At 45.5% G+C, this 288,358-nt stretch overlaps 1 protein-coding gene across 1 annotated transcript; it reads left to right on the top strand.

The window, feature by feature from the left end:
- The first annotated feature begins 92,171 nt into the window (after positions 1-92,171).
- On the top strand, positions 92,172-243,562 carry LOC137376888 (tetraspanin-4-like). Its single transcript, XM_068045845.1, has 7 exons — positions 92,172-92,501; positions 198,228-198,419; positions 205,634-205,708; positions 220,202-220,303; positions 228,886-229,017; positions 242,369-242,452; positions 243,434-243,562. Exons 1-7 carry the CDS (start codon positions 92,172-92,174, stop codon positions 243,560-243,562), a joined length of 1,044 nt encoding a protein of 347 aa, XP_067901946.1.
- The last annotated feature ends 44,796 nt before the right edge of the window (positions 243,563-288,358 follow it).

The raw sequence follows: 288,358 nt of genomic DNA, 5'->3' as shown, positions 1-288,358 counted from the left end.
ATTGAATCTAGCAGTACATTCCAGATTATAACATGTTAATCCTTCAGCATAGGAAACAGTTTCACCTTACTTGCCCTATCAAAACCGTTCCTGATTTTCAACATCGCAATCAAATCTCTCCTTAACCCTTTCTGCTCTGAGGGGAACAATCCCAGCTTTTCCTGTCACTCCACATAACTCAAGTCCCCATGCACAGTTGTATGCTGAAGTGATCATGTATTGCTGGGCTGGATTATTTTGATTCAGATGGTGTTTTATTCTTTGTAACTTTATTACATTTGGATTTGCACATTGGTGCAGTATAGGGCTTGAGCAGTTCAAATTCCAGGATATTTTTACTTATCATCTGTTTCAGCCTCATCCCATGATGGACAGTTTTATTTGTAATGAATGGAATGGCACAAAAATAGACAACTGGAGTATGTTGGAGAGTGACTAAGAGCTCATGAACCATGCCTGGAATGGTTGGGGGGAAGCTGCATGAGCACAAATGTACACATTCATATATTACAGCAAACGATTTACCTTATAGATCTGCACTCGCACATATATCACATGGAGCTATTCACCCTATCAATTCACACACAATTATATCACTTGGAATTATTTACCCAATAAATTGAGACTCACAATTAAATCATAATATGGAATTATTTACCATAGATTTATATTCAAACATTTATCATATGGGGCTATTATCCCTTTAGATGTTCATTCCCTCTGTCATCATCTTTTGAAAAAATGAGCACAGGAATCTTTTAAATCTTGTGTTGAAAGCACGATGTATTCACACAAGTTAGAAGAGGTTCTGAGATCATAGACAGATTAAGAACCAATTCGCTAGTTTTGATATTTCTTTGAAGACTAAATGGTAAGAGATCTGTTAGCTTGTCTCAGTAGTCTATAAATACCTTGCTGCTTTGGCTGGGAGATCTGTGATCTAAGGCAGGGTTTTTGGCTTGTTTCCCTTTCGGGCTGTGAACAGTGAGGGTTAAAATACAGGCTCATGTTAACTTTCATCACTGATCCAAAAGCAAGTGATAGCAAATTGGCAGACTGTGTTTCATCGCGCCTCGATTTTCTTTTCTAGAAAAGAGAATCGGGCGAGGTGTAGAAGAGGCTGCTGACTCACCATCTCCTGTTGTTCACCAGGTTTTGGAACAGAACTCCCCATGAGTGAGGCGATTCGGTCCATTTTGACCTGCCCGTTTACAAAGACTGTAAAAGTGCCCACATTGTAGTATTCAATTGTTGTTAAACAAGTAAAGCAAGGAAGTTATACGAAACATTTATACTGCGCTGGTTAGACCTCAGCTGGATTATTGAGTCCAATTCTGGGCAACAGACTTACGGAAGGATGTCAAGGCCTTGGAAATGGTACAGATGAGATTTACTAGAATGGTGTTAAGGCTGAGGGACTTCAATTATGTGGGGAGACTAGAGAAGTTGAGATTGTTCTTCTTCGAGTGGAGAAGGTTAAGAGGAAATTTAACAGCGGTGTTCAAACCTATGAGCAATTTTGCTGGAGTAAATGGAGAGAAATTGTTTCCACTGGTGGATGGGTCAGTAATCAGAGGACACAGATTTGACTTAATAGCCAAAGAACCAAAGGGAGGAAGAGGAGGAATGTTTTTATGCAGTGAGTTGTTGATCCGGAATGCACGGCCTGAAAGGCTGGTGGAAGCAGATTCAATAGAAACATCCAAGAGGGAATTGGATAAATCATTGTAATAGAGAAATTTACAAGACTATGAGGAAAGAGCAGGGAGTGGGATTAATTGGATAGCTCTTTCAAAGATCTGTCACAGGCACAATGGGCTGAATGGCCACTTTCTGTGCTGTATCATTGTATGATTGCAGGACTTTTGTCCCCACAACTCTAGGGGTTTACTCCAAGTGTTCCTCTGTGTGTGTATGTGAAGGTGAACTGTCCTGATAGCTGTCCCTCAGTTTGACTAATTGGAAGCTGTATTCCTTCATTCTCCTCTTGTCATTTCAAGTAATATTCCAAATTTACCTCTGCCATTTCCTTCAGAATGTTACATCACCTTTCAGGTACAAATGGGAAGAGCTTATGCCACGCAGCCTCTGCCTAGTTGAACCACATCTTGAGCAACCATACCAGTGGCCCTTAAATGGCCACAAAACATTGTCAATGTCATATTTTTGTAAAGCCAGAAGGAGGAGGAGTGCTCCTCCTGGAGCCACAAATATATTCCAGGAAACGTGGCTCACCACCTCTGCTCAGTTTCACCTCCCCACCGAGGACCTACCTACAGATCAGTTCAGTATTGCAGCCAGTTAGAATTCATCAGACTTTCACTAACCATCTGCATGGGAACAGCTGATTGGTACCTACAATTCTCCGCTTCCCTTCAGGGCAATACAGAGCAATCGCTTCTCTGCCTTGTCACCAATTTTGGGCACAGTTCAAATTTCTCCAGCTCCCACCCGATCTCAGTGGAAGTGCTGATAATTGGCTTCATTCTGAATGGAGTAAAAGCAGATTGTGTCTGTTGGAGGTGCTGAGTGATGAGCTGTATTGGACACTTACACAGCGGTTAGCCCTTCTCCCGTTAGTCATATGTGTGTTATGACCAGGTCAGAAATGTGTCTTGGGGTCTTTTGCTGTCTTTAGTTGGTCTTATTGTAACAGGGTTTAATTTTAAAACCACTGTGTTTTGAGCTCCCCTTTTTGTGAATCCTTGTTCATAATTTCCAATTATAAGGCAAAGAAAGGAGCACAAACAGGCTTTCTTTGGTTAAGCAGAAAGATTACATTTATTAAACCTTAAACTCTAATACGGTTAATTCTACGGATATACAACACACCCATGCTAGCATGCACACGTGATACACACATGCAAATAAGGACAGTAAAAAGCAGAAAAAAGATAAGTAGAACAGTTTGAGGCAATATCTTGTTACTATTTCCGAACTCGCTGTAGTCCTTGATTGCAGATATGGTCTTGTGTTTCGTTGGGCACAGTATTCTTCATAAGCCTTGTTCACCTAGGAGATTTTTCTCTTTCTGAATTTACGTGCCTTCAATGGTTTAAGTTCCCTGGGAGATGAGCAGGCAGGAGACAAGAGGCTTTTTCAAGCCAGGAGACAGGAGCGTTCTCTGTTCGAATCTTTTGTTAGAAGTTCAATTCTCAACAGCCAGCTAGTCATGTGACTAAAACTGTTCTGACCACTTCTTCTATGTATTGGGGAAGCAACGGCTGGGTCCCTTTTGTTCCAACACAGCTAGTATTATGCAAATGTCTTTCCAGTCAGGGTCTTGCAATTTTAAGTTTTAATGTTCATGTGGCAAAATAATGTGTGTCTCAGTCTTGGCAGGTGAGGGTTTGCCTGACATGTGGCAATGAACAACTGCTTCCCATACAGTGGAGATGGAAGGCAGAGCTTAAGAGAAGCTGCGATTATAATTTGTGAAAGTAAATAATACATATTATAATGCAGATAGAAACATAGAAACATAGAAAAATAGGAGCAGAAGTAGGCCATTCGGCCCTTCGAGCCTGCACCGCCATTCAATATGATCATGGCTGATCATTCCAAACTCAGTACCCTGTTCCCACTTTCTCCCCATATCCCTTGATCCCTTTAGCCCGAAGAAATATATCTAACTCTTTCTTAAATATATTTAATGATTTGGCCTCAACTGCTTTCAGTGGTAGAGAATTCCACAGGTTCACCACTCTCTGTGTGAAGAAATCCATCCTCATCTCAGTCCTAAATGGCTCACCCCTTATCCTTAGACTGTGACCCCTAGTCCTGGACTCCCCCGCCATCGGGAACATCCTTCCTGCATCCAGTCTGTCCAGTCCTGTTAGAGTTTTGTAAGTCTCTATGAGATTACCTCTCATTCTTCTAAACTCTAATGAATACAAGCCTAATTGACCCAATCTCTCTTCATATGTCAGTCCTGCCATCCCAGGAATCAGGCTGGTGAACCTTCGCTGCACTCCCTCCATAGCAAGAACATCCTTCCTCAGATAAGGAAACCAAAATTGCACACAAACTCCAGATGTGGTCTCACCAAGGCCTTGTATAATTGCAGCAAGACATCCTTGCTCCTGTACTCGAATCCTCTCGCTATGAAGGTCACCATACCATTTGCCTTCTTAACTGCCTGCTGCACCTGCATGCTTACTTTCAGCGACTGGTGCACAAGGACACCCAGGTCTCGCTGCACCTCCTCCTTTCCCAATCTATCGCCATTCAGATAATAATCTGCCTTTCTGTTTTTGCCACCAAGGTGGATAACCTCACATTTATCCACATTATACTGCATCTGCCATGTATTTGCCCACTCACTCAACCTGTCCAAATCACACTGGAGCTTCTCTGCATCCTCCTCACAGCTCACACTCCCACCCAGCTTTGTGTCATCTGCAAACTTGGAAGATGAGTGAGAGCTTCCATCAAAACTCAGTCTCTCTCAATGTATACTGTTGCAAGAAGCTGTCACAGTCTAGAGTGTTCCTTTGACCTGACAGTGTCCCTTTTACTGACAGTGTGCCTTTGACTCAACTTTGCCCCTTTGATCTGATTTTGACCCTTTGACCTCACTTAGACCCTTTAACCTGACATTGTCCTTTTGGCCTGACAAGCACCCTTTGTCCTGACTGTGTCCTGATAGTTTCCCTTTGACCTTACACTTGTCCCTTTGTTCTGACATAGAGTCATTTGCGGCACAGAAGGAGGCCATTCAGTCCATCTACTCTATGCACGCTGTCTAGAAAGCAATCCAGTCAGTTCCTTATTCCTGCCCTATCCCCGTAGTCCTGCAAGTTTATTTCCGTCAAGTGCCCATCCAATTTCCTTTTGAAATCATTCATTGACTCCACTTCCACGACCGTCATAGGCAGTGAGTTCCAGGTCATTACCACTCACTGAATAAAAAAATGTTCTTCCTCACGTCCCTCCTCATCTCTTGTCCAAAATCTTAAATCTGTATCCCCTGGTCTTTGTATCATCAGCTAATGGGAACAGAATGGGCAGAGAAGTGGGAGATGGAATTTAATACAGACAAGTGTGAGGTGATGCATTTTGGCAGATGGGATGGGGAGAAACTATATCAACTTAATGGCACAGTTCTAAAGAGTGTACAGGAACAAAGGGACCTGGGGGTGCATGTGCATAGATCTTTGAAGGTGGCAGGACATATTGAAAGAATGGTTAGTAAAGCATATGGGATCTTGTGCTTGATAAATAGAGACATAGAGTACAAAAGCAGGGAAGTTATGCTGAACTTTTATAGGCCCCAACTGGAGTATTGTGTCCAATTCTGATCACCACACTTTAGGAAGGATGTGAAGGTCCTTGAGAGTGTGAAGAAGAGATTTACCAGAATGGCTCCAGGAATGAGGGATTTTAGCGACAAGGTTAGATTGCAGAAGCTGAAGTTTGTTCTCCTTGGAGCAAAGGAGATTGAGGGGAGATTTGATAAAGGTGGACAAGATTATGACAGGCTTAGATAAGGTAGAGAAAGAAAAACTGTTACTGCCCCTTTGACCTGACTTTGTCCCTTTGACCCGACTTTGACCTTTAACCTGACATTGTCCTTTTATCCGAACATGAATCCTTTGTCCTGATAGTTTCCCTTTGATCTGACATTGATCCTTTGACCTTGCACTGCCCCTTTGACCTGACTTTGTCCCTTTAACCTCACATTGTCCCTTTAACCTGACTTTGCCCTTTTGTGCTGACAGTGCCCATTTGACATTGACACTGACAGTGTTGCTTTGACCTGACTTTGACCCCTTAACCTTACAGTATCCCTTTGACCTGACAGTGACTGTATTTTCTGGCTTTTTGTCCTGACAGTGTCCCATCATCCTGACTTTGTCCCTTTGACTTGACTTTGTCCTGACAGTGTGGTTTTGAACTGACTTTGATGCTTTGACCTTACGGTGTCTCTTTGTCCTGACTTTGCCCCTATGTCCTGGCTTTGACTCTTTAACCTGATTTTATCCCTTTGATCTGACAGTGTCACTTTGACAATGCAATGTGTCAGGGGATAGGGGACTGATACTGAACTGTGGCAGTGAGGAGGGGCACATGGAAATAATGAAATGAGGTAAGGAGGTGGATGAGGGGAAATACAGTTGGTTGGTGGGTGCACAAAGGAGTGGAAACAAGGGGCAGGTACTGAACATGGGAAGTGGCTGAGGAACAGGAGGAATTAATGAACCAGGGATGGATATGGGAATTATGAGGGAGGGACCAGGGGTAGGCACTGTTTTTTATAATCGTTTGTGGGATGTGGGCATCACTGGCTAGGCCAGCATTTATTGCCCATCCCTAATTGCCCTTGAACTGAGTGGCTTGCTCAGCCATTTCAGAGAGCATTTAAGAGTCAACCACATTGCTGTGGGTCTGGAGTCACATGCAGGCCAGACCAGGTAAGAATGGCAATTTCCTTCCTTAAAACACATTAGTGAACCAGTTGGGTTTTTACACAAATCGACAATGGTCACCATTAGACTAGCTTTTAATTCCAGATGTTTTAATTGAATTCAAATTTCTCTATCTGCCATGGTGGGATTTAAATCTGTGTCCCCAGAGCATTAACCTGGGCTCTGGATTACTAGTCCAGTGACATTACCACTATGCCACTGCCTCCCCTATGTACTGGGGAAATTGAGGAGGGAAGTGAGAAAGTACTGAACCAGGGTGGGGGATGTGGGGGCCAGTGGGGGACAGTTACTGTTGTGTGTTTGGTTAGTCTAGCTAGGAGAGATCACTGAGTCTTCGGTAAGTTTTAACAATTGTTGCGTTTGTATAAGTAGCATTGTAGGGTGTTCTAGAGAATGTCATAGACTCCAATAAAGGTTAACTTACAACTCTTCATTATTTACAGTTACTATATACACTCTCCACAAGCCACCTAAGCTAGCACCCTTTGTGCTGCTATATCTTCTTCTTCGCAAGCCTATCTCATGTGACCGTTGCATCATCGCTCATACAGTGGGAGGAGTCTCTCTCACTGTCTTCGGTATTAACCCTTTACATCTTTACACTATATCTCCCCCAAGATTTTATCCAACATTGTTCAAAACATATATACATTTAGGACTTCTTTATCACTCTCTCTTCCCCTGCGCCCCCACCGCCACCGGCATCCCCCCCTCCCCCCGCCCCAGGTCTCTGACTTTACAGATTGTCTCATCGAAGGTTTGACAACTCTCCCCAAACTGGTTGTGATCTGTCTGGGATAATCAGTAGTCTCCATAGGAAGTCTGGGTTGCTGACTTGGTTTTCCATTTCTACAGGTTGTAGTATTTAGTTCGATTTGGGTTTGTTCATCTTCATCTGGATCTTGCAGATAGATTACTGGCTGTTATTTCTGTGGAATGTCTTCATTGTTCTCCCTCCTGGACTTTCCTGTGGCCACCCATGTGTACAATATTGTCCAATGCGGATGCACTCTTTGTCATTCTTCTGTGCTTGTCATATTTCTTGCAACTTCTGTACTGGCCAACTTTCTGCTGTGTGTTGCGAGTATGACTCTATGTCACCTACGAAATTCACGTCTTCCTGTGATGGATGATCTTTGGTTGCCCTCGATAACGCATCAGCTGACGATTGGAACTTCCCTTAGACATATACAGTTTCATATGCAAACCTCATTAATCTGAGAAGAAACCTTTGTACACGTGGAGGCAATTTTGCTTTTTCTTTTTCATCTAATAAGGAAACCAATGGCTTGTGGTCTGTCTCGATTACCACACGTATTCCAATGATGTAGTCTGAAAACTTTTCACACGCCCATGTGACAGCTAGAGCTTCTTTATTGATAACTGCGTAGCATGTCTCTGCATCTGACAGTGCTCTTGACAAATAGAATATGGGTCTATGAGAACCATAAGGTTGCTGCTGAAAAAGAGCAGCCGTCTGAAGAGACATCTGCTGCTATCGTGGTAGGCATGAAGGATTGTAGTGTGCCAACATGTCCGGAGAAATCAGCATCTCTTTAATTTTCTGGAACGCTTGTTCCTGGTGGGCATCCCAACACCACGCTTTGAGCAACAGGTGAAGCTAGCTGTTTCACACTGCTACTATGCAGTAGCAACACGTGTGGTGTCCGGCACTAACAGGATGCTGCCATCCAGCCAAAAAACATCCTACCTATCACACAAATCAGTAATGTGATATATGAATTTCAATGCCAGTGTGATGCTAGTTTTATAGGCCGTAAATCCCACAGACTGGCGGATCGTATCAAACAACATGTCCCTTCCGCTATTCGCAATGGGCAAGGAATGGGTCATGCCCAACTAGCCCGCGCTTGCAAACCTCAAAATACAGTGTCCAACATTAGATGTGATTCTGTGATTGGACAACATTTGCTAAATAATCCTCAGTGTGCTAAGAATTACACTGACAACCAATTTACAATTGCCAGTCGGGCTCGCAGTGTGGTGCATTTGCGTGTACTGGAAGCTACATATATTAATACACAGGGCCCTGTTCTTTGCAGACGGAAAGAACATGTACACACATCACGCCTGTTTCAGCTAAACAAAATAAGTGACAGCCATTCGCTGGTTCATTCCTCAGGGAAATGCCTTGCCCAATCAGATTTAAGCTGCCTGGTTTAAATTTCAAACAAGCTTGGCAGTTAACTGTCAGTCACCATAAACTGGTGCATTATCCATGGCAACGCCTCTACCAATCAGAGTTTACTTGCCAATAAATCAGCATTCTCTTCTCATTGCCAATAATCTTGACTTCTCGTCCAAAGGGAGTTGCCAAAAGCCACTGTTCGTGTCCAGTTTTGTGAATGTGGTACTTTTGGATAACTTTGCCAAGATTTTGTCTTCTGAGGACATCGGATGAATCTACACAAAATGCAAAGAGTACCATTAGGTTTAGGAACTGGAACCATTCCAGAGCACCACTCTGTAGGCTTAGTGACAGGAGAAAGGACTCCCATCCTGGTCATCTCTTCTAGCTGAAGTTGCACTGGCTTCATTAGTGGGTGTGGTATCTTCCTCGGTGTGAAAAGACAAACAGATTTAGCATCTTTTCTCAACATAATGTTGTATTCCGTCTTCAGTCTTCCTAGACCAGTAAATAATTTCAGAAGGTCTTTTTGGAAGTGATGCCTGGAATCTTGTTGCTTAATTTCTTCCACTTTCCTGATAAGATGAAGGGCTATACAAGCTCTTCTACTTAAAAGAGAAAATTATTGATTCTGTAGAAGGTACAGTGTTTCCAATATCTGCCTTCCTTTGTGCTGGAGTGTTACCTGTAACTTTCCCTTGACTTTCAGTTCAATCCCTCCTGGACTGTGCAATGCGTTGATAACCACGGTTCGTTCCTGATCAAACCGTTACACTTGCTCCAGTGTCTAGTTTAAAGCTGGTGATATGTCCGATGACATATATATCTGCAGTCAGAATATATGATTAGGGTCATTGATCGTCCCAAGGAAGTTTTCTGATTTCTCTTCAGATGGAGATTGTTCAACTTCATTAAGTTGGCTATGCATGAAGACTTCTTTTAGAACCTGTGAAAGTAGAGATTTTACTTTGGCGCATCTTCCCAAAATGGCCAACTTTCTTGCAGTGAAAGCATTCTGCTTTGTTTGCAGGACACTGTTCATGCCTGTGGGTCTTTTTGGTGCCACAGTACTGATAGAGTTTCCTGGCGTTTTGCACATTCCCTTCCGACTGTGCCTTCTTTTCTGGTGCTTCTTTTATCGTCCTGTGCTTAAAGAACAGTATGGTCACTGGAGGTTTCCACAATCGAGGTTTTTCTTCACCTTTGTTCTGCTTACGGACCTCTGCTTGTCTCACCAACTGTATTGCTTTTGCCAGGTATTCCTTAGACTGCAATAAATCTGATAGATATTCTTCAGCGATACCTATTACAATACGGTCTCACATCAATTCTGATTTTAGGTCTTCATATTCGCGTCCTTCAACTAGCCTGTAAAGGTCATTAATAAAAGCATCTACCAGTTCACCTGGTTTCTGGACCCTTCTGTTGAATTTGGTCCTTTCTAGAATCTTGTTGCTTCTTAGGTTGAAATAATTATCAAAGGCTTTGAAGACTTATTCAAAATTATCTGATGTCTCATTAGTGCCTTGTCTTGTGATAACATCATCTGCTATTGCTCCTATGGAATAAAGGAATGTGTTGACTTGTTCTGCTTCAGACATGCTGTATAATTTTGAAGCAATTCTGTACCTCAAAAATCTTTTTCTCCAAGGTGACCAGTTTTGAGTTTGATTTGGCCTTTCCATGTGTCCAAACCTCTCTGGTAAATTTAAAACTATGGTTTTTTAAAGCTTTCTAGGTAGTTTAATTGCTGTTTCTAATTTTCCTTCCAGTTTTCCCATACTGCGCAGCCTTGTACTTACTCCCGCTGTGGTCACTATTTTTCCCTGGGGAATCTCTCTACTAGACAATATATTTATTTCTTGAACATAGCTTTATTTCAATAATCTCTTCTCAAGTATATAGAGCCGCATTTTTAAAAATCTTGCGCTGCCTCATGGTCGCCATGTGTAATGACATGCCCTTGCTAGGGGGAATCTAGTTTTCCTGCTGCTGCCTGCCCAGTGTGTCATTAAAATCAATTTTCTACCATTTTAAAGGGTTGCTCACCAGATCCTCGACCATTGCTTGGTTCTCTGACTCAAAGCCTGTGATCGCTGGACCGGGAATTTTTTCACAGACCTCCACCCCTCTGTGGTGCAGTCTGAATGCCTCCCCAGGATGACTCCCCAACTCTCCATGCCTCCACTTCATTCACGGAACAGCCGTGGAGCTCCTCACAGCCTGTCCCCAAGTTCTGCAGTTTTGGCACCACTTTTTTCAGGTCTGACATACTTGAAAATAGTTTTACAAAATTTTCTGGGTGTTGCATGGCAAGAACCACCACTGTTCACCGTGTTGTATGTTTGGTTACTCTAGTTAGGAGAGATTACTGAGTCTTTGGTAAGCTTTAACAATAACTAGTTTATTACATACTAAAGAACGATATACAGCTTTACAGAAGTAGGCAAACTCCACTGAAGCCATGCTGCTGCTGCTTCTTTTCAAGTCTTCCTCATGTGATCCCTTCATCATCATAGTGGGAGGTGTAACTCACACTGCCCCAGACATTAACCCTTACAAAGAATTATAATATAGATACTGAACCTGGAGAGCAGGTAATGGTGCAGAAAGGGACGGTATGGGTGAGGAGAGACAGGAAAAAGAGGGATGGTAGGGAGGGATGGGGAAAAGGTACTGAACCCAGAGAGTGGAGGAGGGACTACAGGAGGTACAGACTGGGGGAGGGGAGAAGGGACTAGGGGAGGTACTGACAAGGGGAGTGGAGGAGGGATGGGAAGAAGGTGCTGACTGGGGGAGTAGAGGAGGGATGGGAAGAAATTACTGACTGGGGGAGTAGAGGAGGGATGGGAAGAAAGTACTGACTGGGGAGTATAAGAAGGACGGGGAAAAGGTACTGACTGGAGAGTATAGGAGGAACGGGGAGAAGGTACTGACTGGGGAAGTAGAGGAGGGATGGGAAGAAGGTACTGACTGGGGGAGTAGAGGATGGGCGGGGAGAAGGTACTGACTGGGGGAGTAGAGGATGGGCGGGGAGAAGGTACTGATTGGGGGAGTAGAGGAGGGATGGGAAGAAGGTACTGACTGGGGGAGTAGAGGAGGGATGGGGAGAAGGTACTGACTGGAGGAGTACAGGAGTGACGGGGAGAAGGTACTGACTGGGGGAGGATAGGAGGGACAGGGAGAAGGTACTGACTGGGGGAGTAGAGGAGGGATGGGGAGAAGGTACTGACTGGAGGAGTACAGGAGTGACGGGGAGAAGGTACTGACTGGGGGAGTAGAGGAGGGATGGGGAGAAGGTACTGACTGGAGGAGTACAGGAGTGACGGGGAGAAGGTACTGACTGGGGGAGTAGAGGAGGGATGGGGAGAAGGTACTGACTGGAGGAGTACAGGAGTGACGGGGAGAAGGTACTGACTGGGGGAGTAGAGGAGGGATGGGGAGAAGGTACTGACTGGGGGAGGATAGGAGGGACAGGGAGAAGGTACTGACTGGGGGAGTAGAGGAGGGATGGGGAAAAGGTACTGAACCCAGAGAGTGGAGGAGGGACTACAGGAGGTACAGACTGGGGGAGGGGAGAAGGGACTAGGGGAGGTACTGACAAGGGGAGTGGAGGAGGGATGGGAAGAAGGTACTGACTGGGGAAGTAGAGGAGGGATGGGAAGAAGGTACTGACTGGGGGAGTAGAGGATGGGCGGGGAGAAGGTACTGACTGGGGGAGTAGAGGAGGGATGGGGAGAAGGTACTGACTGGGGAGTATAAAAAGGACAGGGAAAAGGTACTGACTGGAGAGTATAGGAGGAACGGGGAGAAGGTACTGACTGGGGGAGTAGAGGATGGGCGGGGAGAAGGTACTGACTGGGGGAGTAGAGGAGGGATGGGGAGAAGGTACTGACTGGAGGAGTACAGGAGTGACGGGGAGAAGGTACTGACTGGGGGAGTATAGGAGGGACAGGGAGAAGGTACTGACGGGGAGTATAGGAGTGACGGAGAGAAGGTACTGACTGGGGGAGTATAGGAGTGACGGAGAGAAGGTATTGATTGGAGGAGTATAGGAGTGACGGACAGAAGGTACTGACGGGGAGTATAGGAGTGACGGGGAGAAGGTACTGACGGGGAGTATAGGAGGGACGGGGACAAGGTACTGACGGGGAGTATATGAGTGACGGGGAGAAGGTACTGACTGGGGGAGTAGAGGAGGGATGGGAAGAAGGTACTGACTGGGGGAGTAGAGGATGGGCGGGGAGAAGGTACTGACTGGGGGAGTAGAGGAGGGATGGGAAGAAGGTACTGACTGGGGAAGTAGAGGAGGGATGGGAAGAAGGTACTGACTGGGGGAGTAGAGGATGGGCGGGGAGAAGGTACTGACTGGGGGAGTAGAGGAGGGATGGGGAGAAGGTACTGACTGGGGAGTATAAGAAGGACAGGGAAAAGGTACTGACTGGAGAGTATAGGAGGAACGGGGAGAAGGTACTGACTGGGGGAGTAGAGGATGGGCGGGGAGAAGGTACTGACTGGGGGAGTAGAGGAGGGATGGGGAGAAGGTACTGACTGGAGGAGTACAGGAGTGACGGGGAGAAGGTACTGACTGGGGGAGTATAGGAGGGACAGGGAGAAGGTACTGACGGGGAGTATAGGAGTGACGGAGAGAAGGTACTGACTGGGGGAGTATAGGAGTGACGGAGAGAAGGTATTGATTGGAGGAGTATAGGAGTGACGGACAGAAGGTACTGACGGGGAGTATAGGAGTGACGGGGAGAAGGTACTGACGGGGAGTATAGGAGGGACGGGGACAAGGTACTGACGGGGAGTATATGAGTGACGGGGAGAAGGTACTGATGGGGGAGTAGAGCAGGGATGGGGAGAAGGTATTGACTGGGGGAGTATATGAGTGACGGGGAGAAGGTATTGATTGGAGGAGTATAGGAGGGATGGGGACAAGGTACTGACTGGGGGAGTATATGAGGGATGGAGAGAAGGTACTGACGGGGAATATAGGAGGGATGGGGAGAAGGTACTGACTGGAGGAGTAAAGGAGGGACGGGGAGAAGGTACTGACTGAGGGAGTATATGAGGGAAGGGGCAAAGGTACTGATGGAGAGTATAGGAGTGACGGGAAGAAGGTACTGATGGAGAGTATAGGAGGGATGGGAGAAGATACTGTCTGGTGGATATAGGAGGGACAGGGAAAGGTTCTGAATGGGGGAGTATAGCAGTGACGGGGAGAAGGTACTGATGGGGGAGTATAGGAGGGATGGGGAGAAGGTACTGATGGGGAGTATAGGAGGGACGGAGAGAAGGTACTGACGGGGAATATAGGAGGAATGGGGAGAAGGTACTGACTGGAGGAGTATATGAGGGATGGAGAGAAGGTACTGACGGGGAATATAGGAGGGATGGGGAGAAGGTACTGACTGGAGGAATAAAGGAGGGACGGGGAGAAGGTACTGACTGAGGGAGTATATGAGGGAAGGGGCAAAGGTACTGATGGAGAGTATAGGAGGGATGGGAGAAGATACTGTCTGGTGGATATAGGAGGGACAGGGAAAGGTTCTGAATGGGGGAGTATAGCAGTGACGGGGAGAAGGTACTGATGGGGGAGTATAGGAGGGACGGGGAGAAGGTACTGATGGGGGAGTATAGGAGGGATGGGGTGTAGGTACTGATGGGGGAGTATAGGAGGGATGGGGAGAAGGTACTGATGGGGAGTATAGGAGGGACGGAGAGAAGGTACTGATGGGGAGTATAGGAGGGACGGGGAGAAGGTACTGATGGGGGAGTATAGGAGGGACGGGGAGAAGGTACTGATGGGTGAGTATAGGAGGGATGGGGAGAAGGTACTGACTGGGGGAGTACAGGAGGGATGGGGAGAAGGTACTGATGGGGGAGTATAGGAGGGACGGGGAGAAGGTACTGATGGGGGAGTATAGGAGGAATGGGAGAAGGTACTGACTGGGGGAGTACAGGAGGGATGGGGAGAAGGTACTGATGGGGGAGTATAGGAGGGACGGGGAGAAGGTACTGATGGGGGAGTATAGGAGGAATGGGAGAAGGTACTGATGGGGGAGTATAGGAGGGACGGGGAGAAGGTACTGATGGGGGAGTATAGGAGGAATGGGAGAAGGTACTGATGGGGGAGTATAGGAGGGACGGTGAGAAGGTACTGATGGGGGAGTATAGGAGAGACGGGGAGAAGGTACTGACTGGAGGAGTATAGGAGTGACGGGGAGAAGGTACTGACTGGAGGAGTATAGGAGTGACGGGGAGAAGGTACTGACTGGGGGAGTATAGGAGTGACGGGGAGAAGGTACTGACTGGGGGAGTATAGGAGGGACGGGGCGAAGGTACTGATGGGGATTATAGGAGGGATCGGGAGAAGATACTGGCTGGGGGAGGATTAGAGGGACGGGGAAAGGTTCTGACTGTGGGGTTATAGGAGGGACGGAGAGAAGGTACTGACTGGGGGAGGGGAGGAGGGACGGGGAGAAGGTTCTGATTGGGGTGGTATAGGTGGAACGGGGAGAAGGTACTGAATCAAGTTAGGGGAAAGGGATTGGGACAGAAAGAGCGGTGCAGGATGGACAAGGGGCAGTTACTGAAATGGTGCAGTCTTGGAGGGAAAGGAGGATGTACTGAACCAGGAAGTGAGGAAGAGGGGAGAGGCAGGTGGAGGGGGTGGTTCTTTACTTGTGAGTGAGCAGTGCCAGTGCTTTACTGCTGTACTGGGAGAGTGGTGGTGTGGGGGGAGGGACTGGGGGCAATGGGAAAGGGCTTGTGATGTACCGGGTGGGGGAGGGGTGGGATGTGGGGAGTGATGAGGGGCAGTGGGGGCAGTTTCTTCATAATTGACCTACACTGAATGCCCACACCCCAATGCCTGAAATTAAAAATTTTCATCCCATATACAAATTGCTCCATGGTCTTGCTCCTTCCTTCTTTCATCACCTCATGCTGCTCTTCCATACTGGTCTCTTGTCATCTGCCACTCTCTTCCCCCTCTATCACTCGCAGTTAATTCAATCTTTTAGGCCCTGCCTTCTGGAATTTCCTAAATGTGGAATTCTCTCTTGTCTATCTTCCTTTTTCACTTGTCCATTCCCATCTTTATTTCTCTGTTATCTTGCTGTCTGTCTCTCCTCCCTTCCCTCGCTATAATCCCTGACCATCTGTTCTCGAAAACCAATCTTTCTGTACATCATTCGCATTCTCTTTCTCTCTAAAATCTGTGCAATTCCTCCCTTTCATTACTATTATCTCTCTCTCTGTACATCTTCCCTTCCCTGTCTCTCCAATATATAAATCCCTATAACAATCTATTCCCTATCTAGTTCTCTATAATCTCCCTTTCTGTACCTCCTTCCCTTCCTCCCTCTATATATATAAAATCTCTTTCTCTACCTCCTCCTCTCTCCTGATGTTGGCAGTGGGCGGAGAAAATGGCAGCTGACCTGTGCGGACTGCATGTTGTGGAGTTGCCGCAACCTTCCGTGCGGCAGCTCATTTGAATGGCCGATCACATGGAGAGGGCGGGCTGTCTGTCCCTGGCAATGGCGTCAGCTGCCTGTGCACAGGCGCTGAAGTCATTGTTAAAGGACTCCCACCCCCCCAATAACGATAAAATTAATTATTTGCACTCCCCCTCCAAAAAACTTACCTTTACAATCTGACCTTTCACCCCGAAACTGCACAAACCTTCCACTCCAACCCTTCCCACCATCCCCTACAGCAATGACGTTATTTTGGTCCCCGTTCCCCCCAACCCCCTCACTGATAAACTGACCTCCTACCGTGCCCTCCCCCCCCCCCCCCCCCCACCCTCCCACCAGTGTGGCGCCTCAATTCTGTGGACGGGGATCCGGCAAGAACTCAGGCAGCGGCTTATAAGTCATTAATGCATTCATTTTAAATTATTTAAATATGCAAATAGGGATCCCGTTGCCCAGCGGCGGTGGGCAGGGTTGGCCACCATGAGGCTTTGCCGCCGCCGGTAATACTGGGGGGCGGCCCTCCCGGTGTCCGGGTGCGTGACGGCCCTCTCCTGGAAGCATCTTCAGGCACCCTCCCCGCTCCCCGCCCCCACCATAGAACCCAAAGCTTGGGGGAGAACAAAATCCTGCCCTATTTATAATCCCTCTCTCTGTATCTCCCTCACTCTCTATATTTATAATCTCCCTCTTTACCTCCTTCTCTTCCCTCTACTGCCTTCCTTCTCATTCTATTTTTGTATTGTGACTTTCAATTCCTCTGGACATTGTCATTAGCCCTTAAAGCCCGAGTCGGCGTATCTCCTGATAACACAGAACAGGCGCAGAAAGATCACAGGCACCATCAGTGATCACCACTTCCCCTGTTTACTCCCTCCGGCAATCACCACTCCTCCTCCCTGCTCCCTCCCATTATCACCACTTCTCCTCCCTGCTCCCTCCCATTATCACCACTTCTCCTCCCTCCCACAATCACCACTCCTCCTCCCTGCTCCCTCCCACAATTACCACTTCTCCTCCCCGCTCCCTCCCACAATCACCACTTCTCCTCCCTGCTCCCTCCCATTATCACCACTTCTCCTCCCTCCCACAATCACCACTCCTCCTCCCTGCTCCCTCCCACAATCACCACTTCTCCTCCATGCTCCCTCCCACAATCACCACTTCTCCTCCCTGCTCCCTCCCACAATCTCCACTTCTCCTTCCTGGTCCCTACCACAATCACCTCTTCCTTTCACCATTCCCTCCCACAATCACCACTTCTCCTACCCATGCCCTCCCACAATCACCACTTCTCCTCCCCGTTCCCTCCCACAATCACCAATTCCTTTCCCCATTCCCTCTCACAATCTCCACTTCTTCTCCCCATGCCCTCCCACAATCACCACTTCTCCTCCCCGCTCCCTCCCACAATCACCAATTCCTTTCCCCATTCCCTCCCACAATCACCACTTCTCCTCCCTACTGCCTCCCACAATCACCCCTTCCTTTCCCCATTCCCTCTCACAATCTCCACTTCTCCCCATTCCCTCCCACAATCACCACTTCTCCTCCCCACTCCATCCCACGATCTCCACTTCTCCTCCCCGCTCCCTCCCACAATCACCACTTCTCCTCCCCATTCCCTCCCAATATCACCACTTCTCCTCCCCATTCCCTCTCACAATCTCCACTTCTCCTCCCCGCACCCGACCACAATCTCCACTTCTCCTCCCCACACCCTCCCACAATCTCCACTTCTCCTCCCCGCACCCTCTCACAATCTCCACTTCTCCACCCCGCTCCTACCCACAATCTCCACTTCCCCTCCCCGCTCCATCCCACAATCTCCACTTCTCCTCCCCGCTCCCACCCACAATCTCCACTTCTCCTCCCCATTCCCTCCCACAATCTCCACTTCTCCTCCCTGCTTCCTCCTGCTATCACCACTTTTCCTCCACGTTCCCTCCCACAATCTCCACTCCTCATCCCTGCTCCCTCCCACAATCTCCAATTCTCCTGCCCATTCCCTCCCACAATCTCCACTTCTCCCCATTCCCTCCCACAATCACCACTTCTCCACCCCGCTCCCACCCACAATCTCCACTTCTCCTCCCCGCTCCTTCCCAGAATCTCCACTTCTCCTCCCCGCTCCATCCCACAATCTCCACTTCTCCTCCCCGCTCCATCCCACAATCTCCACTTCTCCTCCCCGTTCACTCCCACAATCACCACTTCTCCTCCCTGCTCCCTCCCACAATCACCTCTTCCTTTCCCAACTCTCTCCCACAATCACCTCTTCCTTTCCCCATTCCCTCCCACAATCTCCACTTCACCTCCCCGCTCCCTCCCACAATCTCCAATTCTCCTGCCCATTCCCTCCCACAATCACCTACTTTCCTCCCTGCTCCCTCCCACAATCGAGTCTTCCTTTCCCCGTTCCCTCTCACAATCACCACTTCTCCTCCCTGCTCCCTCCAATAATCACCACTTCTCCACCCTACTTCCTCCTACTATCACCACTTCCCCTCCCACTCCCTCCCACATTCTCCACTTCTCCTCCCCACTCCCTCCCACAATCACCACTTCTCCTCCCACTCCCTCCCACAATTTCCACTTCTCCTCCCCACTCCCACCCACAATCTCCACTTCTCCTTCCCGCTCCCTCCCACAATCACCACTTCTCCTCCCCACTCCCACCCACAATCTCCACTTCTCCTCCGCGCTCCCTCCCACAATCACCACTTCTCCTCCCCGCTCCCTCCCACAATCTCCACTTCTCCTCCCCGCTCCCTCCCACTATCACCACTTCTCCTCCCACTCCCTCCCACAATCTCCACTTCTCCTCACCGCTCCCTCCCACTATCACCACTTCTCCTCCCACTCCCTCCCACAATCTCCACTTCTCCTCCCTGTTCCCTCCCACAATCTCCACTTCTCCTCCCCATTCCCTCCCACAATCTCCACTTCTCCTCCCCGCTCCCTCCCACTATCTCCACTTCTCCTCCCCATTCACTCCCACAATCACCACATCTCCTCCCTGCTCCCTCCCACAATCCCCAGTTCTCCTTCCTGCTCCCTCCCACAATCTCCAGTTCTGCTCCCTGCTCCCTCCCACAATCACCTCTTCCTGTCCCCATTCCCTCCCATAATCTCCACTTCTCCCCATTCCCTCCCACAATCTCCACTTCTCCTCCCCGCTCCCTCCCACTATCTCCACTTCTCCTCCCCATTCACTCCCACAATCACCACATCTCCTCCCTGCTCCCTCCCACAATCCCCAGTTCTCCTTCCTGCTCCCTCCCACAATCTCCAGTTCTGCTCCCTGCTCCCTCCCACAATCACCTCTTCCTGTCCCCATTCCCTCCCACAATCACCACTTCTCCTCCCTGCTCCCTCCCACAATTAGCACTTCTCCTCCCTGTTCCCTCCTACAATCACCTCTTCCTGTCCCCATTCCATCCTACAATCACCACTTCTCCTCTGCATTCCCTCCCACAATCACCACTTCTCCTCCCTGCTCCCTCCCACAGTCACCTCTTCCTTGGCCCATTCCCTCCCACAATTACCTCTTCCTTTCCCCATTCCCTCCCACAATCACCACTTCTCCTCCCTGCTCCCTCCCACAGTCACCTCTTCCTTGGCCCATTCCCTCCCACAATTACCTCTTCCTTTCCCCATTCCCTCCCACAATCACCACTTCTCCTCCCCGCTCCCTCCCACAATCACCTCTTCTTTTCCCCATTTCCTCCCACAATCTCCACTTCTCCCCATTCCTTCTCACAATCTCCACTTCTCCTCCCTGCTCCCTCCCACAATCACCACTTCTCCTCCGCATTCCCTCCCACAATCACCTCTTCTTTTCCCCATTTCCTCCCACAATCTCCACTTCTCCCCATTCCCTCCCACAATCACCACTTCTCCTCCCTGCTCCCTCCCACAATCACCACTTCTCCTCCCTGTTCCCTCCTACAATCTCCACTTGTAGTCCGCATTCCCTCCCACAATCACCACCTCTCTTCCCTGCTCCCTCCACCAATCACCACTTCTCCTCTGCATTCCCTCCCACAATCACCACTTCTCCTCCCTGCTCTCTCCCACAGTCACCTCTTCCTTGGCCCATTCCCTCCCACAATTACCTCTTCCTTTCCCCATTCCCTCCCACAATCACCACTTCTCCTCCCCGCTCCCTCCCACAATCACCTCTTCTTTTCCCCATTTCCTCCCACAATCTCCACTTCTCCCCATTCCTTCTCACAATCTCCACTTCTCCTCCCTGCTCCCTCCCACAATCACCACTTCTCCTCCGCATTCCCTCCCACAATCACCACTTCTCCTCCCCGCTCCCTCCCACAATCACCTCTTCTTTTCCCCATTTCCTCCCACAATCTCCACTTCTCCCCATTCCTTCTCACAATCTCCACTTCTCCTCCCTGCTCCCTCCTACAATCACCACTTCTCCTCCCTGCTCCCTCCCACAGTCACCTCTTCCTTTCCCCATTCCCTCCCACAATTACCTCTTCCTTTCCCCATTCCCTCCCACAATTACCTCTTCCTTTCCCCATTCCCTCCTACAATCACCACTTCTCCTCCGCATTCCCTCCCACAATCACCACTTCTCCTCCCTGCTCCCTCCCACAGTCACCTCTCCCTTTCCCCATTCTCTCCCACAATTACCTCTTCCTTTCCCCATTCCCTCCCACAATCACCACTTCTCCTCCCCGCTCCCTCCCACAATCTCCACTTCTGCTCCCTCCCACAAATACCTCTTCCTTTCCCCATTCCCTCCCACAATCACCACGTCTCCTCCCCACTCCCTCCCACAATCTCCACTTCTCCTCCCCGCTCCTGCCCAAAATCACCAATTCTCCTCCCACTCCCTCCCACATTCTCCACTTCTCCTCCCCACTCCCTCCCACAATCACCACTTCTCCTCCCCATTCCTTCTCACAATCTCCACTTCTCCTCCCTGCAACCTCCCACAATCACCACTTCTCCTCCCTGCTCCCTCCCACAGTCACCTCTTCCTTTCCCCATTCCCTCCCACAATTACCTCTTCCTTTCCCCATTCCCTCCCACAATCACCACTTCTCCTCCCCATTCCCTCTCACAATCACCACTTCTCCTCCCCGCTCCATCCCACAATCACCTCTTCTTTTGCCCATTTCCTCCCACAATCTCCACTTCTCCCCATTCCTTCTCACAATCTCCACTTCTCCTCCCTGCTCCCTCCCACAATCACCACTTCTCCTCCCTGCTCCCTCCTACAATTGCCACTTCTCCTCTGCATTCCCTCCCACAATCACCACTTCTCCTCCCTGCTCCCTCCCACAGTCACCTCTTCCTTTCCCCATTCCCTCCCACAATCACCACTTCTCCTCCCCGCCCCCTCCCACAATCTCCACTTCTGCTCCCTGCTCCCTCCCACAAATACCTCTTCCTTTCCCCATTCCCTCCCACAATCACCACTTCTCCTCCCCACTCCCTCCCACAATCTCCACTTCTCCTCCCCGCTCCCGCCCAAAATCACCAATTCTCCTCCCCATTCCCTCCCACAATCACCACTTTTCCTCCCCGCTCCCTCCCACAATCACCTCTTCCTTTCCCCATTCCCTCCCACAATCACCACTTCTCCTCCCCATTCCCTCTCACAATCACCACTTCTCCTCCCCGCTCCATCCCACAATCACCTTTTCTTTTGCCCATTTCCTCCCACAATCTCCACTTCTCCCCATTCCTTCTCACAATCTCCACTTCTCCTCCCTGCTCCCTCCCACAATCACCACTTCTCCTCCCTGCTCCCTCCTACAATTGCCACTTCTCCTCCGCATTCCCTCCCCCAATCACCACTTCTCCTCCCTGCTCCCTCCCACAAATACCTCTTCCTTTCCCCATTCCCTCACAATCACCACTTCTCCTCCCCACTCCCTCCCACAATCTCTACTTCTCCTCCCCGCTCCCGCCCAAAATCACCAATTCTCCTCCCCATTCCCTCCCACAATCACCACTTTTCCTCCCCGCTCCCTCCCACAATCACCTCTTCCTTTCCCCATTCCCTCCCGCAATCACCACTTATCCTCCCTGCTCCCTCCCACAATCACCTCTTCCTTTCCCCATTCGCTCCCACAATCATCTCTTCTCCTCCCCACTCCCTCCCACAATCTCCACTTCTCCTCGCCACTCCCTCCCACAATCACCACTTCTCATCCCATTCCGTCTCACAATCAGTTCTCCTCTGCATTCCCACCCACAATCACCACTTCTCCACCAATTCCCTCTCACAATCGCCACTTCTCTTCCCTGCTCCCTCCTAAAATCACCACTTCTCCTCTGCATTCCCTCCCACAATCAGCACTTCTCCTCCCCATTCCCTCTCACAATCACCACTTCTCCTCCCCACTCCCTCCCCGAATCAACACTTCTCCTCCGCATTCCCTCCCACAATCACCACTTCTCCTCCGCATTCCCTCCCACAATCTCCACTTCTCCTCCCCGCTCCCTCCCACTATCTCCACTTCTCCTCCCCATTCACTCCCACAATCACCACATCTCCTCCCTGCTCCCTCCCACAATCACCTCTTCCTTTCCCCATTCCCTCCCACAATCACCACTTCTCCTCCCCATTCCCTCTCACAATCACCACTTCTCCTCCCCGCTCCATCCCACAATCACCTTTTCTTTTGCCCATTCCCTCCCACAATCACCACTTCTCCTCCCCACTCCCTCCCACAATCTCCACTTCTCCTCCCCGCTCCCGCCCAAAATCACCAATTCTCCTCCCCATTCCCTCCCACAATCACCACTTTTCCTCCCCGCTCCCTCCCACAATCACCTCTTCCTTTCCCCATTCCCTCCCACAATCACCACTTCTCCTCCCCATTCCCTCTCACAATCACCACTTCTCCTCCCCGCTCCATCCCACAATCACCTTTTCTTTTGCCCATTTCCTCCCACAATCTCCACTTCTCCCCATTCCTTCTCACAATCTCCACTTCTCCTCCCTGCTCCCTCCCACAATCACCACTTCTCCTCCCTGCTCCCTCCTACAATTGCCACTTCTCCTCCGCATTCCCTCCCCCAATCACCACTTCTCCTCCCTGCTCCCTCCCACAAATACCTCTTCCTTTCCCCATTCCCTCACAATCACCACTTCTCCTCCCCACTCCCTCCCACAATCTCTACTTCTCCTCCCCGCTCCCGCCCAAAATCACCAATTCTCCTCCCCATTCCCTCCCACAATCACCACTTTTCCTCCCCGCTCCCTCCCACAATCACCTCTTCCTTTCCCCATTCCCTCCCGCAATCACCACTTATCCTCCCTGCTCCCTCCCACAATCACCTCTTCCTTTCCCCATTCGCTCCCACAATCATCTCTTCTCCTCCCCACTCCCTCCCACAATCTCCACTTCTCCTCGCCACTCCCTCCCACAATCACCACTTCTCATCCCATTCCGTCTCACAATCAGTTCTCCTCTGCATTCCCACCCACAATCACCACTTCTCCACCAATTCCCTCTCACAATCGCCACTTCTCTTCCCTGCTCCCTCCTAAAATCACCACTTCTCCTCTGCATTCCCTCCCACAATCAGCACTTCTCCTCCCCATTCCCTCTCACAATCACCACTTCTCCTCCCCACTCCCTCCCCGAATCAACACTTCTCCTCCGCATTCCCTCCCACAATCACCACTTCTCCTCCGCATTCCCTCCCACAATCTCCACTTCTCCTCCCTGCTCCCTCCCACAATCACCTCTTCCTTTCCCCATTCCCTCCCACAATCACCACTCTTTGTTCTCCTACCTGCTCCCTCCCACAATCATCTCTTCCTTACCCCATTCCCTCCCACAATCACCACTTCTCCTCCCTGCTCCTTCCCACAATCACCTCTTCTTTTCCCCATTTCCTCCCACAATCACCACTTCTCCACCCATTCCCTCTCACAATCACCACTTCTCCCCATTCCCTCTCACAATCACCACTTCTCCTCCGCATTCCCCCTCACAATCAACACTTCTCCTCTCCGCTCCCTCTCACAATCTCAACTTCTCCTCCCCGCTCCATCCCACGATCTCCACTTCTCCTCCCCGCTCCCTCCCACAATCACCACTTCTCCTCCCATTCCCTCTCACAATCACCACTTCTCCTCCCCATTCCCTCTCAAAATCACGACTTCTCCTCCCATTCACTCTCACAATCACCACTTCTCCTCCCCATTCCTTCTCACAATCTCCACTTCTCCTCCCTGCTCCCTCCCACAATCACCCCTTCTCCTCCGCGCTCCCTCCCACAATCACCCCTTCTCCTCCGCATTCCCTCCCACATTCACCACTTCTCCTCTGCATTCCCTCCCACAATCACCACTTCTCCTCCCTGCTCCCTCCCACAATCACCTCTTCCTTTCCCCGTTCCATCCCACAATCACTTCTCCTCCCATTCCCTCTCACAATCACCACTTCTCCTCTCCGCTCCCTCCCACAATCACCACTTCTCCTCCCCGCTCCCTCCCACAATCACCACTTCTCCTCCCCGCCCCCTCCCACAATCACCACATCTCCTCCCCGCTCCATCCCACAATCACCACTTCTCCTCTCCGCCCCATCCCACAATCACCACTTCTCCTCCCCGCCCCATCCCACAATCACCACTTCTCCTCCCCGCCCCATCCCACAATCACCACTTCTCCTCTCCGCTCCCTCCCACAATCACCACTTCTCCTCTCCGCTCCCTCCCACAATCACCACTTCTCCTCTCCGCTCCCTCCCACAATCACCACTTCTCCTCTCCGCTCACTCCCACAATCACCACTTCTCCTCCCCGCTCACTCCCACAATCACCACTCCTCCCACAATCACCACTTCTCCTCCCCGCTCACTCCCACAATCACCACTTCTCCTCCCCGTGCTCTCAATTGCCGCTTCTCTTCCCTGCACGTCCCTGCTGTTCTCTCCTGCTCCTGCCTCTCCAGCTTTCTTGCCGCTCTCTTTCCGTCTCTGGGCAGGGAACAAGCGGCGGGATGGAGCGGCAAGCATGCGGGAGCAGAAGGAGTCGGGGAAGGGAAATGGCCATTGCGGGAGGGAGCGGGAAAGTGTTGGGGGGGGGAGGAGTGTGTGTGGAGATAGTGAAGGTGTGTCTTTCACATTTTCTTTGAAGCATTCCAAGTTTTTTGATGATGTGAGGTATCAGTATCTTTATGTGTTGCCGGGACACATGATGAAAGTGCTGTGAGTCAGTGAAGAATTTTGCAGCTTGAAGCACATCCCATGGCCTGAATTTTACTAGTCGACTGAAGGCAGGCTGGGCGGGCTGGAGAAGTGGTAAAATGGAGGCGGATAGTATCACTGGGGAAGAGCAACGTTATCACGTCAATACAGGGTATCATAAAAGGCAGCCAGGCTGGAAGAAGGCGGGAAGGTAAAATATTGATTTTACCGGGTTTTTCTAATTTTTCTTTGGGTGCACAGGAGCAGCGGCGATTCAGAACCTCGCCAGCTATTATCAGGCAAAGGCCTGATGTCAGTGTTGGCTGCAGTCAGCAGCCATTGTAAGCGGTAGCATGGCTTAGAAGGCAGGGTGGAGCTGGTTGGACAGCAGAAATAGCAATTGGGAGCAGAGGCAAATTCTACTTGAGTGCAGTCTCGGACTTGGCATCGCTATCTACGGAGCAAGTGGGGTGGGAGGCCCTCAGATCTGAGCGTGGCTATTTATCATCGCCTCATTCCCTCAGACTGCAAGACTTCCAGTGAGGAGGAACAGCAGAGAAGGAGAGAGCTGCAGTCATGGGCAGCAGCAACCAGAGGGGCACCAGGATCAGGAGCCTGGAAGCAGGCAGGGAGCAAGAGAGCACAGAGGGGCATGTAACCAGCCTCATATGCAAAGATGACAATACCCCCAGAGAGAGTCTACTGTTGGAGGCTCAACTTACTACAAATGTTGGAGCAGCAGTGTCGCCGAAGACTATGCCTCTCCAGGGAGTTACTGAGCTGTGTGCCATGATGGTGGAGAAGCTGAACGCTGTGGGGAGGGGATGGCACCTGATGCCTGTCACGCCGAAGGTCACCATGGTGCTGAATTTCTATGCCTCAGGATCATTCCAGGGCTCTTCTCGGGATATCTGTGGGATCTCACAATTTGCGGCTCTTCATTGCATCAAGATGGCCACCAATGCCAGGGTCACGAGGGCCAGCTAGTGCGTGTGCTTCCGCACTGATCCGAACAGTCAGGCAGAGAGGGCTCTAGAATTTGGGGCCATTGCTGGATTCCCCCAGGTGCAGGGTGTCATCGACTGCACACGTGACCATCAAGGTGCCCACAGACCAGGTGGTAGCCTTCGTCAATAGGAAGGACCTCCACTTGCTCAATGTAAAACTGGTCTGTGACCACCGCAATTAGTTCCTTCAGGTCTGAGCACAGTTCCTGGGAAGCTGCCATGGTGCCTACATACTAACACAGTCCCAGGTCCCCGATCTTTTCAGGGCCCCCCGTGTGACTTCAGGGATAGATACTGGGTGATAAAGGCTACCCACTGAAGAGATGGCTGCTGATGTCTGTGAGGAACCCAAGCACAGATGCAGTGGAGAGATGCCACATTTGTCATGGGACAACTCGAGTGATCATTGAGCAGGCCATAGACCTTCTGAAGATGAGGGCCACATGCCTGGAAAGATCTGGTGAGGCCCTTCAATATAGCCCAGCAAGGGTCTTGTGTATCGTGGTGGTTTGCTATGCTATACACAACCTGGCGCTACAGAGGGGAAAAGCTTTGAACAATGGAGCGCGATGCCTTCTCCATGATGAGAATATGGAGGGGAATGATGACCAAACACAACAGGATGAAGACCCCCGAGGGACAGCAGGCAGGCTGCAAGGGAAGCTCACGCATCACTAATACAGCCATGTTTCACATGAGCCTTAGTTACGCAGCTGGTCAATCCAATAAATTTTCCACTTTCTGCAGACCTGCTGTCTTGTCCTTGAATGCCCTTACCGTTTTTCTGCTGTCATCGTCACGAGGCACCAGCCTCCCTCGGTGTGCTGTATCACATCACACCCTGTGCAGGAGCCAGTGAACTGTTTAAAGAAGTAAAGGATTCTCTCAGTGGTGCACAATATCACAGTTCATTTAAAACAAGAACATATCAAGGTGACTGTTACGACCAGGTGCGAAAGGTGTCTAGGGGTCTGTTACTGTCTTCAATTGGTCTTATTGTAACTGGGTTTAATTTTAAACACCCTGTGTTTTGAGCTCCCCCTTTGTTAATCCTGTTAACAGCTTTCCAATTATAAGACAAAGAAACCAATTCACCCAGGTTTTCTGAGGTTTAAAGAAGAAAGATGAAATTTTATTTGAGCTTAAGCTCTAATACGATTCACGCCTACGGATATACGACGCGCCCATGCACACGCGATACACACATGCAAACAGACAGAAAAGAGGAGAGGAAAATATAGTAGAGAGGGGTTTGAGGCAATTTCAGGAGAGTTTCTTGTTTACTGTGCTTCCAGCTCACTTGATTGTAGATACTGTTGCTGTTCATCAGGGCTCAGTGTTCTTCTTAAACCTTGTTTACATAGGAGACTTTTCTCTCTTTGAGGTTCACATATTTTCACAAGATTCAGTTCTGTGGGAAAGAGATGGAAGCAGGCAGGACTGGAGAGAAAGGTTCTGTTCCAACCGGGAGCACATGACTTTGAGTTCAAATTCAAAACCTCCAACAGTCAGTCAGTCATGTGACCAAAACTGGTCTGACCACTACTTCTGTGTATTGGGGAAGCAACGACTGGGTCCCCATTGTTCCAACACTGTCGGTTACTGTGCAAATGTCTTTCCAGTTAGGGGCTTGCAATTTTAAGTTTTAATGTTCATGTGGCGAAATCATGTGTGCCTCAGTCTTGGCAGGTGGGGGGGGGGGGTTTGCCTGACAGTGATATTAGGATCTAACCCCATGCAACTTAGTGCAGCTATGTGGACTTTTTAATGCATTTGTGGGTGCTTCTATATGGTGCTCCCCCTGCACTGTTAGCTGACGTGGAGGCAGGCTGTTGGCCTTTCTGTTCCGTGGCCTTCAATAATTGTGGTGGTCATCATCTAGTTGTCTGAGGCCTGCATGGCTCTAGCATATTGAGGGCCTCCTCCACAGATGTAGGAGCCCCATCTGTCTCTATGGCCTCATGAAACACTGGTGTCACAGTCAGAGTGGCTGAGGAGCTGTTGTCCACACCAGGAGCACTCTGCGAGGGGGCCACAGATGCTGTACATAGCCGTTCCTCCACTGTTTCAGGGCACACATGTCCCTCCCTGATCACCTGAGGAGTCTGAAGACCTGGTGATGATGCCAGGCATCTCGACCCCTCTCGTCCAGCCATTGCCACAGAGCTGATGCAGGAGGTGATAGCATGCTGGTTTGGTCATACTTCTGGCATCAACTGGATGGTATACTGGATATGGTTCTCCACGTTGGTCACCAATCTCTCGATGGAGGATGCCATGCATGCACACACCAGTGTTATGGCTGCTTTCAAGGCCTGCAAGGACTCCATCGTCTGTGCATGGATGCGCATAGCCTTTGAAAGATGTTCCTGCACCTCACGCTGCAGTTCCTGCAACTGTTGCCTTGTGGATGCCTCCAAAGGCGTGTCATCAGCCTGAAACTCAGCATCATCATGCCCTTCTGCAGTTCTCCAAGCATGAGTGACCTTGTCTATCACTGCCTTTGTCAACTGCTGTGGCGCATCTGAGCACCAGAATGTGCACCCTCCTCGGTGGGAGACTGTCTTTCAGGTTCGGTGACTGGCAGCTCTTTTCTATGACTTGTAATAGACCTAAGAATGAGGACTGTACACTTTTCAACATGTCCTTCTAACTAATCATCCGGAGCTGCATGTAAGCAGTGGTGCACACATGGGCACAATCCTCTGTGCTTACCAGAGGGTCTCTTGTGTCTATCTATTAGGCTACTCATTCTCTCGGGCCTCCACACCCATCTCACCATCCACAATAGCCTGACCTGCCTCCATTCCAACCAGCTCCAGTGCTTCTTCCTCCAAGGGAGTCTGAATTACCATGTAGGGCACATCACCCCTGGTTCTGGACATCTCCCCAGCATTATGAGCTCTCTTCTGCAAACACATACTTTCCCATTGTTAGTCACTCATCAAAGAGAGGCACAACTCCTATGTTGATGGCAGCCTGACTGTCCCACGTGATACTACAGGCAAGCTTCTCATCTGGCTAATCAGCACTGGCTGTGCAACAGTCACCTCTGCCTAACCAGTGTCCTGCACAGAGAGACTAAAATGCATCTGATAGCCGGAGCTGATGTCTGGCCATCTCCATTGCCAGGATGGCCACCCCTTTCTCCTATCTCGTATTCATCCTCAGTAACACTTGAGGATGCCAGCTTAATGTGATGCGTTGCACTCACCTTGCCAGACCCCATCAGGTCATTGACCCCTTTTTTGGCGCTGCGGATATGCGGGACAACCCCACGACTGCTGACTGCCTCTGCAATCTCCACCCAGGCCTGCTTAGTCTGCTGCACCAGTCTCCTCCTGCTATCCTGGGGAAACAGGATTTCCCTCCGCTCCCTTACAGCCTGGAGGAGTACCTCCAGGGATGCATCGCTGAATCTTGAGGCTATTCTTGATCGAGCTTAGACCATTTTTCAACTTGCACTGCTGCAGGGCTCTCTCCCTGCTCTCTTCAGGGCTTCTGCATTATCCTGTGTTGCTGCCTGGCTTTAAAGATGGCACCAGCGATTAATGATTAGGAATTACCCCCGCTCCCTGACCTCCCTTGCCTGCTGGCCCTTAATTGGCTGGCCCTGATAATATTGTGAGCAAAACCCCACCTCCTCCGCCCCCCCGCCCATGCAGCCTTGCCATCTACTTTCAGCCGAAGTGGCAGGAGTCACATTCTTCACATAAAATTCAGCCTGTTTCACTGTAGTACCTGGAGTGCTTACTGCCCATATTATTGAACTTCACTATTGAACCAGTAGAGGGGGAGCTGGCTGCACAGAGCTCAGGGTTCAGTGTAGACAGAGCTGGGAGAGAGCAGAAACAAAACCAAGTAAAATAATAACAGCAAACTAAATCTCAATGTGTAACATACTGTCAAATGACCAATCACTGAGGGAAACCACATGTCTCATTCTGTACATCCTACCTCCCTCTCTATCTCTTACAGTCTGTCTCATTCTGTACATCCTACCTCCCTCTCTATCTCTTACAGTCTGTCTCATTCTGTACACCCTCCCTCTCTATCTCTTATAGTCTGTCTCATTCTGTACACCCTCCCTCTCTATCTCTTATAGTCTGTCTCATTCTGTACATCCTACCTCCCTCTCTATCTCTTACAGTCTGTCTCATTCTGTACACCCTCCCTCTCTATCTCTTATAGTCTGTCTCATTCTGTACATCTTACCGCCCTCTCTATCTCTTATAGTCTGTCTCATTCTGTACATCCTCTCTATCTTTTACAGTCTGTCTCATTCTGTACATCCTCCCTCCCTCTATCTTTTATACTCTGTCTCATTCTATACATCCTGCCTCACTCGCTATCTTATAGTCTGTTTCATTCTCTACATCCTCCCTTCCTCTCTATCTCTTATATTTTGTCTCATTCTGTACATCCCCCCTCCCTCTCTATCTCTTATAGTCTGTCTCATTCTGTACATCCTCCCTTCCTCTCTATCTCTCATAGTCTGTCTCATTCTGTACATCCTCCGTCTGTATCTCTTACAGTCCGTCTCATTCTGTACATCCTCCCGCTCTCTCTATCTCTTATAGTTTGTCTCATTCTGTACATCCTCCCTCCCTCTCTATCTCTTATAGTTTGTCTCATTCTGTACATCCTCCGTCTCTATCTCTTACAGTCCGTCTCATTCTGTACATCCTCCTGCTCTCTCTATCTCTTATAGTCTGTCTCATTCTGTACATCCTCCTTCCCTCTCTATCTCTTATAGTCTGTCTCATTCTGTACATTCTCCCGCTCTCTCTATCCCTTATAGTCTGTCTCATTCTGTACATCCTCCTTCCCTCTCTATCCCTTATAGTCTGTCTCATTCTGTCCATCCTCCCTTCCTCTCTCTTATATTCTGTCTCATTCTGTACATCCTCTCTATCTCTTATAGTCCCTGTACATCCACCCTCTATATCTCTAACAGTCTGTCTCATTCTGTGCATCCTCTCGATCTCTTGTAGTCTCTGTGTGTCCTCCCTCTCTCTCTATCTCTTACAGTCTGTCTCATTCTGTGCATCCTCTCTCTCTATCTCTTATAGTCTCTGCTCATCCTCTCGCTCTCTCTCTCTTATAATCTGTCCCATTCTGTACACCTCCCACCCTATCTCTTATAGTCTGTCCCATTCTGTACATCCTCCCTCCTTCTCTATCTCTTATAGTCTGTCTCATTCTGTACATCCTCCCGCTCTCTCTATCTCTTATAGTCTGTCTCATTCTGTACATCCTCCTTCCCTCTCTATCTCTTATAGTCTGTCTCATTCTGTACATCCTCCTGCTCTCTCTATCCCTTATAGTCTGTCTCATTCTGTACATCCTCCCACTCTCTCTATCCCTTATAGTCTGTCTCATTCTGTACATCCTCCTTCCATCTCTATCTCTTATTGTCTGACTCATTCTGTACATCCTCCCGCTCTCTCTATCCCTTATAGTCTGTCTCATTCTGTCCATCCTCCCTCCCTCTCTCTTATATTCTGTCTCATTTTGTACATCCTCTCTATCTCTTATAGTCCCTGTACATCCACCCAACAGTCTGTCTCATTCTGTGCATCCTCTCGATCTCTTGTAGTCTCTGTGCGTCCTCCCTCTCTCTCTATCTCTTACAGTCTGTCTCATTCTGTGCATCCTCTCTCTCTATCTCTTATAGTCTCTGTACATCCTCTCGCTCTCTCTCTCTTATAATCTGTCCCATTCTGTACACCTCCCTCCCTATCTCTTATAATCTGTCCCATTCTGTACACCTCCCTCCCTATCTCTTATAGTCTGTCCCATTCTGTACATCCTCCCTCCTTCTCTATCTCTTATAGTCTGTCCCATTCTGTACATGCTCCCACTCTCTCTATCTCTTATAGTCTGTCTCATTCTGTACATCCTCCCTCCCTCGATCTTTTATATTCTGTCTCATTCTATACATCCTCCCTCTCTATCTCTTATAGTCTGTCTCATTCTGTACATCCTCCCTCCCTCTCTATCTCTGATAGTCTGTCTCATTCTGTACATCCTCCCTCCCTCTCTATCTCTGATAGTCTGTCTCATTCTGTACATCCTCCCTCCCTCTCTATCTCTTATGGTCTGTCTCATTCTGTACGTCCTCCCGTTCTCTCTCTATCTCTTGTGGTCTGTCTCATTCTGTTCATCCTCCCTCCCTCTCTATCTCTGATAGTCTGTCTCATTCTGTACATCCTCCCTCCCTCTCTATCTCTGATAGTCTGTCTCATTCTGTACGTCCTCCCGTTCTCTCTCTATCTCTTGTGGTCTGTCTCATTCTGTTCATCCTCCTTCTCTATCTCTTATAGTCTGTCCCATTCTGTACATCCTCCCTCCCTCTCTATCTCTGATAGTCTGTCTCATTCTGTACATCCTCCCACTCTCTCTATCTCTGATAGTCTGTCCCATTCTGTACATCCTCCCTCCCTCTTATGTCTTATTCACTGTCTCATTCTGTACATCCTCCATCTCTATCTCTTGTAGTCTGTCTCATTCTGTACATCCTCCCACTCTATCTCTTATAGTCTGTCCCATTCTGTACATCCTCCCTCCCTCTCTTTCTCTTTTCGTCTTCTCATTCTGTACCTCCTCCCTCTCTATCTCTTATAGTCTGTCCCATTCTGTACATCCTCCATCCCTCTTATGTCTTATTCACTGTCTCATTCTGTACATCTTCCTGCTCTCTCTAGTTGTCTGCCTCTTTCTGTACAGTCTCCCACTCTCTCTAACTCTTATAGTCTGTCTCATTCTGTACATCTTCCCACTCTCTCTAGTTGTCTACCTCTTTCTGTACAGTCTCCCACTCTCTCTAACTCTTATAGTCTGTCTCATTCTGTACATCTTCCCACTCTCTCTAGTTGTCTACCTCTTTCTGTACAGTCTCCCACTCTCTCTAACTCTTATAGTCTGTCTCATTCTGTACATCTTCCCACTCTCTCTAGTTGTCTACCTCTTTCTGTACAGTCTCCCACTCTCTCTATCTCTTATAGTTCATCTGTACATCCTCCCTCCCTCTCTATCTCTTATATTCCGTCTTATATTCCGTCTCATTCTGTACATCCTCCCGCTCTCTCTGTTATAGTTTGTCTCATTCTGTACATCCTCCCGCCCTCTCTATCTCTTATATTCAGTCTCAATCTGTACATCCTCCCTCTCTATCTCTTATGGTCTGTCTCAGTCTGCACATCCTCCCGTTCTCTCCCTATCTCTTATAGTCTGTCTCATTCAGTACATCCTCCCCATCTTTCTATTCGAAACAGTCTGGCTCATTCTGTACATTCTCCCACTCTATCTCTTTTAGTCTGTCTCATTCTGTACATCCTCCCGCCCTCTCTATCTCTTTTCGTCTGTCTCATTCTGTACATCCTTCCTCCCTCTCTCTTATATTCAGTCTCAATCTGTACATCCTCCCTCTCTATCTCTTATGGTCTGTCTCAGTCTGCACATCCTCCCGTTCTCTCCCTATCTCTTATAGTCTGTCTCATTCAGTACATCCTCTCCATCTTTCTATTCGAAACAGTCTGGCTCATTCTGTACATTCTCCCACTCTATCTCTTTTAGTCTGTCTCATTCTGTACATCCTCCCGCCCTCTCTATCTCTTTTCGTCTGTCTCATTCTGTACATCCTTCCTCCCTCTCTCTTATATTCTGTCTCATTCTGTACATCCTCTCTATCTCTTATAGTCTCTGTACATCCCCCCTCTATATCTCTTACAGTCTGTCCCATTCTGTGCGTCCTCCCTCTCTCTCTGTCTCTTACAGTCTGTCTCATTCTGTACATCTTCCCGCTCTTTCTGTCTCTTATCTGTCTCATTCTGTGCATCCTCTCTCTCTATCTCTTATAGTCTCTGTACATCCTCCCACTCTCTCTATCCCTTACAGTCTGTCCCATTCTGTACATCCTCCCTCCCTATCTCTTATTGTCTGTCCCATTCTGTACATCCTCCCTCCCTCTTATGTCTTATTCCCTATCTCATTCTGTACGTCCTCCCGTTCTCTCTCTATCTCTTGTGGTCTGTCTCATTCTGTTCATCCTCCTTCTCTATCTTTTATCGTCTGTCCCATTCTGTACATCCTCCCTCCCTCTTGTGTCTTATTCACGGTCTCATTCTGTACATCCTCCCGCTCTCTCTATCTCTTATAGTCTGTCTCATTCCGTACATCCTCCCGCTCTCTCTCTAACAGCCTGTCTCATTCTGTACATCCTCCCTCCCCTTTTTAATCTCTCTGTTCACCCTCCCCTTCCTCTATATTTATAACACCTTTCCCCCTCTCTATCTCGATAAACACTCTCTCTCTGTACCCAATTTACACAGTGCTGCTATCTCAGTTGACTTCAGTCTCATCTTTCTGCATCGCAGACGACATGCAATTCAGTCAACATCTTTGCCCTGCCTGTAACACAGTTGCAATCGCCACAATTTAGCTTTGATCTCTGACATTGTATTGTTCAAGGGAAGGATAAATCTTACAGCTGCTTGGTTGAAGTTTTAGATTTTAGATTTAGAGACACAGCACTGAAACAGGCCCTTCGGCCCACCGAGTCTGTGCTGACCATTACCCACCCATTTATACTAATCCTACATTCCTACCACATCCTCACCTGTCCCTCTATTTCCCTACCACCTACCTATACAAGTGGCAATTTACCATGGCCAATTCGCCTATCAACCTGCAAGTCTTTTTGGCCGTGGGAGGAAACCGGAGCACCCGGAGGAAACCCACGCAGACACAGGGAGAACTTGCAAACTCCACACAGGCAGTACCCAGAATTGAACACGGGTCGCTGGAGCTGTGAGGCTGCGGTGCTAACCACTGCGCCGCCCTATTTGTTGCAGAAGAAGACTAGAGGAAATGAAAGAATTCTGGCTTCTGGCAGCGAGATGAAGAAAGACTGCTACTTTTAACAAAGATGAGAAAAGCTCTGTTTCTAAATGACTTGTGTCAGAAGAACTCACCCCTTCTTGTGTCAATCATTCCCAACAGGCCAATACTGAGGGGTGGATCTGTAGACTGGTCAGTTCCAATTTTACAACCTCCCCATACACCCTCCCCACCCCCACCTCCGCCTAACCTTACAACCTTACTTTTGCCAAGTATGAGGGGTGGTGATTTGTTTACACCTGACTAAATGATTCTTCCTTGGGCCTGAGCCAGGGATAATGACTTTATGACTTTATTGCTTGAAATCAGTATTCAGTGTTTAGAGTCCTGTATTAACTATTCATTTCCCAGATCTCAGTTCAGTGGCTGAGATCTAGATTGTGTAGACATCGTCAGGCAGTTTACAGGTTATTCCCAGGGGCGGCACAGTGGCGCAGTGGTTAACACCGCAGCCTCACAGCTCCAGCGACCCAGGTTCAATTCTGGGTACTGCCTGTGTGGAGTTTGCAAGTTCTCCCTGTGTGTGTGTGGGTTTCCTCCGGGTGCTCCGGTTTCCTCCCACATGCCAAAGACTTGCAGGTTGATAGGTAAATTGGCCATTATAAATTGTCCCTAGTATAGGTAGGTGGTAGGGAAATAGAGGGACAGGTGGGGATGTGGTAGGAATATGGAATTAGTGTAGGATTAGTATAAATGGGTGGTTGATGGTCGGCACAGACTCGGTGGGCCGAAGGGCCTGTTTCAGTGCTATATCTCTAAACATAAACATAAACATTGCGAAGCTAGAAGGCAACCATTCGGGCAATTTTATTGGCCAGCTTTGGTTGGACAGGGTCCTGATTCTGACTGCGTATCTGTCGGAGGTGCCTGCTGGACCAGGAGGTCCACACGCCTCATTGACGCTGCAGGGAAACTTTAAATGTTGACCTGTGGCCAATGAAAGTGAAGCAAGGCAGCTGGCTATCAGTGATAGTGTAGTGAGTCAAGGTGACAGGAATAAAGCACCATGCCCCAGAGATTGGATTGATCCAACAAATTCTGTAATTAACCGTATAGTAAGATTCAAACAATCTAAGTGACCAAGTGAGCTCCCTGATGGTTCACTGAGCTTCCTGGTGAGCAGCTGAACAGTGTTGACCAGGCCTATACTCGGATAGCTTATCTCGGCTGAGGCAGTAGTGTGAGCACTGGAATTGGCCTCGACATCCTCAAACAAGGATTTCTGTGACCCCTCCCCCACATCCCTCCAATCCCACCCCACTCCACTCCTGCTGGATGTGTGGTTGCCGGGTAACAACAGGATGGGCCTAGGCTCTGTTGCTCTTCTGGAGCCATATCCTAACAGAAGGAGAGCAGGATCGAAAATTTCCAAGCAGAAAGAGGAGAAGCTATCAATTGGCTCCAATTGTATTTCTAACATTTGTTCAGGTACCAAATCCACCACGTCCTTCACAGCCACCTGGGCCACACCTCTTCTGTGACCTTATGGTCGAACATGCCTTCACGTGCTGCTCATGTTGCCCTCTAACTCACCACTCAGACATCCATTAATACTCCATGGGTTGACTCCTCTATTTCTCTTTTCTGAGATTTTCATGTGGAGAATTTACTTCAGCCCTACTGGCTGCCTGCTTCCCATAGCCAGCCTGAAATGAACACTTTGTTAGGTGTCAGATTGCCTTAGGAACATAGGAAATTGGAGCAGGAGTAGGCCGCTCAGCCCCTCGAGCCTGCTCTGCCATTCATCATTGATGATCATTGTTGATCATCTACCTCTACGCCATTTTTCCCCTTTATCCCATATCCCTTGATGTCATTAGTATCCAGAAATCTATTAATTTCTGTCTTGAACATGCTCAATGATTGAGCTTCCACAGCCCTCTGAGATGGAGAATTCCAAAGATTCACCACCCTCTGAGTGAAGAAATTCCTCCACATCTCAGTCTTAAATTGCCTGCCCTTTATTCTGAGACTGTGTCCCTGGTTCTAGACACACCAGACAGAGGAAACATCTACCCTGTCATGCCCTGTAAGAATTTTGTCAGTGTCAACTCTCATTCTTCGAAACTCTAGCGAATACAGGCTCAGTTTCTGCAATCTCTCCTCACAAGACAATCCCGCCATCCCAGGGATTAGTCTGGTGAGCATCCATTTCACTCCCTCTATGGCAAGTATATCCTTCCTTAGATAAGGTGACCAAAACTGTACACAATACTCCAGGCACGGTCTCACTGAAGCTTTATACAACTGCAGCAAGCCATCTTTACTCCTGTACTCAAATCCCCTTGCAATGAAGGTCAACATATTGATTGCCTTCCTAATTGTTTGCTGCACCTGCATACCAGCTTTTAGTGACTCATGAAGAAGGACACCCAGATCCCTTTGGACATCTGCACTTCCCAAACTCTCACCATTTAAGAAATACTCTGCCTTTTTGTTTTTTCTACGAATGTGGGTCACTTCACTTTTGTTTTAGAGATACAGCACTGAAACAGGCCCTTCGGCCCACCGAGCCTGTGCCGACCAACAACCACCCATTTATACTAACCCTGCAGTAATCCCATATCACCTACCTACACTAGGGGCAATTTACAACGGCCAATTTACTTATCAGCCTGCAAGTCTTTGGCTGTGGGAGGAAACCGGAGCACCCGGCGAAAGCCCACATGGTCACAGGGAGAACTTGCAAACTCCGCACAGGCAGTACCCAGAATCGAACCTGGGTCCCTGCTAACCACTGCGCCACTGTGCCGTTATTTACCTTATATTCCATCTGAGCCTGGTTCGTCCTTCAGGTAAAAGGTTCCACACTAGATCCTGACTGACCTATTTCCAGCATTTACTGTCTCTGACCCCTTACTACCTGGGCTTAAGTCAAGACTTCCAAATAAAGGAAATGGAAGGCCTAAATAATCTGAAAGGGCTTAAATGCTGTTTTTGTCAGTGTTGAGAGACTGAGTTTGGTAAGATGCTGACAAACATTATGTGGGAGTCAGTGGATACTGGGAAAGTGCCAGGTGATTGGAATCAGAGTAATGTGGCACTTATATTTAAAGCTGGGGAGGGGGCAGGACAGTCACAGGCAACTACAGACCCATCAGTCTTAATTCAATTCAGTCTAAAATAATGGACTTAATTCTTAGGAATTAGCTTGAGTAATAATAACATAGTCAACAACAGTCAGCATGGATTCAGAAGAGGAAGATCTTGCCTGAGTAGCCTGCTTGAGATATTTGAGAGAGAGTGACAACCCGAGTTCACGATGGTAGACCTCACAGCATTGTGTACTTAGACTCCCACGGGGCATTGTATAAAGTTCAACCTGACAGATTCCCAGTCAAGCTTAAAGCTCTGGGGAGTCAGGGTATGGAGAAGGAAGTGGCTGAAGAGTATAGAACTGGTACAGAACAGTGCTTAGAAAAATTTGAGGGATAATGCCAGGGGCCAGAGTGGGGTGTTACTGTGCTCCAGAGCTCTGTAATGAAGCAGTGCTGCTTTCATTGGATTCTGAAACTCAACGTTAATTCATCACATTTGTCAATAACACCAACTTGGGCAGCGAAACTGGCAGAGGCAGGTTAGAAAATAAAACATGAGTTAAACGAAATTTGTTGACAGAAGCAGATGAAACTTAAAGCAGACAAGTGTGAAATGCTGCATTGGGGAAGGAGAAACAGAAAACGCATGCACTCCATGTAGCAAAGGGTGAAATTCAGAGATCTGGCAGTCTTCGACTCATGGATTAACATGTTCACTCCATGTAGATTAGCAATCAACAAAGACAACAGAAACTTAAATGCCAATATCCAAATAGTCCGATGCAAATCAGAGGTAATGATGATCACTATGAACAGGGCTCTGCTCAGTTCACACTCTCAGTACTGTGTCCAGTTCTAATCCTGACACACAAGGGAGACAGTCAAGAACAGGAAGCAGAGGAGAGGTGAATGCTGATCCCTGGTGTCGATCTCTGGTTATACATAATATCACATAAAAGGTACAGCACAGAAACAGGCCATTCATCCCCAAAGCACTATGCTAGTCCTCTTATCTAATTTCTTTGAAGCAGTCCATGCCCACATGCAGCAAGACCTGTACAACGTTCAGGCTTGTGCTGATAAGTGGCAAGTAACATTTGTCCCACACAAGTGCCAGGCAATGACCATCTCCAACAAGAGAGAATCTAACCATCTCCCCTTGACATTCAACAGCATTACCATCGCTGAATCCCCCAATATCAACATTCTGGGGGTTACCATTGACCAGAAACTGAACCAGACCAGCCACATAAATACTGTGGCGACAAGAGCAGGTCAGAGGCTGGGAATCCTGCGGCGAGTTAGTCACCTCCTGACTCCCCAAAGCCTGTCCAACATCTACAAGGCACAAGTCAGGAGTGTGATGGAATACTCTCCACTTCCTTGGATGGGTGCAGCCCTAACAACACTCAAGAGATTCACCACCATCCAGGTCAAAGCAGCCCACTTAATCGACACCCTAAAGGCCACCTTAAACATTCATTCCCTTCACTACCGACGCAAAGTGGCAGCAAGATGCACTGCAGCAACTCACCAAGGCTCCTTAGACAGCACCTTCCAAACCTGCAGCCTCTACCACCTAGAAGGACAAGGGCAACAGGTGCTTGGAAACACCGCCACCTGCAGGTTTCCCTCCAAGCCACACCATCCTGACTTGATCTATATCGCCGTTCCTTCACTGTCACTGGGTCAAAATCCTGGAATTCCCTTCCAAATAGCACTGATGGTGTACCTACACCCCAAGGACTTCAGTAGTTCAAGAAGGCATCTCATTACCACCTTCTGAAGGGCAATTAAAGATGGGCAATAAGACCTTAGCAGCAATGCTGACATCAGATGAATGATTTTTTTTTAAATTAGCATACCCTTGCAGTCCTTTCTGCCTCATGAGTTTATCTAGTTTTCACTTAAAAGCATCTATGACATTTGAATTAACAAGTCACTGTCATAGTGAGTTCAAAATTCTAATCTTATTAAATTTGGGTAAACATGTTTCTTTTGAATACCCAACTAATTAGTGACAATCTAATATTCATCTGTGCACTGAGATACTGAGGGAGAGACACTGAGATACTGAGGGAGACACACTGAGACACTGAGGGAGATACACTGAGACACTGAGGGAGAGACACTGAGATACTGAGGGAGACACACTGAGATACTGAGGGAGAGACACTGAGATACTGAGGGAGACACACTGAGACACTGAGGGAGACACACTGAGATACTGAGGGAGAGACACTGAGATACTGAGGGAGAGACACTGAGATACTGAGGGAGACACACTGAGACACTGAGGGAGACACACTGAGATACTGAGGGAGACACACTGAGATACTGAGGGAGACACACTGAGATACTGAGGGAGAGACACTGAGATACTGAGGGAGACACACTGAGATACTGAGGGAGACACACTGAGATACTGAGGGAGAGACACTGAGATACTGAGGGAGACACACTGAGATACTGAGGGTGAGATACTGAGGGAGACACACTGAGATACTGAGGGTGAGATACTGAGGGAGACACACTGAGACACTGAGGGAGACACACTGAGATACTGAGGGAGAGACACTGAGATACTGAGGGAGACACACTGAGATACTGAGGGTGAGATACTGAGGGAGACACACTGAGATACTGAGGGTGAGATACTGAGGAAGACACACTGAGATACTGAGGGAGATACACTGAGATACTGAGGGAGACACACTGAGATACTGAGGGAGACACACTGAAATACTGAGGGAGAGACACTGAGATACTGAGGGAGAGACACTGAGATACTGAGGGAGACACACTGAGATACTGAGGGTGAGATACTGAGGGAGACACACTGAGATACTGAGGGTGAGATACTGAGGAAGACACACTGAGATACTGAGGGAGATACACTGAGATACTGAGGGGGATACACTGAGATACTGAGGGAGACACACTGAGATACTGAAAGAGATACACTGAGATACTGAGGGTGATACACTGAAATACTGAGGGAGATATACTGAGGGAGACACACTGAGATACTGAGGGTGAGATACTGAGGGAGATATACTGAGATACTGAGGGAGATATACTGAGATACTGAGGGAGACACACTGAGATACTGAGGGAGATACACTGAGATACTGAGGGTTAGATACTGAGGGAGACACACTGAGATACTGAGGGAGATATACTGAGATACTGAGGGAGACACACTGAGATACTGAGGGGGATACACTGAGATACTGAGAGAGATACACAGAGATACTGAGAGAGATACACTGAGATACTGAGGGGGATACATGAGACACTGAGGGAGATACACTGAGATACTGAGGGAGATACACTGAGACACTGAGGGAGATACACTGAGATACTGAGGGAGATACACTGAGATACTGAGGGAGACACACTGAGATACTGAGGGAGATACACTGAGATACTGAGGGATATACACTGAGATACTGAGGGAGATACACTGAGATACTGAGGGAGACACACTGAGATACTGAGCGGGATACACTGAGATACTGAGAGAGATACACTGAGATACTGAGAGAGATACACTGAGATACTGAGGGGGATACATGAGACACTGAGGGAGATACACTGAGATACTGAGGGAGATACACTGAGACACTGAGGGAGATACACTGAGATACTGAGGGAGATACACTGAGATACTGAGGGAGACACACTGAGATACTGAGGGAGATACACTGAGATACTGAGGGAGATACACTGAGATACTGAGGGAGACACACTGAGATACTGAGGGAGACACACTGAAATACTGAGGGAGATATACTGAGATACTGAGGGAGACACACTGAGATACTGATGGTGAGATACTGAGGGAGACACACTGAGATACTGAGGGTGAGATACTGAGGGAGATATACTGAGATACTGAGGGAGATATACTGAGATACTGAGGGAGACACACTGAGATACTGAGGGAGATACACTGAGATACTGAGGGTTAGATACTGAGGGAGACACACTGAGATACTGAGGGGGATACACTGAGATACTGAGAGAGATACACTGAGATACTGAGGGGGATACATGAGACACTGAGGGAGATACACTGAGATACTGAGGGAGATACACTGAGACACTGAGGGAGATACACTGAGATACTGAGGGAGATACACTGAGATACTGAGGGAGACACACTGAGATACTGAGGGAGATACACTGAGATACTGAGGGATATACACTGAGATACTGAGGGAGATACACTGAGATACTGAGGGAGACACACTGAGATACTGAGGGGGATACACTGAGATACTGAGAGAGATACACTGAGATACTGAGAGAGATACACTGAGATACTGAGGGGGATACATGAGACACTGAGGGAGATACACTGAGATACTGAGGGAGATACACTGAGACACTGAGGGAGATACACTGAGATACTGAGGGAGATACACTGAGATACTGAGGGAGACACACTGAGATACTGAGGGAGATACACTGAGATACTGAGGGAGACACACTGAGATACTGAGGGGGATACACTGAGATACTGAGGGAGATACACTGAGATACTGAGGGGGATACATTGAGATACTGAGGGAGACACACTGAGATACTGAGAGAGATACACTGAGATACTGAAAGAGATACACTGAGATACTGAGGGGGATACACTGAGACACTGAGGGAGATACACTGAGATACTGAGGGAGATACACTGAGATACTGCGGGAGACATACTGAGATACTGAGGGAGATATACTGAGATACTGAGGGGGATGCACTGAGACACTGAGGGAGTTACACTGAGATACTGAGGGAGAAACACTGAGATACTGAGGGAGATATACTGAGATACTGAGGGAGACACACTGAGATACTGAGGGTGAGATACTGAGGGAGACACACTGAGATACTGAGGGTGAGATACTGAGGAAGACACACTGAGATACTGAGGGAGATACACTGAGATACTGAGGGAGACACACTGAGATACTGAGGGAGACACACTGAAATACTGAGGGAGATATACTGAGATACTGAGGGAGACACACTGAGATACTGAGGGTGAGATACTGAGGGAGACACACTGAGATACTGAGGGTGAGATACTGAGGGAGACACACTGAGATACTGAGGGAGATATACTGAGATACTGAGGGAGATATACTGAGATACTGAGGGAGACACACTGATATACTGAGGGAGATACACTGAGATACTGAGGGTGATATACTGAGATACTGAGAGAGATACACTGAGATACTGAGGGAGATACACTGAGATACTGAGGGTTAGATACTGAGGGAGACACACTGAGATACTGAGGGAGATATACTGAGATACTGAGGGATATACACTGAGATACTGAGGGAGATACACTGAGATACTGAGGGAGACACACTGAGATACTGAGGGGGATACACTGAGATACTGAGAGAGATACACTGAGATACTGAGGGGGATACACTCAGACACTGAGGGAGATACACTGAGATACTGAGGGAGAAACACTGAGATACTGAGGGAGATACACTGAGACACTGAGGGAGATACACTGAGATACTGAGGGGGCTACACTGAGATACTGAGGGAGATACACTGAGATACTGAGGGAGATACAGTGAGATACTGAAAGAGATACACTGAGATACTGAGGGTGAGATACTGAGGAAGACACACTGAGATACTGAGGGAGATACACTGAGATACTGAGGGAGACACACTGAGATACTGAGGGAGACACACTGAAATACTGAGGGAGATATCCTGAGATACTGAGGGAGACACACTGAGATACTGAGGGTGAGATACTGAGCGAGATATACTGAGATACTGAGGGAGATATACTGAGATACTGAGGGAGACACACTGAGACACTGAGGGAGATACACTGAGATACTGAGGGTGATATACTGAGATACTGAGAGAGATACACTGAGATACTGAGGGAGATACACTGAGATACTGAGGGTTAGATACTGAGGGAGACACACTGAGATACTGAGGGAGATATACTGAGATACTGAGAGAGATACACTGAGATACTGAGGGAGATACACTGAGATACTGAGGGATATACACTGAGATACTGAGGGAGATACACTGAGATACTGAGGGAGACAAACTGAGATACTGAGGCGGATACACTGAGATACTGAGAGAGATACACTGAGATACTGAGAGAGATACACTGAGATACTGAGGGGGATACATGAGACACTGAGGGAGATACACTGAGATACTGAGGGAGATACATTGAGACACTGAGGGAGATACACTGAGATACTGAGGGAGATACACTGAGATACTGAGGGAGACTCACTGAGATACTGAGGGAGATACACTGAGATACTGAGGGAGACACACTGAGATACTGAGGGGGATACACTGAGATACTGAGGGAGTTACACTGAGATACTGAGGGGGATACACTGAGATACTGAGGGAGACACACTGAGATACTGAAAGAGATACACTGAGATACTGAGGGTGATACACTGAGACACTGAGGGAGATACACTGAGATACTGAGGGAGATACACTGAGATACTGCGGGAGACACACTGAGATACTGAGGGAGATATACTGAGATACTGAGGGGGATACACTGAGACACTGAGGAAGATCCACTGAGATACTGAGGGAGAAACACTGAGATACTGAGGGAGATATACTGAGATACTGAGGGAGACACACTGAGATACTGAGGGTGAGATACTGAGGAAGACACACTGAGATACTGAGGGAGATACACTGAGATACTGAGGGAGACACACTGAGATACTGAGGGAGACACACTGAAATACTGAGGGAGACACACTGAGATACTGAGGGATATACACTGAGATACTGAGGGAGATACACTGAGATACTGAGGGAGACACACTGAGATACTGAGGGGGATACACTGAGATACTGAGAGAGATACACTGAGATACTGAGAGAGATACACTGAGATACTGAGGGGGATACATGAGACACTGAGGGAGATACACTGAGATACTGAGGGAGATACACTGAGACACTGAGGGAGATACACTGAGATACTGAGGGAGATACACTGAGATACTGAGGGAGACACACTGAGATACTGAGGGGGATACACTGAAATACTGAGGGAGATATACTGAGATACTGAGGGAGATATACTGAGATACTGAGGGAGATATACTGAGATACTGAGGGAGACACACTGAGATACTGAGGGAGATACACTGAGATACTGAGGGTTAGATACTGAGGGAGACACACTGAGATACTGAGGGGGATACACTGAGATACTGAGAGAGATACACTGAGATACTGAGAGAGATACACTGAGATACTGAGGGGGATACATGAGACACTGAGGGAGATACACTGAGATACTGAGGGAGATACACTGAGACACTGAGGGAGATACACTGAGATACTGAGGGAGATACACTGAGATACTGAGGGAGACACACTGAGATACTGAGGGAGATACACTGAGATACTGAGGGAGACACACTGAGATACTGAGGGGGATACACTGAGATACTGAGGGAGATACACTGAGATACTGAGGGGGATACATTGAGATACTGAGGGAGACACACTGAGATACTGAGAGAGATACACTGAGATACTGAAAGAGATACACTGAGATACTGAGGGGGATACACTGAGACACTGAGGGAGATACACTGAGATACTGAGGGAGATACACTGAGATACTGCGGGAGACATACTGAGATACTGAGGGAGATATACTGAGATACTGAGGGGGATGCACTGAGACACTGAGGGAGTTACACTGAGATACTGAGGGAGAAACACTGAGATACTGAGGGAGATATACTGAGATACTGAGGGAGACACACTGAGATACTGAGGGTGAGATACTGAGGGAGACACACTGAGATACTGAGGGTGAGATACTGAGGAAGACACACTGAGATACTGAGGGAGATACACTGAGATACTGAGGGAGACACACTGAGATACTGAGGGAGACACACTGAAATACTGAGGGAGATATACTGAGATACTGAGGGAGACACACTGAGATACTGAGGGTGAGATACTGAGGGAGACACACTGAGATACTGAGGGTGAGATACTGAGGGAGACACACTGAGATACTGAGGGAGATATACTGAGATACTGAGGGAGATATACTGAGATACTGAGGGAGACACACTGATATACTGAGGGAGATACACTGAGATACTGAGGGTGATATACTGAGATACTGAGAGAGATACACTGAGATACTGAGGGAGATACACTGAGATACTGAGGGTTAGATACTGAGGGAGACACACTGAGATACTGAGGGAGATATACTGAGATACTGAGGGATATACACTGAGATACTGAGGGAGATACACTGAGATACTGAGGGAGACACACTGAGATACTGAGGGGGATACACTGAGATACTGAGAGAGATACACTGAGATACTGAGGGGGATACACTCAGACACTGAGGGAGATACACTGAGATACTGAGGGAGAAACACTGAGATACTGAGGGAGATACACTGAGACACTGAGGGAGATACACTGAGATACTGAGGGGGATACACTGAGATACTGAGGGAGATACACTGAGATACTGAGGGAGATACAGTGAGATACTGAAAGAGATACACTGAGATACTGAGGGTGAGATACTGAGGAAGACACACTGAGATACTGAGGGAGATACACTGAGATACTGAGGGAGACACACTGAGATACTGAGGGAGACACACTGAAATACTGAGGGAGATATCCTGAGATACTGAGGGAGACACACTGAGATACTGAGGGTGAGATACTGAGCGAGATATACTGAGATACTGAGGGAGATATACTGAGATACTGAGGGAGACACACTGAGACACTGAGGGAGATACACTGAGATACTGAGGGTGATATACTGAGATACTGAGAGAGATACACTGAGATACTGAGGGAGATACACTGAGATACTGAGGGTTAGATACTGAGGGAGACACACTGAGATACTGAGGGAGATATACTGAGATACTGAGAGAGATACACTGAGATACTGAGGGAGATACACTGAGATACTGAGGGATATACACTGAGATACTGAGGGAGATACACTGAGATACTGAGGGAGACAAACTGAGATACTGAGGCGGATACACTGAGATACTGAGAGAGATACACTGAGATACTGAGAGAGATACACTGAGATACTGAGGGGGATACATGAGACACTGAGGGAGATACACTGAGATACTGAGGGAGATACATTGAGACACTGAGGGAGATACACTGAGATACTGAGGGAGATACACTGAGATACTGAGGGAGACTCACTGAGATACTGAGGGAGATACACTGAGATACTGAGGGAGACACACTGAGATACTGAGGGGGATACACTGAGATACTGAGGGAGTTACACTGAGATACTGAGGGGGATACACTGAGATACTGAGGGAGACACACTGAGATACTGAAAGAGATACACTGAGATACTGAGGGTGATACACTGAGACACTGAGGGAGATACACTGAGATACTGAGGGAGATACACTGAGATACTGCGGGAGACACACTGAGATACTGAGGGAGATATACTGAGATACTGAGGGGGATACACTGAGACACTGAGGAAGATCCACTGAGATACTGAGGGAGAAACACTGAGATACTGAGGGAGATATACTGAGATACTGAGGGAGACACACTGAGATACTGAGGGTGAGATACTGAGGAAGACACACTGAGATACTGAGGGAGATACACTGAGATACTGAGGGAGACACACTGAGATACTGAGGGAGACACACTGAAATACTGAGGGAGACACACTGAGATACTGAGGGATATACACTGAGATACTGAGGGAGATACACTGAGATACTGAGGGAGACACACTGAGATACTGAGGGGGATACACTGAGATACTGAGAGAGATACACTGAGATACTGAGAGAGATACACTGAGATACTGAGGGGGATACATGAGACACTGAGGGAGATACACTGAGATACTGAGGGAGATACACTGAGACACTGAGGGAGATACACTGAGATACTGAGGGAGACACACTGAGATACTGAGGGAGATACACTGAGATACTGAGGGATATACACTGAGATACTGAGGGAGATACACTGAGATACTGAGGGAGACACACTGAGATACTGAGGGGGATACACTGAGATACTGAGAGAGATACACTGAGATACTGAGAGAGATACACTGAGATACTGAGGGGGATACATGAGACACTGAGGGAGATACACTGAGATACTGAGGGAGATACACTGAGACACTGAGGGAGATACACTGAGATACTGAGGGAGATACACTGAGATACTGAGGGAGACACACTGAGATACTGAGGGAGATACACTGAGATACTGAGGGAGACACACTGAGATACTGAGGGAGACACACTGAGATACTGAGGGAGATACACTGAGATACTGAGGGAGAGACACTGAGATACTGAGGGAGAGACACTGAGATACTGAGGAAGACACACTGAGATACTGAGGGTGAGATACTGAGGGAGGCACACTGAGATACTGAGGGTGAGATACTGAGGAAGACACACTGAGATACTGAGGGAGATACACTGAGATACTGAGGGAGACACACTGAGATACTGAGGGAGACACACTGAAATACTGAGGGAGATATACTGAGATACTGAGGGAGACACACTGAGATACTGAGGGTGAGATACTGAGGGAGATATACTGAGATACTGAGGGAGATATACTGAGATACTGAGGGAGACACACTGAGATACTGAGGGAGATACACTAAGATACTGAGGGTTAGATACTGAGGGAGAAACACTGAGATACTGAGGGGGATACACTGAGATACTGAGAGAGATACACTGAGATACTGAGAGAGATACACTGAGATACTGAGGGGGATACATGAGACACTGAGGGAGATACACTGAGATACTGAGGGAGATACACTGAGACACTGAGGGAGATACACTGAGATACTGAGGGAGATACACTGAGATACTGAGGGAGACACACTGAGATACTGAGGGAGATACACTGAGATACTGAGGGATATACACTGAGATACTGAGGGAGATACACTGAGATACTGAGGGAGACACACTGAGATACTGAGGGGGATACACTGAGATACTGAGAGAGATACACTGAGATACTGAGAGAGATACACTGAGATACTGAGGGGGATACATGAGACACTGAGGGAGATACACTGAGATACTGAGGGAGATACACTGAGACACTGAGGGAGATACACTGAGATACTGAGGGAGATACACTGAGATACTGAGGGAGACACACTGAGATACTGAGGGAGATACACTGAGATACTGAGGGAGACACACTGAGATACTGAGGGGGATACACTGAGATACTGAGGGAGATACACTGAGATACTGAGGGAGAGACACTGAGATACTGAGAGAGAGACACTGAGATACTGAGGAAGACACACTGAGATACTGAGGGTGAGATACTGAGGGAGGCACACTGAGATACTGAGGGTGAGATACTGAGGAAGACACACTGAGATACTGAGGGAGATACACTGAGATACTGAGGGAGACACACTGAGATACTGAGGGAGACACACTGAAATACTGAGGGAGATATACTGAGATACTGAGGGAGACACACTGAGATACTGATGGTGAGATACTGAGGGAGACACACTGAGATACTGAGGGTGAGATACTGAGGGAGATATACTGAGATACTGAGGGAGATATACTGAGATACTGAGGGAGACACACTGAGATACTGAGGGAGATACACTGAGATACTGAGGGTTAGATACTGAGGGAGACACACTGAGATACTGAGGGGGATACACTGAGATACTGAGAGAGATACACTGAGATACTGAGAGAGATACACTGAGATACTGAGGGGGATACATGAGACACTGAGGGAGATACACTGAGATACTGAGGGAGATACACTGAGACACTGAGGGAGATACACTGAGATACTGAGGGAGATACACTGAGATACTGAGGGAGACACACTGAGATACTGAGGGAGATACACTGAGATACTGAGGGATATACACTGAGATACTGAGGGAGATACACTGAAATATTGAGGGAGACACACTGAGATACTGAGGGGGATACACTGAGATACTGAGAGAGATACACTGAGATACTGAGAGAGATACACTGAGATACTGAGGGGGATACATGAGACACTGAGGGAGATACACTGAGATACTGAGGGAGATACACTGAGACACTGAGGGAGATACGCTGAGATACTGAGGGAGATACACTGAGATACTGAGGGAGACACACTGAGATACTGAGGGAGATACACTGAGATACTGAGGGAGACACACTGAGATACTGAGGGGGATACACTGAGATACTGAGGGAGATACACTGAGATACTGAGGGGGATACATTGAGATACTGAGGGAGACACACTGAGATACTGAGAGAGATACACTGAGATACTGAAAGAGATACACTGAGATACTGAGGGGGATACACTGAGACACTGAGGGAGATACACTGAGATACTGAGGGAGATACACTGAGATACTGCGGGAGACATACTGAGATACTGAGGGAGATATACTGAGATACTGAGGGGGATACACTGAGACACTGAGGGAGTTACATTGAGATACTGAGGGAGAAACACTGAGATACTGAGGGAGATATACTGAGATACTGAGGGAGACACACTGAGATACTGAGGGTGAGATACTGAGGGAGACACACTGAGATACTGAGGGTGAGATACTGAGGAAGACACACTGAGATACTGAGGGAGATACACTGAGATACTGAGGGAGACACACTGAGATACTGAGGGAGACACACTGAAATACTGAGGGAGATATACTGAGATACTGAGGGAGACACACTGAGATACTGAGGGTGAGATACTGAGGGAGACACACTGAGATGCTGAGGGTGAGATACTGAGGGAGACAAACTGAGATACTGAGGGAGATATACTGAGATACTGAGGGAGATATACTGAGATACTGAGGGAGACACACTGATATACTGAGGGAGATACACTGAGATACTGAGGGTGATATACTGAGATACTGAGAGAGATACACTGAGATACTGAGGGAGATACACTGAGATACTGAGGGTTAGATACTGAGGGAGACACACTGAGATACTGAGGGAGATATACTGAGATACTGAGGGATATACACTGAGATACTGAGGGAGATACACTGAGATACTGAGGGAGACACACTGAGATACTGAGGGGGATACACTGAGATACTGAGAGAGATACACTGAGATACTGAGGGGGATACACTGAGACACTGAGGGAGATACACTGAGATACTGAGGGAGAAACACTGAGATACTGAGGGAGATACACTGAGACACTGAGGGAGATACACTGAGATACTGAGGGGGATACACTGAGATACTGAGGGAGATACACTGAGATACTGAGGGAGATACAGTGAGATACTGAAAGAGATACACTGAGATACTGAGGGTGAGATACTGAGGAAGACACACTGAGATACTGAGGGAGATACACTGAGATACTGAGGGAGATACACTGAGATACTGAGGGAGACACACTGAGATACTGAGGGTGAGATACTGAGCGAGATATACTGAGATACTGAGGGAGATATACTGAGATACTGAGGGAGACACACTGAGACACTGAGGGAGATACACTGAGATACTGAGGGTGATATACTGAGATACTGAGAGAGATACACTGAGATACTGAGGGAGATACACTGAGATACTGAGGGTTAGATACTGAGGGAGACACACTGAGATACTGAGGGAGATATACTGAGATACTGAGAGAGATACACTGAGATACTGAGGGAGATACACTGAGATACTGAGGGATATACACTGAGATACTGAGGGAGATACACTGAGATACTGAGGGAGACACACTGAGATACTGAGGCGGATACACTGAGATACTGAGAGAGATACACTGAGATACTGAGAGAGATACACTGAGATACTGAGGGGGATACATGAGACACTGAGGGAGATACACTGAGATACTGAGGGAGATACACTGAGACACTGAGGGAGATACACTGAGATACTGAGGGAGATACACTGAGATACTGAGGGAGACTCACTGAGATACTGAGGGAGATACACTGAGATACTGAGGGAGATACACTGAGATACTGCGGGAGACACACTGAGATACTGAGGGAGATATACTGAGATACTGAGGGGGATACACTGAGACACTGAGGAAGATCCACTGAGATACTGAGGGAGAAACACTGAGATACTGAGGGAGATATACTGAGATACTGAGGGAGACACACTGAGATACTGAGGGTGAGATACTGAGGAAGACACACTGAGATACTGAGGGAGATACACTGAGATACTGAGGGAGACACACTGAGATACTGAGGGAGACACACTGAAATACTGAGGGAGACACACTGAGATACTGAGGGAGACACACTGAAATACTGAGGGAGATATACTGAGATACTGAGGGAGACACACTGAGATACTGAGGGTGAGATACTGAGGGAGACACACTGAGATACTGAGGGTGAGATACTGAGGGAGATATACTGAGATACTGAGGGAGACACACTGAGATACTGATGGAGATACACTGAGATACTGAGGGTTAGATACTGAGGGAGACACACTGAGATACTGAGGGAGATATACTGAGATACTGAGGGAGACACACTGAGATACTGAGGGGGATACACTGAGATACTGAGAGAGATACACTGAGATACTGAGAGAGATACACTGAGATACTGAGGGGGATACATGAGACACTGAGGGAGATACACTGAGATACTGAGGGAGATACACTGAGACACTGAGGGAGATACACTGAGATACTGAGGGAGATACACTGAGATACTGAGGGAGACACACTGAGATACTGAGGGAGATACACTGAGATACTGAGGGATATACACTGAGATACTGAGCAAGATACACTGAGATACTGAGGGAGACACACTGAGATACTGAGGGGGATACACTGAGATACTGAGAGAGATACACTAAGATACTGAGAGAGATACACTGAGATACTGAGGGGGATACATGAGACACTGAGGGAGATACACTGAGATACTGAGGGAGATACACTGAGACACTGAGGGAGATACACTGAGATACTGAGGGAGATACACTGAGATACTGAGGGAGACACACTGAGATACTGAGGGAGATACACTGAGATACTGAGGGAGACACACTGAGATACTGAGGGGGATACACTGAGATACTGAGGGAGATACACTGAGATACTGAGGGAGAGACACTGAGATACTGAGGGAGAGACACTGAGATACTGAGGAAGACACACTGAGATACTGAGGGTGAGATACTGAGGGAGGCACACTGAGATACTGAGGGTGAGATACTGAGGAAGACACACTGAGATACTGAGGGAGATACACTGAGATACTGAGGGAGACACACTGAGATACTGAGGGAGACACACTGAAATACTGAGGGAGATATACTGAGATACTGAGGGAGACACACTGAGATACTGATGGTGAGATACTGAGGGAGACACACTGAGATACTGAGGGTGAGATACTGAGGGAGATATACTGAGATACTGAGGGAGATATACTGAGATACTGAGGGAGACACACTGAGATACTGAGGGAGATACACTGAGATACTGAGGGTTAGATACTGAGGGAGACACACTGAGATACTGAGGGGGATACACTGAGATACTGAGAGAGATACACTGAGATACTGAGAGAGATACACTGAGATACTGAGGGGGATACATGAGACACTGAGGGAGATACACTGAGATACTGAGGGAGATACACTGAGACACTGAGGGAGATACACTGAGATACTGAGGGAGATACAGTGAGATACTGAGGGAGACACTCTGAGATACTGAGGGAGATACACTGAGATACTGAGGGATATACACTGAGATACTGAGGGAAATACACTGAGATACTGAGGGAGACACACTGAGATACTGAGGGGGATACACTGAGATACTGAGAGAGATACACTGAGATACTGAGAGAGATACACTGAGATACTGAGGGGGATACATGAGACACTGAGGGAGATACACTGAGATACTGAGGGAGATACACTGAGACACTGAGGGAGATACACTGAGATACTGAGGGAGATACACTGAGATACTGAGGGAGACACACTGAGATACTGAGGGAGATACACTGAGATACTGAGGGAGACACACTGAGATACTGAGGGGGATACACTGAGATACTGAGGGAGATACACTGAGATACTGAGGGAGAGACACTGAGATACTGAGGAAGACACACTGAGATACTGAGGGTGAGATACTGAGGGAGGCACACTGAGATACTGAGGGTGAGATACTGAGATACTGAGAGAGATACACTGAGATACTGAGGGAGATACACTGAGACACTGAGGGATATACACTGAGATACTGAGGGAGATACACTGAGATACTGAGGGAGACACACTGAGATACTGAGGCGGATACACTGAGATACTGAGAGAGATACACTGAGATACTGAGAGAGATACACTGAGATACTGAGGGGGATACATGAGACACTGAGGGAGATACACTGAGATACTGAGGGAGATACACTGAGACACTGAGGGAGATACACTGAGATACTGAGGGAGATACACTGAGATACTGAGGGAGACTCACTGAGATACTGAGGGAGATACACTGAGATACTGAGGGAGATACACTGAGATACTGCGGGAGACACACTGAGATACTGAGGGAGATATACTGAGATACTGAGGGGGATACACTGAGACACTGAGGAAGATCCACTGAGATACTGAGGGAGAAACACTGAGATACTGAGGGAGATATACTGAGATACTGAGGGAGACACACTGAGATACTGAGGGTGAGATACTGAGGAAGACACACTGAGATACTGAGGGAGATACACTGAGATACTGAGGGAGACACACTGAGATACTCAGGGAGACACACTGAAATACTGAGGGAGACACACTGAGATACTGAGGGAGACACACTGAAATACTGAGGGAGATATACTGAGATACTGAGGGAGACACACTGAGATACTGAGGGTGAGATACTGAGGGAGACACACTGAGATACTGAGGGTGAGATACTGAGGGAGATATACTGAGATACTGAGGGAGACACACTGAGATACTGATGGAGATACACTGAGATACTGAGGGTTAGATACTGAGGGAGACACACTGAGATACTGAGGGAGATATACTGAGATACTGAGGGAGACACACTGAGATACTGAGGGGGATACACTGAGATACTGAGAGAGATACACTGAGATACTGAGAGAGATACACTGAGATACTGAGGGGGATACATGAGACACTGAGGGAGATACACTGAGATACTGAGGGAGATACACTGAGACACTGAAGGAGATACACTGAGATACTGAGGGAGATACACTGAGATACTGAGGGAGACACACTGAGATACTGAGGGAGATACACTGAGATACTGAGGGATATACACTGAGATACTGAGGGAGATACACTGAGATACTGAGGGAGACACACTGAGATACTGAGGGGGATACACTGAGATACTGAGAGAGATACACTAAGATACTGAGAGAGATACACTGAGATACTGAGGGGGATACATGAGACACTGAGGGAGATACACTGAGATACTGAGGGAGATACACTGAGACACTGAGGGAGATACACTGAGATACTGAGGGAGATACACTGAGATACTGAGGGAGACACACTGAGATACTGAGGGAGATACACTGAGATACTGAGGGAGACAGACTGAGATACTGAGGGGGATACACTGAGATACTGAGGGAGATACACTGAGATACTGAGGGAGAGACACTGAGATACTGAGGGAGAGACACTGAGATACTGAGGAAGACACACTGAGATACTGAGGGTGAGATACTGAGGGAGGCACACTGAGATACTGAGGGTGAGATACTGAGGAAGACACACTGAGATACTGAGGGAGATACACTGAGATACTGAGGGAGACACACTGAGATACTGAGGGAGACACACTGAAACACTGAGGGAGATATACTGAGATACTGAGGGAGACACACTGAGATACTGATGGTGAGATACTGAGGGAGACACACTGAGATACTGAGGGTGAGATACTGAGGGAGATATACTGAGATACTGAGGGAGATATACTGAGATACTGAGGGAGACACACTGAGATACTGAGGGAGATACACTGAGATACTGAGGGTTAGATACTGAGGGAGACACACTGAGATACTGAGGGGGATACACTGAGATACTGAGAGAGATACACTGAGATACTGAGAGAGATACACTGAGATACTGAGGGGGATACATGAGACACTGAGGGAGATACACTGAGATACTGAGGGAGATACACTGAGACACTGAGGGAGATACACTGAGATACTGAGGGAGATACACTGAGATACTGAGGGAGACACACTGAGATACTGAGGGAGATACACTGAGATACTGAGGGATATACACTGAGATACTGAGGGAAATACACTGAGATACTGAGGGAGACACACTGAGATACTGAGGGGGATACACTGAGATACTGAGAGAGATACACTGAGATACTGAGAGAGATACACTGAGATACTGAGGGGGATACATGAGACACTGAGGGAGATACACTGAGATACTGAGGGAGATACACTGAGACACTGAGGGAGATACACTGAGATACTGAGGGAGATACACTGAGATACTGAGGGAGACACACTGAGATACTGAGGGAGATACACTGAGATACTGAGGGAGACACACTGAGATACTGAGGGGGATACACTGAGATACTGAGGGAGATACACTGAGATACTGAGGGAGAGACACTGAGATACTGAGGGAGAGACACTGAGATACTGAGGAAGACACACTGAGATACTGAGGGTGAGATACTGAGGGAGGCACACTGAGATACTGAGGGTGAGATACTGAGGAAGACACACTGAGATACTGAGGGAGATACACTGAGATACTGAGGGAGACACACTGAGATACTGAGGGAGACACACTGAAATACTGAGGGAGATATACTGAGATACTGAGGGAGACACACTGAGATACTGATGGTGAGATACTGAGGGAGACACACTGAGATACTGAGGGTGAGATACTGAGGGAGATATACTGAGATACTGAGGGAGATATACTGAGATACTGAGGGAGACACACTGAGATACTGAGGGAGATACACTGAGATACTGAGGGTTAGATACTGAGGGAGACACACTGAGATACTGAGGGGGATACACTGAGATACTGAGAGAGATACACTGAGATACTGAGAGAGATACACTGAGAGACTGAGGGGGATACATGAGACACTGAGGGAGATACACTGAGATACTGAGGGAGATACACTGAGACACTGAGGGAGATACACTGAGATACTGAGGGAGATACACTGAGATACTGAGGGAGACACACTGAGATACTGAGGGAGATACACTGAGATACTGAGGGATATACACTGAGATACTGAGGGAGATACACTGAGATACTGAGGGAGACACACTGAGATACTGAGGGGGATACACTGAGATACTGAGAGAGATACACTGAGATACTGAGAGAGATACACTGAGATACTGAGGGGGATACATGAGACACTGAGGGAGATACACTGAGATACTGAGGGAGATACACTGAGACACTGAGGGAGATACACTGAGATACTGAGGGAGATACACTGAGATACTGAGGGAGACACACTGAGATACTGAGGGAGATACACTGAGATACTGAGGGAGACACACTGAGATACTGAGGGGGATACACTGAGATACTGAGGGAGATACACTGAGATACTGAGGGGGATACATTGAGATACTGAGGGAGACACACTGAGATACTGAGAGAGATACACTGAGATACTGAAAGAGATACACTGAGATACTGAGGGGGATACACTGAGACACTGAGGGAGATACACTGAGATACTGAGGGAGATACACTGAGATACTGCGGGAGACACACTGAGATACTGAGGGAGATATACTGAGATACTGAGGGGGATACACTGAGACACTGAGGGAGTTACACTGAGATACTGAGGGAGAAACACTGAGATACTGAGGGAGATATACTGAGATACTGAGGGAGACACACTGAGATACTGAGGGTGAGATACTGAGGGAGGCACACTGAGATACTGAGGGTGAGATACTGAGGAAGACACACTGAGATACTGAGGGAGATACACTGAGATACTGAGGGAGACACACTGAGATACTGAGGGAGACACACTGAAATACTGAGGGAGATATACTGAGATACTGAGGGAGACACACTGAGATACTGAGGGTGAGATACTGAGGGAGACACACTGAGATACTGAGGGTGAGATACTGAGGGAGACACACTGAGATACTGAGGGAGATACACTGAGATACTGAGAGAGATACACTGAGATACTGAGAGAGATACACTGAGATACTGAGGGGGATACATGAGACACTGAGGGAGATACACTGAGATACTGAGGGAGATACACTGAGACACTGAGGGAGATACACTGAGATACTGAGGGAGATACACTGAGATACTGAGGGAGACACACTGAGATACTGAGGGAGATACACTGAGATACTGAGGGAGACACACTGAGATACTGAGGGATATACACTGAGATACTGAGGGAGATACACTGAGATACTGAGGGAGACACACTGAGATACTGAGGGGGATACACTGAGATACTGAGAGAGATACACTGAGATACTGAGAGAGATACACTGAGATACTGAGGGGGATACATGAGACACTGAGGGAGATACACTGAGATACTGAGGGAGATACACTGAGACACTGAGGGAGATACACTGAGATACTGAGGGAGATACACTGAGATACTGAGGGAGACACACTGAGATACTGAGGGAGATACACTGAGATACTGAGGGAGACACACTGAGATACTGAGGGGGATACACTGAGATACTGAGGGAGATACACTGAGATACTGAGGGAGAGACACTGAGATACTGAGGGAGAGACACTGAGATACTGAGGAAGACACACTGAGATACTGAGGGTGAGATACTGAGGGAGGCACACTGAGATACTGAGGGTGAGATACTGAGGAAGACACACTGAGATACTGAGGGAGATACACTGAGATACTGAGGGAGACACACTGAGATACTGAGGGAGACACACTGAAATACTGAGGGAGATATACTGAGATACTGAGGGAGACACACTGAGATACTGATGGTGAGATACTGAGGGAGACACACTGAGATACTGAGGGTGAGATACTGAGGGAGATATACTGAGATACTGAGGGAGATATACTGAGATACTGAGGGAGACACACTGAGATACTGAGGGAGATACACTGAGATACTGAGGGTTAGATACTGAGGGAGACACACTGAGATACTGAGGGGGATACACTGAGATACTGAGAGAGATACACTGAGATACTGAGAGAGATACACTGAGATACTGAGGGGGATACATGAGACACTGAGGGAGATACACTGAGATACTGAGGGAGATACACTGAGACACTGAGGGAGATACACTGAGATACTGAGGGAGATACACTGAGATACTGAGGGAGACACACTGAGATACTGAGGGAGATACACTGAGATACTGAGGGATATACACTGAGATACTGAGAGAAATACACTGAGATACTGAGGGAGACACACTGAGATACTGAGGGGGATACACTGAGATACTGAGAGAGATACACTGAGATACGGAGAGAGATACACTGAGATACTGAGGGGGATACATGAGACACTGAGGGAGATACACTGAGATACTGAGGGAGATACACTGAGACACTGAGGGAGATACACTGAGATACTGAGGGAGATACACTGAGATACTGAGGGAGACACACTGAGATACTGAGGGAGATACACTGAGATACTGAGGGAGACACACTGAGATACTGAGGGGGATACACTGAGATACTGAGGGAGATACACTGAGATACTGAGGGAGAGACACTGAGATACTGAGGGAGAGATACTGAGGGAGACACACTGAGATACTGATGGTGAGATACTGAGGGAGACACACTGAGATACTGAGGGTGAGATACTGAGGGAGATATACTGAGATACTGAGGGAGATATACTGAGATACTGAGGGAGACACACTGAGATACTGAGGGTGAGATGCTGAGGAAGACACACTGAGATACTGAGGGAGATACACTGAGATACTGAGGGAGACACACTGAGATACTGATGGTGAGATACTGAGGGAGACACACTGAGATACTGAGGGTGAGATACTGAGGGAGATATACTGAGATACTGAGGGAGATATACTGAGATACTGAGGGAGACACACTGAGATACTGAGGGAGATACACTGAGATACTGAGGGTTAGATACTGAGGGAGAGACACTGAGATACTGAGGGGGATACACTGAGATACTGAGAGAGATACACTGAGATACTGAGAGAGATACACTGAGATACTGAGGGGGATACATGAGACACTGAGGGCGATACACTGAGATACTGAGGGAGATACACTGAGACACTGAGGGAGATACACTGAGATACTGAGGGAGATACACTGAGATACTGAGGGAGACACACTGAGATACTGAGGGAGATACACTGAGATACTGAGGGATATACACTGAGATACTGAGGGAGATACACTGAGATACTGAGGGAGACACACTGAGATACTGAGGGGGATACACTGAGATACTGAGAGAGATACACTGAGATACTGAGAGAGATACACTGAGATACTGAGGGGGATACATGAGACACTGAGGGAGATACACTGAGATACTGAGGGAGATACACTGAGACACTGAGGGAGATACACTGAGATACTGAGGGAGATACACTGAGATACTGAGGGGGATAAATTGAGATACTGAGGGAGACACACTGAGATACTGAGAGAGATACACTGAGATACTGAAAGAGATACACTGAGATACTGAGGGGGATACACTGAGACACTGAGGGAGATACACTGAGATACTGAGGGAGATACACTGAGATACTGCGGGAGACACACTGAGATACTGAGGGAGATATACTGAGATACTGAGGGAGATACACTGAGACACTGAGGGAGTTACACTGAGATACTGAGGGAGAAACACTGAGATACTGAGGGAGATATACTGAGATACTGAGGGAGACACACTGAGATACTGAGGGTGAGATACTGAGGGAGACACACTGAGATACTGAGGGTGAGATACTGAGGAAGACACACTGAGATACTGAGGGAGATGCACTGAGACACTGAGGGAGACACACTGAGATACTGAGGGAGACACACTGAAATACTGAGGGAGATATACTGAGATACTGAGGGAGACACACTGAGATACTGAGGGTGAGATACTGAGGGAGACACACTGAGATACTGAGGGTGAGATACTGAGGGAGACACACTGAAATACTGAGGGAGATACACTGAGATACTGAGAGAGATACACTGAGATACTGAGAGAGATACACTGAGATACTGAGGGGGATACATGAGACACTGAGGGAGATACACTGAGATAATGAGGGAGATACACTGAGACACTGAGGGAGATACACTGAGATACTGAGGGAGATACACTGAGATACTGAGGGAGACACACTGAGATACTGAGGGAGATACACTGAGATACTGAGGGAGACACACTGAGATACTGAGGGGGATACACTGAGATACTGAGGGAGATACACTGAGATACTGAGGGAGATACACTGAGATACTGCGGGAGACACACTGAGATACTGAGGGAGATATACTGAGATACTGAGGGGGATACACTGAGACACTGAGGAAGATCCACTGAGATACTGAGGGAGAAACACTGAGATACTGAGGGAGATATACTGAGATACTGAGGGAGACACACTGAGATACTGAGGGTGAGATACTGAGGAAGACACACTGAGATACTGAGGGAGATACACTGAGATACTGAGGGAGACACACTGAGATACTGAGGGAGACACACTGAAATACTGAGGGAGACACACTGAGATACTGAGGGAGACACACTGAAATACTGAGGGAGATATACTGAGATACTGAGGGAGACACACTGAGATACTGAGGGTGAGATACTGAGGGAGACACACTGAGATACTGAGGGAGATACACTGAGATACTGCGGGAGACACACTGAGATACTGAGGGAGATATACTGAGATACTGAGGGGGATACACTGAGACACTGAGGAAGATCCACTGAGATACTGAGGGAGAAACACTGAGATACTGAGGGAGATATACTGAGATACTGAGGGAGACACACTGAGATACTGAGGGTGAGATACTGAGGAAGACACACTGAGATACTGAGGGAGATACACTGAGATACTGAGGGAGACACACTGCGATACTGAGGGAGACACACTGAAATACTGAGGGAGACACACTGAGATACTGAGGGAGACACACTGAAATACTGTGGGAGATATACTGAGATACTGAGGGAGACACACTGAGATACTGAGGGTGAGATACTGAGGGAGACACACTGAGATACTGAGGGTGAGATACTGAGGGAGATATACTGAGATACTGAGGGAGACACACTGAGATACTGATGGAGATACACTGAGATACTGAGGGTTAGATACTGAGGGAGACACACTGAGATACTGAGGGAGATATACTGAGATACTGAGGGAGACACACTGAGATACTGAGGGGGATACATGAGACACTGAGGGAGATACACTGAGATACTGAGGGAGATACACTGAGACACTGAGGGAGATACACTGAGATACTGAGGGAGATACACTGAGATACTGAGGGAGACACACTGAGATACTGAGGGAGATACACTGAGATACTGAGGGAGACACACTGAGATACTGAGGGGGATACACTGAGATACTGAGGGAGATACACTGAGATACTGAGGGAGAGACACTGAGATACTGAGGGAGAGACACTGAGATACTGAGGGAGACACACTGAGATACTGATGGTGAGATACTGAGGGAGACACACTGAGATACTGAGGGTGAGATACTGAGGGAGATATACTGAGATACTGAGGGAGATATACTGAGATACTGAGGGAGACACACTGAGATACTGAGGGTGAGATGCTGAGGAAGACACACTGAGATACTGAGGGAGATACACTGAGATACTGAGGGAGACACACTGAGATACTGATGGTGAGATACTGAGGGAGACACACTGAGATACTGAGGGTGAGATACTGAGGGAGATATACTGAGATACTGAGGGAGATATACTGAGATACTGAGGGAGACACACTGAGATACTGAGGGAGATACACTGAGATACTGAGGGTTAGATACTGAGGGAGAGACACTGAGATACTGAGGGGGATACACTGAGATACTGAGAGAGATACACTGAGATACTGAGAGAGATACACTGAGATACTGAGGGGGATACATGAGACACTGAGGGAGATACACTGAGATACTGAGGGAGATACACTGAGACACTGAGGGAGATACACTGAGATACTGAGGGAGATACACTGAGATACTGAGGGAGACACACTGAGATACTGAGGGAGATACACTGAGATACTGAGGGATATACACTGAGATACTGAGGGAGATACACTGAGATACTGAGGGAGACACACTGAGATACTGAGGGGGATACACTGAGATACTGAGAGAGATACACTGAGATACTGAGAGAGATACACTGAGATACTGAGGGGGATACATGAGACACTGAGGGAGATACACTGAGATACTGAGGGAGATACACTGAGACACTGAGGGAGATACACTGAGATACTGAGGGAGATACACTGAGATACTGAGGGGGATAAATTGAGATACTGAGGGAGACACACTGAGATACTGAGAGAGATACACTGAGATACTGAAAGAGATACACTGAGATACTGAGGGGGATACACTGAGACACTGAGGGAGATACACTGAGATACTGAGGGAGATACACTGAGATACTGCGGGAGACACACTGAGATACTGAGGGAGATATACTGAGATACTGAGGGAGATACACTGAGACACTGAGGGAGTTACACTGAGATACTGAGGGAGAAACACTGAGATACTGAGGGAGATATACTGAGATACTGAGGGAGACACACTGAGATACTGAGGGTGAGATACTGAGGGAGACACACTGAGATACTGAGGGTGAGATACTGAGGAAGACACACTGAGATACTGAGGGAGATGCACTGAGACACTGAGGGAGACACACTGAGATACTGAGGGAGACACACTGAAATACTGAGGGAGATATACTGAGATACTGAGGGAGACACACTGAGATACTGAGGGTGAGATACTGAGGGAGACACACTGAGATACTGAGGGTGAGATACTGAGGGAGACACACTGAAATACTGAGGGAGATACACTGAGATACTGAGAGAGATACACTGAGATACTGAGAGAGATACACTGAGATACTGAGGGGGATACATGAGACACTGAGGGAGATACACTGAGATAATGAGGGAGATACACTGAGACACTGAGGGAGATACACTGAGATACTGAGGGAGATACACTGAGATACTGAGGGAGACACACTGAGATACTGAGGGAGATACACTGAGATACTGAGGGAGACACACTGAGATACTGAGGGGGATACACTGAGATACTGAGGGAGATACACTGAGATACTGAGGGAGATACACTGAGATACTGCGGGAGACACACTGAGATACTGAGGGAGATATACTGAGATACTGAGGGGGATACACTGAGACACTGAGGAAGATCCACTGAGATACTGAGGGAGAAACACTGAGATACTGAGGGAGATATACTGAGATACTGAGGGAGACACACTGAGATACTGAGGGTGAGATACTGAGGAAGACACACTGAGATACTGAGGGAGATACACTGAGATACTGAGGGAGACACACTGAGATACTGAGGGAGACACACTGAAATACTGAGGGAGACACACTGAGATACTGAGGGAGACACACTGAAATACTGAGGGAGATATACTGAGATACTGAGGGAGACACACTGAGATACTGAGGGTGAGATACTGAGGGAGACACACTGAGATACTGAGGGAGATACACTGAGATACTGCGGGAGACACACTGAGATACTGAGGGAGATATACTGAGATACTGAGGGGGATACACTGAGACACTGAGGAAGATCCACTGAGATACTGAGGGAGAAACACTGAGATACTGAGGGAGATATACTGAGATACTGAGGGAGACACACTGAGATACTGAGGGTGAGATACTGAGGAAGACACACTGAGATACTGAGGGAGATACACTGAGATACTGAGGGAGACACACTGAGATACTGAGGGAGACACACTGAAATACTGAGGGAGACACACTGAGATACTGAGGGAGACACACTGAAATACTGTGGGAGATATACTGAGATACTGAGGGAGACACACTGAGATACTGAGGGTGAGATACTGAGGGAGACACACTGAGATACTGAGGGTGAGATACTGAGGGAGATATACTGAGATACTGAGGGAGACACACTGAGATACTGATGGAGATACACTGAGATACTGAGGGTTAGATACTGAGGGAGACACACTGAGATACTGAGGGAGATATACTGAGATACTGAGGGAGACACACTGAGATACTGAGGGGGATACATGAGACACTGAGGGAGATACACTGAGATACTGAGGGAGATACACTGAGACACTGAGGGAGATACACTGAGATACTGAGGGAGATACACTGAGATACTGAGGGAGACACACTGAGATACTGAGGGAGATACACTGAGATACTGAGGGATATACACTGAGATACTGAGGGAGATACACTGAGATACTGAGGGAGACACACTGAGATACTGAGGGGGATACACTGAGATACTGAGAGAGATACACTAAGATACTGAGAGAGATACACTGAGATACTGAGGGGGATACATGAGACACTGAGGGAGATACACTGAGATACTGAGGGAGATACACTGAGACACTGAGGGAGATACACTGAGATACTGAGGGAGATACACTGAGATACTGAGGGAGACACACTGAGATACTGAGGGAGATACACTGAGATACTGAGGGAGACACACTGAGATACTGAGGGGGATACACTGAGATACTGAGGGAGATACACTGAGATACTGAGGGAGAGACACTGAGATACTGAGGGAGAGACACTGAGATACTGAGGAAGACACACTGAGATACTGAGGGTGAGATACTGAGGGAGGCACACTGAGATACTGAGGGTGAGATACTGAGGAAGACACACTGAGATACTGAGGGAGATACACTGAGATACTGAGGGAGACACACTGAGATACTGAGGGAGACACACTGAAATACTGAGGGAGATATACTGAGATACTGAGGGAGACACACTGAGATACTGATGGTGAGATACTGAGGGAGACACACTGAGATACTGAGGGTGAGATACTGAGGGAGATATACTGAGATACTGAGGGAGATATACTGAGATACTGAGGGAGACACACTGAGATACTGAGGGAGATACACTGAGATACTGAGGGTTAGATACTGAGGGAGACACACTGAGATACTGAGGGGGATACACTGAGATACTGAGAGAGATACACTGAGATACTGAGAGAGATACACTGAGATACTGAGGGGGATACATGAGACACTGAGGGAGATACACTGAGATACTGAGGGAGATACACTGAGACACTGAGGGAGATACACTGAGATACTGAGGGAGATACACTGAGATACTGAGGGAGACACACTGAGATACTGAGGGAGATACACTGAGATACTGAGGGATATACACTGAGATACTGAGGGAAATACACTGAGATACTGAGGGAGACACACTGAGATACTGAGGGGGATACACTGAGATACTGAGAGAGATACACTGAGATACTGAGAGAGATACACTGAGATACTGAGGGGGATACATGAGACACTGAGGGAGATACACTGAGATACTGAGGGAGATACACTGAGACACTGAGGGAGATACACTGAGATACTGAGGGAGATACACTGAGATACTGAGGGAGACACACTGAGATACTGAGGGAGATACACTGAGATACTGAGGGAGACACACTGAGATACTGAGGGGGATACACTGAGATACTGAGGGAGATACACTGAGATACTGAGGGAGAGACACTGAGATACTGAGGGAGAGACACTGAGATACTGAGGAAGACACACTGAGATACTGAGGGTGAGATACTGAGGGAGGCACACTGAGATACTGAGGGTGAGATACTGAGGAAGACACACTGAGATACTGAGGGAGACACACTGAGATACTGAGGGAGACACACTGAAATACTGAGGGAGATATACTGAGATTCTGAGGGAGACACACTGAGATACTGATGGTGAGATACTGAGGGAGACACACTGAGATACTGAGGGTGAGATACTGAGGGAGATATACTGAGATACTGAGGGAGATATACTGAGATACTGAGGGAGACACACTGAGATACTGAGGGAGATACACTGAGATACTGAGGGTTAGATACTGAGGGAGACACACTGAGATACTGAGGGGGATACACTGAGATACTGAGAGAGATACACTGAGATACTGAGAGAGATACACTGAGATACTGAGGGGGATACATGAGACACTGAGGGAGATACACTGAGATACTGAGGGAGATACACTGAGACACTGAGGGAGATACACTGAGATACTGAGGGAGATACACTGAGATACTGAGGGAGACACACTGAGATACTGAGGGAGATACACTGAGATACTGAGGGATATACACTGAGATACTGAGGGAGATACACTGAGATACTGAGGGAGACACACTGAGATACTGAGGGGGATACACTGAGATACTGAGAGAGATACACTGAGATACTGAGAGAGATACACTGAGATACTGAGGGGGATACATGAGACACTGAGGGAGATACACTGAGATACTGAGGGAGATACACTGAGACACTGAGGGAGATACACTGAGATACTGAGGGAGATACACTGAGATACTGAGGGAGACACACTGAGATACTGAGGGAGATACACTGAGATACTGAGGGAGACACACTGAGATACTGAGGGGGATACACTGAGATACTGAGGGAGATACACTGAGATACTGAGGGGGATACATTGAGATACTGAGGGAGACACACTGAGATACTGAGAGAGATACACTGAGATACTGAAAGAGATACACTGAGATACTGAGGGGGATACACTGAGACACTGAGGGAGATACACTGAGATACTGAGGGAGATACACTGAGATACTGCGGGAGACACACTGAGATACTGAGGGAGATATACTGAGATACTGAGGGGGATACACTGAGACACTGAGGGAGTTACACTGAGATACTGAGGGAGAAACACTGAGATACTGAGGGAGATATACTGAGATACTGAGGGAGACACACTGAGATACTGAGGGTGAGATACTGAGGGAGACACACTGAGATACTGAGGGTGAGATACTGAGGAAGACACACTGAGATACTGAGGGAGATACACTGAGATACTGAGGGAGACACACTGAGATACTGAGGGAGACACACTGAAATACTGAGGGAGATATACTGAGATACTGAGGGAGACACACTGAGATACTGAGGGTGAGATACTGAGGGAGACACACTGAGATACTGAGGGTGAGATACTGAGGGAGACACACTGAGATACTGAGGGAGATACACTGAGATACTGAGAGAGATACACTGAGATACTGAGAGAGATACACTGAGATACTGAGGGGGATACATGAGACACTGAGGGAGATACACTGAGATACTGAGGGAGATACACTGAGATACTGAGGGAGACACACTGAGATACTGAGGGAGATACACTGAGATACTGAGGGAGACACACTGAGATACTGAGGGATATACACTGAGATACTGAGGGAGATACACTGAGATACTGAGGGAGACACACTGAGATACTGAGGGGGATACACTGAGATACTGAGAGAGATACACTGAGATACTGAGAGAGATACACTGAGATACTGAGGGGGATACATGAGACACTGAGGGAGATACACTGAGATACTGAGGGAGATACACTGAGACACTGAGGGAGATACACTGAGATACTGAGGGAGATACACTGAGATACTGAGGGAGACACACTGAGATACTGAGGGAGATACACTGAGATACTGAGGGAGACACACTGAGATACTGAGGGGGATACACTGAGATACTGAGGGAGATACACTGAGATACTGAGGGAGAGACACTGAGATACTGAGGGAGAGACACTGAGATACTGAGGAAGACACACTGAGATACTGAGGGTGAGATACTGAGGGAGGCACACTGAGATACTGAGGGTGAGATACTGAGGAAGACACACTGAGATACTGAGGGAGATACACTGAGATACTGAGGGAGACACACTGAGATACTGAGGGAGACACACTGAAATACTGAGGGAGATATACTGAGATACTGAGGGAGACACACTGAGATACTGATGGTGAGATACTGAGGGAGACACACTGAGATACTGAGGGTGAGATACTGAGGGAGATATACTGAGATACTGAGGGAGATATACTGAGATACTGAGGGAGACACACTGAGATACTGAGGGAGATACACTGAGATACTGAGGGTTAGATACTGAGGGAGACACACTGAGATACTGAGGGGGATACACTGAGATACTGAGAGAGATACACTGAGATACTGAGGGGGATACATGAGACACTGAGGGAGATACACTGAGATACTGAGGGAGATACACTGAGACACTGAGGGAGATACACTGAGATACTGAGGGAGATACACTGAGATACTGAGGGAGACACACTGAGATACTGAGGGAGATACACTGAGATACTGAGGGATATACACTGAGATACTGAGGGAAATACACTGAGATACTGAGGGAGACACACTGAGATACTGAGGGGGATACACTGAGATACTGAGAGAGATACACTGAGATACTGAGAGAGATACACTGAGATACTGAGGGGGATACATGAGACACTGAGGGAGATACACTGAGATACTGAGGGAGATACACTGAGACACTGAGGGAGATACACTGAGATACTGAGGGAGATACACTGAGATACTGAGGGAGACACACTGAGATACTGAGGGAGATACACTGAGATACTGAGGGAGACACACTGAGATACTGAGGGGGATACACTGAGATACTGAGGGAGAGACACTGAGATACTGAGGGAGAGACACTGAGATACTGAGGGAGACACACTGAGATACTGATGGTGAGATACTGAGGGAGACACACTGAGATACTGAGGGTGAGATACTGAGGGAGATATACTGAGATACTGAGGGAGATATACTGAGATACTGAGGGAGACACACTGAGATACTGAGGGTGAGATGCTGAGGAAGACACACTGAGATACTGAGGGAGATACACTGAGATACTGAGGGAGACACACTGAGATACTGATGGTGAGATACTGAGGGAGACACACTGAGATACTGAGGGTGAGATACTGAGGGAGATATACTGAGATACTGAGGGAGATATACTGAGATACTGAGGGAGACACACTGAGATACTGAGGGAGATACACTGAGATACTGAGGGTTAGATACTGAGGGAGACACACTGAGATACTGAGGGGGATACACTGAGATACTGAGAGAGATACACTGAGATACTGAGAGAGATACACTGAGATACTGAGGGGGATACATGAGACACTGAGGGAGATACACTGAGATACTGAGGGAGATACACTGAGACACTGAGGGAGATACACTGAGATACTGAGGGAGATACACTGAGATACTGAGGGAGACACACTGAGATACTGAGGGAGATACACTGAGATACTGAGGGATATACACTGAGATACTGAGGGAGATACACTGAGATACTGAGGGAGACACACTGAGATACTGAGGGGGATACACTGAGATACTAAGAGAGATACACTGAGATACTGAGAGAGATACACTGAGATACTGAGGGGGATACATGAGACACTGAGGGAGATACACTGAGATACTGAGGGAGATACACTGAGACACTGAGGGAGATACACTGAGATACTGAGGGAGATACACTGAGATACTGAGGGAGACACACTGAGATACTGAGGGAGATACACTGAGATACTGAGGGAGACACACTGAGATACTGAGGGGGATACACTGAGATACTGAGGGAGATACACTGAGATACTGAGGGGGATAAATTGAGATACTGAGGGAGACACACTGAGATACTGAGAGAGATACACTGAGATACTGAAAGAGATACACTGAGATACTGAGGGGGATACACTGAGACACTGAGGGAGATACACTGAGATACTGAGGGAGATACACTGAGATACTGCGGGAGACACACTGAGATACTGAGGGAGATATACTGAGATACTGAGGGGGATACACTGAGACACTGAGGGAGTTACACTGAGATACTGAGGGAGAAACACTGAGATACTGAGGGAGATATACTGAGATACTGAGGGAGACACACTGAGATACTGAGGGTGAGATACTGAGGGAGACACACTGAGATACTGAGGGTGAGATACTGAGGAAGACACACTGAGATACTGAGGGAGATGCACTGAGACACTGAGGGAGACACACTGAGATACTGAGGGAGACACACTGAAATACTGAGGGAGATATACTGAGATACTGAGGGAGACACACTGAGATACTGAGGGTGAGATACTGAGGGAGACACACTGAGATACTGAGGGTGAGATACTGAGGGAGACACACTGAGATACTGAGGGAGATACACTGAGATACTGAGAGAGATACACTGAGATACTGAGAGAGATACACTGAGATACTGAGGGGGATACATGAGACACTGAGGGAGATACACTGAGATAATGAGGGAGATACACTGAGACACTGAGGGAGATACACTGAGATACTGAGGGAGATACACTGAGATACTGAGGGAGACACACTGAGATACTGAGGGAGATACACTGAGATACTGAGGGAGACACACTGAGATACTGAGGGGGATACACTGAGATACTGAGGGAGATACACTGAGATACTGAGGGGGATACATTGAGATACTGAGGGAGACACACTGAGATACTGAGAGAGATACACTGAGATACTGAAAGAGATACACTGAGATACTGAGGGGGATACACTGAGACACTGAGGGAGATACACTGAGATACTGAGGGAGATACACTGAGATACTGCGGGAGACACACTGAGATACTGAGGGAGATATACTGAGATACTGAGGGGGATACACTGAGACACTGAGGGAGTTACACTGAGATACTGAGGGAGAAACACTGAGATACTGAGGGAGATATACTGAGATACTGAGGGAGACACACTGAGATACTGAGGGTGAGATACTGAGGGAGACACACTGAGATACTGAGGGTGAGATACTGAGGAAGACACACTGAGATACTGAGGGAGATACACTGAGATACTGAGGGAGACACACTGAGATACTGAGGGAGACACACTGAAATACTGAGGGAGATATACTGAGATACTGAGGGAGACACACTGAGATACTGAGGGTGAGATACTGAGGGAGACACACTGAGATACTGAGGGTGAGATACTGAGGGAGACACACTGAGATACTGAGGGAGATATACTGAGATACTGAGGGAGATATACTGAGATACTGAGGGAGACACACTGATATACTGAGGGAGATACACTGAGATACTGAGGTTGATATACTGAGATACTGAGAGAGATACACTGAGATACTGAGGGAGATACACTGAGATACTGAGGGAGACACACTGAGATACTGAGGGAGATACACTGAGATACTGAGGGAGACACACTGAGATACTGAGGGGGATACACTGAGATACTGAGGGAGATACACTGAGATACTGAGGGGGATAAATTGAGATACTGAGGGAGACACACTGAGATACTGAGAGAGATACACTGAGATACTGAAAGAGATACACTGAGATACTGAGGGGGATAAATTGAGATACTGAGGGAGATACACTGAGATACTGAGGGAGATACACTGAGATACTGCGGGAGACACACTGAGATACTGAGGGAGATATACTGAGATACTGAGGGGGATACACTGAGACACTGAGGGAGTTACACTGAGATACTGAGGGAGATATACTGAGATACTGAGGGAGACACACTGAGATACTGAGGGTGAGATACTGAGGGAGACACACTGAGATACTGAGGGTGAGATACTGAGGAAGACACACTGAGATACTGAGGGAGATGCACTGAGACACTGAGGGAGACACACTGAGATACTGAGGGAGACACACTGAAATACTGAGGGAGATATACTGAGATACTGAGGGAGACACACTGAGATACTGAGGGTGAGATACTGAGGGAGACACACTGAGATACTGAGGGTGAGATACTGAGGGAGACACACTGAGATACTGAGGGAGATACACTGAGATACTGAGAGAGATACACTGAGATACTGAGAGAGATACACTGAGATACTGAGGGGGATACATGAGACACTGAGGGAGATACACTGAGATAATGAGGGAGATACACTGAGACACTGAGGGAGATACACTGAGATACTGAGGGAGATACACTGAGATACTGAGGGAGACACACTGAGATACTGAGGGAGATACACTGAGATACTGAGGGAGACACACTGAGATACTGAGGGGGATACACTGAGATACTGAGGGAGATACACTGAGATACTGAGGGGGATACATTGAGATACTGAGGGAGACACACTGAGATACTGAGAGAGATACACTGAGATACTGAAAGAGATACACTGAGATACTGAGGGGGATACACTGAGACACTGAGGGAGATACATTGAGATACTGAGGGAGATACACTGAGATACTGCGGGAGACACACTGAGATACTGAGGGAGATATACTGAGATACTGAGGGGGATACACTGAGACACTGAGGGAGTTACACTGAGATACTGAGGGAGAAACACTGAGATACTGAGGGAGATATACTGAGATACTGAGGGAGACACACTGAGATACTGAGGGTGAGATACTGAGGGAGACACACTGAGATACTGAGGGTGAGATACTGAGGAAGACACACTGAGATACTGAGGGAGATACACTGAGATACTGAGGGAGACACACTGAGATACTGAGGGAGACACACTGAAATACTGAGGGAGATATACTGAGATACTGAGGGAGACACACTGAGATACTGAGGGTGAGATACTGAGGGAGACACACTGAGATACTGAGGGTGAGATACTGAGGGAGACACACTGAGATACTGAGGGAGATATACTGAGATACTGAGGGAGATATACTGAGATACTGAGGGAGACACACTGATATACTGAGGGAGATACACTGAGATACTGAGGTTGATATACTGAGATACTGAGAGAGATACACTGAGATACTGAGGGAGATACACTGAGATACTGAGGGTTAGATACTGAGGGAGACACACTGAGATACTGAGGGAGATATACTGAGATACTGAGGGATATACACTGAGATACTGAGGGAGATACACTGAGATACTGAGGGAGACACACTGAGATACTGAGGGGGATACACTGAGATACTGAGAGAGATACACTGAGATACTGAGGGGGATACACTGAGACACTGAGGGAGATACACTGAGATACTGAGGGAGAAACACTGAGATACTGAGGGAGATACACTGAGACACTGAGGGAGATACACTGAGATACTGAGGGGGATACACTGAGATACTGAGGGAGATACACTGAGATACTGAGGGAGATACAGTGAGATACTGAAAGAGATACACTGAGATACTGAGGGTGAGATACTGAGGAAGACACACTGAGATACTGAGGGAGATACACTGAGATACTGAGGGAGACACACTGAGATACTGAGGGAGACACACTGAGATACTGAGGGAGACACACTGAAATACTGAGGGAGATATCCTGAGATACTGAGGGAGACACACTGAGATACTGAGAGAGATACACTGAGATACTGAGGGAGATACACTGAGATACTGAGGGAGATACACTGAGATACTGAGGGTTAGATACTGAGGAAGACACACTGAGATACTGAGCGAGATATACTGAGATACTGAGGGAGATATACTGAGATACTGAGGGAGACACACTGAGATACTGAGGGAGATACACTGAGATACTGAGGGTGATATACTGAGATACTGAGAGAGGTACACTGAGATACTGAGGGAGATACACTGAGATACTGAGGGTTAGATACTGAGGGAGACACACTGAGATACTGAGGGAGATATACTGAGATACTGAGAGAGATACACTGAGATACTGAGAGAGATACACTGAGATACTGAGGGATATACACTGAGATACTGAGGGAGATACACTTAGATACTGAGGGAGACACACTGAGATACTGAGGGGGATACACTGAGATACTGAGAGAGATACACTGAGATACTGAGAGAGATACACTGAGATACTGAGGGGGATACATGAGACACTGAGGGAGATACACTGAGATACTGAGGGAGATACACTGAGACACTGAGGGAGATACACTGAGATACTGAGGGAGATACACTGAGATACTGAGGGAGATACAGTGAGATACTGAGGGAGACTCACTGAGATACTGAGGGAGATACACTGAGATACTGAGGGAGACACACTGAGATACTGAGGGGGATACACTGAGATACTGAGGGAGTTACACTGAGATACTGAGGGGGATACACTGAGATACTGAGGGAGACACACTGAGATACTGAAAGAGATACACTGAGATACTGAGGGTGATACACTGAGATACTGAGGGAGACACACTGAGATACTGAGGGAGACACACTGAAATACTGAGGGAGATATACTGAGATACTGAGGGAGACACACTGAGATTCTGAGGGTGAGATACTGAGGGAGACACACTGAGATACTGAGGGTGAGATACTGAGGGAGACACACTGAGATACTGAGGGAGATATACTGAGATACTGAGGGAGATATACTGAGATACTGAGGGAGACACACTGATATACTGAGGGAGATACACTGAGATACTGAGGGTGATATACTGAGATACTGAGAGAGATACACTGAGATACTGAGGGAGATACACTGAGATACTGAGGGTTAGATACTGAGGGAGACACACTGAGATACTGAGGGAGATATACTGAGATACTGAGGGATATACACTGAGATACTGAGGGAGATACACTGAGATACTGAGGGAGACACACTGAGATACTGAGGGGGATACACTGAGATACTGAGAGAGATACACTGAGATACTGAGGGGGATACACTGAGACACTGAGGGAGATACACTGAGATACTGAGGGAGAAACACTGAGATACTGAGGGAGATACACTGAGACACTGAGGGAGATACACTGAGATACTGAGGGGGATACACTGAGATACTGAGGGAGATACACTGAGATACTGAGGGAGATACAGCGAGATACTGAAAGAGATACACTGAGATACTGAGGGTGAGATACTGAGGAAGACACACTGAGATACTGAGGGAGATACACTGAGATACTGAGGGAGACACACTGAGATACTGAGGGAGACACACTGAAATACTGAGGGAGATATCCTGAGATACTGAGGGAGACACACTGAGATACTGAGAGAGATACACTGAGATACTGAGGGAGATACACTGAGATACTGAGGGAGATACACTGAGATACTGAGGGTTAGATACTGAGGAAGACACACTGAGATACTGAGCGAGATATACTGAGATACTGAGGGAGATATACTGAGATACTGAGGGAGACACACTGAGATACTGAGGGAGATACACTGAGATACTGAGGGTGATATACTGAGATACTGAGAGAGGTACACTGAGATACTGAGGGAGATACACTGAGATACTGAGGGTTAGATACTGAGGGAGACACACTGAGATACTGAGGGAGATATACTGAGATACTGAGAGAGATACACTGAGATACTGAGAGAGATACACTGAGATACTGAGGGATATACACTGAGATACTGAGGGAGATACACTGAGATACTGAGGGAGACACACTGAGATACTGAGGCGGATACACTGAGATACTGAGAGAGATACACTGAGATACTGAGAGAGATACACTGAGATACTGAGGGGGATACATGAGACACTGAGGGAGATACACTGAGATACTGAGGGAGATACACTGAGACACTGAGGGAGATACACTGAGATACTGAGGGAGATACACTGAGATACTGAGGGAGATACACTGAGATACTGAGGGAGACACACTGAGATACTGAGGGAGATACACTGAGATACTGAGGGAGACACACTGAGATACTGAGGGGGATACACTGAGATACTGAGGGAGTTACACTGAGATACTGAGGGGGATACACTGAGATACTGAGGGAGACACACTGAGATACTGAAAGAGATACACTGAGATACTGAGGGTGATACACTGAGACACTGAGGGAGATACACTGAGATACTGAGGGAGATACACTGAGATACTGCGGGAGACACACTGAGATACTGAGGGAGATATACTGAGATACTGAGGGGGATACACTGAGACACTGAGGAAGATCCACTGAGATACTGAGGGAGAAACACTGAGATACTGAGGGAGATATACTGAGATACTGAGGGAGACACACTGAGATACTGAGGGCGAGATACTGAGGGAGACACACTGAGATACTGAGGGTGAGATACTGAGGAAGACACACTGAGATACTGAGGGAGATACACTGAGATACTGAGGGAGACACACTGAGATACTGAGGGAGACACACTGAAATACTGAGGGAGATATACTGAGATACTGAGGGAGACACACTGAGATACTGAGGGTGAGATACTGAGGGAGACACACTGAGATACTGAGGGTGAGATACTGAGGGAGACACACTGAGATACTGAGGGAGATATACTGAGATACTGAGGGAGATATACTGAGATACTGAGGGAGACACACTGATATACTGAGGGAGATACACTGAGATACTGAGGGTGATATACTGAGATACTGAGAGAGATACACTGAGATACTGAGGGAGATACACTGAGATACTGAGGGTTAGATACTGAGGGAGACACACTGAGATACTGAGGGAGATATACTGAGATACTGAGGGATATACACTGAGATACTGAGGGAGATACACTGAGATACTGAGGGAGACACACTGAGATACTGAGGGGGATACACTGAGATACTGAGAGAGATACACTGAGATACTGAGGGGGATACACTGAGACACTGAGGGAGATACACTGAGATACTGAGGGAGAAACACTGAGATACTGAGGGAGATACACTGAGACACTGAGGGAGATACACTGAGATACTGAGGGGGATACACTGAGATACTGAGGGAGATACACTGAGATACTGAGGGAGATACAGTGAGATACTGAAAGAGATACACTGAGATACTGAGGGAGATACACTGAGCTACAGAGGGAGATGCACTGAGATACTGAGGGGGATACACTGAGACACTGAGAGAGATACACTGAGATACCGAGGGCGATACACTGAGATACTGAGGGAGATACACTGAGATACTGAGGGAGATATACTGAGATACCGAGGGAGATACACTGAGATACTGAGGGAGACACACTGAGATGCTGAGGGAGATACACTGAGATACTGAGGGAGACACACTGAGATACTGAGGGAGATATACTGAGAGAGATACACAGATATTGAGGGAGACACACTGAGATACTGAGCGAGATACACTGAGATACTGAGGGGGGCACACTGAGATACTGAGAGCGACACACTGAGTTACTGAGCGAGATACAGTGCAATACTGAGAAAGATACACTGAGATACTGAGCGAGATACACTGAGATACTGAGGGATACACACTGAGATACTGAGGGAGATATACTGAGATACTGAGAGAAATACACTGAGATACTGAGGGAGACACACTGAGATACTGAGGGAGATATACTGAGATACTGAGAGAAATACACTGAGATACTGAGGGAGACACACTGAGAACTTGAGGGAGCTAGACTCAGATACTGAGGAAGATACATTGAGATACTGAGGGTGAGATACTGAGGGAGACACACTGAGATACTGAGGGAGATACACTGAGATTGTGAGGGAGACACACTGAGATACTGAGGGAGACACACTGAGATACTGAGGGAGATATACTGAGATACTGAGGGAGACACACTGAAATACTGAGGGTGAGATACTGAGGGAGACACACTGAGATACTGAGGTGAGATACTGAGGGAGACACACTGAGATACTGAGGGAGATATACTGAGGGAGATATACTGAGATACTGAGGGAGATACACTGAGATACTGAGGGAGACACACTGAGATACTGAGGGAGATATACTGAGGGAGATACACTGAGATACTGAGGGAGACACACTGAAATACTGAGGGAGATATACTGAGATACTGAGGGAGACACACTGAGATACTGAGGCTGAGATACTGAGGGAGACACACTGAGATACTGAGGGTGAGATACTGAGGGAGACACACTGAGATACTGAGGGAGATATACTGAGATACTGAGGGAGATATACTGAGATACTAAGGGAGACACACTGATATACTGAGGGAGATACACTGAGATACTGAGGGTGATATACTGAGATACTGAGAGAGATACACTGAGATACTGAGGGAGATACACTGAGATACTGAGGGTTAGATACTGAGGGAGACACACTGAGATACTGAGGGAGATATACTGAGATACTGAGGGATATACACTGAGATACTGAGGGAGATACACTGAGATACTGAGGGAGACACACTGAGATACTGAGGGTGAGATACTGAGGAAGACACACTGAGATACTGAGGGAGATACACTGAGATACTGAGGGAGACACACTGAGATACTGAGGGAGACACACTGAAATACTGAGGGAGATATACTGAGATACTGAGGGAGACACACTGAGATACTGAGGGTGAGATACTGAGGGAGACACACTGAGATACTGAGGGTGAGATACTGAGGGGGACACACTGAGATACTGAGGGAGATATACTAAGATACTGAGGTAGATATACTGAGATACTGAGGGAGACACACTGATATACTGAGGGAGATACACTGAGATACTGAGGGTGATATACTGAGATACTGAGAGAGATACACTGAGATACTGAGGGAGATACACTGAGATACTGAGGGTTAGATACTGAGGGAGACACACTGAGATACTGAGGGAGATATACTGAGATACTGAGGGATATACACTGAGATACTGAGGGAGATACACTGAGATACTGAGGGAGACACACTGAGATACTGAGGGGGATACACTGAGATACTGAGAGAGATACACTGAGATACTGAGGGGGATACACTGAGACACTGAGGGAGATACACTGAGATACTGAGGGAGAAACACTGAGATACTGAGGGAGATACACTGAGACACTGAGGGAGATACACTGAGATACTGAGGGGGATACACTGAGATACTGAGGGAGATACACTGAGATACTGAGGGAGATACAGTGAGATACTGAAAGAGATACACTGAGATACTGAGGGAGATACACTGAGCTACAGAGGGAGATGCACTGAGATACTGAGTGGGATACACTGAGACACTGAGAGAGATACACTGAGATACCGAGGGCGATACACTGAGATACTGAGGGAGATACACTGAGATACTGAGGGAGATATACTGAGATACCGAGGGAGATACACTGAGATACTGAGGGAGACACACTGAGATGCTGAGGGAGATACACTGAGATACTGAGGGAGACACACTGAGATACTGAGGGAGATATACTGAGAGAGATACACAGATATTGAGGGAGACACACTGAGATACTGAGGGAGATACACTGAGATACTGAGGGGGGCACACTGAGATACTGAGAGAGACACACTGAGTTACTGAGCGAGATACAGTGCAATACTGAGAAAGATACACTGAGATACTGAGCGAGATACACTGAGATACTGAGGGATACACACTGAGATACTGAGGGAGATATACTGAGATACTGAGAGAAATACACTGAGATACTGAGGGAGACACACTGAGATACTGAGGGAGATATACTGAGATACTGAGAGAAATACACTGAGATCCTGAGGGAGACACACTGAGAACTTGAGGGAGCTAGACTCAGATACTGAGGAAGATACATTGAGATACTGAGGGTGAGATACTGAGGGAGACACACTGAGATACTGAGGGAGATACACTGAGATTGTGAGGGAGACACACTGAGATACTGAGGGAGACACACTGAGATACTGAGGGAGATATACTGAGATACTGAGGGAGACACACTGAAATACTGAGGGTGAGATACTGAGGGAGACACACTGAGATACTGAGGGAGATATACTGAGGGAGATATACTGAGATACTGAGGGAGATACACTGAGATACTGAGGGAGACACACTGAGATACTGAGGGAGATATACTGAGGGAGATACACTGAGATACTGAGGGAGACACACTGAAATACTGAGGGAGATATACTGAGATACTGAGGGAGACACACTGAGATACTGAGGGTGAGATACTGAGGGAGACACACTGAGATACTGAGGGTGAGATACTGAGGGAGACACACTGAGATACTGAGGGAGATATACTGAGATACTGAGGGAGATATACTGAGATACTGAGGGAGACACACTGATATACTGAGGGAGATACACTGAGATACTGAGGGTGATATACTGAGATACTGAGAGAGATACACTGAGATACTGAGGGAGATACACTGAGATACTGAGGGTTAGATACTGAGGGAGACACACTGAGATACTGAGGGAGATATACTGAGATACTGAGGGATATACACTGAGATACTGAGGGAGATACACTGAGATACTGAGGGAGACACACTGAGATACTGAGGGGGATACACTGAGATACTGAGAGAGATACACTGAGATACTGAGGGGGATACACTGAGACACTGAGGGAGATACACTGAGATACTGAGGGAGAAACACTGAGATACTGAGGGAGATACACTGAGACACTGAGGGAGATACACTGAGATACTGAGGGGGATACACTGAGATACTGAGGGAGATACACTGAGATACTGAGGGAGATACAGTGAGATACTGAAAGAGATACACTGAGATACTGAGGGAGATACACTGAGCTACAGAGGGAGATGCACTGAGATACTGAGGGGGATACACTGAGACACTGAGAGAGATACACTGAGATACCGAGGGCGATACACTGAGATACTGAGGGAGATACACTGAGATACTGAGGGAGATATACTGAGATACCGAGGGAGATACACTGAGATACTGAGGGAGACACACTGAGATGCTGAGGGAGATACACTGAGATACTGAGGGAGACACACTGAGATACTGAGGGAGATATACTGAGAGAGATACACAGATATTGAGGGAGACACACTGAGATACTGAGGGAGATACACTGAGATACTGAGGGGGGCACACTGAGATACTGAGAGAGACACACTGAGTTACTGAGCGAGATACAGTGCAATACTGAGAAAGATACACTGAGATACTGAGCGAGATACACTGAGATACTGAGGGATACACACTGAGATACTGAGGGAGATATACTGAGATACTGAGAGAAATACACTGAGATACTGAGGGAGACACACTGAGATACTGAGGGAGATATACTGAGATACTGAGAGAAATACACTGAGATACTGAGGGAGACACACTGAGAACTTGAGGGAGCTAGACTCAGATACTGAGGAAGATACATTGAGATACTGAGGGTGAGATACTGAGGGAGACACACTGAGATACTGAGGGAGATACACTGAGATTGTGAGGGAGACACACTGAGATACTGAGGGAGACACACTGAGATACTGAGGGAGATATACTGAGATACTGAGGGAGACACACTGAAATACTGAGGGTGAGATACTGAGGGAGACACACTGAGATACTGAGGTGAGATACTGAGGGAGACACACTGAGATACTGAGGGAGATATACTGAGGGAGATATACTGAGATACTGAGGGAGATACACTGAGATACTGAGGGAGACACACTGAGATACTGAGGGAGATATACTGAGGGAGATACACTGAGATACTGAGGGTGACACACTGAGATACTGAGGGAGATATACTGAGATACTGAGAGAAATGCACTGAGATACTGAGGGAGACACACTGAGAACTTGAGGGAGCTACACTGAGATACTGAGGAAGATACATTGAGATACTGTGGGAGATACACTGAGAGTGAGGGAATGCAGTGAGAAGAGATATTTGCCTGAGTGAGACATTGCCAGAGTGAAGCTGGAATTTGGTAAATTCGGGTTTGTTTTTGTCAAGCTTAAATTTCAGATTAAGTGTCAGGCTTTAAAATCTCCCGGTTAGGTAAATAGCCTTCTTAAACAAGAAGTAGCCAGCAGTGGCAGGTGTCAGTCAATTAGTTGAAAGTAGTTGGGTTACATGGGTGCTAACTGTTGTAGCAGAAGCTGAGCTAGTGAGTCATCAGAATCTCTACATAAAGCAGACCAGTTCTTCGCTGAGCTCAATGAGGGGATGCAGTGAGAAGAGACATTGCCAGAGTGAAGCTGGAGTTTGGTGCATGTGGGAATTTGGTACAGAGGGGAAAGAGGAGCACCATTTCCTATCTTTTTTAGCCTCCAGCAGCTGGTGTGTCTTCTTCTTTTGACTCCAAGGTAGGTGATTGGTTGGTGAGTGTTTTATCATTTATCTTTCAAAACGCGGGTAATTTTGGAAATTGTAAGGTTTTTATTTGGTAATACTAGTTAAGCTTAGTTGATTGGGAATCAATGAGAGAGTTAATTGCGAAAGTGATTGAGTAATTAAAGTGAATTAGCTAATATAATCAGTAACAATGGCAGGACAGGTGTTATGTTGCAGCTGTGTTGTGTGGGAGCTTTTGGATGCCAAGGTGATCCAGGGCAAACCCGTCTGCAGAAAGTGTAAGCAGCTAGAGGAATTCTGGATCAGGATTATTGAACTGCAAACATGGCTCAACATAAGGGAAGGGGAGAGATACCTCGACATTTTGATCCAGAAGATGCTCACACCTCTTAGAACAGGGCCATCTGTTTTGGTCAGCAGTGAGGGACAGGAGGATGTGACCGTGAGCGAAGCAGGTAAAGGGACCAAGCAGACAGTAGTGGAGGAGCCTCAGATTTTGCAATTGTCAAACAGGTTTGAGGTGCTCTCAACTTGTGTGGACGGAAAGGAGGTCTGCAAAGTGATTGAGCAGACTGGCACTGTAGTACAGGAAGCCATTCAAGTGGGGGGGGGGGGAGGAAAAAGGAATGTAGTGGTAGCAGGGGATAGTATAGTGAGGGGGATTGACACTGTTCTGTGCAGCGGAGAGCATGAGTCCAGAAGGTTTTGTTGCCTACCCAGTGCCAGGGTTCGGGCATCTGCTCAGAGCTGGCAAGGAACTTGGAGTGAGAGGGGGAGGATCCAGTTGTCGTAGTCCATGTAGGTACCAACGACATAGGTAGTACTAGGAAAGCGGTTCTGCTTAGACAGTATGAGGAGCAAGTCACCAAATTGAACAGCAGAACCTCCAGGGTAATATCTCTGGATAATTACCTGATACTTGGCATCAGGTGGCAGGACCGTATCTCCAACACAGAAGTCCTCGAGGCGGCCAACACCCCCAGCTTATACACACTACTGAGTCAGCGGCGCTTGAGATGGCTTGGCCATGTGAGCTGCATGGAAGATGGTGGGATCCCCAAGGACACATTGTACAGCGAGCTCGTCACTGGTATCAGACCCACCGGCCGTCCATGTCTCCGCTTTAAAGACGTCTGCAAACGCGACATGAAGCCCTGTGACATTGATCACAAGTCGTGGGAGTCAGTTGCCAACATTCGCCAGAGCTGGCGGGCAGCCATAAAGGCGGGGCTAAAGTGTGGCGAGTCGAAGAGACTTAGCAGTTGGCAGGAAAAAAGACAGAAGCGCAAGGGGAGAGCCAACTGTGTAACAGCCCCGACAAACAAATTTTTCTGCAGCACCTGTGGAAGAGCCTGTCACTCTAGAATTGGCCTTTATAGCCACTCTAGGCGCTGCTCCACAAACCACTGACCACCTCCAGGCGCTTACCCATTGTCTCTTGAGATAAGGAGGCCAAAGAAGAAGATTACCTGAGCCACATGTCAATTGCCAGTGGGCATATAAGATTAGAGAAATGAATACATGGCTCAAAGTTTGCTGTGGGACAAGTGGGTTTTGGTTCGTGGGGCACTGGCACCAGTACTGGAGAAAGTGGGGGCTGTACCGTTGGGACAGTTTACACCTGAACCATGCTGGGACCAGTGTTCTAGCAAACAGTATAATTAGGGAAGTAGAGAGGGCTTTAAACTAAATAAGGGGGGGGTGAGGGATCAAGCCTAGGTGGACAAGGCAAACCAAGGGGTAGAGTTAAGGCAGGAGAGCAGAACAGTAATCTGGGAAATGAAGGTCAGAAAATGGCAGGAAAGGACAGAGAAAAAAACCTAATAAAACACCAACAGTCAAGACTAGATGTTACAAAGATAACAGAAAGACAAAACTAAAGGCTCTGTATCTGAATGCACATAGCTTTCATAACAAAGTAGATGAACTGATCGAGCACATTGAAGTAAATAAATATGATCTGATAGCCATTACGGAGACATGGCTGCAGGATGTCAAGGATTTGGTCCTGAATATTGAGGAGTATATAACATTCAAGAAGAATAGGAAGCTAGGTAAAGGTGGAGTGGTAGTACTCTTAATTAAGGATGGCATATCTGCAATAGTTAGAGATGACCTAGATTCAGGAGATCAGAATGTAGAATCGAGTTGTGTGGAGATGAGAAATAGTAGAGGAAAGAAGTCACTAGTGGAAGTGGTCTACAGGTCCCCTGACAGTAACCATAATGTGGGAGGAAATATACAAGAATAAATTTTGTGTGCTTGTGACAAAGGGATGGCAGTAATCATGGGTGATTTTAATCTACATATAAACTGGAAAAATCAGATTGGGAATCATAGCCTGGATGAAGAGTTCATAGAATGCTTTCGAGATAGTTTCTTAGAGCAGCACGTTCTGGCACCAACCAGTGAGCAGGTTATATTAGACGTGGTATTGTGTAATGTGACAGGATTAATTAATGGCCTCAGAGTAAAGGCACCTCTAGGTAGCAGCAACCACAATATGATTGGAAGAGAGAAGAGTGAGTCTAAGACTAATATTTTAAACTTAAATAAGGGCAACTATATGGGCATGAAAGCTGAGTGAGCTGAAGTGAATTGGGTTACTAGGCTAGGAGATAGATCAATAGAGAAGCAGGCAGATATTCAAGGGGATATTTAAGAATACTCAGGATAAGTATATTCCTACTATAAAGAAAAATTCTAATGGGAGGACCCACCTCCATGGTTAACTAAAGAAGTTAAATAAAGCATCAAACTTAAGCAAAAGGCATATAATTGCACAAAGATGAGTGGCAGGTCAGATGATTAGTCAGAATATAAAGAACAGCAGAGAATTGCTAAAAGGTTGACAGGGCCCTCAACCGTGTCCGGCCCATTTCCCACACCTCTACCCTCACCCCTTCCCCTCCCTCCCAGAACCATGACAGGGTTTCCCTTGTCCTCACTTTCCACCCCATCAGCCTCCATATCCAAAGGATCATCCTCCGCCATTTCCGCCACCTCCAGTGTGATGCCACGACCAAATGCATCTTCCCCTCCCTTCCCCTGTCAGCATTCCGAAGGGATTGTTCCCTCCGCAACACCCTGGTCCACTCCTCCATTACCCCCACCACCTCGTCCCCGTCCCATGGCACCTTCCCCTGCAATCGCAGGAGGTGTAATACCTGCCCATTTACCTCCTCTCTCCTCACTATCCCAGGCCCCAAACACTCCTTTCAGGTGAAGCAGTGATTTACTTGTACTTCTTTCAATGTAGTATACTGTATTCGCTGCTCACAATGTGGTCTCCTCTACATTGGGGAGACCAAGCGCAGACTGGGTGACCGCTTTGCGGAACACCTCCGCTCAGTCCACAAGCAGGACTCTGAGCTTCCGGTTGCTTGCCATTTCAACACCCCCCCTGCTCTCATGCTCACATCTCTGTCCTGGGATTGCTGCAGTGTTCCAGTGAACATCAACGCAAGCTCGAGGAACAGCATCTCATCTACCGATTAGGCACACTACAGCCTGCCGGACTGAACATTGAGTTCAATAATTTCAGAGCATGACAGCCCCCCATTTTGCTTTCATTTTTAGTTATTTTATCCTTTTTTCTTTTTTTCTTTTTTACATTTTTCACAATCTTTTTTTTTGCATTTATTTCATTTCATCTTAGTTTGTTCAGTTTGATTACCCACTGTTTTATTTCAGGTTTGCACTTGCTGCTGTTCAATATTCAGTCCGTTAACACCTAATCTGTACTAATGCTTTGTCTTTCAACACACCATTAACATATTGTTTGCCTTTGCTCCATGACCTTTTGGTCAGCTATGTGGCCTTGTCCAATCTACACCTTCTCCTTTGTTATCGCTTGCCCCACCCCCACCTCACTTGCCTATAACCTGTGACTTTTCTAATATTTGTCAGTTCCGAAGAAGGGTCACTGACCCAAAACGTTAACTCTGCTTCTCTTTTCACAGATGCTGCCAGACCTGCTGAGTGGTTCCAGCATTTCTTGTTTTTATTTCAGATTTCCAGCATCCGCAGTATTTTGCTTTTATTATTATGGCTAAAAGGTTAATCAGGAGAAAGAAATTAGAGTACGAGAGGAGGCTGGCTAGAAATGTAAAAATGGATAGCAAGAGTTTCTACAGGTATTTAAAAAGGAAAATAGTAAGTAAAGTGAGTGTTAGTCCTCTAGAGAGTGAGAATGGGGAGTTAATAGTAGATAATAAGGAAATGGCAGATGAAATGAACAAATATTTTGCTTCCGTCTTCACTATAGAGGATACAAAAAACATTCCAGTAATAGCTGTAAATCAGGAGGTGAAAGGAAGAGAGGAACTTGGTGAAATTACAATCACCAGGGAAGTGGGACTGAGCAAACTGATGGAGCTGCAGACTGACAAGTCCCCGGGTCCTGATGGGTTTCATCCTAGAGTCTTAAAAGAGGTGGCTAATGAGAATCCCACCACAGCAGGTGGTGGAATTTAAAGCTAGTCTAATGATGGCCATGAAACCATTGTCGATTGTTGTAAAAACCCATCTGGTTCACTAATATCCTTTAGGGAAGGAAATCTGCTGTCCTTACCTGGTCTGGCCTGCATGTGACTCCAGATCCACAGCAATGTGGTTAACTCTTACATGCCCTCGAAATGGCCTAGCAAAGACACTCAGTTCAAGGGCAATTAGGGATGGGCAATAAATGCTGGCCTGGCCTGCGGCGCCCACATCCCATGAAAGAATAAAAAAAAAGACTGGAAAGTAGCAAATATAACCCCTCTATTCAAGAAGGTGGGGGGGAGGCAGAAAACAGGTAACTATTGGCCAGTTATCTTGATGTCTGTCATGGGGAAGGTGTTAGAATCGGGTAAAAGGTTAGTATGCAGGTACAACAGTTAGGAAAGGTAATAGAATGTTAATGTTTATCGCGAGGGTAATTGAATACAAAAGTAGGGAGGTTATGCTTCAGCTATACAGGGTATTGGTGGGACCAGATCTGGAGTACAGTGTACAGTGCTGGTCTCCTTATTTAAGGAAGGATGTAAATGTGTTGGAGGCAGAACAGAGAAGGTTTACTAGACTAATATCTGGAATGGGCGGGCTGTCTTAAGAGGAAAGATTAGACAACCTAGGCTTGTATTTGCTGGAATTTAGAAGAGTAAGAGGCGACTTGATTGAAACATATAAGATTCTGAGGGGACTTGACAGGGTGGATGTGGAAAGGATGTTTCCCCTTGTTGGAGAAACTGGAACTAGGGGTCACTTTTTAAAAATAAGGGGTGGCCCATTTAAGACAGATGAAGAGAAATTTTTTCTCAGAGGGTCGTGAGTCTTTGGAATTCTCTTCCTCAAAAAGCGGTGGAAGCAGAGTCTTTGAAAATTTAAGACAGAGGTAGATAGATTATTGATAAGCATGGGGGTGGAAGGTTATCGGGGTAGGTGGAAAAGTGGATTAATCAGTTCAACCATGAACTTATTGAATGGCGTAGCAGGCTCGAAGGGCCGAGTGGCCTACTCCTGCTCCTAATTTGTGTGTTCATATGCATGTTTGATCATTAAGGAGGCTATAGCTGGGCACTTAGAAAAACTTAAGATAATCGGGAATAGTTAGCATGGCTTTGTGAAAGGGAAATCATGTTTAACCAATTTATTGGAGTTCTTTGAAGGAGTAACATGTGCCATGGATAAAGAGGAGCCCATTGACGTACTGTACTTGTATTTCCAGAAGCTATTTGACAAGGTGCTACATAAAAGGTTATTGCACAAAGTAGGAGCTCATGGTGTAGGGGGTAACATATTAGCATGGATAGAAGATTGGCCGGGCTGGCAGAAAACAGAGTTTATGCATAAATGAGTCCTTTTCTGAATGGCGGGATGTGACAGGTGGAGTCCTACTGGGGCCTCAACCTTTTACAATTTATATCATGACTTAGATGAAGGGAGCGATGGCATGGTAGCTAAATTTGTGGATGACACAAAGATAGGTAGGAAAGTATGTTGTGAAGAGGACATAAGGAGGTTGCAGACTGATATAGATAAGTTGAGTTAGTGGGCAAAAATCTGGTAGATGGAGTATAATGTGGGAAAATGTGAAATTGTTCACTTTGACAGGAAGAATAAAAAAGCAGAGTATTACTTAAACGGAGAACGACTGCAGAACTCCGAGGTGCAGAGGGATCTAGGTGTTCTAGTGCATGAGTCACAAAAAGTTAGTATGCAGGTGCAGCAAGCAATTAAGAAAGCTAATGGTATGCTATCCTTTATTATGAGAGGAATTGAAAATAAAAGTAAGGATGTTATGCTTCAGTTATACAGGGCATTGGTGAGACCACATCTCGAATACTGTGAGCAGTTTTGGTCTCCTTATTTAAGGAAGGATGTGAATGCATTGGAGGCAGTTCAGAGGAGGTTTACTAGATTGATACCTGGAATGAGTGGGTTGTCTGGAGGAAAGGTTGGACAGATTGGGTTTGTTTTCACTGGAGTTTAGAAGAGTGAGGGGAGACTTGATTGAAGTTTATAAGATCCTGAACAGTCTCGACAAGGTGGATGTTGAGAGGATGTTTCCTCTTGTGGGGGAGTCCAGAACTAGCGGTCACAGTTTTAAAATTAGGGGTTGCCCTTTTAGGGCAGAGATGAGGAGAATTTTTTTGTCTCAGAGGATTGTGCGACTTTGGAACTCTCTGCCTCAGAAGGTAGTGGAGGCGGGGTCATTGAATATTTTTAAGGCAGAGGGAGATAGATTCTTGTTAGGCACGGGAATCAAAGGTTATCGGGGTAGATGGGAGTGTGGAATTTGAGACGCAAACAGATCAGCCATGATTTCATTGAATGGCAGAGCAGGCTTGAGGGGCTGAATAACCTACTCCTGCTCCTAATTCGTATGTTTGAGATACTGAGGGAGTTGCGCTGTAATAGTGAGAAGCATAATCTGAGATAATGAGGGAGATAGACTGAGACACTAAGGCACAGAGGGAGTTGTACGTCTACAGTTTTTAAGGTTGTTTGTTGCATTCCTTTGAAATAATTCATTGTTTAATACTGTTCTGCCCATGGTAAATTGTCTTGATGCATTTTAAATGTAAATCTGGAACTGGCATTTGCTTTTGGAATCTTTCAATCCAGTTATATTCGTTTAAGTATGCTTTCTAAATCTGATTGCTTTTCGCTATTTGACTCCATGTATCAGACTATATTTTTTGACTTTGTACCCTCTGTTGTTTTAGTCTGAACACTCCTGGATGTGCAATGTTTATTAATGGGAATTCGATGAGCAAAGGCTTGTCATGCTCTTCCGTGGCAGGCTTCTGCCCTGCCTTTGAATCATATTAACAGAAACACAGTGATTTCTGATTTTGAACTCCCCCCTCCCCCAAGAGAGATAAAACAATATGCTGAACCTTTGTGATCGCAAGCTGAAAATGAACTGAACCCAAAGAATTTAATATTAAAACCTTGACATTCCATCATTCAGGTTTACTGAACTTGGCCTTGACTCCAGTTCGGACAATAGGAGGCAGTCTTCCCCAGGGAAGCATTGCAAGGAGCCTGCCTGTATCAAAGGTTTCTTCAACGACGCTCACAAACTACTTGAGTGTGAAATGATGACTGTTAAATGGATTGAGTGTGGCAGTCCGTACTAGCTGTGCTTTATGAGAGAGGAGGAGAGAATGTTAGAGTGGGATGCTGAATAGTAGTATGAGTGTATAAACTTACCTGAGGTGGTGCTGGATTCTAACAGCATGCAGCAGTAGGGATAATGAGATAGTGTGACTGCAAAGCAGGCAGCAGCCTGGGAAAGGGGATAGGGAGGCTGATGTGGCATCGAAGGAATGAAGTTGTATCAGTGATCAGTGTGGAGTGGGAGACGGTGCTCCCTTCTGCAGGAGCCTGCTGCTTCCTCTCTCTCTCTCATTGGCTGGCAGAGCTCTGCCCATGATTGGCTGAGAAGGAGCTGTGGTTAATGACAATGCAGCTTTGATTGGAGAGGGAGGCAGAGACAGCGAGAGAGAAATGGAAAGCAGGAGCTGGAGAGTGCTGACCAGGCACTAAGGAAAGGGATCTCTATACATAGAGGGGCCAGTGCTTTGACACTGACTGGAGGGGATGGTTATGAGTCAGGAGCTGCTTTGGGCTGGAGTGAAGGACATGGATCTGAATGAGGGCAGGACTTGCTGCTGTGGCTAGTGGATATTTGGAGTCGGGAGAGCTGACTTGCTGGAAGTGAAGGAAGATCACAGGCTTCAGGCATACAGGATACAGGCAGAGCTGAACTCTGAGATGCTGTAGCTGGGTGAACCATGTGCGATTTGCATTTACTGTGCTGCTGTCTTTGGTAGAATTGAAGAGGGTTAGACCATTGCCCAGCTAACAGCGATTGGTTTTAAGCCACTTCTCACACTGAAGGGATTCCAGCAAATGCCACTTCCTTGTTTAACTCCTCTCATTCCAAGACCATGCTAATGTGCAGAAGAGTTTCTTTTGTATGAAAACATCCCCCAGAAGTCTTTCAAAGATGAATAGATCGGACAGCGATGAATCGGCCTATCACCGCAGTCCGTCCCTGGACAGCAAAGACTATCCTGCAGCGCATGGTGCCTTTCGCCGCTACAGTAGCATATATGGTGGCCAGTTTGGGGCCAACTCCTCCTTCTTTGGGTTACACACTAATCCGGGACCGAAAGCCAGCAAAGCAGAGTACACGTCCCCAAAGGGCAGTAAATATGTGGTCTTTTACCTGGATCTCTCATTTATATTCCTTCTAGAGCTGAAGAGATGCAGCATGGCTCAGAACTGCTTGCAGTGTCTCAAGTACCTCATGTTCATCTTTAACCTCTTGTTCTGGGTAAGTGCTGCTTGTCTTTTTGGTCCTTTTCAAATACATCCTGCCTACTTGTTCCACCTCAGTCACTTCATTTTATTCAATCTTAACCTCTCATCAGTACCTGCTTGTATTTAAGTTCAATGATGCCTTTCTATCCTGGGCCTGGCTCCTAAATTCCGTGATTTTCCCTCCCACTCCACCACTGTAACTTTGGTAGAAAGTGGGAGGATCACCTCCTGCTCCTCCCCGTCTCCACCTCCAAACCCCCACCCCCACACCAAACATAATTCAACCGCTTTTCACTTTCAGGGAGCCTGCTGAGAGTTGGGATCTGATTGCAGCTAGGAATTTATAAGTTCCCATCACACACCGGCTATGCCTGGGCAAGTATCGGCATACTCCATTAGGTCAAATGTAGCCCAACATGTTACTCCAAGGGAGGGCCATGATAGCAGGCTGAGAGATACTGGCAGCAGTGCTTCTCCTGATTGGATAGAGTGTTGAGCACACCCAGCTCTTCTGATAATGCTTCTGTAGATTGTTTGGAGTGTTGAACCTGTCCAGCTCTTCTTATTTGGAAACAGAGAAGAACTAGGTGACAGAGGGCAGCACATTTAAATCAACTCATTTACTTGCCTCTATGTGAAAAATACTTTATCTTTCTAAGAAAGATGGCTATAGTATATAATAGTTAGTATAGTGTCACACTATCTGGATTGGAGGTCCCTGGAGATGTACAAGTAAATTAGAAAAACTCCTACCCCTGTCCGTATTCTCCAACAACATGCAGGAGTTAGGATATTCAAATATTTTTCCACCGACCTTAAACTAATTTTCAGCTGCTAACTTGGATCAACAACTTGTGGATGATGGCTCTGTAACTGGTGTAAGCACCAGACAAGCATTAGGTTCTATGACTGTCAATGTACTATATCACAGTGGGACTGTTTATCTCTACATGTAAACATCAGTGTTGGACTGTGTATGTTTATAAAGGGATATCACTGTGGAAATTTATAGGAGATGTTATTGTGGGATTGGGTAGCCTTACATGGAAATGTCAGTGTGGGACTGTATATTTTTATAAGGAAATGTCAATGTGGGACTGGGTATTTTTGCATTTAGATATCATCGTGGGCCATCATAACTTTACATGGTGATATCATTGTAGAAACTGTGCTGCTTTACATGCAGATATCAGTGTGGGACTGTATTGTTACCTGGAGATAACACTGTGGGACAGTATCTTTATAGGGGAATATCATTGTGGGACTGTGAACCTTTTACATGGGATGTCATTGTTCAACATTGTATCTTTAACTGGAGATGTCATTGTGCGACTTTGTACCTTTCCATGAAGATTTCATTGTGGAACTGTGTATCTGTGTAGGAGATGTCACTGTGGGACTGTGTATATTTATATGGAGATACCATTGTGGAACTGTGTATCTGTGTAGGAGATGTCACTGTGGGACTGTGTATATTTATATGGAGATACCATTGTGGAACTGTGTATCTGTGTAGGAGATGTCACTGTGGGACTGTGTATATTTATATGGAGATACCATTGTGAAAATGTGTATCGATATAGAAATTGTCACTGTGGGGCTGTGTATTTTTATTTGGACATACCATTGTGGAACTGTGTATCTGTGTAGGAGATGTCACTGTGGGGCTGTGTCTTTTTATACGGAGATACCATTGTGGAACTGTGTATCTGTGTAGGAGATGTCACTGTGGGACTGTGTATATTTATATGGAGATACAATTGTGGAACTGTGTATCTGTGTAGGAGATGTCACTGTGGGGCTGTGTCTTTTTATTTGGAGATACCATTGTGGAACTGTGTATCTGTGTCGGAGATGTCACTGTGGGGCTGTGTCTTTTTATTTGGAGATACCATTGTGGAACTGTGTATCTGTGCAGGAGATGTCACTGTGGGACTGTGTATATTTATATGGAGATACCATTGTGGAACTGTGTATCTGTATAGGAGATGTCACTGTGGGGCTGTGTATATTTATATGGAGATACCATTGTGGAACTGTGTATCTGTGTAGGAGATGTCACTGTGGAACTGTGTATATTTATATGGAGATACCATTGTGGAACTGTGTATCTGTATAGGAGATGTCACTGTGGGGCTGTGAAATTTATATGGAGATACCATTGTGGAACTGTGTATCTGTGTAGGAGATGTCACTGTGGGACTGTGTATATTTATATGGAGATACCATTGTGGAACTGTGTATCTGTGTAGGAGATGTCACTGTGGGGCTGTGTCTTTTTATTTGGAGATACCATTGTGGAACTGTGTATCTGTGTAGGAGATGTCACTGTGGGGCTGTGTCTTTTTATTTGGAGATACCATTGTGGAACTGTGTATCTGTGTAGGAGATGTCACTGTGGGACTGTGTATATTTATATGGAGATACCATTGTGGTACTGTGTATCTGTGTAGGAGATGTCACTGTGGGGCTGTGTCTTTTTATTTGGAGATACCATTGTGGAACTGTGTATCTGTGTAGGAGATGTCACTGTGGGGCTGTGTATATTTATATGGAGATACCATTGTGGAACTGTGTATCTGTGTAGGAGATGTCACTGTGGAACTGTGTATATTTATATGGAGATACCATTGTGGAACTGTGTATCTGTATAGGAGATGTCACTGTGGGGCTGTGAAATTTATATGGAGATACCATTGTGGAACTGTGTATCTGTGTAGGAGATGTCACTGTGGGACTGTGTATATTTATATGGAGATACCATTGTGGAACTGTGTATCTGTATCGGAGATGCCATTGTGGGTCTGTGTATATTTAAATGGAAATGTCATTGTTGTTTTTGTATATTTACATAAAGATGTCATTGTAGGACAGTGCATCTTCATATGGGATGTCATTATCGGACTGTGTAACTGATACAAAGATGTTATTGTGGGACTGTATCTTTATATGGAGATACCATTGTGGAACTGTGTATCTGTATAGGAGATGTCACTGTGGGGCTGTGTATATTTATATGGAGATACCATTGTGGAACTGTGTATCTGTGTAGGAGATGTCACTGTGGAACTGTGTATATTTATATGGAGATACCATTGTGGAACTGTGTATCTGTATAGGAGATGTCACTGTGGGACTGTGTATATTTATATGGAGATACCATTGTGGAACTGTGTATCTGTGTAGGAGATGTCACTGTGGGACTGTGTATATTTATATGGAGATACCATTGTGAAAATGTGTATCGATATAGAAATTGTCACTGTGGGGCTGTGTATTTTTATTTGGACATACCATTGTGGAACTGTGTATCTGTGTAGGAGATGTCACTGTGGGGCTGTGTCTTTTTATACGGAGATACCATTGTGGAACTGTGTATCTGTGTAGGAGATGTCACTGTGGGACTGTGTATATTTATATGGAGATACCATTGTGGAACTGTGTATCTGTGTAGGAGATGTCACTGTGGGGCTGTGTCTTTTTATTTGGAGATACCATTGTGGAACTGTGTATCTGTGTCGGAGATGTCACTGTGGGGCTGTGTCTTTTTATTTGGAGATACCATTGTGGAACTGTGTATCTGTGCAGGAGATGTCACTGTGGGACTGTGTATATTTATATGGAGATACCATTGTGGAACTGTGTATCTGTATAGGAGATGTCACTGTGGGCTGTGTATATTTATATGGAGATACCATTGTGGAACTGTGTATCTGTGTAGGAGATGTCACTGTGGAACTGTGTATATTTATATGGAGATACCATTGTGGAACTGTGTATCTGTATAGGAGATGTCACTGTGGGGCTGTGAAATTTATATGGAGATACCATTGTGGAACTGTGTATCTGTGTAGGAGATGTCACTGTGGGACTGTGTATATTTATATGGAGATACCATTGTGGAACTGTGTATCTGTGTAGGAGATGTCACTGTGGGGCTGTGTCTTTTTATTTGGAGATACCATTGTGGAACTGTGTATCTGTGTAGGAGATGTCACTGTGGGACTGTGTATATTTATATGGAGATACCATTGTGGTACTGTGTATCTGTGTAGGAGATGTCACTGTGGGGCTGTGTCTTTTTATTTGGAGATACCATTGTGGAACTGTGTATCTGTGTAGGAGATGTCACTGTGGGGCTGTGTATATTTATATGGAGATACCATTGTGGAACTGTGTATCTGTGTAGGAGATGTCACTGTGGAACTGTGTATATTTATATGGAGATACCATTGTGGAACTGTGTATCTGTATAGGAGATGTCACTGTGGGGCTGTGAAATTTATATGGAGATACCATTGTGGAACTGTGTATCTGTGTAGGAGATGTCACTGTGGGACTGTGTATATTTATATGGAGATACCATTGTGGAACTGTGTATCTGTATCGGAGATGCCATTGTGGGTCTGTGTATATTTAAATGGAAATGTCATTGTTGTTTTTGTATATTTACATAAAGATGTCATTGTAGGACAGTGCATCTTCATATGGGATGTCATTATCGGACTGTGTAACTGATACAAAGATGTTATTGTGGGACTGTATCTTTATATGGAGATACCATTGTGGAACTGTGTATCTGTGTAGGAGATGTCACTGTGGGGCTGTGTCTTTTTATTTGGAGATACCATTGTGGAACTGTGTATCTGTGTAGGAGATGTCACTGTGGGGCTGTGTCTTTTTATTTGGAGATACCATTGTGGAACTGTGTATCTGTGTAGGAGATGTCACTGTGGGACTGTGTATATTTATATGGAGATACCATTGTGGAACTGTGTATCTGTGTCGGAGATGTCACTGTGGGGCTGTGTCTTTTTATTTGGAGATACCATTGTGGAACTGTGTATCTGTGTCGGAGATGTCACTGTGGGACTGTATCTTTTCACAGAAATGTCATTTTGGGACAGTGTGTCTTCTCATGGAGATATCATTGTGGTTTTTGTATCTTTATGTGTAGAACTCACTGTGGGACTGCATATCTTTTATATGGGGATATCATTGTTGTTGTATCTTTACACGGAGTTGTCATTGTGGAAATGTGTATTTGTATAGGAGATCTCTGTATCTATTCATGGAAATAACATTGTGAGACTGACTGTGTATCTTGACACTCAGATGGAGATTTAATTTTGGGACTGTGTAGCTTTATAGGAGATGTCACTGGGGCACTGTGCATCCTTACATGGAGATGTCACTGTTTATCTCTGTATCTTTCCATGACAATATCATTGTGGGTCTGTGTATTTGTATCGGAGATGTCAATGTGGGACTGCGTATCTTTATCTGGAGATGTCAAGATACACACTCCCTCAATGACCACGAAATGTTACTGTGGAATTGTATACCTTTTATAGGCAATGTGTCTCCCGAGACAAGGAGGCCAAAGAAGAAGATGTCACTGTATGATGGTGCATCTTTATTTGGAGATGTCATTGTAGGTCTGTGTATCTTTATATGTAGATGTCATTGTTCCACATTGTATCTTTCTATGGAGATATCAATGTGCAATTGTGTATTCGTATCGGTGATGTCGCTAGGTACTGAGTATCTTCTTCTGGATATGTCATTGTAGGACTGTGTATCTTGATGAGGAAATGTTCCTGTGGTATTTTTTATCTTTATGGACGATGTCACTGTATGATGGTACATTTTTATATGAAGATGTCACTGTGTCACTGCGCATCTATATGTGGAGATATTATTCTGGGACTGGGTATCTTTAAATGCAGATGTCATTGTGGGTCTGTGCATGTCTAAATGGAAATGTCACTGTGGAACTGCGTACCTTTAAATGGAAGTGCTGTTGTTTTTGTATATTTACATATAGGTATCATTGTGAGGCTGTGGGCTGCATTTTAAGAGTAGGTGGCGGACATAAAAATATGTACCCCGCCGACACGGGCACTGCGTTACGGAGCTGCAGCGATTTTAAATGTGCCAGCTCATTTGCATGGCCGCAGTGCCAGCCTCCCCCGTGGAAGGGGCGGGTGAGCCCACAGGCAACAAATACCACGCCAATACGCAGGCACCGGCGCTATTTTTGAAGGGCTTACAGCCCTTCATAGACATTTAAAAATTACAGGGACAGCTAAGTAGAATTTTCACAAAACAGATTTCAATGACCTTTTAAAAGCATTTTCCCAGCCTCCCCAATGACATTTCCAAACATTTGTGTCCCGGAATTCGAACAATGACAATTTTACCTTTCCCCCACAAAGTCCGGCAACTTTGCCCTTTACCCTGTCCCATCACCTTCCTCAACCAATCCGCATCATTGTTACCCCGCTCCCCCCAGGTATTGCAACATGTTTCCCCGAACGGGGATATGAAGGTGTGGAATTTTTGGCTGCTTGAAGGAAGATCGGTGAGGTGGTTAAGGAGGCGACGCGGCCCTCATTTAATCAGGTATGTAAATTAGTTTACATATTGAAATGGGGGTCCCGTCATCGAGCAGCAGGGTGGCTGCCACAAGGCCTTGTCGCCACTGAGATTGACACCGGGTCTGCCGCCGTCAGTCAGTGGCAGGCCCCAATCGCACGAATCTTCATTGCCCCACTCGCCATCGTCCCCGACAGTGGAGGAGCTTTAAAATCCAACCCTGTGTATCCTAATGGGGCATGTCATTTATAGGACTGTGTATCTCTACATGCAGATGTCATTGTGGGACTCTGTATGTTTCAATGGAAATATCATTTTGGGACTGTGTATCTTTTATATGTAGTTGCCATTGTTCCACATTGTATCTTTATATGGAGATATCGCTGTGGGATTGTGCACCTGTATAGGTGATGTCACTGGGTACTGAGTATCTTCATATGGAGATGTCATTTTGAATCTGTATCTTTATATGGAGATGCATTGTAGGACTTTGCATCTTCATATGGAGATGTATTTCTGGGACTGTATAGCTTAATAGGAGATGTCACTGGAGGACTGTGCGTCCTTACATGGAGATGTCACTGTTTGACTCTGTATCTTTTCATGGAGATATCATTGTGGGTCTGTGTATTTGTGTCGGAGATGTCTGTGTGAGACTGCGCATCTTTATCTGGAGATGTCATTGAGGAACTGTGTATCTTGACAAGGAAATGTTACTGTGGGATTGTATATCTTTATAGGTGATGACACTGTAGATGGTGCATCTATATATGGAGATGTCACTGTGTCACTGCATGTCTTTTATTTGGAGATTTAATTGTGGGGCTGTGTGTATCTCTATATGGAAATATCATTCTGGGACTGGGTATCTTTACATGCAGATGTCATTATGGGTCTGTGTATCTTTAAATGGAAATGCCACTGTGGGACTGTGTACCTTTTTAAATGAAGATATCACAGGATTGTGTATTTAACTGGTGGTGTCACTGGGTACTGTGTATCTTTGTATGTAGATGTCATTGTAGGTCTGTATCTTTATATCAAAATATCATAGTGGATCTGTGTATCTGTATCGGAGATGCCATTGTGGGTCTGTGTATATTTAAATGGAAATGTCATTGTTGTTTTTGTATATTTACATAAAGATGTCATTGTAGGACAGTGCATCTTCATATGGGATGTCATTATCGGACTGTGTAACTGATACAAAGATGTTATTGTGGTACTGTATCTTTATATGGAGATATCATTCAGGAACTGTGTATCTTTATATGGAGATGATATTGTGGGACTCTAAATGTTTAAATGGAAATGTCACTCTGGGACTGTGTATTTTTACATGTAGATGTCATTGTACGACAGTGTAACATCATATGGGGATGTCATTTTGGGACTGTGTATCTTTATATATAGATCTCAGACTTTTCTGTAGTGTATGCAAAGTCAGGTTGACCTGTCAGGTTTAGGCACAAAGTATACTAGTGAACTCCAGCTGCTTTGACTAGGTTCAATTAAGTTGTTTTCCAGCATGTATTGGATTTCTGCCTGTCTGTTTGGACTCAAGTGGCAAGGATGTTGTTTTATAGGAATGGATTCCCCTATATCCACGTCATGTGTGGCTTTGATTGTACATCCCGGCTTATCCCTACAGACTCTTTTAAATGTTGTGAAAAGCCTGGTTAGGTCTACAAGTTGTTTTGCTTCCAAGTATACAAGCATGTTATCCATTTTTCCTCGCTGTTCTGTATTTGCTAACTGTATAGTTGGAGGTTCAATCTGAGAATTAACTAGGCCACCTTCTGCCTCATCCTCACTATCCTTTTTCCTTCTCAACAATCCCCATTACCTGACATAGCTGTCCTGGCTTATCCTCCTCCCTTTGATAATATTGCTTTAACATATTGATATGACACAACTGGCAATAAGAGGTGCCAATCAAGTATTCTACCTTACCCACTCTTTTGGTCACTTTATATGGGCCACTGAACCGTGCTCTTATTGGTTCACCCTGTAACGGGAACAGTACCAATACTTCATCCCCTGGTTGAAAATTGTGGGTCTTTGCACTCTTGTCTGCCCATTTTTTCATATTAGCTGGGGATGCTTTTAGGTGTTCCTGAGCTACGCCACAAGCTTTCGTGAGCCTTTCCTGGAACAGAGATACATAGTCTAGTATCGAAGATTCATTCCTTTGTTCCATGAATCTGTCTTTGATTAGTTTTGGAGGACCTCTTACTTCATGTCCATAAACCAATTCAAAATGACTGAAACCTGCAGACTCATTCGGTGAATCTTTGGTGGCAAATAAAAGAAAGTCTAGTCCTTTATCCCAATCATGTGGATATTTGTGACAGTATGTTCTAATCATTGTTTTGAGAGTTTGATGGTACCTCTCTAAAGCTCCTTGTGTCTGTGGGTATTATGCTGAAGATTTCAACTGTCTGATACTTAAATTGCCCATGATTTCTTGAAATATCTTAGACACGAAATTAGAACCTTGATCTGATTGCACTTCAAGTAGTAATCCATATCTTGTAAAGAATTGGGTTAACTTTTCTACTACTAATTTAGCAGTAATTGTCTTCGAAGGAATGGCCTCTGGAAATCAAGTAGCTATATCCATGATAGTAAGTATGCATTGGTGTCCTGTTTTTGTTTTTGGCAAGGGTCCTACACAGTCTACCAATACCCTACTAAATGGTTCCTCAATCACAGGTATGGGAATTAGTGGTGCTGGTTTTGTGGTGGGTTGCAGTTTTCCCACCATTAGGCATGTCCTACAAAATTACCTCACATCCTTTGTAAGGCGTGGCCAGTGATAATGTTGACTTATATGTGATTTAGTCTTCCGAATCCCCCAATGTCCTGCAAAAGGAATGTCATGTGCTAACAATAATAATCCCTGGCGATATTTAGGTGGTACAACTATCTGTTCAACAACTGTCCAGTCTTTGTCCGCCAGTCTATAAGGCGATCTACATTTCCTCCTCAAAACTCCATTTTCAATATAATAGCCTTCTGGAACTCCTTTCACCTCTGCTTCTGTCAGAGCCGACTGTGCTATTCTTTATAACTCCGGATCAGCTTGCTGTGCTGAAATTATAGAAGATCTGTTAAACATCTCATTTGGATTACCTAACTCCCCAAATAAGGTTTCAGATACTCAGCTACCTGTTTGTGGTGCCAATTTTACCTCTGACAATGGATCTTGTTTAGCCATTGCTCAGATTACTACACAGTAAATATTCCTGGAATGTGTTCCTGTAATTGTTCCGTTTCTTTAACTTCACTTGGTTTCTCTGTAATTATAGGAGAAACTGATGCATTTGATCCGGCCAAATCAATTTACTCCACTGGCAAACTATGGACAACTCCTACAGTTACCATCCCAGATATTAGGCCACTCTCTAGGCATACTTTATATACAGGTACAGGTATATACTGAAATGATTTATTGCTTTAACCCCTTATAGGGATAAACCAAATTAGGAGTACATCCCTATGAATCTCCTTTTAAGTTCAAACCAGAAAAACTCTTATATACACTTATGTGGGTCCAAAGAATTGAACTAGTTTTGCCTCCAAAAAAGAAAACTAGGAGAATATTTACTATCTTTTGGATAGTCTATTTTTTAAAATAATTATGACTAAGTCATAAATATCCCAGATATTATAAGGGTCTGGGAAACTCTATTCAATATGTATCTCTCCACTTAAAGAGACACAGAGTGGGTTCTTGTAGTTATATGCAGAATGCTACATGAGACGATTTATTTACTTTTATATATTTATTAAAGAATTTTAACATGCAATACAATTTTAAGTGCATAAATATAGTACAATATCAAAGATTACTAAGAGATGTAAAACATTCTTATTTCTAAAATAGAATCCACAAGTTCAACCTTGACTGTTACAGCAAAATATCTTAGAATATCCATCAAAATTCAAAAAGTAAACTGTTACCTTAAATTCCCAGAGTAAGCCTCCTGCATAACAAGACAAAACACACTCGGTTAAGAGCAAAATTCTCTTGTCATGCAGTCAGCTGTTTTTACCATAGGTTGAGAAGCATTGATGAGGAATTTTAATACCCCTGATTGTTCGATTCAAAACTCTCTCATTTATACTATTTCTAATCTATTAACTCATCTTTTGGAATGTAGGTGTTATCTTACTGTGCGTGCTTTTCCCGCTTTCATTATCCATTATATGGTAATGTCAGTAGCTACTTATTCCCAATTCATTATCTTCTGAGAATTCCCTTCTCATGAAGTTGTGAGCTTTTATCTGGTCAAAATGTTTGTAGTGTTTTATAGTAACACTAAGACTTAACTTTATAAATGTCTTTTATACTTTAAAAAATGTCAAATCAATTTGTGCAGTAACTGTTTTTGTAGGTAACATTCCATTTTGTGATTGATCATCTGTGATGGTTCTTTGGTACCTTGTACCATCTCCTTAAGTCAGTCTGTCTATATTATTAACATTACTAACTAATTAGGATTATAGTTATCAGTACGGACCATGTATAGCCTGTATCATTTAACTTAAAAGGTGTTTCTGGTACACATTCCTTTGTAACAGGGATGATCATGGATTTTTAACTCTGCCCTTAAAGGGAATTTCAGTGAGTCTTGAAAACTGACCATTTATTCAATTATTAATTCTAAAAGGTATAATGTATTAATTGTATCTAAATTGTACCTGATTAAGCCTATGATACCTATATTTCATCATAATGGTCCCCACCAATTCCATTAACTAAAATTAATTCAGGGTGCTCTCTGGAAATGTTATACCTTTCCCCAGCAAAAGTGTTTGGGTTGCTCCTGTATCCGAGTATAATAGTTTTTCCTGCCTCACTTAAAGGATATGGAGTTACTCACATGGACTGCAGCAGTTCAAGAAGGCAACTCACCACCACCTTCTCAAGGGCAATTAGGGATGGGCAATAAATGGAGGCATAGCCAGTGACGCCCACTTCCCATGAATGAATGAAAAAAAGGTCTGTCTCTTTATATGGAGATGATATTGTGGGACTCTGTGTTTAAATGGAAATGTCACCCTGTGGGACTGTATCTTTACATGGAGATGTCCTTGTTGTTTTTGTATATTTACATGTAGATATCATTATAGGAAGGTGTATCTTAATATGGGGGATGTCATTTTGGAAATTTGTATCTTTATATGTAGATGGAATTGTTCCACATTGTACCTTTTTATATGGAGATATCACTGTGGGATTGTGTATTTGTATAGGTGATATCACTTGGTACTGAGTATCTTTATATGGAGATATCATTGTAGGTCTGTGTATCTGTATCAGATGTCATTGTGGGATTGTGTACCTTTTACATGAAGATGTCAGTGTGGGACTCCGCATCTTGACAAGGAAATGTTACTGTGAGATTGTATATCTGTATGATGGTGCATCTTTATATGGCGGTATAGGTGATAGAAATGGGTACTGAGTACCTTTTACATGGAGATGTCCCACTTCTCCACAGATCACAACAACTATTTCAAAAGATCAAGGAGAAGCTGATTTCGCTGGATATTTTAGCACATTATAAATCCTCACTACCAAACACAATTGCAGCAGATCCTCAATTACAGGGATAGGAGCAGTCCTTTGTCAAGAACAGCTAGATGGAAGTCGAAGACTAGTTTATTATGTATCTCGAGTGTTGTTTGACATTGAGATGAGGTACGCCATCATAGAGAAAGAAGCTCTCGCAGACACGTGGGCTCGTGAGACGTTCTCAGATTATATTACTGGATTAAAGATTGTCATAGAGACAGACCACAAACATTTAATTTTTGCTTACTTGACAAAAAGGAACTTGCTAGGATGCCTCCGCGAATCCAGAGATTCCAGTTGAGGTTAATGAGGTTCACGTATGAAACGGTATACGTACAGGACAAGCAACAAACGACAGCAGATGCATTGTCCAGAACTACTATCAACAAGTTCATCAAGGAGCTAACTAAAGACAGCCTCATGCTGGTTAACGCACTGAAAAGTGTTTGCCTCTCGGTTATCCTTCCGCCGTCACTGCTGGGAGCCGGGAAAAGTTCTACCGTCAGCTGGATGGCGACCACAAGCGCAGCGTCAGCCTGGAGGACGCTGATATCGAGGAGGCCGTGCAGGCTGTGGGCTGGCCTGCTCGCCAGGGTCGCGACCCCCGCCGGATGCCTCCCCCCTTCCCCCCCCTACACCACCTTCCTCCCAGCACCCCCTTCCCAGCTCACCCCCGCATCCCACCCCCCTCCCCCGCATGGAGAGTAAAAGGCATTAAAAGTCCCTGCTTCTCAAAATTCTTGGTGCAGCGAGTGAGGGGTAGACCTGGCAGGATCGATTTCATCCCAAGAATCCTAGAAGAAAATATCGTGAATAAATCACAGTAGTTTAAATTTTTTAGAGTAAACCCGAACAGAAAATCCGGAGCAGAACTCCGAAGGCGGTCATGTGTCACCTTTGGCATGTTTCCAGCAGTTCCTGCAGCCATACCGGTGACAAACATCGTGCTCTGCACTCCTTTGGACCCCACCAGGAAGGCCGAGAGGGGGGTTTTGACGCTTGGGCAACTCACAACCTCCATACATCTGCCCAGGCATGCGCCATGGAGAGGGCACTCCATAGTCGCCTCACAGCGACCAAAACAACACGGAAGGTAGCAGTTACGGGTTATAAGTCCAGCTCAATTGGCGTAGAGATTGGGCACCATGGATTGTCTTTGTCGGTGGGAGAGGTCATCGCATCTCACTCGACAGCTACTGCCCACCTCAAACCGGAAAGTCCCCGGTCAGTAAGGTTCTGTCCCGCCACAGTCCGCCTGCTTCAATGGGTGCTTGGAGCTCAGGGTCATTGCCCGACAAGTGGACTGTAACACCGCACCAAACAGCACGACAAAAAAAGGAAAGAAGGTACCAGCCCTTTGTTTTGCAAGCTGGAATGTCAGAACTATGTGTCCTGGCCTGTCGGATGACCCTACACTGATCAATGATTCTCGGAAGACCGCCATCATTAACAATGAGCTCAGTAGACTCAATGTGGACGTTGCAGCACTTCAGGAGACATGCCTCCGTGCGAGCGGATCTCTAAAAGAGCAAGACTATACCTTCTTCTGGCAGGGTAGGGATCCTGAAGTACCAAGACAGCATGGAGTAGACTTCGCCATCAGAAACTCCTTGCTCAGCATGATAGAGCCACCTTCAAATGGCTCGGAACGTATACTGTCCATCCGACTGTTCACCGCCTCTGGTCCAGTACACCTACTCAGCATCTATGTTCCAACACTCTGCTCCCCACCTGAAGTTAAAGACCAGTTCTACGAGGAACTCCATAATATCATTAGTAGCATCCCCAATACCGAACATCTGTTCCTGCTGGGGGACTTTAATGCCAGGGTTGGGGCCGACCATGACTCATGGCCCTCCTGCCTCAGGCGCTATGGCATTGGAAGGATGAATGAGAATGGACAGAGACTGCTTGAGTTGTGTACCTATCATAACCTCTGCATCACCAACTCATTCTTTCACACTAAACCCTGTCACCAGGTTTCTTGGAGGCACCCAAGATCACGTCGTTGGCACCAGCTGGACCTCATCGTCACAAGGCGAGCCTCTTTAAACAGTGTTCAAATCACATGCAGCTTCCACAGTGCGGACTGCGACACCGACCACTCCCTGGTGTGCAGCAAGGTTAGACTCAAACCAAAGAAGCTGCATCACTCCAAGCAGAAGGGCTGCCCGCGCATCAACACTAGCAGAATTTCCTTTCCACAGCTGTTACATAAGTTTCTAAATTCACTTGAAAAAGCCCTTCAAAACACTCCTATAGGGGATGCAGAGACCAAGTGGGCCCACATCAGAGACGCCATTTTTGACTCCGCAATGACCACCTATGGCAAACGTGTGAAGCAGAATGCAGACTCGTTTCAGTCTCACTTTGAAGAGCTGGAACCTGTCATAGCCGCTAAGCGCATTGCACTGTTGAACTACAAGAAAGCCCCCAGCGAGTTAACATCCGTAGCACTTAAAGCAGCCAGAAGCGCTGCACAAAGAACAGCCAGGCTCTGTGCAAATGACTACTGGCAACACCTATGCAGTCATATTCAGCTGTCCTCTGACACTGGAAACATCAGAGGAATGTATGATGGCATTAAGAGAGCCTTTGGGCCAAACATCAGGAAGATTACCCCCCTCAAGTTTAAATCAGGGGAAACAAACACTGACCAACGCAAGCAAATGGACCGCTGGGTGGAGCACTACCTAGAACTGTACTCCATCGAAAATGTCACTGATACCGCCCTCAATGCAGCCCAGTCTCTGCCAGTCATGGATGAACAGGACGAACAGCCAACAAAATCAAAACTCAATGATGCCATTGATTCTCTAGCCAGGGGAAAAGCCCATGGGAAGGACGGCATTACCCCTGAAATAATCAAGAGTTCCAAGCCTGCTATACTCTCAGCACTCCATGAACTGCTTTGCCTGTGCTGGGACGAGGGAGCAGTACCACAGGACGTGCGTGATGCCAATATCATCACCCTCTATAAGAACAAGGGTGACCGCAGTGACTGCAACAACTACCGTGGAATCTCCCTGCTCAGCATAGTGGGGAAAGTCTTTGCTCGAGTCGCTTTAAACAGGCTCGAGAAGCTGGCTGAGCATGTCTACCCTGAGGCACAGTGTGGCTTTCGAGCAGAGAGATCCACCATTGACATGCTGTTCTCCCTTCGCCAGCTACAGGAGAAATGCCGCAAACAACAGATGCCCCTCTACGTTGCTTTCATTGATCTCACCAAAGCCTTTGACCTCGTCAGCAGACGTGGTCTCTTCAGACTACTAGAAAAGATCGGATGTCCACCAAAGCTACTAAGTATCATCACCTCATTCCATGACCATATGAAAGGCACAATTCAGCATAGCGGCGCCTCATCAGACCCCTTTCCTATCCTGAGTGGTGTGAAACAGGGATGTATTCTCGCACCTACACTGTTTGGGATCTTCTTTTCCCTGCTGCTCTCACATGCATTCAAGTCCTCAGAGGAAGGAATTTTCCTCCACATAAGATCAGATGGCAGGTTGTTCAACCTTGCCCGTCTTAGAGCGAAGACCAAAGTACGGAAAGTCCTCATCAGGGACCTCCTCTTTGCTGACGATGCTGCATTAACATTCCACACAGAAGAGACTCATCGACAGGATTGCGGCTGCCTGCAATGAATTTGGCCTAACCATCAACCTCAAGAAAACGAACATCATGGGACAGGACATCAGAAATGCTCCATCCATCAATATTGGCGACCACGCTCTGGAAGTGGTTCAAGAGTTCACCTACCTAGGCTCAACTAGCAACAGTAACCTGTCTCTCGATGCAGAAATCAACAAGCGCATGGGAAAGGCTTCCACTGCTATTTCCAGACTGGCCAAGAGAGTGTGGGTAAATGGCACACTGACACGGAACACAAAAGTCCGAGTGTATCAAGCCTGTGTCCTCAGTACCTTGCTCTATGGCAGCGAGGCCTGGACAACATATGTCAGCCAAGAGCGACGTCTCAATACATTCCATCTTTGCTTCCTCCGGAGAATCCTTGGCATCAGGTGGCAGGACCGTATCTCCAACACAGAAGTCCTCGAGGCGGCCAACATCCCCAGCTTATACACCCTACTGAGCCAGCAGCGCTTGAGGTGGCTTGGCCATGTGAGCCGCATGGAAGATGGTAGGATCCCCAAGGACACATTGTACAGCGAGCTCGTCACTGGTATCAGACCCACCGACTGTCCATGTCTCCACTTTAAAGACGTCTGCAAACGCGACATGAAGTCCTGTGACATTGACCACAAGTCGTGGGAGTCAGTTGCCAGCGATCGCCAGAGCTGGCGGGCAGCCATAAAGGCGGGGCTAAAGAGTGGCGAGTCGAAGAGACTTAGCAATTGGCAGGAAAAAAGTCAGAAGCACAAGGGGAGAGCCAACTGTGTAACAGCCCCGACAACCAATTTTATCTGCAGCACCCGTGGAAGAGTCTGTCACTCTAGAATTGGCCTTTATAGCCACTCCAGGTGCTGCTGCACAAACCACTGACCACCTCCAGGCGCTTGTCTCTTGAGAAAAGGAGGCCAAGGAAGACCATCGACAATCCAACACAGAAGGATGTTAACTTTATTAATGAAATTGAGTCCTATTCTCTCAGTTCACTGCAGCACAATGGCTGGCAAGTTCAAAAAAGCTCCAAGATATTTGTCATATTCAGATGCAAGATGAGGAATGTATCTATATCCACCAATATTGCGAGCAAGGCTGGACACAGCAGTGTCCCAGTGGCAAGAGGAGGAAAATCTTCTTCAAACACAGAAGACACTTTACTATTGTGCATGATTTGCTGTCATATGACCTGACACTGGTGATTCTGGTCTCACTCCAGGTAGACATCTTGGAGAAAATACACCAGGGCCATATGGGTATAATGAAATGCAGAGCACGGCCTCAGGCATCCATGTGGTAGCTGGGAATATTGAGAGATATAGAAGAACTGATTTCTAATTGCCAGGTATCTGCAGTGTACAGACAGGATCAGAAGGAGTGCCTTATTTCAACCCAATTCCCAACCAGACCATGGGGATGTCTGGCGATGGATCGATTCATTTTTAATGGAAAATCCGATCTGTCCTCGACTACTTTTCAAGGTGGATCGTGGTCAAACATTTGTACACATTGTCTCAGTTGTCAGTCATTCGAGTGCTACAAGAGATCTTTGCAACACATAGCATACCTGACTGGATAGTGTCCAATAATGGACCACAATTTGCAAATGACTACTTTACACACTTTGCAGAAAACTTTGGATTTGTACATCCTACAAGTTCCCTTAGATATCCACAATCTAATGGTCAAGCTGAGCAATGAGTCAGGACTATCAAAGCACATGAAAGAAAAATCAAGATTTTCAAACAACACTCCTGAACTACAGAACTGCTCCATTGCTATGTGGATTAGCACCACCGGAACTCCTGATGGGAACGAAGCTTAGAACATGACTTCCAATCCTACCCAAAAAGTTACTTACAGGGTTACAAATCCAGAATTATCAGCGTTCAAGACCGAGAAAAGTCGTACAGAAATACTGTACCAGGAACCTACCTAAGTTGGCAGAAGGACAAAAGGTATGGGTATGAGACAAAAGCAGAGGAGTAATCGTCCAGAGAGATAAGACCTTATTTAGTACAAGCTTCAGAAGGTACTACAAGAAGAAACAGAAGAAATCTTATTTCGATTCATCAAAGACATCAATCAGTCATAGATTTGTCTGAACCAGATGTTGAACCTGAAATTCAGAAAGCAGTGGATACTGCAAACCTCAATGAAGACCGTCCAAGTCAAGAATCAAGAGTTCAAAGACTACTTATCTTCCGAGTCGGAAAACATGATCAGGGAGAGTTGTGAGCCTCCTGACAGATTGAATTCGTGATGTCAGAGACTTGGGGGAGATAGGTAGTATGTAAAATAAATGTGAATATAAAAATATATATATGGATAAAGACTTGGATCTGAAAGGGTTAATGTTGAGACAATGTACAGAATACATCCCTCCATGATGTAAGAGATCTCATGTGAGTGAGACTTGGAGGGAGATGCAGCATGGCTTCAAAGGAGTCACAGACTTGTGTAAAACTTTACACAGTTATAATGTAATAAAAACTTAATGTTCAAAGTACTGAAGACTCAGTAATCTCTCTCAGCTAGACTAGCCAAGTATACTAAGGTGGCAGTGGACAAACCAAACATACAGCAGCCTGGAGATGTAATTATGGGAATAAAAGCAAAATACTGCGGATGCTGGAAATCTGAAACAAAAACAAGAAATGGTGGAATCACTCAGCAGGTCCGAAGGTCAGAGTTCCGAAGAAGGGTCACTGACCCGAAACGTTAACTCTGCTTCTCTTTCCACAGATGCTGCCAGACCTGCTGAGTGATGTAATTATGGGACTGTGCATCTTTATATGGAGATGTCATTTTGCAACTATGTATCTGTATATAAAATGCCACTGTGGGACTAGGTATCTTTATAGGAGATGTCATTGTGGTACTGTGTATCTTTTAAAGGAGATGTCATTTTGGGACTGTGCATATTATAAGAGATGTCAGTGGGGGATGTGTATTTTGACATGGAGATGTCACTGTGGAATTGTGTATCATTATCATTGTGGGACTGTCTATAGAAGATGTCAGTTTGGGACCATGCATGTTGATAGAGATGTGGATTTTAGTTACAAGGTTAGGTTGGAAAAGCTGCGTTTGTTCTTAAAACAAAGGAGATTAAGGGGAGATTTAATAGAAGTGAACATGATTATGACAGCCTTAGATAAGTTAGATAAGGAAAAACTGTTCCCATTAACAAATCATACAAGGACTACAGGACACAAATTGAAAGTTTTGGGCAAAAGATGGAGGGGGAATATGAGGGAAGCACTCTCTTTTTTTACGCAGCAGGTGGTAATGAACTGAAACTCGCTGCTCACAAGGGTGGTGGAAGCAGAGACGATCAGTGACTTCAAGAGGAAGTTGGATGGACACCTGAGGGAAATAGACTTGCTGGGTGACCGGGATTGAGCTGGGGAGTGGGACTGACTGCATAGCTCGTGGAGAGCCAGCATGGACTCAATGGGCCAAATTGCCTCCTATGCTGCAAATGACTATAACTCTGACTTTATGTCACTGTGCAATGGTGTATCTTGGGGTGTGTGTATTTACATGGAGATGTCATTGTGTGACTGTGCATCTTTGTATGGAGATGTCACTGTGGGACTTTATATCTTTATAGGGAGTTGCCAATTGGAACTGTGTATCTTTACATGGAATTGCTATTGTGGATCTGTGTATCTTTATGTTGGACTCCATCTATATATGGAGATGTCAATGTGGGACTGTTTTTCATTATAGTAAGATGTCGTTTTGGGACTGTGTATCTTTCATGGATATATCATGTGGAACTGTATCTTTATAGGAGATGTCACTGTGAATTGTATCTTTGCACGAAGATGTCATTGTGCGGTTGTGTATCTTTATAGATGTTCTCGCAGGACTGTACCTTTTTGTACATGGAGAGGTTAGTGTGAAACTGTGTATCTTTACATAGAATTGTTGTGATTGGATCTGTGTATGTTTATATGGAGATATCAGTGTGGGATTCTGTATCATTAAATGGAGACGTCATTGTGTGACTGTCTTTACCTGGAGATATCACTGGGACTGTATCTTTTAATGGAGATGTCTCTGTGGGTCTCTCTATCTGTGTATGGAGATGTCGTTGTGGTTTTTGTATCTTTACATGGAGATGCTACTGTGGAACTGTGTACTTTTATATTGAAATGTCATTGTTTTTGCATCTTTATCTGGAGGCATGATTATAGTATTGTGTATCTTTTGTATAAGAGATGTCATTGTTGGACTGTGTATCTGAACATGGAGATGCCTTTTTGGGATTGTCCATCCTTTATATGGCGATGTCATTGTGGCTTCATATCTTTACCTAAAGACATCATGTAGGAACGTGTATATTTTATCGGGGATTCCAGTTTGGGACGGTATCTTTATAGGTGGTGTCACTGTGATGGTGTATCTTTAAATGGAGATGTCATTGTGGTTTCTCTATCTTTACCTGAAGACATTATTGTGCGACTATATGTCTTTACAGGAAGATGTCACTGTGGAACTGCCCATCTTTATTGTCAGTGTAGGACTGTGTATCTTTAGCTGGAGATGTCATTGTGGGACTGAGTTTCATTACATTCAGATGCCATTGTGGAACTGTATATCTTTAAGTGGAGATTTCAGTGTGGAACTGTGTACCTTTATAGGAGATGTCACTGTGGGACTTTTCATCTTTTCATGAAGATGTCATTGTGGATCTGTGGATCTTTGTAGAAGATGTTCTTGTGGAGTTGTGTACCTTTTACATGGAGATGTCAGTGTGCAACTGTGTATTTTTACATGGAGAACTCATTGTGGGTTAGTCCATATCTTTATATGGAGATTGTCTCTGTCTCTTTATGGAGTTGTTGTTTTGGGACTGTGTATCTCCATATAGAGATGTCACTGTGTATCTGTATACAAAATGTCACTGTGGGACTATGATGCTTTAGGAGATGTCATTGTGGGAACCTATATCATATTAGGATGGTCATTGTGGAATGTTCTATCTTTACATGGAAACGTCCTTGTGGAACTGTGTATCTGTATATAGAATATCTCTGTAGAACTAAGTAGCTTTATAGGAGAATTTTTTAATGAAGTAACAGAAGGATGATGGAGGGAATGCAGTGGATATTGTTTATGTGGATTTTAAGAAAGCATTTGATAAGGGACCACATTAAAGGCTCCTCAACAAAATTGAGGTTCATGGAATAGAAAAGTTCGTGTCCAATTGGATAAAGCAATTGACCTAAGGACAGAAAAGAATGAGTCATAGCAAATTATTGTTTTTTAGATTGGATACTGGTAGACAGTAGTATTCCCCAAGGGTCAGTACTGGGACCACTGCTTTTATTGCTATATATAAATGATTTTGTGGAATACAGAGTAGAATTTCAAAATGGAGATGTTATTGTAGGATTATATGGATGTGTCATTGTGGGACTCTATCTTTCATGTAGATGTCACTGTGGGACTTTCTATCTTTATATGGTAGGGTCCATGTCGTTCTGTGCATCCATATATGGAGATGTCACTTTGGGACTGTTTATATTTACATGGGGAAGTCAAAGAGTCATAGACTTTATCACATTGTGGGACAGTGTATTTTTACTGGGAGATGTCAGTGTGGAACTGTGTATCTTTATTTGGAGATATCATTGTGGGACAGTGTATTTTTACCTTTTTATTTGGGGGTTGTTGGCATCGCTGGTTAAGCCAGCATTTAATGCCCATCCCTAATTCACCTTGAGAAGGTGGTGGTGAGCTGGCATGGTGATTGTGCACAGCAGGATGTAGGTGAATGTACAACTGTACTCACCTTTTGCTGATCTGGTTAGGCTATTGAAGTGCTTCCTACAGCAAATCCAGCAGCGTTGCACAACGCTCCTACTACTGACCCCCGGGACACCTCCAACCATACCTTCTTAGCGGCAGCAGCAGGTTTCTTCCTCCCGCTGCTGGGGAAGAGGATCACTTCCCGGCTCCTCACTGACCCAGCAGCATCCTGAGTCCATATCAAACTTTTCCATCCCTTTATTCAAACTCCTAATTCCTGCACCCTGGGAGTATTTGATGGGATAGTGTAGAAAGACACTTATTCTAACTATTTCTTCTGTGGTTCCTGCCATGTGTTGGCGTCTCTCCAGTAGCATATGGGATTGCAGAGCATAGAAGTGAGCAGTAGAATGCGACAACCTTGACTGTACCTGGTGTTGAACCCCAGCACCAGTCGCTGGTCGCACTGACATAATTTAGGCCATCACGCTCGAAAGGATATGCAGGTCTCTCCTCCCTTGCGGAGTTGCTTGAAAGCCGTGTCCCTTTAAACTTTGAGGAGTAAGGAATATTTCAACTGGAATCAAAAGATGGGATTTACCCTTTGGATTCACAGTTGAAAAATAGACTGAGATTGTAAAACACAATCCTCCGAGGACGAACATAACTAATGATGAAAGGAGTTGTCAGTGCACGGTAATGGGCTCATATTTTATAGACCATTCCAAGAGAAAGAGCAAGAAATAAAATAGCTGTCTCTCTCATATAAAAAAACCTAGCAGCACAGAGACAAGAGAAGCAGTGGACACTGTTAATCTGTTAATTGTGTATCAATTCTTTAATTATTGGCACGTGGAGGGTATTAATTCAGGTATTAGATGAGTACTTAAAAGCAGACACTTATTAAAACTGGTGGAGGGTTTGAGTGAAGAGCTACGTGTTTGTAGTTATTTTACTCTGTACAATGAATGTAAAACTTAGCAACAATAGGTTCCAGCATTATCCTTCTGTAACAAGCTTTGTGGAGTTTAATATGGTAGCAGAGGATGGTTGCCTAAACCTGAAGGTTGGAAATGAGGATTTCTTTTTACATAGAAAACTGAAATCTCACGGACTATTGTGGAAAATATGGCAGAAAGTAAACTCAAATTGTTCGGGTATGATTACCCTCCACTGTTCTCGGAGTCTGAACCATATGACCAGTGGAAGAATGAAGTGGATACGTGGACGCAGGTTAATCTCTACCAAAGAAGAAACAAGGTATGGCCTTGGCGTTGTCACTGCCTATCAAAAGTAAAATAAGACGTAAAGTGTTTTGTGAACTGGATGCTTGTCAGTTGGATACTGATGAAGGGTTGGATCTTCTGTTAGAATTCTTGGATGAAATTTACAAGAAAGATGACCTATTGAATGTATATGAGGCATGGTCAGACATTGATAGATCTCAGAAAACAGATGGTTACTCAATGGAGAAATATATCATGGACTTTAACAGCCTGTATAGAAGATTGAGAAAATTCAATTTGGAAATCCCTGGTTTAGTGCTAGCATTTAAATTGCTAGATTGTGCTAGGTGTCACATATGAACAGGCTCCTGGTTCTAACCGGGGTTCAGTTCTTGCAAAAAGACTCCATATTGGATCAAATGTCTGCTGCCTTAAAGAAAATCCTAGGGAAACAGTCATTTCCTGCAGCCCTGGTAGAACAAACAGTGCACTCTGCAGTGACACAAAGAATGGAGGGCTCAACGATTACTACATTTTGAAATGGTCTCGATACTGGAAGCAGGCATAAGTACAATGGAAGAGTTAAAGACAGGAGGAATGAAGATGATAACACCTTTAGCAGGTCTGAATATTACAGTGGAAGACAGAATTGGAAGAGCAATCATAAGCAAATGAATCCCAGGAATGCCCAAGGAACTGTTAATAGGTGCTTCAGATGTGACTCAAAGTATCATTATGCAAAGAACTGCCCTAAGCGGAGGAGCAGAATCCTCGAAATAACACATGGAGCAGAGAATTCTGAGGCAGAAGAGGAAGATAATGATGAATCTGAATGAATTGTACTAGTCATATAATTTTAGTCCTGTGATGAATGTGTTGGTTGTGGATTCATTCAACTGTGCTGTATTGGATAGTCCTTGCACGTTGACATTATTTGGAACTGATTGGTTACAATGCTACCTGGATTCACTTAGTAGTGAGGATCGACGCAAGGTTAAGGAGTATGTTATGACCAGGTGAGAAAGAGGTCTGGCGTTCCCTTGTAGTCTTCACCTGCTCTTACCGTAACAGGGCTTTTTTTTAAATACACCATGTTTGTAGCTCCCCCTTGGTGAATCCTTGTTCACCGCTTTCCAATTATAAGACAAAGAAACCAGCACAAACAGGTTTTCTTAGGTTTAAAGAAGAAAAATTGAAATTTATTAAACTTAAACTCTAATTTGGTTAATGCCTACGCGACGTACCCACGCTAGCATGCATACATGATACACACATGCAAATGGAGACAAAAGAGCAGAAGAAAAAATAAAGTGAAAAGTTTGAGGCAATATCTGAAGAGTTTTTTGTTGTGGTTTTTCGAGCTCACTGCAGAGTCCTTGATTGTAGGTAGCTCTTGCTTTTCATTGGGGCCCAGTATTCTTAAACCTTGTTCGCTATAGCAGAATTTACTCTCTTGGGGTTCATGTGTCTTCAGTGAATTCAGAGGCTTGTGAGAAAGAGATGGGAGCAGACAGGAGAGATCTTCTCAGTCCAGGAGCAAACAGTCTTTTCTGAGTTCAAAATCTCTCTGGCCAGTTCAAAAGAAAACCCTGGAACAGCCAGTTAATCATGTGACCAGCTGGTCTAACCAGTCCTTGTGGATTGAATTTTCCTTAGCAGGCCCTGGAATGTGCTTCCTCACCTTCAATGTCTGTTCGGATGTAAATGTTTTTTTCCAGCCACGGCTGATCTGTTTAACAAGTTATTTCTTCGCTCCAACAACAGTTAAAAATCAATGTTCATTACATAATTGTGCCTCATTCTTGGCAGGTGGGGCCGAGCAGGATATAGTCAAGAGATTTGTTAGTCTTAAATCCCTTGAACTTATTTCTGATAAGTGAATTCAAATCCCTTTAAGGTTCTTGGAAACTAATGAGGTTGGGCAGCAAGTTAGTGCTATCCTATAGTTCTAGGAAATATGAATTTAATGTTTCAACCATTTACCTAACTTCAATGAAACCTTTATCTATTTCTGATTTCCTTTTTACTATTCTGGTACAGGAAGCATGTTTTCCTAGTATACATATATCTGCCAGGGTGCTGAGGTTGGAGGAATCTCTACCCCTTTGTGAAGTTGTACAGTGGGCAAGAACACCTATTTTAAAAATGATCTGGACAGTCAGAGAGCTTAGGTCAAGTGGTAAATGGAGGAGAACTTAGAAAGCTACAGGTTAACAAAAAACAGTCTGCATGTAATTAGAGGGGGAGCATCCTGCTCAAACAAATCTCCTCGACTTCTCCAAGGACCTTAGGTATTGAAATTCCTTATGGATTGCTTTATTTTGCACTTTCAGAAAGCTTTTGATAAAGTTCCATATGGAAAGCTGCAAATTAAACTAAAAGGCAGCAATCCAGGGTGCAACATTGGTTAGCAAGCTTGTTAAATGATGGGGATTAGAGGGCACTCATGGGAGATGTGATATCAGAATGGCGATTATTTTTTCCTATACCTTTCTCCAGGCCCCTTTTTCACCTCTTTACTGAAATGAGTTCAATTCCACTCTGAACTCTCTCTCCTCTCGCAGCCTCCTGTACTTTCTCTCTCTGTCTTTTAATTCCATTGTCGTCTCTCGCACCCTCCATTTTGCAGGGTGCTCATTCATTCTTGTTCGTATTTACCCTTCATACTCACCATGATTGAAATATTTCTCAATTTAGCTTAGCCGAGGTACTTTCAGTGATATTTCCTTCATTCATCCCTTTGAAGTTTGCTTTTTCTGAATTGCCATATTTATACCCGGCCTATTCAGACTATTAAATGCAAACACACTGCATTCACGAGCTCCTGGAGGTCCCATTACTACTACATTATGGATGTTCAGCTGATCATTTGTGAACAAAACAGATCTGGTTTAGAGTGAGCCATTGTCAGGGCTAACACAATGGGCCAGGTCACATTGATGTATCACAAGCACTAGCCCTGACTCTTTTTCTTTAAATGATATCACCCATTCTCCAGACCCTATTGCAGTACGAACCCAACTGAATTCATTTTGATTGTTGGCTATTTCATCTTGTCCCTTCTTGGGCAATCTCACTCACCATCTCAAACATCCTATCCTCAGGCATATCTCATCTTTTGGAAACTGTAACACCTAGAACTGCATTTCTTGTTACATACAGTGCTAACCCAGACACCATACCCCACATGGGGCTAGCATTTATTGTAGTTACTCTTTGTTACACTGCCACTAACTAATCGCGCCCGAGGCCCGTGTCCTGCTCTCTCTCTATCCCCTCCCCTCACTCCACTTGACTATGATAATGCATTCATTACATTACTGGACTAGTAATGCAGAGGCCTGGATTAATTATCCAGAGAACATGAGTTCAGTTTAAACATTTGATTTCATTTTAAAAGTCTGCAAATAAAAAGCTGGCATCAGTAAAAGCAACCATGAAGTTGTCGACTTGTCAGAAAATCCCAACTGGTTTACCTATTGTCCTTTTAAGAGCAGAAAACTTGCTGCCTTACCCAAGCTGACCTAGATGTGACTCCAATCCCACACCAACATGGTTGACTCAACTGCCATCAAGTGGTTTAACTACTCAGATGTATCAAACTACTACAGTGGCTTAAGAAGAATGTTCAGCACCACCTTCTCAGGGTAACTAGAGATGGGCAATAAATGCTGGCCTTAGCAGCTGCATATAAAGCAGCATGAATGAATTAAAAAGAAGCTGCCGATCACTCACTCACCAGAGTCTACCATTAAACAGTATTTTGAAACTATCAGCGTGTCTCCCAGACTAGGCATGTGTGTCCTGTAAGAGAAAGAGCGGGGCCAGCTTGTTTCTGGGAGTGCTAACCTATACAGTGAGATTAGGTCATTCCCAGGGTGAAGTGAAATTCTCGTTATTTCCCATATTATGAGAAGCAAAATTAAACCGATTGAATTTCACTGAAAGCTATGTACTGAGCAGTCATGTATTTCATATAAAGAAACCAGTTTGTTGATTTACAATTAGCCTTGGCTCACTGGAATGTTTATCAGTTAGCCTTCAGGCAGATATGAAAAGTACGTGTGCAGTATGTACAAGATCAAAGATTTAAGTACACACAGTAAAGAGCCTTATTGTTATGGCCCCAGATCACATTATCATTGAAATAGACATAGGGCAGTAAAGGTGGACTCGCGATTGTAGGGGACATGGGGTCCACTTATGGGATGCCGAACCCAAGAGATATATAGTACAGACCTAAAACTTGTAACATGCAGTGAAAAATTCCAACATGGAACTGAGTCCTTTGAATGGTTCACTCTCCATAACTGGGTGAGACATTAAACTGAGGCTCTGTCTGCCCTCTCAGGTGGACATAAAAGAACCTATGGCACTATTTTGAAGGAGAGCAGGGAAGTTATCCATGGTGTCCTGACCAGCGTTTATTCCTCACTAACATCACGGAAAAGCAGATTATTACACTGTTGTTTGTGGGAGCTTGCTGTGCACAAATGGGCTGCCTCGTTTTCTACATTACAACAATGACTACACTTCAGAAGTACTTCATTGGCTTCAAAGAGCTTTGAGATGTCTGGTGGCCATGAAAGGTGCTATATAAATGAAAGCCTTTCTTTCTTTTCTATGTCTGTGTCATTGTCATTAAAGCCTGCATCCTATATACTGCACCAGCACCTGATAGATGGCTGTGTTGTGGTAGAAATTGTCTAAAAGTTTTATCTTTTAATTCCTGAGATTAACCACCTCCCACTAGTAACCAGGTTAACATATATCCACAAAAATTCAAACAAAACATTGGCTCATTTCCAGAGAGATAGAAAGCAGAGAAGTTATGTTAAACTTCTACATAACCTTGGTTAGACCACACTTAGAATACTGTGCTCAGTTCTGATGGCCATATTATAGAAAGAGCTTAGAGGCTCTGGAGAAGGTGCAAAAACAATTTACCAGATACCAGAACTGAACAGGTACAACTATAATGAAAGACTGAACAGGCTGGGGCTTTTTTCTCTAGAAAAGAGAAGGCTGAGTGGTGAGCTGATAGAGGCCTTTCAAATCATGAAAGGGTTTGATAAGGTAGATGTAGAGAAGATGCCCCCACTGGTGGTGATGTCCAGAACTAGAAGGTCATAAATGTAAGATAGTCACTAATAAATCCAATAGGGATTTCAGGGGAAATCTCAGACTGCATAGAATGTGGAACTTGATACCATATGGAGTAGTTGGGGTGTGTAGTATAGATAGAGTCATAGAGTTATACAGTACAGAAACAGGCCCTTCGACCCATCGTATCTGTGCCGGCCATCAAGCACCTTTCTATTCTAATCCCATTTTCCAGCACTTGGCCCGTAGCCTTGTATGCTATGACATTTCAAGTGCTTATCTGAATACTTCTTAAATGTTGTGAGGGTTCCTGCCTCTACCACCCTTCAGGCAGTATGTTCCAGATTCCAACCACCCTCTGGGTGAAAAAGAAATTCCTCAAATCCCCTCTAAACCTCCTGCCCCTTACCTTAAATCAATGCCCCCCTGGTTATTGACCCCTCCACGAAGGGAAAATGTTTCTTCCTATCTTTTCCTATCAATGCTCCTTATAATTTTGTAAACCTCAATCATGTCTCCCCTCAGCCTTCTCTGCTGTAAGGAAAACAACCCGAGCCTATCTAGTCTCTTCATAGCTTAAATGCTCCAGCCCAGGCAACATCCTGGTGAATCTCCTCTGCACCCTCTCCAGTGCAATCACATCCTTCCTATAGTGTGGTGCCCAGAACTGTACACAGTACTCCAGCTATGGCCTAACTAGCCTTTTATACAGCTCCATCATAACCTCCCTGCTCTTATATTCTATGCCTTGGCTAATAAAGGCAGGTATCCCATATGCCTTCCTAACCACCTTATCTACCTGTGCTGCTGCCTTCGGTGATCTATGGACAAGTACACCAAGGTCCCTCTGACCCTCTGTACTTCCTAGGGTCCTACCATCCATTGTATATTCCCTTGCCTTGTTCGTCCTCCCAAAATGCGTCACCTCACACTTCTCAGGATTAAATTCCATTTGCCACAGCTCCGCCCATCTTAACAACCCATCTATATCGTCCTGTAATCTAAGGCTTTCCTCCTCACTATTTACAATACCACCAATTTTCGTGTCATCTGTGAACTTATTGATCATACCTCCTCCATTCATGTCTAAATCATTAATGCACACTACAGACGACAAAAGATGCATTTGGGGGAAGCTAAATAAACATATGAGGGAGAAAGGAATATAAAGGTATGTGCATAGCATGAGATGAAGTAGGATGGGTGGAAGTTCATATGGAGCCTGAACACCAGCATGGTCTAACTGGGCCTAATGGCCTGTTTTTCTGTGCTGTAAATTCTATGTAGTTCTATGAAACCTCCTTGATAACTAACATCTGTTACAATTTACCAGCTAGGTTTGAGCTGGCCATATTACTGTAAGTGGTAGTGTTCTGATGACTTTATACCTCTCTGAGAGTCTGTGTCATGAAAATAATGAAGTGGTAGCATTTGGATTGAGGGGGCGGTCAGTCTGTCAGCTGGCTCTTAAAGTGTCTAAAATATTGATGTGTCTTTGATGAAGCTGTCTGAAATGTTACGCTTATTCACAAGGCAGTACCAGTACTTGGAAACTGATTTATCGTTGAGATCCAGGACAGAATTGCAGATCACAAGAGCTGCCTGCAGCACAGCAAACAGTCACAAGCACACTGACTTACTGCGATGAATGCGTGCAGTCATTGACTCAGCTATGGTAACCTCTTGTAAATCAGAGGCTGAGAGTTCAAACCCCGCCATGGTAAGTCATGGCACTGAATTCAATAAGCTGATAATATGTAGGGAAAACAACAATCCATTCAAAACCCAACCGGATCACGAACATCCCTCAGAGAGAAGAAGCTTCCACTAGACACACATCACTTTGATGTTCAGCCGATTTCCCCTGACACTGCAGGTAAAATGGTGGGCTCCTTGAGTATGTAGGTTGGGATTTCCATGTGAATCCTGTTCCTGGCTGGAACTGCCGGGAGGGAAGGAAATTGAGGCTGCAGCAGCTGAAAATGCTGGAAGCATAGCAGGTCACTCGGGAATGGGAGAGTGATAGAGAAAGCTGAAGCTGCACTTGAATGTTGATAAGTAATAGATTCCACCAAGGCCACTCAGCTCCTGACCTCATTACAGCCTTGGTCCAAACATGGATAAAAGAGCTGAACTCGAGGTGAGACTGACTGTCCTTGACATCAAGGCAGCATATGACTGAGTATGGCATCAAGGAGCCCTAGCAAAACTGGAATCAATGGGAATCAGGGGGAAAACTCTCTACTAGTTGGAATCATACCTAGCGCAAAGGAAGATGGTTGTGTTTGTCAGAGATCAATCATCTGAACTCCAGGACATCACTGCAGGAGTTCCTCAGGGTAGTGTCCGAGGCCCAACCATCTTCAGCTGCTTCATCAATGACCTTCCCTCCATCATAAGGTCAGAAGTGGGAATGTTCTCTGATGTACCGTGTTCAGAACTAATAGAGGCTGCTCAGACACTGAAGCAGTCCGTGTCCAAATGTAGCAAAAACTGGACAATATTCAGGCTTGGGCTGATAATGATCATCTCCAACTGGACAGAATCTAACCATCTCCCTTTGACATTCAATGGAATTACCATTGCTGAATCCCTCACTCTCAACATCTTGAGAGTTACAAATAACCAGAAACTGAACTGGATTAGCCATATAAATACTGTGGCTAATAGAACTAGTCAAAGATGGGAATTCTGAGGTGAGTAACTCACCTCCTGTCTCCCCAAAGCCTGTCCACCATCTACAAGGCACAAGTCAGGAGTGTGATGGAATACTCTCCATTTGCCTGGATGAGGCAACTCTCAAGAAGCTCAACACCATCCAAGACAAAGCAGCCCACTTGATCAGCCCCCTATCCACCACCTTCAATATTCACTCCCTCTACCACCGACACACAGTGGCAGCAGCGTGTGCCATCTACAAGATGCACTGCAGAGATGCACCAAGTCTCCTTAGACAGCACCTTCTCCGTGATCCCTACCACCTAGAAGGACAAGGACAGCAGATGCATGGGAACACCACCACCTGCAAGTTCCCCTCCAAGCCACACACCATCCTGACTTGGAACTATATCACCATTCTTTCAATGTCACTGTGTCAAAATCCTGGAACTCCCTTCCTAACAGAACTGCAGGTGTACCTATCCCACATGGACTGCAGGTCCCCTCTGCAAAGATGGTATGGCCTGAGACAATTCCCACACATAGTTGGATCATCACTATACACGGGCTTTTGTTAATCTGTAGTTAAGCTGCCGGTGTTTATATAAGTGCGCGTGACCTGAAAAGAAAGATGGAGAACTTGATATCTGAAAAAAAAAGTGAATTTCCGAGGTGTATGGTTTGGAGAAGTTCAAACTTAGCGACAATATTCTGCTCCTATCACTCAGCTGGAAATGCAAAATCAGTTCACTCACATTGACCCATTAAACACTCCCTGCTCAGGTAGAACACAGGTCAGATGCTGAATAAAGCACCCTGTACACTGCTCCATCAAACTCTTCAAATCACTGGCAGTGAGGTACAGTCATTGTCACTGAAAGGATTGGAAGTGTGGTACAGTCAATGTCACTGAGAGTGAAGTACAGGCACTGGGATTGGGGTACCAAACAGTCACTGGCAGCGGGTTACAGTAACTGAGAGGAGGGTACAGTCACTAGGAGTGGGGTAAAATCACCACTGTCACTGGGAATCTGGTATAGTCACTGGGAGAGGGGTAGAGTCACTGTCATTTGGAGTGAGGTATTTCACTGTCACTGGGAATGGGATACAGTCTCTATCACTGGGAGTTGGGTACAGTCACTGGGAGAGGTAGTGGGGTACATTGATGTCACATGGTATGGGCACAGTCACTGCGAGAGAGGTAAAGTCACTGTCATTTGGACTGAGATTTGGGAATGGGATACAGTCTCTATCACTGGGAGTTGGGTACAGTCACTGGGAGATGTAGTGGGGTACATTGATGTCACATGGAGTGGGCACAGTCACTGCGAGAGAGGTACAGTCACTGGGAGTCAAGCACACTCACTGGGAGAAGGATACAGGCACTGGGAGAGAGGACAGTCACTGGCACTGGGAGTGGGGTACAATCACTGTCACTGGGAGTCGGGCACGGTAACTGGGAGAGGGGCACAGTCATTGGGATTGGGGTACAGTCACAGTCACTGGGAGTGGGGGTACAATCATTGGGAGTGGGTTAAAGTCACTGTCACTGGGAGTGGGGTACAGTTGCTGCCACTGGGAGTGGAGTACAGTCGCTGCCACTTTGAGTGGGATACTGTCTCTCACTGATATTGTAATTACAGAACTGTTACAGTGCAGAAGGAGGCCATTCAGCCCATTGTGTCCGCACCAGCTCTCCGAAAGAGCAATTCACTTAGTGCCATTCCCCCGCTTTCTTCCTGTAACCCTGCACATTCTTCCTTTTCATATAACTGTCTAATTCCCTTTTGAATGCTTCAATTGAACCTGCCTCCACCACATTCCCAGGCAGTGCATTCCAGAACTTAACCACTCACTGTTTGAAAAAGTTTTTCATGTCACTTTTGTTTCTCTTACCAAATACTTTAAATCTGTGCGCTCTCATTCTTGATCCTTTCACAAATGGAAACAGTTTCTCTCTATCTACTCTGTCCAGACTCATGATTTTGAATACCTTTATCAAATCACATCTCAGCCTTCTCTTCTCCAAGGAAAATAGTCCTAACTTCTCCAATCTATCTTCATAACTGAAATTCTTCATCCCTGCAACCATTCTTGTGAATCTTTTCTGTAGTCTCTCCAATGCCCTCACATCCTTCCTAAAGTTCAGTGCCCAGAATTGGACACAATACTCCAGCTGAGGCCGAACTAGTGTTTTATACAAGTTCAACATAACCCCCTTGCTCTTTGGTATTCTAAGCCTCTATTAATAAGCCCAGGATACTGTATGCTTTATTAACCGCTCTCTCAACCTGTCCTGCCACCTTTATTAACTTATGCATATATACACTCAGGTTGTTCTGCTCCTGCTGCCCTTTTAGAATTGTTCCCTTTATTTTATATTGTCTCTCCATATTCTTCCTTCCAAAAAGAATCACCTCACATTTCTCTGCATTGAACTTCATCTGTCACCTGTCTACCCATTCCACCAACTTGTCTATGTCCTTTTGAAGTTCTACACTGTCCTCCTCACAGTTCACAATGCTTCGAAGTTTCATGTCATCTAAAAATTTTGAGATTGCGCCCTGTACACCAAGGTCTAGGTCATTAATAGATATCAAGAAAAGCAAGGGTCCCAACACTGACCCCTGGGAACTCCACTACAAACACTCCTCCAGCCTGAAAAACATCCATTAACCACTACTCTTTGTTTCCTGTCACTCAGTCAATTTTGTATCCGTGTTGCTCCTGTCCCTTTTATTCCATGAGCTACAAGTTTGCTCACAAGTCTGTTGTGTGACACTGTATCAAACGCCTTTTGAAAGTCCATGTACACCACATCAACTGCATTGCCCTCATCAACCCTCTTTGTTACCTCTTCAAAAGACTTCAAGTTAGTTAAACATGATTTTCCCTTAAGAAATCCATGCTGGCATTCTTTAACCTGAATTTGTCATGTGACTATTAATTTTGCCCCGAATTATTCTTTCTTGAAGTTTCCTCACCACTGAAGTTAAAGTGACTGGCCTGTAATTGCTGGGCTTATCTGTACACCCTTTTTTGAACAAGGGTGTCACATTTGCAATTCTCCAACCCTCTGGCACCACCCCTGAGTCTAAGGAAGACTGAAAAATTATGACCAGTGCCTCCACAATTTCCACTCTCACTTCCCTCAGTATCCTTTGATGTATTTCATCTGGTCCTGGTGCTTTATCTACTCTAAGTACAGCCAGCCTATCTAACATCCTCCTTATCTATTTTAAACCCTTCTAGTGTCTGACTTACCTCCCATTTCACCATTGCCTGGGTTGCATCTTTTTCTTTGGTAAAGACAGATGCAAAGTATTCATTTAATACCTCAGCTATGCTCTCTGCCTCCATGTGTAAATCCCCTTTCTGGTCCATAATTGGTCCATATCCTCCTTTTACCACCTTTTTACTATCTACATGTCTATAGGAAACATTAGATACCCTTTAATGTTCGCTGCCAGTCTCTTTTCATGCTCTCTCTTTGCTTCTCTTATGTGCTTTTTCACTTCCCCTCTGAGCCTTCTATATTCAGCCTGGTTCTCAATAGTATTTTCTACTTGGCATCTGTCATTACACACTTTTTCGTCCTTACTTTAATCTGTATCTCTTTTGTCATCCAGGGAGATCTGGATTTGTTTACCCTATCTTGATTGTGCTCAAACTGTCTCTTCTTTGAAGGTAGCCAAATGTTCATCTACTGTTTTTCCTGCCAACCTTTGACTCCAATTTATTCGCCCCAGCTCTATTCTTATCCCATTGAAGTTGGCCTTCCCCCAGTTAATTATTCTTACCCTGGATTGTTTTTTGTCCTATTCCACAATCTGCCTAAAGCTTATGCTACACTGATCACTCTCCCCTAAATGCTCTCCTACTGACACTTGATCTGCTTCTCCCACGTCATTGCCAAGAACCAGGTCCAGCACTGCCTCCTTTCACATTGGACTAGAAACATACTGCTGTAGAAAATTTTCCTGAACACAGGAAACTCTTGCCCCTCACTGTCCTTTACACTACTACTATCCCAGTCTATGTTTGGATAATTAAAGTCCCCCATTATAACTACCCTATCATTTTTGCACCTGTCTGTAGTTTCCTTGCAAATTTGTTTCTCCACATCCTTCCCACTAGCTGGTGGCTTATAGAAAACACTGAGCAATGTAACTGCACTTTTGTTGTTCCTTAGTTCTAGCCAAATTAATTCTGTCCTCGACCCGTCTGAGTTATCCTTTTCCTCCAGCTCTGCAATGCTCTCCTTAATCAATACTGCCACCCCTCTCCCTTTTTTTTCCCCTTTCCTATCTTTCCTGAACACCCTGTATCCAGGATTATTGAAGACCCAGTCTTGCCTTTCTTTGAGCCAGGTCTCTGTTGTAACCACAACATCATATTTCCACATATCAATCTGTGTCTGTAACTCACCAATCTTATTAATGACACTCCATGCATTTACATACGTGCACATTAACCCTGATATACACTTTATTACTTTCTCCCTTACTCTCACCCTACCTAATAACAACAGTGCTACACTTCTGTAGTGCTGTCTATCTCTCCCAGTATTCTGTGCACTTTGGTATTTCTCACTGACATTTTCTCCTGGTTCCCACACCCTGCCAAGCTAGTTTCAAGCCTCTCCAATAGCACTCGCAAATTGCCCCGCAAGGAAATTTGGCCCAGCTCTGTTAAGGTGCAACCCGTCCGGCCTGTACAGGTCCCACCTTCTCCAGAATTGATCCCAGTGTCCCAGGAATCTAAAGCCCTCCCTCCTGCACCATCTTTCCAGCCACGCATTCATCTGCAATATCCTCCTATTTCTATACTCACTTGTGCGTGGTACTGGGAGTAATCCGGAGATTACTACTTTTGAGGTCTAGCTTGCTAATTTCTTACCCAGCTCACTAAACTCTGACTGCAGGAACACATCCCTCTTCCTATATATGTTGTTGGTTCCGATGTGGACCACAACCGCTGGCTGTTCACCCTCTCCCCTCAGGAGACTCTGCAGCTGTTCAGTGACATCCTTGACCCTGGCACAAGGAAGGCAACACACCATCCTGGATTCACGTCTGCGGCCACTGAAATGCCTGTCTGTTTCCCTGACTATCGACTCTCCTATGGCCTTGGCTCTGACTACACTCCCTAGATGAAACACCATTTTCCTCCGTATTCAGAACTGAATACTGATTGGAGAGTGAGATGCATTCAGGGGTCTCCTGCACTACTTGCCTGTTTCTTCTTGACTGTCGGTCACCTATTCCCTCTCTCCCAGCATGCTCTTAAGCTGTGTTTCGACCACATCTATAGATGTGCTATCCATGAAGAGCTCATCTTCGTGGATGCTCCTCAGTGACACCAGCCGCTGCTCAAGTTCCGCAACCTGGAGCTCAAGCTGCTGTAACTGATAACACTTCCTGCAAATGTGGTTATCCAGGACACAAGAAGTGTCCTGGAGTTGACATATAGCACAGAATGTGCACTACTGAAGTTGGAGCAGTCTTGCCACTCCTCTATCGATTTAAATAATAAACCTTGGTGTTACTAATAAAGCCCACTACTACTACTAATACTAATAACCCTACCAATAGTAATAATATACTTCCTACTGCTAATACTAAACTTTACCAATTCTAATCTACCTTACCACTATTAATATATGCTGCCAAAACTACAACGCTAACAATAATAGCAATAACCTCAACAATCTTATTTAAAAATAAAAGATAAGACTTACCAGCTAACCACTTGTTACTTATGATTAATACTTAATATTTTTAACGTTTTTAAACTCCCAGTTGTTTAGACTGAGTTCCTAAGCAGCAAATACTCATCAGCCAATCAACTCACCACTTTCCTGTGATGCACAGTTTGTTTTTTTCCCCCCTTTATTGAACTCCGGCACTTGGAGGCACTTGGTTCCGTTAGAGGTTTCGGTTCCGTTAGAGGTACTCGGTTTCCCCAGAGGTACTCGGTTCCGTTAGAGGTACTCGGTTCCGTTAGAGGTACTCGGTTTCCCCAGAGGTACTCGGTTTCTCTAGAGGTACTTGGTTCCGTTAGAGGTTTCGGTTCCGTTAGAGGTACTCGGTTTCCCCAGAGGTACTCGGTTCCGTTAGAGGTACTCGGTTTCCCCAGAGGTACTCGGTTTCCCCAGAGGTACTCGGTTCCGTTCGAGGTACTCGGTTCCGTTAGAGGTATGAAGCTTCTCCAGAGGCACTCGGTTCCGCTAGAGGCACTCGGTTCCGCTAGAGGTACTCAGTTCCATTAGAGGTATGAAGCTTCTCCAGAGGCACTCGGTTCCGCTAGAGGTACTCGGTTCCGTTAGAGGTACTCGGTTCCGTTAGAGGTATGAGGTTCTGTTAGAGGTATGAGGTCTCACTAGAGGTTCTCGATTCCGTTAGAGATACTCGGTTTCCCCAGAGGTACTCTGTTTCTCTAGAGGCACTCGGTTTCTCGAGAGGTACTCGGTTTCACCAGGGGTGCTCGGTCTCTCCAGAGGTACTCGGTTCCGTAGAGGTAAAAAGCTTCTCCAGAGGCACTCGGTTCCGTAGAGGTAAAAAGCTTCTCCAGAGGCAGTCGGTTCTGTAGAGGTATGAATCTTCTCCAGAGGCACTCGGTTCCGTTAGAGGTACTCGGTTCCGTTAGAGGTATGAAGCTTCTCCAGAGGCACTCGGTTTCTCGAGAGGCACTCGGTTTCTCTAGAGGTACTCGGTTCCGTTAGAGGTACTCGGTTCCGTTAGAGGTATGAAGCTTCTCCAGAGGCACTCGGTTTCTCGAGAGGCACTCGGTTTCTCGAGAGGTACTCTGTTCCGTTAGAGGTATGAAGCTTCTCCAGAGGCACTCGGTTTCTCCAGAGGCACTCGGTTTCTCGAGAGGCACTCGGTTCCGTTAGAGGTATGAAGCTTCTCCAGAGGCACTCGGTTTCTCGAGTGGTACTCGGTTTTGCAAGAGGCACTCGGTTCCGTTAGAGACACTCGGTTTCGCTAGAGGCACTCGGTTTCTCGAGAGGCACTCGGTTTCTCGAGAGGTACTCTGTTCCGTTAGAGGTATGAAGCTTCTCCAGAGGCACTCGGTTTCTCCAGAGGCACTCGGTTTCTCGAGAGGCACTCGGTTCCGTTAGAGGTATGAAGCTTCTCCAGAGGTACTCGGTTCCGTTAGAGGTACTCGGTTCCGTTAGAGGTATGAGGTTCTGTTAGAGGTTTCGGGTCCGTTAGAGGTACTCGGTTTCCCCAGAGGTACTCGGTTCCGTTGGAGGTACTCTGTTTCTCTAGAGGTACTTGGTTCCGTTGGAGGTTTCGGTTCCGTTAGAGGTATGAAGCTTCTCCAGAGGCACTCGGTTTCTCCAGAGGCATTCGGTTCCGTTAGAGGTATGAAGCTTCTCCAGAGGCACTCGGTTTCTCCAGAGGCACTCGGTTTCTCGAGAGGCACTCGGTTCCGTTAGAGGTATGAAGCTTCTCCAGAGGCACTCGGTTTCTCCAGAGGCACTCGGTTTCTCGAGAGGCACTCGGTTCCGTTAGAGGTATGAAGCTTCTCCAGAGGCACTCGGTTTCTCGAGTGGTACTCGGTTTTGCAAGAGGCACTCGGTTCCGTTAGAGACACTCGGTTTCGCTAGAGGCACTCGGTTTCTCGAGAGGCACTCGGTTCCGTTAGAGGTATGAAGCTTCTCCAGAGGCACTCGGTTTCTCGAGAGGTACTCAGTTCCGTTAGAGACACTCGGTTTCTCTAGAGGCACTCGGTTCTGTTAGAGGTATGAAGCTTCTCCAGAGGCACTCGGTTTCTCGGGTGGTACTCGGTTTCTCGGGTGGTACTCGGTTGCTCGAGAGGCGCTCGGTTCCGTTAGAGACACTCGGTTTCTCGAGAGGCACTCGGTTTCTCGAGAGGCGCTCGGTTTCGCTAGAGTTAGGAAGCTTCTCTAGAGGCACTCGGTTTCGCTAGAGGCACTTGGTTTCTCGAGAGGCATTCGGTTCCGTTAGAGGTATGAAGCTTCTCCAGAGGCACTCGGTTTCTCCAGAGGCACTCGGTTTCTCCAGAGGCACTCGGTTTCTCCAGAGGCATTCGGTTCCGTTAGAGGTATGAAGCTTCTCCAGAGGCACTCGGTTTCTCCAGAGGCACTCGGTTTCTCGAAAGGCATTCGGTTCCGTTAGAGGTATGAATCTTCTCCAGAGGCACTCGGTTTCTCCAGAGGCACTCGGTTTCTCGAAAGGCATTCGGTTCCGTTAGAGGTATGAATCTTCTCCAGAGGCACTCGGTTCTCGAGAGGCACTCGGTTTCTCTAGAGGCACTCGGTTCCGTTAGAGGTATGAAGCTTCTCCAGAGGCACTCGGTTTCTCGAGAGGCACTCGGTTTCTCGAGAGGCACTCGGTTCCGTTAGAGGTATGAAGCTTCTCCAGAGGCACTCGGTTTCTCCAGAGGCACTCGGTTTCTCTAGAGGCACTCGGTTCCGTTAGAGGTATGAATCTTCTCCAGAGGCACTCGGTTCTCGAGAGGCACTCGGTTTCTCTAGAGGCACTCGGTTCCGTTAGAGGTATGAAGCTTCTCCAGAGGCACTCGGTTTCTCGAGAGGCACTCGGTTTCTCGAGAGGCACTCGGTTCCGTTAGAGGTATGAAGCTTCTCCAGAGGCACTCGGTTTCTCCAGAGGCACTCGGTTTCTCTAGAGGCACTCGGTTCCGTTAGAGGTATGAAGCTTCTCCAGAGGCACTCGGTTTCTCGAGAGGCACTCGGTTTCTCGAGAGGCACTCGGTTCCGTTAGAGGTATGAAGCTTCTCTGGAGGCACTCGGTTCTCGAGAGGCACTCGGTTTCTCCAGAGGCATTCGGTTTCTCGAGAGGTACTCGGTTTCTCCAGAGGCATTCGGTTCCATTAGAGGTATGAAGCTTCTCCAGAGGCACTCGGTTTCTCTAGAGGCACTTGGTTCCGTTAGAGGTATGAAGTCTCACTAGAGGTACTCGATTCCGCTAGAGAGACTCGGTTTCCCCAGAGGTACTCTGTTTCCCCAGAGGTACTCGGTTCCGTTAGAGGTACTCGGTTCCGTTAGAGGTATGAGGTTCTGTTAGAGGTTTCGGGTCCGTTAGAGGTACTCGGTTTCCCCAGAGGTACTCGGTTCCGTTGGAGGTTTCGGTTCCATTAGAGGTATGAAGCTTCTCCAGAGGCACTCGGTTTCTCCAGAGGCATTCGGTTCCATTAGAGGTATGAAGCTTCTCCAGAGGCACTCGGTTTCTCGAGAGGCACTCGGTTTCTCGAGAGGCACTCGGTTTCTCGAGAGGTACTTGGTTCCGTTAGAGGTATGAAGCTTCTCCAGAGGCACTCGGTTTCTCCAGAGGCACTCGGTTCCGTTAGAGGTACGAAGCTTCCCTAGAGGTACTCGGTTCCACTGGAGGTACTTGGTTCCACTGGAGGTACTCGGTTCCACACAGGTCTGCCGCTGTAATCAGTTACAAGTGGCAGGTGGGGAGTGATTTTGTCCTTCTCAAAGGTTTTAACCCTTGGTGGTTCTTTAGGGTATGACCATTCCTTTCCAGAGTTCCAACTTCATCTTTATTATCTTTAAAGTGTGTTGGAACATTCTGACACTATGAAATATGTTTTCTAAATGCAAGTCTTTGTTTTACTACCTACCTATCCAATACTGTGTGCTCCAGTTCCCCTCCCCATCTGCATTGTATTGGGCTGCTGGTTGTAGTGTTGGTGTGTTTGATTGACTGGTGTCACTGAAAGCTGCATTAATGTAAAAGTGGATGTTCCCGTGAGATCTGAAGACTCTGTTTGCTTGGAACAGGGAATTTGTAGTCTCAATGACAAAACCTTTAGAATGATGAAGAGGTCATAAAAACTGAGGGACTTGTGAAAAGTGATCTGTTATCCAAATACACTGTTGCCCTGGATTCTCTTTCACCTGGGCTCTTCTAAGGCAAAATATCAGCTGCTTTGTAGCGGTTCTTATGGGCTGAATGTTTTCTGCATTAATTACCACTACATACAGCATCCTGACGTGCCTCGTACTGCCTGCTCACAGCACACTGTGTCTCTCTGCTTCAGCCTGTAAACCATACCTGCGCCATGTTGACAGTGCCTTTCACAATGTTTCTCAAATGTCACCTTCCTGATGTCACACTTGAAGGGACAATTAGAGCATGGATGAGCTGAAGGAATTCAGTTGATAAGCCATTGTTGTGCTGACTGGGTTATCCCGGTGCTGTCAAACAAAAATGCCACAGCAAAATACACAATGCAACTTGGCATCAAAGCAAGACATTCAAAGTCATACACACTGCAGCCTGGATGTGTTTGTATCATTTTTCAATTATCCGATACCCTTCTAGATATTCCTGCACTCAAAACATACCCCTTGGTATGAACCCATCAAACCATAGCCAGCTCAGACCAGGATTTCAGGCTGTGCATGAACTCTGTGCAAATTTTGAACAACAGCACGCATAACGAGCAAATATCATACATTCTGCTTCCACATAGCCAAACCGAACTAAGCTGACTTAATAACTGGGATTCTGTACTGAGGATCATTCTACATTGAACCCACATCGTCAGTCCATGGCTCATTACCATCACCTACACTATTAGTGAACAGAACAAGCGGGGTGATGAGAGAGGGGAAGTGGTCGGGGAGAGGGGAGTGGTCAGAAAGATTTGGATGAAGGAACAGAAGGTATGGTTGCTAAATTTGCTGATGACACAAAGATAGGTAGGAGAGTAGGTTGTGAAGAGGACATAAGGAGTGTGCAAATAGACATAAATAGGTTAAGTGAGTGAGCAAAGATTTAGCAAATGGAGCATAATGTGGGAAAGTGTGAACTTGTCCTCTTTGGCTGGAAGAATAGAAAAGCAGTATATTATTTAAATGTAGAGAGATTGCAGAACTTGGTGGTATAGAGGGATCTGCATGTCCTGGTACATTACTCACAAAAGGTGCAGGTACAGCAAGTGATTAGGAAGGCAAATGGAATGTTGTCATTGATTGAAGTGGAATGGAATATAAAAGTAGAGATGTTTTGCTACAGCTGTACAGGGCATTGGTGAGATCACATCGAAAGTATTGTGTACAGTTTTGATCTATCTTACTTAAGGAAGGATATAATTGCATTAGAAGCAGTTCAGAGAAGGTTCACTCGATTGATTCCTGGAATGAGAGGGTTATCTTATAAGGAGAGGTTGAACAGATTGGGCCTATACCTATTGGAGTTTAGAAGAATGAGAGGTTTCTTTGGCCTCTTTGTCTCGAGAGACAATGCGTAAGCACCTAGAGGTGGTTAGTGGTTTGTGAAGCAGTGCCTGGAGTGGCTATAAAGGCCAATATTAGAGTGACAGACTCTTCCACAGGCGCTGCAGATAAAATTGTTGGGGCTGTTACACAGTTGGCTCTCTCCTTGCGCTTCTGTCTTTTATCCTACCAACTGCTAAGCCTCTTCGACTCGCCACTCTTTAGCCCCGCCTTATGGCTGTCCGCCAGCTCTGGCGATCACTGGCAACTGACTCCCACAACTTGTGATCAATGCCACAGGACTTCATGTCGCGTTTGCAGACGTCTTTAAAGCGGAGACATGGACGGCTGGTGGGTGTGATACCAGTGACGAGCTCGCTGTACAATGTGTCTTTGGGGATCCTGCCATCTTCCATGCGGCTGACATGGCCAAGCCATCTCAGGCGCCGCTGACTCAGTAGTGTGTATAAGCTGGGGAAGTTGGCCGCCTCGAGGACTTCTGTGTTGGAGATACGGTCCTGCCACCTGATGCCAAGGATTCTCCGGAGGCAGCGAAGATGGAATGAATTGAGACGTCGCTCTTGGCTGACATACGTTGCCCAGGCCTCGCTGCCATAGAGCAAGGTACTGAGGACACAGGCTTGATACACTCGGAATTTTGTGTTCCGTGACGGTGCGGCATTTTCCCACACTCTCTTGGCCAGTCTGGACATAGCTGCGGAAGCCTTTCCCATGCGCTTGTTGATGTCTGCATCGAGAGACAGGTTACTGGTGATAGTTGAGCCTAGGTAGGTGAACTCTTGAACCACTTCCAGAGCGTGGTCGCCGATATTGATGGATGGAGCATTTCTGACGTCCTGTCCCATGATGTTCGTTATCTTGAGGCTGACGGTTAGGCCAAATTCATTGCAAGCAGCCGCAATCCTGTCGATGAGTCTCTGCAGACACTGTTCCATGCGGGATGTTAATGCAGCATCGTCAGCAAAGAGGAGTTCGCTGATGAGGACCTTCCGTACTTTGGTCTTCGCTCTTAGACGGGCAAGGTTGAACAACCTGCCATCTAATCGTGTGTGGAGGAAAATTCCTTCTTCTGAAGACTTGAACGCATGTGAGAGCAGCAGGGAGAAGAAGATCCCAAACAGTGTAGGTGCAAGAACATCATCTGCTCCTGGGACTTTCAGAGAGATGATCGACCAGTATCCATGCTTTGCATCTAGTTTCAAAAAGAATCTGGCTTTGGCAAACTTAGGGTTCAATTCCTCCAAGATGGGGATTTTATGAGGACATCAGTTTAACACCTGGTTCAGCCTACTCATGTCTAAACATACCCTAATATTGCCTACTTTTTTGATCACAGCATTTATAGAGCTGCACCAATCTATGTGCTGCTAGACACGCCAGATAATTCCTTGCCTCTCCATAGTATCCAGCTCAGCTTTAAGCCTGTCCTGAATATGGACGCTACATTTCCTTGGTGGATCTATAGAAGGAGTGGCGTCATCTATCACATGTACAGCAGCATCTCCTTTGAAACTCCCACAGTATCAAAACAATCTGGGTTCATTCATTGCAAATTATTTAGTTTAGAGAGACAGCACTGAAACAGGCCCTTCGGCCCACCGAGTCTGTGCCGACCATTAACCACCCATTTATACTAATCCGACACTAATCCCATATTCCTGTCACATCCCCACATATTTCCCTACCACCTACCTATACTAGGGGCAATTTATAATGGCCAATTAACCTATCAACCTGCAAGTCTTTTGGATGTGGGAGGAAACCGGAGCACCCGGAGGAAACCCACGCAGACACAGGGAGAACTTGCAAACTCCGCACAGGCAGTACCCAGAATCGAACCCGGGTCCCTGGAGCTGTGAGGCTGCGGTGCTAACCACTGCGCCACTGTGCTGCCCACTATTGGAGTCAATAGGATCACATTTGTTTGGTCTTGTGTCCTTGGCAGACTGCTGATCTCATGGATTGTCATGATACGAAGCTTGCTACATGTCGGTAGTTCTGCAACTGCTGGACCATTGGTATCGACAATGTAGAGTATTTGTTGCGACCAGTTATAGCTTCCACACCTGCATTCTAACATTACTGTTCCCTTACAGTTGATTAGGGACCCGTTGTATGCAGCAAGTCTTACCTTTGTAGGTCGTATTCTGGCTTCCCATTTTGTCAGGTACATGTTCTTCAGGATTCTCAGTGACAAAATACTTGCACTTGCCCCTGTATCGATCTTGAGTCACAGTTTATGCTATTCACTCTTCTCTAGGCAATTGATGCCAATGGTGGTGAATGCTTCCTGTTGTATAACCACATCTACCTGGTGTGCATCTGTAACTGTGTGAAAGGCTTGCTCACCTCCAGTTCCCTCTCCATCACTCACATATTTGTCTACCTCATGGACATGTCTGTATCTAGACTGGCCTCTCACAAACGCATCCCTGTTTCTCTCACAAGGTGAGATCTATTTCTTGTCAAGTTGTGGCCTGCTGTGACTTCTGGCCAATTTTCCATTACCAGATCTCCTGCACAGCCTTGCCCAATGACCTTTCTTGCCTTGCACCTTGCAGTTATCCATGTAAGCTGGGCAGTTTCTCGGTTGGTGCATCAGACCACACTTGCCACATATTTTTGCCTTGCTGAGGTGACCTGGTTACCTCATCTTTAAGTTATAAATAGTCGTTTGGTAGTACAGAACTTGAGTTCTCACCTATAGTTGTTGTACCCAATGCCTGTATGCACTGCCTGCTTGCAGCGATGGCCTCAAATCTCCTGCCTTCTTTCAGAAGACTTTGAATGTGATACCCTTTTACTTTGTCTAGTAGCTCTTACTGAAAAGCTTCTATTGGTGTAGATGCAATGACCAATTCCATTATCCGTTTGGCTAACTCCACCTCCGAGAAATCACAGACTTTTCCTTTCTCGTGGCATCTGCTAACAAATTGATCAATGGTCTCCTTAGACTGCTGTCTGTATGCCGTCAATTCCAAATGGTGGATTCTAAAATTAATCCTGACCTTTAGCTGGTCTTTTAGTGTATTCCAGAACCTCGCTGGATTCCTCTGGTCCACTTCAGATAGTCCCAAGGTGTTGATCCAGTGGAGCCCATTGTTGCCAATCACGATTTTTATTTTGATCACTTACTTATCAAGCTCCGTAACAAGATCCAGAAAGCACGACTGCATGCACTGTTTGAGGAACTGGAATTTGTGGGGGAGATTTAGGCTTGTCTAATTCATTGATGGATATGTGGTAGTCATGGTACCAAATGTCTGGCCTGCACAAAGCTTTGGCTGGAGCTTTCCCCTTTAAATGACTCCCCTCTCTTTATTTCTTCTGTGAGGCTTTCACTGAAGGGAAAAATATTGCAGATCTGCTGTGTCCATAGTGTCGGACATCAGCCGTGCCCTTAACTCAGAGCCTTCAGTGCGGGCTTCCTGCCTGTGATCGCGAAGACTCCACCCATGAAGCAATTATGGGGGAAAAAGACCCTGTGTGGTAATGGCGGTGTCACTCCACAACACCAACGTGAACCAACTCTACTCATTTTCCTGAGCCCAATTCCTGCCTTTCTTAAAAGCAAAATACTGCGGATGCTGGAAATCTGAAACAAAAACAAGAAATGCTGGAATCACTCAGCAGGTCTGGCAGCATCTGTGGAAAGAGAAGCAGAGTTAACGTTTCGGGTCAGTGACCCTTCTTCAGAACTAGCAAATGTTAGAAAAGTCACAGATTATAAACAAGTGAGGTGGGGGTGGGGCAAGAGATAACAAAGGAGAAGATGCAGATTGGACCAGGCCACATAGCTGACCAAAAGGTCACGGAGCAAAGGCAAACAATATGTTAATGGTGTGTTGAAAGACAAAGCATTAGTACAGATCAGGTGTGAACACACTGAATATTGAACAGCAGCAAGTGCAAACCTGAAGAAAAACAACCTGAAAAAAACAGTGGGTAAGCAAACTGAACAAACCAAGATGAAATGAAACAAACGCAAAAAAAGATTGTAAAAAATGTAAAAAGGAATGTAAAAAAAAAAGGAAGAAAAAATAACTAAAAATGAAAGTAAAATGGGGGGCTGTCATGCTCTGAAATTATTGAACTCAATGTTCAGTCCGGCAGGCTGTAGTGTGCCCAATCGGTAGATGAGATGCCGTTCCTCGAGCCTGCGTCGATGTTCACTGGAACACTGCAGCAATCCCAGGACAGAGATGTGAGCATGAGAGCAGGGGGGAGTGTTGAAATGGCAAGCAACCGGAAGCTCAGGGTCCTGCTTGCGGACTGAGTGGAGATGTTCTGCAAAGCGGCCACCCAGTCTGCGCTTGGTCTCCCCAATGTAGAGGAGACCACACTGTGAGCAGCGAATACAGTATACTACATTGAAAGAAGTACAAGTAAATCGCTGCTTCACCCGAAAGGAATGTTTGGGGCCTGGGACAGCGAGGTGAGAGGAGGCAAATGGGCAGGTATTACACCTCCTGCGATTGCAAGGGAAGGTGCCCTGGGACAGGGACGAGGTGGTGGGGGCAATGGAGGAGTGGACCAGGGTGTCACGGAGGGAATGATCCCCTCGGAATGCTGACAGGGGAAGGGAGGGGAAGATGCAACTGGTAGTGGCATCACGCTGGAGGTGGCGAAAATGGCGGAGGATGATCCTTTGGATATGGAGGCTGGTGGGATGAAAAGTGAGGACAAGGGGAACCCTGTCACGGTTCTGGGAGGGTGGGGAAGGGGTGAGGGTAGAGGTGCGGGGAATGGGTCGGACACGGTTGAGGGCCCTGTCAACCACAGTGGGGGGAAATCCTCGGTTGAGGAAAAAGGAGGTCATATCAGAAGCACCGTCATGGAAGGTAGCATCATCAGAGCAGATGCGTCGGAGACGGAGAAACTGGGAGAATGGAATGGAGTCCTTACAGGAGGTAGGGTGTGAAGAAGTGTAGTCGAGGTAGCTGTGGGAGTCAGTGGGCTTATAATGGATATTGGTAGACAACCTATCCCCAGAGATGGAGACAGAGAAGTCGAGGAAGGGAAGGGAAGTGTCAGAGATGGACCATGTAAAGGTGAGAGAAGGGTGGAAATTGGAAGCAAAGTTGATAAAGTTTTCTAGTTCAGGGCGGGAGCAGGAAACGGCACCGATACAGTCATCAATGTACCGGAAAAAGAGTTGGGGGAGGGGGCCTGAGTAGGACTGGAACAAAAAATGCTCGACATATCCCACAAAAAGACAGGCATAACTAGGACCCATGCGGGTACCCATAGCGACACCTTTTACTTGAAGGAAATGCATGGAGTTGAAGGAGAAGTTGTTCAATGTGAGAACAAGTTCAGCCAGGCGGAGGAGGGCGTTGGTGGATGGGGACTGGTTGGGCCTCTGTTCCAGGAAGAAGCGGAGAGCCCTCAAACCATCCTGGTGGGGGATGGAGGTGTAGAGCGATTGGACGTCCATAGTGAAGAGGAGGCGGTTGGGACCAGGAAACTGGAAATTGTCAAAATGACATAGGGCGTCAGAAGAGTCACGGATGTAGGTGGGAAGAGACTGGACCAGCGGAGAAAAGATAGAGTCTAGATAGGAAGAAATAAGTTCAGTGGGGCAGGAGCAGGCTGACACAATGGGTCTGCTGGGACAGTCCCGTTTGTGGATTTTGGGAAGGAGGTAGAAGCGTGCTGTCCCAGGCCCCAAACACTCCTTTCGGGTGAAGCAGCGATTTACTTGTACTTCTTTCAATGTAGTATACTGTATTCGCTGCTCACAGTGTGGTCTCCTCTACATTGGGGAGACCAAGCACAGACTGGGTGGCCGCTTTGCAGAACATCTCCGCTCAGTCCGCAAGCAGGACCCTGAGCTTCCGGTTGCTTGCCATTTCAGCGCTCCCCCCTGCTCTAATGCTCACATCTCTGTCCTGGGATTGCTGCGGTGTTCCAGTGAACATCGACGCAGGCTCGAGGAACGGCATCTCATCTACCGATTGGGCACACTACAGCCTGCCGGACTGAACATTGAGTTCAATAATTTCAGAGCATGACAGCCCCCCATTTTACTTTCATTTTTAGTTATTTTTTCTTCCTTTTTTTTTTACATTCCTTTTTACATTTTTTACAATCTTTTTTTGCGTTTGTTTCATTTCATCTTGGTTTGTTCAGTTTGCTTACCCACTGTTTTTTTCAGGTTGTTTTTCTTCAGGTTTGCACTTGCTGCTGTTCAATATTCAGTGTGTTCACACCTGATCTGTACTAATGCTTTGTCTTTCAACACACCATTAACATATTGTTTGCCTTTGCTCCGTGACCTTTTGGTCAGCTATGTGGCCTGGTCCAATCTGCATCTTCTCCTTTGTTATCTCTTGCCCCACCCCCACCTCACTTGTTTATAATCTGTGACTTTTCTAACATTTGCTAGTTCTGAAGAAGGGTCACTGACCCGAAACGTTAACTCTGCTTCTCTTTCCACAGATGCTGCCAGACCTGCTGAGTGAATCCAGCATTTCTTGTTTTTGTTCCTGCCTTTCTTGCCCATCACTATCAAAAAACTCAACCCCCTTCGTGTACTCACAGCCTCCTGAGCACAAAATGCAGTGGATATTTGTCAAACCTGACAGGACTTTGATTGGAGAGATTGCTGTTCCCGATGTCTTGCTGAAGATCTCTGTTCCCATTGCACACATTGTAGCGCTGCTACTTTGACGTATTATGCTGCGGTCCTCAAATGCACATCGCTGTCACTACTGCCACAATGTCATAGATGGTGTGGTCAGAACTCGAAACTTTTCAGAAACCACATTCTGCCACCATATTATGTTATTGCTTTTGTCAGCAATGAGGTACCAGACAATCTTAAGTTGAAAGGTAAATTAATAGTAGATTCTTTATTGTGAAGTTACAAATTTACAAGAGAGCTCTATCATACACGGGTGACAAGGTGACCAACACAACTCCAACTGCTCTACTACATGTTGGATGACATCACTTCCTGTGAAGATGTGTGACGTATTCAAACTGTTAAAGTGATATCACAACAATCAGGGATGTGATCTCTGGAATATTTTGTCATTTGACAGAGAGCAACTGGTTTGTTCTACATTCTAAAATTCCAGAGATATTTTATGATTAAGTCAAGGAGCTGTCATAACTGATGAACAACATTAGTTCACATTCTCCTCTTTTAATATTTATCATGCGATTCTCCACAGCCAGTGTCCTGGCTAATGCATCATGCAGAATATATCACTGCTGTACTGACATGCTCTCAGGCAAACCTCAAAGGTGCTGCAAGATATATTGCAGCTTTTGATCTGTCAGATAAAATTAGTTTGAGAGAGTTGCTGTGAAGCAAATCTTGTCCAATATCAGGCTAAATCTGCATATAATCCCGTCTTGATTTTAGCAAATAGGTAACAATGTCTTCTTTTGTTCAATTTGTCATGAATACCCAGTGGTGCTCCTGGCATTTTAAGCATTGGCACAGCTGGCCTGTTATGTAAATGCCTGATGAGATACACAGCACCACCTATTCTATCTGGAGTAGTTTATTGGGACACACTACAGCGATGAAAATCACCAGTTTCAGGCTCTTTTACCTGCTAAAATAGGACTAAGACTTGACTTCCAATTGTAATGGGGCTGAGTAACTCCTGTCTGAACTGATTCAAGATTACCCTTACTCATTGATGCCAACACCCATCTCTGCTATTTTAACTGAGCCAATTACCCAACTTTTTAGCGGACAAGAATAAATCACCATTTGTGCCACAATATCGCATCTCCTTCAACAAAGCAAAAGGGGAACACGACCTGAAAATGTGTATGTGACGACATGTGAAACAGTGTGTGTCATTGTGAACAAGTGAATGAGTGAGCAAACTATTGCCCAAGTTCTAACCTCATTTCCTTCTCCAAAGTCCTTGAACATGTTGTCGCCTCCCAAATCCCTGTTCATGTTTTCACAATTTCATCCAATCTGGTTTGTACCACTGCCACAGTACTGAAACGGCCGTTAACAGATCCATAACTGATATCCTATGTGACTGTGACCACTGTAAACTATCCCTCCTCAACCGTCTAACCTGTCTGCAGCATTTGACATTGTTGACCACACCATCCTCCTCCCAACATTTCTCCTGTCTGATCCTAGCCAGAATATCTCCAGTAATGACTTCTCTTCCCACTCTGGACCACTCTCTGGAATCTCCTGAAGAACGATTCTTGTCTCCCTCTTATTTTTATCTACATGATGCCCCTTGATGACATCATCGGTAGACATAGGGCCAACTTTCACATATACACTGGTACACCCAGCTCTAAATCTTCACCACCTCTCTTGATCCCTCCACTGCCTCTGTGTTGTCAGATGCTTGTCAAACATCCAGTGTTGGATGAGCTGTAATTTTGTCCTGTTAAAGAATTGGAAATGTAAAGCCATCGTTTTCGTCACTTGACTCAAATTTCATGCTTCTAACCTGCTGCCTGATCCAGACTGTTCACAGCCTCAACGTCCTATTTGACCCTGAGCTTATCATCTGACCCCATGTCCTCTGGCACCAAGACCATCTACTTCCACCTCCATAATATTGGCCACCTCCACCCCACCTCTGCCCAGCTGCTGCTGAAATCCTCATCCATGCTTTTGTTACCTCCAGACTCGATTATTCCAACTCTCTTCTAACTGGCCTCTCATCTTTCACTTTCTGTAAATATCAGGTCATTCTAAGATTCGCTGCTTCTTCTCTATCTCATTCACCCATCATCCCTGTGCTCACTGATCTACATTGGTTCCCAATCTGCCAACACCTCTGAAGGTGAAAACACCCTTAATTTTGGTTTTAACTGGGCATAATCAATTAAGGCAACAGGATACTTGGATACTAAGCCCAGAAAGTTTATTAGAAGTAAAATTATACTTAAACTTAGGAAAATAACTTTACAACTCTCGCAGGTGCACTTCCTGGTTGGGTTTTAGTTGCAGATTGATGCAAAGGTCCTTTTTCTCTTTCTGGTCTTGACTGTCTTTCAGTCCATGGTTTTGCCTCTGAAGTCTTCTATTGTTTCTGTGCCCAGTACCTTACGAGACACTTGTTTTTCACCCCTTTCTGACCATCATGCCCCTTCACAGTCAGAGGCAAGCTGGCCTGGTAATTGGCTCTAGCTGTTACTAGCCTCATTGGTTTTCAATTACAACTTTGAATTGAGATAAGACACCTGGGCAACATGAACAAATGAGTACTCATACTGTCCAAGGTCCCATACACTAGCTGAAATACCGTCCATGCATTCTCTATTCATTCATAGAATATTGCGTGCAATTCTGCTCGCCACACTACCAGAAGGATGTGGAGGTTTTGGAGAGGGTACAGAAGAGGCTTACCAGGATGTTGCCTGGTCTGGAGGGCAAGAGCTATGAGGAGAGGTTGGATAAACTCGGATTGTTTTCACTGGAACGACGGAGGTGGAGGGGCGACATGATAGAGATTTACAAAGTTATGAAAGGCATGGACAGAGTGGATAGTCAGAAGCTTTTTCCCAGGGTGGAAGAGTCAGTTACTAGGGGACATAGGTTTAAGGTGCGAGGGGCAAAGTTTAGAAGGGATGTGCGAGGCAAGTTCTTTACACAGAGGGTGGTGAGTGCTTGGAACTTGCTGCCGGGGGAGATGGTGGAAGCAGATACGATAGCGACGTTTAAGAGGCATCTTGACAAATACATGAATAGGATGGGAATAGAGGGATACGGTCTCCGGAAGTGCAGAAGGTTTTAGTTTAGGCAGGCATCGAGATCGGCGCAGGCTTGGAGGGCCGAATGACCTGTTCCTGTGCTGTACTGTTCTTTGTTCTTTGTTTGTTATTCTCTCAGATACAATCCGATTAACGTTGCCTGTGAAGGCCTCTCAGCCTTAAACTAACAAAGGGTTACTTGGAGCTTGTAATGCCTCATTTAATATGGATGGCCAGCTCTCTGACACAGCAGATTACAAATGGACTAAATGTTTAAATTTATACATTAGCTGATTAATCAATACTGTAACTTAATCAATACATGCATAACTCAGTCAAAGTTCTAGGATTAATTGTAACTGATTGATTTCTTAATATAGTTGAAATAAAATATAGCTGACTTCTTTACCTAATGTGTTAGTATCAGATTAAAGAATAAAGTTAATAGTAAAGTAAAGCTAATTGTAACCAACACAAAACTACCTACACCTCCAATATCAAATTCTCATCCTCGTGTTTAAATAAATTCATGGCCTCACCCCACCCTATCTCTGTAACCTCCTCCAGCCATATAACTCTTGAGGTCTCTTATGTTCCTTCAACTTCAGCTTTCCTCAGCCAGCGTGTGCAGAACAATAACCATCATCACATGAGGTGAGACTGACTGCCCTTGACATCAAAGCAGCATTTGACCGAGTATGGCATCAAGGAGCCCTAGAAAATCTGAACTCAATGGGAATCAGGGGGAAAACTCTCCGCTGGTTGGAATCATATTTAGCGCAAAGGAAGATGGTTGTGGTTGTTGGAGGTCAATCATCTCAGCTCCAGGACATCACTGAAGGAGTTCTTCAAGGTAGTGTCCTAGGCCTAACCATCCTCAGCTGCTTCATCAATGACCTTCCTTCAATCATAATGTTAGAAATGGGGATGTTCATTGATGATTGCACAATGTTCAGCACCATTTGTGACTCCTCAGATACGTAAGCAGTCTGTGTAGAAATGCAGCAAGACCTGGACAATATCCAGGCTTGGGCTGATAAGTGGCAAGTAACACCCACACCACACAAGTGCCAGGCAATGACCATCTCCAACAAGAGAAAATCTAACCACCTCCCATTGGCATTCAATGTCATTACGATCACTGAATCCCCCACTATCAACAGCTAGGGGATACCATTGACCAGAAATTGAACTGGAGTAGCCATATAAATACCATGACTCCAAGAGTAGGTCAGAGGCTAGGAATCCTGTGGCAAGTAACTCACCTCTTGACTCCCCAAAGCCTGTCCACCATCTACAGCAGTGACAGCATGTGTGTACCATGGCAGCAGTGTGTACCATCTACAAGATGCATTGCAGCAATTCACCAAGACAGCACCTTCCAAACCCGCAACCTCTACCAACTAGAAAGACAAAGGCAGCAAATGCATAGGAACACCACCACCTGCAAGTTCCCCTCCAAGTCACACACCATCCTGACTTGGAACTATATCACTGTTCCTTCACTGTCAATGGGTCAAAATCCTGGAACTCCCTTCCTAACAGCACTGTTAGTGTACCTACCTCACAAGGACTGCAGCAGTTCAAGAAGGCAGCTCACCACCACCTTCTCAAGAACAATTTAGGATGGGCAATAAATGCTGGCCTAGCCAGTGACACCCACATCCCATGAATGAAAAAAAATATTTTTAATTCCTCACCACCGTCAGAGCTGCCTTATCTTGGAGGAGAGAGGTGGTGGACATCAGATTCTGCTCTGGATTATTGTTGGTTTGGTGCTGGTGCAGTCACAGATCACACTTTGTGTTCTCTGCATTGAGCAATAGAGTGGCAGACTTTAAAATGGTTCTATGAATGCACACCATCTATCCATGCTTCCCCTAAAGGCTACACTTGGTCTTGTCTCCCCTTGCGCAACAGCATGGGAGCTTGATCAGTATTAGTCAAACAAAAATACTTAGAAGGTAGATTCCACCCGGGTTCTCCCTCTTATCCATCTGGTGAAAGAGCTGTGGAAATGCTGGAAAACCAGTGTAAATGGCCTCTTTTCCCAGAGTTTATGTGGTTCTTCCACAAAAGGTGTTTCAGTCGAGCAGGACAATCTTTCGTTTTTGTCTTGGGTGCTTCATGAATACTGTGAATAGTTTCCCCCTGATTTTTCTATAAGAAAGAAGAAAGAAAACCTTGCATTTATATAGCGACTTTCACAACCTCAGAATGTCCCAAAGTGCTTTACAGCTAATGAAGTCCTTTGTGAGGTGTAGTCATTGTTGTAATGTAGGAAACTCAGCAGTCAATTTGCGCACAGTAAGCTCCCACAAACAGCAATGTGATAATGGCCAGATAATCTGTTTTAGTGATACGTGTTGACCAAGACACTGAGAGAACTCTGGTGCCCTAAGGAAAGATACCACCAAATATAGTGCTAAACCAAACAGACCAGAAGATAGAGGTTTCCATCCCAGTCTATGTTGTTAATTCCCTACCCAAGTAGTGGTCGGGGGTCAGTCATCGAAATCCTAGAAAATTTACGAAGCAGAAGGAGGTCATTCAGCCCATCAGATCTGTGCCAGTCGACAAAGAGCTACCTAGCCTAATTCCACCTTCCTACAATAGGTTCATAGCCCTGCAGACCCAAGCTCTTCAAGTACTTTTTAACATGGTGAGAGTTTCTGTCTCTACAACCCTTTCAGGCACTGAATTCCAGGTCTCTACCACTCTCTGGGTGAAAATTGTTTCCTCATCTTCCCTCTAATCCTTCTCCCAATTACTTTAAATCAGTGCCTCCTGATTTTTGACCCCACTGCTAAGGTAAATAGGTCATCCCGATTTACTCTATCTAGGCCCCTCATAATTGTATACACCTCAATTAAGTCACCCCTCAGTCTCCTCTGTTCCAAGGGAAAAAATTCCAGCCCATCCAATCTATCCATATAGCTAAATTTTCCAGTCTTGGCAACATCCTTGTAAATCTCCTGTGCACCCACTCCAGTGCAATCACATCTTTCCTGTAACGTGGTTACCAGAACTGTATGCAGTACTCAAGCTGTGGTCTAACTTGTGTCATATACAATTCTAGCATGACCTCCCTGTTCTTATATTTCTACATCTTAGCCAATAAAGGAAAGCTGCCATATGCTTTCGTAATCACCTTATCGACCTGTCCTGCTACCTTTAAGGATCTGTGGACTTACTCTCCAAGGTCACTCTGCTCCTCCACCCTGCTCAGTATTCTCCCATTTATTGTGCATTCCCTTGTCTTGTCTTGTTGCACCTCCCAAAATGCATTACTCCACACTTTTGATTAGATTAGATTAGAGATACAGCACTGAAACAGGCCCTTCAGCCCACCGAGTCTGTGCCGACCACCAGCCACCCATTTATACTAATCCCACACTAATCCCATATTCCTACCAAACATCCCCACCTGTCCCTATATTTCCCTACCACCTACCTATACTAGTGACAATTTATAATGGCCAATTTACCTATCAACCTGCAAGTCTTTTGGCTTGTGGGAGGAAACCGGAGCACCCGGAGAAAACCCACGCAGACACAGGGAGAACTTGCAAACTCCACACAGGCAGTACCCAGAATCGAACCCAGGTCCCTAGAGCTGTGAGGCTGCAGTGCTAACCACTGCACCACTGTGCCGCCCCAATCTCCAGATTGAATTCCATTTTCCACTTTTCTACCCAACTGACCAGACCATCTATATTTGCCTGCAGTCTAAAGATTTCCTCTTCAGCGTCAACCATACGGCCAATTTTTGTATCATCTGAAAACTTTTTTTATCATGCTGCCTATATTTGAGTCTAAATCATTAAAATAAATTACAGAAAACAAGGGACCGAGTACCAAGCCCTGGGGGATCCAGTGGGAACAGACTTCCAGTCTCAAAAACACACATCGACCATTACCCTTTGCTTTCCACCACTAAGCCGATTTTGCAACCAATTTACCTCTCTCCCTTGAATCCCAAGGGCTTTTACTTTTTTGGCCAGCCTGCCATGTGGGACCTCATCAAAAGCCTTGCTAAGATCCACATAGACCACATCTACCGCACTGCCCTCATCAAAATTCAATCAAGTTAGTCAGATATAGCCTTCCCTTAATAAATGCATGCTGACTTTCCTTTATTTATCTATGCCATTTGAAATGAAGGTTTATATTGTCCCTCAGAATTGATTCCAATGATTTGCCCTCAACCGAAGTTAAGTTAACTGGTCTTTAATTACTCAGATTATCCCTGTTCCTCCCTTTTTAAGCAACAATACATTGTTGGCAGTCCTCCAATTCTCTGGCACCACTCCTGCAGCCAGGGAGGATTGAAGTATGATGGTCAGAACCTCCACAATTTCTTCCTTTGCTTTTAACAACCTGGGATATAAATAGGTTAGGTAGTACAACATTTGAGTATTGCTGAAAATAGAGACATGCTGTTGAAGCTTTCATCTTGCACTCATCAGGACAATCTAAAAGAATTCAAGTGTTAGGGAAAGCAACAACTTTATACGGTACAAGAAGAGAGTGCTGATTGGTTGGCACGTGAACTCTGATTGGTAGAGGCGTTGCCATGGAGATTGCACCAGTTTATGGTGACTGACAGTTAACTGCCAAGCTTTGTTTGAAATTTGAACCAGGCAGCTTGACTCTGATTGGTCAAGGCATTGCCCTGAGGAATGAACCAGCGAATGGCTGTCACTAATTTTTTTTAGCTGAAATAGGCACAATGTGTGTATACATTCTTTCTGTCTGCAAAGAACAGGGCCCTGTGTATTAATATATGTAGCTTCCAGTACACACAAATGCTCCACACTGTGAGCCCTACTGACAATCTTAAATTGGTTGTTGGCATAATTCTTAGCACACTGAGGATTATTTAGCAAATATTGTCCAATCATAGAATCACATCTAATGTTGGACACTGTTTTGTGTTTTGCAAGCACGGGCTGGTTGGATACGGCCTGTACCTTGCCTGTTGCGAACAATGGCAGTGACGTGTTATTTGATACGATCCGCCAATCTTTGGGACATACGGCCTATATACCTGGCATCACACTGGCATTGAAATTCATATATCATGTTACTCATTTGTGTGATAGGCAGGACGTCTTTTTGGATTGACAGCAGCATCTTGTCAGTGGCGAACACCACACGTGTTGCTACTGCATAGTAGCAGCATGAAACATAAAGGGATAGACAAGGTATATACAGCTAAGATGTTTCCCCGGTTGGGAAGTCTAGAACCAGGGTACATGATTTCAAAATAAGGGGAAGCCACTTAAGACAGAGATGAGGAGAAGTTTCTTTACTCAGAGAGTTGTGAATCTTTAGAATTCTCTACCCCAGAGGGCTGTGGAAGCTCAGTCATTGAGTCTGTTTAAAGCAGAGATTGACAGATTTCTAAATACAAATGGCATAAGGGGATATGGGGATAGTGTGGGAAAAAGGCATTGAAGTGGATGATCACCATGATCATATTGATGATCAGGCTTGATGGGCTGAATGGCCTACTCCTGCTCCTATGTTCCTATGCTCCAAGAAACAGCTAGCTTCACCTGGTGCTCAAACCTTTGGGATGCATTACCCTTCCAGGGTAATTTGAGGTAGACTGGGCACTTTTCAGGGCCGAAATTGACGGCCTTAGGCCCGTTCATATGTTTACGCGATATTCGATGGGTAATGATCTGATCAGGGTCGCCATTGTTACACAGTATGTCTTTGATTCGTCTTATTTCAGCATCAAGCTTGCATGGTGAGCAAATGGCTCAGGGCGTATTTACGAGGTTGCCGATAAGGCCAATCTTATAGCGTGTGGAACTGTAAGAATCCCAACGCATGTATTGACCGGTGAAGGTAGGTTTGTGGTAGACCGTGGCAGAGAACCCCTTAACAGATTTCTCAACTAGTACTTCAAAGGAAAAGGAGCTCATTTGACTGCTCCATTTCAAAGGTGAATTTGAGCACAGGATGAAGCCCATTAAGACGTGCAAGGAAATTATTACATGCTGCCGCAAATTCAAATATAGCAAACGTATCATCTACATATCGGAAATATACAAGAGGTAGGAAGTTAGATGTCATTCCCTCAAAGACACATTTCTCATGGAACCCAACAAAGATGTTTGTGAGAGCTGGGCCTAGAGGAAATCCCATGGCACTGGTCAATACACGCGTTGGGATTCTTACAGTGACATGAGCTATAACATTGGCCATATTGGCAACCTCGTAAATAGGACGCGAGCTATTTGCTCACCATGTAAGTTTGATGCTGAAATAGGGCAAATCAAAGACATCCTGCATGACAATGGATACCCTGATCAGATAATTTCTCGCTGAATATCACACAGACTTATAAACGGGCCTAAGGCCATCATTTAAGGCTCTGAAAAGTACCCAAGCGACCTCCGATTACCCCGGCAGGGTAATGTATCCCAAAGAATTGAACAACAGGTGAAGCTAGCTGTTTCATGCTGCTACAATGCAGGAGCAACATGTGTGGTGTTCACCACTAACAGGATGTTGCCGTCAAGCCAAAAAGGTTGTCCTGCCTGTCACACAAATGAGTAATGTGATAGATGAATTTGAATGACAGTGTGATGCTAGGTATATAGGCTGTACATCCCAAAGACTGGCAGATCATATCAAACAACATGTCCCTTCCACTGTTATCAATTGGCAAGGTACGGACCGTACCCAACCAGCCCATGCTTGCAAAACACAGTGTCCAACATTAGATGTGATTCTGCGATTGGACAACATTTGTTAAATAATCCTCAGTGTGCCAAGAATTACATTGATAACCAGTTTAAGATTGTCAGTAGGGCTCACAGTGTGGCTCATTTGCGTGCACTGGAAGCTACATATATTAATACACACGGCCCTGTTCTTTGCAGACAGAAAGAACATGTACATACATTGCACCGATTTCAACCAAACAAAATAAGTGACAGCCATTCGCTGGTTCATTCCTCAGGGCAATGCCTTGACCCATCAGAGACAAGCTGCCTGGTTTAAATTTCAAACAAAGCTTGGCAGTTAACTGTCAGTCACCATAAACGGGTGCATTCTCCATGGCAATGCCTCTACCAATAAGCGTTCCCTTGCCAACCAATCAGCACTCTCTTCTCGTATAGTATAAAGTTGTTGCTTTCCCTTACATTGGTATTCTTGTGGATTGTCCTGATGAGTGCAAGACGAAAAGCTTCAACAACATGTTTCTATTTTCAGCAATATTCAACCTGGGATATATTTCATCTTGGCCTGGTGATTTTATCTATTTTCAAAGGCATCGAACCCTTTCATATTTCCTCTCTTACAATGTTTATCCCATTCAATATTTCACACTCTGCCTTTTTAACTATGACATTATCACAGCCCCCTCTTTTGTAAAGACAACTGCAAAGTATTCATCAAGAACCTTTCGCACGTCCTCTGCCTCCACACATAGGTTACCTTTTTGGTCCCTAATATACCCTACTCTTTCCTTAGTTTGCCTCTTGCTTGTAATAGAATCACAGAATGTTTACAGCACTGAAGGAGGCCATTCAGCCAATTAAGTCTATGCCAGCTCTCTGCAAGAACCACGCAGCTAGTCTCAATCCCCTGCCCTTTCACCATAGCCCTGTAATTTGTTTTCCCTTCAGATGCTTAACAAAGTCCTTTTTGAAAGCCCCGATTCTATCTGCCTCCAACACACTCTCAGGTAGTGCATTTCAGATCCTAACCACTGGTTGTGTAATAAAGTTTTTCCTCATGTGCTATTCACTTTAAATTAGTGTCCTCTGTTTCTCAATCCTTCCACAATGAGAACAGTTTCTCTCTACCTACTCTGTCTGGACCCCTCATGATTTTGAACATCTTAACAAATCTCTTCTCAACTTTCTCTTCCCTAAGGAAGCTTCTCCAATCTATCCGCATAACTGAAGTTCCTCAACCCTGGTATCATTCTCGTAAAATTTTTCTGCACTCTCTCTAAAGCCTTCACACCCTTCCTAAAGAGTGATGCCCAGAATTGGATATAATACTCCAGTTGAGTCCAGAGTTTTATAATTGTTCATCATAACTTCCTTGCTTTTAGTACTCTGTGCTTCTATTTATAAAGTCCAGGATCCCCTATGTCTTTCTAACCACTTTCTCAACCTGCCCTGTCACCTTCAATGATTTGTGCACATTTACCCCTCCAGGCCTCTCTGTTTCTGCACCCCCTTTAGAATTGTGCCCTTTATTTTATATCGCCTCTCCTCATTCTTCCTGCCAAAATGTACCACTTCACACTTCTCTGCATTAAATTTCATCTGCCACGTGTCTACCCATTCCATCATCCTGTCTATGTCTTCTTGAAGTCTATGTCTATCCTGCTCACAATTATCAATACTTCCAAATTGTTCCCTGCACACCCAAGTCTAGGTCATTAATATATATGGCATGGATAGCACTTATAAAACATCTTTGAATTTTCCTTGATTTTTTACTGCCAGTATTTTTTCATGCCCTCTCTTTGCTTTCCTAATTTCCCTTTTAGTTTCACCCTGTACTTTCTGTACTCTTATAGGCTTTCTGCATTATTAAGCTCTCGGTGTCAGACATAAGTTTCCTTTTTTTGCCTTATTTTACTCTCAACATAAGAACATAAGAACTAGGAGCAGGAGTAGACCGTTCGGCCCCTCGAGCCTGCTCCGCCATTCAATAAGATCATGGCTGATCTTTTCGTGGACTCAGATCCACTTACCCGCTCTCTCACCGTATCCCTTAATTCCTTTATTGTTCAAAAAGATATCTACCTTAGCTTTAAAAACGTTTACTGAAGAAGCGTCAACTACTTCCATGGGCAAGGAATTCCATAGATTAACAACCCTCTGGGTGAAGAAGTTCCTTCTCAATTCAGTCCTAAATCTGCTCCCTCTAATCTTGAGGCTATGCCCTCTTGTCCTAGCTTCACCTGCCAGTGGAAACATCCTCTCTACTTGTATCTTATCTATTCCCTTCATAATTTTATATGTTTCTATAAGATCCCCTCTCATTCTTCTGAATTCCAATGAATATAATCCCAATCTACTCAGTCTCTCCTCATAAGCCAACCCCCTCAACTCTGGAATCAACCTAGTGAATCTCCTCTGCACCCCCTCCAGTGCCAGTACATCCTTTCTCAAGTAAGGAGACCAAAACTGCACACAGTACTCCAGGTGCGGCCTCACCAGTACCTTATACAGCTGCAACATAACCTCTCTGCTTTTAAACTCAATCCCTTGAGCAATGAAGGACAAAATTCCATTTGCCTTCCTAATTACTTGCTGTACCTGCAGACCAACCTTCTGTGATTCATGCACAAGGACACCCAGGTCCCTCTGCATAGCAGCATGCTGCAACTTTTTACCATTCAAGTAATGATCCTTTTTACTGTTACTCCTACCGAAATGAATGACTTCACATTTATTAACATTGTATTCCATCTGCCAGACCCTTGCCCACTCACTCAATATCTCTATGTTCCTCTGCAAAGTTTCACAGTCATCTGCACACTTTGCTCTGCCACTCATCTTAGTGTCATCTGCAAACTTTGACACCCTACACGTGGTCCCCAACTCCAAATCATCTATATAAATTGTAAATAATTGAGGTCCCAACACCGATCCCTGAGGCACACCACTAGTGACTGATTGCCAACCAGAATAGCACTCATTTATCCCCACTCTCTACTTCCTGTTCGTCAACCAATCCTCTATCCATGCTAATACTTTACCCCTAACGCCATGCATCCATATCTTACACAGCAGCCTCTTGTGCGGCACCTTGTCGAAGGCCTTTTGGAAATCTAGGTACACCACATCCACTGGGTCCCCATTGTCCACCTTGCTTGTAATGTCATCATATAATTCCAAAAGATTTGTCAAGCATGACCTGCCCTTCATGAACCCATGCTGTGTCTGCCCAACGGGACAATTTCTATCGAGATGCCCTGCTATTTCTTCCTTGATAATAGACTCAAGCATCTTCCCCACTACAGAGGTTAAGCTAACCGGTCTATAATTCCCCATCTTTTGTCAACCTCCCTTTTTAAACAGTGGCGTCACATCTGCTGTTTTCCAATCTGCTGGGACTACCCCAGAGTCCAGCGAATTTTAGAAAATTACCACCAGTGCACCTGCTATTTCTCCCGCCATCTCTTTTAGTACGCTGGGATGCATTCCATCAGGGCCAGGAGACTTATCAATCCTTAGCTCCATTAGCTTGCCTAACACTACCTCTTCCATAATAATGATTGTTTCCAGGTCCTCACCTACGTTCGTCTCTTTGTCAATTACTGGCATGTTATTAGTGTCCTCCACTGTGAAGAACGATACAAAATACCTGTACAATGCCTCGGCCATTTCATCATATCCCATAACTAAATTCCCCTTCTCATCCTCGAAAGGACCAACGTTTACTTTAGCCACTCTTTTTCGTTTTATATATTTATAGAAACTTTTGCTATCTGTCTTTATATTCTGTGCTAGTTTTTTCTCATGTTCCATCTTGCTTTTCTTTATAGCTCTTTTTGTGGCTTTCTGTTGACCTTTAAAGTTTTCCCAATCTTCTAGTTTCATGCTGCTTTTGGCCACTTTGTATGCCTTCTCTTTCAATTTGATAGCCTCCCTTATTTCCTTAGACACCCATGGAAGATTACCCCTTTACTTCCAGTCCTTCCTTTTCACTGGAATATACTTTTGCTGAGCACTTTGAAAAATTGCTTTGAAAGTCCTCCACTGCTCGTCAACTGTCCCACCATAAAATCTTTGTTTCCAGTCTACTTTAGCCAAGTCCTCTCTCATTCTATTGTAGTCCCCCTTGTTCAAGCTCAGGACCCTGGTATTGGATTTTATCTTCACACTCTCCATCTGTATTCTAAATTCAACCATACTGTGATCACTCCTTCCAAGAGGATCCCTAACTATGAGGTAATTAATTATTCCTGTCTCATTACACAGGACTAGATCTAGGATAGCTTTCTCCCTCGTCGGTTCCATTACATACTGTTCAAGAAAACTATCACGGATACACTCAACGAACTCCTCCTCAAGGCTACCCTGACTGAGCTGGTTCGACCAATCTACATGTAGATTAAAATCCCCCATGATAATTGCCGTACCATTTTTACAGGCATTAGTTATTTCTTTGTTTATTGCCCGCCCCAATGTGATGTTATTATTTGGTGGCCTATAGACTACGCCTATCAGTGACTTTTTCTTCTTAGAGTTTCTAATTTCCACCCAAATGGATTCAACCTCATTCTCCATAGAACCTATATCATCTCTCAGCACCGCCCTGATGTCGTCCTTGAGTATCAGAGCTACACCACCTCCCTTACCTTCCTGTCTGTCCTTCCAAATAGTCTGTCTCTCAATGCACCTTGTCTTCCAAGCAGCTCTAGATTTGGCTGTCTCAGCCTTTTTCTTCATGGCAACATGTTTGCCCTGAACCCCTTGAATCTCCTTCTTGAATGCCTCCCATTGCTCTGGCACCCATTTGCCATCAAGTAGCTGTTTCCAGTATTCTTTCAGTAAATTACTTCTCAGCCTAGTAAAATTGGCCTCACCCAATTTAGAACCTTTACTCATAAGTTATCTTTATCCTTTTCCATATATATAAATGATTTGGAGGAAAATGTAGCTGGTCTGATTAGTAAGTTTGCGGACAACACAAAGGTTGGTGGAGTTGCGGACAGTGATGAGGATTGTCAGAGGATACAGCAGGATATAGATCGGTTGGAGACTTGGGCGGAGAAATGGCAGATGGAGTTTAATCCGGACAAATGTGAGGTAATGCATTTTGGAAGGTCTAATGCAGGTGGGAATTATACAGTAAATGGCAGAACCCTTAGGAGTATTGACAGTCAGAGAGATCTGGGCGTACAGGTCCACAGGTCACTGAAAGTGGCAACGCAGGTGGATAAGGTCGTCAAGAAGGCATACGGCATGCTTGCCTTCATCGGTCGGGGCATAGAGTATAAAAATTGGCAAGTCATGTTGCAGCTGTACAGAACCTTAGTTAGGCCACACTTAGAATATTGCGTGCAATTCTGTTCGCCACACTACCAGAAGGACGTGAAGGCTTTGGAGAGGGTACAGAAGAGGTTTACCAGGATGTTGCCTGATCTGGAGGGCATTAGCTATGAGGAGAGGTTGGAAAAACTCTGATTGTTTTCACTGGAACGATGGAGGTGGAGGGGCGACATGATAGAGTTTTAAAAAGTTATGAGCGACATGGACAGAGTGGATAGTCAGAAGCTTTTTCCCAGGGTGGAAGAGTCAGTTACTAGGGGACATAGGTTTAAGGTGTGAGGGGCAAAGTTTAGAGGGGATGTGCGAGGCAAGCTTTTTACACAGAGGGTGGTGAGTGCCTGGAACTTGCTGCCAGGGGTGGTGGTGGAAGCAGATATGATAGCGACGTTTAAGAGTCATCTTGACAAATATATGAATAGGTAGGGAATAGAGGGATATGGGCCCCGGAAGTGCAGAAGGTGTTAGTTTCGGCAGGCATCAAGATCGGCGCAGGCTTGGAGGGCCGAATGGCCTGTTCCTGTGCTGTACTGTTCTTTGTTCTAAATCTAACTGAATGAAATGATGATCGCTGTCACAAAAGTGCTCTCCAACTGATACCCCAACCACTGCTCAGCTTCAATCCCTAAAATGAAATCCAGAATTGCCCCCTCTTGTTGGGCTTACCACATACTGCTAAAAAAGTTTTCCTGAATGCAATTTAGAAATTCTGTGCCCTCTGTACATTTTACACGTCTGTCAGTGACCTTGGGCTGTGGAAGGGGAAAACTAGTTACTGCTGATCCTTATGCAGTGACTTTTGCTGGAAGTTGCATATTGGTGGACATTGAGTGAGACCACAACTGGGCATGACTCTGAAGCCCCTAGTGGTTAAATAACTTGCTGGCCATTTGAGTGAGGTACTAGAGGATTGCTGGTACCTGTGGAAGAGCAGCCCAGCAACAATCCCCTCACAGTGAAGGTGGGGAAAAAGCAAGAGAAAGGTGCAATGTTCTTAGCCAGACATTTGGCATGCTCACACCAGTCTCAGTGAAACACACTGTGCCAATCATTGCTGTCACTGTGACAATCATAAACAGATCTTTACTGTTTGTGATTCTTTTTCCTTCAGGAGAAACAAAAAAAGGTTCGCCAAACACCTTTTTCTTGGAGATAGTGTGCCTTTAAACGTGCACCCATGGGTTGAATCATGAATCCGGACCAGTTTTAGCTAATAATGCCTGTAATACTGTGCCACTGCAAGGACATTCTCCTTTAAACTGGAGCCCTGCCAACTGTGAGAAAGGATGTGACTCTGGGGATTGTGATTTTTGACGAGACAGAAAGGATAAATGTGGATGGTCCATCTAATATATTAGATGGGAAGATTTTAGTGTATATCACCTGAGGTTTTAATATAAAATACTTCATTAGTTTGCAAGCAAATTACTATGGAAATATTGAAGACTTTGGGCTGTCTGTATATTTCCATCACCCTTTCATATTGCTTTGCCAGAGGACTGACCAAATACAGAAAAATGCAGCCGTCTTATTTGGAAACATCCCGTTCTTGGCATAAAGGTCACCTCCTTTGTCGGAAGAATCTGTAAAAGGTCAATAAGGAGAGTGGAAGGCTGGATTGATGGGAGAATGCATGAAACAGTCGAGTGTTGTCTGACAGGTCAAGGGTTATACAGCAGTTCACTTATAATAGGTTTGAACTCCACTCATCTGGAAAAGAGCCGTATCACAGACCAGGATGGGCAGCTACAAAATAAAAGGCACAGCTGATGGAGGCCATTTCACCCATCTAGCTCATGTTTTCACAGAAACTCAGCACCGCTAGTTGTTCTGAGAAGTTGATTGTGGTGAGCCACATGCCTGTACTGCTGCAGTCAGTGTGCTGAAGGTGCTCCCACAATATGGTGGGTACAAAGCTCCAGGATTTTGACCCAGCCACAATGAAGGGCCAGCAATATATGTCCATGTCAGGCTGGTGTATGACTTGAAGAGGGAAATGGAGGTATAAGATGGAGTGATAGTGGTCTTCAGTCATGTTACGTAAAGACGACATACCCCCATAATGACCAATGTTTGTTCTTCAACATGTGTTGCTGTTTCTTGTTACTTTATTCCTTTCACTTTTCAAAGCTCTTTCTCCTTGTTCTGTCTGTCTAATCTGCTGGATCTTTCATTGATTTCACTGCAGTTGTAGCCAAAGATTCCAGCAGTCTGAAGGTAGTGATCCCCTAGATGCTACACTTACCACAGTAGCAGGGTAATAGAGGTAGGACATGGATAAGCCACAGCAAATATTCAAATCCCATCTCCTTTTCCATTTCCTGCACTCTTTCTCTGCAGGACTATTCCTCCTTGCTAGTAAATTGAACTGGTACTGACAGCAGTTCGGAACTTAAAAATACCCAGATTATCTGGCCATTATCAATTGCTGTTTGTGGGAGTGTGCTTTGCACATGTTGGCTGCCACATTTCCTACATTACAACAGGGACTACACTTCAAAAGTACTTCAATGGCTGTAAAGTATTTTGGTACAACCTGAGGTCATGAAAGGTGCTACAAAAATGTAGGTCCCTCTTTCTTTCTTCAAGGACCGTCTCATTAGATGATGACATTCATCACTATAACTCTCCCTTCGTGTCCAGAACTGTCTAATCTTTTTTTTGGCGGTGTTCTCTGACACACCCTGTCTTGGAAGATGTTGTTCATTACTGCAGTACAAAGCCTCACTCACACCCTGTCCTGGAAGATGTTCATTGCTGCAGTACAAAGCCTCACACACACCCTGTCCTGGAAGATGTTCATTGCTGCAGTACAAAGCCTCACACACACCCTGTCCTGGAAGATGTTGTTCATTACTGCAGTACAAAGCCTCACTCACACCCTGTCCTGGAAGATGTTCATTGCTGCAGTACAAAGCCTCACACACACCCTGTCCTGGAAGATGTTCATTGCTGCAGTACAAAGCCTCACTCACACCCTGTCCTGGAAGATGTTCATTGCTGCAGTACAAAGCCTCACACACACCCTGTCCTGGAAGATGTTCATTGCTGCAGTACAGAGCCTCACTCACACCCTGTCCTGGAAGATGTTCATTACTGCAGTACAGAGCCTCACTCACACCCTGTCCTGGAAGATGTTCATTACTGCAGTACAAAGCCTCACTCACACCCTGTCCTGGAAGATGTTCATTACTGCAGTACAGAGCCTCACTCACACCCTGTCCTGGAAGATGTTCATTACTGCAGTACAAAGCCTCACTCACACCCTGTCCTGGAAGATGTTCATTGCTGCAGTACAGAGCCTCACTCACACCCTGGCCTGGAAGATGTTCATTGCTGCAGTACAAAGCCTCACACACACCCTGTCCTGGAAGATGTTCATTGCTGCAGTACAAAGCCTCACTCACACCCTGTCCTGGAAGATGTTCATTGCTGCAGTACAAAGCCTCACACACACCCTGTCCTGGAAGATGTTCATTGCTGCAGTACAGAGCCTCACTCACACCCTGTCCTGGAAGATGTTCATTACTGCAGTACAGAGCCTCACTCACACCCTGTCCTGGAAGATGTTCATTACTGCAGTACAAAGCCTCACTCACACCCTGTCCTGGAAGATGTTCATTGCTGCAGTACAGAGCCTCACTCACACCCTGGCCTGGAAGATGTTCATTGCTGCAGTACAAAGCCTCACACACACCCTGGCCTGGAAGATGTTCATTGCTGCAGTACAAAGCCTCACCCACACCCCTCCCTCCCTGTCCTTGAAGGTATTGGCTCACTTTGGTATACAGTCTTCAGTTCTGGGCACCGCACCTGAGAAAGGATATATTCGTCCTGAAAGGGGTACAGCAGAGATTCACCAAAATGGTACCTGGGCTAACTGGATTAAACTTAAAGGACCGTTTGTAGGGACTAGGCTTGTATTCTCTTGACTATAAAGGATTAAGGGGTGATCTAATTGAGGTGTTTAGGATGATCAAAGGAGCTGATAGTTTCTCTGTATCTACCCTATTTCCCCTGACGAGAGAGTCCTGAGCAAACGGGCACAACCTTAAATTTAGAGCTCGGCTGTTCAGGGGTTATAGAAAACAGCACTTATTTGCATAAAATGTAGTGGAAATGTGGGCCTGTCTCCCCAAAAAGCTGTTGAGATTAAGGATCAACTGAACATTTAGAAAATGTAATTGATATATTTTTGTTAGGCAAGGGTATTGAGGTTATAGAACCAAGATGGGTAAACGCAGTTAAGATACAGATCATCCATGATCTAGATGACTGGCAGAACTGATTGGAGGAGCTGGTTTGGTCTCATCATATTCCTATCACTTTGACCTTCTGTGTTGAATTTAGAATTTGTTACTTGTGTGAACTAAATCCCACAAATAGTTTTATAAAAGCTACTGAAAGCTATGAATTATGTAATAGATGGAAGAGGGTGATTCCAGTTAAACTGTGTGTTAAACTAGAGGACAGAGGCATGTTAAACAGCCCTAAGCAAGAGAAGACACTAGAAAGCTCCTTCCCTATAGAGAGGTAGAAGTGTGGAACAGAATTCAGATAAAGCAGTCTGACTGAATTCTGTAAATAATAATAATGAAGATGGTATGTGGTGAGGGACTGGATTGAAGGTTTAAGAATAAGGATAAATAGCCTGGGCAAGCAGACAGGAGTGATAGTAATAAAGACAGACCATCAAATCCTACACAGGACTTAACTTTCCTCTTTTGTCAAAGATTGTGGCAATTGTTGATTTTTCTCCTTTCTCCAATCTCGAACAAGATGGGGAGCAGGCAGGTTTTTAGAATATGAAAGCTTTGTTAATGGGTGTAATAAAAAAAGCCAATCACAGTGCAGCTGTAATAATGATCCTTTCAGGCTTGTCAGATAGCTGATGGCTGTCTAACCTGTGGAAGTACTGTGTACAGTTTGGGTATCCTCATCGAAGGAAGAATATACTTGCCATAGAGGGAGTGCAACAAAGGCTCACCAGACTAATACCTGGGATGGCAGGACTGTCTTATGAGGAGAGATTGTATTCTCTAGAGTTTTGAAGAGTCAGAGATGATCTCATTGAAACTTAGAAATTCTTACAGGTTGTGACAGAGTGGCTGTAGATAGGATGTTTCCCCTGGCTGGTGAGTCTAGAACCAGGGGACACAGTCTCAGAATAAAGGGCAGGCCATTTAAGACTGAAATGAGGAGGATTTTCTTCACTGAAAGGGTGGTGAATCTTTGGAATTCGCTGCCCTAGAGGGCTGTGGAAACTCAATCATTGAGCATGTTCAAGACAGAAATTGATAGATATCTGCATACCAATGACATCAAGGGATTTGGGGATAGTGTGGGAAAGTGGCTTTGAGGTAGATGATTAGCCATGATCTAATTGAATGGCAGACCATGCTCAACGGGCTGAATGGCCCACTCCTGCTCCTATTTCCTACGTTCCTAGGTTGAAGTGGAGGGCATCGTATTTTCATTCAAAGGGGGGGGGGTGAGTGTCAAGTTTAGACAGCCTGTCTTTCCCTGCTAAGTGCATTACCCAGAAGTGGCAGAGCAGCCAATGGAGACAAAGATGTCACAGCCATATGTCACAGACAGTGTGACATCCATAACCTTTCCTGGAGGACCAGCTGAGAGGGTCAGGAAAGGTCGTACAGATTTACACAGTTGTTCAGAAAGAACAAGGTCAATCGCCAAACACACAGGGGAGGATTTTCAAACTGTCATCGGACGAGAAGCAGGTGTATTGGCTTCCCATTATGGAAAACTGCCTGATATTCACTCCAGTTTCATGTGTGGGTGGCTAGTTAAATATCTAGTCCTTGATGGACAAGAACCAATAATAGAATGACTCTCCTTACTCACTCTCCCAATAATTGTCATAAAGGCAGAGTCATGGACCTATAGCTTCCGGTCTTCTTGTCAGCTCCTGAGATTTAGCCAAAAGTGGGGAATCAACAAGACTGAAACTATCCTATTTGAATCATAATGAAAATTGTACACCCCAGCACTGCTTTCACCCTCTCCTTGACTGTACACTCACATTGCCTCCTCTCATTCCAGCAGAACTTCAAACCCTAATTGTCTCCACCAGCAAGACTGTCTATTTCCCTCTCATCAATCACTATCTAATCACCACTGTGGCGAAATTGTTATCCACAGCTTCATCATCAGCAGGTTTGAGGACCTCAACTCTCTTCTCACTGGCTTTCCACCCTGTAGAAACTACAACTTGACCAAAACTCAACTGCTCACATCTTATCCTGTTCTTTCATTCATGGGATGTGGGCGTCGCTGGCTAGGACAGCATATATTGCCCATTCCTAATTGCCCTTGAGAAGGTGGTGGTGAGCTGCCTTCTTGAACTGCTGCAGTCCATGAGGGGTAGGTACACCCACAGTTAGGAAGGGGATTCCAGAATTTTTCCCCAGCGACAGTGAAGGAATGGTGATATAGTTCCAAGTCAGGATGGTGTGTGGCTTGGAGGGGAACTTGCAGGTGGTGGTGCTTCTATGATCTGCTGCCCTTGTTCTTCTACGTGGTTTTAGTCACAGGTTTGGGAGGTGCTGTCTTGCTATAATTGTACAGGGTTTTGGTGAGAACACATCTGGAATACTGTATGCAGTTTTGGTCTCCACATTTAAGAAAGGATATACTTGAATTGGAGGCGGTGCAGTGAAGGTTCACTGCGATGAGGGGGTTGTCCTATGATGAGAGGCTGAGTAAATTGGAGCTATATTCTCTGGAGTTTAGAAGAATGAGAGGTGATCTCATTGAAATGTGCAAGATTCTAAAGGGCTGGATAGGCTAGACGCTGAGAGATTGTTTCTACTGGTTGAGGAGTGTAAAATGCGAGGGCACAGTCTCAGTATAAGAATCATTTAAGACTGAGATGAGGAGAAATTACTTCACTCAAAGGGTTGTGAATCTTTGGAATTCTCTACCCCAGAGGCTTGTGAATGCTCCATCATTGAATACATTTAAGGATGGGATAGACAGATTTTTGGTCTCAGGGAATCAAGGGATATGAAGAGTGGGCAGGAAAGTGGAGTTGAAGCCTAAGATCAGCTATGATCGTATTGAATGACGGAGCAGGCTCGATGGACCATAGGGTCTACTCCTGCTCCTATTTCTTGCGTTTTTGTGTCGAAGGAGACTTGACGAGTTACTGCAGCGTGTTTTGTAAATGGTGCACACTGCTGCCACTGTGCATCGATGGTGGAGGGAGTGAATGTTGAAGGTGGTAGATGGGGTGCCAATCAAACGGGCTGCTTTGTCCTGGATGGTGTCGAGCTTCTTTAGTGTTGTTGGAGCTGCACCCGTCCAGACAGGTAGAGGGTATTCCATCATACTCCTGTGCCTTGTAGATGGTGAACAGGCTTTGGGGAGTTACTCGCCACAGGATACCTAGCCTCTGACCGGCTCTTGTAGCCACAGTATTTATGTGGCTGGTCGAGTTCAGTTTCTGATCAATGGTAATCCCTAGGATGTTGATTGTGGGGGATTCAACAATTTTAATGCCATTGAATATCAAGGGAAGATGGTTAGATTCTCTCTTGTTGGATACCATCATTGCCTGGCACTTGTGTGGCACGAATGTTACTTTCCACTTATCAGTCCAAGCCTGAATGTTGTCCAGGTTTTGCTGTATCTGGACATGGGCTTTTTCAGTATCTGAGGACTCATGAATGGTGCTGAACATTGTGCAATCATCTGTGAACATCCCCACTTCTGACCTTATGATGTAGTGAAGGTCATTGATGAAGCAGCTGAAGATGGTTGGAATAGGACATTACCCTGAGGAACTCCTGCAATAATATCCCGGGACTGAGATGATTGACCTCCAACAACCACAACCATCTTCCTTTGCGCTAGGTACAATTCCAACCAGTGGAAAGTTTTCCCCCTGGTTCCCATTGATTCCAGTTTTTCTAGGGCTCCTTGATGCCATACTCGGTCAAATGCTGCCTTGATGTCAAGGGTAGTCACTCTCACCTCACCTCTTGAGTTCAGCTCTTTTGTCCATGTTTGAACCAAGGCTGTAATGAAGTCAGGAGCCGAGTGGCCATGGCAGGACCCAAACTGAGCATTAGTAAGCAGGTTATTGCTGAGCAAGTGCTACTTGATAGCATTGTTGATGACACCTTCTATCACTTTACTGATGATTGAGAGTAGACTGATAGGGTGGTAATTGGCCGGGATGGATTTGTCCTGCTTTTTGTGTACAGGACATACCTGGGCAATTTTCCACATTGCCGGGTAGATGCCAGTGTTGTAGCTGTACTGGAACAGCTTGGCTAGGGACATGGCTACTGGAGCACAAGTCTTCAGTACTATTCCCGGAACGTTGTCAGGGCCCATAGCCTTTGCAATATCCAGTGCCTTCAGTCTTTTCTTGATATCATGTGGAGTGAATCGAATTGGCTGAAGATCGGCATCTGTGATGCTGGGGACTTCAGGAGGGAGGCCGAGATGAATCATCCATTTGGCACTTCTGGCTGAAGATGGTTGAGAATGCTTCAGCCTTGTCTTTTGCACTCACATGCTGGGCTCCACCACCATTGAGGATAGAGATGCTCACCGAGCCTTCTCCTCCTGCTCAAATCATACTGTCCTCATCAATCCCCAATCCCCCAAACAGCCTATCAACTTCAAAATCCTTGTCCTTTGTTCCAAGTCTGTCCATAGCCTCCTCCTCTGCACCACTGTAACCTCTTTCAGCCCTACATGTCAGCCAGTGCTCTCTGTCCTTCTGAATCTGGCGTCCTTTGCATTCCCTCTCCCTACACTACAACTTTGGCTACTTCCTCAAACTGCGCTTACACCCCTCTGCCCTGCCATTTTTCTCTCTCCAGTTTCAAAAGTCTCCTCCAACCTACCTCATTGATCAGGACTGTGATCACTCCCCCAGCCCTTCCCCACCTTTGTGCAGTGTTGCAAGCTTTTTGGTATAGGTTGGTGCTGAATTACTCTGCTCTTATGCAGCTGCCTGCAGTCAAGGTCAGTCCATGCCTCTGTCTATGGTAACCAAGCCTCCAGGATTGTCCTGCAGACTCCAGGAATTAATCATTAACCTCTGAACAATGCTGCGAGCAAATTCTGGGGAGAAAAAGTATAGGGTTGGTAAAAAAAAATCTTATCATTTTCTTAGAACATTTCAGTTTATAAGTTTTAAAAACATTGCAGATAGGTGGGAAAAATAGGCTGTTTGACCAAGTCAAACCAGAATTGGCAAACCCTACCTTTTAGCTAAAAGACCGAAGCAGGATTCAGTGTGAACAATCCCCTCTCCCAGGTTTATAAACCTGTTATTAGCATGCAGTATAGAACCCAGCTCAGAAATCAATAATTAAAATCCAATTGAATCTGCTAGAGAATGAAGTCCCAACTGTATCCCATTGGCATCTGCTCTTTAATCTGCTCAGTTAATTTTGTTTGCATGCCATCAATTGGTAAGATCATTTCAGATGTAAATTTTCACTTGAGTAATTTTTTAATATGGAGCATTTCACAGGGAGTTTGAGACACTTCAGACTCTCATCGACTACCTCAGCTGCTAGCTGTGGACATATCTAAAAAGAACTGTATAAATCAAGGATTAATCAGCTCAAACTCCCTCAATGGGTTTAAATGTGCCTGAGCTCATCAATCCACTCTGATTGTGCTGCCTTTCTGTGTCCGTTTCTTTCGTCGATTAGAAGCACTAGGTTATCCTATAATGAGATTTCAGGAGATAACATTCAGCTTTCATTTTCAATCTTGCAGTCAGTGTAAGCCTGTTCTTGACTCACTCGTGGACATTGGGGTTACCGTACCTGCTCAAAGCAAGGAGAGATCAAAGCGACAGAGCCACGTTCAACAGTTTCACATAGCTGCAGTGTCCCGACATACACTTACACACAGTGAGAGTGTCCTGACCCACAGTTACACAGTGAGAGTGTCCTGACCCACAGTTACAGACAGTGACAATGTCCTGACCCACAGCGACAGACAGTGACAATGTCTTGACCCACAGTTACAGACAGTGACAATGTCCTGACTGACGATTACAGACAGTGACAGTGTCCTGACCCACAGTCACAGACAGTGACAATGTCCCGACCCACAGTGACAGACAGTGACAGTGTCCTGACTGACGATTACAGACAGTGACAGTGTCCTGACCCACAGTTACAGACAATCACAGTGTTCTGACCCACAGTTACAGACAGTGACAGTGTCCTGACCCACAGTCACAGACAGTGACAATGTCCCGACCCACAGTGACAGACAGTGACAGTGTCCTGACTGACGATTACAGACAGTGACAATGTCCTGACCCACAGTGACAGTCAGTGACAGTGTTCTGACCCACAGTTACAGACAGTGACAGTGTCCTGACCCACAGTTACAGACAATGACAGTGTTCTGACCCACAGGAGCCACCTCCTCCAGTTAGTTGTTGAATTGTCCACCACCTTTCACGGCTGGATGTGGCAGGACTGCAGAGCTTAGATCTGATCCGTTGGTTATGGGATCGTTTAGCTCTGTCTATCGCATACTGGTTGTAGCTTCACCAGGTTAACACCTCATTTTGAGGTATGCCTGCCGCTTCTCCTAGCATACCCTCCTGCACTCTTCATTGAACCAGGGTTGGTCTCCTGGCTTGATGGTAATGGTAGAGTGGGGGATATGCCGGGCCATGAGGTTACAGATTGTGGTTGAGTACAATTCTGCTGCTGCAGATGGCCCATGGCGCCTTAGGGATGCCCAGTTTTGAGTTGCTAGATCTGTTCGAAATCTATCTCATTTAGCACGGTGATAGTGCCACACAACACAATGGAGGGTATCCTCAATGTGAAGGCAGGACTTTGTCTCCACAAGGACTGTGTGGTGGTCATTCCTACCAATACTGTCATGGACAGATGCATCTGCGGCAGGCAGATTGGCGAAAACGAGGTCAAGTATGTTTTTCCCTCTTGTTGGTTCTCTCACCACTTGTTCTATCTCTGTCCTTGTCCATAATTATGTTAAAATTGACTGAATTATAATCTCTACCACCAAAATGCTCTCTCACTGCCACTCCTTCCACCTGCCCATCTTCATTTCCTAAAACTAAGTCTAAAACTGCACCCTCTCTTGTTGGACTTGCTACATACTAGGCAAAAGGTTCTCCTGAATGCACCTCAAGAATTCTGCTCCCTCAATTTTTTTCACACTAAAACTATCCCAGTTAATATTGTGGTAGTTAAAATCCCCTACTATTACTGCCCTATTGTTCTTGCACTTCTCAGAGATTTGCCTACATATCTGCTCTTCTATCTCCCTTTGACTGGGGGTCTTTAGTACACTCCCAGCAGTGTGATTGTCCCTTTTTTGTTCCATATGGCCTCGTTTGATGAACCTTCCAACATATCATCCCTCCTCACAGCTGTAATAGTTTCCTTGACCAAAATTGCCACACCTCTCCTTTCTTATACCCCACCCTATCGCATCTGAAAACCCTGTAACCAGGAACATTGAGCTGCCATTCCTGTCCCTCCTTAAGCCATGCTTCTATAATAGCTATGATATCATACTGTCACGTGTCTATCTGTGTCCTCAGCTCATCTGCTTTATTTGCTATACTCCTTGCATTGAAATAGATACAATTTAGCACTGCCAATTTTTTTTTTAAATTTTCTAACATTTGTTTCCTCTATCTTCCAGACTCCTCAATTAATTTTCTACCTTCCATTTTTATTTCTGATTTTGTCACAACTGAGTCTACCCGCAGGTCCCCAACCCCCCCGCCAAACTAGTTTAAACCTTCCCCAACAGCATTAACAAAATGTCCCGCAAGGCATTCAGTCCCGGCACTGTTCAGGTGCAACCGGTCCGGCCTGTATAGGTCGCATCTCCCCCAGAGCCGGTCCCAATGTCCCAAGAATCTAAACATAGAAACATAGAAAATAGGAGCAGGAGTAGGCCCTTCGAACCTGCACCACCATTCAATATGATCATGGCTGATTGTCCAAACTCAGTACCCTGTTCCCACTTTCTCCCCATATCCCTTGATTCCTTTAGCCCTAAGAACTATATCTAACTCTTTCTTGAATGTATTTAATGATTTCGCCTCAACTGCTTTCTGTGGTAGAGAATTCCACAGGTTCACCACTCTCCGGGTGAAGAAATCCCTCCTCATCTCAGTCCTAAATGGCTTACCCCTTATCCTTAGATTGTGACCCCTGATCCTGGACCACCCTGCCATCAGGAACATCCTTCCTGCATCTAGTCTGTCTAGTCCTGTTAGAATTTTGTAGGTTTCTATGAGATCCCCTCTCATTCTTCTAAACTCTAGTGAATACAAGCCTAATCGACCCAATCTCTCTTCATACGTCAGTCCTGCCATCCCAGGTATCAATCTGGTGAACCTTTGCTGCACTCCCTCCATAGCAAGAACATCCTTCCTCTAGATGTGGTCTCACCAAGGCCTTGTATAATTTCAGCAAGACATCCTTGCTCCTGTACTCGAATCCTCTTGCTATGAAGGCCAACATACCGTTTGCCTTCTTAACTGCCTGCTGCACCTGCATGCTTACTTTCAGCGACTGGTGCACAAGGGCACCCAGGTCTCGCTGCACCTCCCCCTTTCCCAATCTATCAGATAATAATCTGCCTTTCTGTTTTTGCCACCAAAATGGATAACCTCACATTTATCCACATTATACTGCATCTGCCATGTATTTGCCCACTCACTCAACCTTAGTCATAGAGTCATAGTTTCGTACAACATAGAAACAGGCCCTTCGGTCCATCGCGTCCATGCCGACCATAATGCCTATCTATACTAATCCCACCTGCCTGCATTAATTCCATATCCCTCCATGCCTTGCTCATTCAAGTACCTGTCCAGATGCCTCTTAAATGTTGCTACTGTTCCTGCCTCCACCACCTTCTCAGGCAGCTCATTCCAGCTACCCACTATTCTTTGTGTGAAAAATTTACCCCTTTGATCCCCTTTAAACCTCCTCCCTCTCACCTTAAATCTATGCCCTCTAGTTTTGGTCACCCCTACCATGGGAAACAGACTCTGGCTATCTACCCTATTTATGCCTCTCATAATTGTATATACCTCTATCATGTCCCCTCTCAGCCTCTTTCACTCTAGGGAAATCAGACCCAGCCTATCCAATCTCTCTTTATAACTCAAGCCCTCCAAACCAGGAAACATCCTTGTGAATGTTTTCTGCACCCTCTCTAGCTTAATCACATCTTTCCTGTAGTGCGGCGACCAGAACTGCACACAGTACTCCAAATGCGGCCTAACCAACGTTATGTACAACTGTAACATGACATTCCAACTCTTGTGCTCAATGCCTCGGCCGATGAAGGCAAGCATGCCATACTCCTTCTTCACTGTCTACCTGTGTTGCCGCTTTCGGGGAACAATGTACTTGCACCCCAAGGTCTCTCTGCTCAAGAACACTCCCCAGGGCCCTGCCATTCACTGTATATGTCCTGCCCTGGTTTAACTTCCCAAAATGCATCACTTCACACCTGTCTGCATTAAATTCCGTTTGCCACACCCTTGCCCACTTTCCCAGTTGATCTATATCCTGTTGTAAACTTAGACAACCTTCTTCACTCTCCACTATACCATCAATTTTGATGTCATCTGCAAACTTACTAATCATGCCCTTTACATTCACATCCAAGTCATTAATATATATGACAAACAACAGAGGGCCCAGCACCGATCCCTGTGTCACACCACTGGTCACCGGCCTCCAATCTGAAAAACAACCCTCCACTACCACCCTCTGCTACCTATCACCAAGCCAATTTTGTATCCAATTTGCTAGCTCACCCTGGATCCCATGTGTTCAAACCTTCTGGACCAGCCTACCATGTGGGACCTTGTCAAAGGCCTTGCTAAAGGCCATGTAGACAACGTCCATCGCACTACCCTCGTCAATCCTCTTAGTCACCTCCTCGAAAAACTCAATCAAATTCGTGAGACATGATTTCCCACACACAAAGCCATACTGACTATCCCTAATCAGACCATGCCTTTCCAGATGCATATAAATCCTGTCTCTCAGAATTCCTTCCAATAACTTTCCCACCACTGATGTAAGACTCACCGGCCTGTAGCTCCCTGGCTTATCCCTGCTGTCCTTCTTAAATAAAGGCACAACATTAGCTCTCCTCCAGTCTTCCGGTACCTCACCTGTGGCTAATGATGATACAAAAATCTCTGCCAGGGCCCCAGCAATCTCCTCCCTTGCTTCCCATAGCATCCTAGGATACACCTGGTCAAGCCCTGGGGATTTATCCGCCTTAATGTGCTTCAATACCTCCAACACCTCCTCCTTTGTAATGTTGATATGCTCCAGGATATCGGTGTTCCCTCCCTTGAACTTACTAGCTTCCATGACCTTCTCCACGGTAAATACAGACAAGAAATATTCATTTAAGACCTCGCCTATTTCCCGTGACTCCACACATAGATTGCCACACTGATCCTTAAGGGGACCTACTCTCTCCCTGACTACCCTTTTACTCTTAATATACTTATGGAATCTTTTAGGGTTCTCCTTTATCTTATCTGCCAGGGAAATCTCATGGCCCCTTTTTGCCCTCCTAATTTCCTTCTTAAGTGTAGTCCTACATCCCCTATACACCTCGAGGGACTTGCTTGATCCCAGCTGCCTATACCTGACATATGCCTCCTTTTTTGTCCTGACCAGACCCTCAATATCCCTCGTGAACCAAGGTTCCCTAAACTTGCCAGCTTTGCCCTTCCATCTAACAGGAACATGCCAGCCCTGAACTCTTCCTATCTCACTTTTAAAAGCCTCCCACTTTCCAGACGACCCTTTATCTGTAAACAGCCTCTCCCATTCAACTTTTGAGAGTTCCTGTCTGATGCCATCGAAATTAGCCTTCCCCCAATTTAGGACTTCAACCTGAGGACCAGTCCTATCCTTTACCATAACTACCTTAAAGCTAATAGAGTTATGGTCACTGGTCCCAAAGTGCTCCCCCACTGACACATCAACCACCTGCCCATCCTCATTCCCTAAGAGGAGGTCGAGTGTAGCCCCTTCTCTGGTCGGGCCATCCACATACTGCTTCAGAAAACTATCCTGGACACACTTGACAAATTCTTCCCCATCTGATCCCTTAGCACTAAGGCAGTCCCAGTCAATATTAGGGAAGTTAAAATCACCTACTATTACAACCCTATAGTTCCTACACCTATCTGTGATTTCCCTACATATATGCTCCTCTAATTCCCTCTGACTATTGGGGGGCCGATAGTATAATCCCATCAAAGTGATCACCCCTTTCTTATTTCTAAGTTCTACCCATATGGCCTTGCTGGACATTCCCCCCGGGATATCCTCTCTAAGTACTGCTGTGATGTCCTCCCTAATCAATAGTGCAACTCCCCCTCCTCTCTTACCTCCATCACGCCGGAAGGATCGGTACCCCGGAACATTGAGCTGCTAGTCCTGCCCATCCCTCAACCACGTTTCCCTAATAGCTATAATAGCTATAATATTCTAACCTTCTTTGCATCCTCCTCACATCTCACACTCCCACCCAGCTTTGTGTCATCTGCAAACTTGGATATATTACATTTATCATCGATATCATTAATATATATTGTGAATAGCTGGGTTGCTAGCACTGATCCCTGCGGTATCCCACTAGTCACTGCCTGCCACTCGGAAAAAGACCTGCTTATTCCTACTCTTTGTTTCCTGTCTGCCAGCCAGTTCGCTATCCATGTCAGTACCTTACCCCAATCACATGTGCTTTAATTTTGCATGCTAGTCTCTTATGTGGGACCTTATTGAAAGCCTTCTGAAAGTCCAAATACATCACATCCACTGGTTCTCCCTTATCTATTATACTAGTTACATCCTCAAAAAATTCCAGTAGATTTGTCAAGCATGATTTCCCTTTCGTAAATCCATGTTGACTTTGTCCGATCATGTCATTGTTTTCCAGGTGCTCTGCTATTACATCTTTTATAATGGACTCTAGCATTTTCCCCACTACTGATGTCAGGTTAACCGGTCTATAATTCCCTGTTTTCTCTCTGCCTCCTTTTTTAAATAGTGGGGTTACATTAGCTACCCTCCAATCCATTGGAACTGTTTCAGAGTCTATAGAATTTTGAAAAATGACCAGCAATGCATCTACTATTTCAAGGGCCACTTCCTTAAGTACTCTGGGATGAAGATCATCAGGTCCTGTGGATTTACCGGCCCTCAATCCCATCAATTTTAGATTAGATTAGAGATACAGCACTGAAACAGGCCCTTCGGCCCACCGAGTCTGTGCCGAACATCAACCACCCATTTATACTAATCCTACACTAATCCCACATTCCTACCACATCCCCACCTGTCCCTATATTTCCCTACCACCTACCTATACTAGTGACAATTTATAATGGCCAATTTGCCTATCAACCTGCAAGTCTTTTGGCTTGTGGGAGGAAACCGGAGCACCCAGAGAAAACCCACGCAGACACAGGGAGAACTTGCAAACTCCACACAGGCAGTACCCGGAATCGAACCCTGGTCCCTGGAGCTGTGAGGCTGCGGTGCTAACCACTGCACCACTGTGCCGCCCTATTTCCCTAACACCATTTCCCTACTGATACTAATTTCATACAGTTCCTCCTTCTCATTAGACCCTATGTTCCCCAACATTTCTGGGAGGTAATTTGTGTCCTCCTATGTGAAGACAGAACCAAAGTATGTATTTAATTGGTCTGTCATTTCTTTGTTCCCAATTATGAATTCCCCCATTTCTGACTGTAAGGGATCACATTTGTCTTCACTCATCTTTTTTCTCTTCACCTATCTATAGAAGCTTTTGCAGTCAGTTTTTATGTTCTCTGCAAACTTACTCTCATACTCTATTTTCCCCTTCTTAATCAATCCCTTTGTCCTCCTTTGCTGAATTCTAAACTGCTCCCAATGCTTAGGTTTGCTGCTTGTTCTGGCCATTTTATATTTCTCCTCCTTGGATCTAATATTATCCCTAATTTCTTTTGTAAGCCACGGTTGAGCCACCCTTCCTGTTTTATTTTTGCACCAGACAGGAATGCACAACTGTTGTAATTCATCCATGCGCTCTTTAAATGCTAGCCATTGTCTATCCACTGTCAACCCTTTAAGTAACGTTCCCCCATCTATCATAGCCAACTCGCGCCTCATACCTTCATAGTTTCCTTTATTTAGATTCAGGACCTTAGTCTCGGAATCAACTCTCTCACTCTCCATCTTAATGAAGAATTCTATCATGTTATGGTTGCTCTTCCCCAAGTGACCCCGCAGAACAAGATTGTTAAGTAATCCTTTTTCATTGCAAAATACCCCATCTAGGATGGCCTGTTCTCTAGTTGGTTCCTCAAAGTATTGGTCCAAAAAAACCATCGCGTACGCACTCCAAGAATTCCTCTTCTACAGTATTATTGCTAATTTGGTTTGCCCAACCTATATGTAGGTTAAAGTCACCCATAAAGCGTTCCCTCCTGCACCATCTTTCCAGCCATGCATTCATCTGTATTATCCTTCTATGTCTATACTGACTTGCATGTGACACTGGAAGTAATCTGGAGATTATTACTTTTGAGGTCCTACTTATTAATTTCTTACCTAGCTCCCTAAGTTCTGACTGCAGGACCACATCCCTCTTTCTGCCTATATTGTTGGTTCCGATGTGGACACGACTGCTGGCTGTTCACCCTCCCACTTCAGGATGTTCTGCAGCCGCTCAATGACATCTTTGACCCTGACACCAGGGAGGCAACACACCATCCTGGAATTCACATCTGCAGCCACAGAAACGCCTGTCTGTTCGCCTGACTATTGAATCAAATATCACTATGGCTCTTGCAGTCTTCCCTGTAGCCCCCTTGCAGCTGAGCTACCCGTGGTGCCATGGACTTGACTCTGGTTGCACTCCCCAGGTAAAGCATCACTGTCCTAAGTAATCAGAACTGAATACCGGTTGGAGAGTGAGCTGCACTCAGGGGTCTCCTGCATTACCTGCCTGATTCTTTTTGACTGCCTGGCGGTCACCCATTCCCTCTCTCCCTGCATATTCTTCAGTTGTGGGGTGACCACATCTATAAACATGCTATCCATGTAGCTCTCATCCTTACGAATGCACCACAGTGTCACCAGCAGCTGCTCAAATTCCAAAACCCAGAGCTCAAGCTGCCGCAATTGACAACACTACCTGCACAAATGGTTCTCCAGGATACGGAAGCATCCTGGATCTCCCACATTGCACAGGAGGTGCACTCTCGAGGTGAAGCACCTCTGCCATTCCCTTATTTACTAGTTGACCCTTTGCTACTGCTAAAATAAACCTTACCAATACTACAACATCTTAGAATTATTAATAAAACCTTACTAGTACTGATAAATCATATTAAAATCAATACAGTTCACTAGTTAAAATAAACCTTACTTAAAAATAATAATACTCACCAGCTATTTACTTGTTCCGTATTGTTAATACTTAATTTTTTACTTGTTTTTAGTCTGCCAGTTGTTCAGATGCTATAACACAACTGTTTACACACCCACCCTAACAGTAGTGTACTAACACAGCTATTTACTGATAGTCCCTAACAGCAGTTACTCACCAACCAATCACCTGATCCATAGTTACCCACAATGTCCCTGACACCCACTTACAGACAGCGACAGTGTCCTGACCCACAGCTACCTGCAGTGACCAGTGTCCTGATCCACAGTTACTCACAGTGACAGTGTCCTGAGACCCAGTTACAGACAGTGACCTGACCCACAGTTACCTGCAGTGACCAGTGTCCTGATCCACAGTTACTCACAGTGACAGTGTCCTTGACACCCAGTTACAGACAGTGACAGTGTCCTGACCCACAGTTACCTGCAGTGACCAGTGTCCTGATCCACAGTTACTCACAGTGACAGTGTCCTGAGACCCAGTTACAGACAGTGACAGTGTCCTGACCCACAGTTACCTGCAGTGACCAGTGTCCTGATCCACAGTTACTCACAGTGACAGTGTCCTGAGACCCAGTTACAGAGAGTGGCAGTGTCCTGAGGCACAGTTACCCACAGTGCCGATGTTCTGACCCACATTTACACACAGTGACAGTGTCCTGACCCACGGTTACACACAGTGACATTGTCCTGGCACACAGTTGCTCACAGTGACAGTGTCCTGACCCACAGTTACAGGCATTGACAGTGGCCTGACCCAGTCTTGCTTTAGCGTAATTTCTTCCGTCTAAGGCATATATCCAAATTCAGCACTGTGTGCAGTTCTGGTCACCTCATTACAGAAAGGATGTAATTGCACTAGAGAGGGTCCAGAGGAGATTTATGAGGATTTTGCCAGGACTGGAAAAATGCAGCGATGAGGAAAGATTGGATAGGCTGGAGTTGTTCTCCTTGGAACAGAGAAGGCTGACGGGAGATCTGATTGAAATGTACAAAATTTGAGGGGCCTGGATACAGTGGAGGTGAAGGATCTATTCACCTTAGCAGAGAGGTCAGTGACTAGGGAGCTTAGATTAAAGTGATTGGTAGAAAAATTAGAGGGGAGATGAGGAAAAGCTTTTTCACCCAGAGGGTGGTGGGGGTCTGGAACTCACTTCCTGAAAGGGTAGTTGAGCAGAAACCCTCACCTCATTCAGAAGGAGTCTGGATATGCACCTCAAGTGCTGTAATCTGCAGGGCTACGGACCAAATGCTGGAAGGTGGGATTAGAATGGGTGGATCATTTTTCGGCCAGCATCGTCACAATGGGCCAAGTGGCCTCTTTCCGTGTCTTAAACTTTCTATGACTCTATGATTCTAACTGTGTGTTTTTCACAGGATATTATAGGGGGCAGGGGCAGTGATGCATTCTGTCCCTGATATTTAAAACCCACACCAGCAGCTTTAAGGTAGTGTGAGTAGAAATGGTTATGGTCTCTGACTAATGTTTAACAGTGAAGCTGGGGTTATTTGCCATGATTAGGGGTGTTCTAATCCAGAAAGTGTGTTGAAGGACGGAACTGGAGCCAATCTTTACACACTTTTATATTTATTTAGAGAGTTACATATTATAAGCATACACTGGTTAATCCCAGCCACAATTTCAGTCTGTATCCATTTATATGTGCTCAACTGAAACCCGAGTTAATCCCCACCATCTGCATACAATTAAACACAATTAACATACAATTAACGTGGCCTGACTCGAAGGTATTAGAGCCTCTCTGTTGAGCCATGTCTACAAAACTGGATTCTTTTGATTTCAATTTTAACTCGGCCACCAGTTCAACACTGCTCCTGGCTTATGATGGGAAATGTTCATGGACCTTCAGGACCATGCTGTTGTTTCGGGTGGCAAATTAGGTGGAATATCACCAGCTTATTATTAATATACAGCTCATATTCCCTTAATTTCTGATAACCTTAGGTATTTTTAGTGCTCTATATTGTTATACATACAAGTAGTTCTGTGTTGTAGCTTCATAAGGTTGGCACCTCATTTTTAGGTTCTGCTCCTGGCATGCCCTCCTGTACTCTTCTTTGAACCAGGGTTGGTCCCCTGGCTTGATGGTAATGGTAGAGTAGGGGATATGCCGGGCCAATGAGGTTACAGATTGTGGTTGAATACAATTCTGCTGCTGCTGATGGCCTCATGGATGCCCAGTTTTGAGCTGCCAGATCTGTTCTGAATCTATCCCCCATTTAGCACAGTGGTAGTGCCACACAACACGATGGAGGGCATTCTCAATGTGAAGACAGGATTTCGGCTCCACAAGGTCTGTGCAGTGGTCACTACTACCAATGCTGTCATGGACATGTGCATCTGCAACAGGTAGATTGGTGAGGAGGAGGTCAAGTAAGTTTTTCCCTCACCACCTGCAGCAGGCCCAGACTGGCAATATGTTTTTCAGGACTCGGCCAGCTCGGTCAGTAGTGGTGCTACCGAGCCACTCTTGGTGATGGACATTGAAGTCCCCCACCCAGAGTACATTCTGTGCCCTCGCCGTCAGTGCTTCCTCCAATTGCTGTTCAACATGGAGAAACACTGATTCATCAGCTGAGAGAGGGCGGTAGGTGGTAATCGGCAGGAGGTTTCCTTGCCCATATTTGACCTGATGTCATGAGACTTCATTGGGTTCGGAGTCAATTTTCAGAACTCCTAGGGCAACTCCCTCCCGACTGTATACCACTGTGCCGCCACCTCTGCTGGGTCAGTCCTGCCGGTGGGACAGGACATACCAAGGGATGGTGGTGTCAGGGATATTGGATGTAAGGAATGTTTCTGTGAGTATGACTATGTCAGGCTGTGGCTTGACTAGTCTGTGGGACAGCTCTCCCAATTTTGGCACAAGCCCCCAGATGTTAATAAGGAGGACTTTGCAGGGTTGACAGGGCTGGGTTTGCCATTGTTGTTTCTGGTGCCTTGGTCCATGCCTGGTGTTCCATCCAGTTTTATTCTTTAGACTTTTGTGCCACTGAATAGCTTGCTCAGCCATTTCAGAGGGCAGGTAAGAGTCAACCACATTGCTGTGGGTCTGGAGTTACAAGTAGGCCAGACCAGATAAGGATGGCAGATTTCCTTCCCTAAAGGGCATTAGTGAACCAGATGGTTTTTTACAACAATTGATGAAAGTTTCATGGTCACCATTATTGACACGAGCTTTCAATTCCAGATTTTTTATTATTTAATTGAATTTAGATTCCACCAGCCGACACGGTGGGATTTGAACAGGTATCCCCCAGAGTATTGGCCTGGAATATTAGTCCAGTGACATTACACTACGCCATCATCTCCCCACAAAGGAGAGCTGTCAGAAAGGAGGCTGCAATTGGAGACAAGGGAAATGGAGCACCAGGCCAGGGAGAGGTCTGCACGGTTCGTAGATGCGGCATTGAAAGCTCTAATCATGGAGGTGGACAGGAGAAGAGATGCCATGTTTCTTCAGGGGCCCAAGAGGCCAAAGGAAAACTTTCTGAAGGGAATGGGAGTAGGTGCCATGGAGTTCAACTCCCAGAGTCCGGTCCCCAGGACCTGGTAGCAATGCCACAAGAAGTTTAATGACCTCATAAGGGTGATCAAGGTCAGTCAATGCATCTTCAAAGCACCACCTACCCACCACGCGACCAACCTCTCCCACTACTCAATGCACCACAGCCCCATCACTCACCCAGCAGCAGTTCCTTTGCACTCAGGTCTCAGGGCTAACATTCAGATACTCCACCTTACCCTCTCACACTTTCCACTGACGCCAGTCTCACACTCACCTCTTGCTGCTTCCACATCTCTCAGGCTATTCAGCTATGGTAGGCACATCACCCAAGCACAGTGCAGAATAATCACTGACAGTTTTCCCCCTCTTTTGCAGGACCAGGTGGTCCATGATAGGAGGAAGCAGAGCAGAACTGGCAGGGGGAGGCATGTCCTCATTCTTCTGGACCTGATTGAAGGAGATTGTGCTCCGCATCATGGGTCCTTCTCAACTCCCTCCGCACCCTCATCCTGCTATCTGGCATGAAGTGCAAGGTGCTGATGGTATGACCATGGACCTCTTGCCTTGCACTGAAGCCCACTCCCTCAATTCAACCCTCCCCTTCTGATTTTCTATTTTCTGATACCCAAGAACTGCTGTCTGGCCAGCCAATGCACCTCAGGAAGAAGAGAGAGCTACACAAGACCTCTGATGACAAAGCACTGTCACTTGATCTGACACTCGCAGCCACCAGCTCAGATAACGGCACTGAGAGAACTTTAGAGGTAGTATAGAGGTCGGGATCTGCATATTGTGAGTCAAGGAGCACGAATGGGCAGCGGCCAGTCGGGGGTAGAGAGTGGTCTGTGTGCTAACTCACCGGTTTGCTATAGGTGACTCAGATAAGGAACTTCAATGAGGCGGCATATAGGAGAATGCTGATGACTATGTACACTGAGATGCTGGGTCATTAGCAGGCCTGTCAAACTCTTGAAGGAGAATGAACGACTTTGGCTCCAACATGGCACAAGATATCACACAGAGCTTGGAGTCCATCTTTTCCACCATGGAAGTGGTCGCTAATTCCATGATAGCATTAGCAGACTAGCAGACCCAGCCATGATGCAGCGTCTGGAGGCCACTGTCTCAGCTTCCACTGCAGCACAGGCGGAAGCCACCTAATGTCTCAGTGCTGCAATGGAAGCTCAGATGGAGGTCATTTGATCCATGCTTGCTTCCATGCAGGCTCAGACTGCTGCCATCATGGCTGCGGAATCAGTGCTCAAAGGGGCATGCAGGCTTTCGCAACAGTCCAGAAATCTGTCCTCCAGCACATTGCTCAGATTGGTAAGGTGCCTCCCCATGGGAGTGGCATTAGCAACATGCTAGATGAACCTGCTGTCCTCTCTCAGGGTAACAGCTTTTATACCCCACCATTGCCACACCACTGGTGCCCTTGCTGTTATGCACTGGGAGTCAGGCACAAATCAATGTATTGCTATTTTTAATCAAGGTAAAATCATCATGACAGGAGATTTTTTTTTTCAAATCTGATTTATCCAGCTTTTAGCAAAATCAGATGAATGATGTTCTAAATGTTTGGAAAGAATTATATGTGGTTGCTTCTGATTAAAATGAAAGCTTCTTTTACTGGGCACAGAATGTAATACTGTTTACCTGACTGTCTGTACGAGCTAACCTGTCCCTCAGCTCAGCTCAATGTTAGGCAATCCTTTTGGACTGTTGCCAATACCAGCAAAACTCCGTTTCCAGCTCCCAACCTGAGCCTGAGAGTGCTCACTCTCCCAGTCCTACTGGAACTCAGCTCACCGCACCCCCCACCCCCCCCCCCCCCCCCTAGCTCTCATCTCTTCACTCACCAGGACTACATTTGTTTCCCACTTTCCCAACATTCCCCTTTTTGAAGAATGTTATTGTATTCCCTGTTTTCCAATGCTTGGGCATTGTTCCTATTTCCAGTGGTTCCCTGGAGACTGGGAACTGACAACTTTCGCTGCTCATTTCTTCAAGTATGAAGTCAATGCTGGCCTGGTGCCTTGTTTTTGAATGAGAGGCCCTGACTCAGGTGGATGTAAAGCTCTCATGTCACTCTTTTGAAGGTGAGCAGGGTAGTTTTTACCAGCGAATGTTTCTTTTAACCAGCATCACTGAAAAAGCTTTGCTGTTCATGGGAGCTTGCTTTGCAAAAATTGACTGCCATATTTCCTACATTACAATAGTGTCTACACAACAAAAGTATTCCATTGGATGTAATGCCCTTTGGAACATCCTGAGGTTATGAAGGCGCTATATAAATGCATATCTTTCTTTCTTTAACTCCTCAGTTTATTAGTAATCACCTTCTCCCAAATTGCTATTAATTTTGGTACTCTATCTCTCCCATTGTACTCTAGTCCCATGACTCATACGGGAAGTTGGTGGTGTTGTGGTAATGTCACTGGACTAGTAATCCAGAGGACCGGGCTAATAGAATTTTAAAAATCAATTAATTAATAAATGTAATTAATTAATAAAAGCATCTGGAATTGAAAGCTAGTCTTAGTAATGGCGCCATGAAACCATCATTGATTGTTGTAAAAACCCATCTGGTTCACTAATGTCCAGTTGTTGCTTTATATCAGACACTGGGGTCCTTGAAGATGCCAGCTTCAGCCTGGGACAGTGTTGAGAAGGGGCACTTTGTTCTTCCTCATCATTCTTCAGCGATGTCAAAGTCCTATTGTAGGTTAAACCTGTGATCCAGACAACTCCTCACCATGCAATAGAAGGACTTTCTCTGGGTCATGTACAAGATCCCCGATAAAGGTCTCAGATCCTGGATTAAGCCGCAGGATGAATCTGCAGCAAGATATTTCGCCAAAGCCCGAGAGCAGGTCTTCCATTAAGGAGTAGGGATGAGTAATGTCAGTATGTGGCATTGGACCTGGAGATCCAGAATGTCACAGTGGCTGACTTAATGCATTCTGCCCAGTGTAGTCTCTTGCACTGTGCTGTACATGTCTGCTGATGAGGAAGTTCTGGAACTTAGGATAAACGTTGCTGCAAAGCCAGAAGATCAGGTGCAAGAAGAGAACAGGCCCATATATCCAGACCTCTATATCCATTATGATTGGAGTCACAGAGAGGCGAGAATGTTAGGTTCACAGTATTAGGCTCAAACTAATGGATTTTGAAAGCTGTAACTTGGTGTTTTAAAAGGTGCTGTTTCTTTTTCACACCATTAACCACTTCTTCATTGCAACTTAATCAAATGGCTGTCACCTCAGTGAGATCCTCATTTCTTCATGGTCAGATTTAGTCTACAACAGGATGTTTACTGTTTAGGGTACAGACTGGAATCAGCTCCAGCTGAGATTGAGTAGATACTTTCCAACTCAAACAGCACCTTTACATTCAGTTAAAAGGCCTTCTCTTTTCCAAAGGTCACTGCAGGGAGCTGTCTCTGCTACATTTGGCCTGTTATCCTCTTCACGTTCAGTTTTATTGGTGGACAGTCCACAATGTACAGTCCCTGGAGCTTCCCCAGCTCCCCTGGGGAGTAATGCTGCTTACGTTAGACCTGTATGACTGGGGGAAGACCCACAGAAACTTATATTTATATTGCACCTTTAACGCAGGCAAATGTTCCAAGATGCTTCACAGGAGCACTGTTATGACCAGGTGAGAAGGGCCTAGGGGTTTAATTTTAAAACACCTTGTTTTTAGTTCCCCCTTGGTGAATCCTTGTTCACTGCTCCAGTTGTAAGACAAAGAAATCAAACTGGTTTTCTTAGATTTAAACAGGAAAGGTGAAAGTTCATTAATCTTAAACTCTAATCTGGTTAACGACTACGAAGATGTGATGCGACCACGCTAGCATGCATACATGATAAGCACACACGCAGATAGAGACAGAAAAAGTAGAAGGAATAAAGGGGAAAAGTTTGAGGCAATATCTGGTAGTTACAGTCCTTTAAGTTTGGTTGCCAGTAAGTCTTGCAATTCATTGGGGCCCAGTTCACGCTTCAACTTGTTCCCATATAGGAGTCTTTTCTCTCTTGAGATTTACGTGTCTTCCATGGGTCCGGTGGCTTGGGAGAAAGCGAGAGAGAGAGAGAGAGAGGCTTCCTTGTTCCAGCTTCAGTTGCACACTGCCTTCTGAATTCAAACTGTCCTGTGGCTAATTCAAAAAACCTGGACCAGCCAGTTAGTCATGTGACCAGCTGGTTTTACCAGTTTTGGCTCTGTGGATTGTATTATCTTAGCAGGGCCTGGAATGCGCCTCCTTACACCTTCAATGTCTGGTGATCAAAATCAATTTGGGTTAATTGGAGCAGGGAATAGTCCTTTGTCTCCACGAACAGCATCTCTTAGTATGAAAATGTCCTTCCAGTCCGGTGTCTGGTGGTCTTCAAACAAGTCATTTCTTCACTCCAGTAACAGTTTAAAATCAATGTTCATATGACAAAATTAATATGTCTTATTGGCAGGTGGGGGTCTTCATGACATCACCATCAACAAAATTTGACATCTAAGCACATAAGGAGATGTCAGAACATACTTGGTCAAAGAAATAGATTTTAAGGAGCATCACAAAGGAGGACTGAAAGGTAGAGAGGTTTAGGGAGGGATTCCAGAGCTTCAGACCACACCAGCTAAAACTGAAGTTAACATTTCCAGGACAGATTCTGCTTCAAAGATCCTGACCCAATGTTTACTGGTCTGGTAGCTCTACAAACGCTCTTTCCAACATGTTTTGTTTTCTGCAGATTTCCAGCATCTGCAGTTTTTGGCTTTTTGGCGAGCATTTGTATCAGGAAGCAGTGTCTTTAGGTGCTGCCTATGTTTATAGGCCAAGAATTAAATTGTGACCATGACAGTTGTGTAGGCTGCTGGCATTCCCTGAGCAGATTTATACAATCATGTTGGCCCATTGGATGAGGTATTAAAAGGGCTGCCAGTGCCCATGGGCCTATCCAGTAGGTGTTGCAGTACAGGCAATGTCCAGGAAACCCTCAGTTATATGAACATGGTTTGGCACTGGTTAACCCACTTCACACCTTTTAAAATCAACTCCACATACACCCTGGGCTTTCAGCCAAGCCCAGACAGGCAAGGCAGTTACAGCTAGGTGATTTCTCAGAGACTTTGTCCCATGAATTGGCTCGGTCAAATCAGCTTGTGTCAGAAGAGGACAGGACAGGTGCTGCCCAAACACAGGTGTGACCAGGGCACAGTCCCTGACATTGCCAGTCATGCTGGATTATATCCAGCAGTCTTGGAGTCTCTCCAAACCTTCTTGTTAGAATATCGGCCTCAGGACACATTTAGTTCACAATATGTTGCACGTTACAGGTAATTTGTGTTCTGGGAGCATCTGCTGTTTCTGCCAAAGTCTATCAGAGTCGTGACAGCACAATAATATTCATGCTTCTCAAACATGTGAAGTTACTGGGAGATACTCCACCACTCGGAGATCAGGCAGAATATTTATCTCTTTTATGAAGGATTCCTATACTGTCTGTTATTTCCTGTCAATGACTGCCACAAGCTGAATTTCCTGATGCTTCAGACTAACTGTTAGTGATTTATTTTAAACAACCTGATGATAACACATCAGAACATCCACAGAATAGCTACCGGCACTTCATCTGGAGCTATCAGTCCTGGTGCTTGACTACCGAGAGAAATAACAGCACAAACTGACTCCCCTGTGCAGTTTATAAAGCTAGACATTAGTGCTTCCTTAAAACAATCATTTGTAACCTCACTGGGCTGCATTTATTCAGCAGACTGATATACTTATTGTGTAACTTTTACAGAGATTCTGTTTATGCAGCAGGGTTAGGATTACTCAAAGCTGCTACTTATTCAGCAGGATAAGGATTACTCGCTGTGTAACTGTGTGGAGTCACTTTTTATGTAACTCTGCAGAGTTCCTATTTGTTTAGCAGGATAACAATCATTGATAGTGTCACTATACAGAGTTCACTGTGTAACTGCAATTGTTAATGTGTTCAACAGAGAGTCGTTTATGCTATAAAATTGAAGTTGAGGTAATGAGGAGGTAAAATGATCAATATATAGTGTGTAGGGAGCAGTGCAATTGAATACTGTGAGATTGCTGTAATCATTGCTCACAATTAGCTCATTGATCTATCAGTGATAGCAATGATAGGGGTGCTAGACCTCATTGCTGCTGCGAAATGCCTTTGACAAGACAGAGAGCAGTGTGGAAGTCTGATTAGTGACAGTTAAGTAGAAATAGATTGGATGATAGTGATAAACTTTTTTTTCCAAAAATATGCTTTATTCATAAAAATCTGTAAAAAAAAAAATGCATTACAAAACAGTTCAAAACAGCACCAAGTTGACAGTCCAAAAAGTGCAAAGGAAATCAGTTTCTTCGATACAGGAGTGAGTTGCCTCACAACCGTCCCATTCCATTTTACATGCCATGTACATTTTACAGCAAACCCATATTTGGTTTATACAGCCCGAGTTTCCAATGGTTTCCCATGGATCCAGCCCCTCAGTTCAGCTTGGTGGGGGACCTTACACAGTGGTCTTTCCCCATTGAGCCTTTGCCGCGGCTGCCCCAAGCTTTAGTGCATCCCTCAGTACATAATCCTGGACCTTGGAATGTGCCAGTCTGCAACATTCGGTCGTGGACAACTCTTTTCGCTGGAAAACCAGCAAGTTTCAGACAGACCAAAGAGCGTCTTTCACCGAATTGATAGTCCTCCAGCAGCAGTTGATGTTTGTCTCGGTGTGCGTCCCTGGGAACAGCCCGTAGAGCACAGACTCCTGTGTTACAGAGCTGCTTGGGATGAACCTCGACATAAACCACTGCATCTCTTTCCACATCTGCTTTGCAAAGACACATTCCAGAAGGAGGTGGGCAGCTGTCTCTTCCCCACCACAGCCACCTCGAGGGCATCATGTGGAGGGGTCGAGACTTCGGGCGTGCAGGAAGGATCTGACGGGGAGGACCCTTCTCACCACCAGCCAAGCTACGTCTTGGTGCTTGTTTGAAAGTTCTGATGATGAAGCATTCTGCCAAATGACTTTGGCAGTCTGCTCGGGGAACCATCCGACAGGATCCACCATCTCCTTTTCCCATAGGGTCTTGAGGACATTCTGTGCAGACCACTGCCTGATGGGATTGGTGGTCAAAGGTGTTTTCCCGCAGACACTTTTCCATGAAGGATAGGTGGTACGGCACGGCCCAACTGGATGGAGCGTTCCGTGGCAATGTGACCAGGCCCATCCTTCGCAACACTGGGGACAGATAGAACCTCAGCACGTAGTGACACTTGCTGTTTGCATACTGGGGCTCTATGCACAGCTTGATGCAGCCGCACACAAATGTGGTCATCAGGATGAGGGCGATGTTGGGTACATTTTTCCCACCCTTATCCAAAGGTTTGACCATCGTGTCCCTCCGGACCCGGTCCATTTTGGATCCCCAGATGAAGCGGAAAATGGGTTCGGGTGACCGCCACGGCGCAGGAGTCGGGTATGGGCCAGACCTGAGCCACGTACAGCAACAACGTGAGCATCTCGCACCTGATGACCAGGTTCTTACCTATAATGGAGAGAGATCACTGCTCCCACTTGCTCAGTTTATGGTGTACCTTGGCTACTCACTCCCTCCAGGTTTTGATGCATGCCCCAGCCCTTCCGAACCATGTCGCCAGCACCTTCAGATAGTCTGACCTGACGGTGAAAGGGACAAAGGATCAGTCAGCCCAGTTCCCAAAGAACATGGCCTCACTCTTGCTGTCATTTACTTTGGCTCCCGAGGCCAGTTCGAACTGTTTGCAGATGCTCATCAGTCTGCGAACAGACAGCGGATCCGAGCAGAAGACAGTGACATCATCCATGTAGAGGGAGATTTTTACCTGAGTGCTTCTGCTGCCTGGGATTGTCACCCCTCTCATGCCCACATCCTTCCTAATGGACTCAGCAAAAGGTTTGATACAGCAAACAAACAAGACAGGGGAGAGAGGACATCCCTGTCTGAATGCAGATTGGATCGGGAAACTTTCTGATTCCCACCCATTGATTGAGACTGTGCTACTGATGTTTGTATAGAGCAGTTTGATCCAATTCCCTCCCCAAACCCCATTTTGGAGAGCACGTCCACCATGTAGGTGTGCGATATTCTGTCAAAAACCTTCTCCTGGTCCAAGCTGATGAGGCAGGTGTCCCCCCTCCTGTCCCGTACATAGGCGATCGTATCCCTGAGTAGCGCGAGACCATCAGAGATCTTCCTGCTGCATACAGTACAGGTCTGATCAGGGTGAATCACCAACTCCAGAGCAGACTTGACCCGACTGGCAATGACTTTGGACAGAATCTTGTTGTATACATTAAGCAGTGAGATGGTCCGCCAATTTCTGATTTTCGCCCTCTCCCCTCTCCCCTTTCCGCTTGTAGATAAGGGTGATGACGCCATTCCTCATGGATTCTGATATACTGCCGGCCAGGGGCATTCTCTCGTATACTTCCAGCAGGTCCGGGCCGACCCAGTCCCACAGGGCCGAGGACAACTCGACCGGTAAGCCGTCGCTTCCGGGAGTTTTACTCGTCTCAAAGGATCTGACGGCGTTTGTCAGCTCGTCCAGAGTTAGCAGCTTGTCCAGTCTCTCCCTCATGCTGTCATCTAAGACCTCTGTGATAGATGACAGGAAGGACTGGGAGGCTCTGCTGTCTGTGGGCTTCACATCGTACAGCCCAGCATAAAAGGATTTGCTACGTTCCCGAGCCATCCTCTTCCTTCAGGCTGCTGATAACAGAGCTCTCTCTCTGTACCTTTTTGATGAAGTAACGCGAGCACGTCTCATCCTGCTCAATGGAGCGGACTCTGGACCAGAAGATGATCTTGGAGGCCTCCGTGGCAAAGAGTGAGGCCTGCTGGCTCTTCACCTCTTGGAGATCCTCCTTGACCTTGGTCCCCATCAACTGCAGGTGGAGCTGATTTTGCATTCTTTTCTGGAGTCGGGACATTTCCCTCTGTCTCTCTCTCGCCCTCTGAACACCTTTGAAGATAAAGAATCTCTTGATGTTCTCTTTGAGTCTCCAGTTCACTGGTGGGAGGCGATCAAAGAGGGGTTTCCTGGTTCTCCAACCTTTGTAATCCCTTTTAAGTTTTTCAACGTTCTCTGGGGTTAGCAGTGTAGCATTGAGCTTCCATGTCCCTCTGCCAACCTGTCGGTCATCCTGTAAGCGACATTCGGCCAGTAAGAGGCAATGGTTGGTGAAGAACATCGGCTTGACGTCAGTGGATCTGACCGTGACAGCACAGGACACAGCCAGGAATCCTGGAACAGGCAGACCCGTCCAATCTTGACCAGGTGGATCTACGCTGCGCTCCATCTGCAGGTTTGCTGAAGATGTCGTGCAGTTTGGCATCTTTAACTGTTTCCATTAGAACCTGGACGTAGTGTCCAGTTTGCTGTCATCACTGCCGGATCCTCCAGCTGCATCGATGATGCAGTTGAAGTCACCGCTTAGGATGACCGGCCTGGACGTCGCCAGCAGCAGTGGGAGCTGCTGGAAGACGGTCAGCCGCTCGCTGCATTGAACCGGGGCGTACACGTTGATCAACCGAGCAGAGCATTGTTATGCATTACATCTTCTACAAGGAGGCGACTGCTCACCACCTCCTTAACTTCGGAGATGGTGAAGCTACCGCCCTGCAGCAGAATACCCAGGCCGGAGGAACGGGAATCATCACCCCCTGACCAGATCGATGGCCCGTGGGATCACCATCGCGACCACTGCCTGTAGGTGCTGAGGTGTGGTATTCCACACTCCTGCAGAAACAGTAGGTTGGCTTTGACCTTGACGAGGTAGTCCAAGGTTGAAACACATCGCGTAGTAGATTTAATGCTACGCACGTTAATCGAAGCAGTCTTTATACCCATTTTTCTTAGTTGTTGCTTCCCACACCAGTTGTCCTTGCTAGTCCCAGTCCTTCGGTATGTTCCTGCATACCCATAGAGTACGCAAGCTCTTTCACATTCGTTGGGCTCAGAAACCCCTTCTGGCTTCTCATGCTGGGTTTGTTCCGCTGGGGTGACATCGGAGTGGGGGGGTGGGTCTTGTAGGCAGCAAGGCTTGGGCTATCCTCTGCTGTTGGTGTCTTTCCCCTCGGTTCCTCCTCAAAGATATCACTGCTCCCGGCTTCCCTGAGCCGGAGCGTGCCAGGCGCTTCTTTGTTCTCAGTGTCCCGGAGCTGGGGCGCGCTGGGCATGTCACTAGGTTCAGCGTTCTGGGTTTGGGGTGCGCTGGGCCCATCACAGCTTCCAGTGCCCTGGAGCTGGGGGGCTTTATATTCCAGCTCCTTTGCGTTCTGCTGCTTCTTTTGTAGGTGCCGTCGTTCCGGCCCTTCCTTGTCCAATAAGGAGGAGCTGCCGTAGTCTGTTTCAGACGGTAGCCGCCTCTTGCCATTGGTTTGGGTGGTGACCTGCTCCACTTTTGGAGATTTTTTTCTTTGTGGTTTTCCTTTGTACCACTTGCCACTGACCTGTTTGTCCATCTGCTGCCTCCTCCTCCGTTGATTCTGTCTGTAGAGGAGGGGTTTCCAGGCACAGGGTAGGTGCTGGGTCACTGGTTTCAGCTGCCTCCCCTTTCTTCTCCTTCTCAGGTAGACCTTTCTCACTGCGGAGAGGGTTGCTTGTCTCCTTCCCTGCACCAGACGCATTCACCGTTCCTTCTCCCAGCCTTTCCTTGGACCTTGCCTCCTGAGCATAACTGAGGCAGCGTTTGGGGCAAGTTTTGTAGAGGTGGCCTGCCGCAGCGCACACATTGCAACACTTATTCTGCTTACAGTCCTTGGTCAGATGGCCTTCCTTCTTGCATTTCTTGCAGACGTCTGTGCTGCAGTTAGCCGCCTCATGACCAGATTTGCCACAGGTGCGACAAACTCTGGGCTGCCCCACATAGACCAAGAAGCCTCGACTTCCCCAATAGCGAAGCTGGAGGGAGGATGGATGATGGCTCCATTGGCATCGACCCTCAAGGCCACCTTGACCTGCCGATTGCTGGTCCAAATCCCAAAGGGGTCCTTGACATCAGTGCTGCTGCCGGCCACCTCGACGTACCTGGCGAGGAAGGTGAGTATATCCACGACAGGAACATGGGAGTTGTAGAGGTGAATTTTTGCCACCTGGTCACGTTGTGTCGGCAGCGTGAAGAGTGGCTCTGCTGTGATGATGGACAGCGGTGCCTGGTTTCCCTTCTCCTTGAACACCTTCAGGAACTTGATGCATTATGCCATGTTCTTGAACATCACGTTGAAATATCCAGTGCTGGGGAGGTCATGCAGGGAGAAGATGTCTGCAGCTGGGAATCCACAGCAATCGATAGCAAAAGATTTTCTTAATGAAGAAGGTACGGTCAACCGGTGCACCTCCTTCATTATCCTTCACCACCACCCGAACAGTGTTACGCACTTCCTGGCCTGAAGCTCTAGAATTAGTTACAGCCATTTTACTCAAAACATACCTAGAACAGGATCAAAGGCCACTGATCATGGTTTCTTCCCCTACCAGGTAGTGATAGTGATAAACTTGTGTTGTTCAGTCCACCCTCTCCAACTGTTGAAGGGATGGTATTAAATCAAATACGCTGTAGCCGCTCCACCTCCACATTACAGTCCCTCTAACCCCAGATCCCATTTGTGGGTTGTGTTGCCAAGGATCTCAGTACATGCTCCACAGGGTGAAATGGGGGCTGAGGGTGGCAGAGATTCAATACAGTGGCATTTTTCAGATCCTCTGAAATTATCCTGGTTATATTTTGGAGTTTGCTCCTTATCAGTTGCTGGAGGAAGTTGGGGAAAATTATGCATGGTATTGTGCACAAGCAGGTAAATTCACTGATCTCACACTTCCAGTCAACACTGCACTCCAAGTGAACATGGGACAGAGAATTAGTGTTACAGGATTAGCTGATCCTGCTTTAATATATGTTCAGGCTCTTGCAGCAGGCTCGTGTACACAGTGAAAGACAAAGTTTCCCGTGATCCCCATTATCCCTGCAGGTGTTCAGCTTGAGAACAGTAACAACAGATACAAGTCATCAGTTTATGATTGTTCTTACATAGTCCAATGGTTATGTGACTGCACTAATAATCCAGAGAATGTGAGTTCAAATCCCCCCATGGCAGGTTGAGAATTTGAATTCGGTTTAAAAATTAAAAGCTGGCATCAGTAAAAGTGACCATGGAGCTGTCAGATTGTTGTAAAAATCCAACTGGTTCATGAATGTGCTATAGGAAAGGACTGTGTGTGTGTGCATGTGTTGCATGTCTACCTGTATTTTTCAGTCTGAGGACACATGTATTGTACATGTACGTTCTTGTGTCAGTGTGTCTATGCGTTTGTGTGTGTGCGCAGTTGTGTGTATGTCAGTGTTTGTATGTGTGTGTGTATGTATGTGTGTCCCAGCATGTGTATATTAAAGTGTGTCTGTCAGTGTTTGTGTGTGTCCCATGTATGTGTGTCAGTGTGTGTGTGTGTGTTTTGTTAGAACTGAAGTTGGAAGAATGCACTGTCGCCCTCTAGTCCCACTACTCCACTGGTCCCAACATATATTTAAAAATATTTTAACCAGTTATGGATATGGCTAATTATATACTTTTATTTGTCCATTTCAGAATAAAAATCCACCAATAAGCTTTCTTTAATAAGCAACAAAATGATTAATTTATTATAAAGCAAGACTTATTCAATAAAAATGCAAAGCTTATTAACACACAGGTTGAAATATGAAACTATAAATATATTCCTTTCTAAATAACCCAACACATATGCACACACACACAAACGCAAAGAAAAAAATAAAGATTTCTCTGCAGTGAGCAACTTTACAAAAACAAAAATACTTTGGCAAAATAATTGTTAATTCTTGCAGAAAAAAAAGGATAAGATACGAAATGTTCCCGATGACTTTTGGTCTGGCATTCTGGTACATGTAGACGGGTGTCACTGGGATCTTTCTGGAGCAGTTCATTCAGGAGATGTTGAGAAGAAGTCTTGCAGGATTTTCAAGGAGAATTACTGCATCCGTGGCTTCAGCTATCACACTGGATTCTTAGAAAATTCTTCAACACAGGTGGCAAAAGCTGAGTTGGGTGGCTTCTCTCTTAGCAGGTTACACACCAACTGAACTCCAAACAATATGCAAAACCAAAATTCCTGAGCCATGAACCCAGACATGTGACTTCTCTAAGTCAAAACAGTTCCATAGTCCATAAGGCCCTGTCTGTTTACTTAGTTTTAGACATGTGACTTCCAGGAAGTGTTTGTTTTTAAACAAAGTCCAAAGTGTCCTTCCAGTGACCCTTTTAAAAAAAACAAGTCCAGCATTTCCTCAGGTATTTTCCACAGTCTTTTAAAAACAAGTCCTCAAAAATATTAATAATGGAAGCACTTTCATGACACCTCCACCCTTGGAGGAATGAAACACCATTTTTAATTGTGTTTCATTATAAAGTGTGGGCAAAAAAAACAGAATATGAAAAAAATTTAAACACATTTACACGCTCATTCTCATTCACTCTTTACCTGCAACAAATACAGTTCTGTCCTGTACCATCTTTGTACTCAGATAACTCAAAGCAAAGTTAAATTCTAGACATTTCTCCCTGCAACATGTATAATCTTTAAGTGATAGGGCTGCAATAGTAAACTCCATAGAAGTAATCTGGCATTCTGATTTTTGAATTTTTCCACAAAGGCTAGGGGGTTATGATCAGTACATACCAGTATCTTTCTGTCGTTCTGGTGGATATGTACTTCAAAATGTTTACGATCTAGTAGTAAGCTCAGAGTTTCTTTTTCCACTGTAGAGAATTTCTTGTGGTGTTGATTTAGCTTTTTGGAAAAGTATCCCACTGGCCTTTCTATGCCCAATTCATCTTGTAACAGGACTGCACCCACCCCCAGATCACTAGCATTAATTGCTACCCTGAAGGGCTCAATGTAATTTGGGGCAGCCAACACTGGTTTATTGATCAAAATGGCATTCACCCTCTCCAAAGCTGCTTGACACTCCCTGGACCACACTACCTTCGCTTTCTTTTGTAGCAAATCTATCAGTGGAGCAGCAATAGTGATGAAATTTGGTGCACACTTGTGGTAGAAACCACTCATCCCCAAAAACCTCATGATTTCATGTTCAATCCTAGGGGTAGGGAACTCCATAAATGCTTGTACTTTTGCAACACTTGTCCTTGGAGATGGAGGAGTTGAAGTCTGGGGCAGATCAGCCATGATCTTATTGAATGGCGGGGCAGGCTTGAGGGGCTATTGTTTTTGATCGAGGTCCCAGACAGTCTACCAACACCCTACTAAATAGTTCCCCAATATGGGAATTATAGGTGCTGGTTTTTTGGCAGGTTGAGGTTTTCCCACAAACTGGCTTGTATGACACATTTTACAAAACTGCACCGCAGCCTTGTGAAGGCCTGGACAGTAAAAATGTCAGCTTGCACTGGCAATACTTGGGCAGTACCACTATCTGGTGAACAACCATTCATTCTTTGTCCACAGGTCTGTGAGAAGGTCTCCACTTCCTCATCAGAATCCCATTTTTAACATAGTAGCCTTCCAGACCTCTCTTTGCGTCAGCTTCAGTTAGAGCTGATTGTGCCACTTTACTCCTACAAGAGTAGGGGCAGTACTGGACCTAATCCTAGGGAATGAAGCTGGACGAGTGTTAGAAGTGTCAGTGGGGGAGCATTTTGGGGAGAGTGACCAAGAGTCTGTAAGATTTAAGTTAGTTATGGAAAAGGGCTAGGATGGACTGGAAATAAAGGTACTGAACTGGGGGACGGACGATTTCAATATGATAAAACAGGATCTGGCCAAAGTGGACTGGGAGCAGCTACTTGTAGGAAAGTCTACAGCACATCAGTGGGAGTCTTTCAAAGAGGAAATTGTGAGAGTTCAGAGCCAACATGTACCCGTTAAGGTGAAGGGTAGGATCAACAAGTCCAGGGAACCCTGGATGTCAAGGAATATAGAGGATTGGATCAGGAAAAAAAAAAGGAGGCTTATGGCAAATTCAGAGTGGTGAAAACAGTGAAGGCACTAGAGGGGTATAAAAACTGTAGGGGGGTACTTAAAAAAGTAATTAAGAGAGCAAAGAGGGGACATGAGAAAACACTGGCAGGCAAGATAAAGGAAAATCCTAAGGCTTTTTATAAGTATATTAAGGGCAATAGGATAACCAGGGAAAGAGTAGGGCCCATTAGGGACAAAAGTGGTAATCTGTGTGTGAAGCCAGAGGACATAGGGTAGGTTTTAAATTATTGCTTTTCATCTGTGTTCACTATAGAGAAGGACGATGTAGGTGTAGAGATCAGGGAGGGGGATTGTGATATACTTGAACATATTAGCATTGAAAGGGAGGAAGTATCAGCTGCTTTAGCGGGCTTAAAAGTGGATAAATCTCCAGGCCCAGATCAGATGTATCCCAGGCTGTTATGTAAGGCAAGGGAGGAGATATCAGGGGCTCTGACACAAATTTTCAAATCCTCTCTGGCCACAGGAGAGGTACCAGAGGACTCGAGGACAGAGAATGTGGGACCATTATTCAAGAAGGGTAGTAGGGATAAACCAGGTAATTACAGGCCGGTGAGTCGAACATCAGTGGTTGGGAAACTATTGGAAAAAATTCTGAGGGACAGGATTAATCTCCACTTGGAGAGGCAGGGATTAATCAGGAATAGTCAGCATGGCTTTGTTGGGGGAGATCGTGACTAACTAACTTGATTGAATTTTTCGAGGAGGTGACTAGATGTGTAGATGAGGGTAAAGCAGTTGATGTAGTCTACATGGATTTCAGTAAGGCTTTTGATAAGGTCCCGCATGGGAGATTGGTTAAGAAGGTAAGAGCCCATGGGATCCAGGAAAATTTGGCAAATTGGATCCAAAATAGACTTAGTGGCAGGAGGCAGAGGATGATGGTCGAGGGTTGTTTTTGCGAGTGGAAGCCTGTGACCAGTGGTGTACCACAGGGATCGGTGCTGGGACTCTTGCTGTTTGTAGTGTACATTAATGATTTAGACGTGAATATAGGAGGTATGATCAGTAAGTTTGCAGATGATATGAAAATTGGTGGTGTCGTTAATAGTGAGGAGGAAAGCCTTAGATTACAGGACAATATAAATGGGCTGGTAAAATGGGCAGAGCAGTGATAAATAGAATTTAATCCTGAGAAGTGTGAGATGATGCATTTTGGGAAGATTAACAAGGCAAGGAAATATACAATGGATGGTAGGACCCTAAGAAGTACAGAAGGTCAGAGGGACCTTAGTGCCTCACTGAAGGCAGCAACACAGGTAGATAAGGTGGTTAGGAAGGCATATGGGATACTTGCCTTTATTAGCCGAGGCATAGAATATAAGAGCAGGGAGGTTCTGATGGATCCGTATAAAACACTAGTTAGGCCACAGCTGGAATACTGTGTACAGTTCTGGTCGCTGCACTATAGGAAGGATATGATTGCACTGGAGAGGGTGCAGAGGAGATTCACCAGGATGTTGCCTGGACGGGAGTATTTAAGCTATGAAGAGAGACTGGATAGGCTCAGGTTGTTTTCCTTAGAGCAGAGAAAGCTGAAGGGAGACATGATTGTAGTATACAAAATTATGAGGGGCACTGATAGGTTCGATAGGAAGAAACTTTTTCCCTTAATGGAGGAGTCAATAAGCAGGGGGCATAGATTTAAGGTAAGCGGCAGGAGGTTTAGAGGGGATTTGAGGAAATTTTTTTCCACCCAGAGGGTGGTTGGAATCTGGAACACACTGCCTGAAGGGGTGGTAGAGGCAGGAACCCTCACAACATTTAAGAAGTATTCAGATGAGCACGTGAAATGCCATTGCATACAAGGCTATGGGACAAGTGCTGGAAAATGGTATTAGAATAGTTAGGTGCTTGATGGCTGGCACAGATGTGATGGGCCGAAGGGCCTGTTTCTGTGCTGTATGACTTTATGACTCTATGACTTAACTCTGGATCAGCTTCCTGAGCCTTGATCAGAGAATACTTATTAAACATTTCCTTCGGATTATCCAAACCCCCCAAAAAGTTTCAGATAGCCAAATATCTGTCTGTGGTGCCAATTTGACTTCCAACGATGGAACTTGTTTAGCCATTGCTCAGGTCACTACACATGAAAGAAAAATTCCTGGAACCTATTCCTGCAACTGCTCTGTCTCCTTGACATCACTTGGTCTTTCCGTGACTACTGGAGAAGCTACTGCCTTTGCTCCAGCCAAATCATTCCCCAGGAGTAGATCAACTCTGTCTACAGGCAAACTATGGACAACTCTGATGCTTACCATTCCAGACATTAGGTCACACTCTAGGTGCACCCGATACAAAGGTACGGGTATATACGCCCCACCAATACCGATCATTAAAACCTTGGCATCCAATGTGCTATCTGTGGAAAAGTCATGCCTTTCCCCAGAAACAGAGTTTGGGTGGCTCCTGTATCCCTAAGTATAATTATAGGTTTACCTGCCTCGCTTGAGGGATAGGGAGTTACTTTTCCTTTTGACAAGAATTCCCTGTCGTTCTCAGGTATCTTGTTCACATCCCCCGCACTCATAGTGGTTTTGTACTTGGCCTTACAGCTGCAGTCAGAGATACAACTTGCTCTGTTGTACTCTCAGTCAGGGCCACTTTCTCTGCATTGGCCTTGTGTACCCCAATAAGTTCCAAGGGTTTGCCCCGTAACTTCCAGCATTCTGCATGAAGGTGTCCCACCTTGTGGCAATGGAAACACTTGGGCTTTCAGACCTCACTTCCACCCTCAACACCTTCCTTTTTGGCTTGAGGAGACCCCATGGCATTCCCCGTCTCATCTCTGGCTGCTTGCCTTCCTTTCACCCTACCACCTTCTATCCATCTTGGGTTTGTGGGGGGTGACAGAAAAAGGGCCTGGGCTTGTGGACAAGCTCATAATCATCAGCAATTTTCGTTGCCTATCCGGCTGTTGAAACCTTCTGGTTCTCTACATGGATTCTTACTAATGGAGGGAGTGAATTTTTAAATTCCTCCAGGAGAACTGTTTCCCTAAGGGTCTCATACGTGGCCTTTACCTTCAGTCCCTGCACCAATGATTGAAGTTAATTTGTTTTACCCTCTCAAATTCTGTATAAGTCGCCCCCGGCTGATTCCAGAGATTCCAAAATTTCTGCCTGTAAGCTTCAAGGACCAGCTCATAAGCAGCGAAAATAGTCTTTTTTGCCTTTTTCATAATCTGCAGAAGCCTCCTCAGAAAGCATAGCATAAACTTCTTGTGCTTGGCCTATCAACCTGCTTTGCATGAGCAGTGTCCAGTTTTCTTTCGGTCACCTCATCTGTTTAGCTAGCTTTTCAAAAGAAATGAAAAATGCCTCTATGTCCCTTTCCTCAAACCTTTGGAGGGCTTGCACAAATTTAAACAGCTCTCCACTGGGTCCTGGGTCGGAGTCAGATTCTTCCTCATCAGAACTTTCTCTGGAGTCAAGGCCACCCTTTTGTTTTAGTCCCAGCCTTTTTAATTGGAATACCCTTTCTTGTTCCCTTTCTTCTCTTTCTTCTCTTTCTCTTGCCCTTACTCTACCCTGCTTCTCTTCTTTACCCTTTCTTTTTCCCTTTGCCATTCTAGTTCCAGCTTCTGAAATGATCTTTTTCACTTTCTTCTCCTTCTCTTGCCTTTCTTTTTCCTTTTCTTCTCACTGAAGTACATCTCTTTCAAGTTTAAGTTTTCTCATTTCTTTTTCCTGTTCAAGCTGCATCATCTGCAACTGAATTCCAGGTAATTCAACTGAATTACCATCTGGGCTGCTTTTCCTTCTTCCCATTTCAAATGCTGCGCTATTACCTCAATTATGACTGCTTTCTAACCCCTGCTTTTAACTCCAACTTTTCTGCCAATGCCTTGGTTAAGGTTTGCAAATCACTCAAGGATAATTCCTCCCTCTCCAGAAAGGTCCTAGCAACTGACAAAGCCATTTTGGTTTTCAATACGTATAACAACATTCACTGTAAAAATCTTAATTAGCCTAACCTCAGTAAGTCCCAGCACTCATATTTGTCTGTGGATTTAAAATCCCGCAAGTGCCCCCAGTTATATGTTATGACCGAGGTTGGAGGAGTGCACTGTCTCCCTCTCGTCCCACTACTCCACTAGTCCCAACATATATTTAAAGCTATTTCAACCAGTTATGGATATGGCCAATTATATACTTTTATCTATCCATTTCAGAATACAAATCCACCAACCAGGTTTCTTTAATTATCAACAAAATTATTAATTTATTATAAAACAAGAATTAATCAATAAAGATGCAAAGCTTATTAACACACAGGTTGAAATGTGAAAGTATAAATATATTCCCTTCTAAATAGCCCAACACACATGCATAAGCACACACACAGTTTAAAGAAAAAATAAAGACTGCAACTTTACAAAAACAAAAATACTTTGGCCAAATAATTGTTAATTCTTGCAGAAAAAAAGGATAAGATATGAGTTATTCCCGATGACTTTTGGTCTGGCGTCCTGGTATATGTAGACGGGTGTCACTAGACACATGCGGTTGTCACTGGGATCTTTCTGGAGCAGTTCGTTCAGGAGATGTTGAGAGGAAGTCTTGCAGGCTTTTCGGAAGAATTACTGCATCGTGGTTTCAGCTATCTCACTGGATTCTAAGAAGATTCTTCAACACAGGTGGCAAAGGATGAGTTAGGTGGCTTCTGTCTCAGCAGGTTACACACCAACTGAACGCCAAACAATATCCAAAAACAAAACCAAAACTCCTGAGCCATAAACCCAGATATGCGACTCCTCTAAGTCCAAACAGTTCCATAGTCCATAGCCTCCATCTGTTTACTTAGCTTTAGACATGTGACTTCCAGTAAGTGTTTGTTTTTAAACAAAGTCCCAAGTGTCCTTCCAATGACCCTTTTTTAAAAATCAGGTATTTTCCACGGTCTTTTAAACACAAGTTCTCAACAAATATTAATAATTGAAGCACGTGTATGTGGGTCAGTGTGTGTGCCTTTCCCCAGGCTCCATCCCATGGGTAAATGAGAATTATTGAGCACAGATGCAGTAATTCTCCCGAAAAGCCTGCAAGACTTCCTCTTGACATTTTCTGAACGAACTACTCCAGAAAGATCCCAGTGACACCCGTCTACATGTACCAGGACGCCAGACTGAACGTCATCTGGAACATTTCATATCTTACCCTTTTTTTCTGCAAGAATTAACAATTATTTGGCCAAAGTATTTTTGTTTTTGTAACGTTTCAGGAGAATGCATATGAGTTTGCTGTGCGTTATCTGGTCTCAATTCCGTACAGTGATTCTCGAGAGGAATGTAATACAATCAATGTCTGATGATTTTTCTTTGCTTATTTCCTAGTTGGGAGGCTGTGGAATCCTGGGAGTTGGGATCTGGCTGGCCGTAACACAGGGTAACTTCGCCACGCTCTCCACCACCATCCCCTTCTTATCAGCTGCCAACCTGCTCATTGGTACTGGCACCATGGTGATGATAGTCGGATTTCTGGGATGTGTTGGCGCAATAAAAGAAAATAAGTGTCTCCTGTTGACTGTAAGTATCAATAAATCACCTCACACTTCACACTTCAACCTTACACTTCATCCTTCACCTCTCACCCCTCACCCTCACACTTCACCTCTCACACCTCAACCTTTTGACCTCAATCCTCACCACTCAACCCTCACACCTCACCTCTCACTCCTCCTCCCTCAACCCTCACCCTTTACACCTCACCCCTCAACCCTCACACCTCAAACTTTACACCTCAATACTCACCCCTCAAACCTCATCCTTTACATCTCATCCTTCACACCTCACCCCTCACGCCTCACCCCTCAGACAGCACACCTCACACTTTACACCTCACCTATCATCCCTCACCCTCCCTCTCACCCTTCCCCATAACCCCTCCCCCTCACCCTCACCCCTTCCCCTCTCATCTCCTGCTCACATCTTCCTCCCCACACCAACCCAACCTTCCTCCACACTTCCCCTGCATATCTCCCCTTCACACCCCATCATACCACCCCCCACCTCCCCCCACTCCTCCTCTCTACCTCCCCCTCATAGCCTCCCCTTACACCGCCCTCATACCTTGCCTACACCTCCCCTCGCACCTCCCATTTTAATGCTGAACTCCCACTTGCTGCACATTAGGTAATTTATTTCTTGATTCCTATGGTTTTGATATTGATATTATTCATGTATTGCAGAAAGAAAATTATTCCCACAATGAAACCATAGGATCATAGAATAGAATCACAGAATGAGACCATTCAGCCCGTCGTGTTCGTGCCAGCTCTCTGCACAAGCATCTCAGCTAGTCCCACTTCCCAGGCTGTCCACATACCTGTGCAAAGTTTTTCTCTTCAGATAATTATCCAATTCTCTTTTGAAGGCCTCTATTGAACCTATCTGCATAACACCCTCAGGCAGTGCATTCCAGATCCTAAACCATCGCTGCATAAAGAAATTTTTCCTTATGTTGCTGTTGCTTCTTTTGCCAATCACCTTAAATCAGTTCCTCTGGTTCTCGACCCTTCCACCAATGGGAACAGTTTCTCCCTATTTACTATGTCTAGGCCCTCATGATTTTGAACGTCTTTATCAAATCTGCTCTCAAATCTTCTCTTCTCCAAGGAGAACAGCCCCAGCTTTTCCAATCTGTCCACGTAACTGAGGTTCCTCATCCCTGGAACCATTCTCGTGAATCTCTTCTGTACCCTCTCTAATGCCTTCACTTCCTTCCTAAAGTGCAGTGCCCAGAATCGAACACTCCAATTGAGGCCAAAACAGTGTTTTATTAAGATTCATCATAACTTCATTGCTTTTGTACTCTATGCCTCTATTTATAAAGCCCAGGATGCCATATGCTTTATTAACTGCTTTCTCAACCTTCCCCACCAGCTTCAAAGATTTGTGTGCATCTATCCCCAGGTCCCTCTGCTCCTGCAATCCGTATAGAATTATATCCTTTATTTTATATTGCCTCTCCTCATTCTTCCCACCAAAATGAATCACTTCACACTTCTCTGCATTAAATTTAATCTGCCACTTGTCCACCCGTTCCACCAGCCTGTCTATGTCCTCTAAAGTTTATCACTATCCTCCTCACAGTTCACAATACTTCCGGGTTTTGTGTCATGTGCAAATTTTGAATTTGTGCCCTGTGCACCCAGGTCTCGGTCATTAATATAGATCAAGTAATGCAGTCGCCCTAATAACACCTCCCCACCCCCCCACCCCAGGGGACCTTCCTCCAGTCTGAAAAACAATCATTCATCACTACATTCTGTTTCCTGTCACTCAGCCAACTTTATATCCATACTGCTACTGTCCCTTTTATTCCATGGGCTTCAACTTTGCTGACAGTCTATTATGCGGCACTTTATCAAATGCTTTTTGGAACTGCAACATCAACTGCATTACCCTCATCAGCTCTCTCTGTTACCTCATCAAAAAACTCAAACAAGTTGGGTAAACACAATTTTCCTTTAACAAATCCATGCTGGTTTTCCCTAATTAATCCACACTTGTCCCAGTGACTGTTAATGTTGTCCCATATTGTCTCTACAAGCTTTCCCACCACCAAGATTAAACTGACTGGCTTGTAGTTGCTGGGCTTATCCTGGCATCCTTTTTTGAACAAGGGTGTAGCATTTTCAGTTTTCTAGATTCAGGCACCATCCCTGTATCTAAGGAGGATTGGAAGATTATGGTCAGTGCCTCTACAATTTCCACCCTTAATTCCCTCACCATCCTCGGATGCATCACATCAAGTTCTGGTCAGCTTTAAGTACAGCCAGCCTTTCTAATGCCTCCTATTTATTAATTTCCTGCCATTCAGTGTCTCTAATAGCTTCTCATTCACTATGCCTTTTGCATTATCTTTTCCCTTGGTAAAGACAGATGCAAAGTACTCATTTAGTACCTCAGCCATGCCCTCGGCCACCATGTGTAGGTCCCTTTTTGTCCCTAATTGGTCCCACTCTTCCTCTTAATACCCTTTTGCTATTCATATGCCCATAGAAGACTTTTGGATTCCCTTTTATGCTTAGCTGCCAGTCCCTTCTCATACTGTCACTTTGTTTCTCTTATTTATTTTTTCACTTCCCCTCTAAACTTTCTATATTCAGCCTGGCTCTCGCTTGTATTGCCAACCTGACATTTGTCATCTGCACACTTTTTCTGCATCATCTTACTCTCTATGACTTTCGTTATCCAGGGAGCTCTGGATTTGTTTGTCCTACCTTTGGCCCTCATGGGAATGTACCTCGACAGTACCCAAACTATCTCCTCATTAAAGGCAGCCCATTGTTCCTTTACAGTTTTGCCTGCCAATCTTAGATTCCAATTTATCTGGGGCAGGTCTGTTCTCAGCCCACTGAAATTAGCCCTCTCCTAATTAATCATTTTTACTCTGGATTGCTCCTTGTCCTTTTCGATAGCCAACCCTAAACCTTATGATACTATGATCACTGTTCCTTAAATGTTCCCCTACTGACATATGATCCACTTGACCCACCTCATCCCCCAGAGCCAGATCCAGCAATGCCTCCTTCCTCATTAGGCCAGAAAGATACTGATTGAGAAAATTCCCTGAACACACTTCAAAAACTCTTCCCCCTCTCTGCCCTTTAAACTATTACTATCCCAGTCTATATTAGGATAATTAAAGTCCCCCAATATAACTACTGTATACTTTTTGCACCTCTCTGTAATTTGCTCACAAATTTCTTCCTCTATATCTTTCTCACTAGTTGGTGGCCTATAAAATACACCCAGTAGTGTAATGGTACCTCTATTGTTTCTTAACTCTATCGAAATAGATCTTCCTCTCTCTCTAGCACTGTAATGTTCTCCTTACCCAATACTGCCACTCCTCCTCCATTCTTTCCTTCCCTATCTTTCCTGAACACCTTGTATCCAAGGATATTTAATACCAGTCCTGCCCTTTTTGAGCCAGCTGTCCATTATTCTCAAGAGGCTATCTACGCCAGCAGCTCACCAACATTAATCACCACGCTCCCTGTGTTCCCATACATGCAGAGTAAACCTAATTTAGACCTTATTGCATCCCCTCTTATCTAACCTCAACTATTACCTTACTATTTCCTACTGTATCTCTGTCTCTATTAATCCTTTGTGCACCTCGTTTCTCCTTCCTAATGTTACATTCTGGTTCCCATCCCCCTGCCAAGTTAATTTAAACTCTCCCCAATAGCACTGATGAACCACCCCACAGGAATATTGGACCTAGTTCTGTTCAGGTGCAACCTGTCCAGTCCCAATGTCCCAGGAACCTAAAGCCCTCCCTCCTGCACCATTTCTCCAGCCACACATTCATCTGCTCTATCCTATTTCTATATTCACTAGCATGTAGCACCGAGAGTAATGTGGATATTTGAGGTCCTGCTTGCTAATTTCTTTCCTAGCTCCCTAAACTCTGCTTGGAGGACCTCATCCCTCTTTCTAACTATGTCATTGGTACCACCATGGACAACAGCTGCTGGCTACTTACCCTCCCCACTTAGAGTGATCTGCATCCGCTCAGTGACATCCTTTACCCTGGCACCAGGGATACAACATACCATCCCAAAATCATGTCTGCGGCAGCCTGTCTGTTCCCCTAACTATTGAATCCCCTATTGCTTCCTGCTTCCTCAATCTTCCTCCTACCACCCGCCCTCCCCCCACTGTACAGCTAAGCTACCCATGATGCTGTGGATTTAGCTCTGGCTGCACTCCCCAGAGAAACCATCACTCTCACCAGTATACTAGTTGGAGAGCACGATGCACTCAGGGGACCCCTGCATTACCTGCCTGATCCTCCTTGTCTACCAGGCCTGAGCCAATAATTAAGCAGGAAGCTGTTGGTATGTTGAATTTCAGACATTTCTGAATTAAAATGTGGTTAGGGTCAGCTCCCAAACCATCACTCACAGAAGACACATTGTGTTCCAATCCACTTAACTATCGTTAATTGAACTTGTGCTTCCTTTGCGGGAATTAGAGGGAGCTGACCACAGAAATGATGAGTTTTGGTTTTTGAAGACATTCCTCGATGTAACTTTGAGTTTTGGCCATGAATTCTGCAGCCTCCTGCTTGTTCTGTTTGCTCCAATATAAAAACAGAAAGTGCTGTAAATACTCAGCAGGTCTGGCACCATCTGTGGAGAGAGAAACAGAGTTAACGTTTCAGATCTGTGACCTTTCATCAGAACTAGCAAAAGTTAGAACAGGGGTGTCCAACCTATTCGCATGGGGGGGGGGGGGGGGTGGACATTACAATTTTTGTCTTACATAGGGGGCCGGTGAGACAATTTCAAAAAGATAAAGGCATTAAAATTTATCTTACTATTACTCAAAACAACAACAAATGTGCATTTTTGTGAAGAAGCTTTGAACGAGAAGATTAATTTATTGACATACTTTCTCTTCACTATGTTGGACACTGATTTAGTGAGATGCCTGGTTTTTTTTGCTTGCCCAAGTAGTCAATAGTTGCCCACACACTTCTTGTAGCGATGCAGAGTATTCCAGACAGATGTCCATCTGTCAGGAGTGATCTTGATCGCTCTCTCTCTCTGTCTCTCTCCCTGTGTTCCCCCTCTCTGTGTTCCCCTTCTCTGTGTTGTCTCCCCCATGTTGTCCTCTCTCTCTCTGTCCTACCTCTCTGTTCCCATCTTTCTCTCTCTGTCCCCCTTCTCTCTCTGTTTCCCCTCTCTCTCTTTGTTCCCCCTCTCTTTCTTTCTGCTGCCCTTTCTCTCTCTCTCTGCCCCCCTTCTCTCCCTCTCTCTCTGTCCCCCTTTCTCTCTCTCGCTCTGACAGTTGCAGAGAGTGGGAATGCTCAGCAAATGGTTGGTCAGTAATAATTAAAATCGGCCAGTCATGCTCTGAAATTGTTGAACTAAATGTTGAGTCTGGAAGGCAGTAGAGTGCCTAATTGGAAGAGGAGATACTGTTTCTTGAGCTTGCATTGATGTTCACTGGAACACTGCAACAGGCTGAGGACAGAAATGTAGGCATGGGAGGAGGGTGGTGAATTGAAATGGCAACCAACAGGAAGCTCGGGGTCATGCTTGTGGACTGAGTGGAGGTGTTCTGCAAAGTGGTCACCCAATCTGTGTTTGGTCTCCCCAATGTAGAGGCGACTGCACTGTGAACACTGAATACAGTATACTAAATTGAAAGAAGTACAAGTAAATCACTGTTTCACCTGAATGGAGTGTTTGGGGCCGTGGACGGTGAGGAGAGAGGAGGTAAAAGGGCAGCTACTGCACCTCCTGCGATTGTATAGGAAGGTGCCGTGGGAAGGGGATGAGGTGTCAGGTGTAATGGAGGAGTGGACCAGGGTGTCACGGAGGGAATGATCCCTTTGGAATGCTGACAGGGAGGGGAGAGCAAGATGTGTTTGGTTGTGGCATTACACTGAAGGTGGTGGAAATGGTGGAGGATGATCCTTTGGATGTGGACGCTGGTGGGGTTGAAAGTGAAGACAAGTGGAACCTTGTCACGGTTGTGGGAGGGAGGGGAAGGGGCGAGGGCAGAGGTGCGGGAAATGAACCGGACACGGTTGAGGGCCCTGTCAACCACAGTGGTGGGGGGGGGGGGGGGGGGGAATCCTCGGTTGAGGAAAAAAGAAGACATATTAGAAGCACTGTTGTGGAAGGTTGCATCATCAGAACAGATGCATCGGAGACGGAGAAACTGGGAGAATGGGATGGAGTCCTTACAGGAGGCAGGGTGTGAAGAAGTGTAGTCGAGGTAGCCGTGGGAGTCAGTGGGCTTATAATGAATATTAATGGACAACCTATCCCCGGAGATGGAGACAGAGAAGTTGAGGAAGTGAAGGGAAGTGTTGGAGATAGACCATGTAAAGCTGAGAGAAAGGTGGAAATTGGAAGCAAGGTTGACAAAGTTTTGCAGTTCCAGGCGAGAGCAGGAAATGGCACCAATACAGTCATCAATGTACCAGAAAAAGAGTTTCGTGGAGGGAGCCTGAGTAAGGCTGGAACAAGGAAAGTTCGACATACCCCATACACGTCAAACAAATCCGGTGGTACTAGAAGGACTGGGAACAGTTCCAGCCCTGAAGCCTATTAGTATCCTAAATAATTCGCAGACTCTTTCTGCTCCACTGTCACTCGGAATGTATTTGGGCTTGTCTGGCTACAACTTGCTGAGATTCCTCATACCTTTCAGCTGCTGGTTTCAACCCAGGAGAGAATGATGGCAATGAAGGCTGGCAGGCACAATGAAACTTGAGTCAAGAGGTAGGGAGACGGAAGAGGCATAGGTGGGCGGATCCATGTGAATTCCCCCAATATTGCTTTGGAGTGTTAGATGAGATTGTGTGATGTGTTAGCAAGGAATATGGCTGAGGGGAGGTAATGCATGGGAATACTGTATGTGGGTGTGATAATGGACTATGTGTGTTATAAAATATCACGTGTGTGTTATAAAGGACTGTGGGTAAGTATGTACATCTGCAAAAATGTTGTGGATATTATAAAGGACTATATTTGAATGTGTACATGTGTGAGGATGCTGTGTGTATTATAAAGGACTGTGTGTCTATTACAAAGTACTGGGTATGAGTGTGTGCATGTCTGAGAATGCTGTGTATATTATAAAGGACTGGGTGTGAGTGTGTACATGTGTGAGGATACTGTGTGTTCAGTTACTGTGTCTAAATTGATGCTTTATAACAGGTCAGCTTCTTGCACTTACAGTTTTCCTGTGTTTCCTTCTCTCTTGCTCAGTTCTTCATCTTGCTCCTAATTATCTTTGTGATGGAGGTGATTGGAGGGATCCTCTTCTGTGTCTACAGAGGGCAGGTACAGAGACTATTTGTGAAGTGTTTAATGTACTGCCACATGAAAGATGAATGAAGCTTCTGTTCAACATTCATGCCAGAACTGGCTCTGAGATTCAGTTGTAAAGCAATGTAACTTGGGGAGAGAGGGAGTGTCAGTACTCTATTGAAAGCCAGAGAGGAACAGCTACACAATGTACACTAGTAGCTAGCAGTCAGTATTAGTTTATAAAATTACTCCATAGAAACCGAACTCAATGGGTGAAGGGAGATGGGTCTGTTAGTCACTTGACTGATTAATCGGAACAATAACAGGGATGGACCATTCAGCCATTTGAGCCTGTTCCGCCATTCATTTTGATTATGGCTGGTCTGTACCTCCATTTACCCATTTAATTTCATAATCTTTAGCACCCTTGCCTAACAAAAATCTATCAATCTCAGTTTTGAGGGTTTCAGTTGATGCGTAGCCTCAACAGCACTTTGGAGAAGAGAGTTCTGAATTTCCACTGTTCTTTGTGTGAATAAGATTTTGTTGACGTCAATCCTGAACAACCTGGCTCTAATTCTTAGTTTATGCCCCCCCGTTCTAGATTTTTCCCACCAAACAAAATAGTTTCTCTCTATCTACTCTATGAAATCCTTTAATCATCTTAAACACCTCAATCAGATCACTCGTCAATCATTAAACTCAATGGAATATAAGGTGACTCTATGCAAACAGTCCTTTACCCCTTTTAGACCTGGTATCATTCTTGTGAATCTATGTTCTACCTACTAATATAACCTTCCTGATGCATGGTGCCCAAAACGGAATTTAGTCCTCCAGATGTGGTCTAACCAAAGCTCCATGCAACTGAAGCATAATTTTCTCCACTTTGTATTCCAGCCTCCTTTAGAGAAAGGCCAACATTTGATTTGCCTCCTCGATTACTTTATGTACCTGCCCACTGGCTTTTAGTGATTCACTCCTCCACAGCACCTGGTCTCTCAGCATTTAGAATAAATTCCAATGAGTGTATTATCTCACACTCTCACATTTTGGACTCAGTCTACCACAGTTTTTCCAACTTACTTAGTCTGTCTATGTCCCTTTGTAACCTTCTGCTTCTAATTCACAACTTATTCTGCCTCTTAACTCTATGATGCTGAGCAATGCTGTCAACTTGAGCAGCTTTCTGTAATTATGGGTTCAAACCATTTCACCAACTCCAGAAGCTCCTCATTACACATAGATTGTCTCACTAGTAACTGAAAGTGGAACTATAATAATTGAGGATGTTACCCCACCCACCAATGGGAAAGACAGTGAATAACAACCAGAAAGTTTATGGCTCTATCCCAGTCTGTGATGAGCTGGTTGGTACGGTTGGATATAGTGCCATATCCGAGAGTTAGGGGCAGAAAGGTCAGTCAGGGATTCTACTTTTCATCTCTGTTCAGCAACCGGTGCCAGAAGTTGGAGTGTATTCGTGTAACGGTCAGGGGACGACCGGTAATCAAAAGCTCAAAGCAGTGAAATCGTTCACACAAGCAGAATGATAATCAAGCGTAGGTATCATTCCCTCTGGGTGAGATACTGGTCCCTCTGGGTGAAATGTCAGTTCCTCTGGGTGAGATACCTGTCCCTCTGGGTGAGAGGTCAGTCCCTCTGAGTGAGATGTCAGTTCATCTGTGTGAGAAAGTGGTCCCTCTGGGTGAGACGTCAGTTCCTCTGTGAGAGAAACTGGTCCCTCTGGGTGAGATGTCAGTTCCTCTGTGTGAGAAACTGGTCCCTCTGGGTGAGATACTGGTCCTTCCGGGTGAGATACTGGTCCCTCTGGCTGAGATGTCAGTCCCTCTGAGTGAGATACTGGTCCCTCTGGGTGCGATACTGGTCCCTCTGGGTGCGATATTGGTCCCTCTGGGTGAGCTATCGGTCCCTCTGGGTGAGATACTGGTCCCTCTGGATGAGATACTGGTCCCTCTGGGTGAGATGTCAGTCCATCTGGCTGAGAAACTGGACCCTCTGGGTGAGATATCGGTCCCTCTGGGTGAGATACCGGTCCCTCTGGGTGAGATATCGGTCCCTCTGGCTGAGATACTGGTCCCTCTGGTTGAGATACTGGTCCCTCTAGGTGAGATACTGGTCCCTCTGGGTGAGATGTCAGTCACTCTGAGTGAGATATCAGCTCCTCTCTGAGAGAAACTGGTCCCTCTGGGTGAGATACTGGTCCCTCTCGGTGAGACCTCAGTTCCTCTGTGAGAGAAACAGGTCCCTCTGGGTGACATACTGGTCCCTCCGGGTGAGATACTGGTCCCTCCGTGTGAGATACTGGTCCCTCTGGGTGAGATGTCAGTCCCTCTGAGTGAGATATCAGCTCCTCTGTGTGAGAAACTGGTCCCTCTGGGTGAGATACTGGTCCCTCTCGGTGAGACCTCAGTTCCTCTGTGAGAGAAACAGGTCCCTCTGGGTGACATACTGGTCCCTCCGGGTGAGATACTGGTCCCTCCGTGTGAGATACTGGTCCCTCTGGGTGAGATGTCAGTCCCTCTGAGTGAGATATCAGCTCCTCTGTGTGAGAAACTGGTCCCTCTGGGTGAGATACTGGTCCCTCTGGGTGAGATACTGGTCCCTCTGGATGAGACGTCAGTTCCGCTCTGAGAGAAACTGGTCCCTCTGGGTGAGATACTGGTCCCTGTGGGTGCGATACTAGTCCCTCTGGGTGAGATATCGGTCCCTCTGGGTGATATCGGTCCCTCTGGTGGAGATGTCAGTCCCTCCGGGTGAGATGTGATTCCCTCTGTGTGAGGTACTGGTCCTTCTGGGTGATATACTGGTCCCTCTGAGTTTGATACTGGTCCCTCTGATTGGGATACTGGTCCTTCTGGCTCAGAATCTGTTCCCTCTGGCTGAGAATCTGGTCTCTCTGCTTAAGATGTCAGTCCCTCTGGGTGAGATACTGGTCCCTCTGGGTGAGATACTGGTCCCTCTGGGTAACATACTGGTCCCTCTGGGTAACATACTGGTCCCTCTGGGTGAGATGTCAGTCCCTTTGTGTGAGAAACTGCTTCCTCTGTGTGAGATACTGGTCCCTCTGGGTGAGAATCCAGTCCCTCTGGGTCAGAATTTGGTCTCTCTGGGTGAGATTCTGGTCCGTCTGGGTGAGATGTCAGTCCCTATGCGTGAGGTGTCAGTCCCTCTGAGTGAGATACTGGTCACTGGCTGAGAATCTATTCCTTCTGGCTGAGATTCTGATCTCTCTGTGTGAGATACCGGTCCCTCTGGCTGAGATTCTGGTCTCTCTGCATGAGATGTCAGTCCCTCTGGTGAGATACTGCTCCCTCTGGGTGCGATATTGGTCCCTCTGGGTGAGAAACTGGTCCCTCTGGGTGAGATACCGGTCCCTCTGGGTGAGAATCCAGTTGCTCTGGGTGAGAATTTGGTCTCTCTGGGTGAGATTCTGGTCCCTCTGGGTGAGATCAGTTCCTTTGTATGAGAAACCGGTCCCTCTGGGTGAGATACCGGTCCCTCTGGGTGAGAATCCGGTTGCTCTGGGTGAGAATTTGGTCTCTCTGGGTGAGATACTGGTCCCTCTGGGTGAGATGTCAGCTCCTTTGTGTGAGAAACTGGTCCCTCTGGGAGAGATACCGGTCCCTCTGGGTGAAAATCCGGTTGCTCTGGGTGAGAATTTGGTCTCTTTGGGTGAGAATCTGGTCCCTCTGGGTGAGATTCTCGTCCCTCATGGTGAGGTTAGGGTCCCTCTGGGCGAGATACTGGTCCCTCTGAGTGAGATACTGGTCACTCTGGCTGAGAATCTGTTCCTTCTGGCTGAGATTTTGGTCCCTCTGGGTGAGATACTGGTACATCTGGGTGTGATGTCAATCCCTCTGGGTGAGATATGTCCCTCTGGGTGAGATGTCAGTCCCTCTGAGTGAGATACTGGTCCCTCTGCATGAGATACTGGTCCCTCTGGCTGAGAATCTGTTCCCTCTAGCCGGGATTCTGGTCCCTCTAGGTGAGATACTGGTCCCTCTGGGTGAGATACCAGTCTCTCTGGGTGAGTTACCGGTCCCTCTGATTGAGGTACGGTCCCTCTGGCTGAGATTCTGGTCCCTCTGGGTGAGATATTGGTCCCTCTGGGTGAGCTCCCCTGTCCCTCTGGGTGAGCTCCCCGTCCCTCTGGGTGAGTTACCTGTCCCTCTGGGTGAGATACCAGTCCCTCTGGGTGAGGTGCTGATCTCCCTGGGTGAGATACCGGTCCCTCTGGCTGAGATATTGGTCTCTCTGGGTTAAATACCAGTCTGCCTGTGTAAAAAGGGGTTTTATAGAAATATGTGATGAATGTGAGATTGTGTTTAATTCGAATATGGGAATAATGTGGGGCGGCACAGTGCAGCCTCACAGTTCCAGCGACCCGGGTTCAATTCTACGTACTGTCTGTGTGGAATTTGCAAGTTCTCCCTGTGTCTGCGTGGGTTTTCTCCGGGTGCGCCGGTTTCCTCCCACAGCCCAAAGACTTGCAGGTTGATCGGTAAATTGGCCATTATAAAGCGCCCCTAGTATAGGTCGGTGGTAGGGGAGTATAGGGACAGGTGAGGATGTGGTAGGAATGTAGGATTAGTATAAATGGGTGGTTAATGGTCAGCACAGACTCGGTGGGCCGAAGGGTCTGTTTCAGTGCTGTAAAAAAAAAATTTCGTAAACAGGGTTGCGTCCCATGTCCCGGGTTCCATGTTCCTCCAGAATGAGGCCCAGGTCCCTATGTTGAGATTATTTTTCTGAGTTTATCTGCAGCAAATTCTGGACAAAACAATGCTCCTTTTTCACATGCAATGGCTCGCAGATTATCTGATCTAACACAATGATCTGTGCAGGTAGGGAATAATAAAATAAAGTGCCTTTAATATCTTCAATGGCGAAGGCAGCTTATTATTATTTCCAGTGCTCTGGGACCAAATACACCAATTCCCAGAAGAGTTTAAAGGATGTAAATGAGGCAGCAACAGCACAGAGACTGAAAGCTGATTAAATCCTCCAGTCAGTCGGTTCTCTGAAGCAACAAAGGGCATCTGAAGGTCAGGAAACATCCTGAGACAAAGGTAGATGCACAGTCGTAACATGCTGTCTGATTGGCTGGGGAAGGTACTGTGTAATTGTCTGTAAATGTCACAATCATGATAAAGCAGCCGCACTGTGGTTGGATTTTAATTTAAAAGCTGGATGGAGGTCATTTGATGAAAGAAAGGTTCTGGGGTTCTAAAGGGGATACCTTAGACCTGGATTGAGCAGTTTGTGGGTAGAACTTTTAATAATGTTCCTGACTGCACATTACATTACAGAACTGCCTGCTAGGTACCAGCAGAAATAACAAGCACACCGCACATTGATCACCAGAACTATGACCTTTCCCATCACAAATACAAGCAAACACTGAGACAGAGTGTAACCATACTGTGCACTCACCACAACTGGGAGACATCAGCTGGGTGGGCAGACAATACACAAACACACAGACACACATAGATAAATGAACACACACACAAGTACAAAAACACATGCACAGATCTTCAAATACACACACACAAACATTGTACAAACACACACAGATACACCACCACACACATACAGTTGTACAAACACACACAGATACACCACCACACACATACAGTTGTACAAACACACACAGATACACCACCACACACATACAGTTGTAAAAATACACACAGACAAATGAACAAACAGACACACACAGATGTATAAAAACACACCAGATATACAAACACGTGACCACATGGGGGAGAATTCCACGGGTCGGGTTTGGAGGCGGGGTGAGCATATAATCGGGCGGGATAGTCTGTGAATGGCCCTCCCCACTCCCAATTGAGGCCCTTAATTGGGCAATCCATCTTGCTGGAATTAGCCTAGTGGCGGGTGGGCCTGTTGCCACACAGGCAGCATAACAAGAAAACCCGTGTACGTTGCTTGCTGGCTCCGGGGGTCCCTTGTTAAAAGGAACAGCGCCTGAATGAGAGACCCAGCATCAGGAAGGTTGCGGGGGGGGGGGGGGGGGGTACCCGCTGAGAGCCATGCCCCTGCCCTTGCTGCCGATCCCCCTACAGGCCCCGCCCCCTGTCCCCCACCCCACAAAAACCCTCTCGCCCTGACTTACCTGTGGCCTGGGTCCAGGGTCTCGGGTAAGTGCTCTACCAGCAGCAACCATCACCTCCGTGGTGGCGCTACTCAGTTAAAGAGCTGCTGGCCTCTGATTGGCTGACAGCTCCCGGCAGGCGGGAATTCCGTCACCTGGGTCTTTAATCCAGGGAAGGCTTGCCGCTGTCCACTAAAGTGCCTAATTGACACCTGGTACGAGGGGCCTTCCCCAGAGGAGGCGATGTGTGGCTCTTGCCAGTGGTCAAGACCACCGTTGCCAAGAGAAGATCCTACCACAGATACACAAACACCCACACACACATATACAAACGCACACACAACCAGATGTACAAACACACTCACAGTTACACAAAAGCACATACAGAGATACACAAACGCACACAGATATACAAACACACGTGCACACACACGTGTGCAGAAAAATAATCATCAACTCTTGTTAGGACGGTCTTGCAGCAAATGATCCGGACTGAGCTGGGTTTTCTAGTGTGCGCAGTGAAGATGGACAGAGGAAGAGCAGTGACTGTTTAACCCAGTTCAGTGATTCAACAATAACAACAACTTAAATTTATATAGCACCTTTAATGTAGCAAAATGTCCCAAGGTGCTTTACAGGAACGTTATTGAACAATATTTGACACTGTGCCCAAGGAGGAGTCATTAGGACAGGTGACCAAAAGTTTGGTCAAATAAAGATGTTTTTAGGAACAACATAAAGGAAGAGATAAAGATAGAGATGAGGAGAAGTTTTGGGAGGGAATTACAGAACTCCAGACCTCAGCAGATGAAAGTGCGGCTACCAATGTTAGAGTGATTAAAATTAGGGATGCACAAGAGACCAGAATTGGAGGAGCTCAGAGAGTTGTCAGACTGGAAAAGGAACTGGGAGCTAGAGGCCATTGAGGGATTTTACAGGAGGATGAGAATTTTAAAATTGAGGCATTACTGGACCAGGTGCCAATGTAGGTCAGCGAGCATAAGGGTGTTGGGAGAACGGGATTTGGTGCAATTTAAGACACAGGTTGCAGAGGTTTGGATAAGCTCAAGTTCATGGAGGTTGGAAGATGGGAGGCCGGCCAGAGCACTGGATGATGGCGAGGATATGGGTTTGGAAATTCAGCTCAGGGTCAGGTTGGAAACAGTCTTGTCCAGCCTGAGACAGTGGCTAAGAGGAGGAATTGCATTGATGGCAGGGACTGAAGACAATGGCTTATTTGGTCTTCGCATTCCAACGTTAATTAAATCAGCTGACATATTCTGTCATGACAATTCACTCACAGTGCCTCTGGTGTCACTGGACGGAGTTTGCTCCCTACTAGAAGACTGTCCATTATCTTCAGCACAGTGAACGGAGACAAGCTTAGGTATTAGGCCATATTTTGCTGACCTACTGTAGCAGGTTATATGCACAGCTTCCAGCTCCAAGTTTTGAATTGGCTCTGATCAGAGCATCATCAGTGGGTGACAGGCCACAGGCTTGTGCTGGCTCAGCTGAGGCAGAGTGATATTGAAAGGCCGATTATGTTGGGATGTCTCAATTAATTCTCGTACAATCCCAGCAGATTACTGTTGGATCCCTCAATTAATTCTCGTACAATCGATATCTATTTAGCCAAGTCACATGGCGAGAAAAGGACCAGCCTTCCCATTTTAATATGCTGGGGGATTTTGTCGCAGCTAATTAGATTGATGCACGTCCCAGAGTGCAAGTCTGAGCAATTCAGCTGTGTTCTGGTTGATAGCCAAACCCATCAAGAACAATAAAAGACGGCAGGCTGTTCACAAAGGCTCAATCCCACACCAGCTGCCAGGTTGACTTCACCTTTTACCTTTCACCTTTCATCAGGTCATCAAACAAATAAATACCTTTTTAATCAGAAGAGGAAACCCTTTGGTGTCACATGAGTGGCAACAACACACCGAGCATCGTTTGAAGTATCTGTGAGAATGAGGCGTCTGAAGGGAATTTACCATCAACTCCAAGCTCTAATTTATTGAGACCCATGATACTGGGCCTGTCGGCCCTGAGCATGTGGAGTGCCTGAGGTAACAGTCACAATAGGAGCACCGAGTGATGTATCTTACAGCTCAACACTCGATATCAACTGTTGTGTGTCGCATTGCCCGCAGAGCATTGATCATTTGGAACAAAGCCTGAAACAACATCATCTTGCATTTGTGTAGCACCTTTAATGCATAAAATGCCCCAAGGCACTTCCACAGAGGCATGAGAAAACAAAATATGAGACGGAGTCACATGAGGAGATATTAAGTGAGTTGACCAAAAGCTTGGTCAAAGCGGTAGTTTTTAAGGAGTGCCTGAAAGGAGGAAAGTGAGGGTAGGCAGAGAGGTTTAGGGAAGTAATTCCAGAGCTTAGGGCAGAAGGCATGGCCGCAGTTGTGGAGCAATTAAAATCTGGGATGCTCAATATGCCGGAATTAGGGGAGTGCAGATATCTGAGGGTTGGAGGGCTAGAGGTGATTACAGACATAGAGTCAAGGCCATGGAGGAATTGGAGAACAAGTTTGAGAATTTTAAAACTGAGGTGCAGCTTTAGCAGATGACGCTGTAGGCCAGCGAGCACAGGGGTTATAGATCATAGAATCAGCACAGAAGGAAGCCATTTGGCCCATCATATCTGTGCCAGTACTCTGCAGGAGCAACTCACATAGTCCCACTCCCCAGCTTTTTTCCCTGTAGCCTTGCAAATTTTTCCCCTTCAGATAATTCTCCAGTCTCTTGAAGGTCTCGATTGAATCTGCCTCCACCACACTCCCAGGCAGTGCATTCCAGATCCTAACCACTCGCTGTGTGAAAAAAGTTTCTCCTCATGTCACCTTTGCTTCTTTTAGCAATCACTTCAAATCAGTGTCCTTTGGTTTTGGATCCTACTGCCAATGGGACCAGTTTCTCTCTATCTCCTCTGTCCAGACCCCTCATGATTTTGAACACCTTTAACAAATCTCTTAATCTTCTCTTATCTAAGGAGAATAGCCCCAGCTTCTCCAATCTGTCCATGTAACTCAAGTTCCTCATCCCTGGAACCATTCTCGTGAATCTTTTCTGGACCCTCTCTAAAGCCTTCACATCCTTCCTAAAGTGTGGTGCCCAGAACTGGACACTATATTCCAGTTGAGGCTGAGCCAGTGTTTTATACAAGTTTAACATAATTTCCTCTTTTTTTGTGCTTTATACCCCTAGTTATAATGTCCAGGATCCCATATGCTTTATGAAACCACTTCTCAACCTGCCCTGCAGCCTTCAATGATTAATGCACATATACCCCCAGGTCCCTCTGCTCCAGCACCCCCTCTAGAATTGTATCCTTTATTCTATATTGCCTCTCCTCCTTTTTCCTACCAAAATGTATCACTTCACACTTTTCTGCATTAAATTTCATCTGACACTTTTCTACTCATCCAGTAGCCTGTCTATGTTCTCTTGAAGTTTATCACTATCCTCCTTACAGTTCACAATACTTCCAAGTTTTGTGTCATCTGCAAATTTTGAAATTGTACCCTGTACACCCAAATCTAAATCATTAATATATATCAAGAAAAGCAGCGGTCCTAATACCAACCTCTTCCTCCAGTCCTAAAAACAAGCGTTCACCACTACTCTCTGTTTCCTGTCACTCAGCTAACTTTGTATCTATGCTGCTACTGCCCCTTTATTCCATGAGCTACAAGTTTGCTCACAAGTCTGTTGTGTGGCACTGTATCAAATGCCTTTTGGAAGTCCATGTGCACCACATCAACTGCATTGCCCTCATCAACCATCTCTGTTACCTCCTCAAAAAACTCAATCAAGTTTGTGAAACACGATTTGCCTTTAACAAATCCATGCTAGCTTTCCTTAACTCATCTACATTTGTCCAAGTGACTATCCCAAATTATCGGGCCGGATTTTCTTTCTTGTGACGGGGGCCCCGGCAGAGGGCTGGAAGGTGGGGGAAACCCAACCTCAGCCCTCTGCTGGACCCTGTTCCTGTTATACTGTATGCAGCCAGTTAACTTTCTACCTTCCAGGATGTTGTCCCTTTAAGGGATGAGCTCCCACCTCCTACAGTTGCCGGCCAATCGGAAGGCTGACAGCTGTGCACTATTGGCAGCGCCACTGGGAGTGATGGCCACAACCAGTACTGCAGTAGGTCCTGCAGTATGAAGAATGGAGGAGATTCTGGGAGAGCTGAGTGGGCTTGGCATTGCCAGGGCCATTCAGGCAGGCCTTGGAGAGGGCGTGGTTTGGGCGCGTGCGGGTTTTGTAAGCGTGGGGTGGGGGGTCTTCCTGGGTGGTGCTGCCATTGCTGTCAGTGAAGGATGCCCTGGATTGTCCCCAAAGGAGGGACACCCCCCTACCTAGCCCACTAGGAGGTCACCAGGCTTTACCTGGTGGCTTTACCTGGTGGTGTCTCTCCGTGGCAGTGGGCACCTCTTCCTTTTACAAAATTGAAGTGGAATGGAAAGAGGCACTTAAGTGGCCATTAATTGGCCTCTTAGGGTCCTCAATTGGCCTGGGGCGGGAAGGCCGGATATAATGGCAGGGAGTCTGAGCGATGTTGGGAACAGCATCCCTTGCCATTTTGTATTTCCTCCCTGCCTGCAATAATACCCTTTTTTGAACAAGGGTGTAGAATTTGCAATTCTCCCATCCTCTGGCACCACCCTTGTACATAAGGAGGATTGGAAGATTATGGCCAGTACCTCCACAATTTCCACCCTTACTTCCCTAAGTATCTCATCCAGTCCTGGTGACTGATCAACTTTAAGTACAGCCTGCCTATCTAATACCTGGGTGTTGGTTAGCTCAGTTGGCTAGATAGCTAGTATATAATATAGCAAGATATCAACAACACAGGTTCAATCTCCATACTGGCTTTGGTAGTTCATGCAGGCCTGCCTCCTCGCCATGCCCCATGCTTGAGGAGTGGTGACCCTCAAGTTATACATCACCAACTGTCTCTGTAATGGGGAGAGATTCCTTTGGGACTATGGCTGGAGCACTATCTAATACTTCCTCTTTATCAATTTTTAGCCCATCAAGTGTCTCAACTATCTCCTCTTTCATCTTGACTTGCTCAGTATCTTCTTCCTTGGTAAAGACAGATGCAAAGTATTCATTTAATACCTCAGCCATGCCCCCTGCCTCCATGCGCAAATCCCCTTTTAGGTCCCTAATGGGCCCCACTACTCCTTTTACCATTTTACAATTTATATGCTTTGGAAGGCTTTTAGATTCCCTTTTATGTTAGCCACGAATCTCTTCTTATACTCTCTTTTCTTCTCATTTATTTTTTTCACTTCCCCTCTGAACCTTCTGTATTCAACCTGGTTCTCGATTATACTATCCACCTGACAAGCTGAACTAATTGGAACACCCGAGACATGTTCGGAGGGATGGGGGCCCATAGAACTGCAAAGGTATTTTTTCCCTCCCCGTTGTAATGCGGGTTTGTCGTGGGCAGGATAGGCTAATGACAGCCTTCCCACCCAGAGGCCAATTGAGGCCCTTAGTGGCCTATTAATGGCCAATTAAGGGCCTCTTCCTGCTGCTGCTGGGAATTAATCTGAAGCGGGGGTACCTCTGCCACATGGGGAGGTTGCCCAGTAAAACAAGGCAACCTCCCTGTGGGCTTGGGGAGGGGCCCTCCTCTCTGGGCAATCTGCAGCCCCCCTGGAGGGCCCCTGCCAGGAAAAAGTATACCTCTGTAAAACCCCCTTCCCCTGCACTAAACGCCCACCCTCACACCCCTCATCAGGGCCTGCCGGTCTAACCCTAGTGACCCCGCCTCGCCTACCTTGGATTCAGGCTCCAGTGCTGGGCTTGGGTCCAAGGCCTCTTGCGGTACCGGCAGTGGCCACTGCTCCCAGTGGCGCTGCCAATACTGCTGAGCTGCTGGTCCCACGATTGGTCAGCAGCTCTTGGAGGTGGGATCCCCATCTTTAAAGCGATGGGACCCCGGTGCTGGGCTGTTAATTGGCCCGACGCTGTAGAATCGCTTGAGGTGAGGGGGCTCCAGCTGACCAACGCAGGAATCTCCCCACCATTTCGGCCTGATTCCATGAGCTCCACCATGGCTACAAAATGCAGCCTGACATCTGTTATACGCATCCTTTCTCTTAGTCTCTATCTCTTTCGTCACCCAGGGAGCTCTGGATCTGTTTGCCCTACCTTCCCCCTCATGGTAATGTACCTTGACTGTACCCGAATGATCTCCTCTTTAAAAGCAGCCCATTGTCCAGTTATCGTTTTGCCTTCCAATCTTAGGTTCCAATTCATCTGCGCCAGATCCGTTCTTGCTCTGGACTGCTCCTTGTCCTTTTCCATAGCCAACCTAAACCTTATGATGCAATGGTCATTGTACCCTGCTGGCACTTGATCTACTTCATTCTCCAGAACCAAGTCCAGCAATGCCTCCTTCCTTGTTGGACTGGAAACACACTGATGTAGAAAATTCTCCTGAACACACTCTAGTCATAGAGAGATACAGCACTGAAACAGGCCCTTCTGTCCACTGTCAAAGTAATAATGTAGGAAATGCAGCAGTCAATTTTCATACAGCAAGCTCCCACAACCTGCAATGCGATAATGACAAGATAATTTAGAGTCACAGTCATAGAGAGATACAGCACTGAAACAATGCCTTCGCCATTGAAGATATTAAAGGCACTTTATTTTATTATTCCCTACCTGCACAGATCATTGTGTTAGATCAGATAATCTGCGAGCCATTGCATGTGAAAAAGGAGCATTGTTTTGTCCAGAATTTGCTGCAGATAAACTCAGAAAAATAATCTCTACATAGGGACCTGGGCCTCATTCTGGAGGAACATGGAACCCGGGACATGGGACGCAACCCTGTTTACTAAATTTTTTTTTTACATCACTGAAACAGGCCCTTCGGCCCACCGAGTCTGTGCCAACCATTAACCACCCATTTATACTAATCCTACACTAATCCCATATTTCTACCACATCCTCACCTGTCCCTATACTCCCCTACCACCTACCTATACTAGGGGCAATTTACAATGGCCAATTTACCTATCAACCTTCAAGTCTTTGGCTGTGGGAGGAAACCGGAGCACCCGGCGGAAACCCATGCGGTCACAGGGAGAACTTACAAACTCTGCACAGGCAGTACCCAGAACCAAACCAGGGTTGCTGGAGCTGTGAGGCTGCAGTGCTAACCACTGCACCACTGTGCTGCCCTAATTCTAGAAATTCTTTACCTTCTCTGCCCTTTACACCATTGCTATCCCAGTCTATATTAGGATAATTAAAGTCCCCCATTATAACTACTCTATAATTATTGCACCTCGCTGTAATTGTGTTGCAATTTTTTTCCTTTATATCCTTCCCACTAGTTGGTGGCCTATGGAAAGCACCCAGCAATGTAATGGTACCTCCATTGTTTCTTAGCCCGAACCAAATAGATTCTGTCCTTAAGCCCTCTTGGACATTCTGTCTCTCCAGCACTGTAATGTTCTCCTTCATCAATGCAGCATCCCTCCTCCTTTGCTATCTTTCCTGAACACCTTGTATCCAGGAATATTAGGACACAGTCCTGCCCTTTTTTGAGCCAGCTCTCCGTTGGCACCACATCATATTTCCACATGACCAACCTTATTTGCCACACCCTGTCCATTCACATACATACACAGGATATCTAATTTAGTCCTTATTACTTTCTCTCTTACATTGATCCCACCTAATACCTTACTATTTCCTCCTGTAGTGTTATCTGTCTCTCTCAATTCTCTGTGCACCTTGGTTTTTCTCTATTATGAACTCCTGGTTTCACACCCCTGCCAAGTTAGGGGACTTGGTGTGAGTTAAGACACAGGCAGCGTAGTTTTTGATGATCTTAAGTTTACAGAGGGTAGAATGTAGGAGACCAGCCAGGAATAGTCAAGTCTAGAGGTAGCAAAGGCATGAATGAGGGTTTCAGTAAACCAGTAGAAAGATCAGAGCGGGCAAACTCTCCCTCCTTCACGTACCCCATTCTCTCACTCCCCATACCCTCCCCTTGACATTCTGTCTCCCTAGATTGGTGGGATGTAAACTGCCAGCACAACATCAACATTTCAACTACAAGGCATTGATTGTGGTCCACTCATCCAGCAGAACTATCACCCAGTCTGTGGTTTAATCCAACCCATTCCAAGTCAGCAACAATGGTTCCAATGTTTTATAACCTGGATATTCAAATCATGCTGTGCCCTTACAGTCTCTGATCCGTCCACATTGTATTACAGATTCCAGATGTCCTGCTTTTTACTCTCCTATAACTTAATTCAAAGCTTTAGTTTCGATCAAAGTTCTATTAACACAAATCTCTCTCTCCTTTCTACTCTCAGATTGACACTTACGCTCGGGAGGATCTGAAGGAAGGCCTTCGGCTGTTCGAGACGGATGGAAATATTGGTCTCACAAATGCTTGGAGCATCATACAGACAGATGTAAGTTCACCTGACTCTCCATTTCACACGTCATTGAGCTAATGTTTTAGGTCAGTGACCTTTCTTCCGATATTGTCAGAACTGATGAAAGGTCACAGACCTGAAACGGTAACTCTGTTTCTCACTCCACTGATGCTGCCAGAACTGCCGAGTATTTACAGAATTTTCAGTTTAAATTATAGGTGTTAATCAGAGTGGCTGGTAGCTGGCTGTCTATTTGTGACTAGTGTATTTTTGAAAGGTATATATTACAGGAATAACACTTGAAGCGCAGAGCTAGGTGAATCTGCTAAAGAAAGTGACCAATGAAAATTTGATAATAGTGGGAATGCAGTGCAGAGGGGGAAGGAGATGCAAAATAATTCAAAACAAGGAGTGACATTAATAATGTAAATGAATAAATAACCAAGATTAATTCATTAGATCTGTGGTAATAACATTTATATTAACGAAGTAGTCATTCCAACATTAAGGGGATCCAAATTATACTAAATATGGTATACATATATAATTAAATAATAATTAGGAACAGGGGATACTAAACAATATATATATATATATATATAAATTAAGTAGATAGATTTTTAAGCAAAATGATGGGACAGTTAAGACCCATTGCCTGAAACTCTCATGCCATGTGGGAATTCCAGGATGCTTCATACGTCCTGGATAACCATGTGCACAGGGAGTGCCTCCAGTTTCTTGAACTCAAGCTTCGGGTTCCCGTGTCACTGCAGGACATACAGGAAGTGGAGAATCTCCCGGATCATACATTCCAGGAGGTGGTCACCCCGCAGTGACATGGAGTTCAGCAGGATAATAATGAGGTGACCATCTAGCAGGGTAGGAAGAGGCAGTAGGTGCAGGTATCCTCCAGGAGCATTGCATTCTCACACTGGTTTTCAGCGCTGATTTATGTGAGGGTCATGACACTTCAGTGTATGTCTAGAGCCGATCCATGGCACTGTGGGGTAAGTGATCGGACCAGGGGGGCACAGCAAAGTATGGAAAATCAATGGTCATAGGGGATTCTATAGTCATGGATATTATATGTTGCCCCCCCCCCCCCTTGAGGTCAGGGTAAAGGTGCAGAACATTTTGTGAGGGAAGGGGAACAGCCAAAGATCGTGGTCCACGTTGGAACCAATGACATAAGAAAAAAAAGAGTTGAGATCCTCCAGACAGAGTTTCAAGAACGAGAGAGGAAGTTAAAGAGCAGAAGCTCAAAGGTACCATTCTCTGGATTACTCCCAGTGCCATATGCTATTGAGTATAGAAATATTAAGATGAGACAGTTTAATGCATGGTTGAAGAAATGGCACAGTAGGAAGGGCTTCAGTTTCCTCGGGCATTGGGACCAGATCTGGGCAGGAGGGGCCTGGAAAGATGAACAGGTTGCAGGACAGAGCAAGAACCAATATTCTTGAGGGAAGGTTAACTAATGCTATGAGAAGTAAAAACAGAAAATGCTGGAAATACTCAGCAGGTCATGGCCCATAGGATGTGGGCATCACTGGCAAGGCCAGCATTTATTGCCATCCCTCATTGCCTTTGATAAGGTGGTGGTGAGTCACCTTCTTGAACCACTGCAGTCCATGTGGTGTAGGTACATGCATAGTGCTGTTAGGAAGGGAGTTCCAGGATTTTGACCCAATGACAGTGAAGGAACAGTAATATAGTTCCAAGTCAGGGTGGTGTGTGGCTTGGAGGAGAACTTGCATGTGATCGTGTTCCCATGCAACTGCTGCCCTTGCCCTTCTAGGTGGAGAAGTCATGGGTTTGGAAGATGTTCTCGAGTTGTTGCAGTACATCTTGTAGATGGTACACACTGTGCACTGGTGGTGGAGGGAGTGAATGCAAAGGATATTTATTAGAAGGGTAAGGGATGAAAGGTAAAAGGGAGATTGGAGAAGCTGGTGTTTTTCTCCTTAGAGCAGAGAAAATGAATTGATAAAGGTACTGAAAGTCACAGCAGAGTAAATAAGGGGAAACTGTTTTCAATGGTAGAAGGGTCAGTAACCAGAGGACACAGATTTATGTTGACTGTCAAAAGAACCAGTTATACATTGCACATACATTAAGTATAGCTGGAAATACTCAGCAGGTCTGGCAGCATCTGTGGAGAAAGAAGCAGATTTAATGTTAAGTGTAGCTGAGCCTGTTGAATCTCAAAGGAGATTCACGGGAGAATTGATGAGTTTCCATTCTTCTGCCTGGAGATTTCGGACTCTTACTAATCTCGTCTACAGTATAGAAAATCTCAGCATTCAAAGCAGTAGCGAACATCTCTGCAGGGCCCGTACTTATAATGGAGACCTTTCATGGGCATCATGAATGTTAAGTTAGTCCTGATAATCCTCATGTGTGAGCCTTGATGGTGAATTTCATAACTTACTCAATTACAATGCAGTGAGACAGAGGAACCAGTGTGGTGGTGGGGATTGTGGGGGGTGGCAGTGGTGGAATTAGCTGGGGAAATAGAACTGGGGGCAGAGCAGGGGCACTGGCGGTGGGAGGTGGGATCTGGCTGGAGTTGGGATAGGAGGCACCATAGCTGAACCTGATCCTGTGCTACACATGGATAGGGAACAGGAGCAGGAGCCCTGGATAATTCTGCTTTCCAAAACCAGTACACTGGGTGAAGAAAGCCAGACTGTCAGGAACTGCTGCAGCCCATGGCTTTACTCTAGCCCAGTAAGTTCTTTCACCATGATAGATGCTGAGTAAAACTCCGGTTTCACGGCCGCACTAAGGAGGCACAGGACAGGTACAATACGGACTATGCTGTATATTGTGTCCTGTGTTAGACTTTGGGGTTTAATTGGGATTATCGTGGAAAATCAGCAAGCCCTCCAGGGGAATTCTACCTCCTGATTTATCATGTTACGTTGTACACAGTCTGCCTTTTTATTGACAGTCCCAGGTGAGGAGTCAAGGCACACAATGCAAGGTGAAAAAGATGAAGGATTCAGTGAAGAGTGAACAGGTCATTCCAGGCTTGTCTTTCTAAAATCTGAAGCATGTAGGATGAAGGAAAAATCAGGAGAAGTAATTTTGGAGGTTCTGCGAAAGAACAAACTAACATTGGAGAATGTTTGATGACTTGATTTGAACACAGTGCAGTGCGTAAAGGAGGAAGAAATCTGTGAAGAATAGTACATCTGAGGCTAGAAGAAACAAGAGTGGAAATTCAGAGCAGCACTGAGTACAGTACTGGAGATAAAACTGATGAGGGCTTGGAGGCGAAAGGTGAGAGGGGTCTACTTATTAAAACAGTAAGTTTTTTCATTGTAGCCTGTCCAAGTGAGTAAGATTGATATCACAGGAGACTCTCCAGATAAGAGAGCAGTGCTCAGGTCTTGGATAACTCAGCCTTTATTTAGATGGTTAGGATTGTCAAAAGGAAAAAGATGTGTTTAGCACAGAAGGAAGAAGAAAACCAACCTGTTTGGAGACAGTTTTAGGGACGAAGATAGTGGCGACAAGTTATGCGAACTGATGGTGCCTTCGCCATTCCACGTGTCAGGAATGGGAGCTGTTGGTTAAACTAATGAGACACAAACAAACTTTGCCTCTGAGAATCTAGATTCTGAAGGTCTAGAGGGTGACATTCAATTGCATTAGAAGAGAATTGGAGCTTGTGAGCGCTGAGGGTGTGGAACATTAAGGAAGCTGGTGAATAACGAGTGGAACCATCAGCAAAAGGGTGGCTGGAGTCAGAGATTGAGTGGAGGAGGTAATTGGCACGAAGAGGGGGATGAGAGAGAGAGCAGCTTTGAAAAATCTCCTAATTCAAGGACAAGTGAGAACTGAGTCATCAACTGCAGCACAGATTTGAGTGGAAACCAAACGACCACGAACATAACTCGCACCCTTCAGACCCTTGGCACACTTATGTGATATTCAAGGAAATCAAGTGTTCCAGAACACAGTTGTAAGGTTTCAGGTAGATAGTTAACTCATTTACAAGCACACTGGCGAATACTGAACACTAAATCATAGATTGAAACAGAACACTTCGACATTATTCTACACTTTGAATGTACACATTCAAAGAATGCGTATGTAGCACCTTTCATAACCACAGGACATCGCAAAGCGCTTGACAGTCAATGAAGTATTTTTTGAAGTGCAGTCAATGTAATAATGTAGGAAATGCAGCAGTCAATTTGCACACAGCAAGCTCCCACAACCTGCAATGCGATAATGACAAGATAATTTAGAGTCACAGTCATAGAAAGATACAGCACTGAAACAGGCCCTTTGGCCCACCGAGTCTGTGCCAACCATCAACCACCCATTTATACTAATCCTACATTAATCCCATATTCCCTACCACACCCCCACCTTCCCTCAATTTTCCTACCACCTACCTACACGAGAGGCAATTTACAATGGCCAATTTACCTATCAACCTGCAGGTCTTTGGCTGTGGGAGGAAACCAGAGCACCCGATGGAAACCCACATGGTCATACGGGGAACTTGCAAACTCTGCACAGGCAGTACCCAGAACTGAACCCGGGTCGCTGGAGCTGTGAGGCTGCAGTGCTAACCACTGCGCCACCCGTTTCTACATGGACTGATTCATTACTTAGCGCAAAGGAAGATGGTTGTGGTTGTTGGAAGTCAATCATCTGAGCTCCAGGACATCACTGCAGGAGTTCCTCAGGGTAGTGTCCTAGGCCCAACCATCTTCAGCTGCTTCATCAATGACATTCCTTCAAACATAAGGTTAGAAGTGGGAATGTTTGCTGGTGATTGCACAATGTTCAGCACCATTCGCGACTCCTCAGATACTGAAGCAGTCCGAGTAGAAATGTAGCAAGAACTGGACAATATCCAGGCTTGGGCTGATAAGTGGCAAGTAACATTCGCGCCACACAAGTACCAGGCAATGACCATCTCCAACAAGAGAGAATGTAACCATCTCCCCTTGACATTCAATGGCATTACCATCGCTGAATCCCCCACTATCAACATCTTAGGGGCTACCATTGACCAGAAACTAAATTGGAGTAGCCATATAAATACCGTGGCTACAAGAGCAGGTCAGAGGCTAGGAATCCTGTGGTGAGTAACTCATCTCCTGACTCCCCAAAGCCTGTCCATTATCTACAAGGCACAAGTCAGGAGTGTGATGGAATACTCTCCACTTGCCTGGGTGCAGCCCTAACAACATTCAAGAAGCTCGAAACCATCCAGGACAAAGCAGCCCGCTTGATTGGCACCCCATCCACAAACATTCACTCCCTCCACCACCGACGCACAGTGACATCAGTGTGTACCATCTACAAGATGCACTATAGCAACACACCAAGGCTCCTTAGACAGCAACTTCCAAACCTGTGACCTCTACCAACTAGAATGACAAGGACAGCAAATGCATGGGAACACCACCACCTGCAAGTTCCCCTCCAAGTCACACACCATCCTGATTATCGCTGAGTCAAAATCCTGGAACTCCGTTCCTGACAGTACCACGGATGTACCTACCTCACATGGACTGCAGCGGTTCAAGAAGGCAGCTCACCACCACCTTCTCAAGGGCAATTAGGGATGGGTAATAAATGCTGGCCTAGCCAGCGACGCCCACATCACATGAATGAATAAAAAAAAATCTTCCTTTGCGCTAGGTATGACTCCAACCAGCAGAGAGTTTTCCCCCTGATTCCCATTGACTCCAATTTTGCTAGGGCTCCTTGATGCCATACTTGGTCAAATGCTGCCTTGATGTCAAGGGCAGTCACTCTCTCCTCTTGGGTTCAGCTCTTTTGTCTATGTTTGAACTAAGGCTGTAATGAGATCAGGAGCTGCGTGGCCCTGGCAAAACCCAAAATGAGCAGGTTATTGCTAAGCAAGTGCCGCTTGATAGCACTGTCAATGACACCTTCCATCACTTTACTGATGATCGACAGTAGACTAAAGGGGCAGTAATTGGCTAGGTTGGATTTGTCCTGCTTTTTGTATACAGGACCTGGGTAATTTTCCACATTGGCGGGTAGATGCTAGTGTTGCTGTACTGGAACAGCTTGGCTAGGGCACGGCAAGTTCTGGAGCACTGGTCTTCAGTACTATTGCCAGAATATTGTCAGGGCCCACAGCCTTTGCAGTATCCACTGCCTTCAGTTGTTTCTTGATACCACGTGGAGTGAATTGAATTGGCTGAAATCTGGCATCTGTGATGCTGGGGACTTTAGGAGGAGGCCTGATGGATCATCAACTCAGCACTTCTGGCTGAAGACTGTTGCAAATGCTTCAGCCTTATCTTTCTCACTGATGTGCTGGGCTCCCCCATCATTGAGGATGGGGATATTTGTGGAGCCACCTCCTCCAGTTAGTTGTTTAATTGTCCACCACCATTCATGGTTGGATGTGGCAGGACTGTAGAGCTTAGATCTGATCCGTTGGTTGTGGGATCGTTTTGCTCTGTCTACCACATGCTGCTTATGCAGTTTAGCACGCAGATAGTCCTGTGACGTAGCTTCACCAGGTTGACACTTCATTTTGAGGTATGCCTGGTGCTGCTCCTGGCATGCCCTCCTACACTCTTCATTGAACCAGGGTTGGTCTCCTGGCTCGATGGTAACGGTAGAGTGGGGGATATGCCGGGCCATGAGGTCACAGATTGTGGTCGAGTACAATTCTGCTGTTGCTGATGGCCCACAGATGCCAAGTTTTACATTGCTAGATCTGTTCGAAATCTATCTCATTTAGCAAGGTGGTAGTGTCACTGACCACCTCCAGGCGCTTACCCACTGTCTCCCAAGACAAGGAGGCCAAAGAAGTGTCACACAACACACTGGAGGGTATCCTCAATGTGAAGATGGGACTTCATCTCCACAAGGACTGTGCGGTGGTCACACCTATCAATACTGTGATGGACAGATGCATCTGCAGCAGGCAGATTGGTGAGGATGAGGTGAAGTAAGATTTTCCCTCTTTTTGGTTTTCTCACCACCTGCCACAGCCCCAAATGGCAGCTATGTCCTTGAGGACTCAGCCAGCAGTGGTGGTACCGAGCCACTCTTGGTGATGGACATTGAAGTCCTCCACCCAGAGTACATTCTGTGCCCTTAACACCCTCAATGCTTCCTCCAAGTGGTGTTCAACATGGAGGAGTACTGATTCATCAGCTGATGTGGGGGGGGGGGGGTGGTTTCAGTAGGTGGTAATCAGCAGGAGGTTTCCTTGCCCATGTTTGACCTGATGCCATGAGTTCCGCAGTCGATGTTGAGGGCTCCCAGGGCAACTCTCTCCTGACTGGATACCACTGTACTGTCACCTCTGCTGGGTCTGTCCTGCCCGTGGGACAGGACATACCCAAGGATGGTGATGTCTGGGACATTGTAGGGTATGATTTGATGAGTATGACTAATTTATGCTATTGCTTGACTAGTCTGTGTGACAGCTTGCCCAACTTTGGCACAAGCCCACAGATGTTAGTAAGGAGGACTTTGCAGGGTCAACAGGGCTGGGTTGCCTTTGTCATTTCTGGTGCCTCGGTCGATTCTGGGTGGTCTGTCCCATTTCATTCCTTCTGGACTTTTTAGCGGTTAGGTACAGCTGAGTGGCTTGCTAGGCCATTTAAGAGTCAAGCACATTGCTGTGGGTCTGAAGTCACATGTAGGCCAGACCAGGTAAGGACAGCAGATTTCCTTCCCTAAAGGGCATTAGTGAACCAGTTGGGTTTTTGAGACAATCGACAATGGTTTCATTGCCATCATTAGACTAGCTTTTTAATTCCAGATTTTTTTTTATTATTAATTGAATTCAAATTCCTCCTTCTGCTACAATGGGATTCGAACCCATGAAGAATACCCTGAGTCACTAGTCCAGTGACAATGCCACTACGCCACCGCCTCCCCAATCTGTGAAGGGGCTGAAGGGTACGAGTTATGTTCATGGTTGTTTGGTTTCCACTCAAATCTGTGCTGCAGTTGATGGCTCGGTCTCTTACTTGCCCACTAATTCAGAGGTTCCTCAAAGCTCATCTCTCTCCCATCCCCCTCTTCATGCCAATAACTTGTTCATTGTATATTAATTATGTTTAAATATATGCAGACGATGGGATTAATTGGGGGTTTATTTGAGCGCATACAAAGTGACACTTATTAAAGCTGTGGTGTTGTTGACTTAGGAGGCGTAAGCTTGTAATGTTTAACTCTGTAAATAAATGTAAGACTGAGTAAAGATTGGCTCCAGTTTTATCCTTCACCAAGTGGCTTTCTGTATTCGAACAATCACCTCCTCCACTCATTATCTGACTCCACATGGCTGACAGATGGGCAATAAGATGGTAATTGGAAAGGTGGGTGGGAGTGCCTTTTATAGAAAGAGGGTCAACATGAGTATAAACCCCAGGAGCATGTAATGTAGAGGTACAGGGAGGGCTAAGTTCAGAGACACATATGTCACATCGAATTACACTGAAAGAAGCCCTTGGGCCCAAGTGGTCCGTGTTGATGTTTATGTCTCTGAGAAGGGTAGAAGCGGATGAGATTGATAAACGATTAACGGTGAACATCATGTTCTGCTGGACCATTCGTGGACTGCCCTGACTTGTTAACATTGGCTGTTCTAGTTCAGGTGCTGTGGAGTTTCAAACTACACTGACTGGTTCGAGGCCTTCAACACCACTCAAGTGCCAGACTCCTGCTGCCGTGAATACAGTGTGAGCTGCGGCCTGCATTCTCCAGACACGTGGTGGAAAGATGTAAGTACTAGAGCACTAGCACCTGTGGGCTCTGTGCGGGTCATTGGATTTTCGAGCTTAGACACTGGGTCCAAGATGGCCCAGTTGGTAAAGGTGGAGAGGAGTTATACCCTATAATCCCGGATGGCATCAGCTTGGCTGATCTCAGACATGGTCTCCTCACCCCTGGGCTGGTGAGGCAATAATCAACCAGTAATACGCCTGTCCAGGGAACCCTGCTCGGATTGGAGATTGAGTGAACACCTGGTTGTCATGCCATTGACAGTCAAACAGCCCACAGATGATCACTGCCCAGGTTCATACACAAGGAATGGCCACTTACAGTGTGGAATTATACCCCGTCAAGGAGGCAGTACTTTCCATAGAGGATGATGGGGAGGGGGTGCGGGGTGCAGAGGAGATGTCAGTCTTAGTGCTCCGGATCTCACTGACACTGGTCTTATTGCTGGGTTATGTGTGTACAGCTGGTTGGTGCTGTCAGGATCTCTGCTTACATGGCAGTACTCCCCAGCTGAATCCCACTGAACACTATGATGTTAACAATGCCCTGAGCCATTCAATTATTAGCAATTGTGGTAAGACAAAATTAGCTGTGTATGGGAATACCGCAAGACCCAGCCAGAATGCAGTTAATTGGGTAATTTTCCCTTCAATCATGCCTAGAGACAGCACTTCTGTGAGTGACTGAAAATGAATTTAAGCACATGATTTCTGTTAAACAACTATCCTCCACTCACTGCATTTCCTGGAGAAATAATCCTGCTTTTATTGGAAAACTCTTTTTAGTTAGGGGCAAAATACTGCAGATGCTGGAAATCTGAAATAAAAACAGAAAGTGCTGGAAACACACAGCAGGTCTGGCAGTATCTGTGGAGAGAGAAACAGAGTTAACGGGCTGGATCTTGTTCTCATCCCAATGGCGAGTTTCGTTGGGGGGGTAAGGTGGGGGGGGAGAAACGGGACAGAATTGCCTGCCATGGAACCTGACGCCGGGATTCCCAATTCAAATTCTCCCGGGGACTAGGATAGGCCGACAATGGCCTTCCCACCCAGTGGCCAATTGAGGCCCTTATGTGGCCTATTAATGGTCACTTAAGGGCCTCTTCTTGCCACCGCTGGAATCGTAGCAGCAGCAGTGGTGGGGATGGGGGTGGGGGGGGGGGGGCTGCCTGTGCCATGCGGGAAGGATTCCTTGTAAAACAGAGTGCCCTCCTTGTGACCTTGTGGGGGGGGGGGTCCCTTCTTTGTGGGCACTTTGTGGCCCATGGAGGACCCCCACAGGAACCAATTGACCCCCCGGGACCCCCTCCTTCAGACGGAATGTCCACATCAACCCACCCCACCTCACCGGGGCCTTCCAGACGCCCCAGCAACCCCGCCTCACCTACATCTTCTCTGGAGTTCCCCTGCTGGGCCCAGGTCATTGCTTTCGGTAGTGCTGCCAATACTGTTGAGCTACCAGTCCTGTGATTATGTCTTCAAAGGGACAGGGATCCCGCCTCCTTAAACTTTGACCCCAAAAAACAGAGGATCTCTCCGGGGCAGGGTTGGGGGGTGGGTGCGTGCAAAAGGAATGCAGAGGCGGGGTTCCCCCACCTTTTCGGCCTAGTGCCGGGAACCCATGCCTCCTGCACAAAATCTAACCCAACGTTTCAGGTCGATGAGACTTGTCACATGACTTTTAAGCCTCTACCCCCAGATTTGGTTGCACCACATCAAGCATTATTGGGCCTCTCCTCTGCCAAAACTACCCACTATTCCAGGATCATCCTAGAATTCAAAGATAAACCCCCATCTTCTCTTTTCCACGACCAACTCTCTCCCTAAAACCCTCTTCCCTGCCTCTTCCATCCTTACCTTCAACAACAAATGCAAGGAGCTCTTGGATTTCTTTGCCAGTAAGATTGGGACCATCCATTCAGTTGCCTCATCCCCCTCCCTCAGTTCCCCTAGCCCACTGAGCCAAACTTCCTTCAGCACCCTTGGTCTTTGCCCTGAATCTACATCTTTTGCTATTTATTCTCCTTTCACCCCTCATAATTTCTCTCTTGACTCCATTTCCACTAAACTAATGACGGACCCAAATTCCCTTCCTGGTTCCCATGCTAGTTGATATTGTAAACAATTTCCTCAGCTCAGGTTCTATCTCCCTCACTTTCCAAGCTGCATCATCACACCCATTCCTCAAAACAACAACCCTTGACCCCGCCGTCCTTACAAAACACCGTCCCATCTCCCGACTCCCTTTCCTCTCCAAAGTCCTTGAACATGTTGTCACCTCTCAAATGTGTGCCCATTTTACCCAAAACTTCATGTTTGAATCCTTCCAACAGGTGTCCGCCCCTGCCACTGTATCGAAAAAGCTCTTATCAAAGATACAAATGACATCCTATGTGACTGTGATAAAGGTAAACAATTCCTCCTCCTCGTTCTCGACATGTCTGCAGCCTTTGCCATGGTCAATCTCCTCCTCCAACACTTCTCCACTGTCTACCTGGGTGGGACTGCCCTCATCTTGTTCATTTTTTATCTATCCAATGATAGCCAGAGTATCACTTGCAATGGCTTCTCTTCCTGCTCCTGCATTGTATTCTCTGGAGTCCCCCAAGAATGTATCCTTGGCATGCTCCTATTTTTCATCTACAGGCTGTCCATACACAACATTATCCATGACACAGGCCTGGCTTCCACATGACACAGGCCTAGCTTCCACATGACGCAGGCCTAGCTTCCACATGACACAGGCCTGGCTTCCACATGACACAGGCCTAGCTTCCACATGACGCAGGCCTAGCTTCCACATGACACAGGCCTAGCTTCCACATGACGCAGGCCTAGCTTCCACATGACGCAGGCCTAGCTTCCACATGACGCAGGCCTAGCTTCCACATGACACAGGCCTAGCTTCCACATGACGCAGGCCTAGCTTCCACATGACACAGGCGGAGCTACTACATGTACACTGATGATATCCGATCTCACGACTAAATCTTTTAACCGCTCCACTACCTCTGATTTGTCATGCTACTTGTCCGACATCCAGTGCAGGATAAGTCGCAATTAACTCCAGCTTAATATTTGGAAGACCCAAGTCATTGTCTTTCACTTCCACTCATCCCAAACTCTGCTGCCATAGGCTATTCCACACCAAATCCCTTTCACCCATCACCCCTGTGCTTGCTGATCTACATTAGATCCCTGACCAGCAATGTCTCAATTTTAAAATTCTCAATCTCGTGTTTAAATCCCTTCATAGCACCGGCAACATCTGCTAAGCTTACTCTGGTATATCGTGCATCCCCCATTTCTTTCAGCCCACCATTGGTGGCTCTGGCTTCTTCCACCAAGGTCCCACATGCTGGAATTTTTTCCCTCAAATTACTTCACCTCTCCACCTCTCTTTCCTCCTATAAATCTGTCCTTAAAATCCACTGCTTCGACCAAGTTTTTAGTCACCCCTCTGAACATCCGCTCTGAACATCCCATCTGAATATCGCCTCTGAATATCCCCTCTGAATATCCCATCTGAATATCGCCTCTGAACATCCGCTCTGAATATCCCATCTGAATATCGCCTCTGAATATCCCCTCTGAATATCCCATCTGAATATCGCCTCTGAATATCCCCTCTGAATATCCCCTCTGAATATCCCATCTGAATATCGCCTCTGAATATCCCCTCTGAATATCCCCTCTGAATATCCCATCTGAATATCGCCTCTGAATATCCCCTCTGAATATCCCATCTGAATATCCCCTCCGAATATCCCCTCCGAATATCCCCTCCGAATATCCCCATCTGAATATCGCCTCTGAATATCCCCTCTGAATATCCCCTCTGAATATCCCATCTGAATATCCCATCTGTATATCTCCTCTGAATATCACCTCCAAATATTCCCTCTGAATATCCACTCTGAATATCCCCTCAGAATATCTCTTCTGAATATCCCCTCTGAATATGTCCTCTGATTATCTCCTCTGATCTGATTATCTCCTCTGAATATCCCCTCCCAATATCCCCCCAACTATCTCCTCTGAATAATGCATTCAAAAATCCCCTCTGTATATCCCCTCTGAATATCCCCTCTGAATATCCCCTCCGAATATCCCCTCCGAATATCCCCTCCGAATATCCCCTATAAATAACCCCTCTGAATATCCCCACTGAATATCCCCTCCGAATATTTCCTTCAAATATCCCCTCTGAATATCCCCTCTGAATATCGCCTCTGAATATCCTGTCCGAATACCTCCTCCGAATATTTGCACTGAATTTCTGCTCTGAAAAATCCCTCTGAATATCTCCTCTCAATATCCCCTCTCAATATCACTTCCCAATCTCCCCTCCAACTATCCCCTCTAAATAATCCCTCCAAATAATCCCTCCAAATAATCCCTCCAAATAATCCCTCCGAATAATCCCTCCGAATATCCCCTCCGAATATCCCCTCTGAATATCCCCTCTGAATATAGCCTCTGAATATAGCCTCTGAATATCTCCTCCCAATAACGCCACCAACTATCCCCTCCGAATATCCCCTCTGAATAATCCCTCTGAAAAATCCCTCTGAATATTCCCTCTGAGTATCCCCTCTCAATATCAGTACAGCATAGTACAGGCCCTTCAGCCCACGATGTTGTGCCGACCCTTTAACCTACTCTAAGATCAAACTACCTACATACCCTTCATTCTACTATCATCCATGTACCTATCCAAGAGTCACTTAAATGTCCCTAATGTATCTGCTTCTACCACCACCGCTGGCAGTGCATTCCACGCACCCACCACTCTCTGTGTAAAGACCCTACCTCTGACATCTCCCCTAAACCTTCCTCCAATCACCTTAAAATTATGACCCCTGGTGATAACCCTTTCCGCCCTGGGAAAAAGTCTCTGGCTATCCACTCTATCTATGCCTCTCATCATCTTGTACACCTCTATCAAGTCACCTCTCATCCTTCTTCGCTCCAATGAGAAAAGCCCTAGCTCCCTCAACCTTTCTTCATAAGACATGCCCTCCAGTCCAGGCAGCATCCTGGTAAATCTCCTCTGCACCCTCTCTAAAGCTTCCACATCCTTCCTATAATGAGGTGACCAGAACTGAACACAATATTTCAAGTGTGGTCTAACCAGGGCTTTATAGAGCTGCAGCATAACCTCGCGGCTCTTAAACTCAATCCCCCTGTTAATGAAAGCCAACACACCATACGCCTTCTTAACAACCCTATCAACTTGGATGGCAACTTTGAGGGATCTATGGACGTGGACCCCAAGATCCCTCTGTTCCTCCACACTGCCAAGAATCCTGTCTTTAAGCCTGTATTCTGCATTCAAATTCGACCTTCCAAAACGAATCACTTCACACTTTTCCAGGTTGAACTCCATCTGCCACTTCTCAGCCCAGCTCTGCATCCTGTCAATGTCCCGTTGCAACCTACAACAGCCCTCCACACTATCCACAACTCCATGCAACCTTTGTGTCATCGGCAAACTTACTAACCCAGCCTTCCACTTCCTCATCAAAGTCATTTATAAAAATCACAAAGAGCAGAGGTCCCAGAACAGATCCTTGCGGAACACCACTGGTCACCGAGCTCCAGGCTGAATACTTTCCATCTACTACCACCCTCTGACTTCTATGGGCCAGCTAATTCTGTATCCTGACAGCCAAATTTCCCTGTATCCCATGCCTCCTTGCTTTCTGAATGAGCCTACCATGGGGAACCTTATCAAACGCCTTGCTAAAATCCATATACACCACATCCACTGCTCTTCCTTCATCAATGTGTTTTATCACATCCTCAAAGAATTCAATAAGGCTTGTGAGGCATAACCTGCCCCTCACAAAGCCATGCTGACCATCTCTAATCAAACTATGCTTTTCCAAATAATCATAAATCCTGTCTCTCAGAATCCTCTCCAATAATTTGCCCACCACCGACGTAAGACTGACTGGTCTGTAATTCCCAGGGTTATCCCTATTCCCTTTCTTGAACAAGGGAATAACATTTGCCACCCTCCAATCATCTGATACTACTCCAGTGGACAGTGAGGACGCAATGATCATCGCCAAAGGCGCAGCAATCTCTTCCCTCGCTTCCCGTAATAACCTTGGGTATATCCCGTCTGGTCCCGGGGACTTATCTATCCTCATGTCTTTCAAAATTTCCAGCACATCCTCCTTCTTAACATCAACCTGTTCGAGCATATCAGCCTGTTTCACGCTGTCCTCACAAACGACAAGGTCCCTCTCACTAGTGAATACTGAAGCAAAGTATTAATTAAGGACCTCCCCTACCTCCTCCGACTCCAGGCACAAGTTCCCTCCACTATCCCTGATCGGCCCTACCCTCACTCTGGCCATCCTCTTGTTCCTCACATAAGTGTAGAACGCCTTGGGATTTTCCTTAATCCTACCCGCCAAGACTTTTTCATGTCCCCTTCTAACTCTCCTAAGTCCATTCTTCAGTTCCTTCCTGGCTACCTTGTAACCCTCTAGAGCCCTGTCTGATCCTTGCTTCCTCAACCTTAAGTAAGCTTCCTTCTTCCTCTTGACTAGCTGTTCCACATCTCTTGTCATCCAAGGTTCCTTTACCCTACCATCCCTTCCTTGCCTCATCGGGACAAACCTATCCAGCAGTCGCAGCAAGTGCTCCCTAAACAACCTCCACATTTCTGTCGTGCATTTCCCTGAGAACATCTGTTCCCAATTTAAGCTCCCCAGTTCCTGCCTAATAGCATTGTAATTCTCCCTCCCCCAATTAAATATTTTCCCATCCCGTCTGCTCCTGTCCCTCTCCATGACTAAAGAAAGGTCAGGGAGTTGTGATCACTATCACCGAAATGCTCTCCCACCGAGAGATCTGCCACCTGGCCTGGTTCGTTGCCAAGCACCAAATCCAACATAGCCTCCCCTCTATTTTGCCTATCTACATATTGAGTCAGGAAACCTTCCTGGACACACCTGACAAAATCTGCTCCATCCAAACTATTTGCACTAAGGAGGTTCCAATCAATATTAGGGAAGTTGAAGTCACCCATGACAACAACCCTGTTACTTCTGCACCTTTCCAAAATCTGCCTCCCAATCTGTTCCTCCATGTCTCTGTTGCTATTGGGGGGTCTATAGAAAACTCCCAATAAAGTGACTGCTCCTTTCCTGTTTCTGACTTCCACCCATACTGACTCAGTAGACAAACCCTCCTCGACGACCTCCCTTTCTGCAGCTGTGATACTATCCCTGATTAGCAATGCCACTCCCCCACCTCTTTTACCTCCCTCTCTATTCCTTTTGAAACATCTAAACCCCGGAATATCCAACATCCATTCCTGCCCCTGTGATATCCAAGTCTCCGTAATGGCCACAACATCGTAGCTCCAAGTACTGATCCATGCTCTAAGTTCATCACCCTTAGTCCTGACACTTCTTGCGTTAAAATAGACACACTTCAACCCATCATACTGGCTGCAACTTTGCCCTGTCAACTGTCTAACCTTCCTCACAGACTCTCTGCACTCTGTATCTGCCTGTTCAACAGCTACCCCATCCACTGATCCGTAGCTCCGGTTCCCATCCCCCTGCCAAACTAGTTTAAACCCTCCCGAAGAGCTCTATCAAACCTCCCGCCCATGATATTGGTGCCCCTCCAGTTCAGATGCAACCCGTCCTTCTTGTACAGGTCCCACCTTCTCCAGAAAATATCCCAATGATCCACATAACTGAAGCCCTCCCTCCTACACCAGCTCTGTAGCCATGTGTTCAGCTGCACTCGCTCTCTGTTTCTAGCCTCACTAGCACGTGGCACCGGTATCAATCCTGAGATTACTACTCTGCTCGTCCTGCCTTTCAGCTTCCAACCTAACTCCCTATATTCGCTTTTCAGGTCCTCATCCCTTTTCCTAGCTATGTCATTGGTACCGATGTGTACCACGACTTCTGGCTGCTTCCCCTCCCCCTTAAGAATCCTGTAGACTCGATCCGAGACATCCCTGACCCTGGCACCGGAGAGGCAGCATACCATCGGGGACTCTCGTTCGCGACCACAGAATCTCCTGTCTGTTCCTCTAACCATTGAATCTCCTATCACTATCGCTCTCCTATTCTCCCGCCTTTCCTTCTGAGCCACAGAGCCAGGTTCAATGCCAGAGACCTGGCCACTGTGGGTTTCCACTGGTAGGTCGTCCCCCACAACAGTATCCAAAACGGTACACTTATTATTGAGGGGAATGGCCACAGGGGATCCCTGCACTGTGCGCTTATTCCCTTTCCCTCCACTGACGGTCCTCTGAATATGTCCTCAGAATATCCCCATTGAATATCCCCTTTCAATATCCCCTCGGACGACCCCTTAGAATATCCCCTTTCAATATTGCCTCTTAATATCCCCTCTTAATATCCCCTCTGAATATCTCCTCTGAATATCCCCTCTGAATATCCCATCTGAATATTCCCTCTGAATATCCCCTCTGAATATTTCCTCTGAATATCCACTCTGAATATCTCCTCGGACGACCCCTTGAATATCCCCTTTCAATATTGCCTCTGAATATTGCCTCTGAATATCGCCTCTGAATATCCCCTCTGAATATCTCCTTTGATTATCCCTCTGAGTGTCCCCGCTGAATATGTCCTCTGAATATCGCCTCTGAATAACTTCTCTGAATATAGCCTCTGAGTATCTCCTCTGAATATTCCCTCCCAATATCCCCTCCAAATATGCCCTCCGAATATTTCCTCCGAATATCCCATCTCAATATCCTAACTGAATAATCCCCTCTAAATATCCCCTCTGTATATGTCATCTGAATATTTCCTCTGAATATCACCTCTGAATATCCCCTTCGAATATTCCGTCTGACTATCTCCTTTGAATATTCCCTCTGAATAATTCCTCTGAATATAGGCTCTGAATACCTCATCTGAATATCCCATCTGAATATCCCATCTGAGTATCGCCTCTGTGTATCGCCTCTGTGTATCGCCTCTGTGTATCTCCTCTGTGTATCTCCTCTGAGTATCGCCTCCGAATATCGCCTCCGAATATGTCCTCCGAATAACTCCTCCTAACAACTCCTCCGAATAACTCCTCCGAATAACTCCTCCGAATAACTCCTCCGAATAACTCCTCCGAATAACTCCTCCGAATATCTCCCCTGAATAATCCATTTGAATATCCCCTCTGTATATCCCCTCTGAATATCTCCTCCGAATATCCCCTCCCATTATCCACTCCGAATATTTCCTCCGAATATCCCATCTCAATATCCCATCTGAATAATCCCCTCTAAATATCCCCTCTGAATATCCCCTCCGAATATCCCCCCTGAATAATCCATTTGAATATCCCCTCTGTATATCCCCTCTGAATATCTCCTCCGAATATCCCCTCCCATTATCCACTCCGAATATTTCCTCCGAATATCCCATCTCAATATCCCATCTGAATAATCCCCTCTAAATATCCCCTCTGAATATCCCCTCTGAATATCCGCACTGAATATCGCCTCTGAATATCGCCTCTGAATATCGCCTCTGGATATCCCCTCTGGATAGCCCCTCTGGATATCCCCTCTGGATATCCCCTCTGAATATCCCCTCTGAATATCCCCTCTGAATATCCCCTCTGAATGGGCGGCACAGTGGCGCAGTGGTTAGCACCGCAGCCTCACAGCTTCAGGGACCCGGGTTCGATTCTGGGTACTGCCTGTGCGGAGTTTGCAAGTTCTCCCTGTGTCTGCGTGGGTTTTCGCCGGGTGCTCCGGTTTCCTCCCACAGCCAAAGACTTGCAGGTGGTAGGTAAATTGGCCATTGTAAATTGCCCCTAGTGTAGGTAGGTGATAGGGAATATGGGATTACTGTAGGGTTAGTATAAATGGGTGGTTGTTGGTCGGCACAGACTCGGTGGGCCGAAGGGCCTGTTTCAGTGCTGTATCTCTAAATAAAAAATAAAAATAAAAAATATCCCCTCTGAATATCCGCACTGAACATCCGCACTGAATATCCCCTCTGAATATCGCCTCTGAATATCCGCACTGAATATCTGCACTGAATATCCCCTCTGAATATCCCCTCTGAATATCGCCACTGAATATCCCTTCTGAATATCCCTTCTGAATATCCCCTCTGAATATCCCCTCTGAATATCCCCTCTGAATATCCGCACTGAATATCCCCACTGAATATCCGCACTGAATATCTGCACTGAATATCCCCTCTGAATATCGCCTCTGAATATCGCCTCTGAATATCCCCTCTGAATATCCGCACTGAATATCCCCTCTGAATATCGCCTCTGAATATCCCCTCCGAAAATCCCCGAATATCCCCTCCGAATATTTCCACTGAATATGCCCTCTGAATAACTCCTCTCCCAATAACGCCTCCAACTATCCCCTCCGAATATTTCCTCCGATTTTGCCCTCCAAATATCCCCTCTGAATATCCGCTCTGAATAACCACTCTGAATATCCCGTCTGAATACCTCCTCCGAATATTTGGTCTGAATTTTCCCTCTGAAAAATCCCTCTGAATATTGCCTCTGAATATCTCCTCTGAATATCCCCTCCGACTATCCCCTCCGAGTATCCCCTCCCAATATCCCCTCCCAATATCCCCTCCCAATAATGCCTCCAACTAACCCGTCCGAATATTTCCTCCAATTATCCCCTCCGAATATCCCCTCTGAATAATCCCTCTGAATACCCACTCTGAATATCCCGTCTGAATACCTCCTCCGAATATTTGGTCTGAATTTTCCCTCTGAAAAAATCCCTCTGAATATTGCCTCTGAATATCCCCTCCCAATATCACCTGCAAATCTCCCCTCTAACTATCCCCTCTGAATATCCCCACTGACTATTTCCGCTGAATATTGCCGCTGAAAATTTCCTCTGAATATCCCCTCTGAGTATCCCCTCTGAGTATCCCCTCTGAGTATCCCCTCTGAGTATCCCCTCTGAATATCCCCTCTGAATATTGCCTCTGAATATCCCCTCTGAATATTGCCTCTGAATATCCCCTCCCAATATCACCAGCAAATATCCCCTCGAACTATCCCCACTGAATATTTCCTCTGACTATTTCCTCTGACTATTTCCGCTGAATATTCCCTCCGAACAATCCCTCTGTATATCGCCTCTGAATATCCCCTCTGAATATCTCTTTTCATTATCCCTCTGAATATCCCCTCTGAATATGTCCTCTGAATATCCACTCTGAATATCCTCTCCGAATATCCCCTCCGAATATCCCCTCCGAATATCTCCTCCGAATATCTCCTCTGAATATCTCCTCCGAATATCCCCTCCGAATATCCCCTCTGAATATCCCCTTTCAATATCCCCTTTCAATATCACCTCTGAATATCACCTCTGAATATCTCTCTTCATTATCCCTCTGAATATCTCCTCTGAATAACTCTTCTGAATATAACATCTAAATTTCCCCCAACTATCCCCTCCAAATATTTCCTCTGAATATCCCCACCCAATATCCCCTCCGAACAATCCCTCTGTATATCTCCTCTGAATAACTCCTCTGAATAACGCCTCTGAATATCCCCTCTGAATAGCTCCTCCGAATAATCCCTCCGAATATCCCCTCTGAATATTGCCTCGGAATATCTCCTCTGAATATCTCCTCTGAATAATCCTGTGAAGATCCCCTCTGAATAGAGCCTCTGAATTTTCCCTCTGAATATCCCCTCCGAACATCCCCTCCCTCTATCCCCTCTGAATATTTCCTACGAATATCCCTTCCGAATATCTCCTCTGAATAATCCCTCCGAATCTCTCCTCTGAATAATCCCTCCGAATGTCTCTTCCGAATATCCCCTCTGAATAATCCCGCTGGATAATCCCTCTGACTATCCCCTCTGAATATCTCCTTTGTTGATTCAGCATTTAATTTTTATCATTATATTTCTTTGAAGCGCTTTGTGAATTTTTTCTACATTTAAGGCTCTATATAACAGCAAATTGTAATTGTTTCTGGAGCAGTTAAAGGAAACGCTAATGCCACGGAAAAAAAGTGAGAGATAAATAATGACTGAAGGTGCATTATAAAAGTAGAATGAATAAAGGCTCATTATCGCATAATCTCCAGAGAACTAGCTTGAGGGTTCTGCTGGTTCCTAATGCACTTCGCTATTGGCTGCAAACATGTAATTTAACTGGGCAGTTCCAAGTTCCACTGGTTAGATATCCAATATGCATGGTTATGTTTTTGAGCTTGGCAAGGCCAGGCAGCTCTTCAACCTCCAAAGCTCCCAGGGAACCACACACAGTTTATTGGGCCTGTTTTGGCAGCTGCCAAAACAATTTAAGACTAATCACAAAAATATATGTGAGGCTAAACGGCCTGTCAGTATCCTAACTCGCACCACATCCCATTCACCATCACCACTGTGCTACATTGACCTACATTGGCTCCCTATCTGGCAATTCCTCAAATTTAAAATTCTCATCCTTATTTTCAAATTCCTCATGGCCTTGCCCCTCCCTATCTCTGTGACCTCCTCCAGCCCTAGAACCCTCTGATTTCTCTGCGCTCCTCCAATTCTGGCCTTTTGCACATCCCCGATTCTAATCACTTCACTATCAATAGTTGTGCCTTCAGTTGCCTGGGGCCTTAAACTTTGGAATTCTGTTCCTGAACCTCTCTGGCTCTCTACTTATCTCTCCTCCTGATATCCCCTTTTGTAGCTCAGTGTCAAATTTTATTTGAAAATACTTGGTGTTGTGCCTTGGCACATTTTACAACATTAATGCAAATTGTTGTCAGTAGTACAACCAAATTTTAAAGAAGGCACTGGTAGCTGCTGTAAATATCCTGCTGCACCCTAAATCTAAGAACTGTTTGACCCTCCCCTTCTGAAGGCAAAGGCAAGGATGTAAAGCTGTCACTGGGATCTGGCTCCCAGCTGCTGGTCAACCTTGTTGAACTAATCATTATTCATGCGTGAGCTAAGACAGCGAGTATCAATGGGGTGTTTAATTGTGTAGAGGATCAGATCCTAACTCTCAGCTGACACTGAGACATATGCTATTCAGAAAAAGGTAAGAATCATAGAAACTTACAGTACAGAGGAGGCCCTTCAGCCTCTTTGAAAGATTTCGAGAGGGTTGCTGGACAATCAGAAGATGCTTATTTTCTCCACCTCCCCTAGCCCAGGGCTCTGAGTCCAATGGCTCTCACCGTGGCTGAGATCAGCTGGGGATCCAACTGGGGGAATTTATGATGTATAGGGGGTTAATGCACGCAGAGATTTAACCCACAGAACTACCAGGCCACATAGACTGAACTCGCTGGAGTCTGGGAATAATGAGCAGCTGTGTCCTTTTCAACAGGCCTGCTATGAAAGAGTCAAGATGTGGCTTCAGGACAACCTACTGACTGTGGGGATCTTTGTACTTTGTACAGCCCTGGTCCAGGTAAGGCTGCACTGCACCGTTTGCAGCTCAGAGCCAATTGCTTTCCATTCGCCCATTTCTCATATTTCCACTCATCTTGAAATTGGTGAACACAAAATGTAACGGAAAAGTCTACAGCTGGAGTCAATAATCTTCCACTGGAGGCTGGATCCAACCCCATAAAAATGCGACCGGAGGCCCAATGGGAATAGTACCTCCTGCTTGTTGAAAGGTGTGATTCGATAAGATCTCACTGAATTGAGGATGAATGAAGTAGTCAGGAAAATGCTAGAATTTATTATGAGGGACATGGTAACAGGGCACTTAGGGCAGAATCAAGAAGGATTTATGAACGAGAAATCATGCTGAACACAGCTATTAGAGTTTTTTGAAGATGTAAGCAGCAGGGTAGATAAGAGGCAACCACTGGATGTAATATATTTGGAGCCACCCAAAGCTATTACACAAAATTGGGGTTCATGGGATTGGGGTAATATATTAGCATGGATTGAGGATTGAGGTTAATGGACAGAAAACAGAGAGTAGAAATAAACAGATCATTTTTGAGTACCACATTGATCAGTGCTTGGGCTTCAGCGATTTATAATTTATATCAATGACTTAGATGAGGGGTCCAAGTGTAATGTATCCAAGTTTGCAACTGATACAAAATTAGGAAGCAAAGTAGTCTGTGAGGAGGATACAAAGAGGCTGCAGAGGGATATAGACAGGTTAAGTGAGTGGCAAGAACAGGGCAGTTGGAATATAATGTGGAAATGTGTGAAGTTATCCACTTTGGAAGGAAAAATAGAAAAGCTGAAATTTTTTTAAAAGGGGAGAGCTGGAAAATGTTGGTATTCAGAGGGATCTGGGTGTCCTTGTGCACAAATCACAGAAAGTTAGCATGCAGATACAGCAAGCATTTAGGAGAGCTAATTGTATGTTGGCCTTTGTTACAAGTGTTTCAAGTATGAGTGAAGAAATCTTACTACAATTATACAGGGCCTTGATGTGACCACGTCTGGAGTACTGTGCACAGTTTTGGTCCCCCTACCTAAGGATGATAGATATGCCTTGGAAGGAGTGCAACGTAGGTTCACCAGACTGAGTCCTGGAGTGAAGACAGATTGAATAGACCAGGCCTATTTTCCCTGGACTTTAGGAGAATGAGAGGTGATCTCATTGAAACACATAAAATTTTTAAAGCGCTTGACAGGGTAGATGCTGTGGGAATGCTGCGCCGGTTGGGTGGTCTAGAACTAGGAATCATGGTCTCTGAATAAGGGTTTGGCTACTTAGGACTGAGATGAGGAGAAATTTCATCGCTCAAAGGGTTGGGAATAATTGGAAATCTCTACCCCAGAGATAAGTGGATACACAGTTATTGAATATATTCAAGACAGAGAAATGGATTTTTAGAAATAAAGGTATTTAGAGGATATGGGGATAATGGAGGAAGATGGAGTTGAGGCAGAATATGAGAAATGATCAAGTGATGGCGGAACAGGCTCAACGGGACAAAAGCTCTACTCCTGCTTCTGTTTCCTATCCTCTTATGGTCTTAATCTCGATACCTGGTGCCTCTTCATACTGCACTGTCATCTTGGCATTCATACCCACTTTAAACTGCAAAATGATCTCAGAATTCATACCCACGTTATACTGCACTGTCATCTCTAAATCGATCCCCTCTTTATGCAGCACTGTAATCTCTATATTCATCCCCTCTTTATGCAGCACTGTAATCTCTATATTCATCCCCTCTTTTTACAGCACTGTAATCTCTATATTCATCCCCTCTTTTTACAGCACTGTAATCTCTATATCCATCCCCTCTTTATACTGCACTGCAATCTCTATATCCATCCCCTCTTTTGACAGCACTGTAATCTCTATATCCATCCCCTCTTTATACTGCACTGCAATCTCTATATCCATCCCCTCATTTTACAGCACTGTAATCTCTATATCCATCCCCTTTTTCTGCTGCAATGAAATCTCTATATTCATCCCCTCTTTATGCTGCACTGTAATCTCTATATCCATCCCCTCTTTTTACAGCACTGTAATCTCTATATTCATCCCCTCTTTATACTGCACTGTAATCTCTATATCCATCCCCTCTTTTTACAGCACTGTCATCTCTATATCCATCCCCTCTTTATGCTGCACTGTAATCTCTATATTCATCCCCTCTTTATGCTGCACTGTAATCTCTATATCCATCCCCTCTTTTTACAGCACTGTAATCTCTATATTCATCCCCTCTTTATACTGCACTACAATCTCTATATCCATCCCCTCTTTATACTGCACTGCAATCTCTATATTCATCCCCTCTTTTTACAGCACTGTAATCTCTATATCCATCCCCTCTTTATACTGAACTACAATCTCTATATCCATCCCCTCATTTAACAGCACTGTAATCTCTATATCCATCCCCTTTTTCTGCTGCACTGAAATCTCTATATTCATCCCCTCTTTATGCTGCACTGTAATCTCTATATCCATCCCCTTTTTTTACAGCACTGTAATCTCTATATTCATCCCCTCTTTATGCTGCACTGTAATCTCTATATCCATCCCCTCTTTTTACAGCACTGTAATCTCTATATCCATCCCCTCTTTTTACAGCACTGTCATCTCTATATTCATCCCCTCTTTATGCTGCACTGTAATCTCTATATTCATTCCCTCTTTATACAGCACTGTAATCTCTATATTCATCCCCTCTTTATACAGCACTGTAATCTCTATATTCATCCCCTCTTTATGCTGCACTGTAATCTTTATATCCATCCCCTCTCTATACTGCACTGTAATCTTTATATCCATCCCCTCTCTATACTGCACTGTCATCTCTATATTCATCCCCTCTTTTTACAAAACTGTAATCACTATATCCATCCCCTTTCTATGCTGCACTGTAATCTCTATATCAATCCCCTTTTTATGCTGCAATGTAATCTCTATATTCATCCCCACTTTATGTTGCACTGTAATCTCTATATCAATCCCCTTTTTATGCTGCACTGTAATCTCTATATTCATCCCCACTTTATGCTGCACTGTAATCTCTATATCCATCCCCTCTTTTTACAGCACTGTAATCTCTATATCCATCCCCTCTTTTTACAGCACTGTAATCTCTATATCTATCCCCTCTTTATGCTGCACTGTAATCTCTATATTTATCCCCTCTTTATGCTGCACTGTAATCTCTATATCCATCCACTCTTCTTACAGCACTGTAATCTCTATATTCATCCCCTCTTTATGCTGCACTGTAATCTCTATATGCATCCCCCCTATTTACAGCACTGTAATCTCTATATCCATCCCCTTTCTATGCTGTACTGTCATCTCTATATTCAGCCCCTCTTTAGGCTGCACTGTAATCTCTATATCCATCCCCTCTTTTTACAGCACCGTAATCTCGATATACATCCCCTTTCTATGCTGCACTGTAATCTCTATATTCATCTGCTCTTTATGCAGCACTGTAATCACTATATCCATCCCATTTCTATGCTGCACTGTAATCTCTATATTCATCCCCTCTTTATGCAGCACTGTAATCTGTATATTCATCCCCTCTTTATGCAGTACTGTATTCTCTATATCCATCCCCTTTCTATCCTGCACTGTAATCTCTATATTCAGCCCCTCTTTATGCAGCACTGTAATCTCTATATCCATCCCCTCTTTATGCAGCATAGTAATCTCTATATCCATCCCCTCTTTATACGGCACTGTAATCACTATATCCATCACCTTTCTATGCTGCACTGTAATCTCTATATCCATCCCCTCTTTATGCTGCACTGTAATCTCTATATCCATCCCCTCCTTATACTGCACTGTAATCACTACATCCATCACCTTTCTATGCTGCACTGTAATCTCTATATTCATCGCCTCTTTATGCTGCACTGTAATCTCTATATCCATCCCCTCTTTTTACAGCACTGTAATCTCTATATCCATCCCCTCTTTTTACAGCACTGTAATCTCTATTTCTATCCCCTCTTTATGCTGCACTGTAATCTCTATATTTATCCCCTCTTTATGCTGCACTGTAATCTCTATATCCATCCACTCTTCTTACAGCACTGTAATCTCTATATTCATCCCCTCTTTATGCTGCACTGCAATCTCTATATGCATCCCCCCTTTTTACAGCACTGTAATCTCTATCTCCATCCCCTTTCTATGCTGCACTGTCATCTCTATATTCAGCCCCTCTTTAGGCTGCACTGTAATCTCTATATCCATCCCCTCTTTTTACAGCACCGTAATCTCTATATACATCCCCTTTCTATGCTGCACTGTACTCTCTATATTCATCTGCTCTTTATGCAGCACTGTAATCTCTATATCCATCCCGTTTCTATGCTGCACTGTAATCTCTATATTCATCCCCTTTTTATGCAGCACTGTAATCTGTATATTCATCCCCTCTTTATGCAGCACTGTATTCTCGATATCCATCCCCTTTCTATCCTGCACTGTAATCTCTATATTCAGCCCCTCTTTATGCAGCACTGTAATCTCTATATCCATCACCTTTCTATGCTGCACTGTAATCTCTATATCCATCCCCTCTTTATGCTGCACTGTAATCACTATATCCATCACCTTTCTATGCTGCACTGTAATCTCTATATTCATCGCCTCTTTATGCAGCACTGTAATCTCTATATCCATCCCCTCTTTATACTGCACTGTAATCACTATATCCATCACCTTTCTATGCTGCACTGTAATCTCTATATCCATCCCCTCTTTTTACAGCACTGTAATCTCTATATTCATCCCCTCTTTATGCAGCACTGTATTCTCTATATCCATCCCCACTTTATACTGCACTGTAATCACTATATCCATCACCTTTCTTTGCTGCACTGTAATCTCTATATCCATCCCCTCTTTATACTGCACTGTAATCTCTATATCCATCCCCTCTTTTTACAGCACTGTAATCTCTATATTCATCCCCTCTTTATGCAGCACTGTAATCTCTATATCCATCCCCTCTTTATACTGCACTGTAATCACTATATCCATCACCTTTCTATGCTGCACTGTGATCTCTATATGCATCCCCTCTTTATACTGCACTGTAATCACTACATCCATCCCCTTTCTATGCTGCACAGTCAACTCGGCATTCATACCCACTTTATACTGCACTGTCATCTCGGCATTCATACCCACTTTATACTGCAATGTCATCTCGCCATTCATACCCACTTTAAACTGCACTGTCATCTCGGCATTCATACCCACTTTATACTGCAATGTCATCTCGGCATTCATACCCACTTTAAACTGCACTGTCATCTTGGCAGTCATACCCACCTTATACTGCACTGTCATCTCGGCATTCATACCCACTTTATACTGAACTGTCATCTCGGCATTCATACCCACTTTATACTGCACTGTCATCTCGGCATTCATACCCACTTTAAACTGCACTGTCATCTCGGCATTCATACCCACTTTATACTGCACTGTCATCTCGGCATTCATACCCACTTTAAACTGCACTGTCATCTCGGCATTCATACCCACTTTATACTGCACTGTAATCTCTATATCCATCCCCTCTTTTTACTGCACTGTACTCTCTCTATCCATTCCCTCTTTGTACTGCACTGTAATCACTATATCCATCACCTTTCTATGCAGCACTGTAATCTCTATATCCATCACCTCTTTATACTGCACTGTAATCACTAAATCCATCACCTTTCTATGCTGCACTGTAATCTCTATATCCATCCCCTCTTTATACTGCACTGTAATCTCTATATCCATCCCCTCTTTATACTGCACTGTACTCTCTCTATCCATTCCCTCTTTATACTGCACTGTAATCACTATATCCATCACCTTTCTATGCTGCACTGTAATCTCTATATCCATCCCCTCTTTTTACTGCACTGTAATCTCTATATCCATCCCCTCTTTATACTGCACTGTAATCTCTATATCCATCCCCTCTTTATACTGCACTGTACTCTCTCTATCCATTCCCTCTTTATACTGCACTGTAATCACTATATCCATCACCTTTCTGTGCAGCACTGTAATCTCTATATTCATCCCCTCTTTCTGCAGCACTGTAATCTCTATATCCATCCCCTCTTTATACTGCACTGTAATCACTATATCCATCACCTTTCTATGCTGCACTGTAATCTCTATATCCATCCCCTCTTTATACTGCACTGTAATCACTATATCCATCACCTTTCTATGCTGCACGGTCATCTCGGCATTCATACCCACTTTAAACTGCACTGTCATCTCGGCATTCATACCCACTTTATACTACACTGTCATCTCGGCATTCATACCCACTTTCTACTGCACTGTCATCCCGGCATTCATACCCACTTTATACTGCACTGTCATCCCGGCATTCATACCCACTTTAAACTGCACTGTCATCTCGGCATTCATACCCACTTTATACTACACTGTCATCTCGCCATTCATAGCCACTTTATACTGCACTGTAATCTCTATATCCATCCCTTCTTTATACTGCACTGTAATCACTACATCCATTTCCTCTTTGTATTGCACTGTAATTACTATATCCATCTGCTTTCTATGCTGCACTGTAATCTCTATATCCATCCGCTCTTTATATTGCACTGTAATCTCTTTATCCATCCGCTCTTTATATTGCACTGTAATCTCTATATCCATCCACTCTTTATACTGCACTGTAATCTCTATATCCATCCGCTCTCTGCACTGAACTGTAATCACTTTAACCATCCCCTCTTTATACTGCACTGTAATCTCTATCTCCATCCCCTCTCTATACTGCACTGTCATCTCCATATCCATCCCCTCCCTATACTGCACTGTAATCTGTATATGCAACCCCTTTATACTGCACTGTAATCTCTATATCCATCCCCTCTTTTTACTGCACTGTAATCTCTATATCCATCCCCTCTTTATACTGCACTGTAATCTCTATATCCATCCCCTCTTTTTACTGCACTGTAATCTCTATATCCATCCCCTCTTTATACTGCACTGTAATCTCTATATCCATCCCCTCTTTTTACAGCACTGTTATCTCTATATCCATTCCCACTTTATACTACACAGTAATCACTATATCCATCCCCTTTCTATGCTGCACTGTAATCTCTATATCCATCCCCTCTTTATATTGTACTGTAATCTCTGTATCCATCCACTCTTTATACTGCACTGTAATCTCTATATGCAACCCCTTTATACTGCACTGTAATCTCTATATCCATCCCCTCTTTTTACTGCACTGTAATCTCTATATCCATCCCCTCTTTATACTGCACTGTAATCTCTATATCCATCCCCTCTTTTTACTGCACTGTAATCTCTATATCCATCCCCTCTTTATACTGCACTGTAATCTCTATATCCATCCCCTCTTTTTACAGCACTGTTATCTCTATATCCATTCCCACTTTATACTACACAGTAATCACTATATCCATCCCCTTTCTATGCTGCACTGTAATCTCTATATCCATCCCCTCTTTATATTGTACTGTAATCTCTGTATCCATCCACTCTTTATACTGCACTGTAATCTCTATATCCATCCCCTCTCTATACTGAACTGCAATCACTATAACCATCCCCTCTTTATACTGCACTGTAATCTCTATATCCATCCCCTCTCTATACTGCAAAGTAATCTCTATATCCATCCCCTCCCTCTACTGCACTGTAATCTCTATATGCAACCCCTTTATACTGCACTGTAATCACTACATCCATCAGCTTTCTCTGCTGCACTGTAATCTCTATATTCAACCCCTCTTTATGCAGCACTGTAATCTCTATATCCATCCCCTTTCTATGCTGCACTGTAATCTCTATATTCATCCCCTCTTCATGCAGCACGGTAATCTCTATATCCATCACCTTTCTATGCTGCACTGTAATCACTATATCCATCCCCTCTTTATACTGCACTGTAATCACTACATCCATCCCCTTTCTATGCTGCACTGTAATCACTATATCCATCCCCTCTTTATACTGCACTGTAATCACTACATCCATCCCCTTTCTATGCTGCACTGTAATCACTACATCCATCCCCTTTCTATGCTGCACTGTCATCTCGGCATTCATACCCACTTGATACTGCACTGTCATCTCGGCATTCATACCCACTTTATACTGCACTGTCATCTCGGCATTCATACCCACTTTATACTGCACTGTAATCTCGGCATTCATACCCACTTTATACTGCACTGTAATCTCTATATCCATCCCCTCTTTATTTCTTTTTTCTTTTGGGCCTCCTTATCTCGAGAGACAATGGATACGCGCCTGGAGGTGGTCAGTGGTTTGTGAAGCAGCGCCTGGAGTGGCTATAAAGGCCAATTCTGGAGTGACAGGCTCTTCCACAGGTGCTGCAGAGAAATTTGTTTGTTGGGGCTGTTGCACAGTTGGCTCTCCCCTTGCGCCTCTGTCTTTTTTCCTGCCAACTACTAAGTCTCTTCGACTCGCCACAATTTAGCCCTGTCTTTATGGCTGCCCGCCAGCTCTGGCGAATGCTGGCAACTGACTCCCACGACTTGTGATCAATGTCACACGATTTCATGTCGCGTTTGCAGACGTCTTTATAACGGAGACATGGACGGCCGGTGGGTCTGATACCAGTGGCGAGCTCGCTGTACAATGTGTCTTTGGGGATCCTGCCATCTTCCATGCGGCTCACATGGCCAAGCCATCTCAAGCGCCGCTGACTCAGTAGTGTGTATAAGCTGGGGATGTTGGCCGCTTCAAGGACTTCTGTGTTGGAGATATAGTCCTGCCACCTGATGCCAAGTATTCTCCGAAGGCAGCGAAGATGGAATGAATTGAGACGTCGCTCTTGGCTGGCATACGTTGTCCAGGCCTCGCTGCCGTAGAGCAAGGTACTGAGGACACAGGCCTGATACACTCGGACTTTTGTGTTCCGTGTCAGTGCGCCATTTTCCCACACTCTCTTGGCCAGTCTGAACATAGCAGTGGAAGCCTTACCCATGCGCTTGTTGATTTCTGCATCTAGAGACAGGTTACTGGTGATAGTTGAGCCTAGGTAGGTGAACTCTTGAACCACTTCCAGAGCGTGGTCGCCAATATTGATGGATGGAGCATTTCTGACATCCTGCCCCATGATGTTCGTTTTCTTGAGGCTGATGGTTAGGCCAAATTCATTGCAGGCAGACGCAAACCTGTCGATGAGACTCTGCAGGCATTCTTCAGTGTGAGATGTTAAAGCAGCATCGTCAGCAAAGAGGAGTTCTCTGATGAGGACTTTCCGTACTTTGGACTTCGCTCTTAGACGGGCAAGGTTGAACAACCTGCCCCCTGATCTTGTGTGGAGGAAAATTCCTTCTTCAGAGGATTTGAACGCATGTGAAAGCAGCAGGGAGAAGAAAATCCCAAAAAGTGTGGGTGCGAGAACACAGCCCTGTTTCACACCACTCAGGATAGGAAAGGGCTCTGATGAGGAGCCACCATGTTGAATTGTGCCTTTCATATTGTCATGGAATGAGGTGATGATACTTAGTAGCTTTGGTGGACATCCGATCTTTTCTAGTAGTCTGAAGAGACCACGTCTGCTGACGAGGTCAAAGGCTTTGGTGAGATCAATGAAAGCAATGTAGAGGGGCATCTGTTGTTCACGGCATTTCTCCTGTATCTGACGAAGGGAGAACAGCATGTCAATAGTCGATCTCTCTGCACGAAAGCCACACTGTGCCTCAGGGTAGACGCGCTCGGCCAGCTTCTGGAGCCTGTTCAGAGCGACTCGAGCAAAGACTTTCCCCACTATGCTGAGCAGGGAGATTCCACGGTAGTTGTTGCAGTCACCGCGGTCACCTTTGTTTTTATAGAGGGTGATGATGTTGGCATCGCGCATGTCCTGGGGTACTGCTCCCTCGTCCCAGCACAGGCATAGCAGTTCATGTAGTGCTGAGAGTATAGCAGGCTTGGCACTCTTGATTATTTCAGGGGTAATGCTGTCCTTCCCAGGGGCTTTTCCGCTGGCTAGGGAATCAATGGCATCACTGAGTTCCGATTTGGTTGGCTGTATGTCCAGCTCATCCATGACTGGTAGAGGCTGGGCTGCATTGAGGGCAGTCTCAGTGACAGCATTCTCCCTGGAGTACAGTTCTAGGTAGTGCTCAACCCAGCGGTCCATCTGTTTGCGTTGGTCAGTGATTATGTCCCCCGATTTAGATTTGAGGGGGGTGATCTTCTTGATGGTTGGCCCAAGAGCTCTCTTCATGCCATCATACATTCCTCTGATGTTTCCGGTGTCTGAGGCCAGCTGAATATGACTGCATAGGTGTTGCCAGTAGTCGTTTGCGCAACGCCTAGCTGTTCTTTGTGCAGTACTTCTGGCTGCTTTAAGTGCTGCGGATGTTAAATCGCTGGGGGCTTTCTTGTAGTTCAAAAGTGCAATGCGCTTAGCGGCTATGACAGGTTCCAGCTCTTCATTATGAGATTGAAACCAGTCTGCATTTCTCTTCGCACTTTTGCCGTAGGTGGTCAAAGCTGACTCATAGATGGCGTCTCTGATGTGGGCCCACTTGGTCTCAGCATCCCCTGTGGGAGTGTTTTGAAGGGCTGTTACAAGTGAATTTAGAAATTTTTGTAACAGCTGTGGGTGAGAAATTCTGCTCGTGTTGATGCGCGGGTGGCCCTTCTGCTTGGAATGATGCAACTTCTTTGGTCTGAGTCTAACCTTGCTGCACATCTATCCCCTCTCCATACTGCACTGTAATCTCTATATCCATCCCTTCTTTATACTGCACTGTAATCTCTATATCCATCCCCTCTTTATACTGCACTGTAATCTCTATATCCATCCCCTCTTTATACTGCACTGTAATCTCTATATCCATCCCCTCTTTATATTGCACTGTAATCTCTATATCCATCCCCCCTTTATATTGCACTGTAGTCTCGAATTCCATCCACTCTTTATATTGCATTGTAATCTCTATATCCATCCCCTCTCTACACTGAACTGTAATCACTATAACCATCCCCTCTTTATACTGCACTGTAATCTCTATATCAATCCCCTCTCTCTACTGCACTGTAATCTCTATATCCATCCACTCTCTATACTTCACTGTAATCTCTATATCCATCCCCTCTCTATACTTCACTGTAATCTCTATATTCATCCCCTCTTTTTACTGCACTGTAATCCCTATATCCATCCCCTCTTTATATTGCACTGTAATCTCTATATCCATCCCCTCTTTTTACTGCACTGTAATCTCTATATCCATCCCCGCATTATATTGCACTGTCATCTCTATTTCCATCCCCTCTCTACACTGCACAGTAATCTCCATATCTATCCCCTCTCCATACTGCACTGTAATCTCTATATCCATCCCTTCTTTATGCTGCACTGTAATCTCTTTATCCATCCCCTCTTTATATTGCACTGCAATCTCTATATCCATCCCCTCTTTATATTGAACTGTAATCACTAGATCCATCCCCTTTCTATGCTGCACTGTAATCTCTATATCCATCCCCTCTCTATACTGCACTGTAATCTCTATATCCATCCCCTCTCTATACTGCACTGTAATCTCTATATCCATCCCCTCTCTATACTGCACTGTAATCTCTATATCCATCCCCTCTCTACACAGCACTGTACTGTCTATATCCATCCCCTCCCTATATTGCACTATAATATCTATATGCAACCCCTCTTTATACTGCACTGTAATCTCTATATCCATCCCCTCTCTATACTGCACTGTAATCTCTATATCCATCCCCTCTTGATATTGCACTGTAATCTCTATATCCATCCTATCTCTATACTGCACTGTAATCTCTATATCCTTCCCCTCTTTATATTGCTCTGTAATCTCTATATCCATCCCCTCTCTCTCCTGCACTGTAATCTCTATATCCATCCCCTCTTTATATTACACTGTAATCTCTATATCCATCCCCTCTTTATACTGCACTGTAATCTCTATATCCATCCCCTCTTTATACTGCACTGTAATCTCTATATCCATCCCCTCTTTATATTGCACTGTAATCTCTATATCCATCCCCTCTTTATATTGCACTGTAATCTCGAATTCCATCCACTCTTTATATTGCATTGTAATCTCTATATCCATCCCCTCTCTACACTGAACTGTAATCACTATAACCATCCCCTCTTTATACTGCACTGTAATCTCTATATCAATCCCTTCTCTCTACTGCACTGTAATCTCTATATCCATCCCCTCTCTATACTTCACTGTAATCTCTATATCCATCCCCTCTCTATACTTCACTGTAATCTCTATATTCATCCCCTCTTTTTACTGCACTGTAATCCCTATATCCATCCCCTCTCTACACTGCACAGTAATCTCCATATCTATCCCCTCTCCATACTGCACTGTAATCTCTATATCCATCCCTTCTTTATGCTGCACTGTAATCTCTTTATCCATCCCCTCTTTATATTGCACTGCAATCTCTATATCCATCCCCTCTTTATATTGAACTGTAATCACTAGATCCATCCCCTTTCTATGCTGCACTGTAATCTCTATATCCATCCCCTCTCTACACAGCACTGTACTGTCTATATCCATCCCCTCCCTATATTGCACTATAATATCTATATGCAACCCCTCTTTATACTGCACTGTAATCTCTATATCCATCCCCTCTTGATATTGCACTGTAATCTCTATATCCATCCTATCTCTATACTGCACTGTAATCTCTATATCCTTCCCCTCTTTATATTGCTCTGTAATCTCTATATCCATCCCCTCTCTATCCTGCACTGTAATCTCTATATCCATCCCCTCTTTATATTACACTGTAATCTCGATATCCATCCCCTCTTTATATTGCACTGTAATCTCTATATCCATCCCCTCTTTACATTGCACTGTAATCTCGAATTCCATGCACTCTTTATATTGCACTGTAATCTCTATATCCATCCCCTCTTTATATTGCACTGTAATCTCTATATCCATCACCTCTTTATGATGCACTGTAATCGCTATATCCTTCCCCTCTCTTTTCAGCACTGTAATCTCTATATCCATCACCACTTTATACTGCACTGTAATCTCTATATCTATCCCCTCTCTGTACAGCACTGTAATCTCTATATCCATCCCCTCTTTATGCTGCACTGTAATCACTATATCCATCTCCTCTTTATATTGCACTGTAATCTCTATCTCCATCCCCTCTCTGTACTGCTCTGTAATCTCTATATCCATCCCCTCTTTATATTGCACTGTAATCTCTATATCCATCCCCTCTTTATACTGCACTGTAATCTCTATATCCATCCCCCCTTTATATTGCACTGTAATCGCTATATCCATCTCCATTCTTTATATTGCACTGTAATCTCTATATCCATCCCCTCTTTTTATTGCACTGAAATCTCTATATCCATCCCCTCTTTATATTGTACTGTAATCTCTATATCCATCCCCTCTTTAGATTGCACTGTGATCTCTATCTCCATCCTCTCTTTATACTGCACTGTAATCTCTATATCCATCCCCTCTTTATACTGCACTGTAATTTCTCTATCCAACCCCTCTTTATACTGCACTGTAATCTCTATATCCATCCTCTCTTTATACTGCACTGTAATCACTCTATCCAACCCCTCTTTATACTGCACTGTAATCTCTATATCCATCCCCTCTTTATACTGCACTGTAATCTCTCTTTCCAACCCCTCTTTACATTGCGCTGTAATCTCTATATCCATCCCCTCTTTATACTGCACTGTAATCTCTCTTTCCAACCCCTCTTTACATTGCACTGTAATCTCTATATCCATCCCCTCTTTATACTGCTCTGTAATCTCTATATCCATCCCCTCTTTATACTGCACTGTAATCTCTCTATCCAACCCCTCTTTATATTGCACTGTAATCTCGATATCCATCCCCTCTCTATAGCTCACTGTGATCTCTATATCCATCCCCTCTTTATACTGCTCTGTAATCTCTATATCCATCCCCTCTTTATACTGCTCTGTAATCGCTATATCCATCCCCTCTTTATACTGCTCTGTAATCTCTATATCCATCCCCTCTTTATACTGCCCTGTAATCTCTATATCCATCCCCTCTTTATACTGCTCTGTTATCTCTCTATCCAACCCCTCTTTATACTGCACTGTAATCTCTATATTCATCCCTCTTTATTGCTGCACCGTATTCTATGCATTCGTTCCCTCTTTATACTCCACAGTCATCTCTAGATCCAATCTGTCAATATATTGCACTGAAATCTGTATATTCATCCCCTCATTATTCTGCACTGTCATCTCTATACTCCTTGCCTCTTTATGCTGCACTGTATAATCCAGGGTAAGAATAATAAACTGGGGGGAAGGTCAACTTCAATGGGCTAAGAATGGAGCTGGGGTGAATAAATTGGAGTCAAAAGCTGGCAAGAAAAATGGTTGATGAACAATGGGCTTCCTTCAAAGAAGAGATACTTCGGGCACAGTCAAAGTATGTTCCCTCGAAGGGGAAAAGTAGGGCTAACAAATCCAGAGTTCCCTGGATGACAAAAGAGGTAGAGCTTAAGATAAAAAAGAAAAAGTGTGTTTATGTCAGATGCCAGGTAGAAAATACTACTGAGAACCAGGCTGAATATAGAAGGACTAAGGGGAAGTGAAAAAGCAAATAGGAGAAGCAAAGAGACAGCATGAAAAGAGACTGGTCGCTAGCATTAAAGGAAATCCCAACATTATTTCTCGGCATATAAATAGTAAAAGGGAGGTAAAAGGAGGAGTGGGGCCGATTATGGACCAGAAAGGGGTTTTACACATGGAGATAGAGGGCATAGCTGAGGTTATAAATGAATACTTTGCATCTGTCTTTACCAGGGAAGATGATGCAACCCAGACAATGTTGAAAGAGGAGGCAAGTCAGCCGCTAGAGGGGATTAAAATTGATAAACAGGAAGTATTATATAGACTGTCTGTACTTAAAGTGGATAAAGCACCAGGGCCGGATGAGATGCATCCAAGGATACTAAGGGAAGTGAGAGTGGAAATCGCAGAGGCACTGGCCATAATTTTTCAGTCTTCCTTAGACTCGGGGATGTGCCTGAGGACTGGAGAATTGCAAACGTTACACCCTTGTTCAAGAAAGGGTGTAAAGATAAGCCCAGCAACTACAGGCCAGTCAGTTTAACTTCGGTGGTGGGGAAACTTCTAGAAAAAATAATTCAGGACAAAATCAACAGTCACTTGGACAAATGCGAGTTAATTAAGGAAAGCCAGCATGGATTTCTTAAGGGAAAATCATGTTTAACTAACTTGCTGGAGTTTTTTGAGGAGGTAACAGAGAGGGTTGATGAGGGCAATGCTGTTGATGTGGTGTACATGGACTTTCAAAAGACATTTGATACAGTGCCACACAACAGACTTGTGAGAAAACCTGTAGCTCGTGGAATAAAAGGGACAATAGTAACATGGATATGAAATTGGCTGAGTGACAGGAAACAAAGAGTAGTGGTTAATGGATGTTTTTCGGGCTGGAGGAAGGTTTGTAGTGGAGTTTCTGAGGGGTCAGTGTTGGGACCTTTGCTTTTCCTGATATATATTCATGACCTAGACCTTGGTGTACAGAGCACAATTTCAAAGTTTGCAGATGATATGAAATTTGGAAGCTTTGTGAACTGTGAGGAGGACAGTGTAGAACTTCAAAAGGACATAGACATGTTGGTGGAATAGGTAGACAGGTGGCAGATGAAGTTTAATGCAGAGAAATGTGATGTGTTTCAATTTGGTAGGAAGAACATGGAGAGACAATATAGAATAGAGGGTACAATTCTAAAGTGGGTGCAAGAGCAGGGGGACCTGGGTGTATATGTGCATAAGTCATTGAAGGTGGCAGGACAGCTTGAGAGAGCAGTTAATAAAGCACACAGTATCCTGGGCTTTATTAATAGGGGCATAGAGTACAAGAGCAGGAAGTTATGTTGAACTTGTATAAGACACTAATTCGGCCTCAGCTGAAATATTGCGTCCAATTCTGGGCACCGCACTTTAGGAAAGACGTGAGGGCATTGGGCAGAGTACAGAAAAGATTCATGAGAAAGGCTCCAGGGTTGAGGAATTTCAGTTATGAAGATAGATTGGAGAAGTTAGGATTGTTTTCCTTAGAGAAGAGAAGGCTGAGAGGTGAATTGATAAAGGTATTCAAAATCATGAGGGGTCTGGACAGAATAGATAGAGAGAAACTGTTCCCACTCGTTCTCTCTCTGTCTCTCTCTCCCCACGCTATCCCTGTGTGTCTCCCTCACCGCACTTTCTCTGTGTCTCCCCACACTCTCTCGGTGTGTCTCCCTCACCACGCTCTCCATGTGTCCATCTCCCCGTACACTCTCTCTGTTTTTCTCTCTCTGCGCTCTCTCTCTATGTCTCTCTCTGCACTGTGTGTGTCTCTCTCCATGCACTCTCTCTGTGTGTCTCTCTGACCGCACTCTCTCTGTGTGTCTCCTCCCCCAGCGCTCTCTGTGTATGTCTCTCTCCCTGCCCTCTCTCTCTGTGTGTCTCTCTCCCTGCGCTCTCTCTCTCTGTGTCTCTCTCCCTGCGCACTCTCTCTCTGTCTCTCTCCCCGCGCTCTCTCTCTCTGTCTCGCTCCCCGCGCTCTCTCTCTCTGTCTCGCTCCCCGCGCTCTCTCTCTCTGTCTCGCTCCCCACGCTATCTCTCTCTCTGTCTCTCTCCCCGCGCTCTCTCTCTCACTATCCCCCCTTCTCTCTCCCTACCTGCCATCTCTCTCTCTCTCTCTAATCCCCTGTCTCTCTCTCCGCTCTCTCTGTACTTTCTGCTCTGTGCTACCCGCTCCGGACTCGTTCCCCACTCTGTGCTCCCGCCCTGTGTTCCCTGTTACCTGCTCCCTGTTCCATGTTCCCCACAGCGGCCATTCCCACAAGCAGATAATTACCATGCCTGTTCTATTGAAGTTGGGGTGAGTAGAGATGGGATCCTGCCCATTGAGCAGGATACTAGATATTTACCAAACTGCATGTAAGCAGCTGGGGTACCCAATCCCAGTGCACCTGCGCCGCATTCCACCAATCAGCGTGAACCCGGGCAGCCCCCATCAATCACCGCGAGTGACCAATCACGGACAGGGACGCCCGCCCATCAGGCACAGGTCCCGCCCACCCCTGTACCTGACGTACAGGGGAGCCGTCAATCAGAGCTGAGCCTGAGGCAGATTGGCAGGCCAGATGGAAACCTTTGGTGGGCTGGATACTGGTCCACGGGCCATATGTTGGACAACCCTGCTCTAGAACCATCCCATCTTTGCATTGTAATCTCGATATGCATTCCCTCTTTATTCTGCACTGTACACTGTAAGGTTTTGAGTGGTCACTGATAGATTTCTTGTCTCACTCTCCTCAGGTCGTGGGGCTGACCTTTGCCATGATGATGTACTGTCATGCGGTAAAAGTTGACACCTACTATGCCTAGTGGCTGACTCCTTGCCCTGCTGCTCTCTCCAAATCATACATTCTGGAACAGCTGCCATGCTTATTGATATCTTTCCTAAACTGATATCCCCATGGACTCCGCCTCAGCAATGGATATTATTGTTTTTATCCCCTCCTACTAACCAACAACTGTCTAAGAGTGGGCAGCAGCCAATGGAGACACAGCAATTCAACTTTTTTAAAGTGGTATTTGCTTTGAAGATTTGTGTGGATTTGAGGGACGGCGAAGAACGAGACTGAAGATGGAAGTGGCTTCTTTAGGGGAACAAGGCTTGTGTAAAGATGACTGTGGAAGAAGGTGCTGGGAGTTCGAAGAGAATTCTTTGGGGTTGGGAGATGAGGTGGCCAGAGGGATTTGCAGGCCAGCGAAAAGGATCTATTTGTGTCACTGACTGTCACTGTCTGTTTGACAGAGGCAAGTGGCAGGAAACCCACACAAACCTGCCCCCTCATGGGACGGGGAAAAATTATCTTTGAGTTCAAAATTGAATTTTGGCAACAGCATCATATTTGTCTGAATAGATAAACCAGTGAGTAGCTAACTTGGACCTGACAGCCAGTGTGCTGCTTCTTGAAGCATAGTATTCCTGTTCCACTCCTTGAATTGCCCTGCTCTGGCCTGGCCTGGCCTGGCCTGGTCTGCTTGGTGGCGATTGCTCAAGCAATTTCCTCCACCATGGTCATCCTGCACTTCAGGAGATCTCAGCAGCAGCGTGCAGGAACTGGCAGTGACTCTGGACACTGACCTGTCTAACACTCAGCCATCACAGCTGCTGAAAGGTTACCAGTGTAAATATCTGCTGTGGATTACGCATCTTATTCTCTTGCATCTATTTCAATAGCTTTTAAAACCATGAACTTTCCCCTTGCTGCTGTCAACATTTTGCTTGGCCTCCATCATTCAACTCTTTTGGTGAAAAGAAGTTGTCATTGGATGAAAACAGGAAACAAAACAGAAACAACATAGAAGAGTTGACTGACAGGAACAGACTGCTGGAACTGGGAATCAGATAGTGATTTCTTGGCTTTCAAGTGTCTGTGTTACTAGAGTTATATAATTAAAAACCAAAGTCACATATAAATAACAAATTTACAGGATGTAATCAACAAATCATGCTGAATAGACATACTGTGTGTTTACAGACAACAGGCGACAGTATCAACAGGGTGTTTAAAACAGAGGGCCACACCTGCAATATGTGTCTGACTTGAAAACAATTACATGCATCAGCTATTCATTCACTGTGCCAGGAGGGTGTATCAGTGACTGTCACAGCCTCTTTACAGCATGGGGAGGGACAGTCGACTTTACATACAGGGTGGGGGACAGTGACTGTCACAGTTTGTTACATTATTGGGGACAATGACTGTCACAGTCTGTTGCAGTATGTGGGAGCAGTGACAGTCAGTTTGTTACAGTATGGGGGAGTGAGACAGTGACTGTCACAGTCTGTTACAGTATGTGGGAGCAGTGACAGTCAGTTTGTTACAGTATGGGGGAGTGAGACAGTGACTGTCACAGTCTGTTACAGTATGGGGGAGTGAGACAGTGACTGTCACAGTCTGTTACAGTATGGGGGAGCAGTGACAGTCAGTTTGTTACAGTATGGGGGAGTGAGACAGTGACTGTCACAGTCTGTTACAGTATGTGGGAGCAGTGACAGTCAGTTTGTTACAGTATGGGGGAGTGAGACAGTGACTGTCACAGTCTGTTACAGTATGGGGGAGTGAGACAGTGACTGTCACAGTCTGTTCCAGTATGGGTGGGTGAGTCACTGTCACAGTCTGTTACAGTATGGGTGGGTGAGACAGTGACTGTTACAGTCTGTTACAGTATGGGTGGGTGAGACAGTGACTGTCACAGTCTGTTACAGTATGGGTGGGTGAGACAGTGACTGTTACAGTCTATTACAGTATGCAGGGGTGGTGAGACAGTGACTGTTACAGTCTGTTACAGTATGGGACGGACAGTGACTATCACAGTCTGTTACAGTATGGGGGGGGGGGGTGAGACAGTGACTGTCACAGTCTGTGACAATGGGAGGGACAGTGACTGTCACAGTCTGTTATAGTATTGGGGGGGGGGGGTGGTGAGACAGTGACCGTTACAGTCTGTTACAGTATGGGGGGGGGGGGGGGGGGGGTGAATCAGTGACTGTCACAGTCTGTTACAGTATGGGGGGGGGGTGCTGAGACAGTGACTGTTACAGTCTGTTACAGTATGGGGGCTGAGACAGTGATTGTTACAGTCTGTTACAGAATGGGGGGTGAGACAGTGACTGTTACAGTCACAGTATAGGGAGGTAAGACAGTGACTGTCACAGTCTGTTACAGTATAGGGGGTGAGACAGTGACTGTTACAGTCTGTTACAGTATGGGGGTGAGACAGTGACTGTTACAGTCTGTTACAGTATAGGGGGTGAGACAGTGACTGTTACAGTCTGTTACAGTATGGGGATGAGACAGTGACTGTTACAGTCTGTTACAGTATAGGGGGTGAGACAGTGACTGTTACAGTATGGGGGTGAGACAGTGACTGTTACAGTCTGTTACAGTATAGGGGGTGTGACAGTGACTGTTACAATCTAGGGGGTGAGACAGTGACTATTACAGTCTGTTACATTATGGGGGTGAGACAGTGACTGTTATAGTCTGTTACAGTATGGGGGTGAGACAGTGATTGTTACAGTCTGTGACAGTATGGGGGTGTGAGCAAGTGACTGTCACCGTTTGTTATAGTATGGGGGAGGGGTGAGACAGTGACTGTTACAGTCTGTTACAGTATAGGGGGTGAGACAGTGACTGTTACAGTCTGTTACAGTATGGGGGGGGGCTGAGACAGTGACTGTTACAGTCTGTTACAGTATAGGGAGGTAAGACAGTGACTGTTACAGTCTGTTACAGTATAGGGGGGTGAGACAGTGAATGTTACAGTCTGTTACAGTATAGGGAGATAAGACAGTGACTGTTACAGTCTGTTACAGTATAGGGGGTGAGACAGTGACTGTTACAGTCAGTTATAGTATAGGCAGGTAAGACAGTGGCTGTCACAGTCTGTTACAGTATGGGGGGAGGGGTGAGACAGTGACTGTCACAGTCTGTTACAGTATGGGGGTGAGACAGTGACTGTTGCAGTCTGATACAATATAGGGGGTGAGACAGTGACTGTTACAGTATGGGGGTGAGACAGTGACTGCTACAGTCTGTTACAGTATGGGGGGCTGAGACAGTGACTGTTACAGTCTGTTACAGTATAGGGGGGTGAGACAGTGACTGTTACAGTCTGTTACAGTATAGGGAGGTAAGACAGTGACTGTTACAGTCTGTTACAGTATAGGGGGGTGAGACAGTGACTGTTACAGTCTGTTACAGTATGGGGGTGAGACAGTGACTGTTACAGTCTGTTACAGTATGGGGGGTGAAACAGTGACTGTTACAGTCTGTTACAGTATAGGGAGGTAAGACAGTGACTGTTACAGTCTGTTACAGTATGGGGGGGTGAGACAGTGACTGTTACAGTATGGGTGGGGGGTGAGACAGTGACTGTTACAGTTTGTTACAGTATAGGGAGGGAAGACAGTGACTGTTACAGTCTGTTACAGTATGGGGGGGGGTGAGACAGTGACTGTTACAGTCTCTTACAGTATGGGGGTGAGACAGTGACTGTTACAGTCTGTTACAGTTGGGGGGGTGAGACAGTGACTGTTACAGTCTGTTACAGTATAGGGAGGTAAGACAGTGACTGTTACAGTCTGTTACAGTATGAGCGGAGGGTGAGACGGTGACTGTCGTAATCTGTTGAATTGCAGGATAAAAATCAAAATATTTTAATGTAACTTTGCAATGAAACACTTCAAGTTGTCTTCAGTTTCATGTGAATTTGTCATTACATTACACAAATTGCAATTCTTCTGTTTTTATTGAAAGGATCATCCATATCTGAGAAACTGGTTCAAATAAAAACCTCTGTTTTACTGTGCTAAATGTTGTCCAGAATTTTCTTCAAAATTACAGAATTAAAATTCACCATTTGTGTAAGTCCAGAGAACTCACTTTCCAACATACACGGTGCAGGAACCTTCAACCAAGGAGGGTGATCTCACCTTCTAACACACAGCCTACACTTTCATACTGAATGGGTGACTTTTCTGAAGGCCCTTTGTGTCTGCTACCCATGAGGCAGTTGGGCAATGTTGCCCGAGACTTGAATGCAAGAACAGACAGCATGCAAAAGGGTATTGACGGAGTCTTTAATAGACCAACTCCCCTCCAGTTAGGAATCTATTCAAGGTGAGTGTGCAGCTGGGGAAGGTTGAAATATATGCATCTCACAGTCATGGCATTGCAGCCCGCTACTATCCGAAGGCCAACCTCTTGAGAGGATTTTGTTCCTCAAGGCCAAGGCTGTGCCTACCGGCTCTTTTACCTCTCCCTATGCAACTATATGAGGCACCCCTTATATAACTTATCTTCTCGGCTCTCGCCTCCTAGAGGTTGTCTCATTAAAGGGGGCATTTCCTGCATGGTACCTGGGAGTTGTCGACTGTTGTAGTATAAGTGTCTGAAAGGGTTAATGTTTAGGACATTGAGAGTAACACCTCCCACTGTAGAGATCACATGTGTAATAGACTTGGAAGAAGCATCATGAGTAGCAGAAGCCATCCAGGCTCATGGAAAGTGTACATAGTCCATGTAAATATAATAAATGATTTACTGTTTAGATTTACAACGACTATGAGAAGAGAAGGTTGAGAGGAGATTTGATAGAGGTATTCAAAATTATGAGGGGTCTAGACAGAGTAGATAGGGAGAGACTGTTCCCATTCATGAAAGGATCGAGAACGAGAAGGCACGGATTTAAAGTAATTGGTAAAAGAAGCAAACGTGATAGGAGGAAAACCTTTTTCATGCAGCGAGTGGTTACGGTCTGGAATGCACTGCCTCAGAACGTGGTGGAGGCAGTTCAATTGAAGCATTTAAAAGGGAATTAGACAGTTATAAGAAAAAGAAGAATGTGCAGGGTTATGGGGAGAAGGCAGGGGAGTGGCACAAGGTGAAATGCTCATTAGGAGAGCCGGTGCAGACACGATGGGCCGAATGGCCTCCTTCTGCTCTGTCACAATTCTATGATTCTGTGATTCTGTAAACCAAGCTCAACCTAGTGTCTAAAACGCGAGCAACAATATTTGTTTAGTTTAGAGATACAGCACTGAAACAGGCCCTTCGGCCCACCGAGTCTGTGCCGACCATCAACCACCCATTTATACTAATCCTACACTAATCCCAGATTCCTACTACATCCCCACCTGTCCCTCTAATTCCCTACGACCTACCTATACTAGGGGCAATTTTATAATGGCCAATTAACCTATCAACCTGCAAGTCTTTGGCATGTGGGAGGAAACCGGAGCACCCGGAGGAAACCCACGCAGACACAGGGAGAACTTGCAAACTCCACACAGGCAGTACCCAGAATCGAACCCAGGTCCCTGGAGCTGTGAGGCTGCGGTGCTAACCACTGCGCCACTGTGCAGCAATATGGTGGCAGCAATGAACACACCCAGAACATGTTGTGAGGCCTAACCTGGTACAGTAGTGCCAAAAGACTGCAGATCTCAAGGAGAGGCTGTGAAGGGCTGCAGAGCTGCTCCATAGATGACATGAAAACATGGAGAGTCAGTGAGTCAGCTGCACAGGCATTCAGGCTGCACCATAGAAGTGTGGTGGTCTGTGAGAAACATCCAGGTCCGGCGATTGCAGGCTTCGAGTCACAGAACCGAGAGACGGTTGGTGATCAGGTGTGCAACCTTTAGAAAAGGGAAGAAACGTTGTCCAATGGTGTACCAGGAAGACAAAACGGGGAACAGCTGAATTCTCACAAAGGGTGGATCCAAATGTGGCAACCATGACTTGAGGAGACTGCGAGGGTGAAGCTTCAGAAACCTCCGAAAAGAGTGGTAACACTTCCATTGTGGGAACAAAAAATTTATAAAAGAACTGGCCTACAGAGTTTATGAAGGATATAGATTAAAATATACAATGTCAGAAAGGTTTCAGAATTTGGAAGGACCTAAGCAGATTCAGAATGTGGAGGAGAACATTTTTCAGAAACAGAGTCACTTCCCAGCTGCACAGCAAGACGGAAGTTGTACAAGTAAACGTGTTGCTGTACTCAATAGGTGCAATAGCTGATAATGTTCTTTTTCATTCATTGCTGGGATGTGGGTGTTGCTGGCTAGGCATTTATTGTCCATCCCTAATTGCCCTTGAGAAGGTGGTGGTGAGCCACCTTCTTGAACCACTGCAATCCTTGGGGTGTAGGTACACCCACAGTGCTGTTAGGAAGGGAGTTCCAGGATTGTGACCCAGCGACAGTGAAGGAACGGCGATATAGTTCCAAGTCAGGATGGTGTATGACTTGAAGAGGAACTTGCGGATGGTGATGTTCCCATGTATCTGCTGCCTTTGTCCTTCTAGGTGGTAGAGGGTGTGGGTATCTTGTAGATGGTACACACTGCTGCCACTGTGCGTCGCTGGTGGAGTGAGTGAATGTTGAAGATGGTAGATGGGGTGCTGATTAAGCAGGCTGCTTTGTTCCTGGATGGTGTCGAGCTTCTTGAGTGTTGTTGGAGCTGCACCAGGCAAGTGGGAAGTATTCCATCACACTCCTGACTTGTGCCTTGGAGATAGCGGACAGGCTTTGGGGAGACAGGAGGTGAGTTAATTGTCACAGAATTCCCAGCCTCTGACCTGCTCTTGTAGCCGCAGAATTTATGTGGCTGGTCCAGGTCAGGTAGATTCTCTCTTGTTGGAGATGATCATTGCCTGGCACTTATGTGGCGTGAATGTTACTTGCCACTTCTCAGCCCAAGCCTGGATGTTATCCAGGTCTTGCTGCATATGGACAATAGCCGCTTCAGTATCTGAGGAGTCGCGAATGGTGCTGAATATTGTGCAATCATCAGCGAACATCCCTACTTCTGACCTCATGATTGAAGGAATGTCATTGTTGAAGCAGCTGAAGATGCTTGGGACTAGGACACTACCCTGAGGAACTCTGAGGTAGTCAAGAAGGCATACGGCATGCTTGCCTTCATCGGTCGGGGCATAGAGTATAAAAATTGGCAAGTCATGCTGCAGCTGTACAGAACTTTAGTTAGGCCACACTTAGAATATTGCGTGCAATTCTGGTCGCCACACTACCAGAAGGACGTGGAGGCTTTGGAGAGAGTGCAGAAGAGGTTTACTAGGATGTTGCCTGGTCTGGAGGGTATTAGCTATGAGGAGAGGTTGGATAGACTCGGATTGTTTTCACTGGAATGACGGAGATGGAGGGGCGACATGATAGAGGTTTACAAAGTTATGAGCGGCAAGGACAGAGTGGATAGTCAGAATCTTTTTCCCAGGGTGGAAGAGTCAGTTACTAGGGGACATAGGTTTACGGTGCGAGGGGCAAAGTTTAGAGGGGATGTGCGATGCAAGTTCTTTACACAGAGGGTGGTGAGTGCCTGGAACTTGCTGCCAGGTGAGGTGGTGGAAGCAGGTACGATAGCGACGTTCAAGAGGCATCTTGACAAATACATGAATAGGATGGGAATAGAGGGATACGGTCCCCGGAAGTGCAGAAGGTTTTAGTTTAGGCAGGCATCAGGATCGGCACAGGCTTGGAGGGCCGAATGGCCTGTTCCTGTGCTGTACTGTTCTTTGTTCCTGCAGTGATGTCCTGGGACTGACATGGTTGGCCTCCAACAACCACAACCATCTTCCTTTGCGTTAGGTATGACTGCAACCAGCCGAGAGTTTTCTCCCCTGATTCCCATTGACTCCAGTTTTGCTAGGGCTCCTTGATGCCATACTCTGTCAAATGCTGCGTTGATGTCAAGGGCAGTCACTCTCACCTCACCTCTGGAGTTCAGCTCTTTTGTCCATGTTTGGACAAAGGCTGTAATAAGGTCAGGAGCTGGGTGGCCCTGGCGGAACCCAAACTGAGCGTCACTGAGCAGGTTATTGCTAAGCAAGAGTCGCTTGATAGCACTGTCGATGACACCTTCCATCACTTTACTGATGGTTGAGAGTAGGCTGATGGGCAGTAATTGGCCAGGTTGGATTTGTCCTGCTTTTTCTGTACAGGATATACCTGGGCAAGTTTCCACATTGTTGGGTAGATGCCAGTGTTGTAGCTGTACTGGAACAGCTTGGCTAGGGGTGCGGCTAGCTCTGGAGTACATGTCTTCAGGACTATTACCAGAATGTTGTCAGGGCCCATAGCCTCTGCAGTATCCAGTGCCTTCAGTCATTTCTTGATATCATGTGGAGTGAGTTGAATTGGCTGAAGATTGTGATGCTGGGGACTTCTGGAGGAGTCCGAGATGGATCGTCAACTCGGCACTTCTGGCTGAAGATTGTTGCAAATGTTTCAGCCTTGTCTTTTGCACTGATGTGCTGGGCTCCCCTATCATTGAGGATGGGAATGTTTGTGGAGCCACCTCCTCCAGTTAGTTGTTTAATTGTCCACCACCATTCACAGCTGGATGTGGCAGGACTGCAGAACTTAGATCTGATCCGTTGGTTATGGAATCGCTTAGCTCTGTCTATTGCATGCTGCTTATGCAATTTGGCATGTAGATAGTCCTGTGTTGCAGCGTCACCAGGCAGACCCCTCATTCCTAGGTATGCCTGGTGCTGCTCCTGGCATGCCCTCCTACACTCTTCATTGAATCAGGGTTGGTCCCCCAGCTTGATGGTAATGGTAGAGTGGGGGATATGCTGGGCCATGAGGTTACAGATTGTGGTTGAATATAATTCTGCGGCTGCTGATGGCCCACAGCGCCTCATGGATTCCCAGTTTTATATTGCTAGATCTATTCCAAATCTGTCCCATTTAGCATGGTGGTAGTACCACACAACACAATGGTGGGTACCCTCAATGTGAAGACGGAACTTTGTCTCCACAAGGATTGTGCAGTGCTCACTACTATCAATACTGTCATGGACAGATGCATCTTCAACAGGTAGATTGGAGAGGACGATGTCAAATATGTTTTTACCTCTTGTTGGTTCCCTCACCACCTACTGCTTACCCAGTCTAGCAGCTATGTCCTTTAGGACTCAGTCAGCTCAGTCAGTAGTGGTGATACCGAGCCACTCTTGGTGATGAACACTGAAGTCCCCCACCCAGAGCACATTCTGCACCCTTGCCACCCTCAGTGCTTCCTCCAAGTGGTGTTCAACATGGAGCAGTACTGATTTATCAGCTGAGGGAAGGGGGTAGGTGGTAATCAGCAGGAGGTTTCCTTGCCCATGTTTGATCTGATGCCATGGGATCAGGAGTCAATGTTGAGGACTCCCAGGGCAACTCCCTCCTGACTGTAGACTACTGTGCCATCAATTCTGCCAGTGGGATAGGATATACCCCAGGGATGGTGATGGCAGTGTCTGGGACATTGTCTGTACAATCATACTCACGGTATGATTCCGTGAGTATGACTATGTCAGGCTGTTGCTTGACTAGTCTGTGGGACAGCTCTCCCAGTTTTGGCACAAGCCCCCAGATGTTAGTAAGGAGGACTTTGCTGGGTCGACAGGGTTGGGTTTGCCGTTGTCGTTTCCAGTGCCTAGGTCGACGCCGGGTGGTCCATCCGGTTTCATTCCTTTTCTGAGACTTTGTACGCTTTGATACAACTGAGTGCCTTGCTAGGCCATTTATGAGTCAACCACATTGCTGTGGGTCTGGAGTCGCATGTAGGCCAGACCAGGTAAGGACGTCAGATTTCCTTCCCTCAAGGGCATTCATGAACCAGATGGGTTTTTACAACAATAGACAATTTCTCCTGTCACTAAGTCAACAGAGTGGTGGTCAGGAATGGTTCCAGTTCCCAAACCAAACAGTACTCTTTGCATTGGTGGAGACCTAACTCAGCTTAACAAGGCTGTCACAAGGAAAATTCATCCAATGTCCTCAGTAGACGAAAGTTTGGCAAAGTTATCCAAAAGTGTTATGTTTACAAAACTTGATGCGAATAGCAGCTTTTGGCAAGTTCCATTGGACAAAGAAGTCAAGACCTTCATCACTCCATTTTGAAGATATTGTTTTAATCGTTTACCATTCGGCATAACATCAGCACCTGAAATATTCCAAAGGACTATGTCAAACATTCTACAGGGCCTTAAAGGAGTAATATGCCAATATAGACAACATCTTAGTCAATGGTGAATCGGTTGAAGAACATGACCTGAGGGTTAGAGCGGTTTTGAATCATCTAAGGATGAAGGCCTAACACTTAATGAAAAGTGTGAAGTCTCAAAAACGCCTATTCATTTCCTAGGGTACATTGTTAGTAGCAACAGCATAATGGCAGACCCGCAAAAGGCAAGAGCCATTAGTGAATTCCCAATTCCTACTTCTGTCCAAGATCTTCAACGATTCCTTGGAATGGTTAATCAGTTGGCAAAATTTAAAGAAAGATCAAGTACGGTGTTGGAATGCACATCAAGAGCAGGCATTTCAAAGGATCGAGGACATGCTCATTTCGCCAGGTACCATGTTCATTATAACCCCTCACTACCAACCACAATTGCAGCAGATGCCTCATTTACAGGGTTAGGGGTAGTCCATTTTCAAGAACAGCCAGATGGGTGCAGAAGACCAATGTCTTCTGCATCTCAAGCATTGTCTGAGACTGAGACAAGGTACGCCATCATAGAGAAAGAAGCTCTCGCAGTCACGTGGGCTTGCGAAAAGTTCCCATTATGTTATTGGCTTAAAAGTTGTCACAGAGACAGCCCACAAACCCCTAGTTTCCTTAGTGGATGAAAAGGGACTTGCGAGAATGTCCCTGAGAATTCAGAGATTCTGGTTGAGGCTAATGAGATTCACCTACGAGACGGTGTGTGTACAAGGCAAGGTGCACATCCTACACATAGGATGTTAGCTTCATTGACAAGACTGAGTCGTACTCACAGTACACTGCATCGCAAGTTCACTAATGCACCAAGAAATTTGTGATGCTCAGAAGTGAGATGAGGAATGCATCCTGTTATGTTATTCTGAGGGATTCATAGTCAAACTGAATAAATGTGGGGCCAGTTTCTTTTTCAAGGGGGCACTGAAAAATCTAGTTGGCAACAATGTTACTGGTTGTCACATGACTCAAGTTAAAAACAGAACAGAAACCTAGTAACAGGGAAAATTGTGTGCAGAGAAGTCAGTAGTGCCCCTTGATTGGACAAGCCCGGCAGCAGCAGCTCATACCTGAGAGAGCAGAAAACTCACAAGCTTTTGGTTGTAGAGTCAGAGCATGTTTATCTTCTGGAGTGAGCGGCTGATAAAGCTAGCCTGAAGAATAAGTGAAGGAAGGAGAGAAGACCACAACCCAGTTCACTTCCCAGCATCTCTAAAAGACCCTGAAAAGTCAACTGTGTCAATTCATCTTGTCTTCTGTCTTTGAAGAAAGCCTGCAAAAATAATTCTCAATGCTGCCTGAAAAGACCTTTTCATAAAGATCCCAGTGACCTATCTACGTGTACTCAGAGGCTAGACTGTATCCCAGTTTTGGAACAACATATCTTATCTGCTGTTTTCTTCAAAAATGAGCAAGTAATCAGGCCAAGTGCTTTTTGTCTGTAACAGAGCTCTGAATTAAAAAAAGAAAATCCCTTTTATTTTTCTGGTTAACTGGTGTGTGTGTGTGTGTGTGTGTGTGAGACTAAGGTAAAAAGAGGACTTTAAAAATTTAAATCTCTGTGTTAATGCTTTACTTTGTGACTAGTTAAGACTTACTGTTCTATAATAAACTGATAATTTTGTTATTCACTAAAGAAACCTGGTTACTGTGTTCTATTCTGGGAAAAATAGAGTATATATATTGGTAAGTGGGAAAATTTAAAATATATGTTGTGACCTGTGGAGAAGTGGGACTAGAATAAACAGGGCACTCCTCCCACCTCGTTCATAACATATTAATTGGGGGCTCTCTTTCCGGGATAAACCCAAAGCTGATGATGTACAATTGTAAGTGGGGTAGTAATAATTTAAAAAGAAAAAAGAGCCAGATTTCTTGTGTAATAGAGTAATGTTTACACCACCAGAATGTCTAACAGTTGCAGTGACTTTTTTGGGGAAAGAAGATGTATCCTTGAGTGATTTGAGGAACTTAACCAAGGTTTAACTAAAGGATTTGGCAGAATTATTGGTGTTAGAGTTAAAATCAGGAGCCAAGAAAGCAGACATAATTGAAGTAATAGCACAGCATTTGAAATTGGAAGAAGAAAAAAGCCAAACAGAGGGTAGTCGAGTTGAATTAGCTAAAATTCAGTTACAGATGTGGCAGCTTGAACTTGACAAAGAAAAAGAAATGGAAAAACTTAGGTTTCAGCTTGAAAAAGAATTGACAATTAAAAGACTCATGAAGTTTATGCCGTGCTTTCTGAGGAGGCTTCTGCAGATTATGAGATGGCAAAAAAGGCTATTCTCGCTGCGGATGAGTTAGTTCCTGAAGCTTCCTGACAGAAATTTCGGAACCTCTGGAGATTGTCTGGGCAGACTTATATAGAATTTGAGAGGGTAAAGCAGACTAATTTTGACGTTGGACATGGGCACTAAAGATGAAAGCCACATATGAGAACCTTAGGGAAATAATTCTCCTGGAAGAATTAAAAAATGCACTCCCTCCATTAGTAAGAAGCCACGTAGAGAACCATTTGAGCTTTACAGGAGATCTTTGCAACACATGGCATTCCTGACGCGGTTGTGTCAGATAATGGACCACAATTTGCAAATGAATACTTTACGCAATTTATGGGAAAATGTGGATTAGTACGTCTTTCAAGTTCCTGAGGTATCCTCAATCAAATGGTGAAGCTGAAAGAAAAATCAAAACTATTAAAGTGTTGTTGAAGAAAAACGAAGATTTTCAGAATGAACTCTTAAACTTCAGATCTACTCCATTGCTTTGCGGATTAGCACCATCTGAACTGTTGATGGGGAGGAAGCTCAAAACTCAACTTCCTAACTTACCCAAAAAACTACATCCAGGCATAGGAGTCCAGGATTATCAGAGAGTTCAAGACAGAGTCTTATAGGAAAGGATAAGCTCAGAATTGCAATCGGAGATATCTTACCAGAAACCTATCCAAGTGATGGAAGGACAAACAGTATGGATACGAGACCAAGGCAGAGAAGGAGTAATTATCCAGTAAGATGAAAATGTATTCTCCAGAAGTTACTATAAGGTGAAATATAAAAAATCTCATTCCTATTCCTCAAAGACATCAATCAGTCATACATTTGGATGAACCAGATGTTGATCATGAAGTTCAGAGAAAATTGGATACTACAAATGTCAACGAAAGCCATCCAAATCAACGACTGAGAATTCAGAGAAAGACTACTGATCTTCCGAGTCCAACAACAACATGATCTGGGAGAGTCGTGAAGCCTCCTGATAGACTGAATCTGTGATGTCAGAGACTTGGGGGAATGGGGTAGAATGTAAAGTCAAAATGAATTATGTATATATATTGTATATATTAAAAAAATAGACTACGACGTGTGGGGGGAGATATAGTATAAGGGTCTGAAAGGGTTAATGTTTGGGACAGTGAGAGTAACACCTTCCACTGTGATGAGGATGTAAGAGATCACATGTGTGATAAAAGTGCTCAGGCTTGGGAGAAGCAAGAAGCATCATGAGAGGTAGCAGCTAGACAAGCTTACAGAAAGTGTATACAGTCCATGTAAATATAATAAAGGACTTACTGTTCAGATTTACAATGACTCCGAGGTCTCTGTAAACCAAGCTCAACCTAGCGTCTGAAATGCTAGCAACAATATACAAGAACTGTGCACTCCTGTTCCAACACTGTCTCCAAACCAGCCCCCATGTCCCACAGTAAGTTTACGGTGTTTCATCTGCACCTTTAAGGCTCTGCTCTAGAATTCTCCATACCCCTCGACTGGCAGTGTAGCTAATCTGGAGAAGTCCCCAGATGTGATGCACCAGAAGGACATTCTCAAGTCCTCAGTCTCTCTCTGTTAATTTCAATCCATTCACTGCTTAAACAATGGACAATACCTGAAATTTAACAATGATAGCTGGAAGGCTGCTGCTTGTCTGCTCAGCTGGCCTAGACCCCTCCTGCAAATCTACATCCTCTTTCTCCACTACTTCCCTATTTTAACATCATCAGCAGATTTAACAAGATAACATTTTGTACAAGGGGAAAACACCGCAGATGCTGGAAATCTGAAATAAAAAGAGAAATTGATGGAAATACTCAGCAGGTCTTGCAGCATCTGTGAAGAGGTAACATTTCAGGTCAATGACCTTTCATCAGAATTCAGTTACATTTGGTGTTGGTTTCAAGATTACTCAGGTGGATTTGAAGCACCAGAGGTCCAATCACTGAGCCTGTTCAACTGCACTGCACTCAGGCTGTTAACAATAATTTGCATTTCTATGGTACCTTTAATATTGAGAGACTTCCTGGAGGCAGTTCATCCACCACCTTAAACATTCACTCCCTCCACCACTGGCGCACAGTGACAGCATCGTGTACCATCTACAAGATGCAGCAACTCACCCCGCCTCCTTTGACAGTCCCTTCCAAACCCGTGACCTTTGCCACCTAGAAGGACAAGAGCAGCAGATGCATGGGAACACCACAATCTGCAAGTTCCCCTCCAAGCCACATACCATCCTGACTTGGAAATATATCACCGTTCCTTCACTGTTGCTGGGTCAAAACCTGGAGCTTCCTCACTAACAGCACTGTGTGTGTACCTACACCACATGAATTGCAGCAGTTCAAGAAGGCAGTTGACCACCACCTTCTCAAGGGCAAAATGTGATGGGCAATAAATGCTGACCTGATGACTAACACTTATCATGGACCATTCCCTCTAGATGCCTCTTACACAGCCCTTGTTTTGCGGAAAGTGGGGACCCCCAGGGGTCGATGTTGGGAGCCCTGCTTTTCTTGATCTTTATTAATGATCTAGACTTTGGTGTACAGGCACAATTTCAAAATATGCAGATGATGCAAAACTTGGAAGTATTGTGAACTGTAAGGAGAACAGTGATAGACTTCAAAGGACATAGACAAGCTGGTGGAATAGGCGGACAAGTAGAAGATGAAATTTAATGCTGCAAAGTGTGAAGTGATTTATGTTGGTCGGAAGAATGAAGAGAGGTGATATAAAATAAAAGTTACAATTCTAAAGGGGGTGCATAAGCAGAGGGGTCTGGGGGTATATGTGCATTAATCATTGAAGGTGACAGGAGAGGTTGAGAAAGTGGTTAATAAAGCATATGGAATCCTATTTTTTTTAAAAATAGGGCATAAAGCAAGGAAGTTATGATAAACCTGTATAAAACACTGCTTAGGCCTCATCTGGATCATTGTGTCCAGTTCTGGGCACCGCACTTTAGGAAGAATGTTAAGGCATTAGTGAGGGTGCAGAAAAATTTTGTGAGAACAGTTTCAGAGATGAGAGACTTCAGTTACATGGACAGATTGGAGAAGCTGGGGCGGTTCTCCTTAGAGAAGAGAAGATTAAGAGATTTAATTGAGGTGTTCAAAATCATGAGGGGTCTGGACAGAGTAAATAGAGAAATACTGGTCCTGTTGGCAGAAGGATCGAGAACCAGAGGTGTTTGACAAAAGAAGCAAAGGTGATTTAAGGCAAAAACGTTTTTGTGCCACGAATGGTTAGGATCTGGAACACACTACCTGAGAGTGTGGTGGAGGCAGATTCAATCATGGCTTTCAAAAGAGAATTGGATTATTATCTGAAGAGAAAAAAATTTGCAGGGACACTGAAAAATCGAGGGAGTGGAACTAGTTGAGTTGCTCTTGCAGACAGCCAACACAGGCACAACGGGCTGAATGGCCTTCTGTTCTGTAACCATTCTTATTTTCTATGATTTTAACTGTCTAAGATATCTGCGCTCCACCAATTACAGCCTATTGTGCATCCCTGATTTTAATCGTTATACTATTGGTGACTGCATCTTCAGCTGCCTGGGAAGCTTGGAATTCCCTCCCTACACCCCTCCGCCTCTCTACCTCACTTTCGTCCTTTAAGACACTCCTTAAAACCTACCTCTTTGACCAAGCTTTTGGTCATCTGACCTAATATCTCCTTTGTTTGATAATGCTCCTGGGATGTTTTACTACATTAAAGGTGCTATATAAATGCAATTTGTTGTTGATGATGACGACAAGGATTCATTTATTTATACCTAACATTCCGCTGGCTGTTTCTACACCACAGGCTGTCTGCCTTAATTTAATCTGTTAGTGAAATTAGGCAAATGGTCTGTGGTTGTCGGTGCCCAACATGAGGCACTTAAACTGGATTAGTTCCTTCCATATTCTTTTATTGTTAAATCCGACAGCTTGCATTTTCCAATCAGCCTTATTTTCAATCTATTAGTGCCAGATTTTGAAGTTTCCAGGGACTGCAGGGCAATCAAACTGACTCGTTATTATTCTCATCACTTGTCAGAAGCAGGTTAGCAGTGAGTGACCCCAGTTGGGTCTAAATACATTGATTAGAAAGAAAATTTGTACCATGTTCACAATGTCAATTGGAACATCATCACCTATACACACTTTGTGAGCTGGGTCAGCTTCTGTCTGCAATGTGCTTATTTGTACATGTGGAGATGAGCACTGGAAATTAAATTGATGTCAAGCCAAGAGGAGACAGTGGGAAATATTGCAAAAAAGTTTGGCTGAAATGATCTTTTCTGGAAGGATTTTTAAAGACAGAGAGGTCTGCAGGAAAAGTTCCAGAATAGGGCACAGGCAACTGAAAGGGAGGAGAAAGAATGAAGGTTGGAATTCGAGTAATGGAAGAATTATAGAGCTGGAGGAGTTTGCAGAAGCAGGGTGGATCAAGACTGTGGAAGCATTTATATCTGTGAACAAAGAACCAGTGAAGTTCAGTCTGGGTGAAGATAATGGCCAAATGGGATATAGTGCAGGCCAGGACACGAGCAGCATAGTTTTGGGCAATTTGAGTTTATGGAGGGAGGAGGAGAAGGGTCGCTGGAAAGTAAGGATGGCACTGGAGCAATTGAAATTGGCTAGCTGAAAGAAGACAGAGGGTGGTGGTTGATGGCAAATGTTCATCCTGGAGTTTAGTTACTAGTGGTGTACCGCAAGGATCTGTTTTGGGGCCACTGCTGTTTGTCATTTTTATAAATGACCTGGAAGAGGGTGTAGAAGGGTGGGTTAGTAAATTTGCGGATGACACGAAGGTCGGTGGAGTTGTGGATAGTGCCGAAGGATGTTGTAGGTTACAGAGGGACATAGATAGGCTGCAGAGCTGGGCTGAGAGATGGAAAATGGAGTTTAATGCGGAAAAGTGTGAGGTGATTCACTTTGGAAGGAGTAACAGGAATGCAGAGTACTGGGCTAATGGGAAGATTCTTGGTAGTGTAGATGAACAGAGAGATCTTGGTGTCCAGGTACATAAATCCCTGAAAGTTGCTACCCAGGTTAATAGGGCTGTTAAGAAGGCATATGGTGTGTTAGCTTTTATTAGTAGGGGGATCGAGTTTCGGAGCCACGAGGTCATGATGCAGCTGTACAAAACTCTGGTGAGACCGCACCTGGAGTATTGCGTGCAGTTCTGGTCACCGCATTATAGCAAGGATGTAGAAGCTTTGGAAAGGGTGCAGAGGAGATTTACTAGGATGTTGCCTGGTATGGAGGGAAGGTCTTACGAGGAAAGGCTGAGGGACTTGAGGTTGTTTTCGTTGGAGAGAAGGAGGAGGAGAGGTGACTTAATAGAGACATATAAGATAATCAGTGGGTAGATAGGGTGGATAGTGAGAGTCTTTTTCCTCGGATGGTGATGGCAAACACGAGGGGACATAGCTTTAAGTTGAGGGGTGATAGATATAGGACAGATGTCAGAGGTAGTTTCTTTACTCAGAGAGCAGTAGGGGCGTGGAACGCCCTGCCTGCAACAGTAGTAGACTCGCCAACTTTAAGGGCATTTAAGTGGTCATTGGATAGACATATGGATGAAAATGGAATAGTGTAGGTCAGATGGTTTTACAGGTCGGCGCAACATCGAGGGCCGAAGGGCCTGTACTGCGCTGTAATGTTCTAAATTCTAAATGACAAAGGCACGTATAAAGGTTTCAATGATTGAGCAGAGACAAAGGGTACAACAAAGACAGTTACAGAGATGTTAGTAAGTGGATCTTGGTGATGGATAGGATATCAACTTTAAATTTAGTTCAGGGTTAAATGCTAAGATTGAGTTCTGTTCAGTTCAATGTAAGAGAATAGCTGGGGACTGTGACAGAGTCAGTAGTATGAGAGTTTATGGTGAGCGATAATGATTCACCTCCCAATGTTCAGCTGGAGGAAGTTATGCCTCAGCCAGTATTTGACATCAGCATCAGCAAGTAGACAACATTAGATAAGAGGATTAAAGGTGGTGAAAGTGATATAGAGCTGGATGTCATCAGCGAACCTCATCTCTCCAGGTAATATCACTGAGGGGAAGCTTACAAATGAAGAGCAGGAATATGCTTTTGGGAAACTCTGCAGGCGACAGTGTGAGAAAGGGAAGAGAAATCTTTATGCCGACTGTGTTCCAATGGATAGGAATGGAACCAGGAATGGCTGGAGCCCAAATAAAAGGCATTGGATAAAAGATGTGATAAATCGTATCAAATATCTCAGAAACATCCAGAAGGAAAAGGAAAATGAATGCACCACAATTACAGATATCATTCATTACTTTGACAAGAGCTTATTCAATGCACTGAGAGGCAAAAGTCAGACTGAAGAGATTGGAATTGAGTTTCAGGAGAGATGGGCATAGAGCTTGAAAGTGACAATGGCTTAAAGAACTCAAAAAGGAAAGGGAAGTTGGAGATGGAGTAGTAATTGGAGAGGATGGATGAGGAAAGAATGGAATGTTTGTGGAGGGGAGAGTTGATAGTAGTAGAGAAGGTGCCTGAGGAACAGGGAGCATTGAATAAATGGCATGGGGACCAGGAAGGGGAAAAGATTGAGACATTGGGAGGTGGGGCTCCTGGAGAAGATGGGTTTGGAGAAAGTGAGGGAAGGCTGAGGGGAACTGCAAAAAAAAGGAAAGCAGTGATAAAATGGGTACAATATTGTGGGAAATCTTAGGGGCTGAAGGCCAAAGGGTAGAAAAAGAGGCAGAAATGGCTGAAATGTTGGTCTCAATTTTAAAGATGAAGAGATCCACACACTTGGCATTAGTTGTGAGGGGGAGGGGTAGGAAGGGGGCAGAGTGGTGTAAGGAGTGGCATTACCTTTACCCCCAGGGAGAACCTAGTTTCAGCTGACAAGAGTGAGCCATGCTGGGCATGGTCAGATCTGTTGTGGTGTCTGATGACTGGGTCAATAGTATGTCACAAACATTCAAGTTGGTGCCCATCATTCTTATAGGTGAGGGGTACACAGTGGCAGGGGTAAAAAACTGGCTTTGAAGAAAGGCACTATAGAGGGCGGCACAGTGGCGCAGTGGTTAGCACCGCAGCCTCACAGCTCCAGGGACCCGGGTTCGATTCCGGGTACTGCCTGTGTGGAGTTTGCAAGTTCTCCCTGTGTCTGCGTGGGTTTTCTCCGGGTGCTCCGGTTTCCTCCCACAAGCCAAAAGACTTGCAGGTTGATAGGTAAATTGGCCATGATAAATTGTCACTAGTATAGGTAGGTGGTAGGGAAATATAGGGACAGGTGGGGATGTTTGGTAGGAATATGGGATTAGTGTAGGATTAGTATAAATGGGTGGTTGATGTTCGGCACAGACTCGGTGGGCCAAAGGGCCTGTTTCAGTGCTGTATCTCTAATCTAAGAGGTGATGGAGGAGTTAAGTAACCCAGCAGCAGCAGAGATACGAAGATCGATGAGGGGTTAATGGCATAGATGTTAGCAGTCAAGTTTGTGAAGGAACTGCAAGGGTTTTTTTCAGGCAAATGATGAGAAAAATGGGAGGGAAGGGAAAATGAGTGCTCAGAGAGACCAAAAGTGGTTGGCGATTGCCTTATCGACGTTCCACAATCTAAGAAACCAGAGGTCACGAGAGAGGGCAAGTTCAAGAGGATGATTACGGATATTGGTGAGAATATATGAGGGTGGACAGGAGAGCAGTTAAGACAGAGAAGGGGAATATAGGAGTTACGGTGCAGTTTGAAATCACTGAGAGAAAAGTTACTCAGTGCAGAGGCTAGGAGAAGACAGAAGGGAGGATGTCTCCAGAAGGAAGTCAGGATTGAGCTTGATACATGGTGAGGAGTTTAAATGAGAGATGGATAATAAATATTTGTTCAAAGGAGAAGCACGTATGGACAGGGATTGACAAGGTGCAGCTTGCCCTAATGGACTGTTAAAGCAGGATAAATGATGGAAAGTATAGCTAGGCAGGAAAGCTGCTGCGAGCCACATTTCAGTGAGTGTAAAGATCTTGATGAACCTATTCATCTGGAGATTATGAATGACAGGGCCCTATTCACAAGTGAATCATAGAATCGCAGAACAGTTACAGCATAGAAGGATATGGCCCATCACATCCATACCAGCTCTCTGAAAGAGTAACTTAGCTAGTCGCATACCCCTGCCATTTCTCCATAGCCCTGCAAATTCTTTCTCTTCAAGGTAATTATCTAATTTCCTTTTGAAAGCCATGATTGAACCTGCCTTCACTGCACTGTCAGGCACTGCATTCCAGATCATTACCACTTGCTGCGTAAAAAGATTTTCCTCCTGTCACATCTGGTTCTTTTGTTAATCATCTTAAATAGGTGTCCAGTGCTTCTCAATCCTTCTGCCAATGGGAACAATTTCTCCATATCTACTTGCCCCAGACCACTCATGATTTGAACACTTCAATCAAATCTCCTCTCAACCTTCTCGATCCACATAACTGAAGTGTCTCATCCACAGAACCATTCTCGTAAATCTTTTCTGCACCCGCTCCAGTGCCTTTTCTTCAAATATTCTTTCACGGGATGCGAGTGTTGCTGCCAAGGCCAGCGTTTGTTACCCATTCCTAATTGCCCTTGAGAAGGTGGTGGTGAGCTGCCTTCTTGAACTGCTGCAGTCTATGTGGGGTACATAATCACACTGTGCTGTTAGGAAGAGAGATCCAGCGATAGTGAAGGAACAGCGATATAGTTCCAAGTCAGGATGGTGTGTGACTTGGAGGGGAACTTACAGGTGGTGACGTTCCCATGCATTTGCTGCTCTTGTCCTCCTAGGTGGCAGAGGTCACAGGTTTGGAAGCTGCTGTCTAAGGAGGCTTGGTAAGTTGTTGCAGTGCATCTTGTAGATGGTACACACTGCTGCCACTGTGCGTTGGTGGTGGAGGGAGTGAATATTTAAGGTGGTGGATGGGGTATCGATCATGTGGGCTGCTTTGTCCTGAATGCTGTTGAGCTTCCTGGGCATTGTTGGAGCTGCACCCATCCAGGCAAGTGGAGAGTATTCCATCACACTCCTGACTTGTGCCTTGTAGATGGTGGACAGGCTTTGGGGAGTCAGGAGGTGAGTTACTCGTCTCAGAATTCCCAGCCTCTGACCTGCTCTTGTAGCCATGTTATTTATGTGGCTACTCCAGTTCAGTTTCAGGTCAATGGTAGCCCTTAGGATGTTGATAGTGGGGGATTCAGTGATCGTAAGGCCATTGAATGTCAAGGGCAGATGGTTTGATTCTCTCTTGTTGGAGATGGTCATTGCCTGGCACTTGTGTGGTACAAATGTTACTTGCCACTTATCAGCACAAGCCTGAATGCGTGCTGCATATGGACGCAGACTCTCTCAGTATCTGAGGAGTCATGAATGGTGCTGAACATTGTGCAATCATCAGCGAACATCCCCACTTCTGACTTTATAATTGAAGGAAGATCATTAATGAAGCAGCTGAAGATGGTTGGGCCTAGGACACTACCCTGAGGAACTCCTGCAGCAATATCCTGCAGCTTAGTTGTTTGGTCTCCAACAACCACAACCATCTTCCTTTGCGCTAGGTATGACTCCAACCAGTGGAGAGTTTTCCTCTTGATTCCCATTGACTCCAGTTTTGCTCAAAATCCTTGATGCCATACTTGGTCAAATGCTGCCTGATGTCAAGGGCGGTGACTCTCACCTCACCTCTTGAGTTCAGCTCTTTTGTCTGTGTTTGAACCAAATGTATAATGAGGTCAGGAGCCAAGTGGCCCTGGCTTAACCCAAACTGATCATTGGTGAGCAGGTTATTGGTGAGTAAGTGTGTTTTGATAGCACTGTCGATGACACCTTCTATCACTTTGCTGATGTTTGAGAGTAGACCGATAGGCCGGTAATTGGCCAGATTGGATTTGTCCTGCTTTTAGTGGACAGGACATACCTGGCTATTTTCCACATTGTCAGATAAATACCAGTGTGGTAGCTGCACAGGAGGAGCTTGGCTGTGGGCGCACCTAGTGCAGGAGCACAAGTCTTCAGTATTACTACAGCTATGTTGTCAGGGCCCTTAGCCTTTGCAGTATCTGATGCCTTCAGTCGTTTCTTGCTATCACGTGAAGTGAATCGGATTGGCATCTGTGATGCTGGGGATTTCCGGAGGAGGCCGAGATGGATCATCAACTCAGCACTTCTGGCTGGAGATTGGTGTAAATGTTCCAGCTTTGTCTTTTACACTGACATCCTTCCTAAAGTGTGGTGCCCAGGATTGGACACAATACTCCAGTTGAGCTCGAACTAATGTTTTATAAAGGTTCTACATAACATCCTTGTTTTTGTATTCTAAGCCTCTATTGTTAAAGCACAGGATCCAGTATGCTTTATTTACTGCTTTCTTAACCTGTCCTGCCACCTTTAATGATTTGTGCACAGGTCTCTCTGCTTCTGCACCTCCTTTAGAATTGTACCCTTTACTTTATATTACCTCATCTTATTCTTCTCACCAACATGAATCACTTCACACTTCTCTGCATTAAGCATCATCTGCCCATTCCACCAGCCTGTCTATGTCCTCTTGAAGTTTATCACTATCCTCCTCACAGATCACAATACGTCCAATTTTTATATCAGCTGAAAATTTTAAAATTGTGCTCTCCACACACAAATCTAGGTCATTAATGTAGATCAAAAAGAGCAGTGGTCCTAGTACTGACCCCTGGGGAACCCCACAATATATCTTCCTCCAGTCTGGAAAACAACCATTCACCCTCTCCATTAGCTCATTGAAAAATCAGTCATGCTCGTTGAGCATAATTTGTCCTTAAGAACTTCATGCTGGCTTTTCTTAATTAATCCACATTTGTCCAGTGACAGTTAATTTTGTCCCCGATTATCTTTCCCATCGCCAAGGTTAAACTGACTGGCCTATAGTCGCTGGGTTTATCCTTACGCCTTTTTTTGAACAAAGGTATAACATTCTCCAGTCCTCTGCCACCACCCCTGTATCTGGGGATGATTGGAAGATTAAGGTCAGTGCCTCTGCAATTTCTATCCTGAATGCTTAGGAGAAAAATATGGAGGGGGTGATTTTAAATCAGCTGTGGGATCAGGGTGGGGAACAAGTACAGAGGTGAGCAACAAGTACAGAGGTGAGCATGTAGGGAGGAGGTTGGTGGAGATTGTGATTATTGGAGGTCAATCATCTGAGCTCCAGGACATCACTGCAGGAGTTCCTCAGGGTAGTGTCCTAGGCCCAACTATCTTCAGCTGCTTCATCAATGATCTTCCTTCAATCATAAGGTCAGAAATGGGGATGTTCGCTGATGATTGCACAATGTTCAGCACCATTCGCGACTCCTCAGATACTGAAGCAGTCCGTGTAGAAATGCAGCAAGACCTGGACAATATCCAGGCTTGGGCTGATAAGTGGCAAGTAACATTTGTGCCACACAAGTGCCAGGCAATGACCATCTCCAACAAGAGAGAATCTAACCATCTCCCCTTGACATTCAATGGCATTACGATCACTGAAACTCCCACTATCAACATCCTGGGAGTTACCATTGACCAGAAACTGAACTAGAGTAACCATATAAATACCGTGGCTACAAGAGCAGGTCAGAGGCTTGGAATCCTGAGGCGAGTAACTCACCTCCTGACTCCCCAAAGCCTGTCCACCATCTACAAGGCACAAGTCAGGAGTGTGATGGAATACTCTCCACTTGCCTGGATGGGTGCAGCTCCACAACACTCAAGAAGCTCGACACCATCCAGGGCAAAGCAGCCCGCTTGATTGACACCCCATTCACAAACATTCACTCCCTCCACCACCGACGCACAGCGGCAACAGTGTGTACCATCTACAAGATGCACTGCAGCAACGTACCAAGGCTCCTTAGACAGCATTTTCCAAACCCACGACCTCTACCACCTAAAAGGACAAGGGCAGCAAATGCATGGGAATACCACCACCTGCAAGTTCCCCTCCAAGTCACACACCATCCTGACTTGGAACTATATCGCTGTTTCTTCACTGTCACTGGGTCAAAATCCTGGATCTCCCTTCCTAACAGCACTGTGGGTATACCTACCCCACATGTGCTGCAGTGGTTCAAGAAGGCAGCTCACCACCACCTTCTCAAGGGCAATTAGGGATGGGCATTAAATGCTGGCATAGCCAGTGACGCCCACATCCCATGAATGAATAAAAAAAACTGGCTCCTGAGGAACACTTCATGCAAGATGATTTGTAAAAGCCACCAGAAGGTTGTTTTTGAATTGATTGCTGCACCCTTCCACAACAACAATTTGCATTTATAAGCATCCTTAATGTAGTAAAATGTTCCAACGTGACCATGCCTTTCATTCTCCCTTTTGCAGTTCTTAATATCTGTTTCGTCACCTTTTGCTGTTCTTTGTTCTTTTCCATTTGCCTGGAGCTGTGCTATTTTTTCATTTGTTCTGTTTTTTTCTTTTAGTTTTATGTTGTCTTTTATCTCTTTAGTTATCTATGGTTGTCTTTTAGACTTTTGACCCTCAGGGGTATAACCTGGTTCTGTATCACATTATATACTTTTTAAAAACCTACCACTGACCTTCTGTCATTTTACCCATTAACTGATTTGCCCAGTTTACTGCAGACAGTCTCTGTTACATCCCATTGAAGTCAGCCTTACCTAAATCAAGAATCTTAGTAGCTGTTTCACTTGTCTCCTTTCAAAAATTACATTGAACATATTATGATCCCTATTAGATAAATGTTCATGTACCATTAGACTGTAAACTAAATCTGGCTCATTACTATATATAATATGACCTCCTCCCTATTGCTTCTGGGATATATTGCTGCAGAAAACTACCCTGAAATTCGCTACCTTTCTGACATGTGCTAGTCTGCTTATCCCGATCAATATGAAAGTTAAAATTCCCCATTAAAATCACTCTGCCTTTGCTACATACTTGTCTAATCTCTGCATTTTTACAATATACCACTTCACAGCTGCTGCAACTCCCACTGCGGTCTTAAATCATTTTCTATTTTTTAATTCTACCCATAAAATCTCCACTGCCTACTTGCCTCTCGTTATATCCTCTCTTATCATTGAAGTGATTTCATCCTTAATTACTAAGGCTACTCCTCCCCCTTTACCATTTTCTGTATCTTTCCTGTAGATCCGATTACCCAGTATATTTCGTTCCCAGTCCCGACCATCTTTCAGCTGTGTCTCAGTAATGGCTACCATGTCATACCCTCAAAGTTGAATTTGCACCTGCAATTCATTCAATGTGTTCTTTATACTCTATGCATTTGTATAAAGAACATTTATTAGGGCCATACACCCTAACCTGTACTTCTGCTGTAAAATTTCTCTCTTTAATTAGTTTAATTACTTTACATTTTTTCGTTTTCCTTTTATCGGTAATGCCGAAAGCAAAATTTCTGCCTGGTACTCTATTGTCTTCAATAATACAAACAAAAAGTGCCGGAAATACTCAGCAGGTCAGGCACCATCTGTGGAGAAAAATAAAACAGTTAATGTTTCAGGTCTGTGACCTTCTCTGTTCACTTTTGTTTGATTTTGAACTATTATTTATACTACCTTTTCCACCCGAGCCCTCCCCGCCCCCCGCCCCCCACCCCCCACAACCCTTACTATTTTATAGTCTTTGTGACCGTCCTATTTAACTTCTCCACTAGGACCCTGGTCCCAGACGATTTAGGTGGAGCCAATTCCAATGGTTCAGTTTCTTCCTGTCTCACTACTGGTGCCAGTGTCCAATGAAATGGAACCCCTCTTTCCCACATCAAACTTTTAGTCACATTCGTCTTCCTAATCTGTTTATCCCTACATTAATTTGCATGTGGTTTTGGTAATAATCCAGAGATTATAATCCTTGAGATTCTGTTCTTTAATTTAACCCCTCGTTCCTGGTACTCTCCAAGCAGGACCACAGGTATCAAAACAGAATGAAAGAAACCAATGCCATGTTAGAGAATACAAAATAATCTCAATGTTCAGCACCATAACCTGTTGCTTTTGCCCTAGGATTGCTGCACACATCTGAGAGTATATCCCCAGTAAGCCAATATTCCAAACACTACAGCTTTCTATACCTATATGTCCAGCTACACAAAAACGAACAGAGGTTCAGCCTTCCCAATCTCAGGTGCAACTGCAGGAAAGCTTAATTCATGGAACTATATCATAGAATAGAATCATAGAAAAGTTAAGGCACAGAAGGAGGCCATTCAGCCCATCGTGTCCGTGCCAGCTGAAAAACTAGCCGCGCAATCTAATCTTGTCCATAGCCTTGCAGGTTGCAGCACTTCAGGTGCAGGTCCAGGTACCTTTTAAAAGAGTTGGGGGTTTCTGCCTCCACCACCGATCCGGGCAGTGAATTCCAGACACCCACCACCCTCTGGTGAAAAAGTTTTTCCTTATGTCCCCTCTAATCCTTCTACCAATCACCGTAAATCTGCGTCCCCTGGTAATTGACCTCTCTGCTGGGGGAAACAGGTCCTTCCTGTCTACTCTATCTGGGCCCCTCATAATTTAGTACACCTCAATTAAGTCACCCTTCAGCCTTCTCTGTTTTAAGGAAAATAACCTTAGCCTATCTAATCTTTCCTCATAGCTGCAACTTTCAAGCCCTGGTGATATTCTTGTAAATCTCCTGTGTACTCTCTCCAGAGCAATTATGTCCTTCCTGTAATGTGGTGACCAGAACTGTACGCAATACTCCTAAGTTTTCTACAGTTCCAGCATTACATCCCTGCTTTTGAATTCTATACCTCGGCCAATAAAGGAAAGCATTCCATATGCCTTCTTCACCACTCTATCTACCTGTCCTGCCATCTTCAGGGACCTGTGGACATGCACTCCAAGGTCTCTCACTTCTTCTACCCCTCTCAATATCCTCCCGTTTATTGTGTATTCCTCTCTTTATTTGCCCTCCCCAAATGCATTACCTCACACTTCCCTGGATTGAATTCCATTTGCCACTTTTCTGCCCTTAACCAAAACATTGATACCATTCTGGAGTCTATGGCTATCCTCTTCACTATCAACTACACTGCCAATTTTTGTGTCATCAGCAAATTTCCCAATCATGCCTCCCACATTAAAGTCCAAATCATTAATATATACCACAAACAGCAAGGGACCCAACACTGAGCCCTGTGGAATGCCACTGGAAACAGCTTTGCATTTGCAAAAACATCCATCGACCACTACCCTTTTTTTCCTGTCACTGAACCAAGTTTGGATCCAATTTGCCACATTCCCCTGTATCCCATGGGCTTTCAATTTTACTGAATGTGGAACCTTGTAAAATGCCTTACTAAAGTCCATGTAGACCACATCTACTGCACTACCCTCATCAATCCTCCTTGTTATTTCCTCAAAAATTCAATCAAGTTAGTAAGACATGACCTTCCCTGAAATATTGTCAGTCCACAATCCACATGGAGATCATATCTTCCATTACATAGCCAGCTCTTCATAAAACTTTAGAGATGGTCAACAGAGGCCCAGAAATACCATAAGAAGCAATACCATTAACCAACTAGAAAGAAGCCTACATCTCTTAGCCTTGTAGAATGTTCAATCGACATTCTCCCTGTTCTGCTGTAACGGAGAACTCCCCAACACATTGACCATGGGTGGTTTACAGATCTAGAAACAGATGAGAAAGAATAATGCCTTGACAGGAGCCAGGTTTTCAACTAGCAGTTAGGATGGGATAACCACCATCCATATTGCTATCTGTGGACTCAAGATTGCCCCGAGGTCCTGGTTACAATGTAAAGAGCTCAGATGCCAGCTGACCCTTCTGTAACCATACCTGCACTCCCAGACACATTACTACGAAATGCTTCACAGCTGCTTCATGAGGAACCAACTATTTTCCACCCACTTAGCTCAATAT

The sequence above is a fragment of the Heterodontus francisci genome, chromosome 14, assembly GCF_036365525.1.
Source record: "Heterodontus francisci isolate sHetFra1 chromosome 14, sHetFra1.hap1, whole genome shotgun sequence".
Lineage (NCBI taxonomy): Eukaryota > Metazoa > Chordata > Chondrichthyes > Heterodontiformes > Heterodontidae > Heterodontus > Heterodontus francisci.
Note: the sequence above shows the minus strand (reverse complement) of the source record. Positions and strands in the feature narration are given on the sequence as shown.

Bases quoted from the DNA above. Each gene is read 5' to 3' on its own strand.
- LOC137376888 (XM_068045845.1), top strand. From the start codon at position 92,172: ATGAATAGATCGGACAGCGATGAATCGGCCTATCACCGCAGTCCGTCC. The intron at 92,502-198,227 runs GTAAGTGCTGCT...CTTATTTCCTAG, and splicing joins TCTTTAACCTCTTGTTCTGG to TTGGGAGGCTGTGGAATCCT. The intron at 205,709-220,201 runs GTACAGAGACTA...TTCTACTCTCAG, and splicing joins TCTGTGTCTACAGAGGGCAG to ATTGACACTTACGCTCGGGA.